General features: G+C 38.7%; 3 protein-coding genes and 2 pseudogenes across 9 annotated transcripts; 1 reads left to right on the top strand and 4 right to left on the bottom strand.

Moving 5' to 3' along the window:
• Positions 1–599: 599 nt before the first annotated feature.
• On the bottom strand, positions 600–12,976 carry METTL2A (methyltransferase 2A, tRNA N3-cytidine). 3 transcript variants are annotated; one of them, XM_060645787.3, is made up of 9 exons: positions 12,838–12,971; positions 12,539–12,630; positions 10,450–10,802; positions 9,350–9,399; positions 8,970–9,030; positions 6,699–6,838; positions 4,778–4,884; positions 2,706–2,771; positions 600–1,891 (listed from the first exon to the last, which is right to left on the bottom strand). In XM_060645787.3, the coding sequence occupies exons 1-9, from the start codon at positions 12,945–12,947 to the stop codon at positions 1,713–1,715; spliced, it is 1,158 nt and encodes a 385-aa protein (XP_060501770.2). In that variant the 5' UTR covers positions 12,948–12,971; the 3' UTR covers positions 600–1,712. The 3 variants fall into 3 exon arrangements, with proteins under 3 accessions (XP_060501770.2, XP_078294452.1, XP_060501771.2); XM_078438326.2 differs by having other exon boundaries at positions 12,529–12,630; positions 12,838–12,950; XM_060645788.3 differs by lacking the exons at positions 600–1,891; positions 2,706–2,771 and adding an exon at positions 2,778–2,912 and having other exon boundaries at positions 12,838–12,976.
• A 4,802-nt stretch (positions 12,977–17,778) lies between these two features.
• EFCAB3 (EF-hand calcium binding domain 3) lies at positions 17,779–114,900 on the bottom strand. Of its 5 annotated transcripts, XM_078438327.2 has the most exons (31): positions 114,866–114,899; positions 114,309–114,413; positions 110,134–110,187; positions 104,909–105,013; positions 104,086–104,139; positions 102,138–102,242; positions 99,530–99,583; positions 96,625–96,729; positions 95,912–95,965; positions 93,663–93,767; positions 85,786–85,839; positions 85,025–85,129; positions 83,426–83,479; positions 82,200–82,304; positions 80,203–80,256; positions 79,252–79,356; positions 78,682–78,735; positions 76,958–77,062; positions 69,976–70,029; positions 68,735–68,839; positions 64,672–64,725; positions 59,749–59,802; positions 47,411–47,501; positions 43,119–43,195; positions 35,974–36,117; positions 34,659–34,730; positions 32,985–33,105; positions 27,023–27,216; positions 26,491–26,675; positions 20,973–21,095; positions 17,779–18,254 (listed from the first exon to the last, which is right to left on the bottom strand). In XM_078438327.2, the coding sequence occupies exons 2-31, from the start codon at positions 114,376–114,378 to the stop codon at positions 17,928–17,930; spliced, it is 2,943 nt and encodes a 980-aa protein (XP_078294453.1). In that variant the 5' UTR covers positions 114,379–114,413; positions 114,866–114,899; the 3' UTR covers positions 17,779–17,927. The 5 variants fall into 5 exon arrangements, with proteins under 5 accessions (XP_078294453.1, XP_078294454.1, XP_060501774.2 ...); XM_078438328.2 differs by lacking the exon at positions 59,749–59,802 and having other exon boundaries at positions 114,866–114,900; XM_060645791.3 differs by lacking the exons at positions 79,252–79,356; positions 82,200–82,304; positions 83,426–83,479; ... (10 more) ...; positions 114,309–114,413; positions 114,866–114,899 and having other exon boundaries at positions 80,203–80,467.
• On the bottom strand, positions 114,450–232,101 carry LOC132688527 (uncharacterized). Its single transcript, XM_078436957.1, has 38 exons — positions 231,995–232,101; positions 231,151–231,204; positions 229,167–229,265; positions 226,779–226,832; positions 225,631–225,735; positions 225,051–225,101; positions 224,049–224,153; positions 212,621–212,674; positions 211,697–211,801; positions 210,518–210,571; positions 209,819–209,923; positions 204,165–204,218; positions 195,932–196,036; positions 195,224–195,277; positions 194,743–194,847; positions 185,644–185,697; positions 184,836–184,940; positions 169,557–169,610; positions 168,053–168,157; positions 166,974–167,027; positions 165,544–165,648; positions 163,828–163,881; positions 162,817–162,921; positions 158,311–158,364; positions 157,549–157,653; positions 156,948–157,001; positions 155,918–156,022; positions 152,797–152,847; positions 152,045–152,149; positions 151,172–151,225; positions 150,388–150,492; positions 149,646–149,699; positions 149,087–149,191; positions 137,955–138,008; positions 137,348–137,452; positions 126,528–126,581; positions 125,169–125,273; positions 114,450–114,919 (listed from the first exon to the last, which is right to left on the bottom strand). Exons 1-38 carry the CDS (start codon positions 232,053–232,055, stop codon positions 114,858–114,860), a joined length of 2,973 nt encoding a protein of 990 aa, XP_078293083.1. The 5' UTR covers positions 232,056–232,101; the 3' UTR covers positions 114,450–114,857.
• Positions 170,262–184,762, bottom strand: LOC144614332 (NEDD4 family-interacting protein 1 pseudogene; annotated as a pseudogene).
• LOC132674429 (iron-sulfur cluster assembly 1 homolog, mitochondrial pseudogene) lies at positions 188,988–189,353 on the top strand (annotated as a pseudogene).
• Positions 232,102–235,733: the final 3,632 nt, after the last annotated feature.

The following is a 235,733-nucleotide window of genomic DNA, read 5'->3' as shown; positions in this document are numbered from 1 at the left end:
ATGAAGTGTTCAAGGTTAACATGACCAATAACAGGGTAATTCAAAATCGATTCCCTGATAGAATGTAATGGGAAGAACACAGCATCACTCAGTGTTCCTGCCAGAAATGTCACTTGAACCAAATCATGAGAAAGCATCGACGAACCCAAACTGAGGGACAGTCTGCAAGATAGCCTGTGATCTTCAAATGTCAAGGCCATTGAAACAGGCCTGGGTTGTTCAGAGTATAGGGGACTGAGATATGACTACTAAATGCAACTTTTTTTCTGGTGATAGGTTATTGGGACCATTGGGAAAACGTGGTTATCTGTGGATGTTTTCAGATTTCTACTTCTGATGGATTTATTTGGTGATAGAATGTCTTTAGTTATAGGAATTATACATGAAAATATGCAGGAGAGTTGGGACATCACCTTGCAACCTATTCTTAAAAACTATTCTGAAAAGAAAATGGACTATTCTTGCAATATTCTTGGTAATTGGTACTTTTCTTTATGTTTGAAATTAAAAAAAAAATTGCTTATTTCTTATCACATTTCCACATGTAATACAATAATAAAAAGCAATTATGGGAATATTTGAGTTGAACATGCAAAACATAGGAAGAACTGAAAATTCTTTATTTGGTAAAAATTAAGAATACATTGTATAACTTATGAACCACCAAGAGGGAAACATGTAGGAGTGGTAACTGAAAAAAAGCAGAACATAAAAAAAGCAATACTGATGATGATCATTTTCAGTTGTACAGTCATGTGGCTAAAATAAAGTTCTCTCAATTCCTTTTGTGTCAAACAGTTAAGGGCACAATAAAAAAAACGAGACAAGTTTGCTAAATGTCAAGATCTTTTTTTCCCATTACTTATTTATTTTTTAAAATTTACATCCAAGAAAAGTCTAGATCGTTTTACTGTTTGAGAAATAGGTTACTTAGAGGGGGAACAGTGTCTAAAATTCCACAGAACTAGAGTTAAGTGGAGACCATGACTAAATAAATACGTAACAAGGACATGTTTTGATTCTCTTTAAAGCAGTAATTTTTTTTAATTGTTTATTTTTGAGAGGGGGGGGAGGGAGGGAGGGAGACAGAGCGCCAGTGGGGGAGGGTCAGAGAGAGAGGGAGACACAGAATCTGAAGCAGGCTCTAGGCTCTGAGCTGTCAGCACAGAGCCTGATGTGGGGCTTGAACTCGTGAACTGAGAGATCGTGACCTGAGCCGAAGTTAGACGCTTAACTGAGCCACACAGGTGCCCCTAAGGCGGTATTTTTGAGTCAGGAAAATATCCAAAGAAAGAGGATTCTTCTTGACGTGCTTCTCGCTGAACGAGACCTTTATTCACCGTATATATCAACTGCCTAGTCCAGACATTTGAACTCCGAAATAATTTAATGCAACTCACAGTCAGATGACACCTTATCACGTACAATACTTCCACATGGAAATAAATTCTTGACGCCTTTTGAATTCACGATTCCCATGAAATTTTAGTTATGATAAATTACAAAATGGCAAGAAAGATTCTTTGATATCTCAAAGTAAGAAAAAACTTAGGAAAGTACATATTAAAGGGCTTCCCAAATTGGAAGCACAATTATTAGAATCTTGATAAAAAGCAATTTTTTCTAGGTTTAAGGTTCAAGTCTGAATCCTTGGACTTTCCCACATCGACAAGACACCACTTGTGAATGTTCTTTTTAAAAAGCTCCAGAGCTCACGCGTCAGGAGCAGGTGCCACTGAGCCAGCGCTGGACAGAAGAGGCTTGCGGTATTTGCACTGAATCCAGACTCGGTACATGGTCAGCTGTTTCCCTCGGTTCACTTGCAATCGGCGATCCACCAGGTTCTGAACCTTTTCCAGTCCAGCCGTAGTGAAAAGTGTATCCAGCTCATCTGGTTCGGAAAAGAGATGTTTACATATTTTCCGCTACAGAAAAAACATGGTCCACCACTTCCTATATTAAATGGGGCTCCGTGAGACTGTTTTTATTTATGTATTACAAGTGGCTTCAGCAGGGCTGTTTATTTAGAAGTGTAGGAGCGGCTTGGTAATATTAAGTTCATGTTTAAATGGGGGAAGCCAAACCTTCCGGCAAGGGCCCCTTGGAATCCAGAGGGAGAGCCTTAGAGCTGACAGGGAAGAATTTTCAAGGGCTTTATGGACACCTTAAGGGTATATGCAAAATCTCTCTGCATGTAATGTCAAAGCCACTTTTTTAGCAGAGAGTTTCCACTATATTTTAACCAACAGCTCAAAGAAGTATGTGGCACAATAAAGGGCCCAAGGATGGCACTGGTGGGGGAGGAACCCCGAGGCAGGGCAAGCCGCAGAGGAGGGCAATTCTGGATTACGCCTGGGAGCCGGGGCACGGGGAGCACAGCCTAATTCTGGCGCACCTACAGGACAACCCGGCTTACAGGGCAAAACCAGCTGCCCTGGGGTCTTGCCGAATGGGCAGGTTTTCCATTTGGGACAAAGCGACAGGGAGGAAGCGCAGACAGTCGAGGAGCAAAGCAGAGGACTGGAGGCTCCTGTAAGTGGAGCCCGTGTGGAGAACAGTGAACCGTTCAGGTGGCCTGGAAAGGCAGGAAAAGTCTTCAAAAGGCAGAAGGGCCATGACAGTTTTACTTCCGATACTGTATCAAGCAACATTTGATCTGGTGTTTGGGGGACTGTTAGCATGAAGAAAGATGAGCGTTTCCATACCTTGTGTGAAGAAGTAAACTCTAGTACCATCGCCTCTCACGTAGAAATTTTCAGACAGACACTGACCTGTGGAGCGATGTGATAAACATCAGAGAGACTTTAAAGCACTTCCTTGAATTTCACTGCCAATCAAACGTACATCGTGATACCATTTCTCGGGCAGAGAACAGAATCCTTTCTTGGTTGCTCTGGGCACGTTGCAGGAATCTTTGGAGAAGAGGACCCCAAGGGGAGCGATCGAAATGCAGTGTTACGTCACCCATGTGAACCTCAGCCTTCTGTTCTAGAGTTGTTTCGTGTTGGAAGGTGTTTTCCCCCCTCCCTGACTACATAAATACCACATACTCTTTGTAAAACAAAAGTAAATAAATAAAAGCCAGGGACCATAGCTGAGTCTGAGGAAAGGTAACTTGAGATAGACACCATGACCATTTCCCATGTCTGTGCACGTGCCCACACTCGTTCACAAGTACAAGACATACGCTGTTTTGGTTACGGACGCTCTCCCTTCAGCCGCCAAGCCCTCTGACCTAACGTCAATTTACCAACCTGGTACGTCGCCCTTCTGTACCTTCTGAATGCCAAAATGATCTTACTTGTTTCACTTCTGCTTATTTCTCTCCAGCTACTCTTACATGTGGGGTCAACTTTAAAATACTTGTCTGTACACTGCTCTTCTCATCTGGGAATGCAGAACGGAAACCCCTCCAAGACCAACAGTAAGGGATCTACCCCACGCGGCAGGCACAAGATTCCCCTCTCCAGAGGCATTCATTTGGTTTTCGAGATTTTGCTTACATATGTATTACATGCTAGTTCTTGAGGAATTCCCGAAAGGACTGTTAGACTGAGTCAATAGCTCCAGTGTGCTCAAAAAACCCAGTGGGCGCCTGGGTGGCTCAGTCGGTAAAGCACCCTGCTTTGGCTCAGGTCACAGTCTAACGGCTCGTGAGTTCAAGTCCCACATCGGGCTCTGTGCTGACAGCTCAGAGCCTGGAGCCTGCTTCGGATTCTGTGTCTCCCTCTCTCTCTGCCCCTCTCCCACTCACATTCTGTCTCTCTCCTTCAAAAAAAAAATCTTAAAAACAAAAACCATTAATGGAGAAGCACAGCTCTTTTCGTGAGTTGGCAGATTAAAGAAGTGGTTATCTCATCCTAATTTTTGTTACCCTCAAGTTTGTTTTTGGTCATTTGGATATGTTCTTCTGGGAATCAAGTCTAAAATTTTCTTCCCTGTGTTTTGGGTGGGTTGCTGATCTTTTCCCTATCAACGTACCAACAGTCCCCGAAGAGCACAGATAATAATGCAGTCTTTATCTGTTCTATGCACCGAAATTATCGGTCTTTAAACTGTTTTAATGGCACCTTTGGCCATACTTTGTTTAAAATTATTCATGTAATCAAATGTCTTTTCTAAAACTAGCTCTTCTAAATGCAGCGGTCTTGGTTTTAAAGATTTGCCCAATACCTAGATCACACAATCTTCAAAAACATACCACCTCTGTCATGTATTAAATGACTTCATATTGGAGCTGTAACTCTAGGTTTCTAATCGATTTCACGGATTTATACGTCTATTCGGATGGCCAATCTGTTGTTTTGCTTACAGTAGCAAAATATGTTTTATTTTATTTTATTCTTAAAGTTTATCTATTTATTTGGGGGGGGGGGTGCAGACAGAGGGAGAGACAGAATCCCAAGCAAGCTCCGTGCTGACAGCAGAGAGCCCAATGTAGGGCTCGAACTCATGAACCATGAGATCACGACCTGAACTTTTAAGTTGGACGCTTAACCGACTGAACCCCCCCAGGTGCCCCCACGATACCTTTTTTATTTTTTAGTTATTTATTAAAAAAATTTTTTTTAATGTTCATTTATTTCTGAGAGACAGAGATAGAGCATAAGTGGGGGAGGGGCACAGAGAGAGAGAGACACAGAATCCAAAGCAGGCTCCAGGCTGAGCTGTCTGCTCAGGGCCCATCGCAGGGCTTGAACTCACTAACTGCGCCATCATGACTTGAGCCGAAGTTGGACACTTAACTGACTGAACCCCCCAGGTACTCCCACGATACCTTTTTTAAATCGAAGCTGAGCCATGTCGTGGCGGCCATAATCTCGCAGAAGCATCATCCCTCCGGGCTTCAGAAGCCTGCTCAGCCTGTTGATAGCCTTCTGCATCCTGTGGGGCAACAGAGAAGGAAGATCAGGTCTCCTTAAGGACAGGGTCCCTTCTCCTCGTAGCACGTCTGGAAGAGCCAGTGGACTTCGTAACCCTGCCTGACACATGGCCCCTGAAATCTTAGCTCCTCTGCTCTCCCTTCAGATGAGAACAGGAGCGCGTGTCTGAGCTTCTGATGTGCCTTCTGTGGTCTGCTCACAACTGTGGCTTCGACCCAGTCCCTTCAGTATGAAGAGGCCCGAGGACAACCTGCTTCTGCTGGAGAGTTCGACCATGGGCCAAGTCACATACTCTGTATCTGGCTCACTGCCCACTCCTGCGATTACTTCCCAGGGAAGCCGCCCCTGGCCTGTGCGCCTGTGCCTCTCTGGGCGCCATGCTGAAAACCTGCAGTGAGGACTACTAGTCGGTCGACTCCTCTGCCTGCCCCCCCAGGCCCGAGCTCTTTGTGCGCAGAGACTGTGTCTTTCCATTTGTTGAAGATCAAACCCTAAGAACTTGCAATTTACAGGGTGAGTCAGCATGCAAATGAGCACCTCGGCAGAGAGCTTTCCATTCTGACTGCACTTTCCATACACAGTCCTCGTGGGGGTTTCGGCTGTGCTAACCTCAGAAGTATAAGTGCTACACAGTCTATTTAAATACTGAATAATGAATTTTAATTCTAATGTTTTGTTTCAGTCCATGTCAGTTTTTAAGACTATAGCAGTTAAACTTCCGCCGTTTTAAAAAAAATCTATCTAGTAAACTCTACCCTCAATGTGGGGCTTGAGCTCATGACCCTGAGATTGGGTCACATGCTCTACTGACTGAGCCAGCCAGGTGCCCCTGAACTTCTGCAGTTATTAATGTTTAGAAGCATGCCTGGCTTTTGGGCTGTCCTGCATCTGCCTTTATCCACACTCACAATGTCCGTGTCAGGTCAGATGATTCAGTGCCATCCTAAAGGAAATGGGAGCCAGAGAAAATCAATCACTCCTCTGGGTCTTTGGCTGATGTTGCTTCCTGAGGACAGTACTTCATCAGGACAGCTGGTTGCCCATGTCTAAGAAGTTTTTTTTGTTTTTTTTTTAAGGGAGAGAAGAGTGCATGTGAGCATGGGTGGGGGTGGGGGTGGAGTACAGAGAGAGAATCTGAAGCAGGCTCCATGCCGAGCGAGGAGCCCCTCAAGCTCGATCTCATGACCCTGAGGTCATGACATGAACTGAAATCAAGAGTTGATGCTTAACCAACTGAGCCACCCAGGCGTCCCTAAGAAGCTTTAACAGCATCTTTTAGAGTTCAGCAGCTGACTTTCCTTTCATCTAAACTTTATTTTATGGAATTCTCTTGTAACTGCAGTTTTCCAAAGAACTTAAGCATAAAGGAACACCTGAGTTAAGGTTCACCATAAATTCTGTGTTGTTAATAAGCTTGGTTTACTGCAAGTATTTAAAAAGGCCAATGAAGGGTGACTGGCTAGCTTAGTGGGTACAGTGTGTGGCTCTTGGTCTTGGGGTTTTGGGATCGAGCCCCACGCTGGGTGCAGAGATTACTTAAAAGAAAAATTAAAAAAACACAGCCACTAAAGACTTCTCTCCCATTCCTTAGGGATGTTAAACCATAACGATGACCAATCACTGCAGTCAACAGGCAGAGGTTTAGAGGCTGAAAGAGAAGTTGGGAACTTGCAAATTTAGGAAAAGGGATGAGCCACTCGTAACACTGACAGAGTGGCTTTTCCCTGCCTATCAGAGGATCCTTCTTACTCAGGGCCCAACTCTGACGAACGCTTTGTTTTTGTTACACTGCTGGTGAAAGGACCTCAAACTTACTTGTCTGGCACAACTGCAGAAAGAACAAATATGAGGATGATGATATCAAGACTACTCGTGGGCACTGGGTAACTCTGATCTTCATCACACAGATCGTGAACAAAGGCAAAACACCGGCAGGGATCATATGCTGAATTTGTCTGCAGACAGTTGAGAGACACACAGGTTAGAAAATGTTCTCTCTCACACACACACAGATGCGCACACACACACACATTCACACAGCCTCAAGGAAATCTTATCTTGCTTTAAGTGTAACTGCAGCTACTGCCCACTGAGGGTTATCGGTCTAATCATGAAGGCACGCAATCTTACTCAAAGGTTAAGATTCTTGAACAATTCCAGAGAGGAGCTTGTGGAATCCAACTGGTACTTTTATTTATTTTTAAAAGATTTTAGTTTTGGGGCATCTGGGTGGCTCAGTCGGTTGAGTGTCCGACTCTGGCTCAGGTCATGATCTCAGAGATCGTGTCTTCAAGCCCCACATTGGGCTCTGCACTGAGAGTGCCGCTTGGGATTCTTGGGATTCTCTCTCTGCCCCTACCTACCTCGTGCTTTCTCTCTCTCTCTGAAAATAAATAAATAAACTTAAAAAAAGATTTTTGTTTTAAGTAATGTCTGCACTCAACATGGGGCTCAAACTTGCAACCCAAGATCAAGAGTTGCATGCTCCACTGACTGAGCCAGCCCGAGATGCCCTTAACCGGTACTTTTAAAACTAGAGTTCTTCATTCCTCTACTTTTATTCTTTATTCTGATGCAGAGTTAGATTTGAAGACTGGAAAATCATCAGGAAGGTAAGTGGCCATAAGGAAAAATAAAACTCCCATCAGGAGAGAGATAAAACATACAGACATTTAAACATTTAAGAGCATGATTTATTTATTTTTATTTTTTTAAATTTTTTTCAATATATGAAATTTATTGTCAAATTGGTTTCCATACAACACCCAGTGCTCATCCCAAAAGGTGCCCTCCTCAATACCCATCACCCACTCCCCCCTCCCTCCCACCCCCCATCAACCCTCAGTTTGTTCTCAGTTTTTAACAGTCTCCTATAAGAGCATGATTTAAAACAACTCCCAACTCAACTATACCATATTACATAGACCACAGAATTCTCCAGGAAAACCTATTTCTCTAGATGTGGAAAATTTAACTTTATATTTTATTACCATAAAATTAACTAAAAAACCCCAAAACTAACTAAAGATAAGCCTCAATATTCACCTGGTCTGGATCCATGAAAGTAACTCCAGAAAGACACAACTACCAATTCTGGAGCTCCTCTGCTACACGCATTAGACATGACTGTAACAGACACATTTTAGGGTAATTTCCCTTTCCGTATCTCTTCTCCAAAAATGTGACTTTATTCCTCATTGGCCCCCGCTCATTCAAACAGGGCAAGTAGATTATCAGCTGGGCTGGGTCAATCAGACTATTCCTGGGGACTTTGGAATCAGGACAAGTCATTGTGGTGAGGCTCTGAGAACCCTGAACAGGGTGGACTGGTAAGGGTGAGCATGCCAGGATCATATGTAAAACCAGGAAAAACCTATTACAGAAAGTTGGTCTGTAAACAGAGAACAAACAAAGGACAAATGGGCACTGAGCTATGATTGATAGGAAACCATGAACTTGAGGGAGGTATCATGATAGGAGGAGGAGAGGGTGGTGCCATCCTACTGGCTAGTCAACTTGCCTTGGTATCTGCCACCTTTTTTAGGGCTCAGTTACAGTCCTGGCTACACTTTATGTCCTTGGGTTGCATGACCTTCTCTTTCTTTCACTGGCTGAGTTTGTCTAGATGTTTCTATGACTTATAATTCAAAGAATTCTGACTAGAAACAGTCTTCTCATTTCAATCCTTAAAAGGAAAGTTTGGAGAGGTCAGGAGACAGGCCCAAAGTTCCACAGCTGGCCAGTGAGAGGTTCTGTATTCATGTTTAGTTTTTTCCGCTACTGCTGCCTGTAAATCTCTTACTTTCGGACCACATAAGAATAAGAAATAAAAGGGGCACCTGGGTGGCTCAGTGGGTTAAATGTTTGACTTCGGCTCATGGCTTGTGAGTTCGAGCCGCACACTGGGCTCCATACTGCTGGTGCGGAGCCTGCTTGGGATTCTTTCCCTCCCTCCCTCCTTCTCTAAAAAATAAATAAAAACTTAAAAAAACACAAGAATTAAAAACATTGCTAGAGACCCTGACTTTTAGAAGACGTTTTCCCCTCTAACCAGTGAAAATGATGGATAGGAGCAATTACACTCACCTGGACCAGTTCTATAGCTGTGGAAGAAAAATCACAACAGTAAACAAAGAGTCCTGGATCACTGAAATGGGCAGAAAAACAGTAGAACAATTAAGACTATAAAGTGAATTGTGTCTGTTCTCTTTCCTGTGTAGCAGAGGTTAAAATATCAAAGACACCATATGTTAACAATGGAACAGGTTTTGAATCTTACTAATTTTCCTGATGACAAAGATAACTTAGAAATCAAATTAAATCAAGACCATTAAAAAAAAAAAAATCCAGACCATAAATCCGATCTCCCGTCACCCATGGTTCCCAATAACCACTGTTGCCAGTGAGAAACAACACAGCCCTTTCTCCTCTGTGCCGTCACACAGTTAAACTTTAAACACACTTACTTGTTAGTTTGTAAAATCGGAAAGACTGTGTTTCCCACACCACATCCAACCTGCAGACAGAAATGAACTTTTAGTTACAGGATTTTCCAAAAAATTAATTCCTGGAGCTAGACAGATAATCAATAATCTTGCCTCCTAACTCCATTAGGGAAGGTATGGTGACCAGAGCTAAATAGTACCCAAGCCGTTCCCTGACCTTGACCTCAGAAAGTCTAAAAGAGGCAGCCATAGAAGACTTTGAAAGCATGGGCTTTCAACAGCAGAAGGGAGTTGGTATGGAAAAAAGGGCATAGATTGCTTTTACTTTTTCAGGTTTAGCAAACAGTCCTATAGATGAAATATTTTCTTACTGAACTGCACTATATCATTACTGGAAAAAATGTTTCTAATTGACTAAGCTGAAAAATTTATGAAAAGGGGACCACAAATAAGATTAGTCTGGGTGTGGTAATAATAAAACCACCACCATATACTAAGGACTCACTACTTGCCAGACACGATTCTAAGCCATTTTACATATGTTACCTCAATGTATGCAATCCTCGTAACTATGAGGCAGACAGAGAGGCAGAGGTCCCGTTCTGCTTGGGGAGGGTAAGGGACTACTGACAAGGTCATGCAGGAAGTATACTCAACCCTAGGGTAATCTGCTTCTGGGGGAGTGTATAGTCACCGTCTGGCCTCAGCAACACCACCCCAACTAGGAAGACAAGAACTCTCCCATGCCGGAGAAGCAGGCGCCATCCCAACTAACCCCTCCATGTTGTAACTGTATTACAAGAGAAGTAAAAGACTTTGTCTTGTGACTCGGGACCCTCTTCTAGGTGGTAGGTACAGCACGATGCTACAACGTTCAGGGCAGTACGATGTTCCCAAGTAGCACCCCAGGTGATGTATCTGTGTGCTACAACCGCCAAATATCTGGTCTGAATTTAGGACATAACGTTAGCTTTAAAAAAAAAAAAAGGAGGTGTTTCTAGGCCAATATAGGAGTCAAGTCTAGGCACCTTCTTCACCACTTTTGTGGTCAGCCTCCCTAGGCCACCCACGTGTACGACAGCCTCATTAACCCCATTATCAGGACAATAAAGGGGGGTTACCTCGAGTATTCGGTAGGTGGCTGAGGATCCAGGGAACTCATCAGCACAGATTTCCAGGTGACTGAATTTCTGAGTTACATTTTCTCCCACAGGAGCTGTCTGTGTTTCACGTTCAAGACTATTTGAAGAACACTTGTGCTGTTCTATTTTTAAACCAGGTCCATCCTCACTGGTCCTACGTTCAGGTGCTTCACTCCTCTTGTCGGAGGGCAAATCCTCCAAGTGATCTTGGCTTTGGCCTGGTGCCAGCTCTGGGAATTCGGTAAAAAGCCAGTGTCTATCCTTGAAAAACCCGTTTTCGTGGATTTTGTAGAAGTCATTCCAATATTTGTGGGCATTTATTTCATAATCAACTGTAAACATTAAGGGAAGAGTTTAAAAAAACCATCTCTCAGGATTTTATTTGTCCCTAATGTCATATACCATTCTGTCTCATTGAATGTCATTTTATACTAAAAGTATCCTCAAGCAGAGCCATAGTCTCAGAGCTGGAAACCTTTTAGTCCTACCAGGTACCCTACCTGAACTCCCTCTGCATCCTGTCCTTCTAGGGAGTCCAGCTTCTGCCAGCGAACTTACTACCAATTCTTCACCCACATCTTTGGGTGGCTCTTAACTACTAGAAAATTCTAACATTAAGCAAAAAAATCTGTCTTCTGATCAAAAAGTCCTACTATTTCATTTCTTCTTCTTCTTTTTTTTAAAGTTCTACTACTTCTTAGGGTCATACAGAACAACTCTTTTGCATTTAAGGGCGGTCATTTCCACCTCTAAATTTTCTCTTTTACAAGTGAAACATCCCAGGTTCTTCAGTTATTCCCCATGTAAACTCAATGGTTATGATACAGGCAGCTCTTCTTAAAATACACTCCCGTCTGTGGCTCTTCATAGAGTGTGGAGCTGAGAAATGAATTCAGTAATACCACAAGATACTAAAAAATAGAAACAAGGCTAAAAGGAAAGGAGAAATGCTGACAAGAGAGAAAAATGTCTTCAGATGAGAAGAGTTTTGATGATGGAGGACAGGAGAGACTCGAGAAGGGTAGACTGTTTACGCTGTAGTCTAAGGTGATCAAGGCAGTGTTAGACTTGAGTTTTGTTTTCTTTTTCTTTCTTTTTTTTTTTTTTTTTTTAAGGCTTCAGTTTTTGGTTCTTTGCCAGACCTTGACTAGTGTAGTTGAAATGAATACAAATCTAAGAAATTGGATTTTAGTTCCACCCTTGCTACTACTAACTAACTGCTTACCTCTGGGAAAGGCACATAATGTCCTGTGGTCCAAGTTTCTTTAACTGTAAAAAGAGGATATTGGACTACATGATTTTCAAAATCCCTTTCAACTCTAACCTGCATTGATCTAGTCTCTGTCAAAGCATGTAAAGTGAGTATTTTGCAACTGGAATCTTCTAATTGTTACACTGAACTGTGGGATTACTACCCTCTCAGTTTCTAATCCTACTTTCAATTGTCTTTTAGGAAAAAGGCCCAATCAGTACTAGTTTTAGTACCCAGAGATATTCTGCAGTGAAATCATCCACCTCTCCAGAAGGGGCCTCTTTTTCTTTGGCCAGACTTATCTACACTCTGCTTCACCCAGCTCTCCTCGGCAGAAGCCTTAAATCCTCATAGCCATCACACGAAGAAAAGACACATTCACCAGTCATTGGCTTCCTCCCCCAACAACATTGGGAATCAGATCACTAGAATCTAGCTTCAATCACATTTCCTCTGTAAAAGTGCAATCACATAGAGAAAGCACAGCCTCTAAGCCAATCACGTGACCACACGATTGACAAAGGCGAGTCACATTAACATGGGTCTAGACAACGTAACTAAAACTTAATCGCTAGAAAATATCAAGATACACTTACTCTCAAAGCCCAAAACAAAACTCCCTGTTTGCTCTAACAAGATTTTAGGGTGACGCCCTTTTCCGTCCTAACCCACCACCCACCCCTCCCGTTCTACCCCCGAGTTCGGTATCAGTCCAGGAACAAAGGCTCCTGGCGGTCTCGGTTCTCTGCCTCTCGTGGACAGTGCGTTCAGCAGTACACTGGCTGCAGATACCACCGAGGGCCCACCTGGGCGCACCTTGCTTCTCCTGGCACACTCGCTGGGTACTGTTCTCCCGGACTTTCCTCTCCGCCGCCGCGGCCTGCTCTTCCGACCACTCAACATTGTCCCTGGGAAAATCAAACGGGCAGCTTAGAGGCCTCACGTTCCAGCCGCGGGCAGGGTGAGTCGCTGGCCCCGGAGCGCCTCTCCCACGGGAGGAGAGCGCCTCAAGCAGGGCAGCGGGACTCGTGGCCGGCGGTCAGGGGCTTCTCGCAGCGCCCGGGGCGGCGGGCCAGAGGGCGGGCCGCAGGCCAGGCGAGGGGCAGGGCGGTTACCAGGCATTATGGTGGAAGACGCGCTCCGGATCGCTCAGGAACCGGCTCCCAAACTGCTGCCTCTTCTGGCCGACGGCAGCGGGCGCGCACTCGGTGTAGGGACCAGCCATGACACCGGAGCCGGATATGCTTACTTTTCCGTAAAGAGAAAACTTCCTGCGGAGCCACGCCCCCTTCCGGAAGTCGCGGCGTCTGGGCGGGAAAGGACCAGGGCAGGGCGGGGCGCGGCAGTCCCCTGTGGAGGTTGGTGCTCGAGCTCCGCCCACTGGGGCGGGGCCTGAGTTGGGGATGGGGTTGGGGAATGGGGTTGGGGAATGGGGCGGGGCGTACTCTGGCAGAATTTCTTCTCGGAGTGGGCTTCCTACTCCCCATCCCTTGCCAGGAGGCCCTAGTGGTCTTGCAGACCCGCAAGAAAGTGGGAGACATTAATTAAGCTTGAGCCTCCTCTCTATGCTGGGATCCTCTAGCAGGTTCCCCTGTTTCCCTCAAAAATTTTAAAAATGTTTATTTATTTTGAGAGAGAGAGAAAGAGAGAGAGAATGGGGGAGGGGTAGAGGGAGACAGAGAATCCCAAGCAGGCTCCGCAGTGTCAGTGCAGAGACTGATGGGGGGCTTGATCTCCTGAACTGCGAGATCATGACCTGAGGAGAAATCAAGAGTCTCACGCTTAAATGACTGAGCCACCCAGGCACCCCAAGTTTTAAGACAGGAGAAATCAATCACTTTGAGAATTAAAGGTAGCTAGTCCCATAGAGCTTATGGTCGGAAGAATTTGAGGAAGGTAGCAAGCTGGCCGAGGAAATCTGGCAGTTTTCCAGCTTCCATCGTCAGCTTTTCGTAGTGTGAAAAGCTATGAAAAAAAAACCCGATTTTTCTGGGAGGAGGATATGAAATGAATTCTGAGAGCATGAGGTTTATCTGTTTAATCAAATGGAATATCCATCCAAGGACAAGTTAAAAAATTTTTTGTAACCACATACTTTTTGGAATTATCCATATCCGAGCTTATTCACACAGTCAGGATTGTAATGCAAACACACATAGTTTGTTATGTTCATACATTTTCAGCCTTCCATTTCTATTTTGATAATTACTACAAACTGATTCTCAAAAGAAAGCATGCTGTCTGCACAAGGTTAGTTGAGAAGAGTTCCAGGAGAGTAATGATTACCATCTGGAAGAAGATAAGGAAAGGGTTAATTACTTAGATGGTGCATTACTAGACTCAGCACACTGGTACCCAGTTGTCGTTTCCTTCATTGCAGATTCTTTCCGTACGCAAAACTGAAGGGAGCTATGAGAGGTTCTGTATCTTTCTCAGAAAAGAAACTGGATCAGGCCCTAAATCCTCCTTAATCACAAAGAAAAATATGTGAGTGAATTGAAAAGATAAGAGAGTAGAGAATTTGTACTTTATTTGAAAACACTTTTGCCATTCTCATGGTCTTTTTTTTTTTTTTTTTTTAATTTTTTTTTTTCAACTTTTTTTTTTTTTTTTTTTTTTTGGGACAGAGAGAGACAGAGCATGAACGGGGGAGGGGCAGAGAGAGGGGGAGACACAGAATCGGAAACAGGCTCCAGGCTCCGAGCCATCAGCCCAGAGCCTGACGCGGGGCTCGAACTCACGGACCGCGAGATCGTGACCTGGCTGAAGTCGGACGCTTAACCGACTGTGCCACCCAGGCGCCCCTCTCATGGTCTTTTGAAACATTTTGAACACGACCTCCTCTCCAAAAAACAAGTGACAAGGATTTTTATAGTTTCTCGAGGCTGGTTGTTTGACATAGTGGTTGATTTATATGTATTCTTGGCATCTTGTTGTCTCTTCTACACTCGTTTTTCTCCCCACACCAAAAGCTATTCATGCTCCTAATCAACATTCTCACTGCAGAGTTTCTTGCAGGGAGCTCACTCTGTTTTCACTTGAAGTGACTTACTATATTAATTCCCACAACTAGTCATTTAAAATGGCAAACAACTTGGGCCCTTTTGGTGAAATGGGAGAAAAGTATCCTGAATTTTCGTACAATTATCTTTGGTTGACCTGTACAACTCATGTTTCTCCCATCTTTTGAAGTACCTGAAGTTATTTTTCTGCAGAAATTTGGAAGACGTGACTCTGAGTCCTCTGTGCTACCAGACTTCATGCTGGACTGTATCTTCAGCAAGCAAAACTTTTCAGGGGAGTTAAGGGTCCCTCTGCTGGTGAGCTGGAAGAGCTCTTCTAGCTGGGTGGCATGGGTTCAAAGCCTGGAAAGGTTAACAACTCTCAGTCTGGATCATTGCCTTGGGTGTCAACCTGGGACGTGGGTAATTATTTCATGCTTTTCTTTAAGTTCCAGTCAGTGGAAATTCCGGTCTGTGTAAGCATGTGCTCTGGAACTTAAAGTGGGGGAAGGGACCCTGGTGTCCTGATTTGCTCTCCTTAAAGTTTCACAGAACATGTAGCAGGCCTAGATAATTGAATAAGCTGATTTAACAAATTTAAACAGCCTTTTGTGTTTTTTTTTCTTATTGCAAAATAAATATGTTTATTGTAGAACATTTAGACAAAAGAAAAAAAGAAACTACCCCATTCCATCCTTAATTTAACCCATTAAATACTTTGGTTTAAAAAAAAACAACACTGATGTATACCTTCCAGTCTTTTTTTTTTCTTATGTATTTATAGAAGTAACTTTTAAGTTACAATAGTTTCAGAACTGCTTTATGCCCTCTTATTTTACAACTTCATTGAGGTATAGTTTACATATAATTAAATTCACCCATTTTAAGTGTACCGTCTGATAATTTTCATAAAAATCTATATTTGTGCAACTACAATCATAATTAGGTTCTAGAACAATCCCATACAGCCTTCTCATGGCTCTGAGCAGTTGTAGCCTATTTTATAACCTGATGATAGCTTATAATATCATTCTTTTGTTTGAATGGTCTTTTCTAACATCGTTTTAATTTATAGAACTGTACCATGACTTACTGGACATTTAGGCAACTTTAAAATCCAACACGGGGGCGCCTGGGTGGCGCAGTCGGTTAAGCGTCCGACTTCAGCCAGGTCACGATCTCACGGTCCGTGAGTTCGAGCCCCGCGTCAGGCTCTGGGCTGATGGCTCAGAGCCTGGAGCCTGTTTCCGATTCTGTGTCTCCCTCTCTCTCTGTCCCTCCCCCGTTCATGCTCTGTCTCTCTCTGTCCCACAAATAAATAAAAAAACGTTGAAAAAAAAAATTTAAAATCCAACACGATACACATCCTTGTAACTAAATCATTTTGTATATTCATGATTATTTTTTTAGGAATAATGTCTAGAAGTGGAAGTAGTGAGTCAGTGGTTATAATTAGCTGGATTACTAAGCCGTGAGGTCAGGGCATTTTATCTCTTTGTTCACTGTTATATCCAGGTCCTAGAACAAGGTCCAACACATAGTATGCAACTCAATAAATGTTGAACAATGGGTGCCTGTCAGTTAAGCATCCGACTTCGGCTCATGATCTCACTGTTTGTGAGTTCAAGCCCCGTGTCAGGCTCTCTGCTGTCAGCACAGCGCTTGTTTCAGATCCTCTGTCCCTCTCTCTCTCTGCCCCTCCCCCCCTTGTTTGCACGTGCTCTCTCAAAAATAAACATTAAAAAAAATAATTGTTGAATGAATGGCCGAGTACCTATTGCTATACTGACAAGATGCCAGTTTATACTGTCACTACAGTATGTGACAATTTGATAGAAAGACTGTGTTACTGTACATTTTAGATTTTCCAGGACAGATATGCTTAAAAATATTCTTTCCTGTTATCTCACTGATCCAAGAAAATATTTCAGGAATTCTAATTTTGGCATCCAAATTACATCTCTTAGATTGCCTATTATGGTCATAGCCATACCAAAAAAAGAAAAAAATCTGTCAAACCATAAATCTTATTCTTCAGGTAAGAAACATGGCCACTTGTCAATAAGCTTCTTTTTCTCAACATCATAACATTGTAAAGAATGGCAAATACATTTAGACACTTTTGACTCTTCAAGGTAACACAAATTTACTTCAAGACTGTTCCATTAAATAGTTCTAGGAGCCTTCACTATTTTCATTGCTTTTTTCTGGCATGTTATGATTTTATATTATAAGCCACTGTCCCCATCAATGTGAAACATGTTTTTTTCCTTTTTCTAACAGGAAAAAATAATGTAATGGATGATATACACCTAAATGTGATTAAAATAGTAAATTTTGTGTGTAGTTTTCCACAATAAAAATTATAACTACCAAACTTGTAATATAGTTACATATGTGCATCTTTATTAAATGCATTAAAGAACAAGTGTAATGGATGAGATAAACTTTAAAAAAAATTTTTTATGTTTATTTATTTTTCAGAGAGAGAGAGCATAAGCAGAGGAGGGGCAGAGAGAGAGGGAGGCACAGAATCTGAAGCAGGCTCCAGGCACTGAGCAGTCAGCACAGAGCCCGACGTGCTGCTTGAACCCAAGAACCGTGAGATCATGACCTGAGCCGAAGTCGGGTGCTTAACCGACTGAGCCACCCAGATGCCCTGAAAACAACATCCCTTTTTAAAAGGTATCCAAGAGATCAGCCTGAAGATGTGTGGCTAAGGAGCCTTAGGAACACCCAAATTTAATCAAGATTCCCTGGGAGATGGTGATATCATTCCCTGGAACTGAAGGATCATTGTCATCTGCTGTCTTTGGCCTCTTTTACAAATCAAAAACCTAGTGCCACTTACAGTCACATAAACTAAGAGGCATGTTACTGGGAGAGCCCCTAGGGGCTCACAGAGGCCCTTAAGGTAGGCGCACATCTCAGGTTTTCTCCTGGTGCCCAGGCCATTTTGAGCCAGGTGGGGGCAGCAGAGTGCAGTTGTTTGCTGGGGGAAAAAAACCACATGACCTCTATTTACTAGGTAAGAATTAGGAAAGGGAAACCACATTATGACTTAAACTTTTTTTACTGGTCAGAATTCAAAAGATGTCAACATTTCCAGCTGCTAAGAATGTACTAGACAAAAGCAAGAAACCACAATTTTGATATCTATGAAAAAGTAGTTTGCAGTGAGCTGTTTAGAAAATGTAGAAATCTCATCGTCGAAACCCTTTGAAACCTTTCCGTTTTCGTTTTCTTCCTGTGTCTGTGTCACATTCACTGATATCCGAGGAAGAAGAGAATACGGAGTTGTGGAAGGTATGCCTATTCATGTAGGCATCATATAACCTTAAGTCCTTTGGTGAAAGTAATTCTTGGCAAACATTCCAGGACCATGTGTAAGCAGAAAAGGTATCATAAAAGGACTCATTTTTAGTGTCTATTCCAATCAAATCCCCTCGGATCTTCTGCCAGAGGTTTAGCATGTCTTTCCGGTGCTCCAGGGCAATTCCCAAGTTATAGGTATCTATAGCTCTCTTCACCTGCAGTGAGAGAGCAGAAGTTGGCAGTAGTTACCTTAACATATCTTTGACTTATGGACCACAATTCTAGATATCCTAAGAGTTACATTCCCAGGCTGGTTGAACATCACTGAGTTTACACATTGGTAGGACCTTTTGAGGACACGCAAGTTAGGAGTTGATGGACAATCCAAATGTATGATTTGGGAATAATGAGAGAAGAAATGTTATGAGAATATTAAAAACACAATAGACTAAAACAAGGAGGAAATGGGGGGTGGAGACAGGCTCTGGATATAATAGGAGTGCCAAGGATGGCACTCAATCCAGCTTAGGACAGGGAGGGAGAGATGCTGAGTAGTTCCTCCAGGGTTTGGCCAGACGGAGAGAGTCACTGGTGATGGGAAGGAGTTTCAGGGACAGGAGATAGCAGAAACAAAGGAACAAAGGCCTCTGGAATTGGTAGAGGCACAAGCACGTTGGTGTCGCTAAAGTGTCAGGTTTTGAAAGTGGGAGGGAGGGAGTGAAGGAGATGAGGCAGGCAAAGCACTGTGCTGTACTGGCCCTTAGACTTGATCTCAGGGAGGTTGGGAGAGCCCTTTCCTCAGTGAAAATCATGCTGTAGTGAGCCGCTCTTCCTTCCCTTCCCTTCCCTTCCCTCCCCTCCCCTCCCCTCCCCTTCTTCTTTTCTTCTTTTCTTTTCTTTTCATTTCTTTTCTTTTCTAAGTAATTTCTCCACCTAATGTGGGGCTCAAACTTAAACCCTGAGATCAAGAGTGGCACACTCCACCGACTGAGCCAGTCAGGTACCACAATTACCACCTGTTTCTGATGGAAGGGAGATAAGTCTCTCAGAGTGTGGAGCAGAAAATAGAGTTGAAAAATCCTGCCATTGTTGAGAGGGAAGCATTAGTTCTTAAGCAGGACAGGGGCAGAGCTGGATCTTTATGTTAGATCATGAGCAGCTGTGTGGAGAGTGGGTGGAGGGGAGCAGCTGTGAGGTAGGGATAGGAGGTTGGGGGGTCCAGGCAAGACCTAATGAGGGCCTAGTGAAGGCAGTAGTGATAGGATGGGATGAAGGAGACAGATTTGAAAAATTTTCAGGAGAACAAGAGTAGCCAGATTTGGTCGTAGGTGGATGTGAGGAGCGAGGACAATTCACAAATTAAGGGTGACTCCTGGCCTTCTAGTTTCATTGACTGGGTAGAGGGTGGTATCAGCAGCTGACATACGGAATCCCCAAGGAAGAGCCCGTCTGATGCAGATGACGAGTTTGGTTTGGACTGGTAGAGTTAGATAGGCTGAGACAGTGAGGTAAAAATGTTCATCAGGCAGCCAATGAGCTAAGGTGAAAGTACTGGAAAGAAGTCTCGGCTAGAGACAGATTTAAGAGTTACCTGTGTATAGGTGGCAGCTGAAACAAGAAGGGTAGATTGAGACAGTGCAAAGAATGCTTGCCCTGGCTTTTCCTTCACTTAACGCAGAGATCCCCAAAGTTCTGTTGTGACTGGTTTACATGTATGCCAATTGACTGCCTTCCTCAAGCTCCTTAGCCCTTGGGGCAGCCGGTACTCTGGGTTGGAGGCCTCCGGCTATAAGGAGCCTCCATTTATTCCAGCATGAGTAAGTGCCATGATGAGCAGAGGTCGGGAGCCCACTCCTTTGTGTTCTTGTGGCGTCCAGTGCCGACCTCACCTGTTGTTTCACTTATCCCCATGTATTACTACTGTTTATTTCCTTCTCACCCTCACTCCAAGCTCATGGAGGCCAGGAACTCTGTTTTTTCCTCCCCCGTGGTATCCCGTAAACCTAGAACTTTGTTAATAATGTATAAATATTTACTGAACAAATGACCGGACGAGTGCCTATAATGGGAAGAGCAGTAGGAAAACGAAGAACCATCAAGACTGAAGGGATGAACATTCAGGAAAGAAAAGCGAGAGGAAGGGACACAGAGCTGCAAGATGCAGTACTATAAAGGCCAAGGAAGTGGAAACCATCCAGGAGACCTTGATCATTAGTGTCACGTGCAGAAAAAAGGCGGCATGAAATACATATACCCTGGTCTGTCTCTGTGGAGTATAAAAGCTGCTAAGATGTCACGGCACAAAGGTAGTCAGGGAGCACAGAGTTATGGTTAAAAATGTGGATTCCAGAGCCACATGGCTCGTGTTTCTAAGTCTGGCTCTTCCTCTATTCCTTCTGCCTTTAGACAAGTGAACCTCTCTGTGCTTATCTCTAAAATGACAAAGAACCATAACAGCACCTATCTGGAAGCACTGTTGTGATCAGTAAATGAATCAGTACCCGTCGAGTACTTGTGGAGCACCTATATGGCACCGTGCTTGGCACCTGGCAAGTGCTCCTGAACTATCCTTTTAGCTGCTGTAATCGAGATGCTTTCACTCATCGTGGTTCCCTCAGTACACCCCCCTCACCGTGACAGCTGGCTGCCTTACCTAGTTGCTATTTCCAGCATGAAACAAATGAATGTCCCAGAAGCGATGCTGGGTATGGTTCCATGGGTGATTAGCAGGATGAATTATAACAGTTAACATTTGAATCCACTTGATTACAGAGCAAGAAGTGTCATTGCCATGGGTAAAAGTGAGAAATGAGCTTGTCTTGTTTTAAAGACATAGAGCAGAAAAAATAACGTTGGGGTTTATGGTTGTAGTATTGAAATGGAAAATATTCTCATCAGTGCTTTCTGAGAAGGTGCCAACAGTGAATACTCACGGGCTGTTTAATAGCTGCCGCATCAGTCACTGTCCAATTCTGCTTCTTTTTGAGCATTTGGTCAATGGCCAGGATGTCAGTAGGACAGCCTGAGATGGGGTCAATAGGCTTTATATTTGCTGCCTTTATACACATTTAAAAAAAGAAGGTTAGTGATATATTTTGGGTTGAATTATACAACATAGACATAATAAGAAGAAATACATTGCATTATGAGGGGTTTGTGTATGATACAGAAGGTAATTGCTAAGCCACTTGTCAGTTGTTTTGGGCTACATGGTATGCTGCCATGTGTAAATGAGCATTTAGCAAATTTTCTCTCATAATGATGAAGCCTACTCAGAAGTATAGACCAGAAGATGGGGCGCCGGGGTGGCTCAGTTGGTTAAGCGCCTGACTCTTGATTTCACCTCACGTCATGATCTCACACTGAGTGAGTTCGAACCCCGCATGGGGCTCTGTGCTGACAGCGCGGAGCCTGCTTGGGATTCTCTGTCTCCCTCTCTCTCTCTGCCCCTCGCTCACACACACACACACACGTGCTCTCTCTCTCTCTCTCTCTCTCTCTCTCAAAAATAAATAAACATTAAAACAAGAAGAGATGGCTTATGTGTGGAATGGATATGGAAGGTAGAGAGGAGCCAACTCTACTTCCACCACATTTCCCAAGCCATCACCAAGCTCTGAAAATGAAGATGGTGCCCTCCACAGATGACAACCTACAGTACTTCCGAACTTCCCATGGGCAACCAGCCATCCATTTTCCCTGCTCCTGGGCTGCTGAACAATGCTGGCAGAAATCACGTAAATATGCTCATTGGTTTCCTTGAAGACGTGTATTACCCAGTCTCATTCAGGCCCGTTGTACCGCCTGCCATTACTTTTCTTCATTTGCCGTTAACTCTCTTACAGCCCTCAGAGCAGTCCTCTTAGTGGTTGCTGGAAAACCAGGTCCGCACACTCCCTCAGCTACCGATCTTGTCTCTCCAGGGCTGTCTAATATACATTCTTTTCACTCTTCTTTCCACCTTAGGATTTCTCCATCTTGTAGCCTGATTTTTCCTCTTTGCCTCTTCGATGTGAGAGTTTTTCCTGAATATTTATTTGCTCCCTGGACCATTTTCCTTCAATTTCCCTTGTTCCAGAGCTGGCTTCGTGGGTGTGTGATCTGTACAATCACACAGGACCACGTACTTAGAAGGGCCCTGAGTTTGGTTTATTGTTCTGCTGTTGCTGTCTTTAAATTCTTAGTGATTTTTGGACAAGAGGGCTCCACATTTCCATTTTGCACTGGGCTCCACAAATGGCACAACCAGTCTTGCCCCTCTCCTACAACTTCAGTTTCTCTGCCTCAGGCAGTGGTTGTCAGCTTTGGCTGCATGTTGGAACTTTAAAAAAATGCTGAAGCTTAAGCCCCATCCCGAGATCTGATTTAATTGGTTAGGGTTGTGGCCTGGGCACAGGGCTGTTAAAAGCTCTCCTTGGTGATTCCGTTGTGCAGCCAGGATTGAGAACCATAGCTCTAAGGGCTCTTCCTCCTGGCTACTAATGTGCTCAAGTTCCCCATGTCCGGAAACAACTTTTTTCTAGATTCTGATTCTATATTAAGCTTTAGTTCCATGTCTCTCTTCCTTAACAGATAAGAGTTTTTTGTAAGATGAGTTGATTTCTTCTTCTTTCTTCTTCTTCCTTCTTCCTCTTTCTTTTTTCTTTCTTTCTTTCTTTCTTTCTTTCTTTCTTTCTTTCTCTTTCTTTTCTTTCTTCTTTCTTTCTTTCTTTCTTTCTTTCTTTCCTTCCTTCCTTCTTTCTTTTCTTTTCTTTTCTTCTTTCCTTTCTTCCTTTTGGTCTGTTTTATCAGTTTCTGGAGATGCATGATAAATATCTCCTTTCTTTTCTTTCTTCTTTCTTTCCTTCCTTCCTATTTTCTTTTATTTTTTCTTTTCTTTCTCTCTTTTCTTTCTCTTTCTTTCCTTCCTTCCTTCCTTCCTTCCTTCTTTTTTTTCTTTTCTTTTGGTCTGCTTTATCAGTTTCTGGAGACGCATGATAAATATCTCCCTTCTTTCTTTTCTTTTCTTTCTTTTTTCTTTCCTTCCTTCCTATTTTCTTTTATTTTTTCTTTTCTTTCTCTCTTTTCTTTTTCTTCCCTTTCTTTCTTTCTTTCTTTCTTTCTTTCTTTCTTTCTTTCTTTCAGTTTGCTTTATCAGTTTCTGGAGATGCATGATAAATATCTCCCACGGTGATTATGGGTTTGCCTATTCACTTTTTTAGCATGCATAGTGCCTTTAAAAAGTCTAAAGTTAATCCTTACAATTCTGTTAACTGTTATCTGTCAGTTTGCTAGGTACACACAGGTTCAGGATAGTTATATCTTTCTGAAGATTTTTAAAAGTAATTAAATAGCATCTTTATCTTTAGCTATGTTTTCCTTAAATTTTACTTTCCTTATGCTAATATATTGATACCAGCTCTCTTTGATTTGTATTTGCCTGATTTATCTTTTTCAGTCTTTTTACTTTCAAACTTTCTGTGTTGTATTTTAGGTGTGTCTCCTTTAGAGAACATATATCTGAGAATTATTAAAAATCAGTCTCAGTGTCCTTTTTTATTTTAAACTTGAAAGATGATCCGTTGTCTATGTATTTTTTTTATCCTTGTTTTTTTAAACTAGTGTGTTTAATCTTTTGTTGTGATTACTGACATACTTGGATTTTTCTATTTTTTAAAATTTTTAAAAATATTTATTTAATTTTGAGAGAGAGAGAGAGAGACAGAGCATGAGCGGGGGAGGGGCAGAGAGAGACAGACACAGAATCGAAAGTAGGCTCCAGGCTCTGAGCTATCAGCACAGAGCCCAACATGGGGCTGGAACTCACAAACCACGAGATCATGACCTGAGCTAAAGTCAGATGTTTAACTGACTGAGCCACCCAGGCACCCCATCTGCCTATTTTGTTTTGCATTTTCTATTATCCCATGTTTTCTCTTTTTTCTTATTCTTTTTTCCTTCTATTTGACAATTATTCATTTTAATGATTATTCATTAACTTATTTATGATTCATTTTAGTGATTATCCTCACATTTTTAACACTCAATTTTATTTTTGAGGCAGCATGAGCAGGAGAGAATCAGGGAAGAGAGAGAGAGAGAGAATGGGAGAGAATCTTAAGCAGGCTCTATACGCAGTGTGGAACCACATGTGGGACTCCATCTCACGACTGTGAGATCATGACCTGAGCTGAAGCCAAGAGTTCAATGCTCACCTGACTGAGCCATAGAGGTGCCCCAACACTCATAATTAATTTAACAAATTATAGATTTGACCAGTATCCTAAGTCTCTACTCAAACAATACAATGAACTTAGGAAGCTTTAATTCTGAGCACCACCCTTCTCATCTCCCACGTCACTGTGCTGTAGAGTATTTTAGCTCTTGTTTAGTACTCCGCAAAACAGTTAATTCTTTTTTGTTTCCAATTTTTAGGAGTGTAAAACATACATATGCTTAAAAAATCAGAGTATGGTGAATATACACTGTGATCTCCTTGCCTCTTCTGTCTCCCAGCCCCTTACTTTCTCTGTCTGCAGGCAACCAATGTTAGTATTCTCTTGGATTTCCTTCCAGAACATTTTACAAGAAAAAAGTATATGTACATACTTTGTATTTATTTATTTCTCTCCTTTTTATACAAATAGCAGTGTACTACACATACTGTTTCATATCCTTTTCCTTTTGGAGATCTTTTACATCATCACGCAAAGAGTTTAAGTCATTAAAATGGCTGCAGGGGCACCTGGGTGGCTCAGTCAGTTAAGCATCCGACTTCAGCTCAGGTCATGATTTCCCAGTTTGTGGGTTCGAGCTGCACATGGGGCTCTCTGTTTCGGATTCTCTGTGTCCCTCTCTCTGCCCCTCCCCTGGTCGTGCTGTCTCTGTCTCTCTCTCGCTCTCTCGCTCTCTTTCTCTCCCAAAAATAAATAAATTTTTTAAAAATGGCTGCAGAATATTTCATGGTAAGGATAAAGCGTAATTTAACTAGTCCCCTAGTTATTTAACCTAGTAAATACAGTAGTAGTTAACCTAGTAAATAGTTAACTCGGTAATAGAGTTAATCTAGTAAATGGTCATTTAGTTATTTCCCCAACCGTTTGCTAGTATAAACAACCATGTAATGAGTTGCCCTGTATGGGCGGCATTTGGAACAAGTGTATCCCAGATAGTATCCTAGGGCTGAGATGCTAGGTCATGAAGGTGGCTGAATATGCCACCCCAAATATGTGACTTTGGCAAAAGGAGTATTTTGAGTTAAAGGGACTTGGAAAACAGCGGGTGTTAAGAAGAGCACTCTGATCTCTCTCCTCTTCCTTCCTGAATGCAGGAGATCAATGCCCCATGAGGAAGATGCTCTCTTTATACCAGGAGGAAAGTAACATTCTTATCACTGGGAATGGGGAGTTGAGGCTGGCAGAAATCTGTACAAATCGTGTTAAACTAACCTTTGTCTTCTAAACTCCACCCAATTAACTACCCTAGGCCAAGTCCCTTTGCCTGGACACATTTTCACTCTATTTACAACTCTTTGGCCAATTTAGCACACAAGTGTTGGACTCTGCTACTTTGAGTCTTCGTTTTCTGTGGGGACTCCCATGTACCTGTAAAATTTTTGAAAATGTGTATGCTTTCCTCCTGTTGATCTGTCTTATGTCAATTTAATTCTCAGGCTCAGCCGAAAGACCCTAAGAGGGCAGTGGAGAAATTGTTCCTCACTCATAGTCCACAGGTGTGAGGTCTGTCACTTTGGTAGGTATTACCAAATTTCCTCTGTGGAGGTTGAATCAATATAAACTCCTGTCTGCAATTTATGAGTACCCCATGTATTTTTCAACCTTTTGATCTTGGTCAGTCTAATATGGAAAGATACTATCTTTCTGTATTACCACTTTCAAGGTGGTTTTGATTTGGATCTTTTATGAAGAATGGGATTGAATATCTTTTCACACTACTGAGAACTATCTGTTCATATCCTTTGCTTATTTTTATACAAGTTAGTTTCTTTCTAATCAATTTGAAGCTCTTTGATGTATTAAAGGAGTTAGCCCTTTGTGTACGAGTTGCAAATGTGATTATTTTTGGCCATGCAGAAATTTTTGATCTTGAAGTAGCAGAATTAATATCTATTAAAAAGGGGCACCCGGTGGCTCAGTTGGTTGGGCGTCTGACTTCGGCTCAGGTCATGATCTCATGGTTCATGAGTTCAAGCCCACATCGGGCTTTCTGCTGTCAGCACAGGGCCTACTTCAGATCCTCTGTCCCCCACCCCCCCACTTCTGCCCCTCCCCTGCTCTCTCTCAAAAATGAATAAACACTAAAAAAAATTAAAAAAAATACAATGACTGAAAACGTTTGTCATTAAAAAACATGTTATTAGTTCTTTTAAGTTAGAACTTAAAAACTTAAGTATTTGAATTAACTAATGTTTAACTAATATTAACTTGAATTAATTAATAATTGAAATCTTACCTGTGCTTTCCAGTCTCTTTTATGGAAAAAATAGTTCTCAAAGAAGTTCAGAGGCTCCTTTCTCCTTAGCATTTCTAATTTTTGCATGTCTTTGAATGGCTTTCCCATCACCACCCCATCCACATTAGGAAACAATGGAAAGATGGGTATTTTTGAATACGGGCTATCTGAAGGAGGATTGCACCCTAAAAATAAAAACAAAAATGATATTATGAACAGTGTAAGAGGAAATTCACATAAAAGACATACATGTAGGGCCTATTTTGCTCTTTGTCTAGTCTTCTCAGTGGCTGTGACCCTCACTCTTCACTCTCTTGCCTTCTCCCCCACTCCCAGACTTTAGGCTTCACCTGAATCATGAGGACTCAGGTTAAGATGCAGATTTGCTTTCCAATGATACCTGTGTGACATAGACCAGACAGAATAGGCTGTGGCCCTGTTTCTATAGCACTTGACCTCTAGTATTTATTTCTGACCAGTAATCTACGAATAAATCCTTTGCAACAGTGGGGAGAGGACAAATGGCTCTTACTCTTGAGCTCTTCAAGAAATTTAAATAAATCCTTTTCTTTCATTATTGCAGTCCGGGCAGCATTGGCAAAGGCAGCTGTGCTTGAGCTGGGAGGGGTGCATATGTCTTGCTTAAATCTCCTTTTTTCATAAGCCATGGTGTATGGATTCCATAACATTCCTGACCTGGTTTCCTGGAATTTTCTTTGGAAATAGCTAAAAAAAAAAAAAAAAGTAATTAAAAAAAGAATAAAAAGTGCTGTATAGTCCTACTGAAAAAGTGCCTAAGTGCTGGACAAAAGGAAAAAAAGTCCAGCTGCAAGGTATAGGCAGAATCCATTTATTTTAAACTTAATTTGTATATTCATTCAATATTATTTATTGAGTGCTTATTTTTGTGACATTCATAGAATATCTACTAATACTTTCCCCAGGCCATTTGGCTAGTTTATATTTCTAGTTCCTGGGCTTTGGCTTCCTTCCTCCTCCCCCCGGACCTCAAGTCTTGTCTAGAAAAATACCTATCGATAGTGATCCTTGACAAAGCCTTGAGTGGCACCAGCTTGAATACAAACATTAATCATGCCTACCATTATATTACTTTGTGTTGTGTTTTAAAATGCAACTACTTTGTGTTGAGGATTTAAAAGAAATCCTTATTGCAGAGAATTTGGAAAATGCAGAAGAGTATAAAAAGGAAGTATCACCAATAATCTTACTATTCAGTAAATCACTATTGGTTGCATTTCTTTGAGTTGTGTGTGTGTGTGTATGCATGCACATGTGTATCAACAGATTTAGGAGATCTGTTACTGTGCATTTTAGTTTATAAATACTGTAAGATATGCTAAGGGACTCTCATTCACAGCACAAACATCCCCAAAGGTATAGACATCTGATTTACAAACATGCATGCCTTAAACATTCATTGCAGATCAGATTCCCTCTTGCAGCTGGAACGATGGATGTCTCTCTGGAGCTGTGGGCCGGGGGGGGGGTGGGGGGTGGGGGGTGGGGTGGGGGCGGGGAGGACTTGGTATAGTGGGGCTTCAGTACCAATGTGGGAGACCTCGCTTCTCAGTGTGCGGAGCAGAGGACCGTCACTACTTACTGTTTCAGAGGACGAAATGCAAGACCTTGCTTATCATTACACAGGCAGGTTTTTCTGTTACAGCAATGGGAAGCTTCATTGCTTTCTGGGATGATGACAGGCAACCTTTTTTTTTTCCTCTCAGAAAGAGGGAAAGAACTCATTCTAAATGTTGGAGCTGCAGCAGTGGTTGGGTAGATGTGCCAATAGCGTTCTGCTTGGAGTCTGGTTTATAAATTTTATTTTATTATTTTATTTTATTTTATTTTATCTTATTTTATTTTATTATTTTATTAGAAAGAGGGAGTGTGTGACGGGGGAAAGGGGAGGGGAGAGAGAGAGAGAGGGAGAGAGAGAGCATATGAATGAATCTTAAGTAGGCTCCTTGCTCAGTGTGGACCCCAACTTGGGGCTCTATCCCATGATCCTAGGATCATGACCTGAGCCAAAATCCAGAGTCAGATGCTCAACTGACTGAGCCACACAGGTGCCATAGCAGTCTGGTTTATAATCAGATAATTCCTTCCTTAGCCTTGAACCCAACTATCCACAATGTTCTTATCCTCCTCTGAAAATATATAATGCTCATTTCTCTTAGTGTAATTTAATTCCTACCAGGTCCCTCAAGGTTCACCTTTCCTTTCCCTCCAAGTATTCTCTGCATACCCTATGGCTCTGAGTGTGGTCCTCAGGCCAGCAGCATCAACAGCACTGGGAGCTCATTAGAAATACAAATACTCGGTTCTCACACAAACCTACTGAATCAGAAACCCTGGGGCCCAGCAATGTGTTTAAGCAACTGCTCCAGGTGATGCTGATGTGTGCTCAAGTTTGAGAACACCGCTATCGTCTGTAGTCTCCCCTTCTTTGACACACTAATCTTGGCTCAATGGTTATATACCATGTTATATCTATAGTTTCTTCCTCCCTTCTCTCCTTCCTGCCTCCTTTCCTTCTTTCCTGTTGTAATCTTTCTTTAATGACACAGGTGTTCCTGAAATCTCTTTTGGTCCTTGGATGCCTATTCATATTTAAGAGTGAGAGTAAGCACTCTTCAAGGCCAGTTGGAAGCTTTTTGGTATGATGGGTCTTATTGAGTGGGAACTTACTATCAAGTAATTGGTTTGAGCCTTGTTTCATCATGGGACCCCCCCCCCCTTTTTTTTAAGGGGACTTTTAACTGTGAGTATCCATGTGTTGTTTTCCTCTTTCTTGAGCTAGTCAATTTCCCTGGTGAGGGACCCTCTGATATTTTAACTGAGTGGTATAAATCTAGCTGTTAGTACATTGGGACTTAGGGAAGGGGAAGGTGGCTGGTTCAGGGTGGGGGTCTCACCATTCAGTAAGTGTACTTTCATGTAGTTTTCTATTTCCGCTCTGATACCCTCATCCTCAAGTTATGTCTGATATCCTGGAGTCCAGACGATCCTTCTGGTACAACCTCTTCAGAGAGGTAACTATCAAGGCAGTCATTTGGTTGGGTGGGGTTAGGGAGAAGAATCTAAGGGTCAATCTGCTTCTCATGCTACTTTTATTATTTATTTATTTATTTATTTATTTAAAATTTCAAACTCATGCTACTTTTAACTAGTCTTTCTGTGTTGGGGTCCCCCTGTCCTCTACTTTCAGAGGTTGCTGAGTTCAGAGGTTCAGAGTTCCTGAGCCTGTCATGTGTTCTGTGGTGAGAATTGGCTTCTTGACCTTCTCCATGGCAGGTACTCAGATTTCAGCTTGTTCTGATCTCACCAGTCCGTAAACAGTCATCCATTTACTTTCCAGCTTCCCAAATTATGCTGATATCTCTTGTCTGCTCTTCCTTTTCTTTATGGGTTTTTGCCCTCTAAATTTTTTACTGTTATTTTAGTGCAATTTCAGAAGGAAGAAGAGGTGAAAACATGCATTTATTTTAATATGTTTAACCCAACTGCTGTTTTATAACCCTCTGAAATTTGGCTTTCCTCCCATCATCCTTTTGGATGGGACCTTTGGTTCCCTTATGACTTCATAACCACCCAATCTAATTCTACCCATTCGGTTGTCACTTCACCTGGCCTCACTTTAGCATTTAATACTGGTGGAAGGTCCATCCTCTTTTGGATTTCTCTGTGGCCCTGGCTTCTCTGACTTCACACTATCCTGGTTCCCTTCTTGATGACTAATGTTTCCTTAGCTGACTCCTCTTCCTTTCCATGACGTAACTATGGGAATTCTTACAGTTCTGTCCTCAGTCCTTTGCTTATCTCTCCCCCACCTCACCCTGTGGGGATATAGAGAAGTACATGGATATGAAGCAGATTTAGGAGGTCAAATAGACAGGATTTTGTGATTGGTGGGATGGGGGAGTGACAGAGCAGCAGCAGCTGAGGAGGACGCTGGGTGGGTCTTTGGCAATTGGATAAACACAGAGAGATGGTGGAGCCATTCACTGAGGTTTGGAACCCAAGTGTAAGAACCAGTAGAAGTGGGGGTGGGGGAAGGAGATGAATTAGGCTTTGACACTTTGGGTTTGAAGTACCTATGGGACTTCCCAGAAGGCAGATGGAAGCTTACAGGGGGATCTGGGCTAGGTATCCAGCCTGATCTTCTCTTTGCCTTGTCCTTCTTGTCTGTTGGTGGGACATCGGAACCTACTTCACAGTGTTGAAATAGTGATTAAAAGAGATCACTCAATAGATAGTTACTGAGTGTAAATTTTTTTTTTTTCCTAGACACCGGGGATAGACAGTGAAATAAAACAGATAAAAAAATAATCCCTGCCCTCATGAAGCTTACATTCTAGCATGAGAAAACAGATAGCAAACACAATAAATAAGTAAATTATATAGTATATTAGAAGGTGATAGATAGTGTGAAGAAAATGGAAGAGGGGAGACAGGGAGTGGTAGGAGAATGGAGTTTTAGATAGGGTGGCCAAAGAAGGCCCTGCTGAGATGGCAACATTTGAACAAAGACCTGGAAGTGGGAAGATATGTGGCTGTCTGGGTGAAGAGCATTCCAGACAGGGGGAACTGCAAGTGTAAAGGTCTTGAGGCCGGAGCATGTCTGGTGTATTTGAGGAACAGCAAGGGTGCTAGCCTGAATGGAGCAGAGTAACAGGAGACAAAGTCAAAGAGGTCAAAAGTGAGGGCAGGTCACCTAGAAGACCAATAAGTGACATACAGTCTAAGACTCATACTCAGAGGGAAATGGAAGGGTTTTGAAGTTTTTTTTAAATAATATTTTATGTTTTTAAGTTTATTTTGAGAGAGACAGAGACAGCGCAAGTGGGAGAAGGGCAGAGAGAGAGAGAGGGAGAGAGAGAATTCTAAGCAGACTCTGCACGGTCAGTGCTGAGCCTGATGCAGGGATTTCATGAAACCATGAAATCATGACCTGAACTGAACCAAGAGTCGAATGCTTAACTGACTGAGCCACCCAGATGCCCCATTGGCTGAAGATTTTGAGCAGAGGACTGACATGATCCGACATTTTAAAAGGATCATTTGGTGCTGTAGGCATTAAGACATCAGCTAGATAGAGGGAGTATTGAGAATAGACTGGAGTGGGCAAGGCTGGGGTGGGGAACCAAAAGGTACAAACAGGGAGACCAGTTAGGAGGCAGCAATCCAGGAAAAAGCTAATGCGTTGTAAAGTGCACACTCAGAAATTGCACATAATGTTTAGTAAACATTGTAATCAACTACAGGAACACCTGTCAAATTCTACCATTACCCAGCTCAAGACCGGCTTTCTCAGGAAACTACATGAATGATCTTTGCCACTCATTTGGCATTATTTAGTTGTCTACGTACTTAGGGCTTTACTCTCAATTTATATTTTAAGTTCCTTAAATGCAAACACTACATATCAAACACTTCATCTCCTTAGAAACCGGGTATATGATAAGTAACAACCATCATCATCATCAACAACAACATCATCATCATCATCATCAAAACACCAATATCAGCAAACATTTCCTGGTCACTTACTGGGTGTGAGAGGCAGTGTAGGGCAGTGGAGAAGAGCATGGGTTCTGGAATCAGACTGTGCTAAAATCCAGGCACCATTGCTCCTTGGGGCAAAGTACAACTACCTGTACTTTAGGTTTTTCATTTGTAAAATGAGGACAATAGTACCCATTAAGGAGGTGAGGATTCAAACATAATATATATCTATATCTATATCTATATCTATATCTATATCTATATCTATATCTATATCTATATAGATATAGATATATAGTATGATTATTCTAGTTACTTCCACATAATAATAGTTATTTTTTATGGGGCTCTAGGAATATTTATTCCTACGTTCCCACAAATGCCCTATAAGGTGGGTATTATTATTGTTGTTCCCATTTTATAGGTGAGAAAACCAAGGCTGAAAGGTTAAGCAATGTGTCAAGTTTGTGTACTAATAACAGGCATTTAATAAATGCCTTTGAACTGGAACGAAGAGTAGAATTTTGTGTGCCTTCTGTTCCACACCTGACAGATACAGGACAGCATAGAGCTACCCACGGAGGATTCAGAAAACATTCTGTATTTTTAAGCCTAGGAGGGAAATGAGATTTCCAAGCCCAACACAAAGATCATCCCTGGAAAAGTCTGAATTCTTCTGGGATTCTCTAGCCTAGGGTAGGAGAGTCTGAACTTTCTCGGTTGTCTTAGGCCTTCAGTGGGCCCTGAGATGGACTGAGGTCAGTCTTGCAATTTCAGAACTAGGTAGCACAGTTGGGATGAAGGAATTAGGTCTCATGTTGTGGCACGTGAGCATTGCCACAGACCCCATCTCCTTTGTTCTGGGGCAGACCCTGTGGAGAAGGATGTTAATCAGAGGTGACTGCCTTGTACATATCCTCGTAAGTGCTTCTAAGAAGGCTGTTTTTACCGCTTTCTTTGCCACTTACCTTACTATTTCCATTATAGCCTTTCTGGGTAAGGCTGAAGTCTCTACAAGCTTTGATAGGATTTCAAACAACAGGATCCCTGGGTTGCCAGCTAAATCTAAACATTTCTCCTTTTCTGGAACTATGAAGGAGAAAAAAATTCAAGATGCTTTCTGAAAAAACCATCTGTCAAAAAAAGTAATAAGCTGACAAGTCTTTTTATTTATTCTATTTACAAGAGTAATAGCAGGTTAGGTACTAGAGAGTTAGAGAAAAACATTAAAAAATCTGTTCTATTTGGTAGAAAGGTCATTTTAATTACTGAACAGACAGAATAATCATTAAAAAATACTTTTAGTTCTGGGAGCCTGGGTGGCTCAGCTGGTTAACAACCGACTCTTGGTTTTGGCTTGGGTCATGATCTCATGGTTCATGAGTTTGAACACCGTGTCGAACCCTGCTTCGGGCTCCACGCTGCCAGTGCAGAGCGTGCTTAGGATTCTCTTTCCCTCCCTCTCTCTGTGCCCTTTCCCTGCTCATACGGGCTCATGCATTCTCTTTCTCAAAATAAATAAATACTTTTAGTTCAGTGACTTCTAAGTATATATTGACTTGAAGTAAATATGACTTGTAATTAAATTGCATTTAACATAAACACGACTCATGTATTAAGGACTATTGTCTTGTTCTTCTAGGTTAAGAAATTGTTGATAAACATATCTCGGGTTTGCAAGCAAACCCTCGTTACTATAGTAGTACTTGAAGCAGTAACTTCTGTTTATTCTAAGGACAGTTCACAGCCTATGAATGAGTGCATTAAAAACAATTTTTTTTTTTTTATTTTAGAGAAAAAGAGTGAGCAGGGGAGAGGGGGAGAGAGAGAGTGAGAGAAACTTAAGCAGGCTCCACACTCAGCGCAGGCCTGACATTGGGCTCGATCCCATGACCCCGGGATCATGACCTGAGCCGAAACCAAGAGTCAGATGCTTAACCGACTGAGCGACCCGGATGCCCCTGAATGAGTGTGTTTTCAAAACAGTACACAGTATTTAGAATTTAGAATGTATTTATTCTAGAAAATATAACCTGAATTGTGGTTAGTTTTTCCAAGGCAGGCTGTTAAACTCATAAATAAACCATCAGAGGACTAATAATATGTCAAGTACACTTTCACATCATTTATGACCATGTGTGAGAATATGCTCTTTAACCTCTAGCTGACTCTCCAGTCCTTGCACTGAGGGAAGACTTCATCAGGGTGAGGAAGTCCATTCCTATTTTTTAGGACTAGTAAATTATTTATACCCCAAATTTGCACGAGAGAGAGCATTTTTCTTTTTCTAAAAAAAAATTTTTTTTCATTGTAAAGGGAGCTCCTCTCAAAGTAGTACAGGCGCTTGGTAAAGAATATTATAAAAGGTGACCGATTTTTTCTACACTACTCCAAAAGTTCACACCAGAGACCAAAAAGCAGTGTCTCCTGCAGAAGGACTTGATGCATTTAAGTTAAAATTCTAAAACTGTATCAATTTGCTTAGCAAATAGTATTTTGGAGGAGCAGTATGGCAAGCAAATCTCACCCCAGAGTACACCTTCCTCACGTGTCTCCTGATCAGAGGCCTAAATGAATAATAGTTACTATGCAGTGACTCACAGCTACCCAGCTGCCATCTGTTCTGTAATAGCTCTACTCACCCACAGCTTTAAGAAAGAGGTTCTTATCTGTTAACACCTTTGTGAAGTCTGAGAAATTCACCTTTCCATCCCCTGAAACAGAAATTTGAAGGCTCAGAACAAAGATATAAGATGCATTTTAGTAATTAGATTATATGTTAAATGTCAAATGAAAACACCTTGGACTATTCAATACGTAAAATCACAGCACGTTAAGGCTGGAGATGTACTCAGGTGAGCACTGGTCTTCTCGAAGTGGTTTTAGCACTGTTACATGAGTCACCCACAGCCACCAGAAGCAATGGTGGGGTAAAAACATCAACCAGGCTCTCAGCCCCTGCAGTCCTAACCACTCCCTCCTTTCCTGGAGACTTGCCATTTTTGCATGGAATCCACCCCTGGCTTCCCATACCCCCCCTCTGCTATTTTTATTATTAAAACAACCCCAAGTTGTACCCAGTCACCTCTAACGTTAAAGAATAGTGCTGTTAGAGGTATGTATGTGTGTTCTGATGAAAGAACAGACAAATTGGGCGGAGTTAGTGGAAACAAGTGATGCCTTGATTGACCAGTGACACTGATTCACATGTGGGCCTTATGCTAATTGAATGGGGCACTGGCAGTTGGGTGGGGAGAGGTGAGAGGAGATACTGAATATATACTCCATACAACATATCAGCATGGGCTATAATCACTAGGTCAGTGTATTCAAAGGGAATGTTACCTAACAGCTTTAAAAATAGCAACAAAAATGCTGTGGCATTTTTGTCACAGTACAGATGGGCTCAGTGGGTGATGGGCATTAAGGAGGGCACTTGGGATGAGCACGGTGTTATATGTAAGTGATGAATCACTGGGTTCTACTCTGGAAACCAATACTACATTGTATGTTAACTAACTTGAAATTTAAATAAATTAAAAAATATGTAGGTGGGCTCTAATGATGGAAGGAAGATTTGTACTAATAAGATTCAAATGGAAACAAAGGGCTTGGATTTTCTTGGTAACATGTCATTTTTGAAATTGTCAATGACTTTGTATCTGTTATTTCAAGGCACCCTCCAAAATGTACATCATGACAGGTAATCTGAATTTGATGTTGAAATATGACAGTCACTTTTAGTTTCCACACAGAACTTTTCAAACGATAGTCCATTTTGTACAATTTGATTTTGTAACTTGTACACATACTTTACTGATATCCTTAAAGAGAAACACATATATGTACTTTTGACAATAAATGAGATTTATTTTTCATTTATGTAATCACTGATAGAAATATATAAATTTATAAAAACCTTCTATGAGAAAAGTAATTACAAGTCAAAGTACTCACCATCAATATCAGCACATTTTAATTCATTATAGACATCACGCTTGGTTAGATTCATTCCCAACTTGGCTAGAGTGCACATCATTCCGTGTAAATCAATACAGCCAGTTTTATCCTTGTTAAAGAAGTTGTAGGCATCTTGGAAGGCTGAGGAAATGCAGTTAAGTTAGTCAGACAGTTAGTTACTCAAGAATGAGTATAGGGGTGCCTTGGTGGCTCAGCCGGTTGAATGTCTGACTTCAGTTCAGGTCATGATCTCACGGTTTGTGAGTTCGAGCCCCATGTCAGGCTCTGTGCTGACAGCTCAGAGCCTGGAGCCTGCTTCGGATTCTCTGTCTCCCTTTCCCTCTGCCCCTCCCCCACTCATGCTCAGTCTCTCTCTTCCAAAAATAAACACTAAAAAATGTATTAAAAAAAAGAATGAGTACATATTGTGATGAACTAGGACAGACTATATAGTTGATTGGAGATCATGTTCTAAAAAATTATTGAGAGAAAAATGAGTACATAATAGACATTTCATATAAAGGACATCATCCTTCCATGAGATTTGAACTGGAATAAACTACTTGGTGGAAAACCAAATATGTTCGCAAAATGGTCTTTGAAAGATGTCCATGCCCTAATCCCTGCAATCTGTGGATGTATTACTTACACAATAAAAAGGACTTTGCAGTTATAATTAAGATAAATTATTGTGGATTATCGGAGTGTGCCCAATATAATTACAGGTCCCTTAGGCAGCCAGAAGCAAGAGAGATGTGGCAAAATGAGAGATCGGAGAGATTCAAAGAATGAGGAGGGATTGATTTGAAGATGGATGGGGTCATGTAATGTGGAATGCAGATGGTTTTACGGGGCTGAGAGAGACTCCTGGCTAACAGCCAGTAAGGAAACGGGTCCTCGGGCCTAGAACCACAAGGAACTGGATTCTACCAAGAACCTAAATAAGCTTGGAAGTAGATTTTTCTTTAGAGCTTCTTGGTAAGAAGCCAGGCTGGCCAACTCCTTCATTTTGGCCTTGAAAGACCCAGAGAAGAGGAACTAGCTGAACCCACCTGGACTTCTGACCCACAGAGCTGTGAGATAATACATCTGTGTTGTTTTAAGCTGCTAAGTTTGTGGTAATTTGTTATGGCAGCAACAGAAAACGAATGCACCCAAATGTACCCAAATTATATGCATGCGAATGTTTTGAATAGAGTCAAAGTTTTTTCAAAGACATACTCCAGGCATTAACTGGAGCCAAACTTAGACATGTATTTTCTAAAATCAGCGAATGAAGAAATAAACCGAGAACAAAGTATATCCCAAATGGCACTAGAATAAAACTTATTTCATATCACAGTCAAGTATTAGCATCTATATGTATGTGATGTGTCTGTATGTATGAAATTCATCTTATAGAGATAATGATACCTGTCTTAAAATTGTGTGAATAGGTAACATCTTTCTCCCTTGATAGGAGGCAGGCTTCTCTAGGGCTGGAGCCATCTCTGACTGGTTTCTAATTTCTCCCTAGTATTTCTAGCATGTTAGTAGGTATTACCTTCATTCATGCAGCCTTTCAACAAATACGCACGTCTTTTTTTTTATGTTCATTTATTTTTGAGAGAAAGAGACAGACAGAACACGAACAGGGAAGGGGCAGAGAGAGACAGAGGCACAGAATCCGAAGCAGGCTCCAGGCTTTGAGCTGGCAGCACAGAGCCCGATGTGGGGCTCGAACTCACGAACCGTGAGATCATGACCTGAGCTGAAGTCGGACGCTTAACTGACTGAGCCACCCAGGCGTCCCAAATACGAATGTCTTCTCTGCGTCAGGTGCTGCTCTAGGTGCCTAGGCTGCACTAGTGCCCTAAATAGACAAAGATCTCTGCACTTATATAAATATAATAAATAGGTAAGTTGGATAACATGTTAAAAGGTAGAAGACAAAGGAAAAAAGAAAAAGAAATGCATGTTGGGGGGATTGGGAGTTCCAGGGACTGAGGGATAGGTTGCTTGTATTAAATATGTGAGATCTGAGCAAAGACTTCAAGGGGATGAGGGAATAGCTATCTGGGAGAAGAGAGGACCAGACAGAAGGAAGAGCCAGAGTGAAGGTGCCACGGGGAACAGGCCTGGCAGGTTCCAGGAACAGCAAAGAGGCTGGTGTGGCTGGAGTGGAGCAGAGTGAGCAACAGGAGAGGAACAGGAAAGGTCAGAAGTGTAGTGTGTGTGTGTGTGTGTGTGTGTGTGTGTGTGTGTATGTGTGTGAGCGTGTGTGGGTATATTTTACCATTTATTTTAAATTTTATTTTAAAATGCATTTTTAAAAGTTTATTTACTTATTTGGGAAGAGAGAGAGAGAGAGAAAGAGAGAGAGAAAGAGGAGAGAGAATCCCAAGTAGGCTTCACACTGTCCATGCAGAGCCTGATGTGAGGCTCAAACTTATGAACTGTGAGATCATGACCTGAGCTGAAATCAAGAGTTGGGCACTTAACCACCCGAGCCACCCTGGCACCCCAAATTTTACTTCAGATTGGTTTTAGATAGAGTTGCAAAGATAGCCCAGGGATCCTGTAGATCCCTCACCCAGTTTTCCCTAATGTTAGCACCTTACATTCCTCTGGGACATTCATTACATCTAAGAAGCCAACACTGGTGTAGTGCTGTTAACTAAACTGTAGACATGAATGGGATTTCATTAGTCTTTCCCACTCCAGGATCCCATCCAGGATACTCTATTACATTTAGCTGTCACATCTTTTTAGCCTCTTCTCTGTCACAGTTTCTCAGACTTTTCTTGTTTTTGATGACCTTGGCAGTTTTGAGGAGTACTGTTCAGGTATTTTTATGGAAGTCCCTCAATCTTGGGTCTTCTAATGTTTTTCTCATGGTTAGCCTGAGATTATGGATTTTTTGGAAAGAAGATGAGCAAAGTGAGGTAACGTTCTCCTCACGGTGGTAAGAAGGCTGCATATTGTCAAGATGACTCGGCACGGGATACGTTTACCTGGATTACCTGGCTGAGGGAGTGTTTGTAAGGGTTTCCCCCTGTAAAGTTGCTTCCCTCCTTTCCATTTTCTACTCTTTGGAAGCAAGTCACTAAGGGAAGTCCAGACTCAAGGGACGGAGGGCCGGGGAATGAAGCGCCATCTCCTGGAAGAGGTAATAACTACATTCATTATTTGGAATTCTCTTGTAAGGGAGAGTTCTCGCTTCTCCATTAAAAAAAAATTCAATCAATGACCAACTAGGATTTATCCCAGGAATAAAAGGTTGATTTAATAATCAAAACCATGTATTAATGTATCATCTTATCAAGCTAAACATAAAAAATGTGGTAATTTCATGAGACAGAAAAAAGTACTTGACAAGAACATCTATTCTTGCTATCTAATATCAACAACGTAGAAATACGAAAGAATGCTCTCATCCTAATAAATTTTATCTTTGAAAGACTCTAAAAAAAATTCAATCATTTATTTCTGTCAGTATGGACTTACGGCTATTCTTTTTATACTTGGAGTTATAACCCAACACTACTTTATTTATTTTGGTTGCCCCAAATTACTCTAGCTTTAATCATTGTGAGCCCTTCCAGGTTGCCCTCATGCATCCCTTTGAAAAGCTCCTGTGTCCTTTTGTTTCCTGAGTGCTTCCTTACTTTCTGCCACTATAACATGTCCCAGGTTTGTCTTGTCTATTCCCTGCCCGGGCCCCAGAATCAGCCATTTATCCAAGCCAGTCTGCTTCTTTTTTTTTTTTTTTTTTTTTTTTTTTTAATTTATTTTTGGGACAGAGAGAGACAGAGCATGAACGGGGGAGGGGCAGAGAGAGAGGGAGACACAGAATCAGAAACAGGCTCCAGGCTCCGAGCCATCAGCCCAGAGCCTGACGCGGGGCTCGAACTCACGGACCGCGAGATCGTGACCTGGCTGAAGTCGGACGCTTAACCGACTGCGCCACCCAGGCGCCCCGCCAGTCTGCTTCTTTTATGGGAGACCGGCATTAGGAGTCGAGATCTGGGTGGTGGGTATGCTGTGGGGGTATTGATGCTTCTAAGTCCTCTCAGCCGACAGAGCTAGGAAATACTGTGCATGGATAGTAACACATGGATACACACATACTTCTAATTTTTTCTTGATCTGTCCATCTGTATTCATATGAAGCTACACATGAGTTCACACTGATGTCTCAGAACCTAAGCCAGCACCACTGGTTTACTGGAGCCTTCTCCCCGTGTTTATCTGTAACTTCCCACTCCAAACCGTGAGAAACCTGGCTTCTGCCATCTGCCGTCCATTTACTGAGTTACTCCACCCAGTCCATAGGTACGACAGTTTCAGAATTGTTAAGCTATACCCCTATGGGAAACAACTTTACTGGCTAGAGTGCGTTGTTTCTGTACAGTTCCTTTTGTGTTGGGTCTTAGAGTTTCCAGTCAAAACACCATTTTCAAAGTTCCTTAGGTCATCTCCTCCCCTCACACCCACCTGACTTATGTTTCAACAGGATCACTCTGGCCGTTAGAAAAACAGACTTTTGGAAGAGTTTGGATACAAGTTGGAGACTGGTGGTCAGGAGGCTATTGTGGGTGAACAACAATGGTGTCTCCGACCAGGGTTGGAGCAGAGGTGGTAAGAACTGGCTGCTTCTAGATGTATTTTAAAGGTGGAGCCAATGAGATTTCCTGGTGGACTGATAGGTAGGGTGAGACAGAAGAGTCAAGATTTTTTCTTTCTTTCTTTTTTAAATTTAAAAAAAATTTTTTAACGTTTATTTATTTTTGAGACAGAGAGAGACAGAGCATGAATGGGGGAGGGACAGAGAGAGAGGGAGACACAGAATCGGAAGCAGGCTCCAGGCTCTGAGCCACCAGCCCAGAGCCCGACGCGGGGCTCGAACTCATGGGCTGTGAGATCGTGACCTGAGCTGAAGTCGGACGCTTAACCGACTGAGCCACCCAGGCGCCCCGAGTCAAGATTTTTTTTCCAGAATAGTGAAAGATGGAATATCATCATCTGAGATGGGGAAGGTTGTGGGTCGAGCATGTTTTAAGAGTAAGAGGCTGAGGGGAGGGAAGAATGGGGAGGTACTGTTTAGTGGGTGTGGAGGTTCAGTTTGGGAAGATGAAAATGTCTGGAGGTGGATGTGGTGACGGCCGTAGAACATGTGAATATATTTAATGCCACTGATCTCTATGTATACACTTGAAAATGGTTAACACTGTAATTTTTATGTTATGTATATTTTTGAAATTAAATTTCAAATTAAATAATTTTGAAATTAATTAAATTAAATTTAGTTTAATTTTTTTATTTTAGAGAGAAAGAGAGAGCGAGCATGTGAGTGGGGGAGAGGGGCAGAGGGAGAGAGGGAGAGAATCTTAAGCAGGCACCGTGCTCAGCATGGAGTCCGACACAGGGCTCGATCTTATGACTCTGGGATCATGACCCGAGCCGAAGCTGAATTGGACACTGAGTGTCACCCAGGTGCCCCTATGTTGTGTGTATTTTACCACAATGAAAAAGAGTGTATGAAGAACACATCAGGAGTTCAGTTTGGGATGTGTTGGTTTTGCGGTATCTATTAGACATATAATTGGAGGTGTCAAGGAGGCAATCACATATGAGCCTGGAGCTGGGGAGAGAGGCTTGGGCTGGACACACACATTTGGGAAGTGTCAGCATGTAAGTAGTATTTAAAACCTGTTCCTTCCTGCAGAAACCACAGGAAGGGACCTTGCCCACTGCCTCCCACCCTCCACTTTGCCTCCTGGCTGACTCTGGTGCTGCCCGTGTGCCCTTCGTGGTTTGCTGTGCCTCTTATTTCTAGGGATGTAGGAGTATAAGACTTTCTTCGTCCTTGATGGTCATTTATGTATCTGTCTGTCTTATAATACCCAATTAAAATAGATCTTGGGAACCCTTAAAACAAGCATCAATGTATATGAATGCTATTAGAAACCTTAAAGTTTTCGAAGGCTATCAGCTGTTGTTGTTGTTGTGATTATTATTATTTTAAAGTTTATTTATTTATTTTGAGAGAGACAGGGACAGCCGGAGTTAGGGAGGGGCAGAGAGAGAGGAAGAGAGAGAGAATTCCAAGCAGGCTCTGCACTTCCTGTGCAGAGCTCCATGCGGGCCTCGAATCCACAAAATCATGAGATCAAGACCTGAGCCAAAACCAAGAGTCTGACACTTAACCGACTGAGCCACCCAGGCACCCATATAAACTATTATTAAGGCGTTTAGCTCAGTTTTACAAGGATAAATGCAATTCCGATCTTGACAATCTTTTGTTTTTCAAGCCGGTTTTCCCAGAAATAAAGGTGATTCTTTGCTTCCTGTTTTTTCAACTGGTCCCAAACTTGGAGGGTGAAGCATTAGCCTTCCCAGAACCCAAACACAGTCATGCTTGACTTTCTTTCTTTTTTGTTTTCTTTTCTTTTTTTCTAACGAGTCATGCTTTCCCTTTCCTTTGGGCCTTTGCAGATTCTACTCTATTTTGCCCAGAACGCTTCCTTTTTGCTGTCTGCCTTCCACTCATTATCCAACCTTCTCTGGGACTCCCTTTCTATCCTCCCAAGACCAAGTCAGGAGACTGTCTTTTATGCTCCCATAATACTTTATACTTCCCCTATCATAACTTGTGTCGTATTGTGATTGAAATTGTTTCAGTCAAAAATTCACGCTTTAATGATCTGACTTCTCTGAAAGACTTCCTATCAGGGCAATGACCATGTTTCCCAGGCTTACTACATCGTGGGCTTTAAATAAATATTTGCTATTTGGACTGATAAACTGTAGGAAGCTTAGCTAATTTTATCATTATGATTTTTTTTTTTTCTGTGAGAAATCCTGGGGCTTCAGTTGTATTTACACTGCCCCATTACTTGATTTCTATTTGACTTTGCATTTGTTCTTTTGCATACCCACAAGTCCTTATCTGAATAAAAATATTTGTCTAGGACTGTCCAAATTCTAGGAAGATGTCTGTTTGAAAATAATCGCCCTTCCTTCCCATAAATTAGACACTGAATTAGAACTTCTGGTCTCAAATAGCAGAGGACTACAGTCAACCCTTGAAGTTACAGATCTCAGAGAAGAAAATGATCAGATATATCAAGGAGCTTTCATTTGGGGATGATTCTCATTACCTTGTATTTGTGAAGCATTCAGCTTCCTTTCTTTGTGCTGTAATTGGCACGGGAGAGATCCTGGTAAATCTTTATCCCTGACAAAAGACATGAGAAGATTTAATACATATGTGAAACCAGCAAATGTTAGTTCCATTCTTCAGTTTTTGCTGACTGGAATGACTGTATACATCACAATATATCCAGAGGAGATGCAGCGAGAAAACGTTGGCCACCAAGGTCCACCTCTGCCCTATACCTGCCCATCGCCCTTACATCCTTAAAAAAACCCCTGATTTTCTCCATTTTACAAAAGAGAAAACAGGCTCGGAGGGATTAAATAACTTGTCCCAATTGCACAGATAAAAGGTAGAAGTCCTGGGATTCAGACTCAGGTTTATCTGACTTCAAAGCTCAAGGATATAAGCCCTACACTATTCCTATTGCTAGAAATATAAATTCAAATTTTTAACGGGTGTAGGGGTCCCTGAGTGGCTCAGTTGGTTCAGCATCTGACTCTGGATTTGGGTTCAGGCCATGATCTCATGGTTTGTGAGTTCAAGCCCCACATCGGGGTCTGTGCTGACAGTGTGGAGTCTGCTTGGGATTCTCTCTCTGCCCCTCCCCTGCTCATGTGTGCGTGCTCTCTCTCTCTCTTAAAAGAAATAAACATTAAAAAAATTTTTAAACTGGTATAATCTTATGTTGAATATCCTTATACTGAAAACTTTGTATCTATACTTATTTTATGACTTTAACTGCCAAATTGTATTTTTACCCGCATATGAGATAGAGGTAGATATATCTACATCTACATCTATACCTATATCTATATATGGTCTATATGTATATCAACCATATCTATATCTATGTATCTACCTATCTACTGAGAGAGTGATCACTTCTGGAAGGTTTGGAACACTGGGTGACTTTTCATTTCCTCAGAAAAATAAAATCTGGAAAAAAGAGAAAACGTATGGATACTTTGGGGATATTTTGTATAGATCTACAGGAGGTTATTAGTTTAGAGTACATAAAGTACATTATGCATAACTGGGTTTTCTTATAATATAGTAATTTAAAATGTTTAAAAAATCATAATTTTATACGTTAATTTTATTTAAAATACATTTAGGTTTGATACTAAACTAAACGTTTTATTATTATTATTATTATTGTTATTATTATTATTTTTAATGTTTTATTTATTTTTGAGACAGAGAGAGACAGAGCATGAGCAGGGGAGGGGCAGAGAGAGAGTGAGACACAGAATCGAAGGCAGGCTCCAGGCTCCGAGCTGTCAGCACAGAGCCTGACGCAGGGTTCGAACTCACAAACTGTGAGATCATGACCTGAGCCGGAGTCGGACGCTCAACCGACTAAGCCACCCAGGCGCCCCTATTATTATTTTTTTTAATGTTTGTTCATTTCCTGAGAGAGAGAGAGAGAGAGAGAGAGAGAGACAGAGAGAGAGAGAGAGAGAGACAGAGTGTGAGCAGGGGAGGGGTAGAGAGAGAGAGGGAGACACAGAATCCGAGGCAGGCTCCAGGCACTGAGCTGTCAGCACAGAGCCTTACACGGGGCTCAAACTCACGAACTGTGAGATCATGACCTGAGCCGAAGTCGGATGCCAAACCGACTGAGCCACCCAGGTGCCCCTAAACTAAAAGTTTTAATGGAATCTCTTAGTTTTTATCTTTCTATAAGAAGCAAATGAAGTGAAACTGGAAGAAATACTACACATGGTAATTTTAAAAAATTATCGTTTATGAACTTAGTCTCCTCCTCAGTATCTAGTAGGTTCAACTCATTTTCAAAGAGGGACCTAGGGAAAAAGGAGGTAATAGGTCTCAAAATGCATCATTCCCAACTTTTACAACATGGAATTTTACCTAGTTTGTTTTCTCTGCTTTTACCAACACTGATTTCTTCTGCTGCTGTTTCCATTCTATCACTTATTTGAATCTCTGAAAACTCCAGTTTGCCTTACTCGGGTTATTTTATATTCATCGTATTTCTAAATATAAACAAGTTCCTTTTGCATGATATAAAAGATGCGGTAGATGGAGAAATAGGAAGTTCTCGAGAAGCAAGTCAGGCAGTGTGATGTCTCTATTAGCAACATTCGAAAAGGATCCTCTTGGCAGAATTTCAAACCACACAGGAAATGGTCTTTTTATTTTATAATGTTTCAGAGCTTTGAAGAACCTTAGGTTTGGAATGAGCCTGGGCTAGCCTCTCATCTCATGTAGGAATTCCCTCTACGTGTGCTTTGTCTAGACTTTGCTTGACTCCTTTCAGTGACAAGAACGTCGTTAGTTCAAGAGACAGTTTGTAATGCAGGGTGAGGGAACAATGAGATCAAGGGACTTGGTGGCTGTAAGGTGTCCTGCCCACATCCCTCGGAAAGAGGTCAGGAATCTATTCCTGCAGCAGCGAACGGCACAGTCAAGGACGCTTGGAGAAATCTCTCCAAGTGGCACAGAAAATGGATGGTTGTGAGGGAGAAGAGAGGCTCTTCTTCTTGTGCTCTGATAAAATATAGATCAGGCTCTTTTAGTCACTAGTGGCTACTGTGTATTGGAATTTGTACTTATCAGACGGAGGAAAAAGCTTTTGCTAATATCACAGGCAAATCTCCCTTCCCAATTTTAGCTCAAGGTCAGTCACGGCTAATTTACTAGATTTCATTTTACCCATCATATCTGAGCTACAGACCTTCTCTGTACTGACTTGCTTAGGGGGTTAGGTCTTCTTTGTGATCCCCTAACGCTATTCTCCTTTAAACTGGCACTCAACCCGTTTCAGATTCTGTGTCTCCCTCTCTCTCTGCCCCTCCCATTCATGCTCTCTCTCTGTCTCAAAAATAAATAAACGTTAAAAAAAAAAAATTAAAAAAAAAAAAAGAAAAAAGGGGCGCCTGGGTGGCTCAGTCGGTTGAATGTCAGGCTTCGGCTCAGGTCATGATCTCACGATCCGTGAGTTCGAGCCCCGCGTCGGGCTCTGTGCTGACAGCTCAGAGCCTGGAGCCCGTTTCAGATTCTGTGTCTCCCTCTCTCTCTGCCCCTCCCATTCATGCTCTCTCTCTGTCTCAAAAATAAATAAACGTTAAAAAAAAAAATTTAAAAAAAAAAAAGAAAAAAGGGGCGCCTGGGTGGCTCAGTCGGTTGAATGTCAGGCTTCGGCTCAGGTCATGATCTCACGATCCGTGAGTTCGAGCCCCGCGTCGGGCTCTGTGCTGACAGCTCAGAGCCTGGAGCCCGTTTCAGATTCTGTGTCTCCCTCTCGCTGACCCTCCCCTGTTTATGCTCTGTCTCTCTCTGTCTCAAAAATAAATAAACATTAAAAAAAATTAAAAAAAAAATAAACTGGCACTCAAAATATCTTAATGTACTGCTGACAACTTCTTAAGCCCTCTAGGATATTCTGTCCCCTTACACAAAAATTGTCTCTCATTTGGGCGAACAGGAAGAAGAACTTTTTGTTTCTCCAATCAAAAAGGATTTTTTCTTTTCATAAAAATCTTTATCTTCAATTCATATGTTTTGTTTTATAACTAAATTTATCACAGGATACTTGAGGAACATCCTAATTTGTTTCCTCATAGCCTTTACGGGTATTTAATATATTTACCACCTTAATAATTCTTTTTTTCCATTTATTTTATTTTTAAATTTTATTTATTTAAATTCAAGTTATTTAACATACAGTGTAGTAATGGTTTCAGGAGTAGAACCCAGTGATTCATCACTTACATAGAACACCCAGTGCTCATCCCAATAAGTACCCCCTTAATACCCATCACCCATTTAGCCCACCCCTCCCACCTCACCTCCAGCAACCCTCAGTTTGTTCTCTGTATTTAAGAATCTCTGATGGTTTGCCTCCCTGTTTTTTTTTTAATGTTTAATGTTTATTTATTTTGAGACAGAGAGAGAGCAAATGGAGAGGGGGAAGGGATGGGAAGAGAGAATTCCAAGCAGGTTCCATGCTGTCAGTGCAGAGCCCAATGTGGGGCTCGAACTCACAAACTGTGAGATCATGACCTGAGATGAAATCAAGAGTCAGATGCTTAAACGACTGGGTCACCTAGATGCCCCCTCTCTGTTTTTATCTTTTCCTTCCCTTCCTCTATGTTCATCTGTTTTGTTTCTTAAATTCCACATATGAGTGAAATCATATATATGTCTTTCTCTGACTTATTTTGCTTGGTATAATACACTCTAGTTCCATCCACATTGTTGCAAATGGCAAGACACCTTAATAATCCTTTATCTTAATCTACTTATCACCTGAATACATTCATTACTTACCTCTTGCCATGGGAGCTGAGTACTTTTGTTAGAGGATTCAGCTTAACTTTTGATTTAATATCAGAAACTGCCATGGGGCCAATAACTCTGTCTGGAATTCAGAAGATACAAATAGATCAAATCACAGATTAATTCCTCTATTTTCTTTTGCAACTTCCCTAGCTTAAGACCTAGAGTTTGAAGTCCAGGGCCTTGAGGAATGGTAATATGTGCAAATTCAAGTTAGAGGTGTGTGCAGAGTTGGAAGGCCGTGCGGAGGGGCCCTTCACCGTCCAGAGATCTCTAAGCAAAGTTCTTATCATTGTCTACCCCCTTCACAGAGTAAAAACAAGTGGTACCACGTGACATAAAGCATCCTAGAAAGATGTGGAAAGAGTTATTTAAAGACAAAATTTATTTTTGAAATCGGTAGAATATACACGTCATAATTGACAGAGAATAAAATGTTACAGCGTTTATAAAATACTTACCTACTTATTTATATCTTGGATACCTGCCTAGTAGTAAGTAGATCTTCCCAGGGTTTCCTTCCTGGAGGTCCCTCCCTGTCCCGTCAGTTCTTATGAACCCACTGGTCTTCCTTAAAAGTAGGAGTGAAGGTAGGATACAATGCTGTTTCACTGCCCTAGACTCTCCTGAATGGACTTTTAGCCAGTAGAGCCTCCCTAGTCCTGCCTTTCCACTTCTGCAGAGTTTGGACATCAGGGCCTATGGGCCCGAAGCCAGGTTGGTAGGGCTTCCCCCTTTTATTGTTGGCTTGCCCTCTCTAATTATTTTTTCAAAGTATATTAGGTGGTTCACTGACAAGAATACTGGGTTGCTGACTTAGGAATAATAGACAATCAAATACTATGAAACCACAAAGAAAAAGCCTTTGTATATTTAGTTATAGTTTGATCCATTTTCCCAGCTCTTCACCTCAGAGCCTGGAAAGCCAGTTGTTTCTCAACAACTCAATTACATATGTTCACAGTCCAAAAACCTACCATAGAACTGGGAACTCCGGAGAGGCTCAACAATTTAGGCACTTGAAAGGTGCTGCGAAATCATCCTCATGGTACAAAATAATCATTCCTTTAAAAAACTACCTTCAATCTCTCTTAGAGATGATAGATTTGGGAAAAAAAAAAAGGACTCAGCATAAATTCCTACACAATCCAGATATTTACCTACTTCTAAGCCGCGCTACCTACCACCCCTGGGCTTCAATCAGACCAAGAATCCAATAAAGGGTTTGTTCCATCATACAACTGTGACCTCATTCACTTCTCAGGCTTGGGCCCAGGAGAGAATGGCTTATAAGCTCCTTCCAGATTTAAAGCAACGGGTTTTTCGATGTGGTTCATTTCGTACCCTTGGGGTATTGTGGGTGTGCATTACAGAATGGGAACGTTTTGACACTGTCGGGGTTTCAGGGAAGGGGAAGCGTTTTTTTTTTTTTTTTTAATTCTGTATTAGAATATTTCCATGTTAAACATCAGTGAGTTGGAAGTTGTTCGAATGAAAAATTTTACTGAAATGCCTTGATTTAATGGTGATTAAGAACCACTTCATTAATTGTTTTAGCCTAGAAAGAAGGACAAAAAATACCCCAAACTCTCATAGATTTGTAGACTGTGGTATTATTGGAAAGAGTGATTGAAAAAGAGCAATTTAAAAAAGGATTATGATTGTTGGGGCGCCTGGGTGACTCAGTCGGTTGAGCGTCCAACTTTGGCTCAGGTCATGATCTTGCGGTTTGTGGGTTCAAGTCCGGCGTCGGGCTCTGTGCTGACAGCTCGGAGCCTGGAGCCTGCTTAGAATTCTGTGTCTCCCTCTCTCTCTGCCCCTGCCCCGCTCGCGCTCTCTGTCTCAAAAATAAATAAAAACATTTAAAAAAATTAAAAAAAAAAAGGATTATGATTGTTTTAATTAGAAACTTTAATATTCAAGATCTGACATGCCTAATGGCATGGTAAATCAACTAACATGAGTTAGGCATATTTTTATAGTCTTCCTCGTGGCTAAACACAGATACCTTTGGCACCCAAGGTTTAGCTTGAGCCCCCAAAATTGTTTCAGGCCTCATTCAGGAGCTGCAGTTCTAGAGGATTCCTATTCCTGTTCTCAGAGTTTATTGTAAGCATAATTTGACACTTCCCTAGTCTTTTAGAACTTGATATTTGCCTCCCATTCTGGTCTGGGATACAGAGGGAAAGAAAGTGATGGTTTAATTTATGAATGAATTAAACAAGTATTTAATAAGGGCCTACTATGTTATGGGCCTATCAAGAATAAAATGGGAATTATGGGGGCGCCTGGGTGGCTCAGTGTGTTGAAAGTCCAACTCTTGATCTCAGCTCAGGTCATGATCTTATGGTTTGGGAGATCGAGCCCTGCGTCAGGCTCTGCATTGACAGTGTGGAGCCTGCTTGGGATTCTTGCTCTCCACCCCCTCTCTGCACCTCTCTCGCTCGTGCGTGTGCTAAATAAATAAATAAATAAATAAATAAACTTAAATAAATAAATAAACTTAAAAAACAAAATAAAATGGGAATAATGGCATTGTCATTGGATGGGATTGTTGAGAAATATTATTATTTTAAATATTATTTTAAACTGCGGTAAAAACATAGCAAAATTTACTATCTTAACCATTTTAAGCATACAGTTTATCAGTTTGTTTTTTAAAGTTTTATTTTTAATGTTTATTTATTTATTTATTTATTTATTTATTTATTTTTGAGAGAGAGAGAGCGCATGTGCACACAAGCAGGGGAGGGCAGAGACAGAGGGAGACACAATTTGAAGCAGGCTTCAGGCTCTGAGCTGTCAGCACAGAGCCCGATGAGGGGCTTGAACTCACGGACTGCGAGATTATGACCTGAGCTGAAATCGGGGGCTTAACCAACTGAGCCCCTAAGCATATGTTTGTAATTAAGTATATTTAAATTTGGGGCCCCGGGTGGCTCAGTCAGTTAAGTTTCCGACTCTTGATCTTGGCTCACGCCACGATCTCCTGGTGCATGAGTTTGAGCCCCACATTGGGCTATGCACTGTCAGCACTTGCTTGGGATTCTCTCTCTCCCTCTCTGTCTCTCACCTGCTTGTGCTCTCTCAAAATAAATAAATAAACTTTAAAAAAAGTATATTTACATTGTTGTGCAATCAACTTCCAGAACTTTATTTTGCATAAATGAACCTCTAAATTCACTGAACAATAGCTCCCCAATTTACCCCTCCCTTTAATCCCTGGCAACCACAAATCTATTTTCTATGAATTTGACTTTAGAAATCTCATCTAAGTGGAATCATACAGTATTTGTCTTTTTGTGACTGGTGTATTTCACTTAGCATAATGTTCTCAAGGTTCACCCATGTTGTAGCCTGTGTCAGAATTTTCTTATTTTTTAAGCCTGAATAATATCCCATTTTATGTACCACATTTTATTTATCCATTTATCTGTCATTGGACACTTGGGTTTCTTCCACCTTTTGGCTACTGCGAATAACGTTGCTATGACACATTGGTGTACAAATATTTCTTTTTTTTTTTTTAATTTTTTTTTAACGTTTATTTATTTTTGAGACAGAGAGAGACAGAGCATGAATGGGGGAGGGGCAGAGAGAGAGGGAGACACAGAATCGGAAACAGGCTCCAGGCTCCGAGCCATCAGCCCACAGCCTGACGCGGGGCTCGAACTCACGGACCGCGAGATCGTGACCTGAGCCGAAGTCGGACGCTCAACTGACTGAGCCACCCAGGCGCCCCCAAATATTTCTTTGAGACCTTGTTTTCAATCTTTTAGCTTTATACCCAGAAGTGGAATTGCTGAATCACACAGTAATTATATTTTTAATTTTTTAAAGAAATATTGTTTTCCATAGTGGCCATATTTTACATTCCTGCCAAAAGTGCACAAGAATTCCAATTTATCCACATCCTTTCCTGTTTTTTTTTTTTTTTTTTTTGATAATAGCCACCCTGATGGGTATGAGGTCATATATCTTATTGTGGTTTCAATTTATATTTCCCTAATAATCATTAGGGATTATTAATGTTGAGCATCTTCTCATATGCTTGATGGTCATTTGTATATCTTCTGTGGAAAACTGTGTATTCAATTCTTTTGCTTACTTTCTAATTTTTTTTCTGTTGTTGAGTTGTAGTTCTTTTTATTTTCTGGATATTAACCCCTTATTATATAAAATATTTGCAAATATTGTCTTCCATTCTGTAGGTTGCCTTTTTACTCTGCTGATTGTGTTCTTTGATGCACAGTAGTTTTAGATTTTTACGTGGTCCAATTTCTTTTTTTATTTTTATCTTTTTTATTTTTATTTAAAAAAATTTTTAACATTTATTTATTTTTGAGACAGAGAGAGACAGAGCATGAATGGGGGAGGGGCAGAGAGAGAGGGAGACACAGAATCGGAAGCAGGCTCCAGGCTCTGAGCCATCAGCCCAGAGCCTGACGTGGGGCTCGAACTCACGGACCGCGAGATCGTGAGCTGAGCTGAAGTCGGACACTCAACCGACTGAGCCACCCAGGTGCCCCTCTTTTTTTATTTTTAAATTTTCCTTTATTTATTTTGAGAGAGAGAGAGAGTGTGGGGGAGGAGTGGAGAGAGAGAGAGAATCTCAATCAGGCTCCGAGCTGCCAGTGCAGAGCCTGACGTGGGGCTTGATCTCACGAAATATGAGATCATGACCTGAGCTGAAATCAAGAGTCGAACACTTAATGAACTGAGCCACCCAGGCACCCCTGTGGTCCAATTTATTTCTACTTTTGTTGCATGTGCTTTTGGTATAATATCCAAGGAATCATTACCAAACCCAATACCATGAAGCTTTTCTCCTATGTTTTCTTCTAAGCATTTACAGTTTTAGGTCTTCTGTGTAGGGAAAAGTAGAATTTTAATGTGTAGCACTGAGGGAAGAGCTGTTTAGAGTGGAAAAGGAACAAAAGTATGTAGAATAATCATGAAAATTAGGAGACAAAGAACAGCTCAACCACATTAGAGGATAGGATTGCATGAAGTGAGAGAGTGGGAGCAGAAATAATTAGGTAGGTTGGATTAGGTGTGGTTAATAGAACAGAGATTGCAAATTTGATCCTCACACAAATTTCATTAGGCTTACACCACATTTAAAAACTTGAATTTCAAAAGTGAAAACATGGGTAAATTAAGAGTTATCAGTTTACGACTTCTCATGAAAAACCCAAAGATTGGAAAACATGGGGCCCACATTCCTGCTTAGCCATAATTGACTGGAGCAGAACAACTGTCATCCCCTTAACTGGAACCATGTGTTTTCTGATTGCCATAGTCCCCATCATTTTTTGTAGTTTCCTAGACCAACCATGTCACTTATTTAATGTCTTTTTTTTATTTATTTTTATTTTTTAGACATATATACATCTTCATTGTTAAGCTGAGGCATTCTGGACTTTATTAGCTCCGGGGAATCCTGAAGATACTTGAGTAGGAATGTTGAATGTCTATAGCTGTTTTCAATGGGAATTAATTCAACCATATTACTCTGACAGTTGCCTAGGCTCATATTCTCTTCTGACCTTATGAAGAATAAGAAGGAAATGAATATTAGATGGGCAGAATATTAGTATTAGGCTTCTTCCTATGTAGTACTGTTTGCTAAAGGAGAAAAACTTCATGACAAAAGGTTGTGTCTTGGTGTGATTTATAATTCGTAAGTTCTGAAAACCTAATATTTTTTTTAATGTTTATTTATTTTTGAGAGAGAGAGAGAGAGAGAGAGCGCACACAAGCAGGGGAGGGGCAGAGAGAGAGAGAAGGAGACACAGAATCTGAAGCAGGCTCCAGGCTCTGGCTGTCAGCACAGACCCTGACATGGGGCTTGAACCCACAGACTGTGAGATCATGACCTGAACCAAAGTCGGACGATTAACCAACTGAATCACCCACGCACCCCTGAAAACCTAATATATTAGGGTAAAGTCTAGTTCATCTTGTACCGTTAAAGATATATGAGCTTTAAGGAGAAGAAAATCTCACCAGTTCTGTCATTTACCAGATTGATGGGAACTGTACTTTTCAGAAAAAGAAAAAATGTAGCTAACTCTCTGTTAGAGATACTGCCCCAGTAGGCCAGTTTTTTTTTTTACAGGCAGATTCCTTTGTTTCTCTCCCTGGCTGTTTTGCTTTCATTGAGTGTCAGCACCTTGAGGTCTAAAGCTGCAATGTTCTATGACAGAGTCCTAGGAGATGGTCATTGAATGGGGAAAGTCGAGATGTTCCTTCCTTTTGGGCACAGAAACTGTACTTCCCAGCAACTCCCTCATCTTTGGCTTTTCTCACTCTTTATCATCTAGAAATAATCAGGGTATGTCAGCATGAAGGAAATATTATTTCCTACCTTAACTCTGGTAACCTAGGTAGGCAAAATCCTTTGGGATGATGTCATCCTTTAATTTTTTCCCCCCAAATTTTTATTTAAGTTCTAGTTAGTTAACATGTAATATTGGTTTCAGGAGTAGAACTTAGTAATTCATCATTTATATATAACACCTAAGTGCTCATCACAACAAGTGCCCTCCTTAATACCCATCACCCATTTAGCCCATCCCCTGCCCACTCCCCTCCTTCAATCCTCAGTTTGTTCTCTCTAGTTAAGAGTCTCTTGTGGTTTGCTTCCCTCTCTTTTTCTTTTTTCTTAAAAACATTTTTTAAATGTTTATTTATTTTTGAGAGACAAAGAGAGACAGAGCGTGAGCAGGGGAGGGGCAGAGAGAGAGGGAGACACAGAATCCGAAGCAGGCTCCAGGCTCTGAGCTGTCAGCACAGAGCCCGATGTAGGTCTTGAGCTCAAGGACTGTGACATCATGACCTGAGCCAAAGTTGGTTGCTCAACTGCCTGAGGCACTCAGGCAGCCCTTCCCTTTTTATTTTTTTCCCCTTCCTCTGTGTTCATCTGTTTCTTAAATTACATGTGAGTGATGTCATATGGTATTTGTCTGTCTCTGACTTATTTCACTTAATAAGTGAAATATACTCTAGCTCCATCCATGTCCTCACAAATGGCAAGATTTCATTCTTTTTGATGGCTATTATTCCATTGTATATATACACCACATCTTCATTTATCCTTTCATCAGTCAATGGACATTTGGGCTCTTTCCATAATTTGGCTATTGTTGGTAATGCTGGTATAAACACCAGGGTTCATGTGCCCCTTTGAATCAGTATTTTTGTATCCTTTGGGTAAATATCTAGTGGTGCAATTGCTGGGCCATAGGGTAGTTGTATTTTTAATTTTTTAAGGAACCTCTATATTGTTTTCCAAAGTGGCTGCATCAGTTTGTATTCCCACCAACAGTGCAAGAGGGTTTCCCTTTCTTGGCATCCTTACCAACATATGTTGTTTCTTTTGTTAATTTTAGCTATTCCGACAGGTGTGAGGTGGTATCTCATTGTGGGTTTTGATTTGTATTTCTCTGATGATGAGAGACGTTGAGCATCTTTTCATGTGTCTGTTAGCCATGTGGATGTCTTCTGTGGAAAAATGTCTATTCATGTCTTCTGCCCATTTCTTAACTGGATTATTTGTTTTTTGGGTGCTGAGTTTGACAAGTTATTTACAGATTTTTGGATACTAATCCTCTATCAGATATATCATTTGCCAAGATCTTCTCCCATTCCGTAGGCTGCCTTTGAATTTTGGTGATTGTTTCCTTCACATACAAATATGTGCAGAAGCTTTTTATCTTGATGAGCTCCCAATAGTTCATTTTTGCTTTTGTTTCCCTTGTCTCGGGAGATGTGTCTAGTAAGAAGTTGCTGTGGCCGAGGTCAAAGAGATTGCTACCTGTTTTGTCCTTTAGGATTTTGATGATTTCCTGTCTCACATTTAGGTCTTCCATCCATTTTGAGTTTATTTTTGTGTATGGTGTAAGAAAGTGGTCCAGGTTCATTCTTCTGCACGTGCTGTCCAGTTTTCCTGACACCATTTGTTAAAGAGACTGTCTTTTTTCCATTGGTTATTCTTTCCCGCTTTGTTGAAGATTAGTTGGCTATACATTTGTGGGTCCTTTTCTGGGTTCTCTATTCCGTTCCATTGACTTATGTGTCTGGCTTTTGCCAGCACCACACTGTCTTGATGATTAGAGCTTTGTAATACTAGCTTTAAGCCCAGAATTATGATGCCTCCAGCTTTGTTTTCCTTTTTTAGGATTGCTTTGGCTATTCAGGGTCTTTTGTGGTTGCATACAAATTTTAGGGATGGCCCAGTCCTGAGGACCCCCAGTTCCTCTCTTGCTCCCTCCTGAGTAGTCTAGATTAATGATAATGGAAATATTTGCAGAAATTAAAAGGCTTACTCCCCTTTACACAATACCATTTTAGCTATTACTCATTTAGACCAACTAGTTATAATTTAAAAATATAGGTACATCAACATGGATGGTTCTTTTGGAGCAGCAACAATGGAAATACACAGCAAAAACACTCACCCCTATCCCATTCCAGCAAGGCATGGATTCGAGAATGGGAGGGGGATTACAAGAATCAATGTACATAGGCCCTAAGAGGAAAATACAAATATGTGACAACCACCTGTTCCTCTCATTGGTTTAGCTCGAGAATCAATCCAAAATATCAGAAAATTTTGCTAGCATCAACTTGATAGCAAGTTTTAATATTAAATTGTTTGACCCATATTCTGAAAACCACTAAATACTCTGATTTCCAGTATCTCCTCTTTCCATAATATTTGCATCCATACGTATTTGAATTCATTTCTTCACTAACTCAACAAATATAACACCAAATATAACACTGACTCAACAAATACAACAAATATATTCATTGGTCTCTTCACTTAGGAAATGGCAGTTCCATCCTGTTCAGGCCAAACCCCTGGAATATGTTCCATTCCTCTTCTCTTGTATTCCACATCTAATCCAATCCACTCATTCCATAAATATTTTTTTGTGTGCCTACTATGTTCTAGGCCCTGGGATACATCAGGGAATATGTCTATCAGGAAATACTGTTGATTCCATCTTCAGAATATATATGTAACCAAATTACTTTCCACCACCTCCATTTCTACCTGCACTTCTTGTCTAACTGGTCTCCCTGCTTCTGCTCTTGCCTCATCCACTCCTTGCCAAGTCTATCCTATACACAGAAGCCAGGATAATCCTTTTAAAATTTAAATCAGATCATATCATGTCTCTGCTCAAATCCTCCAGTAGTTTCCTATGTCACTCAGGGTAAAAATCCAACCTTTACAATGCCCTTCAAGGCTTATATGATCTGTTACTACCTGCACCTGTTCCCCCAACCCTGCCATTGGAACATGTCATTGCGGAGTCCTGGAATTGTGCACTGCAGAGCCTACGTGCCTGAATGTGATGGTCCTGTCTCCTAGTTCCATGACTTTATCTCTTCCTATACTGCCCTTGCTCACTCTGTTTTAGCCAGAATGGCTAATTTGCTTTTTCTCAAATACTGCAAGCATGCCTTTGTATAAAGGCATTTACACTTGCTCTGCCCTCTGCATGGAGTGTTCTTGCCCTAGATTATTCATGGCTTACACCCTTACCTCCTTATTTTTTTGCTCACATGTCCTTTTCAGCAAGGCCTTTCTTGCTTACCTTCCCTCACTTCCAGCATTCCTTATACCCTCTTCCCTTGCTCTATTTTTAATCTGTAATCTCTGTCATACTATTATCGTATTTGTTTTTTGCATACATCTCTTTACTAGAGTGTAAGTTCCATGAGGGTAGGGATTTTTGTCCTCAGCACGTAGAACAATGCTTGCACATGGTTGACACTAACTGATAGTTTAAATGAATGGATACATGCATCCATTCATCCCTTCAGCAGATACCTACTATTTGCTAGGGACAGAGAATAAAGTCTTAAAAAAATGGTATGCCTACCCAGCTAGGTATGCCTAGCTGACAGACAAGTGGGACAAATTCATCCAAATTCAACTTTTCATGATCTGTGACAGAAGTCATCATAATTAATAGGGTGGTATACACAAGAAACTAAATATCCCAGGAGGCAGGCATGCGTTAAATTTAGTTACGCCAATAGTCATCTAGCCAGAACCAAATGGGATGAAGGGCTGATTTCACTTAATTTACTTGTGGGCCTATCCTAGGTGGTTTAGACCTGGTAGGCTGGTGTATATTTATCTGTGGGGCTTATGGTCCCAGGATATAAGCTGGGTCCCACAGATAGGTACACTGGATAGATGGAAAGTGCTTTCGGGCTAGGACTTATATTTGGGGCCACCTCTTGTTTACTTTTTCCACTTAAAGAGCTTGACAAGTATACAGGTGCAGATTTGGCATTCGTGTGTTTTTTTAGCAGATTTTTTTTTGGGTCATTCCTATACTTTTTAAAAAATTAAAATATAATGCACGTACCACAAAACTTACTGTTTTAAAAGTCTGAGTTCAGTGGTTTCTAGTATATTCACAAAGTTGCACAACCATCTACTATCTACTTCCAAAAAAGTTTCATCACCTAGAAAGAAACCCTGTATCTCTAGCAGCTACTCCCATGTTCCCCTTGGGTTGCCTGTAGGTAACCACTAATCTGTCTTCTATCTCTATCAATTTGCCTATTCCTGACATTTAATTTAGACAGAATAATATTAATATGTGGCCTTTTTATGTGGCTTCTTTCACTTTGTGTAATGTTTTCAAGGTTCATCAATGTTGTGACATGTATCCATGCATCATTCCTTTTTATGGCTGAACGATTATAGCTGTGCAGATAGGCCACATTTTGTATATCCATTTATCAGTTGATGGGCATTTGGATTGTCTTTACTTTTTGACTATTATAAGTCATGTTTCTATGAACACTCTTGTATAAGTTCTTGTGTGGACATAAGTTTCCATTTCTCTTGGGTCTCTCCCATGGAGTGGAATTGCCGGGTCATATGGTAACTAGGTTTCACATTTTGGGGACTGCCAAATTGTTTTGCACAGCAGCTGCGCCATTTTATATTCCCACCAGCAATATATGACGACTTCAATTTCTCCATACCCTCATTAACACTTGTAAGTCTCTTTTTTATTATAGTCATCCAAGTGGGTGTGAAGTGGTATCTTGTGGTTTTGATTTGCATTAAAAAACATTTTTTTTTTTTAATGTTTATTCATTTCCTGAGAGAGAGAGAGGGAGAGAAACAGAGTGCGAGCAGGGGAGGGGCAGAGAGAGAGGGAGACACAGAATCTGAAGCAGGTTCCAGGCTCTGAGCTGTCAGCACAGAGCCTGATGCGGGGCTTGAACTCAGGAACCGTGAGGTCATGACCTGAGCCGAAGTTGGACGCTTAACCGACTAAGCTACCCAGGTGCCCCTGATTTGCATTTCTTTAATGACATATGATGTTGAACATCTTTTCATGTGTTTATTAGTCATTTTCATATCTTCTTTTGAGAAATATCTATTTAGATCTTTTGCCTGTTTTTAAAGTTGGGTTATTTGTCTTTTTATTGTTGAGTTATAAGGGCTCTTTATATAGGTCTTGGATACTAGACACTTATCAGATATATAATTTACAAACATTTTTTCCTATTCTGTGGCTTGTCTTTTCGTTTTCTTGATGGTATCCTTTCAACCACCAAAGTTTGAATTTTGCAGCTAAAAGAGAATGAACGGATCTTAATCTAACTCACCTTTTTCATTTTTTAAAAGTGTTCATATTTTTTTACAGTTTCTTTTTTTACAGTTTATTTATTTTGAGAGAGGAAGGGAGGGAGAGAGGAGACAGGGAGAGAGAGGAGAGGATGAGTGCGAGTTGGGGAGGGGCAGAGAGAGGAGAGAGAGAAACCCAAGCAGACTCAGTGCTGTCAGCACACAGCCCAACGTGGGGCTCCAACTCATAAAATGTGAGATCATGACCTGAGCCGAAATCAAAGTCAGATGCTTATCTGACTGAGCCACCCAGGCCCCCTGATTCACCTTTTTCATTTTACTGATAAGGACACTAAAGTCCAATGAGTTGAACTAATCTCTTCAGTGGCAGGGTTAGGAACACCTGCTTTATGTAATTGTGCTGTAAATTGCATCAAATAAGGTACCAGGTAACCAGAGATAAAAACAAATTCATCACAAATGAATCCATTAGAAAACAATGTAAAATATCTGATAGCCACATGCGATGCAGTGTGGTATGGACTATAAAAGCAAAAGGAGCTCAGAAAAACAACTGGAGAGATGATGGAGTACAGTCACCTAGCAAGAAGTAGACGGAGGGTAGTAACTGACAAAACCATGAGGGGAAAGGACTATGGGATTGAAATACAGGAGTCAAAGTACTAAATTCCTTCACACCAGGCCTCACACTCACCTTTAGCATCATGTTCAGTTTTCATCAACTTGTGTAGTGGCGCGAGTCCTTTTGCTTATAGGATTAAGATTAAAGACAAGATTAAAAATCAAAATTATTTACATTTCTGATGTTTTGAAAAGTAGCGTAGTAGGCTATTATAATTTTCTTCTAGTTTTTCCTTCGATGAGTGGGGAAGTGAAGAAAATGTCAGTTACAGGTGATACATCTCTTGTATTTCTCAAAAGGTTTGATTCAAATTCTAGTTAGTTAATAGGGGCGCCTGGGTGGCTCAGTCGGTCGACTGTCCGACTTCGGCTCAGGTCGTGATCTTGCAATTTGTGAGTTCGAGCCCTGCGTTGGGCTCTGTGCTGACAGCTCAGAGCTCGGAGACTGCACCCTATTTCGGATTCTGCGTCTCCTTCTCTCTCTGCCCCTCCCCAACTTGTGCTCTGTCTCTATCAAAAATAAATAAAATAAAAAAAATGTTTTTTAAATTCCAGTTAGTTAACATACAGAGTTCTATTAGATTCAGGTGTACAATATGGTGAGACTCCACACCTCCACACATCACCCGGTGCTGATCACAAGTGCACCCCTTCATCCCCAGTTGGTGATACACCTCTTGGTTCATACTACCTCTTTTGGTGCCTCAATGGATCAAACTCCAGAAAATTTTTTTTGAAAAGCATTATAGAGTTAACACTGAAGGCAAGACTGTTCATTCATCATCTTTCAGGGTGAAAAGAAGTGAACAGGTTTTGCAAATTTGCTGACTCGAGGGGGATGGCCTGCTCCCTGTTTCATTTTCATTCGTGCTTTGGTTCTGAACTGTTCACCAAGTATATACCTTTTAATGGCATGGATATTTCTTTCTAGTGAATTCTCCTGTGAACTGCATGCACAAAATATTTGTTATAATATTAACTACAAAATCTCCTCCCCTTGCCCTACCCCAACCTCTGGCCAGAACGACAACTGAACAAGTACTTTAAGAGTACTGATTCAATTCTCCCCTCCCCACCCCACAATGTCGGGTTTCTATACACAAGGAGCTTAAATCAGGAGAAAAGTGCTGGATATAATGGCTCAATTCTCCAAGTTTGGTCTAGCTTGGCCAGATAAAGCCAATAATGCACTATTTTAATACCAGGAAAGGTCAGTTGCAGGTTATGGGAACATGAAAAAGGTTTTGGTAGCACATTTTTAGGCTGTGAAGGCTATACAGGGTAATTTGTCCTGGAGAAGGCAGTACCCATCAAGTAGATGTATTTTCTTTATGAGAAGGGAGAGATTAATACTGACACAAGACACAGATGTGGGATTAAAAAACCCTACCAAACATCTTTGTTCCTTCCCTTCCCCCTCATCCTTCTCCCCTCTATTGCTTGCTTCTTTTCCCTGCCTAGACATCAGTTTGGTAGAGGCATCCCGTTCCATTGTGGGAGGCTGCATGTGGCGCCATTCTGGTTGGGAATGTGACGTGGAAGATTTGTTTCTGTCAAGAGGCAGACTTTATTTGTACACAGCAGGTTTTTTTCCTGAATGTGTATTAGAGGTTTTCTATAGCCCTAATAAGTAGGGTTTTAGAAATTCTCATTCAGAACCCTACAACCCAAACAGCATCGCAGGCCAGAGTAGAATTTTGAATGTTCACCATCAAATGATGTACGTATTAGCAGGTCTTGAAGTTGTTCATATAGAAGGGTCATTTTCATGTTGTTTTGCTTAGTAACTGAAATTTGCTTTTATTCCTGAGAAAATTAGAAATGGCGAAATGGGAACTGGAGAGAAAAGATACTTACGTGTAAAAAGTGCCATTATCTAAACAACGAGTGTATCTAGTCATCAGAAATTTGTAAGTAAAAACTTTAATCATAAGTAGTATGTATTTGAATGTACAGAAATGTCAATACAATGTTCAGAAATAAAATCTGTTCCCTTAATACCGACATCTATAAAGGAAACTTAAGAAGTGGATATGGAAAACAGTATGGAGGTTCCTCAAAAAATTAAAAGTAGAACTACCCTATGGCCCAGCAATTACACTACTAGGTATTTACCCAAAGGAGACAAAAATACTGATTTGAAGGGGCACATGAACCCCAATATTTATAGCAGCATTATCTATAATAGCCAAATTATGGAAAGAACCCAAACGTCTATTGACTGATGAATGGATAAAGAAGATGTGAGATATATATATATATATATATATATATATATATGTATATATATATATATATATATAAAACAGAATATTAGTCATCAAAAAGAATGAAATCCTGGCATTTGCAAATGATGTGGAAGGAGCTAGAGTGCATTAGGCTAAGCGAAATAAGTCAGAAAAAGACAAATACCATATGATATCACTCATATGTGGAATTTAAGAAACACAACAGATGAACACAGGGGAAGGGAAGGACAAATAAGATAAAAACAGAGAGGGAGGAAAACCATAAAAGACTCTTAAACACAGAGAACAAACTGAGGGTTGCTGGAGGGGTGGGGGATGGGCTAAATTGGTGATGGGCATTAAGGAGGGCACTTGTGATGAGCACTGGGTGTTATATGTAAGTGATGAATCACTGAATTTTATTCCTGGAATCATTATTACAACTATATGTTAACTAACTAGAATTTAAATAAAAAGTTGAAAGAAAAGAGTGCACTTATCATGATGAGCATTGAGGAATGTATAGAACTGTTGAACTGCTATATTGTATACCTGAAACTAATATAACACTCTGTGTTAACTACTTTGGGATTAAGATAAAAAGCTTAATAATAAATAAAACAAAACTCCAAATTAAAAAAAAAGAAGCAGACATTGAGTAGTAATATTTGGGGAATTTGTGGAATAGACACTACTGTTGGAAATTTCTAAAATGAGGAAACGTACTTTTAAATGTCTACATTTTCTTTAAAGGACTGTGGACTTCACAGAATAAAATATACTTTGGAATGGGCTTACGTAGTGAAGAAAGCAGTGGGACAGCAGGATGGGCATGTGAAACATTTATGTGTGATAGAGACTAGAAGGAAAGAAAAAAAAGGCAACACTACTAGGAAAACAAGTGGAAGCAGGATGAAAGAAACGTAATCCCTTATAGAGACAGGGAAAAGAGAAGAACAGGGAAAAAGAAGAAATGAAAGAGGAGAAAGAAGAAGAATGGAAAAGTAAGCAGGGGGGCTGGGAAGCTGTGCTTTCTTAGCTTTGCGAAAGGCTGATTTGCAGAACTCCCTCGTGTGCCCTGGGGTTTTACATAGTTTTACATAACTACTTCTTCAGAGTGGCCCAGATTGGGAGGGGTATTATGAGAATGACCTCAATATAGCTGCTAAGGTTAGTGAATCTTCAATTATCAAGAAAGCAGGAGACTAGAACCTTTATTAGTCAATCAAGAAGCATTTATTGAGCACATACTATACTCAAAAACCAGGCTTGCTAAAAGCAGGAACTTTGTCCCTTTTCATTGCTGAATTTCTTTCTTTTTTTACAGTGCTTGGGGACTGAATAAATGCTTATTGATGAACACTGATCTTATTATACATGATCTAGAGGATTCCTTCTGTATCTCTAAATTCAGCATCGGGATTTTAAATGCTGGGATTAAAAACTACCAGACAGACATTTTTGAAAGTTTTCTGGCATCAGCGACAGAAACAGCAATATATGGGATAGAATGGGACCTATTCAGAGGATTTTTTTTCTTTTATAAATAGTAAAATACAACAGGACTCGTTTGGAAATGTTAAGTGTGGGTGTCTAGAATTCAAATTTATCTTCTCTTATTAAGATTCATTTTGTAGATACTTACATAAAATACCTTAAATTATTCTTAAATTCTTTTTGAAACACAATCAGGCTTTCAAAGACATTAATTTTTACAAAATCGTTCTCGTTGAAGAATGCTGGCGCAGAGAGCAAATCAAAATTATTGAAGAAGTACAGATTGAGGTTGTGTGTCGGGGCAAGGGGACCGAAGACAAGTTTTACCTTTCCTCTCCTGGAAAGTTTCATAGCATCATTTTCAAACTTACCACTTACTATTTTCTAAGTAAGTACAGACTGTGGCATTTAGCATTGGAAAACTTATTTTAGAAATAAATATGCTGGGGTGCCTGGGTGGCTCAGTCGGTTAAGTGTCTGACTCTTGGTTTTGGCTCAGGTCATGATCTCATGGTTTCATGAGTTCAAGCCACACGTCTTGGATTTTGGGCTGGCAGCGCGGAACCTGCTTGAGAGTCTCTCTCTTCCCCTCTCTCTCTGCCCCTCCCCCACTTGCACTGTTTCTGTCTCTCTCAAAATAAACAAACAAAAAAATTAATATGCTAAGAGACCTGCAAACAAAATGTACTAAGGTTATATGCTAAATTTCACAGGCATCTAAAAAGGAATTTTAGGTCATTAGACATACCAATCAGTAGGTAAGATTTTTTGAAAATTTTTATTTATTTATTTTTGAGAGAGAGAGCATGAGCGAATGGGGGAGGGTCAGAGAGAGAGAGAGAGAGAGAGAGAGAGAAAGAGTAAGAATCTCAAGCAGGCTCCATGCTGTCAGTGCAGAGCCTGACTCAGGGCTTGAACCCACAAACTGTGAGATCATGATCAATAGGTAAAATTTTAATATTAATAAGAAAATGGAAAAATACTTTGAAAGTATGACTTTAAAGCTAAATGCACAAAAATTGTGTGTATAAGGAAATAAAATTGGGGGTGAGAAAAATTATAGATTATCATTGGGTGATACAATTAAGAATTATTAACATTTCCCTTTTTCATTCTTTCATTTTTTCATTATAGAAACTTTCGATAATGAAAAACAGAACTTTTCTATAATGAATATGTATTACTTTTATAACCAAAGAAACACATGTAAAAACAGATGCATAGCACCAGATTATCCCTTTTTATAAATTGAATCATAAATTTCCACTCACGTTTAAACTTCTTCAGGCCCGCCATTATTGAAGGCACTCTAACCTTCCCATTTCCTGTAAAACATTTGAATCGGATACAGAGAAAGTCACATAAAAAACTCATAAAAACTGATAAAAGTTGTGAAGTGATTAAAATGACATGGTAGCCTGGAACTTTGTCCGTGAGTTAGAAGGACTAGAGAGACTGGTTTGCTTGGGACTTGGATTCATTTTCCCCTCCGGTGAGGACGGAGCAAAGGAAAACTCTTCAGTGACACAAAACTCTCTACGTCTTCAACACAGCTCCTCTCTTCTGTCTTTCAAGGTCTGACACTCCAAAGGTGACAGGCGGAAAAGGGATATTATAAAAAGAACCAGGGCTCAACTTTGGCAGCATCTTTTCCAGACTCAGATCTATGTTATCTTAGAAACAAAGATATGAAGAGAATACGTTGGCCAAGTGCTCAGAGTTGGAATAGGGAGAGAAGGAGCTGCTGTGTGTTTTCTTCTAACAAGTACTTCTTGAGAATGAATACACGTGAGGTGTGTATTTGTCCTCTTACGGATACAGAGTGTGCTTCTCTGGCTAGAACCATCTTCCCGTACTTGTTCAGCTTAGGGTCTTCTCCAGGAAACCCCAGCCTTGGCTAAATCCTCCCTTAGCACCTTCTGCATACACATAGCACGTTTTTTAGGTGATGAAAATGTTCTAGAATGACTGTGGTGATAGCTGCCCCTATCTGTGAATACTAAAAACCGTCGAATTATATACTTTAATGGATAAATTGTTTGGTATGTGAAGTATATTTCAATAAGGCTGTTAAAAATGTTGGTTTGAAAAAAAGGAATAGGGGCACTAGGGTGGCTCAGTTGGTTAAGTACCTCTTTTTTTTTTTTTAACATTTTTATTTATTTTTGAGAGACAGAGTGCAAGTGGGGGAGGCACAGAGAGAGAATGAGACACAGAATCCGAAGTAGGCTCCAGGCTCTGAGCTGTCAGCACAGAGCCCAATGCGGGGCTCGAACTCATGAACCATGAGATCATGACCTGAGCCAAAGTTGGACGCTCAACTGACTGAGCCACTCAGGTGCTCTAAGTATCTGACTCTTGATTTTGGCTCCGGTCATGATCTCACAGCTTGTGAGCTGATAGCACAGAACCTACTTGGGGTTCTCTCCCTCGTTCTCTGCCCTTCCCCCGCACTCTTTATTTCTCTCTCAAAAATGAACATTAAAAAAATAGAATGAGTTTTATAGCATAATATCATTTAAGGAAATTAAATACCACACACATGGAATTTTTTAAAACATTTTCTTAATGTTTTTTTTTTGAGGCGGGGGGAAGAGAGAGGGGCAGAGACAGAGGGAGACACAGAATCTGAAGCAGGCTTCCGGCTCTGAGCTGTCAGCACAGAACCTGACTCAGGTCTCGAACTCATGGACTGTGAGATCATGACCCAAGCCCAAGTGGGACGTTTAACCTTAACCCACTGAGCCACCCAGGCACCCCCCACACACATTGAATTTTTAAAAGGATACATACCTATCTAAAATAAACATGAGGAAGGTAGATTGAAGAATATATATTAGATATAATACAGAATTTACCTCCTGAAACAAATATTACACTATATGTTAACTAACTAGAATTTAAGTAAGAATTTGACAAAGAAAAAGAATAAAGTTTGCAAGTACCAAAAAAATAAAGATAAAAAAGAGAATGTACCTATGATGGAGGGAAGGAGCTAGGAATGGAAATAGGAGGTAAAGGGGAAAATAATAAAATGAAACACAAAGAGTCTTTGCATGGGCCAATGATGATAGTGAGCCATACTGAGGAGTTTGATTAGCTCACTGTGTGCATCTGATGTTTACGAAAAAGTCCACTCTTCAAAAAAAGTTTAAGATGCTGGTGGAAAAGGAAGAAATATTTAACAGGCGGCTGGAAACACAGCGGTGACAAAGAATAATTTAGGGAACAAAGGTTTTCAAACATTTTGGTCTCAGGGCATCTTTAAATTCTTAAAAATTTTTGATAACCTCCCAGAGGTCTATGTGGGTTATAATTATCATTAGATATTAAAACTGAGAAATTTTAAAAAAATGAGAAAACATTTTTTTAAATGTTTATTTATTTTTGAGAGAGTAGGAGCAGGGAAGGGCAGAGAGGGAGACAGATACTGAAGCAGGCTCCAGGTTCTGAGCTGTCAGCATATGAGATCATGACCTGAGCCAAAGTTGGACGCTTAACCAACTGAGCCACTCAGCGGCCCCTAAAAACTATTTTAAAATAGCAATAAATCCAGTACATGTTAACATACTTTTATCCTAGCCACTAGACCACCAGGGAACCTGTTAACATACTTTTAAATGAAAAGTATGTATCAGTTAAAAATGAAAAATTAAAGTATTAACATTTAGTGGGAAAGGAAATGTTATTGACTGAATGTTTATGTCCCCCCATAAGCCCCCTAATTCATATATTAAAATCCTATCCCCAATGTGATGTTATTAGGGGGCTGGGTTCTGAGGAGGTGATTAGGATAGGATGAGATCATGAAGGCAGACCTTCATGAACGGGATTAGTGCCCCTCTGAGTCAGGAGAGAGCCTGCTGCTCTGAGCTCTCTGCCCTGGGAGGATACCATGAGAAATTGACAATCTGCCTCCCAGGAGAACGTTGTCGCCGGAACTCAACCATGCTGGCACCGTGATCTCAGGACCTCTGGCCCCAGAACTGAGAGAAATAAATTTCTGTTGTTCATAAGCCACCCAGTCTATGGTATTTTTGTTATAGCAGCCTGAGCTAAAATAGCATTGTTTTACATTTTTGCGAATCTCTTTAATGTCTGGCTTAATAGAAGACAGCTGGGATTCTCAGTCTGTTTCTGAATTTAGTTTGCTGAGATGTGTTTTTTTGGTTGAAGAAAATCTGGCCTCATAGACTCAGGTAGTCAGAAAAGAAATATTTTCATAGGTTTTTCAGTATATCCTGTGGATATATCACGTAGCTTATTGAAAAAGCTATTGTATACTTGAGAGTGAATGAGAGTGATGAAGGCAAATAATGTTTTAGAGTTATTTTAAAGTTTCTGGGGTGCCTGGGTGGCTCAGTCAGTTAAGCATCCAACTTCGGCTCAGGTCACGATCCTACGGGTTCATGGGTTCAAGCCCCGCCTTGGGCTCTGTGCTGACAGCTCAGAGCCTGGAACCTGCTTCACATTCTGTGTCTCCCTCTCTCTCTGCCCCTTCCCTGCTTGCGCGTGCTCTCTCTCTCTCAAACCTAAATAAACATTAAAAAAAAAAAAAGTGTCAGATCATTTCTAAAAAAAAAAAAAAAAAAGTTTCAAACTCGTGGACCTCCCAAGAGAGAGGGGTCCCTGGACTGTCATTTGAGAGCTGCTGTCATAGAGAGTTGGTAACTAAAGCAATGATCAGGGAGCCATATAATCAAAGGGTGGAAGGAACTAAAACTAAGAAGACAGAAATAAACCCTCGGTTGTTCCCACGTTGGGAACCTTGAATAAGTGAAGCTGGCAAGGGAGTCATTAGTGATTTCGGATTCTGGGGGCTATTTTGGTAGAGTCACGGCTATGTGAGCGAGGAAGCCAATTGCAAGGATTCAAAGAATGTGAACCTAGGAAGCAGAAGTGGCTTCCTATAGACAATTAAAAAGAGGGTTGAGAAAGGAATGAGGGGTGGATGGTCATAATTATCAGGCAGAAAAGCCAGGGGAAGGTAGGTCTTTAAAAGGGATGGGAGAAAAATAAAGAAAAAATAAAAGGAGTGGGGGAGGGGTGCCTGGGTGGCTCAGCTGGTTAAGCGTCCAACTCGTGATCTTGGCTCGGGTCCTGATCTCACAGTTGTGGGCCTGAACCCTGAGTTGGGCTCTGTGAGCTGAGAGTGTGGAGCCTGCTTGGGATTCTTTCTCTCCCCCTCTCTCTGCCCCTCCCTTGATCTCTGTCTGTCTGTCTCTCTCTCAAAATAAATAAACTTAAAAAAAAAAAAAGACAAGGATCATTTCTGAGGATCTTACATATAGAATAACAAAGACACACTTCCGGGAAGATGAGAATTTTTCTCACCTTTAACTGTCAAATGAGGCATCAGCTCCTTCATATCGTCTTCTGTGAGCTCGATCCCCTCACTGGCTAGAAAGGTGTCCACGTCCTGGATATCCATCACCTCTCCTTAGAAAAATTAAGAAATAAATTATGTAAATATTATAGAACTATCTATGAAGGATGAAAAATGCTATCTTATATATACTATACTTATATATACTTATATACTTATATATACTTATATACTTATATATACTTACCTATATATACTTATATATACTATTACCCACGAGTGCCCAGAATTAACAGGAGGGTCAGAAAAAAGTTCTGTGTCTTTAATTCTAGTGGCTACAAAAAGGAAAGTACACTATGGGTCAGGAATCGACTGGTGAGTTATTGCAAAATCCATAGCAAATTAAGCCACATATAAGGATTTGGCTTTATTTTTACCCTTTCTCCTACCCTGCTTGAAAATTCAGTGTGTTTCTATAGACCAGTCTTAAAAATTTTATTTTCATTTGAAAACATTTGCTTGTAGCTTGCTTCTGTGATCACTATGCATTCCAAGAATTTTATTCATCTCAACACAGAAGTAATTTTTCCTCATTCACTGTAAAAAGAATGCAGCAACATTAAAGATTAATATAAAAGTGGAAAAAATAGAATTCTGCTACCCTACCACAAAACGATTTGTAGTTTTTCATATTCCATTTCTGGACTCTGACAATAAGGCTGTACTTTTACTATGTGGAAATCTAATATCCACACCGTCCTGTATTCTGCTTTTCCAACCTAATATTATGTCGTTAACATATTTCCAAGTTACCACGTAATCTTTAGTTAATTTCAACACATGATATCTCAGTGGCCTAATAGGCCAGGGTATATGTAGTCATTCCTCTACTGTTAGATATTTAAGCTGTTTCAAATTTCTCTGAAGGTCTTTGGGTAGAGACTTTTTTCTTTTATTCAGCTATATTATTGCCAGAGGATAAATTTCTGGGAGTGGGGTTCATGGAGAAAAGGAATGTTTCTTTGGCTCTTGATCTTTGGTGAAGAACTCTTTGGGGGAAAACTGAGAATATGATGGGAATTTATATGTTAACACATATTAACTACTGTTCGCCCAAGTTCAGAAGCATCCATAAAAGTACACATATGAAAGAACTGAAACATATGTGAAGGGGAAATATTATTCTCTACCAATTATAAAATATGAAGATGTTATTTACAATATCCTTTTATCACAGCTTGGAACTTACCCTTTATGCAACTGACAGCATTCATCAAATCATTCAGACCAACTGTTCTATCATCTGTAAGGCAAGGGCAATAGACTTCAGAATAAGACAAGCTGGCATAACTGAGACCCACAAAATTTATGATACCTAAGTTCGGAAACTGTGAAGACCATGAAAATTCAGTAATTTTTTCCCCAAATTTTCCTTAGAATTTTGTGGACTTAACTTCAGAGATAACAGTGTTATCTTAGAAATGAAGAAAGCTAGGGGCGCCTGGGTGGCTCAGCCGGTTAAGCGTCCGACTTCTCAGGTCATGATCTCGCGGTTCGTGAGTTTGAGCCCCGCGTCGGGCTCTGTGCTGATGGCTCAGAGCCTGGAGCCTGTTTCGGATTCTGTGTCTCCCTCTCTCTCTGACCCTCCCCCGTTCATGCTCTGTCTCTCTCTGTCTCAAAAAATAAATAAACGTTAAAAAAAATAAAAAAAAAAAAAAGAAATGAAGAAAGCTTTCAATCTGTAATGAATCATTCTTATATCTTCCTTTTTCTTTGCTTTAGAGGCCACCAGAGTAAGATTAAACTAAGAAGTGATTGGTTACAGGTAAGTATAGGGAAAAAGGACAAATGAACCTGACCCTGAGTATTTTTTTTTTTAATTTAGTCAGTTAATCAACAGATATTTAAGGGGGTGGCTTTTATGTGCCAGCCACTTTGCTAGGCTTTGGGGATACGAAAGTAAACCAGCTGGCAGGGTTCTCGCTGTCAAGGAGTGTACGTACAATCTCACAGAGGGAAACAGGCAATTAGCATATAAACAAATAAACAAAAAGGATCATTTTAAGTACTATTAAAATGTCATTGAAATAAAACAGGGTTATATAATAAAGAGCAATGGTAAGATTGCTTTAGATGGGGAAGTCAGGGGTGGCGTCTCTGAGGACTATTTGGGTTGAAGCCTGAATGACAAGAAGGAATGTTCCAAGTTGAAAGACAGTACGAGGGACAGCCCTAAGAATGGGATGAATTTGATGTGACTGAGAGGCAGAGAAAAGGCTGGTGTGCATGGGCCAAATCATGCAGGGAATTGTAGGCCCCCATGATAAAGGTGGGGTTTTATCCTGGTTGCAATGGATGGTCATTGGAAGCCTCAAAGAAGGGGGAGTAATTTAACTGGATTTTAGCTTTGAAAAGATCATTCTGGCTGATGTGCACAGGATGGGGAAACTGGAAGAATGGGGACTAGACAGGAGACTGTTTCAGTGGTCCAGGAAAGAGATCCTGGTGGCTTGGGCTATGGTTGCAGCAGTGGAGGCAGTGATAAGTGGATGAGTTCTGGACATGTTTTCCAGGTGGAGCCTAGATTTAAATGTGTGATGTAAGGGAAAGGAGAAATTAAGGAAGAAAACTATTTGTCCCCTTCCCCAACCCTCCTTCCCCTCTTTCTCCATCAACAGGGTAGATGGGATGACATTACTGACATGGGACTAAATGTCATTACTAAATGTCATTACTAGAAAGCCTCAAAGCTTTTTAGGGGGAATTAATCAATATTTTATTAAATTTATGATGCCTTTTGGACATCAAAGTGGAGGTCTCAAATAGCTAGTTTGAGATACCATTCCTGACTTAGGATGGTTGAGCTGGAGAAATAAATTTGCTTTTATCAGCTTTAAGAAGTCATCTGACCCAATGAGACTGGATGCAATCCCCTAGGAAGAAGGTGCAGATAAAAACAACCAACCGACCAAATAAACAAACAGCCAAGGTTCTACTTCTGGACCCTTCATTATTTAGAGACCTTGCAGGGGAAAAAGAGTCAGAAACTGAAAAGGAAACTGAAAAGAAGCTCCCAGTAAGGAAAGAAAAAAATTAGGTGAGTATGGGGCTTCAAAAGTCTGTAGAAAAAAATGTTTTAATAAAGATGGGTTAGTCACTATGTCAAATGCTGCCGAGATAGCAAGTGAAATAACAGAGACGTGACCATGAACCTTGGCAAGAGAGAGAGGTCACTGATGATTGAGAGCTGGTTTGGTTCCATGGCAGGGAACGAGTGCTCAAGAGTGAATGGGGGTGAGGAACAAGAGACAAAGAGTCGCCACAAATGTTAGGGATTTTTTTGAGGTATAGTTGACACACAATGTTATATTAGTTTCAGGTGTACAACAGAATGATCCGACAAGTTTATACATTATGCTATGCTCAATGTAGCTATGATCAGTCACCAGACAACACTAAGTAATGACAACTTTTTGAGAGGTTCTGCTTGTGAAGAGGAACTAAGGGATAGAATGGTCACTGGCAGGGGCCAAGGGGAATTGAAAAGCATTATCAGCATGTCAATGGAATGAATACATAGAGAGACACTGTAGAGAGGGAGAAATTAATGGTGCAGGAGAGAAAGGGGGAAAATTGTAGGAGTTGAGTCCTTAAGAAGGCAAGTGGAGATGAGATCCAGGCCACAAGTGGAAGGGCCAGCCCACAATGGGAGCTGAGATTCCACGTGGCTGGTGAGCGGCTGGGGTTGGAATTCTGTACTCTGTCCTGCTACAGCGCATGTTCAACAGCATTAGTCATCATATTCAGTTGGTGAATGGGGTAATGTCACAGCAATGTGGATGGTATGTTGGTTCACACGGATTTTTTTCCTAAGTGAAAGAATTGGAATTATGAACTTCAGTAGGAAAAGAAAAAATTCTAGGTTGGCTATGGCAGGGGCTTTTTCAGCCCTATTTTCATAAAATAATTAATATAGGAAGAGATACTTGTGATATAGGAAGGGGAATAAGGTTCACTGGCTCAGAAATCTACTTCCATCTACGTTATTTCAGAACTGCAAGCCAGCTTTTCAACTCTTTCTTTGTGGGTGTGGGTGTGCACTTTTTAATAGTCTCCAGCCACTCAGCTATTTACCTGGGCTGTCTACTCTTCCTCACACAGTATCACTTACTGCTTTTCTTAGTTTTCTGGTTACATATTTTGACTGGGCTTCTCCAATTTTCCCTATGAGCTCAGTTACTTTAGTGGGCAATTAAAATTTTTTTTTAATGTTTATTTATTTTTGAGAGAGAGTGGGTGAGTGGGGTAAGGGCAGAGAGAGATGAGACACAGAATCTGAAGAAGGCTCCAGGCTCTGAGCTGCCAGCACAGAGCCTGATGTGGGGCTTGAACTCATGGACTGGGAGATCATGACCTGAACTGTAGTTGGAGGCGCATAAGCAACTGAGCCATCCAGGTGCCCCTAGTGGGCAATTTAAATTTTACAGAACGGGAGGTTTTTCAGGCATTCCTCCATTGTGTTATGGCAGAAATGTATGCATGGTAAGTAAACTGGAAGGATAATCATCAGAGAGTGGGTACGTGAAATAGAGTTTTTGGGGATGATGAAGTATAAGGTGAGGGCAAGGTGTAGGTCATCACCATGTGAGTAGCAGTTAAGGGGACAGGAGTGAAAGATGATTGAAATTAAGGAAGTCAAGGAACAGGAGGTCAGGGTATTTAGATGGGTGACTTATATCAGGAGTTAAATAATATTTAATCAAGATTTCTTAACCTGGGGCCTATGTACCCTCTAATGATAGAATTCAGGGAGTCCTTGAACTTGAATGGGAAAAAAATACAGTGGACCCTTGAACAACATGGGTTTGAACTGCACTTATATATAGACTCTTTTGATAAATACAGTACTGTAAATATATTTTTTTCTTTCTTATGATTTTTTTTTTTAATTAAGTAGGCTCCACAGCCAACATGGGGCATGAACTCATGACCCTGAGATCAAGAGTTGCATGTTCTACTGACTCAGCCAGCCAGGCACCCCAATCTTATGATTTTCTTAATAACATTTTCTTTTCTCTAGCTTATTTTATTGTAAGAATATGGCATATAATACATATAACATGTAAAATATTTGTTAATTGACTTATGTTATTGGTAAGGCTTCCAGTCAACAGTAGGCTATTAGTAGTTACATTCTGACTGCACAGGGGGCTGGTGCCTCTAACTCTCACAATGTCCCATCTTTATTTTCACTAACCACTCACTTAAATTTAGCATTTTCTTCAATTATTAATGCAGGCAACAAACCACAGTGGAAGTAGTAAAACCTATGACTTTGCCATTAATACAAATCACTGACATTTTGGATATTATATGGTAGCTCTTGCAAATATATTGAAAAGTTACTTACGCTCATCACTATTTATTTAATTAATTTATTATTATTATTTAAATGTTTATTTATTTTTGAGAGAGAGAGAGAGAGAGGGAGACACAGAATCTGAAGGAGGTTCCAGGCTCTGAGCTGTCAACACAGAGCCCAATGTGGGGCTCGAACCTGTGAACCGCAAGATTGTGACCTGAGCCAAAGTCAGACACTTAACCGACTGAGCCACCCAGGCACCCCTTTTTTATATTTATTTTTTTGAGAGAGAGAGATTGCAAGTGAGTTAGGGGGCAGAGAGAGAGAGAGAGAGAGAGAGAGAGAGAGAGAGAAGTGGGGTTCACCTGAAGCAGGGCTTGAGCTCATCCATGTGGGATTCGAACTCACGAATCATGAGATAATGACCTGAGCTGGAGTCAGATGCTTAAATGACTGAGCCACCCAGGTGCCCTACTCATCACTACTTTAAAATTCTAACAATTATTACATCTACTACTAGAACTTGTTAAATGTGTTATTAAGCACTAATAATTGATAGCTTTAATGTTTTGATAAATTTAGTTTCTTCATAATCTAACTTATTATATTTTAGGCATTTAAAAATATTATACTCAGAAGTGACCCATTCATCAGACTGTCAAAGGGGTCTATGGCACAGTAAAGTCACAAGCCCTGATCTGCATGGAAGTTATGGAAGTTGCCAAGAATAAGAAGAGGAGTAGTGAAGGACGAAGACGTGAGCCCAGTGCTATTTCTTACCAAATGCTCTGGTCGCATCTCACCTATTTATTTATATAAAGCTCATATTTAGTAAGCAAATATTTATTCGATTAGGACTTATATTTTCACGATGGCAAAATTAATTCATAGGTCATGGAATTTCTTTTCTTCTTCCTTCTGTTCTTCTCCAGCATCTCCTCCATATTCCCCATCACCTTCACCGTCACCACCATCATCATGACTAACATTTACGGAGTCTTCTAGACATTGCATTAAGTACTTTGCAGGTTTTATCTATATTGATTTCAGAGAAAGAAGTGACCCTAGAGAATTATTTAGTTCAACTTCCCATTTAACAAGGGAAGACACTAACATTCAGTAGGGTTAAATCATTTGTTAGCAATTTAGTGGCAGAACAGGGACCAGGCCTCAGCACAAAGAACAGCTACACTACAGATGAGGTATATTGGCTAGATTCACCAGGGGAAAAGGGAATCCCCCCCGCCCGCCATAGATACTGCTAAATGATTTTTCTAAGACCATATATAGCAGTGGCAAACTCTTACCTGTCAGTGAGTCCCTTTCCTCATACCCTCGCCAGAACTGGATATTATCAATCTTGCTAATTTTTGCCTGTCCAATGAGTTAAAATAATACTGTATTTTTTAAATTTGTATTTTCATGACTATTGGTGAGGTCAGACATCTTTTATGTTACTGGGCAATTATATTGCTCTTTTATGAATTATCTATTTGTGTACTTAACTTTTTCTACTCTCAGTATGTTTTATAAATGTGTGAGGGCTTTTTCTACCATTGGGGTACTAGCTCTTTGTCTTGCAATCATTCTCTGCTAACTCATCATTTGATTTCTGACTTTGTTAATTTTTCTCTTAAATGTTCCTGTATAAAAATTTTTTTATATAAATAAATATATAAATAAATTTTATATAAATAAAAATTTGTTTATTTATTTTTGAGAGAGAGAGAGAGAGAGAGAGAGAGAGAGCATGAGTTGGGGAGGGGCAGAGAGAGAGACACACACACATACAGAATCTCAAACAAGCTCCAGGCTCTGAGCTGTCAGCACAGAGCCCAACGCAGGGCTTGAACTCCAGAACAGCGAGATCATGACCTAGGCTGAAGTTGGGGGCTTAACCAACTGAGCCACCCAGGTGTCCCCAACATGTTCCCTTATAAATGAGGTATAAAATTTCACTTTTCTTTCAGTGACTTACTTATATGGCATTGAAGGCATGGCTAAGTTTTACAAGTAGTATCCCCAACATATATATTTTTGAATTTATTTATTTATTGAGACTGAGAGATAGAGATAGAGACAGATAGAGGGAGAACGCACATGTGACCAGGGGAGGGGCAGAGAGAGAGAATCTCAAGGAGGCTCTGTACTGTAAGCACAGAGCCCAACTTGGGGCTTGATCCCATGAACTGTGAGATCATGACCTGAGACCATTTCAAGAGTCGGATGCTCAGGGTGCCTGGATGGCTCAGTTGGTTGAGTGTCCAACTTTGGCTCAGGTTATAATCTCGTGGTCCATGAGTTTGAGGCCCGCATTGCACTTGCTGCAGTTTCGGATCCTCTGTCCTCTTCTCTCTCTGCCCCTCCCCTGCTCATGCTTTCTCTCTAAAAAAATAAATAAAACATTAAAAAAAAATAGAGTCGGATGTTCAACCTACTGACCCACCCAGGTGCCCCTGCAACATAGCTTTAAAAAAATTTTTTTTAATATTTATTTATTTTTGAGAGAGAGAGAGAGAGAGACAGAGTGTGAGCAGGTGAGGGGCAGACAGAGAGGGAGACACAGAATCGAAGCAGGCTCCAGGCTCTGAGCTGTCAGCACAGAGCCCGACGCGGGGCTCAAACCCATGAACTGTGAGATGATGACCTGAGCTGAAGTCAGACACTTAACCGAGTGAGCCACCCAGGCGCCCCACAACATGGCTTTCTAAAAAGCATTTTTGGAGATAGTATTTCCTAATGAGTCAGGATGAAGTTTTTCTATTTACATTTAATTCATTAAATACGAAAAAGGAAGGCTACTTTCAGTAGTTCTGATAGAAGGGTTCAATATTTCTTTCAAGGGCATAATGACACCCGTAATACTCACCATCAGTTGACATATCAGTCATTATTTCCTCAAGTTCCTCATCATTGAGTCTAATTCCCATGTCTTCCACAAGGGATTTCACTTTTTTGAGTTTGACCCTTGGTCCTTAGGAAAGAAGGGCACGAAATAAGATCATAAATACTGATGCTTAAGAGTGAAAAATGCTAATCATGGTCATGCATCATAAATTCCAACTGGAGGATAAAGCATAAGGGCACAAAGAAACCATTAACATATATATCTCCCTAGATTTAGATATTTCTGTTGAAAGTAGGAAAAGAGGTTAGAGAGGGAGAGAGCCAAAGCATAAGAGACTCTTAAAAACTGAGAACAAAGTGAGGGCTGATGGGGGAGAGGGAGGGAGGGGAGGGTGGGTGATGGGTATTGAGGAGGGCACCTTTTAGGATGAGCACTGGGTGTTGTATGGAAACCAATTTGACAATAAATTTCATATTAAAAAAGAAAGTAGGAAAAAATTGAGAAAGATAACCATTGAGACCCAGGTGGACAGTAAACAGTATTTACATTTATGGGGACAGATGAGATTGATGGAGGTAGGAGGACTCTCGCTTTTCAAAAAATTGGGATATAATTGACACATTATATCACTTTCAGGTGTACAACATAATGATTTAGTATTTGTATCTATCGCAACGTGACCACCACAATAAGTCTTGTTAACATCCATCACCATGAAAAGTTGCGAATTCTTTTTCTTGTGGTGAGAACTTTTAAAATCTATCTCTTAGCAATTTTCTTTTTTAAAAAAAATTTTAAATGTTTTTATTTATTTTTGAGACAGAGACAGAACATGAGCAGGGGAGGGGCAGAGAGAGAGGGAGACATAGAATCCAAAGCAGGCTCCAGGCTCTGAGCTGTCAGCACAGAGCCCGACACGGGGCTGGAACTCAAGGACTATGATATCATGACCTGAGCCGAAGTCAGACACTTAACTGACAGAGCCACACAGAAGCCCCTATCTCTTAGCAATTTTCAAAGATGCAATATGGTATTGTAACTATAGTCACCATGCTGCACATTATATCCCCATGACTTGACTTAGCAATTCTTTGCAGAATTTTTAAAAATGTTTATTTATTCTGAGAGAGGCACAAGCAAGGGAGGGGCAAAAAGAAAGAGGGAGAGAGGGAATCTCAAGCAGGCTCCATGCTGTCAGCACAGAGCCCGATACGGGGCTTGATCTCACCAACTGGAACTGTGAGATCACGACCTAAGCCGAGATCAAGAGTCAGATGCTTAACTGCCTAAGCTACCCAGGTACCCCTTAGCTTACAATTCTTTTCTCAGTGTTCTAAGTGGTAGAATTGGATAGTTTTCTTGTAGTATTTGATGTTTTGAAAATAATTTCTGATTAAAAACTTAAAAAATTATTGCTTATAACAGAATAGTATAAAGGGTAGAGATAGGATATTTTCCTTAACACCCATCCAGTGGACTCTGCTTCAGTTTCCCATGAGAGGTGAACAGAGGGGAATAAGTGAGTCCACTCATGGTTGAAAATAGCAACCAGTCTGTACAGTTCTAGCCGGAATACAGTGTTAGAATTTCTATCCTGAAATGTCAATGCACCCAAGAAAAAATGGGAAGTTATGAGTCTAAAACAATGGATCAAAAAATTGGCAAGAAGCAAGGTTGGAACATTTAAAGGCAAATGCTAAGCACGAGGAATTTATTTTTATTTGTGCTTTCACCATGATTCTCACCATTGAGTGCTTTCACACCTTTTAGCAATCTCTTCTTATATACTCTTCCATCAGCTGTAAGACAAGACACCATTAAGAATATAGGTTAAGTGAAGGGAAGATTAACAATAGAGCACAAAGACAATCCAACATCCATAATCTCAGGGGGGAAAATGCTTCAGATTTGTTGAGGATTTTATTTTATTTTGCCCTCAAGTAAGAATGAAACCAAAGATAAAGCTCTCACTGATGTAAATCTACCTATTGGTTGAATTAAAAACAGTCTTTATCTCCCTATTTCTCCCATTTTCCTTCTTACTCTTACTCCTCTGATTTTCCTCATTTCCTTGGTCAGGATTTAGGTGAAGCAGTGATCCCAGGGTGACAGGATAATGTAGCCTTGATGATGGAGACTAGTGAAAGATGTTGCCAATTTTCAATATTAAAATGTAAGTGACAAGAACAGGATTTCTTCTTTTGTAACACCATGTTTTCTAGATGGGGTTTTACTAGACATAGGCATATATGATTTCAGCACTTTTCATACACAAGCCCATAAATCCAAGTTTCAGAGATGTGCTAAATGCTCACCATGAATGGGCAGAGTTTTCAACAGCTCCTTATTCTCCTCATCAGTCAGTACTAGTCCCATTTGCCTCAGCACATTGTTCAGATTACCCACATTAACCTTCTCTCCTTTGGAAAGATGAGAATTGTTCATGCATAAGATTTTTTTTTTAATTTTTAAAAATTTTTTTACATTTATTTTTGAGAGACAGAGAGAGACAGAGCACAAGTGGGGGAGGGGCAGAGAGAAAGGGAGACACAGAATCCGAAGCAGGATCTAGGCTCTGAGCCATCAGCAAAGAGCCTGATGCGGGGCTCGAACTCATGAACTGTGAGATAGTGACCTGAGCTGAAGTCGGATGCTCAACTGACTGAGCCACCCAGGCGCCCCGTTCATGCATAAGAATGTTAGGAATGGGCAAATGATTTCAAATTATAGAGAAGATTGCATATTTGGCATAAGTTTAATTAGAAGAGCAAATTGGCAATGAAACTTGTTAATCTATGTAGGTTTAGAGTACATGTGGGCAAATGGATTATGTTCAGAAATAGAATTTATACTGTCAATTCAAGCAAAAGAAAAGTAGATATAATCCCAGATATAAGTCAAATGCCATTATGTTTCCTGAATTATGGGGTCTTTTGACACATATTTCCTGGCTGTCCTACAAGAGCTTCACCTTGAGAATGAACAGCGTTCACCTATATTTTGGTGGTTTAAACAATGGTGAAGTGGAAAACATTCTTGGTCCAAACTCCATATAATGTAGGTCTATACAGGAAAAATCCCAAATCAAACAGTAAGATTATAAAGCAAACATTTAACCATTAAATTTGTAGGATGGGGCGGGTCAACTTCGCATGTCAGTAATAGCCTGAAGAGAAAACTACTGTTTTAAAAGCATCTTTTTTTTTTCCTGTAAATCATTAAGGTCTTAGTTAATAACGAATTCCCTTTTTACCACTACTTCTTACCTATAAAAGCTTTTGCGTCGTCCATCACCACATTCAAATCAACCATTTTATTCTCTGTAAGAAGAGGCAATTCAGGCAGAGACCAAATCTTAGACTTAGAAAAACGATATGAAAAATTTAAGTCGTAATATAAAAGGTTCAAATTCAGCTGTTTCTCATAATTTTCCTCAGTAACTTTTTAAAGTCAAAATAAGCAAGAACAAAGAGAAAGGTCCAAATGTTAAAGTGAACATCCTCTAATTAATACTACTTGGTAAAAATATCCAATGACCCTTAACCCAGAGATTAAGCAGGTTTAATAATACAGTTGATTCTTGAACAACGTGGGGGGTAGGGGTGCTGACCCCCTTACAAAGTTGAAAATCCATGTGTAACTTCTGACTCCTCAAAAATTACTAACAGCCTATCATTGACCACAAGCCTTATCGATAACATAAAATATCAATTAACACATATTTTGTATGTTCTGTGTATTTACTGTATCCTTACAATAAAGAAAGCTAGAGAAAAGAAAATGTTACTAAAGAAATCATAAGGAAAAGACATTTACAGTGCTGTACTGCAGTGACAGAATTTAAAAAAATGTGCACATAAGTGGATCCACACAAACCCCTGTTGTTCAAGGATCAACTGTAACCCCTTCTAACAGGACTCTCCCTTCCTTCAGACCCAATAAGGAAGCATATTTCAATAGACAAGATGGAATTTGAGGCCTAGATGTCATTTATTTACATGAGCAGCTGACTGTTAAACCCTGACAGAATGCTATCTTCCCACTCTCGAAATTTTGCTTACAGTCCCCACCTCCACCCCTCAGAACAGTGAGCTGTTTGAGAGCAGAGATCATGCCTTAATTTTCTTTGTCCTACCAGGTATAAATTGTTCACTCTCTAGTTCAGTGTTTTGCATCTAGTTTTGTGCTAGCTAAATGAATGAATTCCAGTGGTATAGTAGTCATAATGTTGGATTAGAAAAAATTATTCTTTCCTTTTTTTTTCTTTTTGAATGGCCTCAAAATACTCATTGGTAACAATCCCTTTTCTGGTAGGAAACATTTTAAGGGCCCCTAGCTAATATATGGGGACAATGTCACAATTAAATGATTTATAGTGATATTTTTCATAATAAGAAGAGGCTCCAGACAAAATAATGGATAATTACTTAGGGAGAGGGATTCATTCATTCATTCATTCATTCATTCATTCATAGAGCATGCAGGGGAAGGGGAGCGAGAGGGGGAAAGAGAGAGAATCCCAAGCAGACTCTGCACTGTGAGATCATGACCTGAGCTAAAATCAAGAGTCGGACGCTTAACCGACTAAGCCACTCAGGTGCCCCGGAAATTTTAAACTACAAGGTGGGCTCAAACTGTTTTCTTCATTAAGGCCAACTACAGGTAGGGGCAGCAAAGATGTTTGCTGGTGACAGTGGCCTTAGCCACACCTGCCAATCATTAGTGGAGAATAGGAACCCTGAAGTAGGGAAGAAGAGTAATTTGTTTATTTTGGTGTGGCATGTGCTGGTTGTGCTGAGAGATGTGCTGTCTGGCTCTCTTACAAGTTGTTTTTCATCAGGCTTTTAATGGGAAGCCACTGGCTCTATGTTGGAATCCAAGAGCCCTCTAATTCAGGACCTTTTAGCCTGGCGCTTACCCCTGAGCCAACTCTTTCTAATGAATTCTACTATTTTTGCCTCCATGGCATTTTTATCCAGCTAAATTGGTCTTATTCAGTCGTTAATGAAACTGTCTTATTTAAAAAAGACATACATGGAAAGGAAGGAAGATGTATGAAAGAAATAAGGAAAAATGGTAACGTCTGTTAGCTCTAGCCAGCGGATACACAGGCATTTGTTACCATGTTTTCTGCTTTGATAGATGTTTGAAATCTTTCATAATTTTTTCAAAGAGATTAAAAAACAGGTTTGCCTTCAGAAGCCCTCATATAGAAGCTCTAAGATTTGCTCCGAAGTACAGTGGTATTATCTGAAATACTTACTATCAGTCGGCAGGTGTTTCAGTAAGTCCTGATGGTCCTCTTTCTCAAGCTGAATTCCCATGTTCTTTATAAGGGGGTCCAGGTTACTGATACTGACTTTCTTTCCTTGGGAAAGAAGAGGATGTAAATAATAGAAGTAAGTCCAAGAAGTGGAAGATGCTAGCTTTGAATGTGTATCCACCCTCGGTGGAGAGTGAAACACTGGCCATTTAAATGAACCCAGATAGTCAGTGTTGGAGGTGAGAAGAGAAAATGCTCCCTCAGCACTGTGTTGTAACTTTTCATTGAAATAATCATGGAGGTGCCTGGGTGGCTCAGTCGGTTGAGCGTCCGACTTCGGCTCAAGTCACGATCTCACGGTTTGTGAGTTCAAGCCCCACGTTGGGCTCTGTGCTGATAGCTCAGAGCCTGGAGCCTGCTTCGGATTCTGTGTCTCCCTCTCTCTCTGACCCTCCCCCACTCAGGCTCTGTCTCTCTCTGTCCCTCAAAAGTGAATAAACATTAAAATTTTTTTTTAAAATTTTTTTAATGTTTCTTTATTTCTGAGGCAGAGAGAGACAGAGCCTGAGTGGGGGAGGGTCAGAGAGAGAGGGAGACACAGAATCAGAAGCAGATTCCAGGCTCTGAGCTGGCAGCACAGAGCCTGACGCGGGGCTCGAACTCACAGACCGCGAGATCGTGACCTGAGCCAAAGTCAGACGCTCAACTGACTGAGCCACGCAGGCGCCCCTAAAAAATTTTTAAAAAGAAATAATCATGGATGAAGAATTAGATAAGCCTGATGAATTGTGATAATCAGCGTAAATGAAATCAGAATGTCAAACTTGCTGCATATTATTAAGAATAACTTGAGGTAGTTATACCTAAAGAAGAGTGGTAGGTTATGAGCATAAGTTCAGTGTCATTAAACCAGTGGAATAATGGGATAGCATGATTCTAATCAGAAATTTAAAAAGGCAGGGGTGCCTGGTGGCTCAGTTGGTTAAGCATCCGACTCTTGATCTCGGCTCAGGTCATGATCTCATGGTCCGTGGAACTGAGCCCCGTGGCAAACTCTTTGTTGATAGTGTGGAGCCTGCTTGGGATTCTCTCTCTCCTTTTCTCTCTGCCCCTCTCCAGCTCCCACTCTCCCTCTTTCTCAAAATAAATAAATAAACTTTAAAAAAAAGAAAAGAAAGCAAATGCAAAGCCTAATAGATTTTAGCTGCTGTTCTCATGATTCTTACCTTTGAGAAGTTTCACACTATTCAGTAATCTTTTCTTGTACACCTTTCCATCTCCTGTGAGACAGGGTAAAGTTTAAGTCAAAAGAAAAAGGATAAGGAATTCTATAATTTTATAAGACATTTGATATGATTCATCTAGCAATTTATTTATCTCGCCCTCAAAGAAGAATAAAAGGAATGCCCTCAATGTGGTCAGTCTATTCCATCACTGGAACCTATGGCAGTAGCTGATGCAGGCTAAAAATACACCCAAATAGTTGCCTCTTCTTTTTTTTTTTCTTGAACTGCACTTTGATGCTCTGCCTTTCTCCCTTTTCCTTGCTTGTGCCCTAGGCCCATAAGGTATTCCTCTAAGTCTATGTTTAGCCTGAATGATAGGCCTATAAAGGGATTTTATTAAAAATAATTATCAATCCAAACGGTGGTATAAAACAATATTTAAATAAATGTTCTCTAAACAGTTTCCATAAATGGAGAGGAAATTCAACAGGGTTGGAGAACACGGGACATCTGCCAGCCCCACCCATCTCCACAGGTGCTGTCTGTCCCAAAGGGCCCCTTCCTGTGGCAGGAGTGTCTCCAGTGTTGACAGACTCCACAATGCCTGGCATGTATATGCAGTTATCTCCATGACAGCCCATCTTCTCTCTGCGTCTTTGTCCTGCTGTCTCAGAGCCAATGTCCCAATTCTCATAATTGGCTCCTTGAGAGCAATCTAGGGGAATGCTAGACACGGGAAGTGGCCACAGCCTTAGGTGTATGTGGGGAGAATACAGATGGGCATCGGGCACTTGCTGCCCATGGTGCTGCTTCTGCCATCAAGGGGTACCAGCCCCCTCGGTGATGTGTAGGCTTGCTCTTGCTTAGGGGACAAGTGGTGATGGGAGTGTGTATGTGGGAAGAAGGTCTACGTGGATGTCCATGAGACTGGGCAGGAGACACAGGCGGGGCACAGGCTGGCCTCTAGGGTCTCTAGTGGTGAGCATATGCAGGTGCCCAAGAGGTGGTTTTTGAGGGACTAATTGGACGACTGACCAATCGGATTTGAATACTGACAGTCCCAGCACATGGTTCTGGAGGCACCCTGCTCTCAGGTGTTTATCTTTTAGTTGCTGGATTATGGGGTGTTGGGGAGGCACATTCAGGGGAGCTACAGAGACGTCAGCTGTGTGGCATTTAAAATATTTAGTCGGGGGGTGGGGCGCCCGTGTGGCTCAGTCAGTTGAGCGTCCAACTTTTGATTTTGGCTCACGGTTCCTGGGATCGAGCCCTGCATCAGGCTCTGTGCTGACACCATGGAACCTGCCTGGGATTCTCTCTCTCTCTCTCTCTCTCTCTCTGCCCCTTCTCACTCTCTCTCTCTCTCAAAATAAATAAATAAAATATAAAAGGTTAAAAAACTATTTAGCAGGGGCCCATTGACTTGTAAATTTTTCACTTAAAAATTAATCATTTCCAAACTAAAACACAGATGAGAATGGGGTTTCTGTCTGGACTGCATGTTCCTTAGGGGGTTTCTTAGGGCATCAGACAGTTCTCCCCCAGAAGCCCACAGTGCCACATTTCCCTGAGCACCACGGTGGCATGTTATATACTCACCAGAGACTGGCAGAGTTTTTGACAGCATCAACTGCTCTGTTTCAGTGATCTCAATTCCCATGTTTCCCAGTACATTTTTTAAGTCATTGGCTTCCACCTTTTCTCCTTTGAATAGATGGGAATCGTTTCAGGTGAAAACATTAAGAAATCAAATTATTCTGAATTATGGCGAACATAATCTAGTGCAGCATTATTTCCAACTGCAGGATGAAGTTGAAACACACAAGCTGACTCCAGTCACTAGAGTTATGGTAAAATTCAACACCTGAAAAGTTTCTTTACTCAAAATGAGAAGACAACTCTTCTCTTCTGTGTGGGGGTGAATATAGCATTGAGTAACATGGGGGCAGTGTGATGGTATATAGAATGTGCATAGTCCTACTGGTAATAGCTCTGATAGTGCTTCATGACTTGGACTATGGGGCTGACTGTTCTTAGTGACCATATTTCCTGATGCAAAAACTTCACCTTGAGATTTACTGGGCTCACCTGGATTTTGATTCTTTAAACACCGGAGACATAAACACTGGTCAAAATATCGAACAAGTTAATACTTCTTTTTGAGAGTGGCCACACTTTTCCTAAATCTCTAATAATCTAAGTTATTGGCAATAAGATGAAAATCATCAATAAATAAGTAAAAGAACAAAGCCAACTTACTAATGATGGATGGAGGGGGCAAAGTACCGCTTTAAAAAGGTACTTCTCTACAAGGCATCAAGATCTCAAATTTGTGATGTCTTCTACAAGTTCTCACTCACCTGTAAAGGCACTGGCTGCTTCCATCAACACAGCCAACTCCACCTTTTCATCTTCTGTAGGAAAATTCAGAATGTAGAATCAGATGAAGATAATGAGACTTGAAAAATTATATACAGTTCTTTTTTTTTTTTTAAGATTAAAAAAATTTTTTAAGTAAACTCTACACCCAGTGGGGGCTTGAACTCACAACCCCAGGCTCAAGAGTTGCAGGCTCTACCAACTGAGCCAGCCAGGGGCCCCTATATAAAATTCTTAAATGAAGATTTGGTGTATGGAATCCCAATAATTTTTCATGTTTTATTCTAAAAATTTTATATTTTCTTTTTAAAAAATATTTTATTTAAAAATTTTCTTTTTAAAATGTTTATTTATTTTGTGTGTGTGTGTGTGTGTGTGAGAGAGAGAGAGAGAGAGAGAGAGAGAGAGAGGCAGAGAGAGAGAGGGAGACAGAGAATCCCAAGCAGGCTCTTCACTGTCAGCCTGATATGGGGCTCAAACTCACGAACTGTGAGCTGAGATCAAGAGCTGGATGCTTAACCTACTGAGCGACCCAGATGCCCCTAAAGATTTTATTTTTTCGGTAGTGCTGCTATGAACATTGAGGTGCATGTGCCCCTTCGAACCAGCATTTTTGTATCCTTTGGATAAATACAAAGGATTTGTAATTTGAGGTGCAATTGCTGGGTCATAGGGTAGTTCTATTTTTAATTTTTTAAGAAACCTCCGTGCTGTTTTCCAGAGTGGCTGCATCAGTTTGCATTCCCACCAACAGTGCAGCAGGGTTCCCCTTTCCCCGCATCCTCACCAAAGATGTGGTATGTATATACAAATGGTATCCTACTCAGTGATGAAAAAGAATGAAATCTTGCCATTTGCAACAACATGGATGGAACTAGAGGGTATTATGCTAAGCTGAATAAGTCAGTCAGAGAAAGACATATATGATTTCACTCATGTGGAATTTGATAAACACAACAGATGAACATAGAAGAAGGGAAGGAAATGTAAGATAAAAACAGAGAGGGAGGCAAACCATAAGAGACTCTTAAATACAGAGAACAAATAGGGTTGCTGGAGGGGAAGTGGGTGGGGAGATGGGTTAAATGGGTGATGGGCATTAGGGAGGGCACTTTTTGGGGTTAGCACTGGGCATCATGTAAGAGATGAATCACCGGGTTCTACTTCTGAACCCAAGACTACATTGTATGTTAACTAACTTGAACTTAAATTTTAAAAAAAATATTTCATTTTTAAGTAATCTCTATATCCAATGTGGGGCTTTGAACTCACAACCCTGAGATCAAGAGTCATATGCTCTACTGACTGAGCCAGCCAGGCAGGAACATATAATAAAGGAAAGAAGTTTGAGCTTTAAGTATATAACCATTCAATGAATAAAACTTCTTATTTACTTCATAAGCTGTTAAAAATCTTTGGAGTCTTATGGTGAATGGGATGTTTTGTTTGTTTGAAGTCAGCTCCACCCCAGGCAGTTTTCCTTCTTTCAGACCTAGTTCTCTTGCACTAAGTAGAAGCCTGAGACAGGTTAGAGCAACAGTTCTCAAAGTGTGGTCCAAGGACCTTTGGAGTCACCCAATACCCTTTGCATTTTACACTTGTGACATTTGCACTGATGGTGCAAAAGTAGTAGTGGGTAAAATTGCTGACATCTTTGCATGAATTGAGGCAACAAACAGCACTAGCCATCATTGTGTTCATCACTGTACATGCTTGTAGTAAATGGATGTCAGTTTCACTTAAGTGTTCTTGATGGTTCAGCAAAAGGTGTTAGTTTTATTAAATCTGAACCCTTGAGAACACATCTTTTTAATATTCTGTATAGTGAAATGAGAAGTTTGTAGAAAGCATGTCTGTTGCATACTAAAATAGAATGATTTCTTACAGAAAAGGTAAGAACTGGTGTGATTGAGTCTCAAGAAAACCAGCTGCCTTTTTTTTTTTTATGTTTATTTATTTTTGAGACAGAGTGTAAAAGCAGGGGAGAGTTAGAGAGAGAGGGAGACACAGAATCCAAAGCAGCCTCCAGTCTCTGAGCAGTCAGCACAGAGCCTGATGTGGGGCTCGAACTCACAGACTGTGAGATCATGACCTGAGACCAACCGACTGAGCCACTCAAGCACCCCCAAACTAGCTGCTTTTTCATGGATCACCATTTTTGCTTGAGAAAATGGACAAAATTTACTTTGGTACTTGGGAAGCATCTACTTGTAAAGGAACAGAGTAAACATGTTAATTTAAGAAAACAATTGACAGTAGATGTTTTAATGGTAGAGTTCAAATTTTCAAACACAAGTTTGAATTTAGGAAACCTTGTATTTACACGATGACTTGATAGATTCCCAATACTGAGCACTCTTCTGATTAGATTGGTGACAATATTAACAAATATCATTTTTTTATATTGAATAATGAAATGTGCCAGTATTTGGAAGATCTGTATAACTCAGTGAACCACTATTTTCCAAATGACCAAAACGTGATGTTACAAATATCCATGCATGGGTAACAGATTAAAGTGTAAGACAGACCAACAGATTTTTAATGTAACCAAGTCTAAAAAGTTCATTTATATGATTTCTGATCCTATATTGCCACTAAACTTTAAGAAGCTACCACTTGCTGAGTTTTGGGATAATATCAAAGAAGAATATCCACAATTATCTGAAGAGGCTATTGAAATACTCCTTCCTTTGCCAACTACATACATCTATGTGAGGCCAGATTGTCTTTATATACTCCAACTGAAACAACATATCCCAATAGATTTAATGCAGAAGCAGATAGGAGAAACCAGCCAGATGTAAAACTGACATATAAATATGTAAAACAGTACCCCTCTTCTCACTAAATTTTTTGTTTTATTTTGGAAAAATACATTTTTATTTTTTTTATTAAAAAAATTTTTTTTATGTTTTATTTACTTTTGAGAGAGAGAGAGGCTGAGTATGAGCGGGGGAGGGGCAGAGAGGGAGGGAGACACAGAATCCGAAGTAGGCTCCAGGTTCTGAGCTGTCAGCACAGAGCCTGACGTGGGTCTTGAACCCACCAACTGTGAGATCATGACCTGAGCTGAAGTCGGATGCTTAACCGACTGAGCCACCCAGGTGCCCCAGAAAAATACATTTTTCAAAAAATGTTTTTTATTTAACATGTAATAGATTTATTATTTTTAAAGTGAGTTAATGCATATTATTAAAATGTGCTCCAATTTCTAATACAATTAACATTAATAGGTAGATATAATCAAAATCAGAAAAGCTCTTTATGTTTTAAAAAGTTTTTATTTTACTTCCAGTTAGTTAACACACAGTGCCATGTTAGTTTCAAGTACAATATAGTAGTTCAACGCTTTCATATATTATCCCGTGCTTATCACAAGTGCCCTCCTTAATCCTCATCACTTATTTAGCCCATCTCCTTGTCCACCTCCCCTCTGGTTAACCATCAGTTTGTCCTCTGTAACTTAGAGTCTGTTTCTTGCTTCGTCTCCTTCTCTCTTATTTTTTTCCCCTTTGCTTGTTTGTTTTGTTTCTTAAATTCCACATATGAGTAAAATCATATGATATTTGTCTTTCTGTAACTGACTTATTTCACTTAGCATTATACGCTCTAGTTCCATCCATGTCATTGCAAGTGGCAAGATTGCATTCCTTTTCTAATGGCTGAATAATATTCCACTGTATGTTTATATATACCACATCTTTTTTATTTATTCATCTATCAGCGGACATTTAAGCTGCTTCCATATCTTGGCTATTGTAAATAATACTGCAATAAACACTGGGGAGCATGTATCCATTTGAATTAGTGTTCTTGTATTCTTTGGGTAAATAGCCAGTAGCACAATTAAAGGAATGTATTTAAAACTCAGGACCTGGGGCGCCTGGGTGGCGCAGTCGGTTAAGCGTCCGACTTCAGCCAGGTCACGATCTTGCGGTCCGTGAGTTCGAGCCCCGCGTCAGGCTCTGGGCTGATGGCTCGGAGCCTGGAGCCTGTTTCCGATTCTGTGTCTCCCTCTCTCTCTGCCCCTCCCCCGTTCATGCTCTGTCTCTCTCTGTCCCAAAAAATAAATAAAAAATGTTGAAAAAAAAAATTAAAAAAAAAAAAAAAAAAAAACCTCAGGACCTTACGGAGGGGCCAAGATGGCAGAACCGCATGGAAGTTCTCGGCTTCTCTTGTCCCTGAAATGCACCTAGATCAGCACCAAACCATTTTGCACACCTAGAAAATTGCTCTGAGATCAACACAACAATCTGTACAACTTGAGCCACAGAACTCAGCAGGTAGGAGGCACAGAGAGGTGAACTGGGGGAGAGAGAAGCCACGGAGGGTAGGGAGCTGTTTTTGCAGAGGACGGAGAAAAGGGGAGAGTGCAGGAAAAGCACTCCCCACAAAAGTAGCTAGAGAGAAACTGTGGAAACACCCACAAGTGACTGAGCAAGAAAGGGAGAAAGGAGAAAGGAGAGGGTTTCAATACCATTAGGACTCCATAAACGGGAGAGCAGAGTCAGAAATTCCGCAGCTCAATAACTGGCGGTGCTCTGGTGGGAAGGGTGAATCCCTAAGAGCAGGCAGCGAGGTCCAAGGGGTCTGAGAGCCACAAGGGGAGAAGCGGTTCCCCTGATAGAAGGACATTTGGTAGAGGCCATGCAGCCTCCTCACAGGGAAAGGTCCCAGTGGACCCTGGAGAACAGCCACATTTGCTGCTATTGGAACAAAGATGCTAGGGTATGATCACACAACCTTTTTCTGGAACAAGCAGGCACCTGGCCATAATCTGTGAACCTCTGCAATAGTGCAACCCCACAAACGTTCCCGGGGGCAAGTCAGGACCCAGCTATTGCCTGGCAAGACCCTCCCCCAGAGGGTCGGAGCAGGTCCAAGCTGCAGGTCTCTAGAAGTGAGGGGTTTGGAAACAGCCCCATATGAGATTTAATTCAGGAGGGAGGTGCCACCTGGCAGGCTGACACTTGGACACAGATAGTGTAGAAGTGGGGAGCGGATGGAAGCTGGAGATAAAGGAGGGGTGCTTGATCGCTGCTTGGTGACAGCGCAGAGTTCTGGTACGAGAGACTGGGAAGCTGAGTGACCCCATTTTCACCTTTCCAACGCACGCGCGCACCCCAAACCAATCCACCCCAGTAAGCTAAGCAGCACCGCCTAGTGGAGAATGGAGCCATTGCACCAAGCCCCATCCACTGCGCCAACTAAGCTGAGGCCCTAGAAGACCACCACAAGTCTCTCTGCCTGCTTGGGGTATGGACCATAAAGTGCTTCACAGTTAGACTTCAAGGGGAAACTGGATGTAATTTCAGTCAGATTTCATTCTGCTCACTGGTCCATCTATTGATTCTTTTTTTCTCTCTTTTTTCCTTTTTTTTTCTTTTCTTATTCTTGGATACAGAAAGAGAAAACATTTATTTTTATTTTCTGTTTTTAATTAAAACATTTTTACTTAAAAAAAATTTTTTTTGTAAATTTTTAAAATTCTATTTTACTTCATTTCATTTTATTCTATTTTATCGTATACATTTAAAAATTATATTTTCTTTTTTTTTTCTTTTCTTTCCCTTTTTTCTTTAGTCTATCAAGCTTCTTTCAACAACCAGATCAAAATACACCTAGGATCTAACTTCCTTTGTTTGATTTTTTGTGTCATTTTTAATTTTTTAATTAAAAAATTATTTATTTCTAATTTAGTTTTATTTTTTTAAATTTACATCCAAGTTAGTTATCATATAGTGCAACAATGATTTCAGGAATAGATTTCTTAATGCCCCTTACCCATGTAGCCCATCTCCCCTCCCACAACCCTTCCAGTAATCCTCTGTTTGTTCTCCATTTTTAAAGAGTTTCTTACGTTTGTCCCCCGCCCTGTTTTTATATTATTTTTGCTTCCCTTTCCTTGTGTTCATCTGTTTTGTGCCTTAAGTTCCTCATATGAGTGAAGTCATATGATTTTTGTCTTTCTCTGACTAATTTCGCTTAGCATAATACCCTCTAGTTCCTTCCATGCTGCAAATGGCAACATTTCATTATTTTTGATTGCCGAGTAAAACTCCATTATGTACATATACCACAACTTTACCCATTCATCCATCGATGGACATTTGGGCTCTTTCCATGTTTTGGCTATTGTTGACAGTGCTGTTATAAATGTTGGAGTGCATGTGCCCCTTCGAAACAGCATACCTGTATCCCTGGATAAATACCTAGTAGTACAATTGCTGGGTCATAGGGTAGTTCTATTTTTAATTTTTTAGGAACCTCCATGCTGTTTTCCACAGTGGCTGCACCAGTTTGCATTCCCACCAGCAGTGCAGAAGAGATCCTCTTTCTCCACATTCTTGCCAACATCTGTTGTTGCCTGAGTTGTTAATGTTAGCCATTCTGACAGGTGTGAGGTGGTATCTCATTATGGTTTTGATTTGTATTTCCCAGATGATGAGTGATATTGAGTATTTTTTCATGTGTCGGTTGGCCATTTGTCTTCTTTGGAAAAGTGTCTATTCATGTCTTTTGTCCATTTCTTTACTGGATTATTTGTTTTTTGGGTGTTGAGTTTGATAAGTTCTTTATAGATTTTGGATACTAACCCTTTATCTGATATGTCATTTGCAAATATCTTCTTCCATTCTGTTGGTTGCCTTTTAGTTTTGCCGATTGTTTCCTTCATTGTGCAGAAGTTTTTATTTTGATGAGGTCACAATAGTTCATTTTTGCTTTTGTTTCCCTTGCCTCTGGAGACATGTTGAGTAAGAAGTTGCTACGGCCAAGATCAAAGAGGTTTTTGCCTGCTTTCCCCTCGAGGATTTTGATGGCTTTCTGTCTTACATTTAGGTCTTTCATCCATTTTGAGTTTATTTTTGCGTATGGTGCAAGAAAGTGGTCCAGGTTCATTTTTCTGCATGTTGCTGTCCAGTTTTCCCAGCACCACTTGCTGAAGAGACTGTCTTTATTCATTGGATATTCTTTCCTGCTTTGTCAAAGATTAGTTGGCCATATGTTTGTGGGTCCATTTCTGGGTTCTCTATTCTGTTTCATTGGTCAGAGTGTCTGTTTTTGTGCCAGTATGAAAACATTTTTTTTTAATATATGAAATTTATTGTCAAATTGTGAAAACATTTTTTTAAATGTTTATTTATTTTTGAGAGAGAGAGACAGAGTGTGAGCAGGGGAGGGGCAGAGAGAGAGGGAGACACAGAACCTGAAGCAGGCTCTGGGCTCTGAGCTGTCAGCACAATGTGGGGCTTGAACCCATGAACCATGAGATCATGACCTGAGCTGAAGTTGGACACTCAACTGACTGAGCCACTCAGGTGCCCAATTCAGTTATGTTCTAAACATTTTTGTCTTCATTCTGCTCCTTTTTCTGTTTCTCCTCCCACTCTTGCCTTTGTGTGTGTGTGTGTGTGTGTGTGTGTGTGTGTGGCAATCATATAAGCTATGAACCTCTGCTTCACACTTCTAGTACCTCTCTCCTCTTCACCTACCACATCGCCTGCCCCTTTATCAGTCCTGCCCCTTTATCACCATGTAGTTCCTTAATACTCTTATCATCTGGACCTTGGCAGCAACATCTAAATTGCATCTCTGCCCCTGATTTTTCTCTCCCCAGCATGTGTTTCCTCACTGCTTTCAGAGTAGACTAGTCATTGTCTACTGGAAAAAGGTTTCTGTCCTTCCTCCCTCCCTTTCTTCATCCCTTCCTCCCTCTCTCCCTTTATTTATTTATTTTTAAGTAGGCCCCACACCCCACATGGGGCTTGAACTCATGACTCTGAGATCAAGAGTTTCATGCACTACCAACTAAGCCAGCCAGGTGCCCCAGGATAAATATATCTTAAATACTCACCAATAACTGGTAGGTGGGTTTTCAGGTCCTGGATTTCTTTTTCTTCATGTCTGAACCCAATACTTTGTAGAACATTTTTTATGTTACCAACATTGACTCTTCCTCCTTAATAAAAACAAGAAAAAGTAGATAAGGATGTCACACAATGAAAAATGCAGGCCATCAACCCTATCTAGAAATGAAAGCACAAAGAAGCTCTTTATAGCAAATTGTGTGGGAGTCAGGGACAAAACATGACCCCATAACTAAACTTCTGAGAGAAGTTTATACAAGGGAGAAGAAATGTAAAGGAGGAGGAGTTTGGCAAATGGTAAATTAGGCAAGGACAGCAATCAAATCATGTTATGCTAGACAAAGGATTTGAAACTTGCTACAGTAATAAATTACCTTCTTTTTTTATTTTTTTTATTTTTTATAAATTTTTTTTAATGTTTATTTTTGAGACAGAGAGAGACAGAGCATGAACGGGGGAGGGCCAGAGAGAGAGGGAGACACAGAATCCGAAGCAGGCTCCAGGCTCTGAGCTGTCGGCACAGAGCCCGACGCGGGGCTCGAACTCACAGACCGCGAGATCATGACCTGAGCAGAAGTCGGACGCTTAACCGAATGAGCCACCCAGGCGCCCCAAATTACCTTCTTAATATAATTACACATAAGGAAAAACTAGTTAAGGAGGCAGAATAACTGGAAACAATAGTTTTTTTTATCAAATCACCATAAAATATGAGGATTTACAGATAGTGTATACGTTTCAGATGAGTCAAATAATAAATGAAGAAAGTGAAATCTTAGGAAAACAAGAATAAAGTGTATATAATTTTTTATATGCTGTGTAGATAGTAAATACTTTTGAAATACAAAAAAAAAAAAAAGAAGTCACAGGAGGAATGACTGATATAATCAAATTCATAAAATGAAAAACGTCTATGTGTAAAAATACAACATAATGGACAGAGAGTAGATTGTTGGTTGCTTAAGTTTGGGAAGGTTGTGGAGAACGAGGAGTGACGACTAATGGGTATAGTATTTTTGGGGGGTGATGAAAATGTTCTAAATTGATTTTGATGATGTTTGAGCAGCTCTGTTAATATACTAAAAACCATTGAATTATACACTTTAAATGGGTGAATTGCATGGTATACAAATTATATTTCAATAAACTATTATAAAACATATGACATAACAAAGCAAAAAAGTATTTTCTGTAGCTATGACAATTGTGCTAATATCTTTAATTTATAAAGAGGCCATTCAAATTAGGAGGAAAAAGCTTGGATTCTGATAGGATAATGGGCAAAAGACAGGAACAAGTAATTAAAAGACCAAAAGACATAATGACATAAAAATAATTTCAACTTCATTGATAATAAAAAAATCAAAGCAATGATTAGATTCCATTTCTCATTTATCAAATTGGCAAGGATCAAAAAATGTGACAGTAAACTGTTGTGGCAAGGGGATAATGGTAACCAGTAGTCTTATCCACTCATATATATTACAGCCTTAACCATGTTAAGATTTACTGGATTTACTAGAAAAATCTATCCAAAGAAACTGACTTAAAGTTGGACAAAGATCACAGATGTATAAGAGCAAACCACTGGAGACTATGTAAATAAATGTTCAACAAGATAAAAATGACTAAGTAAATCATAAATACAACTTGATGTATAGTCATTAAAAATGATGTTCATAAAAAATTTTAGGGGCGCCTGGGTGGCTCAGTAGGTTGGGCATCCGACTTCCGCTCAGATCATGATCTCACAGTTTGTGAGTTTGAGCCCCGGGTCAGGCTCTGTGCTGGCAGCTCAGAGCCTGGAGCCTGCTTCAGATTCTGTGTCTCCCTCTCACTCTGCCCCTCCCCCAGTCTCTCTCTCTCTCTCTCTCTAAAGAATAAATAAACAGTAAAGAAAATTTTTTTAATGACATGGAATTCTTACACTATAATTTTAGGATTAAGTGTAGGATACATAAAATATACAGTAAGAGTTTAATTTTCTGTACACCTGTATACACAGAAAAAAAGAATAGTGATAACTATAATAAAAAAGGTGAATATCACCTGGGGTTATGGGTAATTGCATTTTTTTCCGTATGTTACTTTATATATTCCAGCTCAAATACCCGACACAGAGGAGACACTTGGATATTTGTTGAGTAAATGCATAATTTCCTGATTATTTATATTATCAGCAAAAACAGTTACAACAGTCTGATATTTTATTATCCTTATCCTTTTCCTTACTCACCTTTGAAGGACTTCACACCCTCTAGTAATTCTTTCTCAAACACCTTTTTATCAGCTGTAAGATAAAACATAATTGAGTTTTTGATGGTTCACGGAAATTAAAGTGTTTACTTTCAGGAAGGGGAAATTTAGAAATTTATCACAATTCATTCTCAATGAAATGCAAAACTCTGTATTGATACTCTATCTCTGGGCAGAATACAAGGCTATTGTTAGTGGTACTCTAGTTTGCTAAAATACACACAGCTTTTTCTTTCTCGTTATCTCCTCACAATTTGGTTTCATTTTTTCTTTCTTCATCTTTCCTGCCCTTCTGCCCTTTCATCTTCTTCCAGCTTAGACCTTAGATTTTTTTCCCAAAGGGACAAAAGAACTTGTTTGTCCTGTAATGGGACCTCTGACTGTAGAGGTCCCAGTTTACTAGACCAAAATCTAAATGAAAGAACAATATTTTTTAAAGTGCTATGATTGAGTTTTTTAAAAAAACATAGTTTTAATTGACATAAAATGTTTCAAACAGCAGAATTTCTAACACAAAACTTTAAAACAAAGCTTCTGTGCAGTTTTGAGGACTTGAGGAGACCTGGTCACTGCAGACATGGTCCCTGTTTGTCCAGAATTTAGGATAGTGCCATGAACACAACAGATCTTCAATAAATGTTTGTTGAATGAATAAATTTTTAGATATCAGTAAAGTAGAACTTCAATGCTTACCAGAAACTGGCAGGGTTTTCAGAAACTTTTTATTTTCCTTATTTGTGATCTCTATTCCCATGTTTTTCAGAACATTTTTCAGGTCCTCAGTAGGAATCTTCTCTCCTTTAGAAAGACATACATATACATAAGGAAACATCCTTCCCAGGTTCAGTGGGTAAGAACTAGGCATAATCAAGCTTGGTTTAGCTATTCAGAATCAAGGAGGTAAGAAAATCTTCTCTTAACCTAAGAGAGTATCTTCAATGATAAGATAATATCATATATAATAGGTGAAACAGGGATTGTACAACTTCTCAGTAATTTAGATGTGTTTGATGACTAATAATTCAACCACTAATATAACATCTGTATTCTTTTCTTTCTTTTTTTCCCTCTTCTTCTACACTTTTCTCCTTACCCTCCTCTGGGCCTCCCTGTCCCCTTCCCTTTCCTCTTCTTTTACCTGAATTATTGGGCTAGTTTTAAAAATGACAATAAAAGCTGGTTCTCTATTAAAATTTCCAGTAAATCTGAGTAAATTTATATTTACATTGTTACACTGTAAGCTAGGCCTATGAGAATAGGGAGATAGATTTGAAATCACATATTTAAAAATCTACTGAAGACAAGAGAAAACAAAAAAGCCGTAAGAACAAGAAATCGGGGGAAAAATAGGCTAATTTGAAAAGGAACTAAAACAATATCTAGAAATAAAAATGTAGTTATTGAAATTAAAACCCCAATGGATAAATAGTATGAGACACAGTTGTAGAAACAGTGAGCTAGAAGAGAGGTTTAAGAAAAGACAAAAACATAAAATAAGGAAAATATGAAAAGAAAGAAATGAAGAGCAAATGAGAAGGTTCAACATACATGTAATTGGAGTTTCTAAAAATGAGAAAAGAGCAAAAAAAAAGAAGCAATATTTGAAACATAAGGGCTGAGAGTTTCCAAAACTTGGTGAGAGGCATGAATGTTCAGTTTTAGGAATCATAATTTCCAAGCAGGAAAAAAGGAAAAGAAGTCCACACTTGGCCACACGATAATGAGAATTTCAAAGATAGAGATAAGAGTGATAAGATGAAGAAGATATAAAGAAATGGAAAGACATTCCCTGCTCATGGATTGGAAGAATAAATATTGTCAAAATGTCAATACTACCCAAAGCTATCTACACATTCAATGCAATCCCAATCAAAATTGCACCAGCATTCTTCTTGAAACTAGAACAAGCAATCCTAAAATTCATATGGAACCACAAAAGGCCCCGAATAGCCAAAGTAATTTTGAAGAAGAAGACCAAAGCAGGAGGCATCACAGTCCCAGACTTTAGCCTCTACTACAAAGCTGTAATCATCAAGACAGCATGGTATTGGCACAAAAACAGACACATAGACCAATGGAATAGAATAGAAACCCCAGAACTAGACCCACGAACGTATGGCCAACTCATCTTTGACAAAGCAGGAAAGAACATCCAATGGAAAAAAGACAGTCTCTTTAACAAATGGTGCTGCGAGAACTGGACAGAAACATGCAGAAGGTTGAAACTAGACCACTTTCTCACACCATTCGCAAAAATAAATTCAAAATGGATAAAAGACCTGAATGTGAGACAGGAAACCATCAAAACCCTAGAGGAGAAAGCAGGAAAAGACCTCTCTGACCTCAGCCGCAGCAATTTCTTACTTGACACATCCCCAAAGGCAAGGGAATTAAAAGCAAAAATGAACTATTGGGACCTCATGAAGATAAAAACCTTCTGCACAGCAAAGGAAACAATCAACAAAACTAAAAGGCAACCAACGGAATGGGAAAAGATATTTGCAAATGACATATCGGACAAAGGGCTAGTATCCAAAATCTATAAAGAGCTCACCAAACTCCACACCCGAAAAACAAATAACCCCGTGAAGAAATGGGCAGAAAACATGAATAGATACTTCTCTAAAGAAGACATCCGGATGGCCAACAGGCACATGAAAAGATGTTCAACGTCGCTCCTCATCAGGGAAATACAAATCAAAACCACACTCAGATATCACCTCACGCCAGTCAGAGTGGCCAAAATGAACAAATCAGGAGACTATAGATGCTGGCGAGGATGTGGAGAAACAGGAACCCTCTTGCACTGTTGATGGGAATGCAAACTGGTGCAGCCACTCTGGAGAACAGTATGGAGGCACCTCAAAAACTAAAAATAGAACCACCATACAACCCAGCATTTTAACTATTAGATATTTACCCAAAGGATACAAAAATACAGATTTGAAGGGGTACCTGCACCCCGATGTGTATAACAGCATTAACAACAATAGCCAAACTATGGAGACAGCTCAAATGTCCATAAACTGATGAATGGATAAATGGATAAAGATGTGGTGTGTGTGTGTGTCTGTGAGTTCGTGTGTGTGTGTGTGTGTGTGTGTGTGTGTGTGTGTGTGTAATGTAATATTACTCAGCCATCAAAAAGAATGAAATCTTGCCATTTGCAATGATACGGATAGGGCTAGAATGTATAATGGGAAGCGAAATAAGTCAATCTTCAAGATTTGTCAAGAGACAGACAAATAGTAGATATTTCACTCATATGTGGCATTTAAAAGACAAAACAGATGAGCACATGGAAGGGAGTGGGAGAAGAGAAGAGAGGGAAACAAATCACAAGAGATTCTTAAGGAAAGGGAACAAACTGAGGGTTGGTGTAGGGAGGTGGGTGGGAGAGGTCTAGATGGGCGATAGGTATTAAGGAGGGCACTTGTTGTGATGAGCATTGGGTGTTGTGTGTAAGTGATGAATCACTGAATTCTACTCCTGAAACCAATATTGCACTGTATGTTACCTAAACTTTAAGTAAGAAAAATAGTTCCATATAAAACTTTAAGATCACATAATATAATCCTCATTGTAACATCTCACTCACCTGTAATATTTTTAACTTCATCCATCAGTACATTTACATCAATCTTCCCATTACCTTTAAGATAAAAAAGCATGAAAAAGATTTTTAGAAAAATGATATAAAAATTTTAAATTGTGAAATAGAAACCCCAAATTCAGCCACTTTGAGACACTTTCCCTAGAAGTTTATTATTTTTTTATGTCATTAACTTAAATTAATATAGCTCCTGCATTTTACATTATCAAATTACATACAGCACAATGCATGAGCAAAGTTTAACGCACTCTCCTTTCCTTCAAGACAATCTATTATTTACTAGGTTACTCTTTTGCAAGCACGGGTCTGAAATTTTTGAGTTTAAAAATTTTGTTTAAAAATGATGTTTCGGGGCGCCTGGGTGGCTCAGTCGGTTAAGCGTCCGACTTCGGCTCAGGTCACGATCTCGCGGTCCGCGGGTTCGAGCCCCGCTTCGGGCTCTGGGCTGATGGCTCAGAGCCTGGAGCCTGCTTCCGATTCTGTTTCCCTCTCTCTCTGCCCCTCCCCTGTTCATGCTGTGTCTCTCTCTGTCTAAAAAATAAATAAACGTTAAAAAAAAATTTAAAAATGATGTTTCCATTTTGTCAGTGCTGACTTTCCCTTTGGGCTTCTGATCACCTTAGCATCAAGTGATCCCTGTAAAGGATAGAGTGCAGTACGCATGTCTAGCTGCTCTCAGGTTGCCAGCATGATAATCATCATGTTGATATGTTCAGTTACATTCCCAGGTATGATGACAAAACTCTTGTACAGCACCCATTCTCAACTGAAAGACTTATTCATAGACTACGTGCTTAGTTTCTTTAGGCTATTTCTCAATTCTGAAGCTACTGGAGGTCAATGGATACATTTTTAGTAGTTTGTAATATTGCAAGTTTGAGAAGCACTGGGTTGGGATGTTAAGATAGTAGTTAAAAGATGCAATTACTCTCATTGGCAAGATTCAGTTTGGAACCTGAGAGCTGCCTGTGGACATACTCATTTTCCACTTATGACTTGGTCAAGGGTGCCAATCCGTCACTCCACAAACATGTTCACACTCTTGTTTTAAGTGTAGTAATAATTCTAAGATTGTCAATTCCTACAAGAGTGAGATACCAAGAATCACTTTGTATTCCTACTATTACCTTAGCATTAGTTTAAGAGTTTGCAAAAGATTGATACTAAATTGATACTAAAGATTGATACTAAACACCATTTAAATGCTTCCTAAATAATTAAGTTCCAGTAGACCGCAAACATATTGTAGAGAATGAAGTAGCTTTAAAACCAGTTTATATTTCAAGTTCTTAGATATGGAATTTTTCCTGGCTTGTTTTTTTTATGTCTTTTCAGTTATGATGATTTTTATTGGTATCCTTTTATAGTTTTAGAGCATCTATGATGATGATGATGATGAATACTATTATATTATGACTTTTACACAGGATAAGGAAAAACTTTTATTGGAGAAAAATCTGTTCCTATAAAGGACAGATCCTATAAGGTCTTTTGCTTTGTGTGTCTCTTAATCAGCTTCACTGAGGCCTATCGGGCCCCTGAAACAGTCTTCCCTCCTATTTCAGATGGTTCCACAGATGTACAAGGTAGTCCACAAGAATTAGATTAGAATTAGCCTCATTTTAAATCACTGTGCTGGTATCTTTTCTCATGTTTCAGGACAGTAGAAAAACAAGGCAAAGACAAATATCTGTATTTATTGAACTGGCAGGTTAAGAGAGCTATGAAAGGGATTAAAAACCAAAGAAAAAGCCATTTTTGGGAAAACCGCTTACCTCTTACTGAGGCAAAGTTTCCGAGGCTCTAGAACAGTGTCTGACATATTATAGGCATTCGGTTAAAGTTTATGGAATAAAAGAGTGAAAGGTGCTACTGGTTTAGAAAAGCCCACGTTCATTGACTTGGATCTTGTATCTTCACTCCCTCCTCAAAGGGGCAGGTGTCAAAATTTCCTCATGAATGTTTCTCAGTTCTACCAGCATGAGAACAGTCTGATATATGCCAAGTTTAATTAATTCTGTTGACCATTACTATGTATCCTCTTAAATTTCTTAGTTCTAGTAGTTCATGGCAGTATAGCAGAGTGGTTAATAGTTTCTGGAGCCAGACTGCCAGCCCACCATTTACTAGCTCTATGACTTTACACAAGCTACTTGAGTTCTCTGTGCCTTAGTTTCCCTATATGTAAAATGGGAGTAAAATTAGAACCTGCATTATAAAGTTGTTTGCAAGATAAAATAAGACGATATATATAAAGTGCTGATGATAGTGCCTTACACATTTCAGGACCATGTTGCTCATTGCTGTTTAATGCTGGTTAGTGGTAGGGACTCAGAGATTAAAATCTTGAGTATTCTCCATTGAACCCTGGCGTTCCCTGTGAAGAGTGACACTTGCCATGTATACTGGGCACCATTCTTGGTGATACTTCCCAAGTGAGAGCCATTGAGCTTAGTTTAGTAGCTATGTGAAAGGCCTCACTCTTTCTTTTAATTCTCAGATACATCATATCTTCAGGTAGGTAGTCCAGGCCTGATACTACCCTCAAGTCCAAAGTTTGGCTAAAGAGTATATTGACACCTAAAATTCTCACCATCAGTTGGTAGGAGGTCCTTCAGTTCCTGGATTTTTTTCTTCTTGAGATCAATTCCCATGTTTTTCAGGAAAGTGTCCACCTTATTTAGAGACACCTTCACCCCTTAGGAAAGAAAGGGATGGGATATGAAAAATATTTGTAATGATGTAAAGGGTGGGTTATTATAGATCATGCCTAGGCATCAATACTACATAGAAAATGAAGAGCAAAGAACAATTAAACTATCCAACTAAATGTGGTTTGTTGTTATCTAAGTGAGGAATTCCTAAACCCTGATCTATGGAATTCTGTTATTACTTTTAGGAAAACATTAAAGAGAAGAAAGTGAACAATTAAGGGTATTTGGTAAGTCATAGCACAGACTAAAATCAACCTTTATACATGTGTTTGAACAGAAGAATGTGAAACTTGCTAAATTAATGGACAACTACAAATCCATCCATCCATCCACCCACCCACCCACCCATCTGTCCATTCAGCTAGCCATCCATTGAGCCAGACAGGCAGCCAATCCATGGATTTACTCTATCATAATTCTCTGAGACACTTTTTAAGAATATATGCTTCTAGAATCTATCCCTGGAAATTAAAGATCAATATAACTAGAAAGGGGCCTAGTGACTTGAATGCTACATATTCCACCCTCCCCCTGGTAATTTTAATATACAACTTTATTTGGGAACCGCTGCCTTTGGGTTACTGTAATGTACCTAAAGTATATGAAGAATAAACACTGACTTAACAAACCATTGGGACAGCTGGGATAATAATCTGAAAATTGAAAAACAGGAAGAGTTTTTGAAAATAAGAGCAAAGCCAAAAATGCACCCCTGGGACCTCATCAAAATAAAAGGCTTCTGCACAGTGAAGGAAACGATCAGCAAAACCAAAAGGCAACCGACAGAATGGGAGAAGATATTTGCAAACGACATATCAGATAGAGGGTTAGTATCCAAAATCTATAAAGAACTTATCAAACTCAACACCCAAAAACCAAATAAACCAGTGAATAAGTGGGCAAAAGACACGAATAGACATTTCTCCAAAGAAGACATCCAAATGGCCAACCAACACATGAAAAAATGCTCAACTTCACTCATCATCAGGGAAATACAAATCAAAACCACCATGAGATACCACCTTTACACCTGTCAGAATGGCTAACATTAACAACTCAGGCAACAACAGTTGTTGGAGACGATGTGGAGAAAGAGGATCTCTTTTGCATTGTTGGTGGGAATGCAAGCTGGTGCAGCCACTCTGGAAAACAGTATGGAGGTTCCTCAAAAAACTGAAAATAGAACTACCCTACCACCCAGCAATTGCACTACTAGGTATTTACCCAAGGGATACAGGTATGCTATTTTTAAGGAACACATGCACCCCAATGTTTATAGCAGCACTATCAACAATAGCCAAAGTATGGAGAGAGCCCAAATGTCCATCGATGGATGAATGGATAAAGAAGATGTGGTACATATATACAATGGAGTATTACTCAGCAATCAAAAGGAATGAAATCTTGCCATTTTCAACTATGTGGATGGAACTGGAGGGTATTATGCTAAGTGAAAGTAGTCATTCAGAGAAAGACAAAAATCATATGACTTCACTCATATGAGGACTTTAAGAGACAAAACAGATGAACATAAGGAAAGGGAAACAAAAATAATATAAAAACAGGGAGGGGGGAAAAACATAAGAGACTCATAAATATGGAGAACAAACTGAGGGTTACTGGAGGGGTTGTGGGAGGGGGGATGGGCTAAATGGGTAAGGGGCACTAAGGAATCTACTCCTGAAATCATTGTTGCACTATATGCTAACTAATTTGGATGTAAATTTTAAAAAATAACGAATAAAATTAAAAATTAAAAAAAAAAGAAAATAAGAGCAAAACCTGATGACCAGTTTTACCTGCCTTTTCAATATGCTTCTTACTCACCTTTGAGAGACTGTAACTCTTTCATCAATCTGTTCATGTACACCCTTCCTTTGGCTGTGGGGAAAAAATAAGTTTCAGGCAGGAGCGTTGATATTTAAATATATAATGAAACATGCATAGGTTCAGAAATGGAGACTTCTAATATTTTATTCTAGAAATTTAAATGATTAAAAACATTTTTTTAATGTGCATTTATTTTTGAGAGAAGAGAGAGACAGAGCGTGAGTGGGGGAGGGGCAGAGAAAGAAGGAGACCCAGAATCTGAAGAAGGCTCCAGGCTCTGAGCTGTCAGGACACAGCCCGATGCAGGGCTTGAACCCATGAACTGTGAGATCATGACCTGAGCCGAAATCAAGAGTTGGACACCCAACTGACTGAGCCACCCAGGGGCCCCTAGAAATGTATATTTCACTTCCAAGGATAAAACTTAGGAGTGGAAACAGCTCTCAATTTGGCGAAATCATTTTGGTGATGGGGGTAGGGGGATGAAACATTCCTTAACTAGGCAGTATTAGTTTAAAAAAAGTCCACATATTCAGGGCGCCTGGGTGGCTCAGTCGGTTAAAGCATCCGACTTTGACACAGGTCATGATCTCACGGTTCGTGAGTTCGAGCCCCACGTTGGTCTCTGTGCTGACAGCCTGGAGCCTGTTTCAGATTCTGTGTCTCCCTCTCTCTCTCTGATCCTCCCCCGTTCATGCTCTGTCTCTCTCTGTCTCAAAAATAAATAAACGTTAAAAAAATTTTTTAAAAAAAGTCCACATATTCAACTTCTCTGAAGGACACTGAGATTTTTCCCCACTGTGGTATTTTTAATGCTCACCATCAACTGGAAGCTTGTTCTGTAGTTTCAGGACTTCATCTTCTGTGAGTGTTATCCCCATATTTTCCAGTAAAATTTCCAGGTTACTAGTATCGACCTTCTCACCTTTGAAAATTAAAAGGTGGTAAAAGTTGAAAATTTGAAGAATGGTGATCTCATGTTCTAAAAAAAAAAAAAAGAAAGAAAGAAAAAGAAAAAAAAATCCTGGGGCGCCTGGGTGGCTCAGCCGGTTGAGTGTCCGACTTCAGCTCAGGTCATGATCTCACGGTTTGGGAGTTTGAGCCCCACGTCAGGCTCTGTGCTGACAGCTCAGCGCCTGGAGCCTGCTTCAGATTCTGTCTCCTTCTCTCTCTGCTCCTCCCCACTTGTGCTCTGTCTCTCAAAAATAAATAAATGTAAAAAAAATTTTTTTTTTTAAAAATCCCGTTTGTTGATTAAACAATGAAGTAATCCTGACAAGAATGCCAGCTAAGACATCATCTTAGAGCTTTTTGGCTAAAACAATGGCAATCAAATTTAGGCCAGCAGTCTGTAGATGCAAACATTCATGGATATACAGGTAGAGTGAGAGAATTTATCAGTAAGGCAAACAATGCCGTTGAAATATAATTTTGTGTAAATGTTAAAATCCTGGTGTTGCAAAGTCTTCTTAATTACCTATCATGGAATCATACAGGGCTTTTCTCCAGGGGCTTCTTTCTTAACCCAAAGTGGCTCTCTGTCATGCCTCAGGGATTTGGTGGGCTTGCCTCCCTCTCTTCTTGGCAGCCTCTACCACCCATAAAGTTTTTTTGGTGGCTAGGAAATTAGATGCAGTCTTCCAAGCTCTCCTGTTTTTAGGCTTCCAGGAAAACTGGCACATAGTTATTTTTATTCTTAGGGCTTCAATGTAAAGTGCTACAATGAGCCAGACAGGGGAACATCAGACTCTCACAGAATCGGTAAGACACAAAGCTAACAAGTTTGTTTGGTAATGGACTTTTAGGAGGGTGGAAATCACCACTTATCCCTGCCCCCCAGTAGCTGCTTCCCAATCTGCTCGTAGGATGGCTGTATGAAACTTTCCTTCATGATGGCTCTTGCCTCTAGCTTGAAGATGCAGTTTAGCAACAAAAACAACAAAATGGTAATTATGTGAGGTGACAAATGCGTTAGCTAACCATATTATGGCAAATATTCTGAAATACGTGTATCAAATCATCACATTGCATACATTAAACGTACACAGTTTAGTTTATATATATCTATTATATCTCAACAAAGCTGGGGAAAAAAGATGCTGTTTAAGTGGGCAATTTGCACCTCCTAATCATTTCCAATTTCAGGAAAAGAAAACTTGCTTTTAGTCCTCTGGAACCATACTGCAGTACTTCCATTGGGAGGATAATACCTGGGGAGGGAGCCAGTCTTCTGCACAAGTGCCTGGGAGGAAATGTGTACAAGGGTTACTCTCCCCTAGCTGCTTCAGACTCTTCTGGAAAGCCTTGCACCATGGAGCTTCTAAAATGCACCCCCCCCCCCCCCCCCGTAAGCAACCAAGGAATGATTCTTCAGATACAACAGAGCAATTTCCTAGTCTGCTAACTCGATCACGTGTTTTTTTTTATTAAAAAAAGTTTTTTTTAATGTTTATTTATTTTTGAGAGAGAGATAGAGAGACAGAGCGTGAGCAGGAGAGGGCCAGAGAGAGAAGGAGACACAGAATCTGAAGCAGGCTCCAGGCTCTGAGCTGTCAGCACAGAGACTGATGCACAGGGCTTGAATGCACTAAACCCCCTCCAAGATCATGACCTGAGCTGAAGCCGGATGCTTAATCAACTGAGCCATCCAGGAGCCCCTAACTTGATCACATTTTGACAGACATGGGCCTTCTGCTAGGTTATCAGTCTAACTACCCCTGTCATCTGTATCATTCCCATTCTTCAAAATGTAAGCCCACAAAAAGTTTTCTATCCTCTCAAATCTATTCTGTGTTTTACCACTCTGATTTTTCTTTCCATTGCTAGCTTTCTTTTCACCCTTCCCACAGTACCCTCTCGGGCTCATATTTCATTAAATATGAATTTCTCTAAATCTTTAGTCTCTTTATAGACTCTTACCTTCTTCCCTAACTGAACTTTGTTCTGGATAGATTTTCCTTTTGCTTTTGCTTTTCCTTTTCCTTCCCTTCCCCACCCCCTCCCTCCTTCTTTCCTTCCTTCCATCTCCCCTCCCTTCTTTCATTTCCTTCCTTCCTTCCTTCCTTCCTTCCTTCCTTCCTTCCTTCCTTCCACCCTCTCTCCCTCCCTCACTTCCTTCTGAGAGAAAGCTGCTCTTTTTTTTTCCCCATAACTCATTTGCCATAGGGCTTACATTCTCCGAGATCCTATTTGCTGCTTTCTGGCCATACTCAAACCTCTCCTTTTGTGAGAATTATGGTACTTGGCTTTCTTTTTATTGTCACTTACTGACTTCTTGGTCATTTAAGGAGCTTGTCCCATTACTCACAGTCTTCCTCTGCACCCAAATTCCTGGCATCATAATAGGCAATTCTAGTCTTTATATAGACAGTTCATTCCACAACCTAGCCTCTCAATTTCTTGAGCTCCTTAGCCTCAATGATGGTCCCCTAAATCCTAACTACTTAACTATCAAGGACACATCCTGAGCTTTGCCATCACCTGGAAATGCTTTGCCTCTAAAATCTTCAATTGTAGCATACCTACTTTTGGTCGGAACCTATATTCTTGCACTTCTTTTACTTCCTTCCTCCTACCACCTGTTACAGTTTTGATAGAGACTTTCATTCCCTTCTCTCTTGCTTTCCTCCAAGTTCATGCTTTCCATGATAACTTCACTTCCTCTTTTAGCCACACTAGACCCCCTAACCACTCTCTTCACAACACCACCATTGTCTTTAGGCTTTCATTCTTTTGGCACATCAGCTTTAAGAATCTCATACTTTGGGGAGCACCTGGGTGGCTCAGTCAGTTAAGTGTCCGACTTCGGTTCAGGTCATGATCTCGCGGTGTGTGAGTTCGAGACCCGTGTCGGGTTCTGTGCTGACAGCTCAGAGCCTGGAGCCTGCTTCGGATTCTGTATCTCCTCCTGTCTGCCCCTCCCATGCTCATGCTCTGTCTCTCTCTGTCTCTCAATAATAAATAAATGTTAAAAAAAAAAAGAATCTCATACTTTGGGGGGTGCCTGGGTGGCTCAATCGGTTAAGCATCCAACCTCAACTCAGGTCATGATCTCATGGTTCATGAGTTCAAGCCCTGCGGCCGCTTTGGATTCTGTGTCTCCCTCTTTCTGCCCCTTCCCCATTCATGCTCCGTCTCTCTCTGTCTCTCAAAAATAAATAAATGTTAAAAAAAATAAAAAATAAATAAAAAGAATCTCCTACTTTGGTCCAACTGAAGGATATCATAATCATGTGAAAAGTCGCCATTACTTATTTATGGTGTCTGACTTTGGTTAGACTCTTGGCACTTCTCAGCAAGGCTTTCATATATTCCTCATCAACTCTAGTTACTGTTCTCTTATCTGAATTATCCACCATCATTAACACTTTCCTTAAAGTCCTCTACCCCACCACTGGGTCCTTTCTTTTAGTAGATGATCCTGTTTCCTACTATACAGAGGATGGAAGGTTTTAGGTGAAATCCTCTGAATCTTACTTCCACGTCTACCTAGATTCTCTATATCTGTATCCTTCCTGACTCGAGGTCTGCTTGTCTCAGAAAAAGAGGTGGCCTCAGATTCTTACTCACATATTTAACTGCCTAAGGTTCAGTCTCCCTGGAACCTCAAACTCAGTATGACCAAAATGGAAAGTGTATCTCTACTTCTAAATGTATTTTACTGAATTACATATTTTGGTCAATGTCACTGTCACCCACTCAACTACTCAGCTCAGAAACTGAGGAGTCGTCCTTCATTTAATCCTTTTGCTCTAGCTCTATACAAAATCTGCAGGAACCAAATTCTACAGTTTCTATAGCTGTAACATCTCTTCTACATGTTCCTTCCTCTCAAGCCTCACAGAGAATGATTTACTTCTACTCTTTACTGTCTTTCACCTGGACATTTACAACATGCTTCCTAGCTAGTTTCCTTGACTCTATTCTTGTACATACACCTCCCTCAATCCTTTATACTGCTGCTAGAGTAATCTTTCTAATTTACAAATCTAATTACATAGTCCCCTGCTTAAAATCCTGGAACAACTGCCCCCTCTGTGCAAAATGAAAGTCATACTTTTTTACTAGGTATTCAAGGTCGTCCGTGAGTTGCCTCCTGTATTAGTTTCCTATTGCTGTAACAAAACAGCAACTACCGAGAACATGGTGGCCTAAAACAATACAGATTTTTTTTCGCTTACCATTCTGGAGGTCAGAAGGCCAAAGTTAGTTTTACTGAGTTAAAGTCAAGGTGCTAACTGGGCTGGTTCCTTTAGGAGGCTCTTGGGAAGAATCCATTCCCTTGCCTTTCCCACTCCTAGAGGCCACTTACACTCCTTAACTTACTCCCCCTCTTCTATCTTCAAGGCCAGGAATGGAGCATCCTGCTTCTGTTGTCACATTGCCTTCTACTTTTTCTGTCGTCAACTCTAACCTTGCTTCCCTCTTCTAAGGACACTTGTGATTATATTTAGAGCCCAACTGGATAATCAGGGATAACCTCCTCAATTCAAGATCCTTAATCACATCTCCATGGTCCCTTTGGCTGTACAAGGCAACATTCATTCCCAAGTTCTGGGGATTAGGACGTGGATATCTTTGTGAGTCATTACTCAGCCCACCATATCCTGCTCCTTCCTCTTTAAGTTTATTCTTTGCCAAACTCCTGACAGCATTTATGCTGTAGCCAGCTACCCCAAATTTTTTCTAGTTCCTTAAAGCATCATACAGTTTCTCATTTTGGTGCTTTTATTGTTATTTTCTTCTCTATCAGGAATGCCCATCCTGCTGTGTCTGGAAAAACTGACTTATAGTTTAAGGATCAGCTCTTGTGTTGACCATTCTATTAAAGCATTTCCCAATTTCTCTTCCTCAGGAGCAAATGACCATTCTTCCTCTTCTTTACTTTGTATAGGTTTTTAACATCACCCAATAACATCTTATTGCATTTATTTATATATTTTTTTTCTTGCCCAAGCTACATGACCTCCTGGATGGTTGGTTTTTATAGATCCACACTTGAGATGTACAGATGGTTACTAATGAGGTAATAAAGATCTAACCCACCTGTAAAAATATTTCCTTCATCCATTACCACATTCACTTCAATCTTCCCCTCATCTGTAAGAGAAGACAGAATTTTGTGCCCAAAACAATAGTAGAAATAGGAGAAAGACAAAGAAGCCACACACTGAAGTACAACACAAAATTCAGCAAATTTTAATGATTTGCTCTAGAATTTTATCCTATTTTTTATCAAATGTAAACGTAGAAAGTCAAAGCTCTGATTATAAAAAAGATATTTCATATGAAGACATCAGTATTTATTCTATTAAGACAAACTGCACATAGTAGAGTACTGCTAGACTGACATTTAAAAAGTAGCCCTCTCTATTTTCAGATCAGGGAGAACTCCATTTTGCTGATTATAAGGCTGACAAACACTGTAAAAGGGGTAAATGCTCCAATAGGAAAGATCTGACTTGAAGCATTAATAATGTCTATTTCTGTACTGAAATGACAGGTGACATTTAGCTATGTTCTTCCACCATCCACATTCAACATGTATTTAAAAAGCTTGATCAGGGGCGCCTGGGTGGCGCAGTCGGTTAAGCGTCCGACTTCAGCCAGGTCACGATCTCGCGGTCCGTGAGTTCGAGCCCCGCGTCAGGCTCTGGGCTGATGGCTCGGAGCCTGGAGCCTGTTTCCGATTCTGTGTCTCCCTCTCTCTCTGCCCCTCCCCCGTTCATGCTCTGTCTCTCTCTGTCCCAAAAATAAAAAAAATTAAAAAAAATAAAAAGCTTGATCAACCTAAATGAATTTTAATATTTTTTTTAAATTTTGTATTTTTTAAAACTTTATTTTGTATTTTCCTCTTAAATGAGGGTATTTAGAAGGAACCACCTGATAGATTGTCAGTGCCTCACAGGAAAATGTCTCATCCATTCTCATGTATTTCAATTAGTCCCACAGAAGACTTAGGGTGGTCTGAGATGGGTCTCTAATGCTGCTTCCTGTGGGCTCACTGACCTGAAGAGGGGTACTCAGGGAGATGGCTGACACTTCCACAACCAAAGTCACTGTTGTGGCATTCCAGTAAACTTTCAAGATACCTGGAAAATGTGGTAGCAAAAAATATCTACATCCTTTCATAGGCAGATCAAAAATATTGGGAAATTATATATTTCTAGTAATAAAAAAACTGTCCTATGGAAAATTCACTTTTTCTGGCTACAGCAAAGGCATAATTAAGTGGCATTGTGTTGAGATGAATATAGACTGGTTGTTATTATTACTACTAATAAAAACTCTATGCTAGGAACTTGCAATGTTTAGGAATGGTAGCCATTATTCTGTTTTTAACAAAAGGGAACTAAGACTCAGAGGGGTTCATTTGACCAATCTTGCACAGTTAGGAATTTTCAGTGCTGAGATTCAAATCTGTGTCTCATTCCAACTTCTAAATTCTTTCCACAATGCCATTAATCAGAGGAACAAGTGGGATTAATCTCAGGTTTTTGCTGTTTTTCCCATGAGAGTTGTTATCTTGGAAACTTTTCTGAGTAGGTCTTGTGGGTCTTGTATTATGGGGTCATGCTAACATATGCTAGGTGTGAATTATATAATGGCAAAGTACTTTGAAAATTATTCTCCATCTTGAAATTGTTTCTGGTAGTTCAGAATCTACTCTAGGTAAATGTTTTTTTTTTTTTTTTTTTTTTTTTGTCTCTCTTTTAACACTATTTCCTCCTTATTCTATTTGCTTACTTTCAAACTTTTCTTATAAGCTATTCCCTCCATTCTTCTTCTTCTTTTTTTTTTTTTTATCTTCTTCTTTTGGTCTGATTATAATCTCATCAGTGCTCTGGCATGTTGCTAAGCTTTGCTGAATCTGTGGATTGGTAACTTCCTAAGTAAAGATGAATTATTAGAGTATTCATTTCTAACCATATTCATACATATATCTAGTTGAATGTCATGTAGGTATATTAAAGTCAACATGTCTAAAACTGAAACTGCTCTCTTGACACTGTAACCTGAACATCTTCCTGAATTCTCCAATTGGCTTATGATATGACTGATGACCTAGCCACCAAAAGGTCTCTGTTTTCTTAAAATTCTTATTTTTCATAATTCACATGTAATCAGTCATCAAACCTATTCATTTTAATTCTAAAATATTTCCCAAATCTCTTATCTGTCATTAAGTTTACTTCCCTTGCTCAGGCCTTATCATCTCTTGTTGCATCATAGCAATATCTTTCAAATTTGAGTCTTCGCTTCCAATAGTGCCTCCTACATTGTCATCAGTATTGACTTCCAAAAGAGAAATACTCTAGAAATATCACTGCCTATAGGATAAAGTCTAAGATCAAGGAGAAAAATAGACAATTCAAGAACAATAGTTGGGATTTCAATATTCCACTCTCAATAAAGGATAGAACAACTAAATAGAAAAATCAGTAGCATAAAGGAGACTTGAACAATATTATCAACCATGAGAAATTCTTTAGGGTATACCAGGCCATAAGTCTCATTCAATTTAAAAGGACTGAAATCATAAAAAAGTATGTCCTCTGACTATCATAGAATTAATTCAAAATCAACAGCAGGAGAAAATTTGGGAAATTCACAAATATTTGGAAATTCAAAAACACATTTTGAAATAACCCATGGATCAAAGAAGAAATATTGGAAATCAGACAGTATTTCTAACTGAAAATGAAAACACATCATATTGAGATTTCTGGAATGCAGCTAAAGTAGTGCTTTGAGGAAAATTTATAGTCGTAAATAAACACCTATATTAGAAAAGAAAAATTTCAAATTAATAATCTAAATTATCATCTTAAGAATCTAGAAACATAAGAGCAAATGAAATCAAATGTAAGCTGAAAGAAGGAAATAATAGAGATTAGAGCTGAAATCAATAAAATGGAAAGCAGAAAACCAATAGGGAAAATTGATATCGGCTCTTTGAAAAGATCAACAAAATTGACGAATCTTTAGCTGGGTTAACCAAATAAAAAGAGAAAAGACATGGATCAAAATCAGGAGGGATGACATCACCATCAACTCTACAAGAATTAAAAGCATTATAAAGGAATACTGTGAACAACTTCGTGTCAACAAATTAGACATGAAATGGACAAAATGCTAGAAAGGTACAAATTACCAAAACTAATTCAAGAGGATGAAGGCTCAGCTCCACAGCATGGTATAAGGTCTTTCCAGTCTCGGCAGCCTACCTTTCCAGCCATGTTTCCTGTTTCTTTACAACATGAAGCATATATTCTAGCCACAAGGAAATACTTGCTGCTCTCCTAACATTCATGGATTTGCATGATTTTATGCTTTTGTATGCATTGCTTTCCTCATCTGGAATGCCTTTATCCCCCCTCAGGTTATCCTTGAGTTTTCTCACATAAGTAAGCACTTGCAAGTATAGGCTCTATATGTACTGTACATGTAGCCTGTGGGTGGGTGCTTGTTTGCTGTGGGTTGTCCCAGCTTTCTTTTCTTTTTCTTTTTATCTTTATTTTTAATTTTTTTTGAGAGAGAGAGAGAGAGAGAGAAGGAGGGAGGGAGGGAGAGAGAGAGAGAAAATCCTAAGCAGGCTCCATGCTCAGCATAGAGTCTGATGCAGGGCTTGATCCCACCACCCTGGGAACCAAGAGTTAGAAACTCAACTGACTGAGCCACCCAGGCACCCCTCTTTTTAAAAATTTTAATTCCAGTATAGTTAATGTACAGTTATATTAGTTTCAGGTGTACAGTATAGTGATTCAAGAATTCTATACATCATCCAGTGCTCATCATGACAAGTGCCTTCCTTTAACCCCATGGAATGCCGTTTTTTTTTCCCTGAAGAATTTCTATACATTTTTGACAAATCTTCCTCTGATTCTTTACCTGGTGAACTTAGCTTTTCCCTTCCTCAGGATCTTACTGAATGCATTTTTAGTATTATAGCACAACCGCATAGTGGTATGATGGCCTGTCAGCATGTGAGACTCCTTACTAGATGGTGAACTCCTAGAGGACAGAGAACCATCATCTTCATTTTTCTATTCCTAATAGCTTATGTATATTAGGCACTCAATAAAGTCCACTGCAGGAATTGATGAATTCTTGAGGATTGGGTCTCTTTCTTTTTGTTTTTTAATGTTTCTGCACACTCTAAACATGCTCTCAGAAATTCTCACATACAAATGCAAAGTTTCACCGTAGGAGCAGCTCACCATCAGCAGGCAGGTTGCTGAGCAGGTCCAAGTACTCCTCTTCTTCCAGGTCAAAGCTCATATTTTTCATGAAGAGTCCTAACTGATTAACATTAAGCTCCACTCCTTAGGGAAACAAAGGATGGAAGTGAGAAGGGCAAACAATAATGATAAAGTGAAAAATGCTAGGCGTGTCCATGCATTAATTGGAGGGACAACAATCAAAGGAACAATAAATTTGCTTAAATGAAAAGAGCTAGCATGGGAATCAGGAACAGAACCTGCTCTTCATTGTTGTCCAGAAGACTTGACTGTAGCTCTCAGGAGACATTTATAAGGAGAGAAATAAAGGATTGGCAAGTCTGATGAAGACAGTCTTTCTAATTCCTCTCTGGAAATAGGACTTGGAATGATAGAGACAAAAGTAATTCCTTCAAAGGTAGTTATGTTAAAAGTAGTAAATGATGAGACAAAAATTTGTTAGATTGACAAATTTGTCACCACCAAAAATAAATGTGGTTTTTAAAATGTAAATACAAAACATAAGGAATCTCAATTTTACCTGACTGCTCACTCACCTTTGAGAGACCTTATGCCATCCAGCAACCTATGCTTATACAACTTTCCAGCAGCTGTAAGATAGGGCACAATACAGTAATTGGTATGGGAACCTGTTGTAATAATTCAAAACCTAGCAATTTCAGAAAGAACAATTCTTATAGTTTTACTCATTTTCCCCCCCTGTTTATATCCCAACTTAAGAGTTAGACCAATAGAAAAAGCTCTCAAGAGATTAAGTCTACACACTTCTTAAAAAATGTTTATTTACTTTTGGGAGAGAAAGAGAGAGAGCGCACGTGTGGAGAGGGGCAGAGAGAGACGGAGACACAGAATCTGAAGCAGACTCCAGGCTCTGAGCTGTCAGCACAGAGCCTGATCCGGGGCTCAAACTCATGATCCGTGAGATCACAACCTGAGCCGAAGTCTAATGCTCGACTGACTGAGCCACCTAGGTGCCCTGTACCCACTTTCTGATTTGACAGTTGAAACAATTATTAGTGGTGTCTTTCCATACCTTTCCCAGTCTCTCTTTTCATCTACTTCTCATTTTCTCCTTTTTTTGATTAAGATCACACATATTAATGCTCGCAGGGATAAGAGTAGATACTAGTGGGACTCATGAGTGAAGACATGGATGATTTCTGAGCTAAAAAAACCTGACAACCATGACAGGACTTCTTTGAATATTAGTAATGAGTATTTCTACATGTTTTCCACGTGACATCACATAGATGTTGTTTTAGATATTTTCATTGACAAGCCCATGAAAATGACTCTTCTGCAAGGTAATCCCTCAGTGAGATGTCCTGTGCTGCCAACACAGATGTTGTATTTTACAAAAATTCAAACATGGATTTCTATTCCCACATAGGTGGTGGACTAGCATGAATATCTGGTTCCTTCCCCACAAATCAACCCTGAAGAAACTGAAGTCTGAGCAGTGTCTAAGCACTGCCCTTAAACCCAACTGGCTGATGTTCACTGGAGCCTGACCTTACACCCTTACCTAAAGCATATTTTCAAACATAGTAATGATGCCCCAAGAGAACAAGGACTCACAGGACAGGACCAAAGTAGCCAGTCATCTGAGGAATACAACTACTTCAAAAACAAACAAGCAAACAAACAAACAAACAAACAAACTGAATAATGTATATCATTTGAATAAGAATTATCGGAATAAAAGGACCAGGAATTTAAAATAAGCATGACAGATATACTTAAGGAGATAAGATATTAGCAAAATATAAAAAGAACAAGAAAATATGAAAAGAATCAATGGAAATATTAGGTATAAAACATTTGGTACAAAAACAATTTTAATTTTTTTAATGTTTATTTATTTTTGAGAGAGAGCACAAGTAGGGGAGTGGCAGAGAGAGAGAGAGAGAAAGAGAGAGATAATCCTAAGCAGGCTCTGTTCTGTCAGCATGGAGCCAGATGAGGGGCTCAAACCCATGAACTATGAGATCATGACCTGAGGGGAAGCCGAATGCCCAACCAAGTGAGCCACTCAGGCTCCCAGGACACCCAGGCACCTCTGCTATAAAAAAGTTTAAATAAAGAAACACAGCGGATGAGAGAGAGTACAAAGGAAATATCTAAAAAATTAATTAGTGGGTAGTTTGATCAGATTGAAGAATTCTCTCAGAGGGCAGCAGAAAAGGATAAAGAGGTGGAAAATGGAAAATTATAAGATATGCCTATGGAAGTAGCAGTGCTAATCTCTGGGTAACAAGAGTTCCAAAGGAGAGAAAAAAAATGGTAAGGAGAAACTATTTGATGAAATAATAATTTAAAATCTCCAGGATTAAAGAAAGATGACTTTATATTAAAATAGCTCACATAGATTTAAATAGAAGACGGAAAATTCCAACCTAGATATACGTTATAGCGACTTTAATAATATCAAATAAAAAGAAAATTCTAAAACTCTTCAGAGAAAAAAGAAGGAGACCTATAAAGGAAGAAAAACCAGATTGACATCAGATTTCTCAACAATAATTCTAGATGCTGAAAGGCAATGGAGTAAAATTAATGGAGAAATATTAAAAGGGCTTCGAACTTAAATACAAATTGTTATTTAAGCATGAGGGCATAACCAAAATATTCCCAAGGACTCAAGGTTTATGATTCATCACACAGAGACCCATATTGAAAACTTTTTAAAAAGAAAGTACTCTGGGGTACCTGGGTGGCTCAGTCGGTGAAGCACTTGACTTCAGCTCAGGTCATGATCTCACAGTTGGTGAGTTCAAGCCCCCCATTGGGCTCTGTGCTGATAGCTCAGAGCCTGGATGGAGCCTCTTTCAGATTCTGTGTCTCCCTCTCTCTCTGCCCCTCCCCCCATTGTGCTCTATCTTTCTGTCTCTCAAAACTAAATAAACATTAAAAAAATTTAAAAAAAGGGCAGTACTCGATAAGTAAAACAAATCTAGGAGTTGTTACAAGAGGTATGGAAGGGAAAAATGACCAAATATCTGGTGAAGTATATTGATTTTTTTTAAAGTCAAGAGAAAAAAAGAGAAGGAATATTATCCATAGTAACCCTGACTTAAATCCTAGTTAAATACCAACATAATTGGTATAGCAAGCAAGGTAAGTTGACAAATAGGACATGAGAGTATACTAAAATCCTTGTCTTATTTGGGGGATTGATGAATTTAAGAAATCAGTGAGGTAAGTGGCCATGAATATGGGTCTTAAGGACAACCACTATAATTTTTCAACCTGTAGAATAAAACTTAATGAATCTAATGGGAAATATAAAGACAGAAAAAAGTAATAAGAATACTGTAAATGGAAACTATGGAATATTATAGCAGAACCATGTCCTATAAACAGTAATTATGAAGGAATTTATTAAGGAATTTAACTCAACAATTATAAAATATAGACTCTTAGATGATATTAAAAAATAAAACCAAACAGTATATTGTCTACAAGTGACATAACAAAAAGACAGTAAAACTTGAAAACAAAAGCATGGATATGAACCAAAAGAAAGCCAGAGTAACAGTACTATACCTGACAAAATAGGATTTAAGGCAAAATATATATCACAAGGGACAAAGAAGGATGTTCTCTTAATGGTGTCTTATAAGTCCTTAGGCCTTCTTTATTCCTTTTCATTTTCTGTCCATTTTGCTCCACTAATTAGATAATTTCAAATGATCTTTCTTCAGGTTCACTGATTCTTTCTTCTGCTTGTGCCAGCTGGGTTCCTTAAGTTTTTAAGCTCATTAATGAATTCTTCAGTTCAGTTATTTTATTTTTCAGCTCCAAAATTTGTTTGGTTCATTTTTACATTTTTCATCTCTATGCTGAATTTCTCATTTTGTTCTTGTATTGTTTTCATTATTTAAATTGTTTATTTGACTTCTCTTGTAGCTCTCTGAGTGTCTTTAGAACAATTATTTTGAATTCTTTGTTAGGTAATTTGTGTATCTCCATTTCTTTGGGGTCAGTTACTGGAAGTTTACTGTGTTCCTTTGATGGTATCATGTTTCCCTGATTCTTCATGATCCCAATAGACTTGTGTGTGTCTGTGCATTTAAAGAAGCAGTCTCCTATACTTTATATGGACTGTTTTCAGTAAGGAAAGACCTTCACCCATCTTTAGGGATACACCAGAGTTGTTGCGGCTCTGGGACTAGTGGTACCTGATGCCAAGAGTGGAGATATGTGTTGACTCCAGGTCTGGGGGTATATGGTGTCTTGTCTGCTCACATTCCTGGGGTCCATGACATGAGCAACTCCATGTTCCTTAGTGAGAGCTATGGGGGATCCACAGTGGTTTCAAGGGCTTTTGGGGTCCTCAGTAGCACCTCCAGGTCCAGTGGCTAGGGAACAGGACAGGTGGCAGTGGTGGCTGGAGTTAGTGGTTTGTACATACTCAGCTGTGGGGCCTCACTGCAGGTGAGCCAGGGCTGGCTGCAGACATACTCATAGTAACGTGGGTGGCTGGCTTCTGTGAACACAAAAGCCTGTGGAGCGAAAATTTTAGTGGCAAAATATGCAGGAAATCTGTAGTGGCTGTGTTGACATTTGCTTTCTTCAGTAGTGAAGGCTATTGGGGTCCTCTGTGGAGCAGTGTGCTGGGGTCTGTAATGAGGTCCTCAGTGATGAAAGCTGGGGGTAACTTTCGTATTTGCAAGGGCTACTGAAGTCATCAGCAGCAAAAATTGCTGGGGCCATTTGCAGATGAGGCCACTGGGAACTGTGGTTGTTCCCACTATGAACTGATAATGGTTTCCCTTTCCCTTCTTCCTTGTTCTTAGACATCTCTAGATGTCTTACCTTTGTTGGTCACCAGGTGGAGTGAAATGTAAGCAGGTCCTTTGTGCAGTGCCCCAAAGGCTTGGAAAGTTGGTCACTTACTCCATTCTCCTTTTCCTAGGAGGGGAACTCTTTTGGGCTGGGGAGTTTCCTCTCTGCACTGAGCAATGTTGGCCTAAGGGTGATGCAGGCAAAATGAAGCTGTTCTTTTTACTCTTTTTGTGTGGTTATTCATGGGTTTTCTTTTTTTTTTTTTTTTTTTATTTATTTATTTATTTATTTATTTATTTTTTATTTTTTAATATATGAAATTTACTGTCAAATTGGTTTCCATACAACACCCAGTGCTCATCCCAAAAGGTGCCCTCCTCAATACCTTCATGGGTTTTCTTGATCCACTGTATTGCTTCAGGTTTTTTTTTTTTTTAAATTTTTTTTTTTTCAACGTTTTTTATTTTATTTTTGGGACAGAGAGAGACAGAGCATGAACGGGGGAGGGGCAGAGAGAGAGGGAGACACAGAATCGGAAACAGGCTCCAGGCTCCGAGCCATCAGCCCAGAGCCTGACGCGGGGCTCGAACTCACGGACCGCGAGATCGTGACTTTTTTTTTTTTTTTTTTTTTTTAAATTTTTTTTTTTTTCAACGTTTTTTATTTTATTTTTGGGACAGAGAGAGACAGAGCATGAACGGGGGAGGGGCAGAGAGAGAGGGAGACACAGAATCGGAAACATGCTTCAGGTTTTTAAGTGGACTCCTGAGCTCTCCCAGAGTAATTTTGTTTGTGGATAGCCGTCTAATTGTTGATCTTTGTTGGGGGAAGGAGGCTAGGGTCTCCTACTCTGCCACCTTGGTGACATCTCTCCCCCAAGTAGTTTTTAAGAAATGATATTAACTTATAAATTTTTTTTAATGTTTATTTATTTTTGAGAGGGAGAGACAGACAGACAGACAGACATGAGCCGGGGAGAGGCAGAGTGAGAGGGAGACATAGAATCTGAAGCAGGCTCCAGGCTCTGAGCTGTCAGCACAGAGCCCGACATGGGGCTTGGACTCATGAACCATGAGATCATGACCTGAGCTGAAGTCAGATGCTTAACTGACTGAGCCACCCAGGCGCCCCTAGAAATGATATTAACTTAAAAACAATGTTTACTTATTTATTTTTTTAAGAGAGACACAGAGAGAGAGAGAGAGAGAGAGAGAGAGAGAGAGAGCAAGCAAGCCAGGGAGGGGCAGAGAGAAAGGGAGAGAGAAATCCCAAGCAGGTTCTCCACTGTCAGTGCACAGCCTGAGGTGTGGCTCAATCTCATGAACTGTGAGATCATGACCTGAACTGAAACCAACGGACACTTAACTGACTGAGCCACCCAGGTGCCCCCAAAATGGTATTTACGTAGGAATTTTTTTCTGAACCTTTGCTCAGAAAATGTCTTATTTTGTGACATATCAGATAAAGGGTTACTATCCAAAATCTATAAAGAACTTACCAAACTCACCCCCCGCAAATAAATAAACCAGTGAAGAAATGGGCAAAAGACATGAATAGACACTTTTCCAAAGAAGACATCCAGATGGCTAACAGACACATAAAAAGACACTCAACATCACTCATCATCAGGGAAATACAAATCAAAACCACAATGAGGTATAACCTCACACCTGTCAGAATGGCTAACATTAACAACTCAGGAAACAACAGATTTTGGTGAGGATGCAGAGAAAGAGGAACACTTTTGCACTGCTGGTGGGAATGCAAACTGGTGCAGCCACTGGGGAATACAGTATGGAGGCACCTCAAAAAATTAAAAATAGAACTACCCTATGAATGTATAAAGAAAATGTGGTATATATACACAATGGAATATTACTATGTCATCAAAAAGAATGAAATCTTGCCATTTGCAACAATGTGGATGGAACTAGAGTGTATTATTCTAAGCTAAATTAAGTCAAAGACATAGGATTTCACTCATATGTGGAATTAAAGAAACAAAACACATGAACATAGTGGAAAGGAAAGAAAAATAAGATAAAAGCAGAAAGGTAGGCAAACCGTAAGAGACTCTTAAATACAGAGAACAAACTGAGGGTTGCTGGATGGATATTGGCGGGAAAATGCGCTAAATGGGTGATGGGCATTAAGGAAGGCACTTGGGATGAGCACTGGGTGTTATATGTAAGTGATGGATCACTAAATTCTACTGAAAGCATTATTACACTATATGTTAACTAACTTGGATTTAAATAAAAAATAATTAATTAAAAAAAGAAAATGTCATATTTTGAAATATTTGAGGATATGAATTTTATTCTCGTACTTGATTGATAGGTTAGCTGGATATAGAATTCTAGGTTGGAAACAAATTTTATAATAATTTTCAAGGTATTACACAATTGTCTTTCATCTTCAAGAGTTGTGGAGAAGTCCAATACCATTCACATACCCCCAACTTTCTATGTGACCTGCTTGTTTCTTTTTGGAAACTTTTATAATTTTGTTATTTCTGGTGTTCTGATTATTTTACAACCTACTCTGATGTGAATCTTTTTCTTTCTTTTCTTTTTTTTTTTAGTTTAATTATTTTTGAAAGAGAGAGAGAGAGCAAGCAAGCGAGCATGAGTAAGTGAAGAACAGAGAATGGGAAACAGAATCCCAAGCAGGCTCTGCACTGACAGTGCAGATGTGGGGCTCGATCTCATGAACCATGAGATCATGACCTGAGCCAAATTTCAAGAGTTAGTTGCTTAACTGACCGAGCCATGTAGGAGCCTCGGGTGTGGATCTTTTCCTATTCTTTGGAGTGGTAGGTACTTGGTGAGCCTTTTCAGCCTCGAGTCACATTCTTTCAGATTTGAAGACATTTTTTTAGTAGGATTTATTTTACAGTTTGTTCCTCTATTTTCTTTGTTTCCTCTTTTTGGGACTCCTTCTATTATTCAGTTGTCGGAGTTGTCAGACTGATTTTCTTATTTTTTTTTCTATTTTCTATCTTTTTTTTGTATTTTTGTTCCAATTTCCAAATTCATCTTCCAGCTCAATGAATTTCTAAATTTTTAGCGCTTTTTTTTTCCCAAAGAGCTTTTTTCTTTAAAAAAAAGTTTGTCTATTTTGAGAGAGAGAGAGTTTGAGAGAGAGAGAGAGAGAGAATATATGCAAGCTAGGGAGGGGTAGAGAGACAGGGAGAGAGAGAATCCCAAGCAGGCTCCACATTCAGCATGGAGCCTGACATGAGGTTCTATCTCACCAACTACGAGATCATGACCTGAACTGAAATCAAGAGTCAGCTGCTTAACTGAGTGTGCCACTCAGGTGCACCTCCAAAAGAGCTTTAAAAAAAATTTTTTAGAGTGCTCCTTTTTTTTCAATTAAAAAAATTTTTTTAATGTTTTTATTTATTTTTGAGAGAGAGAGAGAAAGAGACCAAGCCCAAGTGGGGAAGGGACAGAGAGAGGGTGTGACACAGAATCCAAAGCAGGCTCCAGGCTGTGAGCTGTCAACACAGAGCCTGATGCAGGGCTTGAACTTGTGAACCACGAGATCATGATCTGAGCTGAAGTCAGATGCCTAACCCACTGAGCCCCCCAGGAGCCCCGTTAAAATTTTTTTTTAATGTTTACTTATTATTGAGAAACAGAGACAGCATGTGAGCTGTGAGATCATGACCTGAGCCAAAGTTGGACGCTTAACTGACTGAGCCATCCTGGCGCCCCATAGCGTGCTCCTTTTTCATAGTGTGTCCTAGCTTGTTGCACAGCCTCCTTTTCTTGTTTCGTAACTAGGGCTTTTCTCATCTTTCTGAAGATATTAGTTAAAATTGTTTTGAATTATTTTTCTGCTTTCTCCCTTGAGTATAGTAGTCTCCCCTTATCTTCAGTTTCACTTTCCCTGGTTTCAGTTACCTGTGTCAACTGTGGTCTGGAAGCAGATGACCTTCCTTCTGATGTATTATCCAAAGGTCAATAGTAGCCTAATGCTAATCACAATGCCTCCATAGTTCATTTCACTTCATCTAATCATGTAGGCATTTTATCATCTCACATCATCACAAGAAGAAGAGTGAACACAGTACAATAAGATATTGAGAGAGACACAGACAGAGCACATTCACGTAATGTTTATTATGGTGTATTTTTATAATTGTACTATTTGATTTTTAGTTATTAGTGTTAATCTCTTACTATGCCTAATTTATAAATTAAACTTTATCATAGGTATGTTTGCATAGGAAAAAAACATATATAGTCTGGTACTATCCATGGTTTCAGACATCCCCTGGGGGCTTTGGAACATATCCCCATGCATAAAGGGGGATTACTGTACTTCCTCCAAGTTCCTTCTTTTCTGCTAGCTTTTATTTCTGTCCTTCATGTAACAAACCTTTCTTACAAGTCATATGATTCTTGGTTGTTTCTGTTTAAGGGTGAGGTGTTTTTGTTTTAGTAGTACACATGTTATTATCTATCTTTTTCATTGCAAGCTGCAGATCTAAGTATATGAATAAAGGATATTAGAATTCACTGCCAGCATCTAGGCAGGCCAATGGGAGAAGATGACGGGGGATCTCACCATGCTACACGTTGACTTTCATGTAATTTCCTTGTTTCAGTAGAAAATTCACTCCCAACCTTGGCTGGGTCTGATGTCTGAGAATCTCCCCAGTTTAACCTCTCCAGAGAGTAAATCTCTATGCTGCATGGATAAGAAATACTTGCTTAGCTGTGGAGTGAGGAAGGGGATCTGTCAATTGCATTGATCTTTTTAAAGACTTTCAGCCATATCTCATACTCCTGACTTTAGAGGTAACTGGTGCCTCTATTTCCTGAGCTGTTTACAGTTTTGTGACATGAAGTAGCCCTATTTTTTTTTAATATTTTATTTTTAAGTAGTATCTATACCCCACATGGGGCTTGAACTCACAATCCTGAGATTAAGAGTTGCGTGGTCTACTGACTGAGCCAACCAGGTGCCCCTGAAGTGGATGCCTTCTTGTTTGCTTCTCCTTTCAGGCTCAGTTTTCACCTTTTATGGTCTTTCATGCAATTTGTTTTTCAAAATTTAACTGACATCTCTTATCTGCTATAATATTCTCTTCTCTTAGTCTTTGTGGAAATATTTAATTTGTTTTAAAATTAAAAGAAATTTTTAATTTGTTTTAAAATTAAAAGAAAAATTTTATTTCTTTTACATCTTTTTGGTATTTTAGAAAGTGGTAAAGATAAATGCAAATATTAAAAAAAGATTGCCATGTTTAGCCAGAAGGTCAAAATATGTATCTCTGTCTTATCTAGTCAACTAGATTATGAACTTTTTAAGTGCAAAGACTCTGTGTTATTTTGAGCAGTGAGCTTCTGGCACATATCTTCATAGCTCCTGAATCCAGAAAAATGCCTTAAATATAGAAATCATTTAATAAACATAACTGGAGTTTTGAAATAGAAAATCTAATAATTAATATCTTTAGATTTTAAACATTTTTTCATATTTTCACAGCCACTATTTGGTTATCTTCATCACCATCATCATAGATACGCATTGTTATTATCCTGTTTCACAGATAGATTATATAAGAATTATTGATTAGTTTGAGTCAAGCTTATAAAGTACTCGTCCACATAATGTGAATGTGTACTCAGCATGAAACTGTGCATGGTGCCCGAAACTTGCCATGGTTAGGTATCCCTCTTTGACTTTTTCCATGCTTTTACTTTTGGTTCTTCGTACGCCCTACCATCAAACCTTTCAGGCCTGTTTACAGTAATAACCACTCTGTGAGGTCTTAGACACTCCAGGAATAGTTGGTCAATATCTCCTTTGCAGTTTCATAGCAGAATATTTATAAATCTTATAGCATGCATCACAATGTATAGCATTTCTTTCTGTTTTGTATGTGCTGTCCATCTCTAACTGAGGGCTTTCTAGGACCTGAGCTATGCCTCATTTATCTTTGTAACCCTTTGTAGTATTATGTCTCATACCTTATGGCAACCAGTAAACTTTCAGGGGGTGGATGAATACCTCATTGGTAAATTAAACACTCACCATCAAGTGGCAAACTTTTCATCAACACAGAGTTCTCCCTCAGTCTGAGTCTTAACCCAATGTTTTTCAGAATATTTTCCAGGTCTTCATAGTGAATTTCTTCCCCTTAAAAAAGAAAATAATGGTAGAAGGTCAAATTTCAAGCTTTAAATCATCATCATATCAACTATTTTTGTGTAGCATCATCCTCAAGTATAGGGTAAAAAGTAATGGAAACATGAAGTGTTGTCTAATTACATAAAATTAGAAGGGAGATTCAAAAATAGAACTTTCTGTAAAATGTTAGGAACAAGGAACTAATACAACATGCAGAAAGTTGGTATTTTAACAGCCCACTAAGTTTACTGGTGTAAATAATTCTGCCAGCATGTACCATTTGCTATATTGTTTTATTTTTGCCTGAATTATGAGCTTGTTCATCTAGTCATATTACTGGTATGTGCAATCCGCCTTCAAATTTTGTCACTAGAACAGTAGAAAATAAAATTATACTATTGAAACTCCAAAGAACATAGGGGTTGTTACTTCAACATTATACTGTGGCCTTTTGCATAAGATGTAGATAACAACTGATTATACTAATAACATTTAGTTTCTAAAGTTTTTCTTTAATTATGTATACATTACCAATTAAAAGAGATAAAATGACAGAATTATTATGTCATGGATAGGATAACAGAAAATACTTTAAAACGGATAAAGATTTGTTATATATGCACAATGGAATATTACTCAGCCATCAAAAAGAATGATATTGTGCCATTTGCAATGACATGGATGGAGCTAGAATGTATCATGCTAAGCGAAATAAGTTAGAGAAAGACAAATGCCATATAATTTCACTCATATATGGAATTTAAGAAACAAGACAGATGAACATATGGGAAGGGAGGAAAAGAAGAGAAGACAGCAAACTACAAGAAACTTAAAAAAAAGAGAACTGAGGGTTGATGGAGGGAGGTGGATGGGAGATGGGCTAGATGGGTGATGGGTATTAAGGAGGGCACTTGTAATGAGCACTGGGTGTTGTATGAAAGTGATGAATCACTGAATTCTACCCTTGAAACCAATATTGCACTGTATGTTGACCAAAATTTAAATAAAAAAATAATTGGGATGAGGTGGCCAAGTGGTTAAGGCAATGGACTGCTGAATAAAAAAAGAATTATTTTAATATAGGAAAAAAATAACTTCTTTTGTTAAGTATTAAGAAATTTTTTTTGAAGTAGGCTCCACCTCCAGTGTGAGGCTTGAACTCACAACCCTGAGATCAAGAGTTGAATCCTCTACAGACTAAGCCAGCCAGGTGCCCCAAGAGATTATTTTTATTATGCTTTATCATTATTTTTTCTCACTCACCTAGAAGTTCATGTACTTCATCCAGAAGTTTATCCAGTTTAATCCTCCTTTCACCTACAAGACAAGACAAAATTTAGGTATAGTTCCACTATCGACTGAAGTGTGTCCCCTCAAATTCCTAGTTTGAAGCCCTAACCTCTGATTTGACTGATTGGAGATAAGGTATTTAGGAGGTAATTAAGGTTATGAGGTCATAAGGGTGAGGCCCAACTCTGATAGGACTGTGGCCTTATAGGAAGAGGAAGATAACTCTTTCTCTTTCTGTCTCTCCATTTCTCCCCCTGTATCTCTCCCTGTCTCTCTCCCTCTTTCCTATCTCCCTGCCATGTGAAGACACAGTGAGAAGACAGCCTCTGCAAGCATGGAAGACAATCCCCATCAGAAACTGAATCAGCTAGTACCTTGATCTTGGATTTCCCAGCATCCAGAACTGTGAGAGAATACATTTCTGCTGTGTAAGTCACACAGACTATGGTATTTTGTTATGGGAGCCTGAGCGGACTAATTCAGGTTCCCATTACATAAAATTCTTAAACTGCAGAGTAAAGTATAAGGATTTGGCAGTGGCCTAAAATTTTTTTCTAATTAGATATTTTATTTTCATACTGTAAAGCAAAAGGTCGAAAAAAGAAAAAAATCTAAATAAGATAGAGACATCTATTCTACTCATACTTTTTGTGTTCCTCACTCATCAGAATGGAAGAAAAGAAATTCTTTCCATTTTTTGTTTTTTTTATATCTGCTTTATTGAGGTATAATTAACAAATAAAATTGTAATATATTTAAGGTGTACATCATGGTGATTTGATGTATGTATACATGAAAGGAATCCCCCATCTAAACTAACACATCTATAACCGATTATATTTGTCTTTTTGTGTGTGTGAGAATATTTAAATTCTATTCTCTTAGCAAATTTCAATTATATAATATAGCGCTATCAACCTTATTTTTCATTAGGTCCTCTGTCCTTACTCATCTTAGAGTTGGGAGTTGGTGCCCTATTGCCGTTTTGTTAATAATCATTTTCTGGCTGTTTCATAATTCCTTTGATACTTTCTTCTCTTGATTTCTTCCCTTATAATTTGATTATTTTCAGGAGTGTTATGCTTAGATTCCTTTCTCTTTCTCTTTTGTGTATTGACTGTAGGTTTTTGTTTTGTGGTTACCAGGAGGCTTACATAAAACATATTTATAATGGTCTATTTTAAGCTTATAAGAACTTAACTAAGAATGCATACCAAAGGTATAAATTTCTATTCTCCCCTCCTTTTATGTTTTTGTTATCACAACTTACATCCTTTACCTTGTGTATCCATTAACAGATTGTTAACTAAAAATGTAGTTATAGTTATTTTTAATACTTTTGTCTTTTAATGTTCATACTAGATTAGTAAGTGATATACCCCCTACTATTACATTAGAATATTCTGAAATTAACTGTACATTTACCTTTAGCAGTGAGATTTACATTTTCATATGTTTTCCTTTTACTAGTTAAGCACCCTCTTGTTTTAGTTTGAAGAAGTTTCTTTAACATTTCTTGCAAGGCTGCTCTAGTGGTGATGGACTCCTTCAGCTTCCGCTTGTCTGGAGAACTATTTCTCTTTCAGTTCTGAAAGACAACTTTGCCAAGTAGGGCATCCTTGGTTGGCAAGTTTTTTTCTTCTCTCACTTTGAGTATATAATGTCACTCCTCTCTGGCCTACCAAGTTTCTCCTGAAAAATCTGCTGATAGTCTTATGGGGTTTTCCTTGTATATAACAAGTTGTTTTCTTCTTTCCATATTTAAGATTTACCCCCTTGATTTTAACAATTGCAATGCATCTTAGTGTGGCTAGCTTTGATTTATCTTATTTGGGGCTACCTGAGTTTCCTGAATCCTCATGTCTGCTTCTTTTCTCAGGTTGGGGAAGTTTCCAGGCATTATTTCTTTGAATAGGCTTTCTGTCCTGTTCTCTCTCTCTTCTCCTTCTGGGAGCCCTATAATGTGAACATTGGTCCACTTCCTGGTGTCCCATAAATCCCTTAAGCTATTTTCACTCTTTTTCATTCTTTTACTTTTAGCTCTTCTATTTGGGTAAATTCCACTGCCCTGTATTTTGAGTTTGCTGGTTGTTTCTTCCACTTGATTGAGTCTACTGTTGAACCCCTCTACTGAATTTCTCAGCTGAGTTATTTTATTCTTCAGCTTTCTGATTTCTCTTTGGTACTTTCTTGTGTTTTCTATCTCTTTGTTGAAACTCTCACTTTGTTCGTGCATTGTTCTCTTGACCTCAATAAGCATCTTTATGATCATTATTTTGAACTCCTTATCAGGTACATCACTTATCTCCATTTCATTGAAGTCTGTTTCCGGACTTTTATCTTGTCCTTTTGTTTGGAACATATTCCTTTGCTTCTTCAATTTCCTTGACTCTGCTGGTTTCTGTACATTACATAAAAGAGCCACCTCTTTTAGTCTTTTTAATTTTTTTTTAATTTTAAGTTTTTAATTATAGTTAGTTAACAGTGTTGTATTAGTTTCAGATGTACAAGATAGTGATTCAGCATTTCTATATATCACCCTGTGCTCATCACAAGTATACACCTTGATCTTCCCTTACTTCCCTCCCCAATGGTAACCATCAGTTTGTTCTCTATAATTAAGAGTCTATTTCTTGCTTTGCTTCTCTCTTATTTTTTCTCTTTGCTTGTTTGTTTGGTTTCTTAAATTCCATATGAGTGAAATCATATGCTATTTGTTTTGCTCTGACCTATTTCTCTTAGCATTATACTCTCTAGCTCCATCCATGTTGCAAATGGCAAGATTTCATTCTTCTTTTTATGGTTGAATAATATTCCATTGTGTGTGTGTGTGTGTGTGTGTGTGTGTGTGTATATATATAAAACACATTTTCTTTATCCATTTACCAATCATCATCTCGATAGAGTGGTCTTATGTAGGAGGTAAACCTTATTTGTTCAGCTTAGTGAGAACTCCTGGTTGTTTCTCAGACCCATGTGTTTATCTAAGCTGTCTTTGTTTTCAGGGGCTACCAGGAGTTGAGGGTGTGCCAAGACTTGTCAGTGTCCCAAAATGTAAGATCTCAGGCAGCACCTTGATGCAGGCTGATTTTTTCATTTTTTAACTCACCAAAAAGTATTTGCTGGATGCCTACATATATGCCAGGCTCTATTTTCAGTGCTAGAAATACAAAGCAAACAACATGAAGTCTCTGCTTCTGTTGCAGCAATTACCAACGTCCGAGCAACCACTGGGTTACGAACAATTTCCGAATGACCAATAGAGCATTGAATTAAAACAGAAATTTATTTAAAGTGCTCTCTTTGTTCCTTAGATTTATTTGGGTATCTTTGTTTCTTTGGTTATATTTTTAAAAGTCAGTTCTTGATAACCTGTTTTACAGAGCAGAGGCAATAATATTTATTTTGAGGTTTTTAGCTAGACTGCCCTCCAGATAATTTAGGGTGGGGCCATATTCCAATTCCAACAGGAGTTTTATAATCTTGTCTGGCTCATGTGTTACACATGTGAAAAAGAAATAGTTTCAGATAAGAAATAGGAGACTACTTTTTTGACAAGCATTTTGACAACGCTTGATTTCAAGCATGATCAGATCATATTAGATAAACTCATACACCAACACTTCTAGGATACTTATCAAACTATTAATTAATCCACAGAATCATTTCAAGATACTAAACATGTTAAGATGCTCAAGATACTAAGACTTAAACAGAGTGCTTTGATCAAATGCTATTGCTGAAAACCATGCCAAAAAGTGCTAATCCTAGATAAATATACTAATTATATTTTTCTCTATATCATAAAGGTTAGCTATTTCAACAAATTAACTATAGTGGGGGTTGCTTATTTAAAATTAAGATTCATAGGGGCACCTGGGTGGCTCAGTTGCTTAAGCTTCTGACTTTGGCTCAGGTCATGATCTCACAGTTCCTGGGTTTGAGCCCCACATCGGGCTCTGTGCTGGCAGCTCGGAGCCTGGAGCCTGCTTCGGATTCTGTGTCTCCTCTCTCTACCCCTCCCCTGCTCGCGCCCTGCCCTGCCTCTCTCTCTCTCTCTCTCTCCAAAATAAATAAATAAGCATTTAAAAAATAAAATTAAGATTCATAGCCTCCACCTAAAACATATTTGATCATAGTCTTGAGGGGGCAGGTAATTTCTGTGTAATTTAAAGTTTGATACCTGTGAATTAATTTTAATGTGATTGTTAGATATATGCTGTATATATTTTACAATAGTACAAATAACATTTAACAGTTTCTAGCACCCTTCCCCATTTCTTTTTGTTGCTTTCTGAATTCCTTTATAATTTTCTCTCCCTACCCCTCAAAAATACTTTTTTGTTTGCTTTATTTTTTTTCACTTTTATTTTTTAACATGTTTATGTATTCATTTGGTTGGGGGAGGGGCAGGGAGACAAGAAGAGAGAGAATCCCAAGCAGGCCCTAAAATGTCAGCATAGAGCCTAACATGGGGCTCGATCTCACAAACTTCAAGATCATGACCTGAGCCAAAATCAGTTAAGCCGGATGCTTAACTGACTGAGCCACCCAGGTGCCCCTGTTTAGCTTAATTTTTTAACTTGTTTACTTGATCCCAACACTGATTTTCATCTCATTTTGGTATTCTCTGGCATAGGAACTCTTCAAGCAGCAATATAAGCAATTATTGATATTTTATTTAAGATTAATATTGAGACAATATATCTCCATTCTTTAGGATTGGGTATCTATAAACTTCTGGCTTTTTCCATGAAATTAGTAAGTATGTTTAAGATCTTCCTACAGAGCTTGGTGTGGGAAGATGGCGGCGTAGGAGGACTCTGAGCTCACCGTGTCCTGCGGATCACTTAGATTCCACCCACACCTGCCTAAATAACCCAGAAAATCGCCAGAAGACTAGCAGAACAGATTCTCCGGAGCCAAGCGTAGATGAGAGGTCCACGGAAGAGGGTAGGAAGGGCGGAGAGGTGGTGTGCGCTACACGGACTGGAGGGAGGAAGCCGGGGCGGAGGGGCGGCCTGCTGGCCAAGCAGAGCCCCTGAGTCTGGCTTGCAAAAGCGGAGGGGCCGGATGGAGTGTGTTTTGACAGCAAGCGGGACTTAACATCCGGAAGGTTATAAGTTAACAGCTCTGCTCAGAGAGCGGGAGGGCTGGAGGACAACGGGAGGGAGAGTTGCTGAGCCCCGGACGACAGAGCTCAGCTTGGCGGGGAACAAAGGCGCTCGCCAGTGCCATCTCCCTCACCCATCCCCCAGCCAAAATCCCAAAGGGAACCGGTTCCTGCCAGGGAACTTGCTTGCACCACGCAAACACCCAACGCTGGGCTTCTTCGGATCCGTCCCTCCAGTGGGTCTGACTCCCTCCCGCTGCCACAGGGCCCCTCCCAAAGCAGATCTCCCAAGGAAAAGTGAGCTGAGCCTGCCCCTCCCGCCCCCGTGCACCTTGCCAATCCACCACAGCTAATACGCCAGATCCCCAGCACCACAAGCCTGGCAGTGTGCAAGTAGCCCAGACAGGCCACGCCACCCCACAGTGGATCCTGCCCCTAGGAGAGGGGAAGAGAAGGCACACACCAGTCTGACTGTGGCCCCAGCGGTGGGCTGGGGGCAGACATCAGGTCTGACTGCGGCCCTGCCCACCAATGCAAGTTATTCAAGACAGCACAGGGGAAGTGCCCCACAATCCCGCACCACTCCAGGGACTATCCAAAATGAAGAAATGGAAGAATTCCCCTCAAAAGAATCTCAAGGAAATAACAATAGCTAATGAACTGATCAAAAAGGATTTAAACAATGTAACAGAAAGTGAATATAGAATAATAGTCATAAAATTAATCGCTGGGCTTGAAAACAGTATAGAGGACAGCAGAGAATCTACTGCTACAGAGATCAAGGGACTAAGGAACAGTCACGAGGAGCTAAAAAATGCTATAAACGAGCTGCAAAATAAAATGGAGACAACCACAGCTTGAAGAGGCAGAGGAGAGAATAGGTGAACTAGAAGATAAAATAATGGAAAAAGAAGAAGCTGAGAAAAAGAGAGATTAAAAAATCCAGGAGTATGAGGGGAAATTAGAGAACTAAGTGATGCACTAAAGAGAAATAATCTACGCATAATTGGTATTCCAGAGGAGGAAGAGAGAGGGAAAGGTGCTGAAGGTGTACTTGAAGAAATCATAGCTGAGAACTTCCCTGATCTGGGGAAGAAAAAAGGCATAGAAATCCAAGAGGCACAGAGAACTCCCTTCAGATGTAACTTGAATCAATCTTCTGCACGACATATCATAGTGAAACTGGCAAAGTACAAGGATAAAGAGAAAATTCTGAAAGCAGCTAGGGATAAACGTGCTCTAACATATAAAGGGAGACCTATAAGACTTGTGACCGATCTCTCTACTGCAACTTGGCAGGCCAGAAAGGAATGGCAGGAGATCTTCAATGTGATGAACAGAAAAAAATATGCAGCCGAGAATCCTTTATCCAGCAAGTCTGTCATTTAGAATAGGAGGAGACATAAAGGTCTTCCCAAGCAAACAAAAACTGAAGGAATTTGTCACCACTAAACCAGCCCTACAAGAGATCCTAAGGGGGATCCTGTGAGACAGAGTACCAGAGACATCGCTACAAGCATAAAACCTACGGACATCACAATGACTCTAAATCCATATCTTTCTATTAATAACACTGAATGTAAATGGACTAAATGTGCCAACCAAAAGACATAGGGTATCAGAATGGATAAAAAAACAAGACCCATCTATTTGCTGTCTACAAGAGACTCATTTTAGACCTGAGGACACCTTCAGATTGAAAGTGAGGGGATGGAGAACTATTTACCATGCTACTGGAAGTCAAAAGAAAGCTGGAGTAGCCATACTTATATCAGACAAACTAGACTTTAAAGGCTGTAACAAGAGATGAAGAAGGGCATGATATAATAATTACAGGGTCTATCCATCAAGAAGAACTAACAATTATAAATGTCTATGTGCCGAATACGGGAGCCCTCAAATATATAAAACAATTACTCATAAACATAAGCAACCTTATTGATAAGAATGTGGTAATTGCAGCAGACTTTAACACCCCACTCACAGCAATGTATAGATCATCTAGACATACGGTCAATAAAGAAACAAGGGTCCTGAATGATACATTGGATCCGATGGACTTGACAGATCTATTTAGAACTCTGCATCCCAAAGCAACAGAATATACTTTCTTCTCGAGTGCACATGGAACATTCTCCAAGATAGATCACACACTGTGTCACAAAACAGCCCTTCATAAGTATACAAGAATTGAAATCATACCATGCATACTTTCAGACCACAATGCTATGAAGCTTGAAATCAACCACAGGAAAAAGTCTGGAAAAACTCCAAAAGCATGGAGGTTAAAGAACACCCTACTAAAGAATGAATGGGTCAACCAGGCAATTAGAGAAGAAATTAAAAAATATATGGAAACAAACGAAAATGAAAATACAACAATCCAAACGCTTTGGGATGCAGTGAAGGCAATCCTGAGAGGAAAATACATTGCAATCCAGGCCTATCTCAAGAAACAAGAAAAATCCGAAGTACAAAATCTAACAGCACACCTAAAGGAAGTAGAAGCAGAGCAGCAAAGACACCCCAAACCCAGCAGCAGAAGAGAAATAATAAAGATCAGAGCAGAAATAAACAATATAGAATCTAAAAAAACTGTAGAGCAGATCAATGAAACCAAGAGTTGGTTTTTTGAAAAAATAAACAAAATTGATAAACCTCTAGCCAGGCTTCTCAAAAAGAAAAGGGAGATGACCCAAATAGATAAAATCATGAATGAAAATGGAATTATTACAACCAATCCCTCAGAAATACAAGCAATTATCAGGGAATACTATGAAAAATTATATGCCAACAAACTGGACAACCTGGAAGAAATGGACAAATTCCTAAACATGCACACACTTCTAAAATTCAAACAGGAGGAAACAGAGAGCTTGAACAGACCCCATAACCAGCGAAGACATTGAATCAGTTATCAAAAATCTCCCAACAAATAAGAGTCCAGGACCAGATGGCTTCCCTGGGGAATTCTACCAGACATTTAAAGCAGAGATAATACCTATCCTTCTCAAGCTATTCCAAAAAATGGAAAGGGAAGGAAAACTTCCTTCCCTCATTCTATGAGACTCATTCTATGAAGCCAGTATTACTTTGATTCCTAAACCAGACAGAGACCCAGTAAAAAAAGAGAACTACAGGCCAATATCCCTGATGAATGTGGATGTAAAAATTCTCAATAAGATACTAGCAAATCTTATTCAACAGCTTCTAAAAAGAATTATTCACCATGATCAAGTGGGATTCATTCCTGGGATGCAGGGGTGGTTCAACATTTGCAAATCAATCAACGTGATACATCACATTAATAAAAGAAAAGATAAGAACCATATGATCCTGTCAATCGCAGAAAAAGCATTTGACAAAATTCAGCATCCTTTCCTAATAAAAACCCTCGAGAAAGTCAGGGTAGAAGGAACATACTTAAACATCATAAAAGCCATTTATGAAAAGCCCACAGCTAACATCATCCTCAATGGGGAAAAACTGAGAGCTTTTTCTCTGAGATCAGGAACACGACAGGATGTCCACTCTCACCGCTGTTGTTTAACATAGTGTTGGACGTTCTAGCATCAGCAATCAGACAACAAAAGGAAATCAAAGGCATCAAAATTGGCAAAGATGAAGTCAAGCTTTCACTTTTTGCAGATGACATGATATTATACGTGGAAAATCCGATAGACTCCACCAAAAGTCTGCTAGAACTGATACATGAATTCAGCAAAGTTGCAGGATACAAAATCAATGTACAGAAATCAGTTGCATTCTTATACACTAATAATGAAGCAACAGAAAGACAAATAAAGAAACTGATCCCATTCACAATGGCACCAAGAAGCATAAAATACCTAGGGATAAATCTAACCAAAGATGTAAAAGATCTGTATGCTGAAAACTATAGAAAGCTTATGAAGGAAATTGAAGAAGATATAAAGAAATGGAAAAACATTCCGTGCTCATGGGTTGGGAGAGTAAATATTGTCAAAATGTCAATACTACCCAAAGCTATCTACACATTCAATGCAATCCCAATCAAAATTGCACCAGCATTCTTCTCGAAGCTAGAACAAGCAATCCTAAAATTCATATGGAACCACAAAAGGCCCCAAATAGCCAAAGTAATTTTAAAGAAGAAGACCAAAGCAGGAGGCATCACAATCCCAGACTTTAGCTCTACTACAAAGCTGTCATCATCAAGACAGCATGGTATTGGCACAAAAACAGATACATAGACCAATGGAATAGAATAGAAACCCCAGAACTAGACCCACAAAAGGATGGCCAACTAATCTTTGACAAAGCAGGAAAGAATATCCAATGGAAAAAAGAGTCTCTTTAACAAATGGTGCTGGGAGAACTGGACAGCAACATGCAGAAGAATGAAACTAGACCACTTTCTTACACCATTCACAAAAAGTAACTCAAAATGCATAAAGGACTTGAATGTGAGACAGGAAACCATCAAAACACTAGAGGAGAAAGCAGGAAAAGACCTCTCTGACCTCAGCCGCAGCAATTTCTTACTTGACACATCCCCAAAGGCAAGGGAATTAAAAGCAAAAATGAACTATTGGGACCTCATGAAGATAAAAACCTTCTGCACAGCAAAGGAAACAACCAACAAAACTAAAAGGCAACCAACGGAATGGGAAAAGATATTTGCAAATAACATATCAGACAAAGGGCTAGTATCCAAAATCTATAAAGAGCTCACCAAACTCCACACCCGAAAAACAAATAACCCCGTGAAGAAATGGGCAGAAAACATGAATAGACACTTCTCTAAAGAAGACATCCGGATGGCCAACAGGCACATGAAAAGATGCTCAACATCCCTCAGCATCAGGGAAATACAAATCAAAACCACACTCGGATATCACCTCACACCAGTCAGAGTGGCCAAAATGAACAAATCAGGAGACTATAGATGCTGGAGAGGATGTGGAGAAACGGGAACCCTCTTGCACTGTTGGTGGGCATGCAAACTGGTGCAGCCGCTCTGGAAAACAGTGTGGAGGTTCCTCAAAAACTTAAAAATAGACCTACCCTATGACCCAGCAGTAGCACTGCTAGGAATTTACCCAAGGGATACAGGAGTACTGATGCATAGGGGCACTTGTACCCCAATGTTTATAGCAGCACTCTCAACAATAGCCAAATTATGGAAAGAGCCTAAATGTCCATCAACTGATGAATGGATAAAGAAATTGTGGTTTATATACACAATGGACTACTACGTGGCAATGAGAAAGAATGAAATATGGCCCTTTGTAGCAACATGGATGGAACTGGAGAGTGTGATGCTAAGTGAAATAAGCCATACAGAGAAAGACAGATACCATATGGTTTCAGTCTTATGTGGATCCTGAGAAACTTAACAGAAACCCATGGAGGAGGGGAAGGAAAAAAAAGAAAAAAAAGAGGTTAGAGTGGGGGAGAGCCAAAGCATAAGAGACTCTTAAAAACTGAGAACAAACTAAGGATTGATGGGGGGTGGGAGGGAGGGGGAGGGTAGGTGATGGGCATTGAAGAGGGCATCTTTTGGGATGAGCACTGGGTGTTGTATGGAAACTAATTTGACAATAAATTTCTTATAATAATAATAATAATAATAATAAAAGATCTTCCTACAGAAAAACAAAAACTTCCTTACAGGGCACTGTGTACTTGAAATGCTCACCATCAACTGGCAGGTGATTGCACAATTTCTCAATTTCTTCCTCTTCAAGTGGGAATTCCATATTTTCAAGAGCATCATCTATTTTATTAATATTAACCTTTCCTCCTTAGGAAAGAAAGAGATAACAAAATAAATTTGTATTTATGCCAAAGAGGGAAAACTGCTTGGTCATACAAATCAAGAAACACAAATAGGAAGTAAAAAGCAGTGTTATCATTAAGTTCTCTGAGTGATCAAAAGAATTAGCTAAGGATTCAGAATAGAAAAATTCTCCCTGTCAATTTTCCAGAAAACACTATTATAGCAACTTGTATGATGAGTTTACCCAGAAGAGAGAGAAGAGCAGGCAAGACTGATGAGTTATAGAAAAGAGACAACCAATACACAAATTTCTTACCATTAAATAAGATTTGAAATTTGCTACAATGACAAAATAGTGTAGGTTATTTTCCCAAATGTGACTGTGTACAACCAAGAATGACAGCTCATTAAAAAAAATAGAATAACATAATTAGCAGTCTAATCATTGAGAAATAAGAGAGATTTTAGAAAAGTAAATGCAAAAGCTTGAAGATGTTTTCTCTTTCTTGGCATGCTTCTCACTTACCTCTGTATCTCTTCACTCCATCCATCAACCTTTTTTTATACACCTTATTGTTATCTGTAAGATAAGGGTCAAATTTGGTTGACTAAGAAGTGGAAACAGAGAAAGTCAGTAGCATTTAGTTATTTGTAGATTTTTACAAGTTATTACTAGTTATAATTCCAAAGAAGAAGGAAGCAAAGAGATAACTAAGATTCTCAAGGTAACTATTCATCTCTGCATCTGAGTTACTATTGGTAGAACTCTAACATGTTAAAACAGATTTCTTTCTTTCTTTTTTTTTCTAAAGTGTCCCTCCTTTCCCTTCTACAACTGTTTTATCACCTTTTTCCTATCTTTAGCTTTAGACTTGTTATAGATGCTGGTTCCAACATTGAAAAATGTTTATCCATAACAGCAGTACCCCAAAGAGAACATTACTCCCAAATTAATATTTAAGTGGTAAGGACAGAATATTTTATATCAGAAGTGGCTCTTTCTACATTTATTTTTCTCTTAATTTTTAAACACTGAGTATAATTGACATACAACATTGTGAAGTTTAGGGTATACAACATATTGATTTGATATATTTATATTGTAGTATGATTGCCATTGTATCATTAGCTAATACCTCTATCACATCAAAAAATTATTTCTTTTTGCGATGGGTAAAATTAAGATCTGGCTACTTAGCAACTTTAATGTTTACAATACAGTTTTGTTTTCTATAATCACGTTCTGTATACTAGATCTCTAGGACTCATTTATCTACTAGTTGTAAGTATGTATCCTTAAACAACATCTCTCCATTCTTCCATGATTCCCCCTACTACCCAGCCCCGGTAACTAGCATTCCACTGTCGAGTTGTTTTTTTTTTTTTTTTTTTTTTTTTAGATTTCACATATATGAGATATCATTCAGTATTTGCCTTTCTCTGCTTCACCTATCTCACGTAGCATAATGTCCTCAAGGTCTACCCATGTTGTTGCAAATGGTAGGATTTTTTCTTTTCTCATGGCTGAATAGTATTCCATTGACTATAATACACCACATCTTCTTTATTCATTCACTCATTGATAGGCACTTAGGTTGTTTCCATATCTTGGCTGCTATAAATAATGCTGCAATAAACATGGGAGTGCATAAATCTCTTTGATAACCTGTTTTTACTTTTTTTGGATATATATCCAGAAGTGGGATTGTATATGTATTGTAGTTTTATTTTTAATTCTTTTGAGAAGCCTCCATATTTTTCTCCATAGTGGCCAAACCAGTTTACAATTCCATCAACAGTGTACAAGTGTTCCCTTTTCTCCACATCCTCACCAACACTTGTTATCTCTTGTCTTCTTGATGATAGCCATTTTTACAGGTGTGAGGAGGTATCTTATTGTGATTTTGATTTGCACTTCCTTAATGATTAGTGATGTTGAGCACCTTTTCATGTACATGTTGGCCATCTGTATGTCTTTGGAAAATGTCTATTTAAATACTCTGCCTTAAATTTTTTTTAATGTTTATTTTTCATAGAGAAAGAGAGAGATAGAGATAGAGAGAGAGAGAGAGAGAGAGAGAGAGAAGGGGAGAAGCAGATAGAGAGAGAGGAAGACACAGAATCTGAAGCAGGCTCCAGGCTGTGAGCTGTCAGCACAGACCCTGACATGGGGCTCAAACCCATGAACCACGAGATCATGACCTGAGCTGAAGTCAGACATTTAACCAACTGAGCCACCCAGGCACTCCTAAATACTCTGCCTGTAAAAACATTTGTCTTTGCTATTGAGTTGTGTGAATTCCTTATATCTTTTGAATATTACCTTTTTATCCTATACATGGCTTGAAAAATTTTTTTTCCATTCTGTAGGTTACATTTTCATTTCATTAATTGTTTCTTTTGCAGTGCACAAGTTTTATGTAGTTCCACTTGTTAAATTTTTTTGTTGTTTGTGCTTTTGGTGTCATATCCAAAATACCATCGCTAGGACCAATGTCAAGGACTTCCTTCCCGATGTGTTCTTCCAGGAATTTTACCAAATTGGGTCTTATGTTTAAGTCTTTGATCCATTTCAAGATATTTTATGTGAGTTGTGTAAGATAGGGGTTAAGTTTTAGTCTTCTGCATGTATTTATCTAGTTTTCCCAACATCATTTGTTGAAAAGACAATCCTTTCCTCATTGCATGTTCTTGGTTTCCTTATCAAATATTAGTTGACTGTATATAGGGGGGTTTAGTTCTGGGCTCTCTCTTCTATTCCATTTGCATATGTGTCTATTTTTATGTCAGTACCATACTGTTTTAGTTAACAAAACTTTGTAATCCGGAAGTGAGATGCCTCAGATTTTGTTCTTTCTCATGATTGCTTTGGACATTCAGGATCTTTTGTGGTTCTATACAATATTTAGGATTGTATTTTCTATTTCTGTGAAAAATACCATGGAATTTTTATAAGAATTGCATTGAATCTAGAGACAGCTTCAAGTAGCATGGGAATTTTAACATTAACTCAATCTATGAGCACCGGATGTCCTTCCAATTGTTTATGTCTTCTTTGATTTCTTTCAACAAAGTCTTGTAGAATTCATTCTACAAATCTTCCACTTCCACTTCTAGGTATTTTATTGTTTGTGATGCTATTGTGAATGGGATAGGTTTCATTTATTCATTCATTTTACTTTTTTTAAAAGTAAGCTCTATGCCTAATATGGGGCTTGAACTTAAGACTGTGAGATCAAGAGTCACATGCTCTACTGACTGAGCCAGCCAGGCACTCCTGGGATAAGTTTTTTTTTTTTTTTTTTTTTCCAGATGTTTTATTGTTCGTATATAGAAATGCAATTGATTTCTGTTTATTGCTTTATATCCTGCAGCTTAACTGAATTAATTGATTATATCCAACACTTTTTCTTAGTTGAGCCTTTGAGATTTTCAATGTCACTTGCATTTCAATATCCTTTGCAATTAATGACAATTTTGCTTCTTCCTCGATGATTTGGATGCCTTTTATTTCTTTGTCATGCCTGATTGCTTTAGCTAGTATTTCCAGGATTATGTTGAACAAAAGTGTTGAGAAGGAACACCCTTGTCTTGTTCCTAATCTTAAAGGAAAAGGTTTTGGTTTTCCACCATTGAGTATAATTGCTGTGGGTTTGTTGCATATGGCCCTTTTTATGCTGAGGTATTTTCTTCTTATACCCAATCTGTTGAGGTTTTTATCACGAAAGGATGTTGTGTTTGGTCAAATGTTTTTCTGTATCTACTAAGATGATCATACAATTTTATCTTTCATTCTATTAATTAGTGTATCACATGTATTGCTATGCATATATTGAGCCATATTTGCATTCCAGGGATAAATCCTACTTGGTCATGGTGTATAATCCTTTTAATGAGTTCTTGAATTTGGCATGGCAATACATTGTTGAGAATTTTGCATCTGTGTCCATCAGGAATATTGGTATATAGTTTTCATTTTTGTAGCAGGTGATGCTGGTCTTGTAGAATGAGTTTGGAAATGTTCCTTTCTCTTCAGCCTTTTTGGCAGAGTTTGAGAAGGAGTGGAATTCTTTAACATTCTTTTTTTTTTTTTTTTTGAAGAGACAGCAGACTCTTGAAATTTATTTTATCTTTATAATACTGACTAGTTTTGTATTGCTTACTTGTTGTCATACATATTACTTATCCATTACTTGAGACTCCTCTATCATCTTTAACATTTTTTTTAAGAAAGAGAGCGCAAGCAGGGGAGAGGGGTAGAGGGAGAGAGAAAGAGAATCTCAAGCAGGCTCCATGCTCAGCCTGGAGCCTGATATAGGGCTCTATCTCACAACTACAAGATCATGACCTGAGCTGAAATCAAGAGTTGGCCACTTAACCAACTGAACCACCCAGGTACCCCAAGAAGGAGTGGCATGAATTCTTTAAACTTTTGGTAATATTTGCCAGTGAAGCCATCTGGTCCTGGAGTTTTCTAGGTTGGGAAGTTTTTCATTACTGAATCAATCTCCTTACTCATTATTAGTCTGTTCAATTTTCTATTTCTTAATTCAGTCTTCATAGGTTGTATGTTTTTGGAAATTATCTATTCCTGTTATCTATAGTGTCAGTTGTAATTTCTCCTCTTTCATTTCTGATTTTCTTTGAGTCTTCTACTTTTTTGAACCTCATTAAGAGTTGTCAATTTTGTTTGTTAAAAAATCAGCTCTTAGTTTTACTTATCTTTTTTATTGCTTTTTTTTTATCTCTATTTCATTTATTTCCACTCTGATCTTTCTTATTTCTTTCCTCCACTAATTTGAGCTTAACTGTTCTTCTTTTTTTTTTTTTTTCTAGTTCCTTTAGGTATAAAGTTAGGTTGCTTATATGTGATCTTTCTTATTTCCTGAAATATTCATTTATCACTCTAAACTTCTCTAACAGAACTATTTTAAAGAATCCCATAGGTTTTGTATGTTGTATTTCCATTTTCATTTGTTTCAAAGTATTCTTTGATTTCCCTTTGATTTCGTCAACCCATTGACTTGCCAAGAGTGTGTTGTTTAGTTTCCACACATTTGTAGATTTTCCAGGTTTCCTCAAGTTGTTGATTTCTAGTGTCATACCATTGTCTTTGGATAATGTACTTATTTCACTGTTGAAAGCAGGACATTCAAGTTCCCTACTATTATTGTACTGCTATCTATTTCCCCTCTCAGATCTGTTAGCATTTGCTTAATATATTTGGATGCTGTGATGGTGAGTTTGTGTATATTTATGATTGCTGTATCTTCTTGATGATTTTACCCCTTTATTATTAGGTAATGACTTTCTTTGTCTCTTGTTACCATTTTTTATTTAAAATCTAGTTTGTCTGATATAATCATAGCTGTCCCTGTTTCTTTTGGTTTCACTCACATGAAATGCCTTTTTCAATCTCTTTACTTTGAGCCTATGTGTGTCCTTAAAGCTGAAGTGAGTCTCTTGTAGGCAGCATATAGTTGGATCTTGTTTTTATCCATCCAATCACTTTTGGCTGGTGAATTCAATCCATTCACATTTAGAGTAGTTATTGGTATGTCAGAACTTACTAATGCCATCTTATTAATCGCTTTCTGGCTGTTTTGTGTTCCATTGTTTCTTTTCCCTTCTGTTTCTGCCTACCTTTATGAATTGGTAAGGTTTGGTGGTGGTATCCTCTGACCCCCCTCTTTGTATCTTTTGTAAATTTAATCCAGGTTTTTGCTTTGTTGTGACACCATAGGGTTTACATAAAATATCTTATAGATAAAACAGTCCACTTTAGGCTTATGGCAACTTACTTCAATCACCTACAAAGTCTCCATCCTTATATTTCTCAGTTTCACATCACTGATGCTACAATTGACCTATTTTTAATATGTGTATTTGTTAATAATTTATAGTAGTTATAGTTATTTTTACTAGTCTTCTTTTAACCTTTATGTTATAGTTGACTGATTAACACACCATTCTATTATAGAATTGGAGGTTTTTAAAAAAGTCTAACTGCATATTTTTCACCTTTGCCAGTATGTTGTGTACATTTGTATGTTTTCAGGTGACTGGATAGTGTCTTTTCATTTCAGCTTAAATAACTCCATTCAGTATTTCTTGGCCAGACAGGTCTATTAGTGGTGAACTCCCTCAGCTTTTGTTTGTCTGGGAAAGCCTTTATTCCTCCTTCATACGTAAAGGATAACTTTGCTGAATAAAGTATTCTTGGCTGGCAAGTTTTCTCTTTCAGCACTTTGAATCTGTGATTAAACTCTGGAGTTTCTGCTGAGAAATCTGTTGATAGCATATAGTGGGAGTTCCTTTCTGGGTTACATTTGTTTTTTACTGCTCTTTTCAGGACTTTTTATCAATGATTTTTAAAATTGAGATATAATTGACATATAACATCATATTAGTTTCAGGTTTACAACATAATAATTTGATATTTGTATAGATTATGAAGTGATTATCACAAAAAAAGCTAGTTAATACTATTGATTTTTGACTGTTTCAATATAATGTGTCTTAGATAAAGTCTTTTTTGCATTGAGATAATAGGATGATCTATTATTAGCTTGATGGACTTGGATGTCCAAATTGTTCCCCAGATTTGGGGGGTTCTCAACTATTATTTCTCTGTTCTCTGCCTCCTTTTCCCTTTTTTCCTTCTGGGAACTGATTATTCTAATATTTGTCTTTTGATGGAATTCTGTAGCTCGCATAGGCTTTCTTTGCTCTTTTAAAATCTTTGTTTTTCCCTCTTGCACTCTCGGTGGGAATGAAAACTGGTGCAGCCACTCTGGAGAATAGTATGGAGGTTTCTCAAAAAGTTACAACTAGGGGCGCCTGGGTGGCTCAGTCGGTTAAGCGTCCGACTTCAGCTCAGGTCACGATCTCACAGTCCGTGAGTTCGAGCCCCGCGTCGGGCTCTGGGCCGATGGCTCAGAGCCTGGAGCCTGCTTCCGATTCTGTGTCTCCCTCTCTCTCTGCCCCTCCCCCGTTCATGCTCTGTCTCTCTCTGTCTCAAAAATAAATAAACGTTAAAAAAAAAAAAAAAAAAAAAGTTACAACTAGAACTACCCTGTGATCCAGCAATTGCACTACTAGATATTTACCCAAAGGATACAAAAATACAGTTTCAAGGGGCACCTGGGTGGTTCAGTTGGTTAAGCGTCTGACTTTGATCTCACAGTTCATGAGTTTGAACCTGCATCAGATTCTCTGCTGTCAGCACAGAGCCTGCTTCAGATCCTCTGTCTCCCTCTCTCTCTGCCCCTCCCCTGTTCTCTCTCTCAAAAATAAACAAACATTTAAAAAATACAGATTTGAAGGGATACATGCACCCTGATGTTTATAGCAGCATTATCAACAACAGCCAAACTATGGAAATAGCCCAAGTGTCCATCAATTGATGAATGGATAAAGAAGATGTGGTATATGCACAATGGAATGTTACTCAGCCATCAAAAAGAATGAAATCTTGCCATTTGCAATGACATAGATAGAGCTAGAGTGTATTGTGCTAAGTGAAAGAAGTCAGAGAAAGATAAATACCATAAGATTTGCCTTTTAGTTTTGCTGATTGTTTCCTTCACTGTGCAGAAGCTTTTTATTCTGATGAGGTCCCAATAGTTCAATTTTGCTTTTGTTTCCCTTGTCTCCAGAGACGTGTTGAGTAAGAAGTTGCTGCGGCCAAGATCAAAGAGGTCTTTGCCTGCTTTCTCCTCAAGGATTTTGATGGCTTCCTGTTTACATTGAGGTCTTTCATCCATTTTGAGTTTATTTTTGTGTATGGTGTAAGAAAGTGGTCCAGGTTCATTCTTCTGCATGTCGCTGTCCAGTTTTCCCAGCACCACTTGCTGAAGACTGTCTTTATTCCATTGGATATTCTTTCCTGCCTTGTCAAAGATTAGTTGGCCATACGTTTGTGGATCCATTTCTGGGTTTCCTATTCTGTTCCATTGATATGAGTCTGTTTTTGTGCCAATACCATACTGTCTTAATGACTGCAGCTTTGTAATACAGCTTGAAGTCCAGGATTATGATGCCTCCTGCTTTGGTTTTCTTTTTCAAGATTGCTTTGGCTATTCGGGGTCTTTTGTAGTTCCATACAAATTTTAGGATTGTTTGTTCTAGCTCTGTGAAGAATGCTGGTGTTATTTTGATAGGTATTGCACTGAATGTGTAGATTGCTCTGGGTAGTATTGACATGTTAACAATATTTGTTCTTCGTATCCAGGAACATGGAATATTTTTCCATTTTTTGGTGTCTTCTTCAACTTCTTTCATAAGCTTTCTATAGTTTTCAGTGTATAGATTTTTTTACCTCTTTGGTTAGATTTATTCCTAGGTATTTTATGGTTTTTGTGCAATTGCAAATGAGATCGATTCCTTGATTTCTCTTTCTGTTGTTTCATTATTGGTGTATAGGAATGCAACCGATTTCTGTGCATTGATTTTATATTCTACAACTTTGCTGAATTCATGGATCAGTTCTAGCAGGTTTTTTTGGAATCTTTTGGGTTTTCCATAGTGTATCATGTCATCTGCAAAGGGTGAAAGTTTGACTTCCTCCTGGCCTATTTGGATGCCTTTTATTTCTTTGCGTTGTCTGATTGCTGAGGTTAAGACTTCCAATACTATGTTGAATAACAGTGGTGAGAGTGGACATCCCTGTCATGCTCCTGACCTTAGGGAGAAAGCTCTTAGTTTTTCCCCATTGAGCATGATATTAGTGTTGGGTCTTTCATATATGACTGTTATGATCTCAAGGTATGGTAAGAAATGCTTAAATAGAGAACAAACTGAGGGTTGATACAGGGAGGTAGGTGGGTGATGGGCTAGATGGGGGATGGGTATTAAGGGGGGCACTCGTTATGATGAGGACGTGGTGTTATATGTAAGTGATGAATGACTAAATTCTACTTCTGAATCCAATATTGTACTCTGTTATGCAATAGTTATGTTAACTAACTAGAATTTAAATTTTAAAAAAGGAAAAAAATATTTATTGCTTTTATTCTATGTTATTTCAAAACTTCTATCCTCTAAGTAATTTATTATTTCTTCCATTTTGTATGCCCTGCTACTGATGCTCTCTATTGCATTTTTCATTTCATTCACTAAATTCTTCAGCTCCAGAATTACTGCTTGGTTCTTTTTCATAATTTCAATTTCTTTGGGACAGAACTCAATTTGTTCTTACATTTATTCCTGATTTCACTGAATTTTCTTTGAGTTTTCTTGTAGCTCATTGAGTTTCTTCAAAACAATTATCTTGAATTCTTTATCCACTAGATGTCAATATGCATACCTTTGAGCTCAGTCTCTGAAGAATAATAATTTTCTCTTTATGATGTTATATTTCCTTGATTTTAAATTTTTCCTGTGGTCATGTGTTGCTACTTTGGCATTCGAAGGAACAGACACCTCCTTAGCTTTTTGCCTGTTGTCTTCAGATGGGGCGTTATATTCTATGGTGTTGTTATTATGAGTTTTTCCTTTGTCTTTGTGAAGGTATGCTTCCTCCACTCTTCTTGTTCACTTTGTGGCCAAATTTAATTTTAATTTTTTTCAACATATTTTTTAAAATTTGAGTATAGTCGATACATGTTACATTAATTTCAGGTACACAACATAGTAATTCAACAACTCTCTCTGTTATGCTATGTTCACTACAAGCGTAGATACCACCTGCCACTATGCAGCACTATGACAATACCATTGACTATATTCCCTATGCTGTACCTTTTACTCCCATGACGTATACATTCTGTAACTGGACACTTGTAACTCCTACTTCCATTTTGCCCAACCTCCACTCCCCCTGCGCCACAGCAACCATCAGTTTGTCTCTATTTATAGGTCTGATTCTGCTTTTTGTTTGTATAATCTTTATTTCTTTTTATATTCACATATGAATGAAATCATATGGTATTTATCTTTCTCTAACTTATTTCACTTAGCATAATACTCTCTAGGTCCATCCATGTTGTTGCAAGTGGAAAGATCTCATCCTTTTTTATGGCTGAGTAATATTCCATTGCACATATACACCACATCTTCTTTATCCATTCATCTATCATTGGACACTTGGGCTGCTTCCATATCTTGGCAGTTGTAAACAATGCTGCAATAAACACAGAGGTGCACGCATCTTTTCAAATTGGTGTTTTTGTTTTCTTTGGGTAAATACCCAGTAGTGGAATTATTGCATCATATGGTATTTCTATTTTTAATTTTTTGAGGAGCCTCCATACTGCTTTCCACAATGGCTGCACCAATCTACATCCCCACCAACAGTGAATGAGCATTCCTTTTTCTCCACATTCTCACCACTACTAGTTATTTCATGTCTTTTTGACTCTAGCCATTCTGATGGGTGTAAGGCGATATCTCAGGGGAATGCAAATCAGGACCACAAAGAGATGTTACCTTATACTTGTCAGAATGACTTTGTGGCCAAATTTTAAGCTTTTATATATATTTTTAATGGTCTTTAGAATTCACCAGGTTGGCTATTGAAAACTTTTGTTTTCCACCAGGTGGCGCTCTAGCTCAAGTTTATGGTTTCTCTCTTGCTACTCCTGGCGGTTTTCTGAGCATGCTTACTACTGGAGCTCGCTCTAGAGGACGCAGTTGTCACTCCTGCACAAGGAGCTAGCAGCAGAATAAGGGGAGGTGTGGGCTTAGCACTTGGGCATTGGGAATCTTGAGAACCATAGGGAGATCCCCAGGTGTATTCCCAGAGACTCATGGGTCGACTTCCTGCTGAGCGCAATCTCAACACTGCCAGTTGAAATTCATCTCTGCCTCTAAGAGTTCCCGCCTATAGTCCCCTGGGTGCTGGTGGAGAGAAATGGGTTTTCCCAGCTGGTCCTGCTCTGCTGGGGAAGCCAGGCACTCAGGCACTCACTCACTGCTTTCCTTTCCCCTAGGGGAGAGGTCACTGTGGCCTATACATCACTCCTGTGCATTATTTGCTTCGGGGAGAGTGGCGCCAGGGAAGTTTCTCTTACTGCCTCCGCTGTGACCAAATTCGTATTTTTCTTTCTTTCTTTTTCTCTGATGGTGTGTTGGAGTCTCCCTCCAGCAAGGCTAGACTTCTGCAGGTTCTCTCTCGTGCCTGGGTCAGCACTCATCTGATTTTTGCCTGACAGCACTGAGAGAGATGTACACAATTTTGCCGGAATTTTGTGTTGTACGCAATTTGTACGCAATTCTGTGTTGGCTCTGCAGCCCCGTATGGAGGCTGGCTGTCCCTTGCGGGTTGCACAGGTGGGTGAGGCTCCTCCTGGGTCCCTTGGAGTAAGGTGCTAGTTCCGGAAACACTCCCAAAGGCACTCTTGTTTGTGTGTGAATGTCCAATTCATTGTTTTTGTTTTTAAAGTTTTATTTAAGTTATCTCTACACCCAATGTGGGGCTCAAACTCAGGACCAGAGATCAAGAGTCTTTTGCTCTTCCAATTGAGTCAGACAGGCGCCCTCTAATTCATTGAGTAAGAAGGGTGGTTAAAAGGACAAAGAGCTTCCATGCCATGTTGCTGATGTCACCCCTTTTTAAATTTCTAATAGGACTTTAAAGAGTTATACTTCGAGAATTTTATACAAAAACTCTTAAGCCCAATATTCTCTGAAATCCACAGCAATGCCTGAAATGCTTACCATCCAATGGCAGTATGTTCAGTAGATCCTGGCTTTCTTTATTTGTTAACTCAATACCTACATTTTTCAGATAAAGTTGTGTGTCACTGGCATTAATTTTATCACCTTTAAAAAGATGGGAGATAAGGTATGTGAACATTTTCATGTATAACAATTCTAATTTAAGAAAATTATAATAACATAGCAGCATCTCAACTTGCTAGAAATATAACTTCAGAACAAGGATACAGGGAGGCTTGTCTAACTGCATCACAAGAAGGGGTTAAAAGATAACATGTCTCCTCTAAGCCTTGTCAAAAGAATGCTTTTATTAATGCTCTAAAAAAGGGGGACAAGCCAACCAGCCTATAATAAAATAGACTTCTTAAAAAATGATACTTCTAAAACCATAGGTAATAAGAAGTCCATCTATATTCTTAAAGACAAACACGCCATCAGTATATCGGTGAAATAAGGCTTGTGTATAGTTTGGAATACTGGGATATACGATTAAAATATGGTATGTACATACAACAAAGGATCCTGATTTTAGATTTTTTCCTCATTACTTCTCACTCACCAGAAAATAAATTTGCTGTCCTCATAAAGGAGTTCAGTGAAATCCTTCCATTATCTGGAATACAAATCATAAATTGTACACAAACAAAACATGTATTGCTATTGGGAATAGGACGCCTTTCTTCCATGAAATTTTCTAACTTCTCATTCCTTACATAGAGGGAATTTGTTGATTTTTCATTTTCTTAAAACATCCAACAACCTTCTAGAATTCTAAAGAGGGTGTTTTAACATGCTAAATTAGATCTTTAATTCTTTTCCACTTGACCCTTTTCACTTAAAAGATATCTATCTCTCTGGTGCCATATTACTGGTCTAAAGTCAGATATCACTGAGCCTCTATTTCAACCCAACCCGATATTCATATCTGTGAAATCAGAATATGATCACCTCTGGTTTGTACACTACTTGTCAGACAATTCCAAACCTTTTTTTTTTTTTTTTTTACCTCCTCATATGGTTTTGTCAATCTCTGACCTTTTTCCAGCATCTATTTCAATAACTTCTATTGTTTTTCTCTGAAGTACTGTTTTGCTTTTCCTAGCTAAATTGTAATCTACCAGCGCCCTATTGATCCTCACATGATATTAACAATAATAATCAGAAGTCCTATTTCTCATCCTCGAGGATTATAACTCTACAAGTGCTTTTAACTTTCTAAGTGAAATTGAATAAGAATACTCAGATTTCATGAGAAGATTTCGAAGATTTTTCTGAAAGGAAGTGGTAAGTGAAATACTCACTATCAATTTTCAAATGATTCCGTAGATCTTTGATTTCTTCATTTTCAAGGTCATAGTTCAAGTTTTCCAGAATGGTTTCTAGTTTATTTTCTAAAATTTTCCCTCCTTAATAAATAAAGAGGCAAAACAGAAATGTGAAACTATGCCTATTATTAAAAGAATTCTAGTTAAGTCTATGCACCAAATCCCAATGGGGTTGGGGGAGAAAAGCAAAGTTGCCATGCAGATGTTCAAGGCAAACATAAAACTAAGGTGGCGGGGGACAGGGCTGGGGAATGTGAAGAAAAGAACATTGTCCTTACATATGCTATAAGACACCCTGCTAAAATTTGTTATAGAATATAAAGCAAGGAAAAGGAATGAAATTTCTTATTCATTCTTCATTTATTATTCATAATGGAGGAATATGTCAGAAACAACAGCCACGATTCTGGCTGCTGAGTTTGAAACCTGCCATTGTAACAGTAAACCATTTCTACACACTTAGTGGTTACGTGACCTTGAATTATAAGTCATAAGGGGGAATAAAAAGGTTAATAACCTAACTTAAATATAACAGAGTGGTTAGGAATAGGGGTTCAAATCCTCTTCCTAAGTTCAAACTGTGTGACCTTAGGCAAGTGAGTTAATACCTCCCATTTGTAAAATGGTGCCAATGTAAGTACATACCTCATAGAGTTTTTGTGATAATTAAGCGAGTTATTAGACATCAAGTACTTAGGACAGTACCTGGCATTATAATCAAGAGAAATAAGCTGTTGTTATCATTAAGCTTATCACTCACCTTGGAAAGTCTTTACACCTTCTAGCAACCGAACATGATACACCTTTCCATCAACTATAAGAGAAGTCATAATTGATGTCTTAGAGAAAGTGATACAGCAATTCATAACAAGAGTACAGTCTATTTAATAAAGACAATGTCACATGCTTTGCCTTACAGATTTATCTCATTTCTTATCCACACATCCTTCTCTTGGCTTTAAGAAAAAGGGAAGGAGGGGGTGCCTGGGTGGCTCAGTTGGTTAAGTGTTTGACTTCGGCTCACATAATGATCTAGCTCGCAGTTTGTGAGTTTGAGCCCTGTACCAGGCTCTCTGATATGGCATGGCTCTCTGAAGCAGCATGCAGCCTGCTTCAGATCCTCTGTCTCCCTTTCTCTCTGCCCCTTTCCCCTCTCAAAAATAAATCAACTTTTTAAAAAGTACATGTCTATTAAAAAAAAAAAAGAATAAAGGGAAGGAGTAGAGGAAGGTCTTAAATTTATCCATTTTACTGTTCTGAATCTTTCCATCTCTTTGATTTGACACTTTTTAACCTGACTTCCTCTCTTTTTCCCCCTTCTTTCTCTTTATGCTTTAGGGCTGCCAGACATTTCAAAGTTAATATACTAAATTAAATTTTATCAATTTAAAAATCTTAATTTCTTTATGAAGTCCTCAAGCTAAATCCCAATCAAGTAAGCTCCATCCCCTATGGCAGCCTCCATGAGGGCAAGGATTTTTGTCTTTAATCCCATAACCTAAGAAGTGCTCAATAAATGCATTGAATATACATATATGTTTAATAAATGTTTAATAATTCCCCACCTACCCCAATAATATATACACTTAAACTACGTTCTCCTAAAGGCCAAACCAGTATCAGAAATGCTCACAAGTAATTGGCAGGGTTTTTAGCAGCCTCCAGCGTTCCTTAGGTGTGAGTTCTATCCCTATGTTTTTCAAAACGTCATCTACTTCATCAACATTAATCTTGATTCCTTTGAAAAGATGTAAATTATGACTGATGAAAAATTTAAGGGTGATGAGTGATTCTAAACTATGATTTTCATCTAAGTTTAATTGCAGAATTAAGAGTGGGGTTGGTCAAAATACTGAGTCAAGACTCTAAGGGAATGTCAGAAACAGCACTAAATCTCATAATTCTAGAGAGAAAAAAATACTCTTTGAATGCTCAAATAAAAATGGGATAAATCAACACTCTGAAATGGGAGTTGTATACGAAACTAGAACCACTTCTATAAATGACTATATAAATCATTCTATACAGATGGTATGTATATTACTTTTTATCTGCCTGTATGATAAGTTATTCAGAAAAAGATTTATACCAATGTTTTATCATGCCAGTTATTGTGGTAACATAGACTTTTGGCTCTTCCAACAATGGAAAGTGATGGGCATTTTTGAAAAAAAAAAAATCCAGAGAACACAGGATATTTTAGTAAGACATAAAAATTTAGTAGTTTTGTTCAAAAAGCATATAACTCAGAGCTAATCTGGACCGTTAATATACCAAGAAGACTAATAATGTCAGTATTATAGGGATAAAATGTTTAAAACCATAACATAAAAGCATCAGAATGTTGCTATTTATAATAAGTTTTTCCTATAAGCTTTCACTCACCTCTGAATGGCTCTAAATTTTCCATGAGCATATTCAGCTTAACCTTTATATCTGTAAAATAATGTACAAATGAGACCCAGCCATAATGACTCAGACCCAGAAAACATTATAAAGATGTCATATTGTGGAACAAAACCCTGAAATTTAGAAGTTTATCCCAGATGAACATGGAATTGGAGAACAAAATTTTATTTTATTAATTTTTTAATGGTTTTTTTTTTTTTTTGAGAGAGAGAGAGAGGCAGGGGGGAGGGGAAGAGAGGCAGAGAGAGAGGGAGACAGAATCTGAAGCAGGCTCCAGGCTCTGAGTTGTCAGCACACAGCCCGATTCGGGGCCAGAACTCACAAGTGTGCGATCATGACCTGAGCCGAAGTCAGACACCCAACCGACTGAGCCACCCAGGTGCCCCAAGAATAAGAATTTAAATATGACAAATATATAGCAAAGAAGAAGAAGCTGCAGTATAAGATATCAAATGCTGTACATAGGAGTGTTAGCAAGTTTTATTTTTAAATTTATTTTTATTTTTACTTTGATAGTTTCATGTCTACAATTTATTGAGTCAACACTTCCACAAATCACCCTGTGCTCATCACTACAAGTGTACCCTTAATCCCCATCACCTATTTCACCTCTACCCCCACCACCTCCCCTTTGGTAACCATCACTGTGTTCTCTATAGTTAAGAGTCTGTTTCTTGGTTTTCCTCTCTATTTCTTCTCCCCTCTGGTCTTTTGTTTTGGTTCTTAAATTCCACATGAGTGAAATCATATGGTATTTGTCTTTCTCTGACTTATTTTGCTTAGCTCCTCTAGCCATATAAGCTCCTTATATCCTCTAGCTCCACCCACGTCATTGCAAGTGGCAAGATTTCATTCTTTTTATGGCTGAGTAATATTCCATTGTATATATCCATTTATCAGTTGATGGACATTTGGGCTCTTTCCATTATTTGGCTGTTGTTGATGATGTGTCTATAAACATCGGGGGCATGTATCCCTTCGAATTAGTATTTTTGCATTCATTGGGTAAATACCAGTAGTGCTAGAAAGTTTTGAAAGCATTGCTGGTCCTGCCTTCCACTTCACTTGTTCCACTTTGGACCCAGGAGTATTCTGAGGTTTGGCCACCTTACCATTGCAGGATTTAAAAGCAATGTATACTGTAACGTCAATGTGTTTACCTACCTAAAATGTTGTACGTGGCTACTTCCACACTCAACCCTTACTCAGCACATTCTTTAAGCTTCCAATTCCATAGCCACCAAGATTTCCAGTCTTTTCTGAATCTCTCATTTGTGTACTTACTGGTTGAAAATCCTCGTTTCTAGGGCCACATCACGCAGCCCCCTGAGGGTATCATTCATACCACAGTCTATGTAGCCCTCCTTACCTCTCCTACACAAGGCAGTATTATTTAGTAGAAAGGGCAAACCTTTGAAGTTTATATAAACCTAGAAAGGCTTCTATAGGGTTGACATCCCCATTCTGCCACTTAGCAGCCATGTGGCTTTGGTCAAGTCAATTAACTTCTGTGACTGACTCTCAATTTCCACGTCAGAGAAACTAGGATTACAATCTATTTTTCAGAGTTGTTTTGAGGACTATTGATAACATATTTCGAGTGCCAAATATTGTTTGTAGTATATAGCAGGCATTTAATACTTTGTAATTATTGAGGAATAATGTCAGCATCATGGCAGGATAAGACATCCCTCCTTTTTGTCCCCCTTTCTAACAACCGAATTCAGCATCTATCCGTGAACAAAAGTGTCTCTGTGGGAGTTGTGGGATCCGGCACCATATGCCAAGGAACCCAGCAGGAATCTACCCACATGGGTACTGGGTAACAGGTAGACAGACCTTGGTACAGGCTGTAGAACCAGCAGGAACTTGCAAACCAGCCACAGGCCCTCTGTGGTTGGGAAAATCCAGAAGAGTGATGACTTGGGCAGACACCCACAATGAGTGGGCCTTTGTGGAGGTCCACCTCTCCTGAGGAGAGATTCCAGCACTCCATTGGAGTTTGGATGCACTGGAGAGGGTAAAAGGAATCCTGCCAGTGTGGCCCCACCCTGAAGGCAACACAGCGCAGGGCTATACTACTAGCTGGTGACAGTCTCTCCCGTGGAGGAAGGGATAGCTGTGAGTGATTGTCCAGCTACCCCAGCTGTGTGGAACACTGCTGGAGAAGCCGGTTTCTCTCCTGCAGCACCCCAAGTGTTGAGGTGGGACCACTATGACTGGGGAAAGGAAGAAGATCATGAACAGGCAGATAATGTTAAAGAGCATTCAACGGATGTGGTTTCTGCTGACTGCCTCGGGACGCAGTAGATAAGCCTGTCCATGAGCTTCTGGGAGAACCTCACCTGAGGAACCCCACACCTGGCCTGTGTGGCCACCTCCAACACCCCGAGTGCTAAGCCCATACCTCCCCCCGACTCTGCAGCAAGCTGCTTGTGCAGGCTCATGAGTGTGGTGGCAAGAGTAAACAGGAGTGTCCTCAGAGAACACTCCAGGGGCTGTGGACAAGGGAGAAACCACAAACTTGAGCTGTAGCTCCACCTTTTGGAAAACAAAAGAGAGGTTTCCAATAGCCGGCCCGGTGTGTTGTAAGAACCAAAGACAGACAAGCCTAAGAGTTCTTCTGGAAAGCAGAGCTAGAAGTGTGGGCCAGGTGTATCCAGACAATGTTGGAGGAAGTCCCAGATAGAAGCAGGACCAGTGAAAAATCTCTCCCATCTGAAGATAATCCTCAAGACAAGTAGATTTGGGGAAGTGATTACTTGTCTTTTCTGCTATTATATCTCCTTCTTTTAGTCTAGTTAAAAATGTATGGTGATTTAAGGGCTTTTTCCTTTTTTTTTCCCCCTGCTGGTTTTAAAATTTCTTCTTTGACTTTACTTTCCTTTGTTTCATTTCTCTACCTGCTTCTTAGGTCTGTCAATTTCTAGTTGGTGTCTACGAATTTAGGCCTGCAGGGGTGTCACTGTTTTAGCAGATTACTGATGTCTGATTTAAACAATAATGATCTGAGATGATACATTTTTTTCCATATGAATAAATTTGGAAGTTTTATTAGAGGAGTTCACTTTCCCTAAAGGTGGAACAACAAACTCACCATCAGTTGGCAGACGATTCTGCAGGTCCTCAATTTCCTCATCCTCCAGCTCGTAACCCAAGTTTTCCAGGATGCTTTGCATTTTAGGGGTGTAGCACTTTCCACCTCAGGGAAGACGGAATAGGGATAAAAATAGGAACTGATATCCAAGAAAAATACTGGCTATATTCACACACCAACTGAGTGAAACAAATCCACAGCACAATAATTAAAAACAAAACAAAACTGTTTAGGGCTACCTGTGGGACATGTTGACACATTCCACAATAGAAATGTATTGTGGAAGCCAAAAATAGAATATATTCATTATATGTATATACATGTATGTATACATACATACATATATACATACATATACATATGTGTATACATATACGTATATATACATATACGTATATACATATACGTATATGTATATATACGTATATACATATACGTATATACATATACACATATACATATATGTGTATATGTATATATGCATATATACACACATACATATACACACATACATATATATACATATGTACATATATATGGTGAATCTGATGAGTTATGTTAGAAAATAACTAGAGCTCTGGATAGCAAATAGATTTTTGAAACTTTTTCAGTATCAGAGAACTATAAATTATCACATTGGATGTAGTTGCATCTAAAGTAGCTCTATAGGCTAATGGGATAATAAAATCAATAATCTAATTATTGTGTAATGATAAGGTCTTTTAAAAGTTAAGGTAAAGTCTGGGGTGCCTAGGTGGCTCAGTTGGTTAAGCATCTGACTTCAGCTCAGGTCATGATCTCTCCCTCCGTGAGTTCAAGCCCCGCATCCAGCTCTGTGCTGACAGCTCAGATCCTGGAGCCTCCTTCAGATTCTGTCTCCCCCTCTCTCTCCCCCTCTCTCTGCCCCTCCCCTGCTCATGCTCTGTCTGTCTCAAAAATAAATAAAAACATTTAAAAAATTTTAAAAAAAGTTAAGGTAAAGTCTGTAGATCTTAGTTTTATTTGCCTTCTTGTTGAGATTCTGACTTACCAGGAAAAGCTTTTATATAATCGAGCAGTGTATTTTTCTCTACCTTTCCATCAGCTGTAAAATAATACATATTTAAGGTTAAAAAAATTAAGGTTATATGTATAGAGTAAGAAGAGTGAAATTTCATAAATACATACTTTAAAAATATCATCTTAAGTTATATGCCTACATTTCCCAGGCCTACCTATCCTTAATAAATAAGAAAAAAATAAGACGAAGAGAAATTTTTTAATGTGGACAGTCTGTCCATTCTTCTACACTGAAACAGATACACCTTTCCCTCTCATCCTGATTTCTCCTTTTTCTTCCTTTACTACCTGCTAAATTAGCCTTCTTTTTGTCTTTGCCTTGCTTAAGCTTCATTCACTTCAGAGTAATGATACTCTTAATGGCAGAACCTAGGTTGGAAGATAGCATAGCCTCCCAAAACAATACACTTAAATGTCAAAGGCATAATTTCTTTACAACTAAGTGTTGATCTTTTTGTCTTTTCGATTTTTATAGGAAACCAGATGGGTCCATTCTTTAGATGTTCTCACATTAAAGTTTACACTAGCACAGAGATATACCATACATATACAGTGATACAGAAACTACCTACCAGTAATCGGCAATATTTTCAACAGCCCCCAGAGCTCTCTATCTGTGAGTTCTATTCCCATGTTTCCCAGTGCTTTGTGTATATCCTTGGCTTCAACTTTTCCTCCTTTAAAAGATGGGAACGGTAACAGATGAGAATTGCCTACTGACTCCAAATGAAGCGTCTAAGCTTAAAAGGGTTATCTATAGTTATCAGAAAGTATTTCTTGAGTTCTAAATAAAATATTTATTCCTAGCGCACTTAATGACCTCAGAGGAGTTAACCCAGATCACAGAAAGGAATATATAGGAGGCAAACTGATCTAAGTTATGTACAGGCAGCTACCTCATTTTAATTGTATTATCATCACTAAAATCTGTTACTCTTTGCTTTGCCCGACTTGGAAGATAGATTAGCTTCACTGACCGCATTATTTGTATCCCTGCCAAAGTTTCACCTTAACAATTGCTGGGTTACAGTAAACGGTAGTTAAATATTTTAAGTAAATGACCACAGGTGTGTTGCCCATTGGAACGAATCACAAAATAAAAATGAAGTTTCAGAGAATATAGAACTTGTTATAGAGAGAGAGCAGCGCAACATTTTTGCCAAAACATAAATATCCAATGTAATCTTCATGTCATTAGAATCAAATTTTAATCATTAAAAAAGTAGAAGTTAACGGTCAATGACAGAATAAGAAAACATAACCTTAAATATGTATGTGAATGTGAAGTATTTGCTTTTTTTGTTTTACATCTTTTCACAAAGCATCTTGCTCACCTGTGAATTTCTTTATTTCTTTTAGCAGTGTATGCAGATCAGCCATCCCGGAAGCTAAAAAAATAAGCCACAATTCAGACAGACACAATTGTGCACTGATAGAGAACGAATGTTAAATAGAGCAAAGGGATTAATGTTTCTTTATGATTTGTTATTGAATACATATATGCAAATTAGCATGAAATGGAAAACTCCTCTCTAAAAATGCTCACTAGTAATTACACTATTTATTTTCTGCTTTCTTTTAATATCCCAACCTCCACACACCATGTAACATCTCCCTCCTCAGGCTTGTTCTCTTCAATGTATACCACCTACTATATCAGATCCTGGGAACAAGAGTAAAAAAGTTTCAGTTCAGAAATTTAAATCTAACTCTTTCCTCACTTAACATTCTCCAGTATTGACACTTCCAAGTTAACTTAGTTTATTGCATGTTTTCTAGTAGGTATGTTCATTATATGCTCAAAGATTGTGAGTGCCTTTAAATGAAAAAAAAAAAAAAGTATTTATTCTGTATTCCCTCCAAACATCCTAACCCAGGAAGCACCATAAGGCTTTGCACATGGTAATGTTAAACACTTAAAAATTGAACAGTGGAGTGGAACATGTTAGAATGACAGAATTAGCTCTGAAATCAGTATATTTTTCCAGGATTGCAGATACAGTGTATTTTAGAGTAAGGAAAACTTAGAAATTATGCATATTATTAGCATTTTCTTACCCAAAAATATGCCACTTATTACTATGGAATCCCATTCTTCCTTTAGGGTAGGTTCCAGTATACCGTCTCCATATATATTTCGTTAGCAGATTTGCACCTTACGGGCTCTTGCTACATATATAGCACGACGTCATTTTACATAAAACTCCCAGTTAACTATCAGTTAATGCCTATTGCTGACCATAACTGGAAAGTCTTTGTGGAGAGCCTTACAGAGTGGCTAAGAAACATATTACTTAATTAATTCAATTCCTCATTAATTCAACAAGTATTTACAAAGTATCAAGTATCTGCACATACGTGGGAGGCACTGAGGGATACAACAGTGAGCAACATAGACATGGTTCCTTTCCTCACAGAGCCTTTATTTATTACATATTTCACTGAGGCTAGGTAAGAGGAAACCTTTGATCTGTCAGCTTCTCTGTCAGGACACACTGTCAGAAATCTCTCTCTTATTTTTTATTTTAAGATAGCAAGGAAAATTTGTGCTGATTTCACAGGATCCACAGCAAAGGGATAACAGCTAATCATGCACACGATGATAATGGGAATCATTGAGGGAAGCAGAGTATGATTCGTTTGATCTGGGTTTGTAAATGCTTATCTTTGCTCCAGAAGTACATAATATCCTCTAGCCTGAGGACTAAACCCAATGGCTTCTCACTTCTCAATTTTTAACTGGAGCTCTCTCTCTGGATTTCAGTTTTTTTTCTGAGGAAAAAAATTAGTTTGATCAATTTGTTGGCTAGGGTAATGTTTCAAAACCTTACTCTCCACAAGTATTTCTTTCTTCTTCTTCTTGAAAACTTCACTAAAATGGTATGAAAGGAATAACCAATGAACATGCTCACAAAGACAACAATATAGAAGATACCAGTGAACAAAAAACTTCACAAATAATTGCAAATTAGAAAGCAAGTAAGGTAGTGGTAACTAATTTAGCAGAGCTGAGGAAATTATATTCGCCTTATGAGGGGAATAGTAATGAAAAGTCATTGAAATGTCTCTGACAGATAGTAAACTCAAGTGAATAGGAAGTAAAGCAAATCCTTTCTGGAGGAATGCATTTCATTTCAGGTGTCAAAGAATTCTCACAGGAATTTTTCAATAACATTGAACAGCGTATAGTAAATAACCAAACACATAGGGAAACAAGGACACCATAAGTGAGAATCAGAAGAAAAAAACAGAGACAAAAAGAACCCCCACCAATAATTCATTAACTGGAATTATGAGACCAAGATTGTAAGAGAACCATGTTAATTTGAAAGTATCTGTAGGGAACAACAAACTAAAAACCTGACCTAATAGATTCAGAAGAGAACTAAGTAGAATTTCTGGAAATTAAAAATAAAAAACCAAAAGGGTACGAGACAAGATACAAAAAAGAATACAAACAACACAAACTATTGTTTATATTTCTATTGAAATACAAAAACTAAAACCAAGAGGTTGATAGTTAGATCTAACACCAGGCTAGACACCGTTGAAGAGTTAGTATACTGGAAGTCAAGTCAGGCGAAATTATCGAGAATGAAGCACAGGAAGAAAAATACAGAAAATACTGAAGAGGGGCTAAGTGTCATGAAGGATAGAGGAAAATGGTTTAATATACGTTTAATTAGAGTTCCAGGGGAAGAAAAAAAGACTGTGCAATACAGACAATATTGGAAGAGAGGACGACTGAGAATTTTCCAGATGTGATGAAAGATTCTAATTTTCAGACTCAGAAGTCCCAAAGAATCCCAGGGAGAATAAGTGAAAAGAATTCCATTCTTGTCTTCCACATTATAGTAAAACTTTGGAAACAAAGATAAATGTTTTAAAAGAAACAAAAAAAGACTACCCCCAAAGACCAATAGATTCATAGCTGACTTCTCATCAGCAACATTATAAAGCAGAAAACAATCGAATAGTATTTTCAATGTGCTGAAAAAAAAAAAAACTGTCCACCTAGAATTCTAAACCCAGAGGAAATATTTTTCAAAAGTAAGGGGAATATAAAGATATTTTTAGGCCCAACTCCCCTCCCAAATCATTACTAGCAGATCCTAAATAAAGGAAGTTACTAACAGCAGAAGAAAAATTATCCCAAATGAAAGATCTGAAGAATGAATAGAAAAGAAAAGGTAAGAGTGGTTAAATCTGGATGAATATTGGCTTTATAAAACACTGCTACTAATAATGCTTTGCTGAGTTAAAAGAATATAAGACAGTATTAAAAGACATTAAACAACTTTAATATAGGGAAGGGGAAAATGGAGTTAAAAATGTTCTTAGGTCCTTGTACTATCCAGGAGGAAATGAATTTGGAGGGGCATTAATCTGTAAGTTTATATGATTTTCTTTAGCAAGGCTCAGAAATAAGAGTGGAGATTTGAATGACTGAGATGATCAAATGTTGGAGCATGTATGACAGAGAGAGTAGTCGGACAGTGAAAGAAGTAAAGTTAAAACAAGTTATATATTGAAAGAAAATGTAGAAATGCAGGGCTAGTATTTTTGATGAATATGAGGACTACATTTCTTGGTAATTAAGGTGAGAAAACTAGAAGGCTATTTTTGTTTGTAGGTATGTATGTAATCTCTCTATACCCAGTGTGGGGCTTGAAGTCACAACCCTGAGATCAAGAGTCACATGGTCTTCTGACTGAGCCAGCTGGGTACTCCTAGAAGGCTATGTGAAAGAAGGCAAAATATTGCTGTTTAAAGTTCCTAATGTAGACCAGGGAGGAATAATGAAAACTAGTACCAAAACACAGGAGGAGGGAATCAGGAAGTTGGTATATCACAAAGTTACAGAGGAATGGTTGGTTCACAACCTTGGAAGCTTCCTGGATGAAATCTAAACCTGGACCCCCTTAACAGAGGGCAGAGAGAGAGCAAAGAAAGAGGTGGACCACTCCAGATTGGTAGGTGGCAGGTTTAATAAGCAAGGGAACTTACATATAAGGATTCTCCTGGGTAGCCGCAAGATGAATAGATCTCTGCATCTACACTCTGGAATCTTAAAGTTCACAGAGAGGTCTTAACTGGGTTCGGTCATGTATACTGTCCAGATGGTCTCAAAACACATTGTTTTTTCAAGACAACATCCTTGAATATAGCTCTCACTGTGGGAATGGTGGGCAGAGCATATATTCCAGGGACAGGGGAGGGAGTGAGGAGCCTCTGATTGTCTGGGTCCAGCTCGAGGGTCAACCAGTAGTCATATCCTTTTGCTTAGTCCTCCAACAGGATTGTATAGCTAGGTGATATGACTTTTAAAAGATATTTAAATTGTTTTAATGTTTATTTATTTTTGAGAGAGACAGAGACAGAATGCGAGTGGATTGAGGCAGAGAAAGAGGGAGGCTCAGAATCTGAAGCAGGCTCCATGCTCTGAGCTGTCAGCACAGAGCCCGACGCGGGGCTCGAACTCACGAGCTGTGAGATCATGACCTGAGCCGAAGTCGGATGCTCAACCGACTGAGCCACCCAGGCGCCCCTAAAAGATATTTAAGTCACATAGTTAATTTGAAATTAGCAACCTCTTCCTTTTGGGCAATAAGCCTTCCTTCAGCTACTTTCAAGTAAATACTTATCACCTATAACTTACTCTAACACATGTACCATGCACCCTGAGATTAATGAAAACACACTGAATCAAAAATATTGTTATGTTTAAAGAGTTAAAAAGTCATATTAGCACCAAAACAGATTTAGTTCCAGACACTCACATAAATAAGCTTTCAAGTCTAAATTTCCCTTAAGAGGTCTCTAATATCTATGATGCTTACCATCAGTTGGTAGGTTTTGTGATAAATCTTTAAGTTTCTTATCTGGGAGCTTGATTTTCATGTTTTCTAAAATGTTTTCCAGGTTACTGACATCAACCTTCCCACCTAAAGAAAGAATTGGGAATACAAGAGAAATTTAATGCCTTCTCCAAAGGAAAAAATTCCAATTAATCCCCCCGTGCCATGCAAAAATATCAGTGACTGAACACATTCAAGTGCACAAAGGTGGACAAAGTAGAATGGCAACCTTTTCCTTGGTCTGGAGGACAATCCTGCAAAGTACAAATTCGTTCTCCAGTGAATTATAACAGTAGAGGCAACCAATGGAAACCTTTTTTTCTGGCAGGCAGGGCATAAATGCTGAGTTTCATTCTTCCAGTCACTGAAATGCCCTGAAAAACTGCCAATTCTTTTTTTTTTTTTTTAATTTTATTTATTTTGAGAAAGAGAGACTGAGAGAAAGAGAGAGGGAGAGCCGAAGTGGGAGAGGGAGGGCAGGAGAGGGAGGGAGGGAGGGAGGGAGGGAGAGGGAGAGGGAGAGGGAGAGAGGGAGGGAGGGAGGGAGAGAGAGAGAGAGAGAGAGAGAGAGAGAATCCCAAACAGGCTCCATGCTGTCAGTACAGAGAGAATCCCAAACAGGCTCCATGCTGTCAGTACAGATGTAGCCCTACATGGGGCTTCCTCCCAGGAACCTCGAGATCATGACCTGAACTGAAACCGAGTCTGATGCTTAACTGACTGAGCCACCCTGGCACCCCTACCAATTTTTGCCTCATATTTTCTATGTACATCCAGATTTAAATATGCTCTTAAATTACATTTGACAAAAACCAAACTTACTCAACAGCAAAATGAAAGAATTTGAACAAGGCAGCTATATTCACAACAGCAAAATAAATACAGAATCAGTTCATATGAGAGGTGGTAAGAGCCACAAGAGAATAGCTAAATAATAATACAAATGTGAGGCAGGGGAATCTTATTTCTCTTTCTTGTCATCATGTTACTCACCATTGAAAGATTTCAAACCGTCTAGCAATCTGTTTTCATATATGTTTCCATCATCTGTAAGAAAAGGCACAACTGATATCACAGATAAAGTGATATAGAGATAGACTTATTTATTTATTTATTTATTTATTTATTTATTTATTATTTTAATATGAAATGTATTGTCATATTGGTTTCCATATCAGACAAAGGGCTAGTATCCAAAATCTATAAAGAACTCACCAAACTCTGCACCCGAAAAACAAATAATCCAGTGAAGAAATGGGCAGAAAACATGAATAGACACTTCTCTATAGAGATTTAAAGAGACAGTACAAACATGTCATTTCACAAAGATACTTTTAAGTGATTTGCCTTAGAGATAAGTCTGATTCTTCTTTCTCTCCAATGAATCTGAAACCATGGAATGGAGAAAACTCTCAGAGCGCTGTGTCTGGCCAAGTGGAAAGCCGATAATTAGTGGCAGGTGCCATCATGGAATATGAAGATATTTTTCCTTCACTTTCTTTGACTTTTCCTTCTTTCTCCTAATCTCTTAATTCTCCCACCCTCACTTTTTTCTTACACCTCTCAGCTTAACTTTTAGTTTTGAGGGTGAAACCAAAATAGCTGAAAATTTTATATCGAAAGGGAGGATTCAAGAAAATAGAGTTGCTGACTCCCAAAGAACTAATTACACTTTCTAAAGGAAGAACAAGGTTATGCTAAAATTTCTTAGACCTTCTTTTTGTTGTTGTTTTAAAATTAGGAATATGTAATGAGTATAGTTTTTAAAAATCTATTTAAATTCAAGCAGTTCACAAATAATGTAGTATTGGTTTCAGGAGTAGAATTTAGTGATTCATCACTTATATATAACACCAGTGCTCATCCCAACAAGTGCCCTCCTTAATGTCCATCACCCATTTAGTCCATCTCCCCACACACCTCTTCTCCTGCAACCCTCAGTTTGTTCTCTGTATTTAAGTCTCTTATGGTTTGGGCAGAAGACTTGAATAGACACTTTTCCAGAGAAGACATCCAGATGTCTAACAGACACATGAAAAGATGCTCAAAATCACTCATCATCAGGGAAATACAAATCAAAACCACAACGAGATACCTCCTCACACCTGTCAGAATGGCTAACATTAGCAACTCAGGCAACAACAGATGTTGGTGAGGATGCGGAGAAAGGGGAACACTTTTGCACTGTTGGTGGAGATGTAAACTGGTGTAGCCACTCTGGAAAACAGGATGGGGGTTCCTCAAAAAATTAGAAATAGAATTACCCTATGACCCAGCAATTGCACTTCTAGGTATTTATCCAAAGGGTACAAAAATGCTGAATCTAAGGGGTGCATACATCCCAATGTTTATAGCAGGGCTATCAACAATAGCTAAATTATGGAAAGAGCCCAAATATCCATTGACTGATGAATGGATAAAGATGTGCTATATATACATGCAATAGAATATTACTCAGTGATCAGAAAGAATGAAATCTTGCCATTTACAACAATGTGGATGGAACTAGCATGTATTATGCTAAGTAAAATAAGTCAGTCAGAGAAAGACAAATGTCATATGATTTCAGTCATATGAGGAATTTAAGAAACCAAACAGATGAACATAGGGGAAGGGAAGGAAAAATAAGCATAGTGCTTTTTAAAAAAGTTGTTTTAAACACATATGACCACCTCCCTTGAAGGCTCTAATAGTATTTGAAATGCTTACCGTCAACTTGAAGATTTTTCACCAGTTCCAGGTATTCTTTAGGTGTGAATTCTATCCCAATGTCTTCCAGAATATTTTTCAGATCTTTGACGTTAACTTTTTCTCCTTCAAAAAACAGAAATGGCAAGTATAGTTGACAATATTAAGAATTACCGAAGTATTCAAAAAGATGAAACAAAACTGCCCCTGTTTAAACATCACCCTCACCTAACTGCTAGGTTAAAGACAAAAGCACAAGACCTGCTCGGTGGAGTAAAGGGCAGGCAAAGAATTAGAATGCATTCCCTTGTCTCTAAGGGAAAGGTGCACTTTCTTAACACTGGGGATAAGAAAGCACAATTCTCAGTAAACTGGGCTTTTTAGGTAATGTCTTGCTAATTAGAATATAAAGGTTAACTTAACATTGCTTTCGGTTTCTCCCCCGCCCAAATTATTAGATTCTTTGAACAATATACCCTAGTTTTTACTTCAACTATTGTTGTGGTGATCTAGATCAAGGATTGGCGAACTTTATCTGTAAAGGGCGAGATTGTAAATATTTTAAGCTCTGCAGGGTATACAGCCTCTGTTACAGCTACTCAACTCTGCTGTTGTAGCACAAAAGCGGCCATTAATAATACGTAAATGAGGAATATAAGTGTGTTCTAATACAATTTTATTTATAAAAAGAGGCAGAGGACTAGATTTGGTCCATGGGCTGTAGTTTGTTTATCCTTGATACAGATTTTCAGGTTTTTTTCCAGTGGTGAGGATCAGAAGCATTATCACAGGCAAGTATTTTAGAGGCTATAGGACTTGCTACTGAGAAATGAGAAAAAAATTTCAATCCAGACAACCCACAGATTGACTTTGGGCAATTAGACATAAGCATTTGGAACAACATCTTTGTAACCACCATGCAGGTGAGAAATAGAACAAGACAACACTCTGGGGGTCTGTCATACTCTTTCCCAATCCCTAGCCACAGTCTTTCTCTAGAGGTAATCACTATGCTGACTTTTTTGGACAATGATTTCTTGCTTTTCTTTATACATTTCTCACAATGATCTTAAAAAACAAGTTATAGAACCTGCAAATTCTTAGGGTTAGGGAACACTGCACACTATTTGTGATAGCATTTTTATAGAGGCAGATGAAGCAAAATGAAATACTATGCTATTATTATATAGGTAATAAAACTATTATTTTTAAAAAGAATAATGAACAATATAAGATTCAGAATAGTGCTATCTTAACAAGTAAGGAGGCACGGTAAAGGAATAAGGAAACAACCATGTGTTGATGCAATGGTATTGGAAATATTCTAGCTACTTCATTGAGGTGGAGTCATGGAAATGAGTACTATACTTATGGATTTATGTGTTCACTGAAAACAGGAAAATGTCATTAAAGAATTAGAATTTTAATCTTTATGATAACTTGTAACTTGCCTGTAACTGCTTTCACATCGCTCATCACTTTTTTCAGAGAAACATTTCCATCAGCTGTAATACAAAACATAAAAAATTCAGACCGTGACATAAGTCTTAGGAAAATTGGGACTTAGGGCCCAGCGAAAGTCCATATATTCTACTAAATAATTTGTGTTCACCTTAAATTTATATTTTCTGCTTTGAGTGCTTGCTTCCTTATTAGTAAGAAGGACAATGGCATTTGGGTCATGTTCCTTGAACACAGGGTCTGAATATGACAAATGTACTATCTCCAGATACTTTCTTATAAGCATGGCAAAATATATCATTTATAGAGGCCAGCTGGTTTTGTTTTTGGTGAACTTTGCATCTAGCACAGATACTGAGCAAGGGACTTTGCATCTTCCCTCTGTTTGCCATTAACATTTCTTGAGTGTTTTCAACTCCTGTATCTATCTCAAAATGTTGGTGACATGTGGTTATTGGATATAATATTAGTGGTGGAAATATTAATGATGTTCTACTACTTCCAAGATGTATATTTTTCTCCCAATTATTTCAGGCTCCCTTGGTTAGTCATTCATTCATTTTCCCCACTGTTCCCATGTTTGTTTCTCTCTACCATTCTCTGGCATGACAACAGCTATGAATAACCTTTCTGCATTAATCACTGTTGAGTGGGATGATGATTTCAGATGAATAAAAATGAAAAAAGACAGGATTTCTTCTTAGTTTAAGACCAAGTTCTTTGGACGCCTGGATGGCTCAGTTGGTTAAGTGTCTGACTCTTGATTTTTTGCTCAGATTATGATCTCATGGTTCATGGATTGAGCCCTGCATCAGTCTCTGCACTAACAGCATGGAGCCTGCTTGGGATTCTCTTTCTGCCTCTATCTCTGCCCCTCACCCACTTGCAGGCACATGTTTTCTGTTTCTCAAAATAAATAAATAAATTTTAAAAAAGACCAAGTTCTTCTCCATGATTCTTAAAAATATCTTAAACTCCTCAAATCAATCTAGTTTTAGAAATTCTTATACATGATCCCAAGATTCTAAGTTTTCCCCTAAAAGGTGATGTAATTATTGACAATGCTCACTATCAACAGGTTGATTTTGTATCACATTTTTAAATTCCTTATTTTTGAGCTTGATCCCCATGTTCCTCAGAACTGTGTTCAGGTTATTAGCATCAATCTTTCCTCCTTAGAAAGGGATGGAGATGTAAAAAAAAAAAAAAAAAAACCAATAAAGACACAATACGAAAAATACTTCTTGTGCTGATGAATTAAATCAACTCTGAATAGGTCTGGATGCTAGTCAGAGTGTTAACTGGAATTACCTTACTGGAAAATGGTTTGGCAGTAACTATCGTGATTCTTCCAAATTTTTGTAATAGCCCACTAATTCCACCTTTGGGAATGCCGAAAAAGCTTATGCCACAGGGGAGAGAGAAATGTTTATTACAGTCTTACTTAAAATAAGGAAGGAAGGAAGGAAGGAAGGAAGGAAGGAAGGAAGGAAGGAAGGAAGAAATACAAAGAAGGAAAGAAAGAAAGAAAGAAAGAAAGAAAGAGAGAGAGAAAGAAAGAAATACCCAGAATTTCAATATCTAATGACAGGGTATTGGTAAGCAAACCATTATATCTTCATTCCATGGAAAAGTACATAGCCATAGCTGTTACAAAGGTGATTGCCACAGGAAAATAATGTCATTTTATAGGGTGTTTTTATTAAAAAATTACATTATTTTATAGGGTGAAGTTATATCATACAATCATTTAACATATATGAATTAAAATCATATGCCCAGTAAAAATATACATAAAATGAACAATGTAAATAATGCATGGGATTCTGACATTCCGCAGTCAGCAAGTACATAAATAGAGTCAACCCAGATGGACATCAACTTGTTATTCCAGGAGATGGATTCATTTCCCCTATACCTATCATCCTGCGAGCATCTTAAGTCAATGTGATTCTAGTATTAGATACAATTATTTGTATATTGTGGCTCTTAGGCAAGCCAACCACTTTATCTAATTGCTTAACTATAGCGATAACAATGTATCTCATCACTGGAAGAATATGTTTGACTTACCAAGACTAGCACATTGGTGTCTTTTATGGAGTCTTCCAATGGAATTTCAGAGCACTTGTGACTCTATGAGATTATTGCTATTTTAGCCACCTAGGGCTTTAAAATATTAACAGTGGTCATGATTGGATAGGATTATGAGTGATCATTTTTCTTCAATTTATATTTAGTGAGCACATGACACATTTAATATTGAAAAAAAAAATAGAAGAAAACTAACAGTTCACAGTTGACATTATGATGGTTGTTTTCAGCATCGCGAAGGCTGAAAGTCTAATTAGACCTATCCAAAAGTGCAGAGAAAGACAACTGTGGAGATACTTAGGACTAGTTCCTTTGAGTCTGATCCTGGGATCAAGCCTATATAGCACCAAAAAAAAAAAAAAGATTAATATATAGAAGGAATGGCAGAGGAATCATGATCTCATTGCTAGGAAAAAAATACAAATACAAAGATTAAAGATGTCAATTTTATATACTTTCTCAGTACATTTCCTACCTACCTTTGAAAGACTTCAAAGCTGACAGCAATCTATTCTGAAAAACTTTGTTGTCATCTGAAAGAATAGGCACAGTTCAGGATAGAGAATGAGTCACAAATAGATACAGGGGTCAGACTTTCCTTTGTGTGACTAACTTTAGAAATCTATCCACTTTAACCTTCAAATCATGATGAAGTTAAGCAATGAAAACAGTTCTCGCTATGGTATAGAGTAGTAGTATGGTTTAGAGGTTCGAATGGCCTGGGTTCAAATTCTTGCTCTGGTGATGACTAGTTTTGTGGCCTTAAGCAAATTATTTAGCCTTTCTGTGCCACAGTTTCCTCCTCTGTAAAATGGGCACCAGCTGTCATCATTGTGTGTGGTGAGGACAGAACCGGGCACATCATTAGGGCTCAACAAATTTTAGCTGTTGTTATTAGATCTACTTTACTCTTTCACTCTCAAGGCAACTGTTGGTTCACATGCTACAGAGGTGAAGCTCACATACCCATACTTTACTGTTCTATTTTTGGCTCCTCTCATTTCTTATTTCTATCACATTTCCATTGTTTCCTTTACTTCTTACTCCCAAAGTTTGTCAGATCAGTGATCTAATGAGTAACAACAGGAATTTGCTTGTACCGTTTTTTCTTTTTCAACAGCACTTAATTTCTGAAAAGCAGGTGATGATTCCTCTGTGTTCTGCATCTTCTGTATCTGATTCACTTCCTGCAGGCGTTCTCTTGTGTTTTTTTGAGAGAGAATTCATAAATGCAGGAAGGCCTTTGCCAGAAAACATCTTTAGTAAATAAAGAGAACTCTGGTCCTGGGGAGATTTGAGATCATTTCTGGCATCTCCTGAACTTTTTCATAATTGACAAATGCTCTGAGAAACAGGACAAAGCCTAAAATCAGGAACACCTGCCAAAGCTCAGGAGAGACCGTCAAAATACCCAGAGAAATAGGTATAAAACTTGACAATCAAGATCCACTTAATTTGAGAGAGACCAAATCCTAGAATGGTCTCATACCTTCCTGTGGCTGAGGCGGTCAAGAAAAAGACATAAAAAACCCAATCCAGTTAAAGGGGCATGCCATGAAAAAGAGTTAACATGAAAATCCTCAGTTGGTCAGCATCATCAAAATTATTCTGACCCACAAAATCCTCATATCTTCCAGGAATCAAAGGGATAGTAGCTTCAGCCTTGGTTTTCATGGCTTCATCATAACTTCATCATAACGGTGCAGTATCATAGATGGAGGCTTTGGAAACCCAGACTCATCTTTGTGGTCAAAATAATGCTGCATTCTCTTCCCATATGGTGGAGGAGTTTCACCCGCAGCCTGTTCAAGTTCCCTTCACCCTTTCTCATTCTGCAACTGCTGGTACCTGCTCCCACAAAGCTTGTGCTTGAAGGTTTTGCTAACTTCCAAACTGGTATAATAATGTCTAAAAATTTAGTTTTCTAGGAGATGGTATAAGAGTTACTTGTACAGATAGGCCTTTGTTAGGAAGATGCCATTTATTTATTTATTTATTTATTTATTTAGGAAGATGCCTTCCTTTGTGCTTAAAGGAAAAGAGAAATAACATTCATAAACAAAAGAGGAGACAATTTTGGCATCCTTTCAGAAACTGAGCTTAAAGAGGAAGGAAATAATAAAGATTAGAGCTGAAATAAATGATATAAAAACTAAAAAAAAACTTCAATAGAACAGACCAGTGAAACCAGTAGCTGTTCTTTTTCTTTCTTTTCTTTCTTTCTTCTTTCTTTCTTTCTTTCTTTCTTTCTTTCTTTCTTTCTTTTAAAATTTAAAATTAAAATCAGGAGACTATAGATGCTGGAGAGGATGTGGAGAAACGGGAACCCTCTTGCACTGTTGGTGGGAATGCAAACTGGCGCAGCCACTCTGGAAAACAGTGTGGAGGTTCCTCAGAAAATTAAAACTAGATCTACCCTATGACCCAGCAATAGCACTGCTAGGAATTTACCCAAGGGATACAGGAGTGCTGATGCATAGGGGCACTTGTACCCCAATGTTTATAGCGGCACTTTCAACCATAGCCAAATTATGGAGAGAGCCTAAATGTCCATCAACTGATGAATGGATAAAGAAAGATGTGGTTTAGGGGCGCCTGGGTGGCGCAGTCGGTTAAGCGTCCGACTTCAGCCAGGTCACGATCTCGCGGTCCGTGAGTTCGAGCCCCGCGTCAGGCTCTGGGCTGATGGCTCGGAGCCTGGAGCCTGTTTCCGATTCTGTGTCTCCCTCTCTCTCTGCCCCTCCCCGGTTCATGCTCTGTCTCTCTCTGTCCCAAAAATAAATAAAAAAACGTTGAAAAAAAATTTAAAAAAAAGAAAGATGTGGTTTATATACACAATGAAACACTACTTGGCACTTAGAAAGAATGAAACATGGCCTTTTGTAGCAACGTGGATAGAACTGGAGAGTGTCATGCTAAGTGAAATAAGCCATACAGAGAAAGACAGATACCATATGTTGTGAAAACATATGGATTCTGAGAAACTTAACAGAAGACCATGGGGGAGGGGAAGGAAAAAAAAAGTTAGAGAGGGAGGGAGCCAAATCATAAGAGACTCTTAAAAACTGAGAATAAACTGAGGGTTGATGGGGGGTGGGAGGGAGGGGAGGGGAGGTGATGGGCATTGATGAGGGCACCTGCTGGGATGAGCACTGGGTGTTGTATGGAAACCAATTTGACAATAAATTTCATATTAATTTTTTTTTTAATTTTTAAAGTTGTATTTATTTATTTTTAAGATTTTAAGTTGATTTATTTATTTTGAGAGAGAGAGAGAATGAATGGAGGAAGGGCAGAGAGAGAGGGGGACAGAGGATCCAAAGTGGGCTCTGTGCTGACAGCAGAGAGTCTGATGTGGGGCTCGAACTCACAAACTGTGAGATCATGACCTTAGTTGAAGTCAGATGCCGTATGAACTGAGCCATCCAGGTGCCCCTTAATTTTTAAAAAAACTTTATTTAAATCCAAGTTAGTTAACATATAATGTAATAATGGTTTCAGGAGTGGAATTTAGTGATTCATCACTTACATATTACTCTCAGTGCTCATCCCAACAAGTGCCCTCCTTAATGCCCATCACCCATTTAGCCCATCCCCTGCCCACCTCCCTCCATCAACCCTCATTTTGTTTTCTGCCATTAAGAGTCTTTTATGCTTTGCTTCCCGCTCTCTTAAGAATCTTTTATGGGGGCACCTGGGTGGTGGTTAAGTGTCTGACTTCAGCTCAGGTCATGATCTCAAGGTCCATGGGTTCACCCATGTCCGGCTCTGTGCTGACAGCTCAGAGCCTGGAGTCTGCTTCAGATTCTGTGTCTCCCTCTCTTTCTGCCCCTCCCCTGCTCACATTCTGTCTTTCTCTCTCTCAAAAATAAATAAACAATAAAAACTTTTTTTTAAAAGAATCTTTTTATGATTTGCCTCCCTCTCTGTTTCTATCTTATTTTTTCCTTCCCTTCCCCTATGTTCACATACTTTGTGTCTTAGATTCCACATATGAGTGAAATCCTATGATATTTATCTTTCTCTGACTTATTTTCCTTAGTATAATACACTGTATCTCCATCCACGTTGTTGCAAGTGGCAGAATATCATTCTTTTTGATTGCTGAATAGTATTCCATTGTATATATATTTTGCATTTTCTTTATCTATTCATCAGTCGCTGGACCTTTGGGCTCTTTCCATAATTTGGCTATTGTTGACAGTACTGCTAAAAACATTGGGGTGCACGTGCCCCTTTGAATCAGCATTTTTGTATCCTTTTGGTAAATACCTAGTAGTGCAGTTGTATCATAGGGTAGTTCTATTTTTAATTTTTTGAGCAAACTCTACACTGTTTTCCAAAGTGGCTGCACAAGTTTGCATTCCCACCGACAGCACAAAAGTGTTCCCCTTTCTCTGCAATGTCACTAACATCTGTTGTTTCCTGAATTGTTAATGTTAGCCATTCTGACAGGCGTGAGGTGGTATCTCAGTGTGATTTTGATTTGTATTTCTGTGATGATAAGTGATGTTGAGCATCTTTTCATGTGTCTGTTAGCCATCTTCATTGGAAGCCATGTCTTCATTGGGTAAGTATCTGTTCATGTCTTTTGCCCATTTCTTCACTGAGTTGATAAGTTGAGTTTGATAAGTTCTTTATAGATTTTTAGGAGCTGGTTCTTTTAAAAGATCAGCAAAATTGATAAACTAGCCAGACTCATCATCAAGAGAGAGAGAGAGAGAGAGAGAGAGAGAGAGAGAGAAAGGACTCAAACAAACAAAATCACCAGTGAAAGAAGAGAAATAACAAACACCACCACATAAATACAATTATAAGAGAATATTAGAAAAAACTATACACCGACAAATTAGACAACTGAAAAGAAATGGATAAATTCCTAGAAATATATAACCTACCAAAATGGAAGCAGGAGGAAATAGAAAATTTGAAGTGAATGATTACCAGCAAGGAGATTAAATCAGTAACTAAAAAACTCTCAACAAACAAGAGACCAGGATCAGATGGCTTCACAGGTGAATCTTATCAAACATTTAAAGAATAGTTAATGCCTATTCTACTCCAACTATTCCAAAAATAGAAGAAGGAAAAATTCCAAATTCATTTTATTAGGTGAGTATCACCTTGATACTAAAACCAGATAAAGACACCACTGCCAATATTTCTGATAAACATAGATGCAAAAATCTTGAACAAAATACTAGCAAACAGAACCCAACAATACTTTTAAAAAATCATTCACCATGATCAAGTGGGATTTATTCCTAGGATGTAAGGATGGTTCAGTATTCGCAAATCAATCAACGTCATACATCACATCAACAAACGAAAGGATAAAAACCATATGATCATCTCACTAGATGCAGAAAAAGAATTTGATAAAGTACAACATCCATTCATGACACAAGCCCTCAACAAAGTAGTTTTAGAGGGAACACACCTCAACATAATAAAGGTCACATATGAAAAATCCATGGCTAACAAAGACAAGGATGTCCATTCTCACCACTTTTATTCAACATAGTACTGGAAGTCATAGCCACAGCAATTAGACAACATAAAGAAATAAAAGGCATCCAAATTGGTAAGGAAGAAGTAAAACTCACTATTTGCAAATGACATGATACTCTATATAGAAAACCCCGGAGCCTTGTAGTTTTTCATTGCTGAGGAGACCCCAGGAAAGACAGTGTGCAAGCTAATTTTGAGCTGCCTCTTTTTGTAGTCTTAAGAGAGCAGAGCACCTGTTGTCTGACTATTACCCTCTATGTTTCTGTAGACAAGTCTTATCTATACTCCTCACCATGGCTCAGCTCCAGACACGCTTCTTCATGCTTGTCTGGATTTGTTCAAAATCTCCAGACACTCTTTTGAACAACTTTTTTTTTTTTTTTTTTTTTTTTTTTTGGATGGGGGTGGCCAGGGTCTGCAGTCTTTTCATTACTAGCAGATATTGTTCTTGATTCAGAGATATCCACATAGCATTTGCCACAGGTGCTTATCTTTACTTCATCTGTTGATGTACAGAGATTCTTTTTTTTTTAAAGTTATTTATTTTGAGAGAGAGAAAGAGCAAGTGGGAAATGGGCAGAGAGAGAGGGAGAGAGAATCCCAGGCAGGCTCTGCACCATCAGCACGGAGCCTGAGATGGGGCTTGAACTCCTGAATCCTGAGATCATGACCTGAGCCAAAATCAAGGGTCAGACGCTTAGCCCGCTGAGCCAGCCAGGTGCCCAAGAGACTATGATACATAGTTACTTCTAAATTACAAGATTGTCATATAGTCTTCTTGTTGAAAAAGTCTTTGAACTAGAATAGGAATTATTCTTGTAATAAGAGCTTTGCAATACCAGTATATGGATGTTTGTTGTTACCCAAACAGTTGTATATTTTTCTAAATTTGTAGACTGAACATTGATTTCTTTTTGTATAAATCTAATAATTAAGTCATTGTTCTTAAGTTGAAGATGTAAGTGATTCAGATTTCAGATTTTTAAAAAGTAAAAATCCAAATAACTAGTGAGAGAATTCTTTCAGAAGTATTTTAGTTAATAAATGCAGGAAGAATGAAGAATTTTTACCATTTTGCAACTCCAAGTGAAATAATGGGTTTAAGTAGTGATTATCAATAGCTGCTAAAAACTATTAATTAGGTAAAAGGCTGACAGAGAATATTATGATGGATGGGATCAGAATGACATCATCAGAGTCCAGATGTAGATTTTCACATCATATAGAAAGAGATACAAAAAAAAACAAAACAAAACAAAAAAACAAACAAAAACAAACAACAAAAAAAAAAGAAAGAGATATAAGCTAATGCACTTCCTCATGTGATGCAATATGAAGCACATGATACTAGGTGTAAATATTCTTTCTGGGGAAAAAAAGCAAACCTGAAATCTAATCAAGTGTTTAGGTCTGCCTAGTGTACAGAATGTGTAGGTGGTAGAGGAACATTTAAAGAACTCCCTGGAGGGCTGCCTGTGTGGCTCAGTTGATTGAGTGTCTGACTTTGGATCAGGTCATGATCTCACAGTTCATGGGTTCAAGCCCCACATCAGGCTCTGTGCTCACAGCTTGGAGCCTGGAGCCTGGAGCCTGCTTCGGAGCCTGTGTCTCCCACTCTCTCTGCTCCTGCCCCACTTGTGCTGTCTCTCTCTCTCTCTCTCTCTCTCTCTCTCTCAACAATAAATAAAACACTTAAAAAAATTTGAGGAACACCCTGGAGATATAATCAATGAAATCTAGAATGTAAGAAATATTAGAACAGATGACCCAGTTTCTTTAATAAATGAATGGCAAGAAAAAAGGGAGGGGGAACTGTTAAAGTTTAAATAAAACATACTAATAAAAAAGAAAACCCTAAAGACTTCACCAAAAACTACTACAACTGATAAATGAATTCAGTAAAGTCACAGGATACAAATCAATATTCAGAAATCTGTTGTATTTCTATACACTAATGATTAAGTAGTAGAAAGAAAAATGAAGAAAACAATCCCATTTACAACACCAAAAATAACAAAATACCTAGGAATAAACCTAATCAAAGAGGTGAAAGACGTCTACTCTGAAAACTGTAAAACACTGATGAAAGAAATTGAAGAAAACACAAATGAATGAAAAGACATTCCATGCTCATGGATTGAGAGAACAAATATTCTTAAAATGTTTATACTACCCAAAGCAACCTGTACATTATTGTAATCCTTATCAAAATACCAACACATTTTTTAACTAGAAAAAAACCCTAAAATTTATATGGAACCACAAGAGACCCCAAATAGCCAAAGCAATTTTGAAAAAGAAAAGCAAAGCTGGAGGTATCACAATTCTGGACTTCAAGTTATATTACAAAGCTGTAGTAATCAAAACAGTATGGTACTGGCACAAAAAGACACATAGATCAATGTAACAGAATAGAAAACCCAGAAATAGAAGGTTCCGGAAGATGGCGGCGTAGGAGGATGCTGGGCTCACCGCGCGTCCTGCTGATCACTTAGATTCCACCTACACCTGCCTAAAGAACCCAGAAAACCGCCAGAGGATTAGCAGAACGGAGTCTCCGGAGCCAAGCGCAGACGAGAGGCCCACGGAAGAGGGTAGGAAGGGCGGCAAGGCGGGGCGCGCTCCACGGACTGGCGGGAGGGAGCTGGGATGGAGGGGCGGCTCGCCGGCCAAGCAGAGCCCCCGAGTCTGGCTGGCAAAAGCGGAGGGGCCGGACTGACTGTGTTTCGACAGCAAGCGCGACTTAGCGTCTGGGAGGTCAGAAGTTAACAGCTCTGCTCAGAAAGCGGGAAGGCTGGAGGACAAAGGGAGGGAGAGCTGCTGAGCCCCCGGACGGCAGAGCTCAGCTTGGCGGGGAACAAAGGCGCTCGCCAGCGCCATCTCCCCCGCCCATCCCCCAGCCAAAATCCCAAAGGGAACCAGTTCCTGCCGGGGAACTTGCTCGCGCAGCGCAAACACCCAACTCTGTGCTTCTGCGGAGCCAAACCTCCGGCAGCGGATCTGACTCCCTTCCGCTGCCACAGGGCCCCTCCTGAAGTGGATCACCTAAGGAGAAGCGAGCTAAGCCTGCCCCTCCAGCCCCCGTGCACCTTGCCTACCCACCCCAGCTAATATGCCAGATCCCCAGCAACACAAGCCTGGCAGTGTGCAAGTAGCCCAGATGGGCCACGCCACCCCACAGTGAATCCCGCCCCTAGGAGAGGGGAAGAGAAGGCACACACCAGTCTGACTGTGGCCCCAGCGGTGGGCTGGGGGCAGACATCAGGGCGGACTGTGGCCCCGCCCACCAACTCCAGTTATACACCACAGCACAGGGGAAGTGCCCTGCAGGTCCTCACCATGCCAGGGACTCTCCAAAATGACCAAACGGAAGAATTCCCCTCAGAAGAATCTCCAGGAAATAACAACAGCTAATGAACTGATCAAAAAGGATTTAAATAATATAACAGAAAGTGAATTTAGAATAACAGTCATAAAATTAATCGCTGGGCTTGAAAACAGTATACAGGACAGCAGAGAATCTCTTGCCACAGAGATCAAGGGACTAAGAAACAGTCACGAGGAGCTGAAAAACGCTTTAAACGAAATGCAAAACAAAATGGAAACCACGACGGCTCGGCTTGAAGAGGCAGAGGAGAGAATAGGTGAACTAGAAGATAAAGTTATGGAGAAAGAGGAAGCTGAAAGAAAGAGAGATAAAAAAATCCAGGAGTATGAGGGGAAAATTAGAGAACTAAGTGATACACTAAAAAGAAATAATATACGCATAATTGGTATCCCAGAGGAGGAAGAGAGAGGGAAAGGTGCTGAAGGGGTACTTGAACAAATTATAGCTGAGAACTTCCCTGAACTGGGGAAGGAAAAAGGCATTGAAATCCAAGAGGCACAGAGAACTCCCTTCAGACGTAACTTGAATCGATCTTCTGCACGACATATCATAGTGAAACTGGCAAAATACAAGGATAAAGAGAAAATTCTGAAAGCAGCAAGGGATAAACGTGCCCTCACATATAAAGGGAGACCTATAAGACTTGTGACTGATCTCTCCTTTGAAACTTGGCAGGCCAGAAAGGCTTGGCATGATATCTACAGTGTGCTAAACAGAAAAAATATGCAGCCGAGAATCCTTTATCCAGCAAGTCTGTCATTTAGAATAGAAGGAGAGATAAAGGTCTCCCAAACAAACAAAAACTGAAGGAATTTGTCACCACGAAACCAGCCCTACAAGAGATCCTAAGGGGGATCCTGTGAGACAAAGTACCAGAGACATCGCTACAAGCATAAAACATACAGACATCACAATGACTCTAAACCCGTATCTTTCTATAATAACACTGAATGTAAATGGATTAAATGCGCCAACTAAAAGACATAGGGTATCAGAATGGATAAAAAAACAAGACCCATCTATTTGCTGTCTACAAGAGACTCATTTTAGATCTGAGGACACCTTTAGATTGAGAGTGAGGGGATGGAGAACTATTTACCATGCTACTGGAAGCCAAAAGAAAGCTGGAGTAGCCATACTTATATCAGACAAACTAGACTTTAAATTAAAGGCTGTAACAAGAGATGAAGAAGGGCATTATATAATAATCACAGGGTCTATCCATCAGGAAGAGCTAACTATTATAAATGTCTATGCGCCAAATACCGGAGCCCCCAGATATATAAAACAATTACTCATAAACATAAGCAACCTTATTGATAAGAATGTGGTCATTGCAGGGGACTTTAACACCCCACTTACAGAAATGGATAGATCATCTAGACACACGGTCAATAAAGAAACAAGGGCCCTGAATGATACATTGGATCCGATGGACTTGACAGATCTATTTAGAACTCTGCATCCCAAAGCAACAGAATATACTTTCTTCTCGAGTGCACATGGAACATTCTCCAAGATAGATCACACACTGAGTCACAAAACAGCCCTTCATAAGTATACAAGAATTGAAATCATACCATGCATACTTTCAGACCACAATGCTATGAAGCTTGAAATCAACCACAGGAAAAAGTCTGGAAAACCTCCAAAAGCATGGAAGTTAAAGAACACCCTACTAACGAATGAGTGGGTCAACCAGGCAATTAGAGAAGAAATTAAAAAATATATGGAAACAAACAAAAATGAAAATACAACAATCCAAACGCTTTGGGACGCAGCGAAGGCAGTCCTGAGAGGAAAATACATTGCAATCCAGGCCTATCTCAAGAAACAAGAAAAATCCCAAATACAAAATCTAACAGCACACCTAGAGGAAATAGAAGCAGAACAGCAAAGGCAGCCTAAACCCAGCAGAAGAAGAGAAATCATAAAGATCAGAGCAGAAATAAACAATATAGAATCTAAAAAAACTGTAGAGCAGATCAACGAAACCAAGAGTTGGTTTTTTGAAAAAATAAACAAAATTGACAAACCTCTAGCCAGGCTTCTCAAAAAGAAAAGGGAGATGACCCAAATAGATAAAATCATGAATGAAAATGGAATGATTACAACCAATCCCTCAGAGATACAAACAATTATCAGGGAATACTATGAAAAATTATATGCCAACAAATTGGACAACCTGGAAGAAATGGACAAATTCCTAAACACCCACACTCTTCCAAAACTCAATCAGGAGGAAATAGAAAGCTTGAACAGACCCATAACCAGCGAAGAAATTGAATCGGTTATCAAAAATCTCCCAACAAATAAGAGTCCAGGACCAGATGGCTTCCCAGGGGAGTTCTACCAGACGTTTAAAGCAGAGATAATACCTATCCTTCTCAAGCTATTCCAAGAAATAGAAAGGGAAGAAAAACTTCCAGACTCATTCTATGAAGCCAGTATTACTTTGATTCCTAAACCAGACAGAGACCCAGTAAAAAAAGAGAACTACAGGCCAGTATCTCTGATGAATATGGATGCAAAAATTCTCAATAAGATACTAGCAAATCGAATTCAACAGCATATAAAAAGAATTATTCACCATGATCAAGTGGGATTCATTCCTGGGATGCAGGGCTGGGTCAACATTCGCAAATCGATCAACGTGATACATCACATTAACAAAAAAAAAAGAGAAGAACCATATGATCCTGTCAATCGACGCAGAAAAGGCCTTTGACAAAATCCAGCACCCTTTCTTAATAAAAACCCTCGAGAAAGTCGGGATAGAAGGAACATACTTAAAGATCATAAAGGCCATTTATGAAAAGCCCACAGCTAACATCATCCTCAACGGGGAAAAACTGAGAGCTTTTTCCCTGAGATCAGGAACACGACAGGGATGCCCACTCTCACCGCTGTTGTTTAATATAGTGCTGGAAGTTCTAGCATCAGCAATCAGACAACAAAAGGAAATCAAAGGCATCAAAATTGGCAAAGATGAAGTCAAGCTTTCGCTTTTTGCAGATGACATGATATTATACATGGAAAATCCGACAGACTCCACCAAAAGTCTGCTAGAACTGATACATGAATTCAGCAAAGTTGCAGGATACAAAATCAATGTGCAGAAATCAGTTGCATTCTTATACACTAACAATGAAGCAACAGAAAGACAAATGAAGAAACTGATCCCATTCACAATTGCACCAAGAAGCATAAAATACCTAGGAATAAATCTAACCAAAGATGTAAAAGATCTGTATGCTGAAAACTATAGAAAGCTTATGCAGGTAATTGAAGAAGATATAAAGAAATGGAAAGACATTCCCTGCTCATGGATTGGAAGAATAAATATTGTCAAAATGTCAATACTACCCAAAGCTATCTACACATTCAATGCAATCCCAATCAAAATTGCACCAGCATTCTTCTCGAAACTAGAACAAGCAATCCTAAAATTCATATGGAACCACAAAAGGCCCCGAATAGCCAAAGTAATTTTGAAGAAGAACACCAAAGCAGGAGGCATCACAATCCCAGACTTTAGCCTCTACTACAAAGCTGTCATCATCAAGACAGCATGGTATTGGCATAAAAACAGACACATAGACCAATGGAATAGAATAGAAACCCCAGAACTAGACCCACAAACGTATGGCCAACTCATCTTTGACAAAGCAGGAAAGAACATCCAATGGAAAAAAGACAGTCTCTTTAACAAATGGTGCTGGGAGAACTGGACAGCAACATGCAGAAGGTTGAAACTAGACCACTTTCTCACACCATTCACAAAAATAAACTCAAAATGGATAAAGGACCTGAATGTGAGACAGGAAACCATCAAAACCTTAGAGGAGAAAGCAGGAAAAGACCTCTCTGACCTCAGCCGTAGCAATCTCTTACTCGGCACATCCCCAAAGGCAAGGGAATTAAAAGCAAAAGTGAATTACTGGGACCTTATGAAGATAAAAAGCTTCTGCACAGCAAAGGAAACAACCAACAAAACTAAAAGGCAACCAACGGAATGGGAAAAGATATTTGCAAATGACACATCGGACAAAGGGCTAGTATCCAAAATCTATAAAGAGCTCATCAAACTCCACACCCGAAAAACAAATAACCCAGTGAAGAAATGGGCAGAAAACATGAATAGACACTTCTCTAAAGAAGACATCCGGATGGCCAACAGGCACATGAAAAGATGCTCAACGTCGCTCCTTATCAGGGAAATACAAATCAAAACCACACTCAGATATCACCTCACGCCAGTCAGAGTGGCCAAAATGAAGAAATCAGGAGACTATAGATGCTGGAGAGGATGTGGAGAAATAGGAACCCTCTTGCACTGTTGGTGGGAATGCAAACTGGTGCAGCCGCTCTGGAAAGCAGTGTGGAGGTTCCTCAGAAAATTAAAAATAGACCTACCCTATGACCCAGCAATAGCACTGCTAGGAATTTATCCAAGGGATACAGGAGTACTGATGCATAGGGGCACTTGTACCCCAATGTTGATAGCAGCACTCTCAACAATAGCCAAATTATGGAAAGAGCCTAACTGTCCATCAACTGATGAATGGAGAAAGAAATTGTGGTTTATATACACAATGGAATACTACGTGGTAATGAGAAAGAATGAAATATGGCCCTTTGTAGCAACGTGGATGGAACTGGAGAGTGTGATGCTAAGTGAAATAAGCCATACAGAGAAAGACAGATACCATATGGTTTCACTCTTATGTGGATCCTGAGAGACTTAACAGAAACCCATCGGGGAAGGGAAGGAAAAAAAAAAAAAAAAGAGGTTAGAGTGGGAGAGAGCCAAAGCATAAGAGACTGTTAAAAACTGAGAACAAACTGAGGGTTGATGGGGGGTGGGAGGGAGGGTAGGGTGGGTGATGGGTATTGAGGAGGGCACCTTTTGGGATGAGCACTGGGTGTTGTATGGAAACCAATTTGACAGTAAATTTCATATATTAAAAAATAAAAAAAATAAAAAAAATTAAAAAAAAAGAAAACCCAGAAACACACTCACAATTATATGGTCAATTAATCTTTGTCAAAGGAGATAAGAATATCCAATGGGGAAAAGATAGTCTCTTCAATAAATGGTGCTGGAAAAACTAAACAACCGCATGCAAAAGAATGAAACTGGACCACTTTCTTACACCATACATGAAAATAAATTCACAATGGATTAAAGACCTAAATGTGAGACCTGAAGCCATAAAAATCCTATGAAAGAGCACAAGCACTAATTTCTCTGGCATTAGCCATAGCAACATTTTTCTAGATATGTCACCAGAGGCAAGGGAAACAAAAGTAAAAAGAAACTATGGGGACTTCATCAAAATATAAAGCTTATGCACAACGAAGGAAACAATAAACAAAACTAAAGGCAATCTACTAAACGGGAGAAGGTAATTGCAAATGACATATCCAATAAAGGGTTAGTACTAAAAATATATAAAGAACTGATAGAACTCAACTTTCAAAAACCAAATAATCCAATTTAAAAATGGGCAGAAGACGTGAACAGACATTTCTCCAAAGAAGACATACAGATGGCCAACAGACACATGAAAAGATGCTCAACATCACTCATCATCAGGGAAATGCTAATCAAAACTGCAATGAGATATCATCTCCCACCTGTCAGAATGACTAAAATAAAAAACACAAGAAACAACTTTTGGTGAGGATGTGGAGAAAAAGGAACACTCTTGCACTGTTGGTGGGAATGCAAACTGGTATAGCCAATGTGGAAAAACAGTATGAAGGTTTCTCAAAAAAGCTAAAAAGAACTACCTTTGAATTGCACTACTGGATGTCCACCCCAAAAATACAAAAACACTAACTGAAAGGGATACATACACCCCTACGTTTATAGCAGCATTATTTACAATAGCCAAATTATGGAAGCAGCCCAAGGGTCCATAGATAGATGAATGGATAAAGAAGATGTGGTAAATACACACACACACACACACACACACACACACACACACACACCCCAGAATATTATTCAGCCATAAAAAGAATGAAACCTTGCCATTTGCAACAACATGGATGGAGCCAGAGAGTATATATGCTAAGCAAAATAAGTTAGTCAGAGAAAGACAAATACCATATGATTTCACTGATGTGTGGAATTTAAGAACCAAAACAAGGAGAGGGAGAGAGGGAGGGAGGGAGGGAGGGAGGGAGAGAGAGAGAGAGAGAGAGAGAGAGAGAGAGAGAGAGAGAGAAACCAAGAAATAGACTCTTAACTATAGAGAACAAACTGATGGCTACCAGAGGGGAGCTGAGTGGGGTGATCGTGAAATAGGTGATGGGTATTAAGGAGTACACTTGTGATGAGCACCGAGTGAGGTATGGAATTGTTGAAATGACTATACTGTACACCTAAAATGAACATATCACTGTATATTAACTACACTGGAATTAAAATAAAAACTTAATAAAAAAGAAATTGAGCTTAACAGAGGGGGGAGTTTTGAGGGTTCAGCTCTTAGAGGGATAAGGATTAGGAAAAGGGAATCCCCCAGGGACAATGTAAGGAACAGTAACTCTGGGAGAGATCAGGAATTTATGAGGACTTTTGCAATGTTTACTGAGACAAGATATAAATCCCTCTGTCCTTTCCCTTCCCAAATCATCAGTAACATCTTTCCTCAACACTGATTTTGTGGGAAAGGATTCTTTTTCACAGCTGAACTCTGTACTTGAATAGTACAGAGTAAGAGACTGTTCAAGCAAGAGCTGGAGGATGGGTGCAGGTAACAAATACCTGAACATGTGTCACTTTAAAATATAAAGATCATAAATAGAACTATTAAACTGAACTCTGGAGGTCACAGATGCAGCTCACCATCAGTGGGTAGTAATTTTTGTAGTTCCAGACATTCCTTATCATTGACTTCTATCCCCATGTCTCCAAGAATGTTTTTCAGATCTGTGGCATCAATCTTTTCTCCTTTGAAAATACAGGTTTATAGGTGAAAATTATAGAAATTAATTACTCAGTATTATGTAAGTTTAAGAGGTTCATAAGAAAATGTTATTAACCTATATGATATGTACTTTTAAATATACTTAAAATAGCTTATATGGCATCATTCCCAGTTGGGGATTAAAGAGTGAAAGTAAAATGGAATGTGGAAATACAGTGTGTCATTAGAAGTCAAAGCAAATTTGTTCCTAAATTATTGATATAATAAAGGCTCCCTTAATTTGGGGGATAATGAACAGAATAAAATCTAGTTACCAAATTGGATAATGAATTGCCAAAAGAAATGATTATAGCAGGAGATCTTATACTGACTTATGTAATTGATCGTTGACAAAACCACATTATCTTGAGCTTTCCAAAACTTTTCCTTATTTATTCATGTGCTTACCTAAAATTTAGCTATTTACATGTAGGTGAAGACATATATACATATATGAGAAAAAAATCTGTACAGTACATAGGACATGTTATCAAAAGCAAGTCTTATAGTTTATTTTTCAAACAGATAATCCAAGATCAAATGGATTTTATCAGGCAGAAATATTTTATATTTTATAATAACTGGGTAAAATGGCAAAATTAATATGGACAATAGACTACTAGGAATATAAAAATTTAAATATAATTTATTATAAAGCATTAGGGTTTCAGTGTCATAGAAACTCACCTGTAAACTCTTTCATTTTCATTGTCACATTTTTCAGATCAACCTTCCCACCACCTGTAGGACAAAAAGCAGTCACAGACCAACAATGAGACTGTTCCTTCTGCTTTCTCTACTTATGATACCTCTCCCCCAACTAGAACATTGATCATCTTGAATTTTAGTTCCAGACTATTATATTACATTTTTCATCATATTTACTTAGATATAAGAATGCTTTTTAAAGTTTTTTCCTCCACTTTGTTTCATGCATCTCAGTTTTTTCCCCTGTATTCAGATTCTGTTATTTTGTTTATAGTCGGTTTTTTGTTCTCCTGTTAACTATTTATACATTTCTTTTGGTTCCTGATGCTGTAAAATTTTACAACGTTTTTTTTTTTTTGGTTTTTTTTTTGTTTTGTTTTGTTTTTTTATTTATTTTTGGGACAGAGAGAGACAGAGCATGAATGGGGGAGGGGCAGAGAGAGAGGGAGACACAGAATCGGAAACAGGCTCCGGGCTCCGAGCCATCAGCCCAGAGCCTGACGCGGGGCTCGAACTCACGGACCGCGAGATCGTGACCTGGCTGAAGTCGGACGCTTAACCGACTGCGCCACCCAGGCGCCCCATGATGCTGTAAAATTTTATATGACTGTTTAGGTACAGGTTGAAAATATATTTTTTTAATTTTTTAATTAAAAAAAATTTTAAGTTTATTTATTTTGAGAGAGAGAGAGCACACACACAAGCAGGGGAGGGGCAGAAAGAGAGGGAGAGAGAGAATCTCAAGCAGGCTCCACATTGGCAGCACAGAGCCTGACACAGGCCTTGATCTCACAAACCCTGAGATCATGACCTGAGCTGAGATCAAGAGTCAGACACTTAGCCAACTGAGGCATCCAGATGCCTGAAAAAAATTGTTTTATTTGACTTAGCTCTCAGTGTTCCCTTTCAATATAGGACAACAGGGAAGGAAGGATAAGAAGAAATGAAATGATAATATATAAATAATTCTGGGAAAACATTGTATAAAACAAAAACAGTATCATCTTGAATGAGGATAAAAGTCCAAAATAAAATCGGATTATGATAGATTAAGGATGCATATTGTAATTTCTACAATAACCTTTGAGGCTTCTAAATTAACAAGAAAAATAAAAAATAATTAGTCCAAAAGGAAGGCAAGAATGGAAGGAAACAGAAAGTTGAACATGTACAAAAACAGGAATTCAGTAAAAGTAGATTTAAACACAAATATGTCAGTAATCTCATAATTACTACTAATATTGCAAAAATGATTTTCAGATTGCTAATTGTTTAGGGTTTTTGCATGCTAATTGGTTAGGATTTTTGCATTGTTTGTTTATACAAAGATTAGCCTGTGATTTTCCTTTTTTGTGTCTTCTTCATCAAATTTCGGCATAAAGATTATGATAGTTCCATAAATCAAACTGGCAAGTGTTTCTTGTTTTTATGTTTTTTGAAGAGTTGAGTAACGTGGAAATTATTTCTTACTTCTATGCTAGGTAAAATTCATCAAGGAAGTGATCTAAGGCTCTAAAATTTAAGAATTTAAAATATCTGAAATCTAAGGATTCAGAGAAGTCAAAAGTAAAAGGATGGATAAGTATAGACCATACAAACACTAAGCAAAGGTAGAGTAGGAATATTAACATCAAACAAAACAGGCTTTAAGAAAAAACTTTTCTAGTAATAACAAAAAGAAGTTTAATTCACCGTGAAGATGTCATAATTCCAAACTTGTATGCTCGTATTAACATGGTGTCAAAAAAAACAAAGAAAATTATAAAATTATAATGAGAAATAAAAATCCAAAATTACACTGAGAGAAATTTTTTAAAGTTCATTTATTTTGAGATAGAGAGTGTGCGAGCAGAGGTCAGGGGCAGAGAGAGGGAGAATCTTAAGCAGGCTCCACGCTGTCTGCACAGAGCCAGATGTGGGGCTCAAAGTCACAAATTATGAGTTATGACCTGAGTCATGAGCCATTCAGGCACCCAGGGGGAGATTTGATACATCTTTGTCAGTAGTTAATAGAAGAAGCAGATATTAAGATATTAAATCATTAAGACTTTAGGATATTTGAACAAGAAATTTAACAAAGTTGATTTAATGGAGATATAGGCAACACCGTACCCAATAATTTCAGAATGCATATTTTTTCACATAGGGAATATTTAGCAAAAATCACCATGTACTGGATTATAAAGCCAAATCTCAACACACTAAAAAGTAATGGCTATAAGCAATTCAAAAATAATAGTAAGGAAAGTTTCACTTAGAAGAGCACTAAATAGAATAAATCACCTAGGAATAAAGTTAACAAAAGAAGTACAAAGATCATACTTCAAACACTACAAAACACTGTTGAAAGAAATAAGACAAAACTCTTAGCAAAATAGGAATAGAAGGGAACTCCTTTAATCTGATAAAAGTTACATATATAAAACTTCAATAAGGTAATACTTAATGGTGAAATATGGAAATGTTTCTCTTTGTGATCAGAAATGAGGCAGGCTGGGGCACCTGAGTGGCTTAGTCGGTTGAGTGTCCGACTTCGGCTCAGGTCTTGATCTCATGGTTCATGGGTTCAAGCCCCACATCGTGTTGACAGCTCAGAGCCTGCTTCAGATTCTGTGTCTCCCTCTCTCTCTGCCACTCTCCCACTCATGTTCTTTCTCTCTCTCAAAAATAAATAAACATTAAAAAAAATGTTTAATTAAAAAAAAAAGAAATGAAGTAGGAACTCCTGGGTGGCTCAGTCGGTTAAGCATCTGACTCTTGATTTCAGCTCAGGTCACGATTTCATGGTCCTAAGATCGAGCCCCCACATCGGGTGTGGTGCTGAGCATGAGCCTGCTTAAGATTCTCTCCCTTCCTCTCCCTCTGCCCAGCCCCCACTTGTGCTCTCTCTCTCTCTCTCTCTCTCTAAAAGAAAAAAAGGAAAAGAAATGAGGTAAGGATGTCCGCTATCATCACATTTACAATACTATATTGGAAATTCTAACTGAAGCAGTAAGGCATGATGAAGAAATAAAAGGCATAATGATAGAAAAGAAAGAAAACTGCCATTATTTGGAAACATAATTATATATGTAGAAAACTCAGGAGGATATTCAGATAATTATAATTTATAAAAGTATAGAAAGGTTGCTGGGTACAAGGTCATTACACAAAAATCAATATTTTTTATGTATCAGCAACAAACTGAAAAAGAAAAAAATTTAAATATACCATTTTCAACAGTATAAAAAATACCTAAAAATAAATCCATTGCATTAAATGCAAAACTTTACCTAGAAAATTATACAATAGCCAGCCTAGGACACCAGAACACCAAGAAGATGATGTTAACTTTGTTAGTCCAAGCCACTGTTTGGACTGTGAGGAAAAGGAAGATGCAGGCCGACCCACCTGCCCCTACTCTGACACTTTCAGCAGTAAACAACTTCTTAAAAATAAGTTTGAACACATAGGTGGGAAAGTTTGTGTTCAAACCAGGGATTGTACTAGCTTTTCTTATATTCTAGAATATACCAAAACAAAAGTAGATTCCGATGGGGACGTTGTTCAAGATGGAGTCAGAGTGTTCATCAAAAAGAAAGCACAGCTAACACTTTTAGGAACAGAATTGGTCTAAGTTGAAGAGTTTGTGTTCAACAACCCCAACAAGAAAAGAAACTTGTGGCTGTGGAGAAAGCTTTAATATGTGAAACCTCGGGACTAGTCTGGCTGTAAGCTCCTGGAGGCTTGTGGAAGTCTGCGGGCTTACGGAAAAAATCACGTGACTGTTATATGCTTAAGGTTTATAATGTATAACTGCCTTGTGAGGAAAATACAGTGATGCATTTTGAAAATGAAGCCACTATGTTAGACTCTAGATGGTGTTATTTGTATTCTTTTTAGGGGACAGAAAATGAGAAGCCATCACTTTTGGGGGGGGTCATTTTTCTACTTTTTCCCTTCCTTTTAAAAGATTCATGTATAATTAACATTCAGTAAGTTTTAGATGTACAATATCCTAATTACACAATTTTATACATTTCTCAGTGCTCATCAAGATAATTCTACTCTAAATCCCCTTTACCTATTTCACTCACCTGCTCCACTCACTTTTCTGTTAAGGAAAAAAATCCTACTCTGCACTTAACTCTCTTGAATCTTTTCTGTTAGAACTAATTCCATTACAATTGCCTTTCTGAGAGCATTTTGGGAAATGTATTCTTAATAGGTGTGCAGTCATTAGATCTCTGTTGAATGGCCTGACTGCAAATCCATTGGTATTTTCCTGACCAGTTGACAGCTTTTAAAATTTAGAGGTAGGACTGACTTTTAATCATTAAAAAAATTTTTTTAGTGCTCACAAGTTTATATTTTTAGGTTTGATAACGATTCTTGTGTATTTTCTAAATACACTGACAAAACAGATTTGGAGGTTTACATACGTCTTAGGACACTTATACTAGGCAGGTAAATTACATTAAAAAGATTGGTCTTCATAAAAGATCTTCCCAGAGAGCATTAATATTTTTTTTTAAGTTTTTACTTAAATTCCAGATAGCATTAGGGGTGCCTGGGTGGCTCAGTTGGTTAAATGTCCAACTCTTGATTTCAGCTCAGGTCATGATCTCACAGTTTGTGAGTTTCAGCCCCTCATAGAGCTCTGTGCTGACAGCACAGAGCCTGCTTGGGATTCTCTGTCTCTTTAACTCTCTACCCATCCCCTGTTCGCTTGCTCTCTCTCTCTCTCTCTCTCTCTCTCTCTCAATAAATAAATAAATAAACATTAAAAAAAATTTAAATTCCTGATAGCATTAATCTTTTCCCTCTGCTTTTACTGTGATTATCTTAAGTTCTCTTAGTCTGTCAATAAGATTTCAGCCACATCTATTTTTTACTTTGATGTTTATAATTTATTTAGTAATTCTATAATGATTGCTTAGTACTTTGTTTCTTTAGTTAGGCAATTCCCCTTGTTTTATTTTTAAAATTTAATTATTTTTTAATTTTATTTTTTATAGTTTCAAGTTTTAATTAATTTTTTTAAATGTTTTTAAAATTTATCTTGAGAGAAAGTGTGCATGAGAAGGGGATGGGCAGAGGAGAGGGAGAGAAAGAATCTTAAGTCTGAAGCCAGGCTCCATCTCAGGACTGCGAGATCATGGTGTGAGCTGAAATTAAGAGTCAGATGCTTAAGGGGTGCCTGGGTGGTTCAGTCGGTTGAGCGTCCGGCTTCGGCTCAGGTCATGATCTCACGGTTCGTGAGTTCGAGCCCTGCATTGGGCTCTGTGCTGACAGCTCAGAGCCTGGAGCCTGCTTCAGATTCTGTGTCCCCTCTTTCTCCACCCCACACCTGCTTGTGCTCTCTCTCTCTCTGTCTTTCAAAAAAGAATAAACATTAAATAAAAAAAGAGTCGGATGCTTAACCTTAAAACCTCAGTTGGTTTTAAGCATCCGACTCTTACATCAGGCATACATACTCTGTAAGATCCGACTCTTACATCAAGCATACATCAGGGCATGTATGAAGAATGGACAAATGTCCGAAACATAAAAAAAAAAAAAGAGTCGGATGCTTAAAACCAACTGAGCCAGCCAGGCGCCCCTCAAGTTTTTACTTAAACTCCAGTTAGTTAACATATAGTGTAATATTACTTTCAGGAGTAGAATTTAGTGATTCATCACTTCCATACAACACCCAGTGCTCAACACAAGTGCCCTCCTTAATCCCCATCACCCATTTAGCCCACCCTCCCCACCTTCCCTCCAGCAACCCTGTGGGGATAAGCTTAGGAATCCCCCAGGTTTACACCAATGGGTTAACAAGGCATAAAGAAATACAAAGTCATAAAATGCTCACACCCAAGTTTGGGTAAACTAGATTGGCACTCCAAGAATAGGGGGGTGCAAAGACACCCCAAGAATAGGGAGGCACAAAGGTGCCAGGAATAGGGAGGAGCCAAGGCACCCCAAAATAGAGAGGGGGTGCAGAGGTCCCAGAATAGAGAGGGAGAGGCAAAGGCCTAAAATAGGTATGGTGCTAAGGTGCCCAATATATAGATAGGTATATGAAATTTTTTTTTAATGTTTATTTATTTTTGACAGAGAGAGAGAGAGCATGAGCAGGGGAGGGGCAGAGAGAGAGAGGGAGACACAGAATCCGAAGCAGGCTCCAGACTCTGAGCTATCAGCACAGAGCCCGACACGGGGCTTGAACCCACAGACCGTGAGATCATGACCTGAGCTGAAGTCGGATGCTCAACTGACTGAGCCACCCAGGCGCCCCTGATAGGTATATGAAATGAACAAGATTAGATATTCAGGGTGGAAGCACCCCCAAGTTAGTACTACAGCAGAAAATCTGCTTTCATAGGAGAATAGGGCCAGGTTAGGTAAATTGGTGAATTGGACTATGGACCGCTGTGCTGCAGGCAAAGCAGCCCGAAGTGGGAGATGGTTAACGTAAGAAAAGGTGCCTTATTAACCCTGAGGTTATTTCCCCTATCTGCCTTATCCCCTAGGCTGGCAAAGATAAACAGGTATGATAAATAGCGCCTCCTGTCTGTTGTTAACAACCATCTACCCATCTGCCTGGTGCCCAGATTTTGTTTTATATTGACCCAAACCCCAAACACTGTATATCTTCAAAACCCCCCCTTTTCCCTCACGTCCCCAAGTTAATGTTCCTAGTTTGTCTCTTTGTACACACCCATTACATTTGGGTGTAAGCCTTCTGATCTGAATAAATATGGGGCAAGGGCCCTTATTCGGGGCTCTTGTCTTTTCCCCAGACATTATCCATCTCTTGCTTTAATCTTGTGTCCACTCTTTTGCTGGTCAAAAGAGAACTTTAGACTTAGAGTCTATGACACAACCCTTAGTTCTTTCTCTATCATTTGGAATCTGTTTCATGGTTTGTCTCTCTCTCTTTTTTAAAAAAAAAATTTAATGTTTTATTTATTTTTGAGAGAGAGAGCACAAGCAGGGGAGGAACAGAAAGAGAGGGAGACACAGAATCTGAAGCAGGCTCCAGGCTCTGAACTGTCAGCACAGAGCCTAACAAGGGGCTCGAACTCACGGAACCATGAGATCATGACCTGAGCCAAAGTCGGATGCTTAACCGACTAAGCAACCAAGGCACCCTTGTCTCTCTCTCTTTTTTTTTTTTTTATAAAAAAATTTTTTTTTAAGGTTTATTCATTTCTCAGAGACAGAGAGAGCGTGAGCAGGGGAGGGGCAGAGAGAGAGAGGGAGACACAGAATCTGAAACAGGCTCCAGGCTTTGAGCTGTCAGCACAGAGCCCGATGCAGGGCTTGAACTCATGGACTGCAAGATCATGACCTGAGCCAAAGTCAGATGCTTAACCGACTGAGCCATATGGGTGCCCCTGTCTCTTTTAGTGCCACCATGTTATGTAACCTTCTCATTTTGAGATCTAGTTTTATTGAATCCATGAAATTGCTCTGTAATGTGAATTAATTGTCAAGTACTTCTTTTTGGTTGTTCCTTAGGTTAAACTGACTATATTACTACAAGATGGGGTTATTTGTTTTTTGCATGTTATCTTCCTTCCATTCCATCTTCTTTCCTTATTTTTCTTTTGCTATTTTTCTCTGCTGTGCTAATGCTAGAATTGGTGCCGTATCCTTTCTTTTCGTTTTGCATATACTTCAGCAGTTGTGTTCAGATTTTCATTTTATTCTCAGGATTTAATGTAACAATGTTTAGTTGCTCTCTTGATAGCATCTCAGACCAGTTAGCTTTCTTCAGCTAGATGTATTTAAAGAAAACTGTTCTACTCACTTCTATTGTAATCGGAGAGTGTGGTGATATGTTACATGGTCTTCATTATATGTGAGCCCTGCTCCCATATCTGAGGTTTGGTTTAATGTCCCAGCAGGGTTCGTTGCTCTAGTTAAGTAGAATGAACTCGGTAAAGACATTTAACCAAACCACAGATCTGTGCATGGGATGGTATTCTTGGGCTTCCCATCAGACCTTCAATTCTGCCTGTAGCTCTTTGTTCTTGTTCACTTTGTTAGGTATTGGAGGAAAGAAAAATTAGACAGATTTTGGTTTTTTCATCATCTCAAACTGGAATCCTCTGGACCGGTTTAGATAGTATTAAAATAAATTGAAGAATTGAAAGAACTTACTCCTAAAACTCTCTGTGCCTGTCACCTTTTGTTAGAGTGATAGGTGGTGGTGGACAGTTGATAGATGCAATTATTTGATAGGTTTTTGCAATTATTATTATTGGTCTCTCGATTTTTTTCACTTCTTTGCTCAACATAGGTAATTTATTTATTTTACACTGGAAAAATGTTCATTTTATTAATATTTTCAACATCTTAATCTCATGTTATATATAACATATTGTAATAGTATTATTATGCTTGATATCTAGTATGTTTTTAAAATTCTTAGTATGTTTCTCTCTATCCCTTTTTAGTCTTTCTGACTATATCAGAATAGCTGAGGCATATATACTGGAAATAACCATCCGTCAATGTTTTAAATATTTTTATTTTTTATATTTATTTTTATTAAAAACATTTTAAATGTTTTTATTTATTTTTGAGAGAGAGAGAGAGAGAGAGAGAGAGAGAGAGATAACAGCAGAAGAGCAGAGAGAACAGGAGAGAGAGAATTCCAAGCAGGTTCCACACTGTCAGCACAGAGCCTGATGCAGGGCCTGAACCCATGAACCATGAGATCATGACCTGAGCTGAAATCGAGTCGGACACTCAACAGACTGAGGCACACAGGCACCCCAACCATTAGTCAATTTGAATCATTCTTCATCATAGGCTGTTCTCTTATTGTTTAGTGTTTCTTTGAAATGTTTCTCATTCTGTTTTCATTTTCTTCTTTATTCTTTGATCTGAGAATTGTTTGTCAGTACTCTCACCAATTTTAATTATTCATAGTAGAACACTCTCTTAAAGAAGAGACAGGATGTACTTTCACGTGAAACTTGAATTCAGCCACATCCTTTAAAAAATGCCCTGTTGATACTAAATAAACACTATCACTGGTCTATGGATACTCTCAAACCCAAGCTGTCCTAAAGGGAATGCATTTTTATGTGCAATGCTCACCATCAACTGGTAGGTTTTGTGAAAAATCTTCAAGTTCTTTGTGTGACAGCTTAATCCCCATATTTTCCAGAAATGGGACGAGGTTATTCATAGCCACCTTTCCTCCTTAGGAGAGACAAATTATCATAAAAACAACCAAGATGCAGAAAAACTCCTTACTAATTCATGTATATTATGGTTATCACTTTACTCATGAAGACTTTAAGGTCCAGTAAAAGCTAGTCAACGGTATAAGGAGGGTCAATTTTAAGACTAGATGGAGAGTCTCATCCTCAGACTGTATCTTGTTGTTCATATCAACATAGTGCAAGTTCGAAAGGGGCTGGGTAATTTCCTAGGGATTTATGGCATATACCACATATCCATAAATATTGGGAAATACACATGTGAAATTTTTAACGTAATAAAAATAAATCAGTGTATATGAAAAATAAGAGAATATCACAGATATATCTGCTTTCTCATCATACTTCTCACTCACTTTGAAGAGCCTTCACACCATCCAGCAGCCTTTTTTGATACACCTTTCCTTCAGCTGTAAGAAAAGACATGATGCACGGTCAGAGAAAAATAATAAGGGAGATTCACCTAAATAATAAATATTCTACAATTTTCTCCCTATTTCCATAATTTCAAAAAAAAATAGACTTTTTAATGATTTTTCTGAAATGTACCTAATTTCCTCTCAAATAATGACAAAGTTGGTTTGGAGAAAGATTTTTAATGAGGCAAATTTATTCACTTTTGCATAAAAGGCAAGGATTAGTGGTTTAAAACTTATAAAACATATCTCATTTGATTTATTTTTACCCTTGACTTCTTTCCTTACATTCTTTCTTTTTCCATTTTTACATTTTTCCACTTACTCTCAGGAATATTAATGGAACCAAGGACAACAATACACATATCTTATTGGCAAGATTAAGTGAAATAGCTATTGATTACCATAATGAAAATGAAATGACCCTGGTTTTTTGGGTCACTTAGTTTTTATTCTAAAATAAAAACTAAAATTTTAGTTTTATTCTAAAATAATTATTTAGAATTATTCTAAATAATGTTAAAAGTTTTCAAAAATGATTAAATAAAACAAAACAACCTGTAACAATCTGACAGCATTTTAGAAGAAAATCTCACAGGCAAGTAGTCTAAACCCCTTGAAGTATACATATATATTTTAAATCCTTACCATCAACTGGTAGAGTTTTTACTAAATTAAAGTATTCCTTGTCTGTGACCTCCACTTTCATGTCTTTCAGAGCACTGTCTACATCACTGACATCAATTTGCTTTCCTAGAAAAGACAGAAATGGTGATAAAAAAGAACTTGCGAAGAACACAAAATTAGTGAGTTTGATTACAATCAAATGCTGCTAACTAGCAATATTTTTACTCATGTGCCATTAAGATAATTTCATCGGTACTTAAGAATCACATAATCTATAACAAACAAAAAAATTAAAATAAACTTTTTTTTAATGTTTATTTATTTATTTATTTATTTTTTTTTTTTTAATTTTTTTTTTTCAACATTTTTTATTTATTTTTGGGACAGAGAGAGACAGAGCATGAACGGGGGAGGGGCAGAGAGAGAGGGAGACACAGAATCGGAAACAGGCTCCAGGCTCCGAGCCATCAGCCCAGAGCCTGACGCGGGGCTCGAACTCACGGACCGCGAGATCGTGACCTGGCTGAAGTCGGACGCTTAACCGACTGCGCCACCCAGGCGCCCCAAATGTTTAATTATTTTTGAGAGAGAGAGAGAGAGAGAGAGACAAAACATGAGTGGGGAGGGGCAGAGAGAGAGGGGGACAGAATCTGAAGCAGGCTCCAGGCTTTGAGCTGCCAGCCCAGAGCCCAATGTGGGGCTCGAACTCATGAATGTGATCCAATCACGCATAACCTGAGCTGAAGTCGGACACTCAACCGACTGAGCCACCCAGGCACCCCCCAAAATTAAAATTTATTATCACCTTGGCTGGTTTATAAATATATAAATAATAAAATAATAATTTGGGTCTTTTCTTCACAAAATAGAAATGTAAGTAGTTCTCCTGATGGTTTGAAATTGTAATTATGTTAGGAGCAGTATAATGTTAGGCACATAAATCTAGAAAGGTACAAAGATTATATGCCTTAATATGAATTAAAAATTAATATAATATATATAAAAATACACATAGTGATGCTTGTTAAAAAGTATGTTTCAAAACAGAGCCTCAGGCTTCCACAATAATTTTTGTTTTGTACTATTTTTATGGTAAATAATCTTTTGATTACTATACTTTTGTAACTTTAAGAAGGAAAAACAATTTTGGTTTAATTAAGCCTTTTGTTTAAATCAGTGTAAAGGGCATCTCTGAAGTTTGCTGCCTAGAATCCTAAACTTTTAGTTCATAAATTAGGTATGTTGCATATTTCAAGTGCATATGTCTAGTATAAATTTCTTTTTATTTATTCTGCTTAAGAGTCACTTGGCTTCATTAGATTTATACTATTTATCTGTTCTGGAAAGTTCTCTTCAAATATTGCCTCTGTCTTGTTTTCTTTCTCTTTTCTTCCTGGAATTCCAAATAGATATATCTAAGATTTTCTTATCTATCCTCAGTGTCTCTTAACCTCTCTTTCAGAGTCTCCATTTCTTTGTCTTTCTGTGCTATATGCCTTGTAATTTCTTAAGTTCCTTAGTTCTTTCTTCAGCTATTTATAAATCCTTCAAGTATTATATTTATTTATTTTTTTAGTGGCTGAGTAATAGTCCAGTGTCTTTTTTTTCTTCCAAATTTTTATTTAAATTCTAGTTAGTTAACATATACTGTAATATTGGTTTCAGGAGTAGAATTTAGTGATCCATCACTTACATATAACATCCAGTGCTCCCTCCAACAAGTGCCCTCCTTCATGCCCATCACCTATTTAGCCCATCCCCTGCCCACCTCCCTCCATCTACCCTCAGTTTGTTTTCTACCATTAAGAGTCTCTTAAGGTTTTCTTCCCTCTTTTTTATTCCCTTCCCATATGTTCATCTGTTTTGTTTCTTAAATTCCACATCTTAGTGAAATCATATGGTATTGTCTTTCTCTGACTGACTTAGTTCACTTAGTATAACGCACCCTAGCTCTATCCACATTGTTGCAAATGGCAAGATTTCATTCTTTTTGGTGGCTGAGTATTATTCCACTGTATATATACACATCTGCTTTATCCATTTATCAGTTGATGGACACGTGGGCTATTTCCATAGTTTGGCTATTATTGATAAATGAAACTAAGAGCTGGTTCTTTGAAAGAATTAATAAAATTGATAGCCTCCTAGCCAGACTTATCAAAAAGAAAAGAGAAAGGACCCAAATAAATAATATCATGAGTAAAAGAGGAGAGATTACAATCAACACCACAGAAATACAAATAATTATAAAAGAGTATTATGAAATTTTATATGCCAATACACCAGACAATCTGGAAGAAACGGACAAATGTTTTAAATTTTTACTATCTTCACCTCTCAAAAGTCTTTTTGGTTCTTTACCAAATTGCTTGCTCTTTACTTATGTGTTCCAGCCTCTCTTTTGATTATTAAACTATATTAAGCATGCTTATTTAATAATTTTTGGTCTGATAATTCCAAAATCTAAAATCTCGGGGCACCTGGGTGGCTCAGTCGGTTGAGCGTCCGACTTTGGCTCAGGTCATGATCTCACAGTCCGTGGGTTCGAGCCCTGCATCGGGCTCTGTGCTGACAGCTCGGAGCCTGGAGCCTGCTTCAGATTCTGTGTCTTCCTCTCTCTGCCCCTCCCCCGTTCATGCTCTCTTTCTCTCTGTCTCAAAAATAAATAAATATTAAAAAATAAAAATAAAAAAACCAAAATCTAAAATCTCTGCTCATCTGCTAAATGTTGTTCATTATGGGGGTCTTACTCATGGTGACTTGTTTCTTTGTATGTTTAATAATAATTTTAAACTATAAACTGCTCTTTATGTGAAATTTTTGTTTTGAGAAAGAGAGTACCCTTCAAGACAAGAGTCAGATTGATTCATTCTAGATTATCAGTGCATGAGGTCAGGTGACACTTCAGGAGCATTAACATAGCACATCAATACACAAAGACCATTGCTTATTATAGATTATCCCTTAATTCAGTAGCCTTGGCTATATCCTCCTTGCTTCAGAGAAACAGCCGTTTCTAAAGTTAGTCAAAACATCTTCAGATCTCACATTAAGATCATATTTAAATCTGACAGCACTATATACCATTATAATCTCTACTGCTACCTGAAAGTGTCCAATATCGTTTTGACTAGTTGGTTACTAATAATGGACTATTGCTACTTTCTCCCCATATTACTATCAATGGTGTAACACTCTCTTTTTTTTATTTTTATTTTTTTTTATTTTTTTTTTATTTTTTAATATATGAAATTTACTGTCAAATTGGTTTCCATACAACACCCAGTGCTCATCCCAAAAGGTGCCCTCCTCAATACCCATCACCCACCCTGCCCTCCCTCCCACCCCCCATCAACCCTCAATTTGTTCTCAGTTTTTAACAGTCTCTTATGCTTTGGCTCTCTCCCACTCTAACCTCTTTTTTTTTTTTGGTGTAACACTCTCAATCCAGGGACTCTATTTCCTTCACCGGTAGAGAAGAATTCTACTTCTGTAATTACAATTTCTGGAGTTCAAGAAGGGTCCATATCCTAAACAGATCATTTGGAAACTTCAGTACCACACTCTGATTTAATATTATTTGTTGGTGGGTCTTGTCTTAAAAGTGAAAAGGGACATAGTAGGCTAAATATGCAATAATTGGTTTAGTTTCTCTTGAAAGATCCAAGTCCTTAACTGATATAATATTGGTTCAAGTGACTGAACATTGCCCTTTCTAGAGATTTCAAACTGGTAAAACTCAAGGATAGGTGACATACTTTTGTAGTAATTATTACTTGGTGCTTTGATGCTGCTCAAAGAAATTGCTATCATAAAGGAAGAAGTCCACAGTAAAATAGATGATATAATGACTAGAGAGAATGCTGTAGCAGATCATCCTATTAAATAGACTGTGCAGAAAAGAGTTAACACAGCAAACCTAAGTCTGCGATCTTTACAAGAGCCTGCTTGCCAGGTGGTACTTGGCTGGCATATGGGAACTCGGATTTCAGAATGTTCCCTCCAATATCAACTGATAAGCCTAAGTCACTGTGCCTAGACTCGTGCAAACAATGCGATTTATGGTGAATATTTGTTTTTCTTCTGGGAGTCTGGTATATTGAGAGTTGTTAGGCAGAGGGTGCCTATGTGACAAGCCTCCAGTAAAAAACCTTGGGCACTGAGGGCTTAATGGGCTTCCCTGGGCACACATGTGAAACTGCATTTTTGCTGCTGGAGGGAAAGTATGTTATGTGTGACCCTTCATAAGAAGGAGAGCATAGGAAGCCTTCACATAGATTCTTCTAGAAGCTGCCTACGTGTTTTTCTCTTACTGATCCAGCTATATCCTTTGTGTTTACCCTTTGCATCATACAGTTCTATGGGTTTTGACAAGTGCAATATGTCACGTATTTACCATTACAGTAACATACAGAACAGTTTCACTGAACTAAAATTCCCTTGTGACTCTCGTGTCCATCACTCCTTCCTATGCCACCCCCCGTAAACTCCTGGAAACCACTGATCTTTTAACTGTCTCTATAGTTTTCCCTTTTCCAGAATGTAATATGTTGGAATAACACAATATGTATGTAGCCTTTTCAGACTGGCTTCTTCCATTTAGCAGTATGCATTTAAGATTCCTTCATGTCTTTCCATAGATTGATAGCTCATTTCCTTTTATAACTGAATAATATTTCATTATGTGAAGGTACCACCATTTGTTTATTCATTCTTTAATTGAAGGTCATCTTATTTGCGTCCAAGTTTCAGCAGTAATGAATAAAGCTACTACAAGCATTCGTGTGCGGCTTTTGTGTAGACATGTTTTCAGCTCATTTGGGTAAATACCTAATTTGCAACTGTTGGATCTTATGGTAATACCGATTAAGTTTAGCTTTGTAAGAAATTGCCCAACTGTCTTCCAGAGTGACTCTGCCATTTTGCATTCCACCAACGATGAATAAGAGTTCCTCTTGTTAGCCATTCTAATAGGTACGTAGCATTCTCTCATTGTTTTAATTTGCAATTCCCTAATGACATATGATGTTGACCATCTTTTCATATCCTTATTTGCCATCTGTATATCTTCCTGGGTGAGGTGAATATTCAGATCTTCTGTTCACTTTTTAAAAAATGTTTGTTTATTTATGAGAGAGAGAGAGTGTGCAGGGGAAGGGCAGAGAGAGATGGGGCAGAGAATCTGAAGCAGGGTCTGGGCTGACAGCAGAGAGCCCAATGCGGGGCTTGAACTCATAAACCATGAGATCATGACCTGAGGTGAAGTCAGATGCTCAGCCAACTGAGACACTCAGGTGCCCATGTTCACTTTTTAATTAGGGTTGTTTTCTTATTGTTTAGTTTTAAGAATTCTTGGAATATTTTGGATATAAGTCCCTTATCAGATATGTGTTTTGCAAATATGTCCTTCCCGTCTGTGGCTCATTTTTTCATATTAAAAACTAAAGTTCGTGTTTGTTTGTTTTTTTTTTTAAGTTTATTTATTTATTGTGAGAGAGATCATGCTCACCCATGCAAGTAGGGAGGGGTAGAGAGAAAGATAGAATCCAAGCAGGTTCTGTGCTGTCAGTGCAGAGTCGGACATGGGGCTCAAATTCATGAACCACGAGATCATGACCTGAGCCAAAACCAACAGGCAGACGCTTAACCAACTGAGCCACCCAGGCGTCCCTAAACTAAAGTTCTTTCTGAGTGACCTCTTATAGATAAGAAAAACATGTGTAGGATCAGATTCAAAGATTCCATTATAGAATCACAAAATTTGACTTCAATTTTGTAAAGAAATACTTGGAATGGTCAGATTATAATATCCATGACAATAAGATCCAGCAAAGTCAGGATTTTTACCTCCTTGCATACATTTCAAATTGATTATTTGCCACAATCCTACATAAAACAACATATCACTGTAGGAATAAAAACCCCACATTATTGTATTTTTAATTTTATTTTGAGAGAGAGAGGGAGAGAGGGAGAGAGAGAAAGAGAGAGAGAGAGAGAGAGAGAGAGAGAGAGAGAGAGAATCCCAAGCAGGCTTCATGCTAGGCATGGAGCCTGATGTGGTCCTCAAACCCATGACCCTGGGATCATGACCTGAGCCAAAATCAAGAGTCAGACGCTCAATCAGGTGCCCCAAATTTGCCACATTATTAAAAACTGATTAAGATATTTTGTATTATATTAGAGGACATCACCAATTCATGCCTCCCTCCTCTGAAATAAAAATAACTCTGGAAAATCTGTAACCTTGAGCCCTGAATTAGAACTATACCTTGAGGGACCATTTGGGCATTTCCAAATGGATTTTATATAGTTGCTTCTGAGTTATGAATATGTACTAATAATATTATGTTTATTTTCTGGATGGGTTGAAACACTCTTTTGTCAAAAATCCATAGCACACATAGTGGTTAACAAACTTTTAGATGTCCTGTTACCTACCTAGAGCATTCCATCTTATCTATTCAATTGTAGGGCAATATATTTTCTTTTGGTAATTATTCATGATTATACAAGAAGTTTTTCCTATTATTCAGAAATTTCACTGTCTTTTGAACACAAAAACTTCTGGGAATATTTAAGAGACATTATCAGAATTGGAAAATTACATTAAAGACCTCAAACTGAGGTTCTTCAGAGAGTCCAAGAAGCAGGTAGTTCATATAATTCACCTGCTGACCCCAAATCCGAGATCCTCAGAACAAGCGGAAAACTGCATGAAGTAGACAGCTTCCATGTAAGATCATGAGAATAAGAAAACACTGATTATCAGTGCTTTGTATACTTTTCACGTATTTTTATTCTTATTTTGTCATATTTATTCTTTTTATTACTTAATTATATACTTCTGATTTAGCCTATCATGATCTCCCTTACTACTATCAATAACTTATTAAAGTTTAAGTTTTACTAGAGACAATCAGTTTGCTACAGTTAGGACAATCCTAACTCTATAACTCATCCTTTTACTAGCAAATCAATTTTAAGAACTGCTGTGGGGTTAAGTGACAATTTATGTGTATGAATTGTGCATGACTTTCCAATACTCTTGATGGACCTTGCCTTCTTATAAAGAGTCCATGAGATTAGAAACTTTTCTGGGGAAATAAATAATATCTAGTGGAACAGATTCCTAAGTATAACGTATTCCATCTACAGTAATAAAAAAAATTTGTGGCTGACTGAGCATATCATACAGTCCATGCCCTATTATTCAGTACAATAAGCCAGGTAAAATTCCCGGGATAAATGATAGAATTGCCTTCAATTTTCTTTTGACTAGAGGGGGATTTGCCCCATTGTTAATAGTGCGTATTGTACTTAGATTCATACCATAGACCAATTTATCTAAGAAAAGACAACTTGATTATGTAAGGTAGACTTAAGGCATTATTGGGACTAGTTTTCTTTCAGGCCTAAGAAATACTGGACCATGATTCTAGACTGCCTTCCATTTCCTTCTTATAACACCTTCAGCTAGTTTTGTTTGTGTCACAGCTGTTTGAGTTCTGCTTTTCAGAGTCTTAAATGCTTCTATGTAGCTGCTGTATGAACAAATAATTAAACAAATGATTCAGAGACAAAACCAGGACGAAACTATCCTGACATTCAGATGTCAGCTCATCTCAAAGAAAATCAATAATGGTGAAGGTCTGGACAGTTCCTGGTAATCTCTCCTAGGGCTATGGTTGAGTGAGGATCAAATGGTGGAATTAGGAATAAAAACCTTCTCACATTATTAAGAAAAGTCTGTGGCTATAATACAACATTATCAAAAGAATACAAATTGTGAAAGACAGAACAAAATGTATTTGGACAGTACCATATTCTATTGCCAGATGAAAAACAAAGACCTAAGGTCACCTGCTGTATTATGCGGAGTGAATACCAGACTTAAAAATATATATTGTTCCTTATTTATAATAAAAGGCACATCTTCATGTTGGAGGAAAATACTACATATAATAATATAGGGCTAATATCACTGCGCAGAAAATTATGTTGTTGATGACCTATTCAAATAATTATGTCTACATGTAGTATTTCAGTTATAACCTACATTTTGAAATTTCTTCTCATAGGTAAAGACCTAGTACCTCTGTTGCAAAAGCACAGATTATCAAAAATAAATAGGTTATCAAAGCAGGTAGAAATATTTAATCAATGAAAGGTTAAAATAGTGAAATTAACAAATAAAGGGATGGTAGAAAATATCATTTGAACCGTGTAAAGAATTAAGTAACTTTTCACTTACCTAAGACAGAACTCAATTCTTCAATCAACGTATCTAGTTTGACCTTCCCTTTATCTACAAGTCAAGACAAAATTTACACACTGAAAAATCCAAACTGAAAAAAAAATAAAGCATAAAACACTTAAATTATGAACTAGAGTAGAGCCTAGATGAAAGCCATTCACTATATCTTGTCCTTTTTTAAATTTATAATTCTTGGATTTTGATAGATAGCTCCATTATCTGCAAGGGACACTAAGATTGTTTGAATCATACAGTTTATCTTAGGTAAAATGTTCTCTTAAGTCTTTTGGATTCGTTCTGTTTCGAACTCCATGTTTCTTTAGGAATGGCTGATAACACATGACTGGTATACATTTAAAACTATTGTTTGTGGTATTATGTTGCTTTCTATCATTGGAGAAAGACAAAAAATTTCAGGAAAAGGATCAATGAAGAGCAGAGTGTGTGGTAAAACTAAAGCTTTTAAATTTTGCTTGAGGGAAAAATGTCATGTAGGGAGTGGAAAGATGATTTGAAAGAGATTGGTTGGAACCAACAGTTTAGACACTGACATCAGATTGCTTGGATTTGGGAATAGAGTAGTGGGGAAAAAAAAGATACAAATCTTGGCTCCACAAAATTTACATTAATTTGCTTTGTTTATGGCTGTATTCCTAAGGCTAAAATAGAGACTGCTAGGTGTTAGGTGTTTAATAGACATTGTTACATGAATGAATAAATTAATTTATCATAAAAATGCTTAGCACTGTGTCTGGAATATTGCAAGACTCGATGCATATAAGGTAAGAGGGGTTCACTGAAAGTCTTCTTTTTAATTAAAAAATTTCTTAATGTTTATTATTTATTTATTTTTGAGAGAGAGAGAGAGAGAGAGAGAGAGCGAGCAAGCAGGCCAGGGGCAGAGAGAGACTATCCTAAGCAGACTCCACGCTAACAGTGCAAGGCCTGACACAGGGTTTGAACTCAGGAACTGTGAGATCATGACCTGAGCCAGACACTTAACTGACTGAGCCACCCAGGCACCCCCAGTGAAAGGTTTTAATCGGAGGAATGACAAAGTCAGATTTTCACTCTGGTTAAGTCATTCAGGCTAGTGTGTACAGAATGAATTTAAGGCAGTGTGACCAGTGGCTGTTACACCAATCGGGAGCCTTCTGTAGCAGTAAGTGAAGGATGATGAAGATTCATCAGTAGGGTAGCAAAGTCAGAGAATATGTCTTTGGGATATGTTTAGGAGAGAAAATGAGGGAACATAAGTCAAAGATAGTTTGTGGCTTATTTCATGGGCAATTGTGGGTAGATGACAGCAGCAGAGGAATAAGAAAATAACTAGGAATGAATTTAACAGGGAAAATAGTTTACTTTTCATATGTTGAATTTGGATTTCCACTGGGATATCTATGTCTCAATATGGATTTGTTGATATAGGAGATCTCTTAATTGATCTCCGTTTAATCAACCTGATGGCCTGAACTATATTCATCATTCATACTGATGCTGATGGTATGCTAAACTTTTACATCTAGTAAGCTACACTTTTAGTAAGCCAGCACATTTGTGTTCTTATGGGTTGAGTTGTTGAACTTGTTTCCAGGCTTCTTTTTATAAAGAGGTGTACTTATTATTAAATTGATAACTTAATCATTATATAAACTGAGGAACTATAAATGGAAAAGGGAGTTATTACCATAAAAACAAATTTGAATGTTTTAGAGAGTTTATGTAAAGGCAAATTGCTAAAAAATAGTTGTGTTGAATTTGGTGTGGATAAAGAACTATAAAAAAATTGGGGAAAGAATTAAGATCTAGATGGATTCTGATGGAAAATTCTGCTCAACGTTTAAAAAAGCACTTTGCTCCACTTAAGAGAAACTAAAAATGGGGGGTGCCTGGATGGCTTAGCTAGTTAAGCATCCAATTCTTGGTTTCAGTTCAGATTATGATTTCACAGTTCATGAGGATGAGCCCCACAACAGGCTCTGCGCTGACAGTGTGGAACCTGCTTGGGGTTCTCTCTCTCTCTCTCTCTCTCTCTCTCTCTCCCTCCCTCCCTCGCTCCCTCCCTCCCTCCCTCTTCTTCTCCCTCTCTCTCTGTCCCTCCCCAGCTCATGCACACACATGCATGCTCTCTCTCAAAATAAATTTTAAAAAAACTTAAGAAAAGAGAGAAACAGAAAATGGGAGTGTAGATGACAAATGGGTATATTTGTGCAAGAAAATCTCCAAAGAGCATGGCTACATTAAATTAAAATAGCATTGGCTCAATTTTTTTCATGGAAACAAAACATTTAAGGTATGTGTGTGTGTATATATATATATATATATATACACATATACATATGTGTATATATATATGGATATATGTATACATGTATATATATATAAATTTAAGGTATGTATATGTATATACATGTATATATATATATGTATATATATATATATATACATATATATATATATACATATATATATATGTATGTATATATATATATATATATATATATATATATATATATATAAAAATTTTATTATTCCTTACTTTAACTAAATTTTTATATTATCAGATCTTGCCCCTGCCATGGTACATAAAAAGACCTCAGTGTCCTAAACTGAAATGTATGAAATAAGTATAGGTTTGAGATAAAAGGCTTGAAATCTTAAATACATATGGTTAAGTGGAATCATACAGGAACAGTGTGGAAAGAGCCTGAAAATAGAACTGTTATATTACTATCATTTAAGCCAGTGATTTTCAAAAATTTTTACTGTAAACCATACTAAGAACTCTGAGCACGTGCACACACACACAAGTGATCATGAAGACTCATGAAACAATATCTAGCTTTACTATTTTATTCTATTTTATTAAAAAAAAAACTCAACCCACTGGTTTGAAGTGAGAAAGAAAAGCCTATAAGAAAATGAGCCTTGTGGGGCGCCTGGGTGGCTCAGTCCGTTAAGTGGCCGACTTCGGCTCAGGTCATGATCTCGCGCGGTCCGTGAGTTCGAGCCCCGCGTCAGGCTCTATGCTGACAGCTCAGAGCCTGGAGCCTGTTTCAGATTCTGTGTCTCCCTCTCTCTGACCCTCCCCTGTTCATGCTCTGTCTCTCCCTGTCTCAAAAATAAATAAACGTTAAAAAAAAAAAAAAAAGAAAAGAAAAGAAAATGAGCCTTGTGAACAAGACAAGGGTACACATTCTCACCACCTCTACTCAACACAATACTGGAAGTCTATTCTAGAGCAATCAGTCTAAGGGAAGAAAAAGCATCCAAATAGGAAGGAAGAAGCATAATTGTCTTTGTTTGCAGATTATATCATCTTATATATAGAAAGTCCTGAAGACTCCACCAAAAAACTGTTAGAACTAATCAATGAATTTAGTAAAGTTGCAGGATACAAAATCAGCATAATGAAATCAGTTGCATTTCTATACACTAACAATGAAATATCTGAAAAAGATATAAAGAAAACAATACCACTCACAATAGCATAAAAAACCCAAGATATTTGGGAATAAATGTATGTATGTATGTATGTATGTATGTATGTATGTATGTATGTATGTATCTATTTATCTATCTATCTACAAATAGGCTTAACAACCAGTGCGGAGCCCAATGTGGGGCCTGAACTCACATCCCGGAGATCAAGACCTGAACTGAGATTGAGAGTTCGACACTTAACTGACTGAGTCACCCAGGCGCCCCTTCGGAATAAATTTAAATAAGGAGGTGGAAGATCTATATAATGAAAACTACAAAACCTTGATGAAAGAAATCGAAGAAGACACAAGCAAATGGAAATATATCTCATATTCATGGGTCAGAAAAATTAATATTGTTAAAATGTCTATACTACCAAAAGTCATTTATAGATTCAATCCAATTCCTATAAAAATTTCAATGGTATTTTTTTCATAGACATACAAAGAAATCCTTAATTTATATGGAACCACAAAGGACCCCGAACAGCCAAAGCAATACTAAGAAAGAAGAACTAGGCTGGAGGCATTACCCTTCTTGATTTCAAACTATTATTACAAGGCTCATCAAGCAGTATGGTACAGCATAAAAATAGATACATGGGCCAAGAGAACAGAATTGAGAGCCTGGAAATAAAACTTCACATATACAGTCAACTGTCAACAAGGCAGCCAAGAATACTCAATAGGGAAAGGATAGTCTCTGATATAATGGTATTGGGAAAACTGGATAACCACACGCAAAAGGATGAAACTGTGCCATAATCTCATACCACTCACAAAAATGAACTTGAAATGGATTAAAGACTTAAATGTAGGACCTGAAAACTGTAAAAATTCCAGAAGAAAACATAGGGAAGAAAGCTCCTTGACATGAGTCTTGGCAATTATTTTTTTAGATAGGACACAAAAAGCACAAGCAAAAAAAAAAAAAAAAAAAGAAAGAAAGAAAGAAAGAGAAAGAAAAAGAAAAGAAAAAATTACTAAGTGGGACTACATCACACCAAAAGGCCTCGGCCCAGAAAAAGAAACAATCAAACAAATGAATAGGCAACTTACAGAATGAGAGAAAATATTTTCAAACTGCATTTCTGGTAAGGGGTTAATATTCAAACTATATAAGGAACTTGTACATTCAGTAGCAAACCCCCCAAAAATCCAGGGAAAAAATGGGCAAAGAAACTGAATGGCCATCTTTTTAAAGAACACACACAAATGGCCAATAGGTACATGAAAAGGTGCTCAAAATTACTAATCATCAGGGAAATGCAAATCAAAACCATAATGAGATATCACCTCACACTTGTTAGAATGGCTATCATCAAAAAGATAAGAGATAACAAATGTTGATGGAGATGTGGAGAAAGGGAAACCCTTGTTCACCGTTGGTGGGAATATAAATTGGTGCAACCACTGTGGAAAACAGTACAGAGGTTCCTCAAGTAATGAAAAATAGAGTTACCATATAATCCAGCAATCCCACAGCATATGATTCAAAATCCCACTTTGAAAGAGGATTTCAAAAAGATATCTGCACTCCCATGTTCATTGAAACATTAATCACAATAACCAAGATATGTCTCTATCAACAGATGATTAGAGAAAGATGTGGTATATTATATACAATAGAAAATTATTCAGCCATGAGAAAAAAGGAAATCTTGCCATTTGTGACATGGATAAACTTTGAAGGCGTTGTGCTAAGTGAAATAAGTTGGACAGAGAAAGACCAATACTATATGATATCACTTGCATGTGGAATCTAAAAAAACTGAACTCACAGAAACAGTAAAATTGTGGTTATGAGGGGCTGAGGGAGGAGGTGGGGAAATGGGGAGGTGTTAGGTTAAAGGTACAAACTCCCATTTCTAATGTGAGTAAATTCTGAGACTATAATACAGAATGGTGATTATAGTTAATAACACTGTCTTACATACTTGAAAGTTCCTAAGAGAGTAGATCGTAAATGTTTTCACCATAAAAAAGAAAGGTAATTATGTGATGCAACAGGGGTGTTAGTTATGGCATAAACGTTTTGCAATATACAAGTATATAAAATCAACAGGTTTACACCTTAAACTTACACAACGTTATATGTTGACTGCATCTCAATAAAGATGAAAACAATAAATATCTCTTAAAAAGTAAAGGGGGAATGTCAGTGCTCACCATCATCTGGCAATCTTTCTATCAGATCCATGAATTCTCCTTCTGTGATGCTGATTCCCATGTTTTCTAAAAGAGTGTCCAGCTTATTGACATCAACACTGCCTCCTAAGTAAGGAGCAGGAAAGGAATATAGTAAAACAATCTTTCTAAAACTGGGGCCGTGCATTCACTCTACTGTGTTATTATTCCTCTTTATCAAGCATATGTTTTATTATAATAAGGAACACTTCACATATTTCTTAGCATTATTGTTAAGATTTTCAAGGCAAACACCAAAAATCCAGTTTTGTTCAGTGAATAGGACAATAAACTTCCTTTCACTTTTATGTTAGGATTCTGAAAAGCCAGAGCTAGAGGCGACTGACATAATATTCTATAAAACAAGAGGTATTTTTGTTGCCTGCACTTTCAAATTATTTGCCTTTACTTTTGATTGAAATCTTTACCTGACAGCATTCATTCTTCACCTTTTGCTTCGTACTTTATTTTGTTTCTTTGGGGCTAAGGTAGGAAAATCCCAGACAGTTTAACACTTTCTGTAAAGTATTAGTGCAGGAAACTACTTGGTTTACCTGATAAAATGCAGATCTACTAAAGAAACATAAATAAAGACACAACTATATAGGAAAGGACGATTCCGATTTTAACGACACAACTAAAGGTTTCAGATTCTGTCTTTTCACAGTGCTTCTTACTCACGTTTGAGAGACTTTAGGCCCTTCATCAACCTTTTCTTATACACTTTTCCATCAGCTATAAAAAATGGGTATTTTGAAAACAGAGTCAGAAAGAAAGAGTTTAGAAATCTTCGAGTAAGGAACATTTCAAATTACAAACAGATAAATAGATACACCAAAATGTTTGCTCTCAGGGGTAAAGGAGTAAATTGGAAATCATAATCATGAGATACTCTTTTTTGTTGTTGTTCTTCTGTATTGAGAATGTAGGGACAATAACAGCCTCAAATACTGTTTGTGGGAGTTCAAATTATAAATATTCTGAAAGGCAAGTGAGAAGACAAAATATCTTCCATTCTGTAAGTCTACTTAAAGGAATTTCATCTCAAAAGATTTCAGAATGCTTACAAAGATTTATCCACAAGGCTGTCAAATAAAAAAAGGACATATATGCAAAGATGGAAAACTGTAAAATATACATCTCATTTTTCACGGTAGCTATCACTTTGAGTTGGGAATAGAGAGGTTTTATTTTCACTTATCTACACTATCAAGGTTTCTATGATAAATACGTTACCATTGTGAAGACATAACAGTTATAAATAAATTAATAACACATAAATATTATCTATCAATCTAGTATCTACTGTGCACTAGAAGGAAATGTATGAAAATATTAATAATGATTATCTTTGGGTTAGAGGACTAAAAGCATTTTTTATGAAATTTTTTGTTGTAGTTAAGAACTATGGCCTTTTCTCAATGTGCCATATTACCCACTTATTGATAAACTATATATTCGATGCTGCAGAAACACACAACTATTAGTTGGTGCTGGGAAAACTGGACACCTTCCTCTCTTTCTTTTTTCTTTTTTTTAAATGCTTTTTTTTTTTTTTTAAATCCAGCTGATCAGTAACCTGAGGGCTGAGTAATGAATTTTTCCTTTGATAGCAACTCATAACTGAAAAGGCTTAGACAGATGATTTTTATTTTTTTTTTATTTTTTAATTTATTTTATCTTATTTTTTATTTTTAGACAGATGATTTTTAAATCAAAATCCAAGTGGTGAGATTTTTCTGTGTATTTGCATTAGCTTTTTAACAGTTTTCAAGCATTTTTAATTTATTTTGTAATTTTTCATATACTTCTACAAAACTAGTCTTTCTAAAACACCAAAATAGCACCCATAAGACTCACCATCAAGTGGCAGTGTCTTCAGCAAGTTCAAATGTTCATTAGGTGTGAGCTTGATCCCCAAGTTTTCGAAAACACTTTCAAGTCTATTGGCATCAACTTTGTCTCCTTTGAAAGAAAAACGGATTGTTGACACATGGAAATTTTAGGACATTATAATGATCCAAAATAATGAAACGGCTGACTTAGAAGAATACCATCCTCACTTTCATATTCTCATATATTCTAATAGTGTTTAAGAATAATGAGGCAAAACTTATTCCTTGATTCTTCGTAAAGACAGAGTGGCCTCCTAAGACTAATGGCAAGACACCATAGAAGAAAATGGTTATATAATTGGCTAGTAATTTAGGATATTTAATCTGTTTTTCTCTTTTTAATGTTGAATCATGTGATTATTATTTAAAGCAGAATATTTTCTAAACTTATTCATCTTCCTATATTCTGTGCCTATTTGGCTACTCAAGCCAGTAGTCATTAACTCAAAAGCTTATAGGAGCCTAGACAAAGAAGGAATGAGTGAAACTAGCACATGCCTTGTCCCAAGAGAAAATACATCAGTTATTGTGGTGAGGAAATGTAGGGCCAGTGTTGCCTTATCTTACAAAACTTGACTGCAGACTGGATTCAATTCATGGGTGGCCCGTTTGTTAAACCTCTGATTTAAACACTGGTTAGGATCAATATAATACTGGCAGAAACTACAAGAAAATATCATTATTACTTAAATATCACCATTTTCTTTTGTAGCCAAATGCTAGATAATTCAAAGTCAAAGGGAGAAGTAAAGTTGAATGGAAATACTTCATGAAAATATGTAAAATATCAACATTAATAAATTTATGATATAATATTGGGAAAACACTATGCAAAATATAACATAGGGTTAGAATTTAATTAAAAATGTTTAAGTAATGTCTTACTCACCCGAAAAAGATTTCACTTCATTCATCAGCTTTTCCAGATCAACCTTGCCTTTAACTGTAAGGCAAGGAATAAATTGGATAGAAACATGACAATGAGACCAAGAAAATGTGTTGCATAGAGCAGAAAAACTTAGCAGTATTTATTTGCTTTAGAAAATTTAACCTTTTGCAGGTACACGCTTTTAGTTACAAAATAAGTCATGGGGTTGTAATACACAGCACGATGACTATACTTAATACTGAAATATTAATATTTGAAAGTTGCTAAGAGAGTAGATCTTAATTTTTTTTAACGTTTTTTTTTTCCTTTGAGAGAGAGAGAGACAAAGAGAGACCAGGCAGGGGAGAAGGGCAGAGAGAGAGAGAGAGAGAGAGAGAGAGAGAGAGAGAATCCCAAGCAGGCTCCAAGCTCAGTATGGAGCCTGATGTGGGGCTCAATCCCAATATCCTGGGATTGTGACCTGAGCTGAAATCCAGAGTCGGATGCTCAATCGTCTGAGCCACCCAGGCACCCTGAGAGATCTTAAAAGTTCTCATCAAAACAAAAAATATTTGTAACTGTATATTATGATGGATGTTAACTAGACTTAATATGGTAATCATTTTGCAATATATACAAATATTGAATCATTATGCCTGAATGTAATGTTATATGTCAGTTATACCTCAATATAAAAAATATAAAAACTGGTTACACATACACACACACACGCACGTGCACATCACACACAAGTGCACACACACTAAAACTTAACCTTTGCTACACCCTTCATAAGAAGGTAGACGAAGAGGGGCACCTGGATGGCTCAGTTGGTTGAGCAGCTGACTTTGGCTCAGGTCATGATCTCACGGTTCATGAGTTCAAGTCCTGCATCAGGCTCTGTGCTGACAGCTCAGAGCCTGGAGCCTGCTTCGGATTCTGTGGTTCCCCCTCTCACTGCCCCTCCCTGCCTCATGCTCTGTCTCTCCATCTCTCTCTCAAAAATAAATAAACATTAAAAAAAAAGAAGGTAGAAGAAGAAAGATGTCAGCTTGAATGATAATAAGCACAATTATTTCCTGAAACAAGTAATACTCCAATATTTCCAATATATTATGCTCAGGGAAGAAAAGTGGCTAATTCCCATCATTTAATTTCTGAAAAGTGCTTTTTTCCCCATAGTAAAATAATACTCCATGTTAATGAGAAAATCTAGCTATAACCTAGTGTTATAGGAAACACGGTGTAACATGTAGTTATTCATGAATTCAACAAACTTGTTTTTGAGTGCCTACAAAATACTCAAAGAAAAACCAGAAAAGTGTATCAATTACCAATAATGTTGTTAATTCTGTGGTGAGAATTTTTGGACCTTATTCTTTATCTCTCAAAGTATTCTTAGCCACTAATAACTTCTGCATCAATACCAACTACAGGTCAGGGCAAAATGGAAAATGTGTGCTGGTTTACCTGGGTCATTACAAGTAATCAAGTCTGTCATGAAAAAGAGATGGGATCCTTGGAGAGGATTACAATTTCTGGCCTGGCTTTGTACATGGGTCACTGTGGTTTTCTGTTCATCCTTTCCTTTGCCCATCTGGCTTATTACTGGGAAAATTCTGACCCAAGATGAAAGGGCTCTCTGCCATAGGCCGTCTAATTGGGAGGGAATTCTGTTCCATTAAAATATTCCAAGTTCTTCTCAGCAGAGGAGGAATCTACTAGTAAGATTTAAAACATCTGTGTGACAAGGGCATTTTTTAAAACTGAAGTTGATCATTTTCCTTTATTTATAATGTTATTCTTACTCTTTTGTATTTACTTTAATAAAAATTTTGGAAGGGCTTCTGTGAACATGGAGACTGGAAGATGGCTCATATCCCTTTAACTACCACCTCAAAGCTGTCTGCCTTTGAAATTCAAATGTTGCTGGTCTCTCTAGGCTGCCAGGGCTATGTCAAACCTTCAGCTCTGGTTGTGTCCTGGAAGAAAGAATGGGCATGGGATTCTTTCCCCTCTCAACTAGGGAAGCACCAGAGAGGTGTCAGAGTGCACCAAGAGAACTAGAAAGTAATAGATTTGGGGAAAAGCTTGGCATTTAGAATCCTGAAGACCCTGGTGAAGATCAGTAGAGGCCAGCATGAGGGCATTCCAATTCCTCCGACTCCTAAAAGAGCACGAAGGAAGAAAATAGGTGGGCAGAAACATATATGCTCCTGAGGTGGTAGAAACACAGAGATGTCAAAACAGATGCTTCCTTCTTTTCTAGAAGTTTGAAAGTAATCTTTTATGGAATATGTAATATTAAGTGCTAAAGAATCTTGAAATAGAAAGGAAATTATTTAAGATAGTTTTTTTTTTATTATTGAGAGAGAGAAACACACACACACACACACACACACACACACACACACACAGAGCAAGCAGAGAAGGGGCAGAGGGAGAGGGAGAGAATCTTAAGAAGGCTCTGTGCTCAGTGCAGAGCCCAATGCAGGGCTCAATCTCACAACTGTGAGATCATGACCTGAGGAGAAATCAAAAGTTGGATGCTTAACTGAATGAGCCACCCAGACACCCCTAAGAGAAATTTTATGAGTTGTTTGTTTGTGGGAGTTAAAACTGTATGGTTGGGGAAGTAAAAGACATTCCCAAGGTCTCATGGTGGGGAGTGGGGGAAATGGTAGGAGGAATAAGAGTCTTCTAAATCACTTATTGTGATTGCGTGGGGGGTCAGAGGGAAGGGATAAAAGTGAAATGAAATATTTGATCGGAAAGGCTATCTTGATGGAGAATAAAGTAGTATTTTATTGCCAGTAATAGTTATTATATGTAAGTATGACAGTGAATGGGAGGAAAAGAAATGTAAGACTTGATGAAATGTGATCCTCCTCTGAAACTTCAGAATTAATTAGGAAGAAAACAAACATAATGAATGACAACTTGAACAAACCAGTGATAATAAGCCTAAGAAAAAAGAAAAAAAACAACAGAAAATAAGTAATAAACATAAGATTAAATAAACAAAATTAAATATATCCAGTATTACACCAAATCTGAGCAAACTGAAATTTCTCATTAAAAAAGGAACGACAGGGGCGCCTGGGTGGCTCAGTCGGTTGAGCGTCCGACTTCGGCTCAGGTCATGATCTCGCGGTCTGTGAGTTGGACCCCCTCGCCGGGCTCTGTGCTGACCGCTCAGAGCCTGGAGCCTGTTTCAGATTCTGTGTCTCCCTCTCTCTCTGCCCCTCCCCCACTCATGCTCCGTCTCTCTCTCTCTCTCTCTCTCTCTCTCTCTGTCAAAAATAAATAAACATTACAAAAAAATTAAAAAAAAAAAAAGGAATGATAGGGGCACCTGGGTGGCTTGGTTAAGTGTCTGACTTCGGCTCAGGTCATGATCTTGGCAGTTCGTGGGTTCGAGTCCTGCATCAGGCTCTGTGCTGACAGCTCAGAGCCTGAAGCCAGCTTCGGATTCTGTGTCTCCCTTTCTCTCAGCCCCTCCCATGCTTGTGCTCTGTCTCTCTCTCTGTCTCTCAAGAATGAATAAACTTAAAAAAAATTTTTTTTAAATAAAAAAAATAAAAAAGGAACGATTGTCAGATGGGTTCCTTAAAAACCCAGCTATATGATGATTTCGCAAAATATATTTCAACCAAATGATAAGAAGATTGAAAACAGAGGAATGGGCAAAGATATCTGAGGCATATATACAAGCAAAAAGAAACCCGTACCATCAGTTATTAATATCAAAGTATAACTTAGAGTCAAATCATTAAACAGATATAAAGGGGGACATCAAAAGGTATAGTTTATGAATAATATTATAACAGTCATAAACCTATAAACAAAGATTAATATTTTATCAACATTTATTTAGAATTTGAATATGGATTATGGTCTGATTCAATTTTCTTTTTTTCTGGTTAAGTATTTAATCGTATTCGTTTTCATTTTTAAAATTTATTAATTTTTTAAAAATTTACATCCAAGTTAGTCAATGTATAGTGCAATAATAATTTCAGGAGTAGATTCCAGGGATTCATCCCCTACATATAACACCTAGCGCTCATCCCAACAAGTGTCTGCCTTAATGTCCCTTGCCCAATTAGCCCATCCCCCCACCCACAACTCGTCCACCAACTCTCAGTTTGTTCTCTGTATTTAAGAGTCTCTTATGGTTTGTCCCCCTCCTTGTTTTTATATTATTTTTGCTTCCCTTCTCTTGTGTTCATCTGTTTTCTATCTTAAATTCCACATATGAGAGAAGTCATATGATATTTGTCTTTCTCTAATTTCACTTAGCATAATACACTCTAGTTCCATCCACGTTACTGCAAATGGCAATGGCAAGATTTCATTCTTTTTTGATCACTGAGTAACACTCCATTACACACACACACACACACACACACACACACACACACACACACGTACTACATCTTCTTTATTCATTTATCTGTCGATGGATGTTTGGGCTCTTTCCATACTTTGGCTATTGTTGATAGCACTGCTATAAACACTGGGGTGTATGTGCCCCTTCGAAAAGCATTCCTGTATCCTTTGGATAAATACCTAGTAGTGCAATTGCTCAGCTGTAGGGTAGTTCCATTTTTCTTTTTTTTGAGGAAACTCCATACTGTTTTCCAGAATGCCTGCACCAGTTGGCACTCCCACCAGCAGTGCAAAAGGGTTCCTCTTTCTCCACATCCTCACCAACATCTGTCATTGCCTGAGTTGTTAATTTTAGCCATTCTGACAGGTGTGAGGTAGTATCTCATAGTGGTTTTGATTTGTATTTCCCTGATTATGAGTGACGCTGAGTATCTTTTTAAGCCTGTTAGCCATCTGGATGTCTTCTTTGGAAAAATGTCTATTCATGTCTTTTGTCTATTTTTTCACTGGATTATTTATTTTTTGGGTGTTGAGTTTGATAAGTTCTTTGTAGATTTTGGGTACTAACTCTTTATCTGATATGTCGTTTGCAAATATCTTCTCCCATTCCGTCAGTTGCCTTTTAGTTGTGCTGTTTTCCTTGCCGTGCTTAATGAGGTCCCAATAGTTCATTTTTGCTTTTGTTTCCCTTGCCTCTGGAGACATGTCAAGTAAGAAGTTGCTGTAGCTGAGGTCAAAGAGGTTTTTTCCCGCTTTCTCCTCTAGGATTTTGATGGCTTCCTGTCTTTCGTCCATTTTGAGTTTATTTTTGTGTGCGGTGTAAGAAAGTGGTCCAGGTTTTTTCTTCTGAATGTCACTGTCCAGGTTTCCTAACACCATTTGCTAAAAACATTGTCTTTATCCCATTGGATATTCTTTCCTGCCTTGTCAAAGATTAGTTGGCCGTACGTTTGTGGGTCCATTTCTGGGTTCTCTATTCTGTTCCATTGATCTATGTGTCTGTTTTTGCGCCAATACCATACTGTCTTGATGATTACATGTTTGTAATACAGCTTGAAGTCTGGGATTGTGATGCCTCCAGCTTTGGTTTTCTTTTTCAGGATTGCTTTGGCTATTTGGGGTCTTATCTGGTTCCATACAAATTTTAGGATTGTTTGTTCTAGCTCTGCGAAGCATGCTGGTGTTATTTTGATAGGGATTGCACTGAATATGTACATTGCTTTGGGTAGTATCAACATTTTAACAATATTTTTTCTTCCAATCCAGGAGCATGGATATTTTTCCTTTTGTGTGTGTGTTCTCTTCAATTTCTTTCATAAGCTTTCTATAGTTTTCAGCGTATAGATTTTTCACATCCTTGGTTAGGTTTATTCTTCAGTATTTTATGGTTTTTGGTGCAACTGTAAGTGGGATTGATTTCTTGATTTCTCTTTCTGCTGCTTCATTATTGTGTAGTGAAATGCAAGTGATTTCTGTGCATTGATGTTATATCCTGCGACTTTGCTGAATTCATGGGTCAGTTCTAGCAGTTTTTTGGGGGAAATCTTTTGGGTTTCCACATAAGAGTATCATGTCATCTTTGAAGAGTGAAAGTTTTACTTCCTCCTTGCTGATTTGGATGCTTTTATTTCCTCATGTTTTCTGATTGCTGAGGCTATGACTTCCAATACTATGTTGAATAACAGTGGTGAGAGTGGACACCCCTGTCGTGTTGCTGACCTTAGGGGGAAAGCTCTCAGTTTTTCTCCATTGAGGATGATATTGGCAGTGGATCTCTCATATATGGCTTTTATGATCTTGAAGTATGATCCTTCTATCCCTACTTTCTTTAGGGTTTTTTACCAAGAAAGGATGCTGTATTTTGTCAAATGCTTTCTTTGCATCTATTGAGAGGATCATGTGGTTCTTATCCTTTCATTTATTAATGTGATGTATCACATTGATTTGTGGATATTGAACCAGTCCTGTATCCCAGGTATAAATCCCACTTGATTGTGAATGAATAACTCTTTTAATGTATTGTTGGATCTGGTTGGCTAGTATCTTGTTGAGAATTTTTGCATCCATGTTCATCAGGGAAATTGGTCTGTAGTTCTTTTTTTAGTGGGGGCTTTGCCTGGTTTTGGAATCAAGGTAATGCCGGCCTCGTAGAATGAGTTTGGAAGTTTCCCTTCCATTCTTTTTTTTTTTGGAACAGCTTCAAAGGAATAGGTGTTAACTCTTCTTTAAATGTTTGGTAGAATTCCCCTGGAAAGCCATCCAGCCCTGGACTCCTGTTTTTTGGGAGATTTTTGATTGCTGATTCAATTTCTTTACCAGTTATGGGTCTGTTCAAATTTCCTTTTCTTCCTGATTCAGTTTTGGTAGTTTATTTGTTTCTAGGAATTTGTCCATTTCTTCCAGATTGCCCAACTTGTTGGCATGTAATTGCTCATGATATTCTTATTATTGCTTGTATTTCTGCAGTGTTGGTTGTGGTCTCTCCTCTTTCATTCATGATTTAATTTATTTGGGTCCTTTCCTTTTTCTTTTTGATCAGTCTGGCTACAGTTTTATCCATTTTGTTAATTCTTTTAAAGAACCACCTCCTGGTTTCATTGATCTGTTTTACTGTTTTTTTTCTATTTCAATATCATTGATTTCTGCTCTAATCTTTATTATCTCCCTTTTTCTGCTGGTTTAGGGTTTTTTTTTTTTTTCATTTTTTTGTTTTTGTTTTTGTTTGTTTGTTTTTGCTGTTCTTTTCCCAGCTCTTTTAGGTGTAACGTTAGGTTGTGCATTTGAGACCTTCCTTCCTTCTTTAGGAAGGCCTGGATTGCCATATATTTCCCTCGAGTGACTGCCTTTGCTCCATCCCAGAGGTTTTAGACTGTCGTGTTTTCATTTTCATCGGCTTCCATGTACTTTTTAATTTCCTCTTTAAATTCCTGGTTAACCCATTCATTCTTTAGTAGGATGTTCTTTAATCTCCAAATATTCATGGTCTTTCCAAATTTTTTCTTTTAGTTGACTCTGAGTTTCATAGCATTGTGGTGTAAAATCATGCAAGGTATGATTTTGATCTTTCTGTACTCATTGAGGGCTGATTTGTGTCCCAGCATGTGATCTACTCTGGAGAATGATCCTTGTGCACTCGAGAAGAATGTGTGTTCTGCTGCTTTAGGATGAAAAGTTCTGAATATATCTGTTAAGTCCATTCAGTCCAGTGTGTCATTCAAAGCCATTGTTTCCTTGTTGATTTTCTGCTGACGTGGTATGTCCATTGTTGTGAGTGGGGTGTTGAAGTCTCTTACTATTACGGTATTATTATCAATGAATTTATGTTTGTGATTGATTTACATATTTGGGTGGAAACGTTGGTGACACAAATATTTACAACTGTTAGATCTTCTTGGTGGACAGACTCCTTAATTACGATATAATGACTTTCTTCATCTCTTGTTATGGTGTTTATTTTAAAATCTAGTTTGTCTGATATAAGTATGTCTACTCCAACTTTCTTTTGATGACCATTAGCATGATAGATGGTTCTCCATTCCCTTACTTTCAATCTGTCAGTGTGTTTAGGTCTAAAATGAGTCTCTTATAAACAGCATATAGATGGATCTTTTTTCTTATCCATTCTGATACCCTATGTCTTTTGATTGGATATTTAGATATCCAATTCAGATATCCAATTTAGATATCCAATCTAAATTGATATTTAGAGTGAGTACTGAAAGATATGAATTTAGAGCCATCGTGTTGCCTGTAGAGTTGGTGTTTCTGGTGATAATCTCTGGTCCTTTCCATTCTTTGTTGCTTTTGGTCTTTTTTTGTTTTATCTTTTCTCCAAAGAGCCCCCTTAAAATTTCTTGCAGGGCTGGTTTAGTGGTCACAAACTCCTTTAGTTATGTTTGTCTGGGAAACCCTTTCTCTCTCCTTCTATTTTGAATGACAGCCTTGCTGGATAAATAATTCTTTGCTGCGTATTTTTCCTATTCAGCATGTTGAATATATCCTGCCACTCCTTTCTTGCCTGCCAATTTTCTGTGGATAGGTCTGCTGTGAATCTGATCTGTCTTCCCTTATAGATCTACGACTTTTTTCCCCCTTGCTGCTTTCACAATTCTTTCCTTGTCTGTGTATTTTGTGAATTTTACTATGACATGCCTTGTTGATGGTCCGTTTTTGTTGAGTCTAATGGGAGTTTTCTGTGCTTCTTGGATCTTGATGTCTGTGTCCTTCCCCAGATTAGGAAAGTTTTCTGCTATAATTTGCTCACATAAACCTTCTGCCCCTTTCCCCTCTTTTCATCTTCTGGGACTCCTATGATTCAGATGTTATTCCTTTTTAATAAGTCACTGAGTTCTCTAAGTCTTGTATCATGCTCTTTTGCCTATATTTCTCTCTTTTTTTTCTGCTTCATTATTCTCCATAATGTTGTCTTCTATATCGCTCTTTGCTTCTCCGCTTCATCCATTTTTGCCGCTGTGGCATCCATTTGAGATTGCATCTCAGTTATAGCATTTTTAATTATGTCCTGACTAGATTTTACTTCTTTTATCTCTGCAGAAAGGGATTCTCTACTTTTTCAACACCAGCTAGTGTTTTTATTATCATGGTTCTAAATTCTACATCAGACATCTTGCTTATATCTGTGTTGATTAAGCCCTTGGCTGTCATTTCTTCTTGTTCTTTCTTTTGGGGTGAATTCCTTCGCTTTGTCATTTTAGAGGAAGAAAAATTAATTAAATAAAAAATAAAAATTAAAAAATTGAAGACAAAATATCAAATGAAGGAAGATAGATCCTATATGTGTTTTGGTCTGCTTCTTAAAAGAAGCTTGATAGAATAGAAGCAAGAAGGGGGAAGAAAAGGGGGAAAAAAGGTAAGAAAATTTATATAATAAAATTAAAGAAAATGAAATGGAAGAAAGTATTTTTAAAAATAAAGAATAAGGTATAAAAAATAAAAATAAAATTTTCTCTTTCTGTATCCAAGAAAGAGGAAAAACAGAAAACAATTTAAGCAAAAACAGAAGGAAAGAAAATGAAGAAATAAATGAACCATCAAGTGGAATGAAACCTGAATGAAGTTATATCCAGTTTCCCCTAGAACTGGAACTACGAAGTCTTCTTTAGACCGTACACTAAACAGGTGGAGTGACTTGTGCTGGTCTTCTAGGAGATGTGCCTGGAAGCGCAGTTGGGTGGGGCTTGGTGTAACAGTCTGTTCTCCACTAGGTGGCGCTGCTTAGCTTGCTGGGGTGGATCAGTGTGGTGAGCATGTGCGTGCAAGGGAGAGGTGGCTTCGCCCAGCTCCCTAGTCTCTGGCATAGGAACTTTGTGCTTTCGCTGACACAATCAAGCACCCCTCCTTTGTCTCAGGCCTTCCTCGACTCCCTGTCCCTACCCGGTCTGTGTCCAAGCTGTCCACCTGCCAGGTGGCACCTCCCTCTAGAGTTTATCTCAGATGGAGCTGTGTTTCAAAACCCCAGACACTTGAGAGACCCCTGAGGCTGGGACCCGTGCCAACTCTGGGGAGAGTCTTGCTGAGCAATGGCCAGGTGCTGACTTGCCCCAGAAGACATTTGTGCGATCGTGCAGTGGCAGAGGGTCAGGGATTACGGCAAACCACAACACACAGCCGGTTCCAGGTTTCATCGTACTCTGACGTCCAATACCAGCAAACGTGGCTGCTCTCTGGGGTCTGACGGGACTTTTGCCCATGGGGAGGCCATATGGCCTCTACCAAATGCACCCCAAGTAGGAGAACTGCTTCTCCTTATTGGCACAAGGACCCGTCAAACCCCACTACCTGCCCCTGGGGATTTGCCCTACTTCCTCACCAGAGCACCACCAGGCACTGACCTCCAGAACTTCAGGCTCTGTGCTCCACTGTTTATAGAATCCTGGTGGTACTGACACCCTCTCCTTTCTTCCCATCAATAGATTTGGGGGGGCAGATTTCTTGTTCAGTCCCCTGAGAGTGTTTTCACTCTTTCTCTTTCTCTCCAGCTACTTTCAGGGAAGTGTTGTTCTTCCATGATCGTGATGGACCGCGCTCTCTTCCTCTCTTTTCTCTGTCCTCTCTCAGCAAAAACAGCTCCCTACCCTCCGTGGCTTTTCTCTCCCCCAGTCCACCTCTCCACACTGTGTACCTGCTGAGTTCTGTGGCTCAAGTTATGCAGATTGTTGTGCTGATCCTCAGCTCAGTTTCCTAGGTGCTTGACGTGGTTTGCTGCTGATCTAGCTGCGCTTCAGGGATGAGGCAAGCTCAGGGTCCCCATGCTGCTCCACTGTCTTAACTCCCACCAAAACAAATCACTGACACAGACAATACCAGAGATGAATCTAAAACACATATGCTGAGTAAAAGGAGCTGTGGCAGAACATATGTTTCAAGGATGGCTGAGACATAGATTTCCCGCCCCACACGATCTTATTACAGTGTGACTGATACATCTCCCACCAAAAGCTTAGACTGAATCTGGGCAGGGTCTTGTGATTGCTTCAGTAACAGCATTTGGTGGAAGGGAGGCTCTGTGACTTCTGTGACTTCACTGGGCTACAGATTTAGAGAAGAACTGTTTTAAGTTGCTTGCAATAGACTTTTCCCCATAGGACCCATGTGAAGGTGAGACACAGACAAACACTGAGATGGCGGCCATGTAGTGCAGGGATACTCTGGCCATATTAACAAAGAAAAGTAACAACAACATTACAGATAGCCACAGCTATACTAAGTACCCTTTTTATAAATACTGATGTCACGCATTAGCAAATGTGGCCAAAGAGCTCAATTGTAATTTGAGCAATACCTATCAATTCTCCCTTACTCTGTAGGGAAAAAAAGGTAAGGTTGAGTGAAAAAGTCAAGTTATCTTGAAATCTTTCTCTAGTGTGCGTGTGAAACCAGCGACAGACAGGATGCGTTCTTTCTTTGGACCTGAGTTTTTTTCCCCAAGCTTTTCAGAATGCCTTCTTGATGTCAAACAAGCATTTTGAATGATTGTTATAAATAGGCTTACAAAAGTAGTTTTTCTGGAGTGTTCAGTGGCATCCAAAATGCTCACCATTAACTGGCAGATTTTGCATTATGTCTTTAAGCTCCTTTTCAGTGAGGTCCATGCCCATAGCTCCCAAAACTTCATCCACTTTACTGGAATCAATCTTCCCTCCTTATGGAAAAAGAAGTATACAGGTAACAGTTAATGTCCCTAAAATGTGGGATAAACCCTCACCTCCAGAGGATTATGGTTATCATGTTCCTCCAAAAAACCAAAGCCTGATGAGATCTTTACAGGAGGACAGAGTCAATAATAAGAGTTCGAGTTTGAGTTTATTGTTTTAATTTTAATCTTAATATAAGCACGCCCAGTATAAAAACTGAAAGGTGACAGAATGACTTCTCAGAGAATTCTAGTAGGGTGATAACAATTCCAGCTTTTCTAACCACTATTGTCTCATTTTGATTGTGTTCGTTTTTACAATTAATGTCTAGTTATGTTAAGGCATGCTGTTTTTCCATTACCATTTAAAATTTTTTAAAATTTAAGTAAAAAGTAAATCAGTATCAGTGAAAATATTAATAGTAGTACAAATAGTGTGTGGATTTGGTAGAAATCATGAAGGTGGTATTCGGAACCTTGCTTAGACATGACCTTTTTCCTGGCCTGCTCCCTGTCTATCTATTCAGTCCCATGTTCTTTCAGTTTCTTGGAGACTTTCTAGCACTCTCTTGCTCTCTTGGTCTAAATGTCAGATTAGTAGTCTTTTGTTGCTGAATAAACTAACTGAAGAGGTGCTAATTTTCCCTTTACTTTTGCTATGTTTCCTGGGCTCTGATAATTTCTACTTCTGTCAAAGTTTGAAAAATCCCGAGAAAGCATAGGAATTCTTTCCAAGTTACAACATAAAAGATGATCTCCTAAAGAACACGATCATCCACAAAAGAAACAAAAGTATATAATAATGTGTTAAGTGGCAGAGTTGACAATTTAATCACAAGGAATTAGTCTAAATGCCAAACGTGATGATCTCAGACTCATTTGTGTTTTGTTAAGTTTCTCCCTTACCTTTAAGAAACTTTATACCATCCAGCAACCTTCTTCGATAGACCTTTCCATCTGTAAGGAAAAGGACTATTCAGATCACAGAAGAGCAATGTGGAATTTCATTACTGTCTAGTAAGAAATCAGCAATTTCAGTAAGACATCTTTTGTGAACTGCCTTAGAAATTTTCTGATTTAGTGGCAAATAATGAAATTGTAAGGGATGGGGATACTGACATTCTGCCATCCTGAAAAATATCTTTTACTTTTCTTTTGTGATATTTTCATTTTCCCCTATTAGATCACTCCTTTCTCTTTTTCTCATTTATTCTGGATTAAATTTTACATCTCTTGATAGACTCAAAAGTTATAAGTAATATAACTGAATCCTGATGATAGGAGCCACGATGATACAACGGTTACTTCTCAAACTAAAGATAAATTTGGCACAGAGAAAATTTTAACATATAATAGTCATTTAAAATTATGTAACATGAATCATGAAATTATTTCTGACAAGCAATAAGATAGAGACAATTTTACAAGTTTTCACAAGTTAACAATACACTTCCCTGTATGACTACATTTTTTTTTAAATACTCACTATCAACTGGCAGATTTTTCACCAGTTGTGAGAGTTCTTTATCTGTGAGTTCTATTCCCATGTTTCCTAGAACTGTTTCCATGTCATTGACATCAATTTCCTCTCCTTTAAAAGGACAGAAATGGTAACATGTGAGATTTTAAAGAACCATCTAATTATTCTAAATAATAATGAAATCTCTTATTACTGTTTAATTATTAGCACCAACTACTCAATACATAATAAAGTCAAATGAGTCCTGTTTGACTGTAGTTATGGTAAAATATTAAAGTGTTTATTTCCATAACTTTAGTAATAATAGAGACAAAATAACAGAGTGCATAGTAATGCATTTCATAATATTCTGTTGTGGGAGATTACTAGTAGGTAATAAAACTTTAGTCTCTTTTTATTGCACTAATGTTTTTAGTAAAAATCTGGAAAAAATGAGATTATAGGGCCTAACAAAATATGGCACTATGTTTTGTTGTTAAAGCATCGACAAACCGGAGAAAGACAAATACTTTCTGATTTCAGTCTATGTGGAATTTAAGAAACAAAACAGATGAACACAGGGGAAGGAGAAAAAAAAGGGAGAGGGAGGCAAACTCTTAACTATAGAGAACAAACTGAGGGTTGATGGAGAACGAACTGAGGTGGGCAAGGGATGGGCTAAATGGGTGATGGGTATTAAGGGGGGCACTTGTTATAATGAGCACTGGGTGTTACATAAGTGATGAATCACTAAATTCTACTCCTGAAACCAATATTACACTATATGATAACTAACTAGAATTTAAAGAAAAACTTAAAAAAAAAAAAAGAAAACCCTGAAAAACCAAAGTCCAGGAAATCAGTTTATTAAAAATTATGCCTAATTTATTTACTATTATTTTTAATGCTTATTTATTTTGAGAGAGAGTAAGCAGGGGAGGGGCAGAGAGAAAGGGACAGAGAGAATCCCAAGCAGGCTCCGTGCAGAGCCAGATGCGGGGCTTGATCTCACGAACCGTGAGATCATGACCTGAACCAAAATCAAGAGTCAGACACTTAACTGACCGAGCTACCCAGGTGCCCCAAAATATCATAATTTAAAAGGAATATAAAGTAACAGGGAAGAATATGTGTAAAGAATCAGAATCATATGTATTTGGTAACTTTTTCCTCACCTGTAACATCCTCTACTTTTTCCATAAGTTTTTGCAGATCAACTTTCTTAGAGCCTGTAAGACAAAGTTTAATCAGAGAAGAATAATAACATGGACTCAGAAAAAAGATACATAGGACAGGAGGTTTTTTTTTTTTAATCTAAGATTTTTTTTTTTAAATCTAAGATTTAACCAATCTAAGATTGGTTCCAGAAGATGACCAAGGAAAATAATTCATTAGCAATGAGGACCAAGATTTAATAATAAATAATGAAAAAAAAAAATCTTAAATGGTTTCATTAAATAATAAAGATGAAAACTGTCAAAGTTTATTTCACCTAATATTTAAGAAAATTCACGTTATAACTATTCCATGATTCTTAGAAGAAACAATGAATTCAATGCCGACTGTTTCAAGTGTGTTGGGATGTGATTTTTTTCTGAGCAAATTAGGTTATTGTACTCCACAGCTTTTGAACTTTGAAATGAGACGTATAAAAATAACCTTTACCAAAAGATTGACTTTGTTCCAAGAGGTCCTTTAAAATCTTTTGAGATTGAAAACACTGTATGTTGAATGTCCTATCATATTATTCATGTACATATTATTCATGTACAATTTTTCTTCTTCAATTATTAAATGTTCTAACTCTGCCAGGCCCACATTCGTTAGTGGCTTTGTGTGATTTGAGTAATCCTTCAATCTTACTTTCCTCACTTTTTAAAATTACGTATCTCTCAGTATTCGTTAGGATTGTTATCTTGTGTTACCACATGTTGATGCAATGGGCAGGTAGAGACCAATGTTAAGCAGTGAGGGATATTTGATAGGAACTAGTTACTTAAGTGGTCAATTCAGTGATCCGCTGAACCTAATTGGTAGATAAAAAAACAGCCAAAATCCTGTCATTTTACCACACCATTTGTACACATCTTTTTAAAAAATTTTTTAATGTTTATTTATTTTTGAGAGAGAGAGAGACACACACACACACAGAATGTGAGCAGGGGAGGGGCAGAAAGAGAGACAGACACAGCATCCGAAGCCGGCTCCAGGCTCTGAGCTGTCAGCACAGAGCCTGATGCAGGGCTCAAACTCACAAACCGTGAGATCGTGACCTGAGCCGAAGTTGGACGCTTAACCAACTGAGCCACCCAGGCACCCCATGTATTCATCTTAAATTAAAAACAAAATAAATTAAGCTTAAAAAAGTAGAATTTAAAACATACTTTGTGTAACAGGCTAAAAAAAAAAGAGCGTTTAAGAAAAGGTAAATGTCCCTTCTTTTACCTCTCCTCAGCTTCAGTACCTCTCCTCACTATTACTAACAGTTTTGTGTATAGCCTTCCAGAACTTTCTTATGTTTATAAAGTGTATTACATATATTTTTTAAAAATTGTAATACTACACATATTTTTCTGTTAACTTTCTTTGTTATAGTGACCAGAAAAGAAAGCATCTCAATATCTATGAATAGAGAAATGAGGAATGGCTGAATAATTACATTTCATTTACATTTGTAAATAAAAAAGGCAGATGTTACCACTTTACACTGACAGATTCCTCAGAATGTGCCAATCTACACAGGCTCCTCTTTACACAGGACATACTGCATTATTAAGATTTGACACACGGAGCTTTCTCCTGAAGGCACAGATAGGTGTGTGGCATTTCTAGGTTTTAGTTTTGAGAACCCTGTGTCAATGACAGGTGCACTTAGTGGCTGTCAAATCTTCATATTCTTTTATAAGCGAATAAGCCATCCGGCTCAATGGTCAGAACACAGAGAGGACTGTATTTGGCAGGTACACACAATGGCCTTGGCACTGAGGAGTGGAGCCTCTCATGGATGATGTTCTGCACCACGGTGTGAATGGCAGTGATATACGGATCAGCAAAAACAAACAAACAAACAAACAAAAACCACATTGCAGATCCTATTTTTGTAAAACCAGACAACAAAAATCCCTCCCCTTCTCACTAGCATCCACCCCTAGTCCAAGATGTATAAAGAAATAGATGAGAGGTTTTAAAGCAACAAAAATGAACAGCCTTTGGGGCACCTGGGTGGCTCAGTCGGTTAAGCATCACCTTCAGCTCAGGTCATGATCTCACGGTTCCTGGGCATTGGGCTCTGTGCTGACAGCTTGGAGCCTGGAACCTGCTTCGAGTTGTGTGTCTCCCTCTCTGCCCCTCCCCTACTCACATTCTGTCTGGCTCTCTCTCAAAAATAAATAAACATTAACAAAAAAAACACTAAAAAAAAAGAACAGCCTTTTTACCCCCTGAGTTCTTCTGCAAGCTATTCGAATGTCTTCAGGCAACAAATAACTTAAACTTTTGAAACAGTCAAAATTAATCCTGCAAGCACATCTGTTTAAAATCACAGTGTTTTCTATAATGCTCACCACGCAGAAGATCCTTTAACAGATTCAGTTCCTTTTCTGTCAGCTTGACCTCCATAGCTTCTAAAACAGGGTCCAGGTTATTTACATCAATCTTCCCTCCTTGAAAACATGAAAAGGAAAGAAAAAATGGAATGAATACAAAATATTTAGAAAAATTCATGAACGTATATTATTATCTTCAACTAACAGACATTAATGTTTTCCCCCTTTCCCCCAGTTTTATCTTATTTAAAAATTTTTTTTAATGTTTATTCATTTTTGAGAGGCAGAGAGAGACAGAGCATGGGCAGGGAAGGGGCAGAGAGAGGGAGACACAGAATCTGAAGTAGGCTCCTGGCTGTGAGCTGTCAGCACAGAGCCCGACGCGGGGCTCAAACTCACGAACTGCGAGATCATGACCTGAGCCGAAGTCCATCGCTCAACCCCTGAGCCACCCAGGCGCCCCTCCCCCAGTTTTATTGAATAATTGACATATGACAGTGTATAAGTTTAAGGTGTACAATATATGTATATATATACACTGCAAAATGATTACCACAATAAGTTTAGTTAACACATCTGTCATCTCACATAGTTACATTTTTGGTTGTGTGTATGGTGAGAACTTTTAAATTTACTCGTTTAGCAATTTCCAAAAATATGATAGTGTTGTTAATTATAGTCAACGTGCCTTACATTATATCTCCAGAACTTACCCCTCTTATAGCTGGAAGTTTGCATCCTTTTGACTACCTTCACCTATTCCTCTCCCCAACCCCCTGCCTCTGGCAGCTACCGATCAGGTCTCTGTTTCTATGAGTTTGGTTTTTTAGATTCCACCCATAGGAGGTATCATATAGTATTTGTTTTCTTCTGTCTGACTTATTTCACTTAGCATAATGCCCTCAAGTTTCATCCTTGTTGAAAATGGCAGGCTTTCCTTGTTTTCTGCGGTCAAATAATATTCTATTATGTATTATGTATGTACATATTTATATATATTTATTCTATTTTCTTCATTCATCTGTCAAGAGACATGTTGTGTCTTTGTCTTGGGTATTGCAGATAATGCTGCAATGAACATGGGGGTGCAAATATCTCTTTAAGATAGTAATAGTTGGTGCTGTTACATGAATATACTGCTAAAAGAGAATGACTTCACAATCTAGCATAACTGCTAAAATTTTCAAGCAAAGAACAAAACTACAATATATATGTACAACTCTTTACAAGCTGAGTTACAATTTAAGGAGTTAAAAGCAGGGGCACCTGGGCGGCTCAGTTGGTTGAGCGTCCAACTTCAGCTCAGGTCATGATCTCATGGTTTGTGAGTTCGAGCCCCACGTTGGGCTCTGTGCTGACAGCTCAGAGCCTGGAGCCTGCTTTTGGGTTCTGTGTCTCCCTCTCTCTCTGCTCCCTCCCGCCCCCACTCGCACTCTGTCTCTCTCGGTCTCTCTCTTAAAAATAAAAAAGCATTAAAAAATTAAAAAAAAATAAAGAGTTAAAAGCAGAGTTAGAATTAGAATTTGTTTCCTCAAACGTTAAACATACAGGCCCAGGAAAAAGTTAGGTGGGGCAGGGCTGAGCAAGTGTAACTAAAGAGCAATAACCAGTAATCTCCACCAAGAAGGAGAGATTATAGTCCTTTCCTAAACTCTTACTCTGAGATTGTTTTGTCTGCTTCTGCTCACATTTTGGAGTAAGTCCCAAACCTTCTTCCTTTCTCCTTCCCACCTTCCTCCCTTGCACACGCTTGCCTGCCGTCCTTCCTTCCTTCCTTCCTTCCTTTCCTTCCATCTTTATTTCTGTTCATATAATTGTTTCTTCAGAGAAAGCTTCAAAAACACAATGCAGTAGAGAACTTTTCATCTAAGATAAAGTAAGGATTACTACCAGCAAAAACATAGATGTGGTACAAGAAGCAAAATAAGGTGTTATATTCTAGTGATATAAATTTAATGCTTAAGGATATTTCATATGCCTCATCTTTGTGCTTCTTACTCACTTTTATTATACTTCACATCCTTCAGCAACCTGCTTTGAAACACCTTTCCGTGGGCTGTAAGAAAAAGTACAATTCAGATCTCCAGAAAACCAAAACATTACAAATTATATGATTGTAGAAAGATACATTTCAATGATTTGCTTTAAAAATGCATCTATTTTATAGTTATACGATATGGACATTTAAAAATATAAATGTTTGTGGTGCCTGAGTGGCTCAGTCGGTTAAGGATCTGACTCTTGATTTGGGCTCAGGTCATGATCTCAGTCATCAGACTGAACCCCATGTCAGGCTCTGTGCTGACTGTGGAGCCTGCTTGAGATTCTCTCCCTCTCTCTCTCTCTCTCTCTCTCTCTCTCTCTCTCTCTCTCTCTCCCCCTCTACCCCTGCCCTGCTCGTGTGCTCTAGATAGATAGATAGATAGATAGATAGATAGATGTTTTCCACAGTGACAAACTTACCCATTCTTTGGAATTAGAGACATTTATTAAACTCTCCCATGGTGCAATTCTAAAAAATACATTAAAATATTTCTTCCTTTTTATTCTACTGATGTCCTCTTTCTCCTTCATTATGTTTCCTTGCTCTTATTGCAAAACTAATACCAATCTGAGAGGATAGTATTAATCACTCAGATTACTATATGGCAATGTAGCGATGAATCTCAGATTGTGTTCCAAGAGGTACTGAAAGAATTTCTTTTCAAGTCAGAAGTGCCTTTATCTATTAATTTATGGCATTTTAAGACAAAACTGTACTACTCAAAGATTGAGAATGGCTCGCACTGACCCATAAAGTCAGGTTTCCTGGAAGGCATGGTGGCATTTATGTGGCATTTATTTACCATCAAGGGGCAGTGTTTTCCTCAGTTGCTTGGCCTCCTCGTCTGTAAGCTCAATCCCCATGTCTTTTAGAGTATTTTGTAGGTCCCTGGAATCAACCTTTTCTCCTTTGAAAAGACAGAATAGTTACAGGTTAAACTATTAACGGACAATCTTATTATTTAACATGGTCTAAACATTTACTTTTGCTGCTCTAGTCCTTTCTCTGATACCAGAATGAAAAGGAAAGATGGAGTGAAAGATTTGCTACTAAAAAGAGTCAAATGCTAAATAAAAAAATAGAATTTGTCCCTCAGTATTAGCAAATGGGATGTATCCCTAACACTGGGAATGATATCACATAGTACAGAAGCAAATCTGGTCATATAATTATCCAGAAATAAGGTCAAGAGACGGTTAGTATGATACAAGACACAATTAACAAAGTATGACATATTTTACTTTACTTTGTTAAAACTATGTAATTAGCTGTTGGTAATGGACTTTTATTTCTAAAGCTCCACCCTGCTTTTGCTGTGATCATCTAGGTTTGGGTCTATAAATAAGAGCCAGGCACTTTTACTGAAAAAAAAGCATCAAAGAATATATGACTTACAATGAAGAAATAGTCCTTTTGTTTTACTTATAAACCCAGATAATGTTAGATTAAGATGTTGATCAGTAGATGCACATATTTATCAAAATGAATACTGAAAGTATGTGAATCTGTAAAGCAGTAGTAGAATTTTGAGAAAATGCTATTAAAATTTTTAGTGTCAATCACAATTTGTTGCAAATCATTTATAACAAATTCTTGCCTGTAAAAGCTTTCACTTCATCCTTCAAAGTTTTCAGAGCAACTGTATTATCAACTGTAACCAAAAAAAACATAACTTGAAGCTCATAAAGTGATATAAAATAGCGTAAGAACGCTCTCCTCCCCTTCAGATTATAACAGCCTTTTGTTACTGGGCATTTTGTTATGCACTTTAAATAGCCATTCAACAAACATTTACTCAGAATATGCTTCAGTATAGAACAGAAGAAAAGATTTAAAATTTTAAAAATATACTTATTTAAAAAATGTAAATTTGACTTTCTATTTCATAAAATATCAACTCTTGAATTTGATAACAAAAAGATGAGATTCAAAAGCGGCCATTTTGTAAAGGCAAACTTTGTTGTCCTCAGAACTTCGCAGACTCTTCTAGTAGCCACGCCACCTGTGTCCAAATACTACATTCTCAACTTCTTTGTCAGTGTTCTTGTCCCATCTACAATCTGGACCTCTTCTGCGTAGAAAGTTCCCTCGTTCCATTCCTTTCATTGCTAACGGTACATAACACCGAAAGCTCAAAATCCAATGGTATCTCACGTGCTCACCACTGACTGGCAGGTTTTCTTTCAGATCTTCAAGTTCCTGGTCTGTGAGCTTGATTCCCATGTCACCTAGAACGGTTTCCAGGTTTTTGATGTCAACTTTCCCTTAATCAGAAAGAGAAAGGCTCGTGAGGGAAATTTAGTGAGTCTAAAAAAGTTATTTTTAGATTATTTTTTTAAGAGAGTAAGGGTCTTCCTACCAAGACTTGAAGCTAAAATTTTATTACCAAAACACGAATACCACAAAGCCCGACTCTGGACAAATATTTATAATAAGGAGCACAGTAACAGAATCAACATGGCATTTAAGGTTAATGGTAAAATATAGTTAGTGTTCTAATGGGAATTTAGGTTTATAGTGACTTTGTGCTCACCTGTAATAGCTTTCATTCCTTCCATCACGTCATGCAGATCAACATTCCCGTTTGCTACAGAAGTCCAAAAGAGACATGTAATCAATGACATGAGCTCAGAAAAAGATACACTTTGTTTATAGAGTATAATAAAGTCCAGCTAAATCTGTCTCACAACATAATTTTAATTGATACTCCTTTAAATCGAAGATCAAGATAAATAGATCCTGAATGCTATCTTTGGCACTCACCATCAACTTGTAGGTCTCCTGACAATCCAGCAAGTTCCTCGTCTGTGAGCCCCATTCCCATATTTCCCAAACTAGTATGGAGGTAATTCTTTTTAATCTTCCCATCTTAGGAAAGAGACAGTAAAGCGACATTTGAAAAAAAAGGTTGTATAATAGTAAAATGTAAAAATGTTTTTTAGGAAAACTATTATTAACTTTAATGAACACATACTATTAAAACAAAAGAAACAAAAGATAAAATATATTTCATGCCTCTGTTATTATTACACTTTGACAAGGCTGAAATCCCAAATAGACTTTTCCACTTAAAGACTCAAATAGAAAGTCAATGGAGTCAGAACTGTATTTCCTTTAGTCTATTCTTGTGGACAAGCCTACAAAGTAAAACAAGGTTAAGGTGCTGGAACAAACAGAACTGCAGACCACTAACTGAATTACTCTGCATAAAAAGTAGGGTTATGTTTTGACTTATTAGTTATTATTGTAGCTGACCATTGCTTTTCAATAACAACCAGGGTTTTTTGTTTGTTTTTGCCAGGGTTGGTTTTTCTTCCTGAGAAAAAGTTGAAAAAAATCTAAGAAGACAGTGGACTTCCTGCCAAGAGAAAGTATATATTAACAGCAGGTAAGATGTAGTTATGCTGGAAGAATTATAATTAAAAGCTTAGATAGGGCCAAGATTCATCCTTGGATGGTGTATCTGGAGACCTAGATAACATGCCTTATAATTTTGTTTTTTACTTACTTTTGAGAGACTTCATAGCCTTCAGTAGTCTATTACGATATAACTTTCCATTGGCTGTAAGAAAAGTCATAATTCATGTAATGGTAGAATGAATACGAGTTTCACAAAAATAGCATGAACTGAATAATTTCAGAAGCAGAAAATGCAGTCTTGTATCAACATACAAAAATCAACTGTATTGCTATAGAGTTGCAACAAGCAAATGAAAACTTAAGAAAGCAATTTCATTTACAAGAGCATGAAAAGCATAAAATGCCTAAGAATAATTTTAACAAGAGGAGTATTGTGAAGATGGCGGCGTAGGAGGACGCGGGGCTCACAGCGCGTCCGGCCGATCACTTAGATTCCACCTACACCTGCCTAAAGAACCCAGAAAACCGCCAGAGGATTAGCAGAAGGGAGTCTCCGGAGTCAAGCGCAGACTAGAGGCCCACGGAAGAGGGTAGGAAGGGCGGCGAGGCAGTGCGCGCTCCACGGACTGGCGGGAGGGAGCCGGGGCGGAGGGGCGGCTCGCCGGCCAAGCGGAGCCCCCGAGTCTGGCTGGCAAAAGCGGAGGGGCCGGACGGACTGTGTTCCGACAGCAAGCGCGACTTAGCGTCTGGGAGGTCATAAGTGAACAGCTCTGCTCGGAAAGCGGGAAGGCTGGAGGACAAAGGGAGGGAGAGCTGCTGAGCCCCCGGACGGCAGAGCTCAGCTTGGCGGGGAACAAAGGCGCCAGCGCCATCTCCCCCGCCCATCCCCCAGCCAAAATCCCAAAGGGAACCAGTTCCTGCCAGGGAACTTGCTTGCTCCGCGCAAACACCCAACTCTGTGCTTCTGCGGAGCCAAACCTCCGGCAGCGGATCTGACTCCCTCCCGCTGCCACAGGGCTCCTCCTGAAGTGGATCACCTAAGGAGAAGCGAGCTAAGCCTGCCCCTCCAGCCCCCGTGCACCTTGCCTACCCACCCCAGCTAATACGCCAGATCCCCAGCAACACAAGCCTGGCAGTGTGCAAGTAGCCCAGACGGGACACGCCACCCCACAGTGAATCCC

Source organism: Panthera onca, chromosome E1 (genome assembly GCF_046562875.1).
Source record: "Panthera onca isolate mPanOnc1 chromosome E1, mPanOnc1 haplotype 2, whole genome shotgun sequence".
NCBI lineage: Eukaryota > Metazoa > Chordata > Mammalia > Carnivora > Felidae > Panthera > Panthera onca.
The sequence above is the reverse complement of the archived record's forward strand: the minus strand, read 5'-3'. Positions and strand labels throughout refer to the sequence as shown.

Coding starts and splice junctions, on each gene's coding strand:
- LOC132688527 (XM_078436957.1), bottom strand. CDS start 232,055: ATGGGGATTGAGCTTACAGACGAGGAGGCCAAGCAACTGAGGAAAACA. Junction 150,493..151,171: donor AGGTGTAAAGACTTTCCAAG/GTGAGTGATAAG, acceptor TTATTTATTAAG/GAGGGAAAATTTTAGAAAAT. Junction 126,582..137,347: donor CAATCACCTGCCAGTTGATG/GTGAGCATTTCA, acceptor CTTGTCTTGTAG/GTGAAAGGAGGATTAAACTG.
- METTL2A (XM_060645787.3), bottom strand. CDS start 12,947: ATGGCTGGTCCCTACACCGAGTGCGCGCCCGCTGCCGTCGGCCAGAAG. Junction 10,803..12,538: donor AGTGTGCCAGGAGAAGCAAG/GTGCGCCCAGGT, acceptor TAATGTTTACAG/TTGATTATGAAATAAATGCC. Junction 1,892..2,705: donor AGTTTACTTCTTCACACAAG/GTATGGAAACGC, acceptor TTTCCGAACCAG/ATGAGCTGGATACACTTTTC.
- EFCAB3 (XM_078438327.2), bottom strand. CDS start 114,378: ATGAAAAATATGAGCTTTGACCTGGAAGAAGAGGAGTACTTGGACCTG. Junction 99,584..102,137: donor GGACCTCCTACCAACTGATG/GTGAGAATTTTA, acceptor TTTATCTTAAAG/GTAATGGGAAGATTGATGTA. Junction 95,966..96,624: donor GAAAACCCTGCCAGTTTCTG/GTAAGCATTGAA, acceptor TTTATCTTACAG/CTGATAAAAAGGTGTTTGAG.